The sequence below is a fragment of the Erigeron canadensis genome, chromosome 3 (genome assembly GCF_010389155.1).
Source record: "Erigeron canadensis isolate Cc75 chromosome 3, C_canadensis_v1, whole genome shotgun sequence".
Classification (NCBI taxonomy): Eukaryota; Viridiplantae; Streptophyta; class Magnoliopsida; order Asterales; family Asteraceae; genus Erigeron; species Erigeron canadensis.
In genome coordinates this window covers 36,478,402-36,755,547 of record NC_057763.1, presented here as the reverse complement: position 1 = coordinate 36,755,547, position 277,146 = coordinate 36,478,402, and the positions used below count along the sequence as shown (strand labels likewise).

General features: G+C 33.0%; 34 protein-coding genes and 2 long non-coding RNA genes across 38 annotated transcripts in view; 15 read left to right on the top strand and 21 right to left on the bottom strand.

The window, feature by feature from the left end:
* Window positions 1-4,951: 4,951 nt before the first annotated feature.
* On the bottom strand, window positions 4,952-13,068 carry LOC122590688. The gene is made up of 19 exons (XM_043762869.1): window positions 12,844-13,068; window positions 11,996-12,287; window positions 11,507-11,683; window positions 11,313-11,396; window positions 11,131-11,190; window positions 10,906-10,950; window positions 10,370-10,569; window positions 9,688-10,140; window positions 9,303-9,426; window positions 9,025-9,222; window positions 8,813-8,902; window positions 8,021-8,083; window positions 7,698-7,772; window positions 7,527-7,577; window positions 6,753-6,830; window positions 6,433-6,567; window positions 5,978-6,085; window positions 5,705-5,770; window positions 4,952-5,434 (listed from the first exon to the last, which is right to left on the bottom strand). The coding sequence occupies exons 2-19, from the start codon at window positions 12,272-12,274 to the stop codon at window positions 5,366-5,368; spliced, it is 2,355 nt and encodes a 784-aa protein (XP_043618804.1). The 5' UTR covers window positions 12,275-12,287; window positions 12,844-13,068; the 3' UTR covers window positions 4,952-5,365.
* A 13,272-nt stretch (window positions 13,069-26,340) lies between these two features.
* Window positions 26,341-28,867, top strand: LOC122593206 (MOB kinase activator-like 1A). Of its 2 annotated transcripts, none has more exons than XM_043765584.1 (7): window positions 26,341-26,527; window positions 27,454-27,502; window positions 27,603-27,711; window positions 27,796-27,889; window positions 28,055-28,188; window positions 28,282-28,445; window positions 28,645-28,867. In XM_043765584.1, the coding sequence occupies exons 1-7, from the start codon at window positions 26,502-26,504 to the stop codon at window positions 28,714-28,716; spliced, it is 648 nt and encodes a 215-aa protein (XP_043621519.1). In that variant the 5' UTR covers window positions 26,341-26,501; the 3' UTR covers window positions 28,717-28,867. The 2 variants fall into 2 exon arrangements, with proteins under 2 accessions (XP_043621519.1, XP_043621518.1); XM_043765583.1 differs by lacking the exon at window positions 26,341-26,527 and adding an exon at window positions 27,227-27,329.
* A 1,064-nt stretch (window positions 28,868-29,931) lies between these two features.
* On the bottom strand, window positions 29,932-33,446 carry LOC122593869. The gene is made up of 4 exons (XM_043766323.1): window positions 33,053-33,446; window positions 32,007-32,812; window positions 30,809-30,951; window positions 29,932-30,251 (listed from the first exon to the last, which is right to left on the bottom strand). Exons 1-2 carry the CDS (start codon window positions 33,334-33,336, stop codon window positions 32,380-32,382), a joined length of 717 nt encoding a protein of 238 aa, XP_043622258.1. The 5' UTR covers window positions 33,337-33,446; the 3' UTR covers window positions 29,932-30,251; window positions 30,809-30,951; window positions 32,007-32,379.
* Window positions 33,447-37,688: 4,242 nt separating this feature from the next.
* LOC122590999 (tubulin--tyrosine ligase-like protein 12) lies at window positions 37,689-41,961 on the top strand. The gene is made up of 15 exons (XM_043763178.1): window positions 37,689-38,051; window positions 38,270-38,524; window positions 38,629-38,753; window positions 38,835-39,051; window positions 39,153-39,278; window positions 39,355-39,611; window positions 39,737-39,844; window positions 40,014-40,155; window positions 40,238-40,400; window positions 40,482-40,639; window positions 40,719-41,042; window positions 41,129-41,203; window positions 41,295-41,364; window positions 41,438-41,595; window positions 41,695-41,961. Exons 1-15 carry the CDS (start codon window positions 37,773-37,775, stop codon window positions 41,842-41,844), a joined length of 2,607 nt encoding a protein of 868 aa, XP_043619113.1. The 5' UTR covers window positions 37,689-37,772; the 3' UTR covers window positions 41,845-41,961.
* A 180-nt stretch (window positions 41,962-42,141) lies between these two features.
* Window positions 42,142-47,605, bottom strand: LOC122591000 (protein FIP1). Its single transcript, XM_043763179.1, has 14 exons — window positions 47,439-47,605; window positions 46,919-47,006; window positions 46,706-46,814; window positions 46,516-46,565; window positions 45,998-46,064; window positions 45,114-45,186; window positions 44,918-44,973; window positions 44,471-44,567; window positions 43,915-43,999; window positions 43,508-43,570; window positions 42,883-42,942; window positions 42,673-42,765; window positions 42,528-42,590; window positions 42,142-42,443 (listed from the first exon to the last, which is right to left on the bottom strand). Exons 1-14 carry the CDS (start codon window positions 47,474-47,476, stop codon window positions 42,345-42,347), a joined length of 1,041 nt encoding a protein of 346 aa, XP_043619114.1. The 5' UTR covers window positions 47,477-47,605; the 3' UTR covers window positions 42,142-42,344.
* A 10,209-nt stretch (window positions 47,606-57,814) lies between these two features.
* LOC122591266 (serine/threonine-protein kinase RIPK-like) lies at window positions 57,815-60,507 on the top strand. Its single transcript, XM_043763504.1, has 4 exons — window positions 57,815-58,337; window positions 58,700-58,835; window positions 59,382-59,518; window positions 59,682-60,507. Exons 1-4 carry the CDS (start codon window positions 57,924-57,926, stop codon window positions 60,324-60,326), a joined length of 1,332 nt encoding a protein of 443 aa, XP_043619439.1. The 5' UTR covers window positions 57,815-57,923; the 3' UTR covers window positions 60,327-60,507.
* A 2,023-nt stretch (window positions 60,508-62,530) lies between these two features.
* On the top strand, window positions 62,531-64,464 carry LOC122591265 (trimethyltridecatetraene synthase-like). Its single transcript, XM_043763503.1, has 2 exons — window positions 62,531-63,439; window positions 63,720-64,464. The coding sequence occupies exons 1-2, from the start codon at window positions 62,531-62,533 to the stop codon at window positions 64,353-64,355; spliced, it is 1,545 nt and encodes a 514-aa protein (XP_043619438.1). The 3' UTR covers window positions 64,356-64,464.
* Window positions 64,465-67,600: 3,136 nt separating this feature from the next.
* Window positions 67,601-69,802, bottom strand: LOC122593411 (cation/calcium exchanger 4-like). The gene has a single exon (XM_043765821.1). The coding sequence runs from the start codon at window positions 69,560-69,562 to the stop codon at window positions 67,745-67,747; it is 1,818 nt and encodes a 605-aa protein (XP_043621756.1). The 5' UTR covers window positions 69,563-69,802; the 3' UTR covers window positions 67,601-67,744.
* Window positions 69,803-75,346: 5,544 nt separating this feature from the next.
* On the top strand, window positions 75,347-77,001 carry LOC122590502 (protein STRICTOSIDINE SYNTHASE-LIKE 4-like). Its single transcript, XM_043762703.1, has 6 exons — window positions 75,347-75,576; window positions 75,652-75,867; window positions 75,954-76,024; window positions 76,108-76,344; window positions 76,428-76,560; window positions 76,676-77,001. The coding sequence occupies exons 1-6, from the start codon at window positions 75,421-75,423 to the stop codon at window positions 76,943-76,945; spliced, it is 1,083 nt and encodes a 360-aa protein (XP_043618638.1). The 5' UTR covers window positions 75,347-75,420; the 3' UTR covers window positions 76,946-77,001.
* A 255-nt stretch (window positions 77,002-77,256) lies between these two features.
* Window positions 77,257-83,607, bottom strand: LOC122590501 (ATP-dependent DNA helicase Q-like 3). The gene is made up of 20 exons (XM_043762702.1): window positions 83,559-83,607; window positions 83,285-83,438; window positions 83,019-83,126; window positions 82,555-82,562; window positions 82,380-82,463; window positions 82,141-82,281; window positions 82,014-82,048; window positions 81,846-81,929; window positions 81,443-81,531; window positions 79,769-79,921; window positions 79,589-79,685; window positions 79,440-79,443; window positions 79,199-79,348; window positions 79,029-79,121; window positions 78,840-78,905; window positions 78,628-78,761; window positions 78,444-78,538; window positions 78,185-78,312; window positions 77,940-78,046; window positions 77,257-77,841 (listed from the first exon to the last, which is right to left on the bottom strand). Exons 2-20 carry the CDS (start codon window positions 83,421-83,423, stop codon window positions 77,415-77,417), a joined length of 2,142 nt encoding a protein of 713 aa, XP_043618637.1. The 5' UTR covers window positions 83,424-83,438; window positions 83,559-83,607; the 3' UTR covers window positions 77,257-77,414.
* Window positions 83,608-86,404: 2,797 nt separating this feature from the next.
* LOC122594217 lies at window positions 86,405-91,400 on the top strand. The gene is made up of 13 exons (XM_043766686.1): window positions 86,405-86,769; window positions 87,270-87,425; window positions 87,520-87,732; window positions 87,836-87,925; window positions 88,015-88,131; window positions 88,282-88,551; window positions 88,691-88,850; window positions 89,036-89,113; window positions 89,314-89,414; window positions 89,489-89,659; window positions 90,377-90,451; window positions 90,581-90,685; window positions 90,762-91,400. The coding sequence occupies exons 1-13, from the start codon at window positions 86,485-86,487 to the stop codon at window positions 91,074-91,076; spliced, it is 2,136 nt and encodes a 711-aa protein (XP_043622621.1). The 5' UTR covers window positions 86,405-86,484; the 3' UTR covers window positions 91,077-91,400.
* A 30-nt stretch (window positions 91,401-91,430) lies between these two features.
* On the bottom strand, window positions 91,431-93,649 carry LOC122594218 (protein LAZ1 homolog 2). Its single transcript, XM_043766688.1, has 8 exons — window positions 93,497-93,649; window positions 93,276-93,332; window positions 92,911-93,019; window positions 92,636-92,820; window positions 92,475-92,563; window positions 92,120-92,369; window positions 91,785-92,018; window positions 91,431-91,696 (listed from the first exon to the last, which is right to left on the bottom strand). Exons 1-8 carry the CDS (start codon window positions 93,647-93,649, stop codon window positions 91,457-91,459), a joined length of 1,317 nt encoding a protein of 438 aa, XP_043622623.1. The 3' UTR covers window positions 91,431-91,456.
* Window positions 93,650-95,034: 1,385 nt separating this feature from the next.
* LOC122593471 lies at window positions 95,035-97,358 on the bottom strand. The gene is made up of 3 exons (XM_043765885.1): window positions 97,129-97,358; window positions 95,634-95,755; window positions 95,035-95,535 (listed from the first exon to the last, which is right to left on the bottom strand). Exons 1-3 carry the CDS (start codon window positions 97,253-97,255, stop codon window positions 95,215-95,217), a joined length of 570 nt encoding a protein of 189 aa, XP_043621820.1. The 5' UTR covers window positions 97,256-97,358; the 3' UTR covers window positions 95,035-95,214.
* Window positions 97,359-98,639: 1,281 nt separating this feature from the next.
* Window positions 98,640-99,672, bottom strand: LOC122593927. Its single transcript, XM_043766389.1, has 3 exons — window positions 99,417-99,672; window positions 99,138-99,259; window positions 98,640-99,062 (listed from the first exon to the last, which is right to left on the bottom strand). The coding sequence occupies exons 1-3, from the start codon at window positions 99,634-99,636 to the stop codon at window positions 98,736-98,738; spliced, it is 669 nt and encodes a 222-aa protein (XP_043622324.1). The 5' UTR covers window positions 99,637-99,672; the 3' UTR covers window positions 98,640-98,735.
* A 1,867-nt stretch (window positions 99,673-101,539) lies between these two features.
* Window positions 101,540-103,416, top strand: LOC122592739. Its single transcript, XR_006322760.1, has 3 exons — window positions 101,540-101,715; window positions 102,734-102,788; window positions 102,956-103,416. It is a non-coding gene; the product is annotated as an uncharacterized LOC122592739 (long non-coding RNA).
* Window positions 103,417-105,496: 2,080 nt separating this feature from the next.
* On the bottom strand, window positions 105,497-107,013 carry LOC122592048 (photosystem I chlorophyll a/b-binding protein 6, chloroplastic). The gene is made up of 5 exons (XM_043764260.1): window positions 107,010-107,013; window positions 106,527-106,896; window positions 106,308-106,345; window positions 105,703-106,217; window positions 105,497-105,622 (listed from the first exon to the last, which is right to left on the bottom strand). The coding sequence occupies exons 1-5, from the start codon at window positions 107,011-107,013 to the stop codon at window positions 105,602-105,604; spliced, it is 948 nt and encodes a 315-aa protein (XP_043620195.1). The 3' UTR covers window positions 105,497-105,601.
* Window positions 107,014-109,427: 2,414 nt separating this feature from the next.
* LOC122592738 (probable polygalacturonase) lies at window positions 109,428-113,260 on the top strand. The gene is made up of 5 exons (XM_043765033.1): window positions 109,428-109,869; window positions 110,623-110,743; window positions 110,905-111,153; window positions 111,773-111,926; window positions 112,505-113,260. Exons 1-5 carry the CDS (start codon window positions 109,447-109,449, stop codon window positions 113,028-113,030), a joined length of 1,473 nt encoding a protein of 490 aa, XP_043620968.1. The 5' UTR covers window positions 109,428-109,446; the 3' UTR covers window positions 113,031-113,260.
* A 5,387-nt stretch (window positions 113,261-118,647) lies between these two features.
* Window positions 118,648-120,254, top strand: LOC122591297 (protein TIFY 10A-like). Its single transcript, XM_043763539.1, has 4 exons — window positions 118,648-118,876; window positions 119,223-119,492; window positions 119,598-119,655; window positions 119,944-120,254. The coding sequence occupies exons 1-4, from the start codon at window positions 118,726-118,728 to the stop codon at window positions 120,026-120,028; spliced, it is 564 nt and encodes a 187-aa protein (XP_043619474.1). The 5' UTR covers window positions 118,648-118,725; the 3' UTR covers window positions 120,029-120,254.
* A 3,821-nt stretch (window positions 120,255-124,075) lies between these two features.
* Window positions 124,076-127,839, top strand: LOC122592388 (oligouridylate-binding protein 1-like). Its single transcript, XM_043764601.1, has 12 exons — window positions 124,076-124,319; window positions 125,382-125,443; window positions 125,650-125,752; window positions 125,862-125,938; window positions 126,025-126,086; window positions 126,166-126,253; window positions 126,346-126,421; window positions 126,523-126,553; window positions 126,656-126,772; window positions 126,920-127,005; window positions 127,099-127,272; window positions 127,365-127,839. Exons 1-12 carry the CDS (start codon window positions 124,233-124,235, stop codon window positions 127,614-127,616), a joined length of 1,215 nt encoding a protein of 404 aa, XP_043620536.1. The 5' UTR covers window positions 124,076-124,232; the 3' UTR covers window positions 127,617-127,839.
* Window positions 127,840-127,881: 42 nt separating this feature from the next.
* On the bottom strand, window positions 127,882-128,949 carry LOC122592389 (FCS-Like Zinc finger 14-like). Its single transcript, XM_043764602.1, has 2 exons — window positions 128,300-128,949; window positions 127,882-128,186 (listed from the first exon to the last, which is right to left on the bottom strand). The coding sequence occupies exons 1-2, from the start codon at window positions 128,830-128,832 to the stop codon at window positions 128,048-128,050; spliced, it is 672 nt and encodes a 223-aa protein (XP_043620537.1). The 5' UTR covers window positions 128,833-128,949; the 3' UTR covers window positions 127,882-128,047.
* Window positions 128,950-139,273: 10,324 nt separating this feature from the next.
* LOC122592943 (polygalacturonase At1g48100) lies at window positions 139,274-141,753 on the bottom strand. The gene is made up of 6 exons (XM_043765277.1): window positions 141,282-141,753; window positions 140,796-140,963; window positions 140,650-140,694; window positions 140,344-140,551; window positions 140,161-140,242; window positions 139,274-140,053 (listed from the first exon to the last, which is right to left on the bottom strand). Exons 1-6 carry the CDS (start codon window positions 141,696-141,698, stop codon window positions 139,543-139,545), a joined length of 1,431 nt encoding a protein of 476 aa, XP_043621212.1. The 5' UTR covers window positions 141,699-141,753; the 3' UTR covers window positions 139,274-139,542.
* An 8,407-nt stretch (window positions 141,754-150,160) lies between these two features.
* Window positions 150,161-150,667, bottom strand: LOC122592047 (ethylene-responsive transcription factor ERF018-like). The gene has a single exon (XM_043764259.1). The coding sequence runs from the start codon at window positions 150,665-150,667 to the stop codon at window positions 150,161-150,163; it is 507 nt and encodes a 168-aa protein (XP_043620194.1).
* Window positions 150,668-156,795: 6,128 nt separating this feature from the next.
* On the bottom strand, window positions 156,796-157,412 carry LOC122592046 (ethylene-responsive transcription factor ERF017-like). Its single transcript, XM_043764258.1, has one exon. It carries the CDS (start codon window positions 157,410-157,412, stop codon window positions 156,852-156,854), a length of 561 nt encoding a protein of 186 aa, XP_043620193.1. The 3' UTR covers window positions 156,796-156,851.
* Window positions 157,413-180,322: 22,910 nt separating this feature from the next.
* Window positions 180,323-180,796, top strand: LOC122593289. The gene is made up of 3 exons (XR_006322819.1): window positions 180,323-180,459; window positions 180,545-180,604; window positions 180,678-180,796. It is a non-coding gene; the product is annotated as an uncharacterized LOC122593289 (long non-coding RNA).
* A 104-nt stretch (window positions 180,797-180,900) lies between these two features.
* On the bottom strand, window positions 180,901-181,801 carry LOC122593288 (pectinesterase inhibitor 3-like). The gene has a single exon (XM_043765680.1). It carries the CDS (start codon window positions 181,750-181,752, stop codon window positions 181,105-181,107), a length of 648 nt encoding a protein of 215 aa, XP_043621615.1. The 5' UTR covers window positions 181,753-181,801; the 3' UTR covers window positions 180,901-181,104.
* A 1,013-nt stretch (window positions 181,802-182,814) lies between these two features.
* Window positions 182,815-188,022, bottom strand: LOC122593776 (respiratory burst oxidase homolog protein E). Its single transcript, XM_043766225.1, has 13 exons — window positions 187,446-188,022; window positions 187,185-187,344; window positions 186,118-186,166; window positions 185,635-185,748; window positions 185,133-185,555; window positions 184,667-185,050; window positions 184,489-184,584; window positions 184,120-184,406; window positions 183,873-184,032; window positions 183,592-183,783; window positions 183,377-183,505; window positions 183,213-183,291; window positions 182,815-183,128 (listed from the first exon to the last, which is right to left on the bottom strand). Exons 1-13 carry the CDS (start codon window positions 188,020-188,022, stop codon window positions 183,019-183,021), a joined length of 2,760 nt encoding a protein of 919 aa, XP_043622160.1. The 3' UTR covers window positions 182,815-183,018.
* Window positions 188,023-200,887: 12,865 nt separating this feature from the next.
* Window positions 200,888-202,401, top strand: LOC122593637. Its single transcript, XM_043766063.1, has 3 exons — window positions 200,888-201,209; window positions 201,510-202,031; window positions 202,124-202,401. The coding sequence occupies exons 2-3, from the start codon at window positions 201,533-201,535 to the stop codon at window positions 202,132-202,134; spliced, it is 510 nt and encodes a 169-aa protein (XP_043621998.1). The 5' UTR covers window positions 200,888-201,209; window positions 201,510-201,532; the 3' UTR covers window positions 202,135-202,401.
* A 12,673-nt stretch (window positions 202,402-215,074) lies between these two features.
* Window positions 215,075-215,767, bottom strand: LOC122591038 (auxin-responsive protein SAUR76-like). The gene has a single exon (XM_043763227.1). It carries the CDS (start codon window positions 215,658-215,660, stop codon window positions 215,313-215,315), a length of 348 nt encoding a protein of 115 aa, XP_043619162.1. The 5' UTR covers window positions 215,661-215,767; the 3' UTR covers window positions 215,075-215,312.
* An 801-nt stretch (window positions 215,768-216,568) lies between these two features.
* On the bottom strand, window positions 216,569-220,654 carry LOC122591036 (sucrose synthase-like). Its single transcript, XM_043763226.1, has 12 exons — window positions 220,531-220,654; window positions 220,296-220,422; window positions 220,046-220,200; window positions 219,726-219,918; window positions 219,197-219,628; window positions 218,951-219,124; window positions 218,675-218,791; window positions 218,129-218,295; window positions 217,817-218,041; window positions 217,165-217,728; window positions 216,944-217,082; window positions 216,569-216,856 (listed from the first exon to the last, which is right to left on the bottom strand). Exons 1-12 carry the CDS (start codon window positions 220,626-220,628, stop codon window positions 216,824-216,826), a joined length of 2,424 nt encoding a protein of 807 aa, XP_043619161.1. The 5' UTR covers window positions 220,629-220,654; the 3' UTR covers window positions 216,569-216,823.
* A 2,934-nt stretch (window positions 220,655-223,588) lies between these two features.
* LOC122594242 (DNA repair protein RAD51 homolog) lies at window positions 223,589-226,163 on the bottom strand. Its single transcript, XM_043766714.1, has 9 exons — window positions 225,936-226,163; window positions 225,381-225,525; window positions 225,170-225,280; window positions 224,992-225,083; window positions 224,817-224,911; window positions 224,612-224,725; window positions 224,186-224,315; window positions 223,987-224,108; window positions 223,589-223,897 (listed from the first exon to the last, which is right to left on the bottom strand). Exons 1-9 carry the CDS (start codon window positions 226,053-226,055, stop codon window positions 223,774-223,776), a joined length of 1,053 nt encoding a protein of 350 aa, XP_043622649.1. The 5' UTR covers window positions 226,056-226,163; the 3' UTR covers window positions 223,589-223,773.
* Window positions 226,164-227,652: 1,489 nt separating this feature from the next.
* Window positions 227,653-229,997, bottom strand: LOC122594166 (pectinesterase-like). The gene is made up of 2 exons (XM_043766637.1): window positions 228,708-229,997; window positions 227,653-228,628 (listed from the first exon to the last, which is right to left on the bottom strand). Exons 1-2 carry the CDS (start codon window positions 229,840-229,842, stop codon window positions 227,931-227,933), a joined length of 1,833 nt encoding a protein of 610 aa, XP_043622572.1. The 5' UTR covers window positions 229,843-229,997; the 3' UTR covers window positions 227,653-227,930.
* A 488-nt stretch (window positions 229,998-230,485) lies between these two features.
* Window positions 230,486-233,409, bottom strand: LOC122593795 (CASP-like protein 5B2). 2 transcript variants are annotated; one of them, XM_043766245.1, is made up of 4 exons: window positions 233,065-233,409; window positions 231,744-231,876; window positions 231,097-231,138; window positions 230,486-230,863 (listed from the first exon to the last, which is right to left on the bottom strand). In XM_043766245.1, exons 1-4 carry the CDS (start codon window positions 233,193-233,195, stop codon window positions 230,660-230,662), a joined length of 510 nt encoding a protein of 169 aa, XP_043622180.1. In that variant the 5' UTR covers window positions 233,196-233,409; the 3' UTR covers window positions 230,486-230,659. The 2 variants fall into 2 exon arrangements, with proteins under 2 accessions (XP_043622180.1, XP_043622181.1); XM_043766246.1 differs by lacking the exon at window positions 231,097-231,138.
* A 3,144-nt stretch (window positions 233,410-236,553) lies between these two features.
* LOC122592456 (NADPH-dependent aldo-keto reductase, chloroplastic-like) lies at window positions 236,554-244,462 on the top strand. The gene is made up of 7 exons (XM_043764691.1): window positions 236,554-236,834; window positions 241,355-241,405; window positions 243,131-243,207; window positions 243,303-243,390; window positions 243,483-243,758; window positions 243,864-244,112; window positions 244,209-244,462. Exons 1-7 carry the CDS (start codon window positions 236,673-236,675, stop codon window positions 244,293-244,295), a joined length of 990 nt encoding a protein of 329 aa, XP_043620626.1. The 5' UTR covers window positions 236,554-236,672; the 3' UTR covers window positions 244,296-244,462.
* Window positions 244,463-245,720: 1,258 nt separating this feature from the next.
* LOC122592464 (COP9 signalosome complex subunit 2) lies at window positions 245,721-250,500 on the top strand. The gene is made up of 12 exons (XM_043764701.1): window positions 245,721-245,835; window positions 245,972-246,064; window positions 247,623-247,701; window positions 248,057-248,297; window positions 248,392-248,466; window positions 248,550-248,684; window positions 249,042-249,229; window positions 249,326-249,394; window positions 249,484-249,574; window positions 249,651-249,785; window positions 249,881-249,993; window positions 250,101-250,500. The coding sequence occupies exons 1-12, from the start codon at window positions 245,826-245,828 to the stop codon at window positions 250,189-250,191; spliced, it is 1,320 nt and encodes a 439-aa protein (XP_043620636.1). The 5' UTR covers window positions 245,721-245,825; the 3' UTR covers window positions 250,192-250,500.
* A 1,594-nt stretch (window positions 250,501-252,094) lies between these two features.
* On the top strand, window positions 252,095-257,123 carry LOC122593252 (leucine-rich repeat protein 1-like). Its single transcript, XM_043765638.1, has 6 exons — window positions 252,095-252,460; window positions 256,010-256,081; window positions 256,205-256,348; window positions 256,431-256,502; window positions 256,583-256,654; window positions 256,875-257,123. The coding sequence occupies exons 1-6, from the start codon at window positions 252,240-252,242 to the stop codon at window positions 256,945-256,947; spliced, it is 654 nt and encodes a 217-aa protein (XP_043621573.1). The 5' UTR covers window positions 252,095-252,239; the 3' UTR covers window positions 256,948-257,123.
* A 17,982-nt stretch (window positions 257,124-275,105) lies between these two features.
* Window positions 275,106-277,146, bottom strand: part of LOC122594323 (scarecrow-like protein 9) — a 3,215-nt gene continuing 1,174 nt past the window's right edge. Inside the window, exon 1 of the mRNA XM_043766802.1 lies at window positions 275,106-277,146. This exon is cut by the window's right edge and continues 1,174 nt beyond it. Coding sequence (XP_043622737.1) covers window positions 275,547-277,146 — 1,600 coding nt within the window. The 3' untranslated portion in view covers window positions 275,106-275,546.

Genomic DNA, 277,146 nt, shown 5'->3' with positions numbered 1-277,146 from the left:
TGAAAATGGTTGGCAGGGTTGAAAAGAAAAAATGAGTTGGAGGTTTTGATTTGTGGGATTTGATAGGGTTAGGAATTTAGGCTACATGACTCCCTTTCCCCTAATTAAATCCTAACATATATAAATTAACAAGCTATTTTATTAGCAAATTTCACAATTCACAAATGAAATGATTCGATCTCTTTAGACATGAATGAAAACTTTGCGGGTAAAAAAAGAAAGAAAAATAAAAGGAGATGGGGTGGATAAAACATATGCTTACACATGGATGGATAGATTCTTCCGACATTGTCCATCAGGGTTTGATTGGATTGGTTCCTAGATAATTGGTTTGATAGATGTAAATACACCGTAAAAAATATGTTTCATCTTTGTATTTACACCTTTTGATTTTAATGTGACCAGTTCAATTGTATTTTAGAAAAATGATTCATTATATTTGTAGTGTGATATTGATAATTTACTCTTTCCAAACTAGTGTTTGTTTATTAAGAAAAAATGTTACTCCGTATTACATTGCATGTTATCTTTTTTTAATAAAGAAAATGGATGTGAATAGTGATTATTTTTTCTTTATCTACATTTTTAATAATAAATAAATCATATGTCAAATTTAACTTAAATCTTGTGTTTGGTTGAGTGGTAAAGCCCCTAGTTCCCAAGAGCAAGATTCCTATTTCAAATCCTCTCCCCCCTCCTTTCCCTTCACTTTTGAACTTTTTTTTTCTTTTTTCAAAATTTCTTTTCAATATAAAATTTTCGGATGGAGATCCTCTAAAGTTGTTTTCAACTTTATAGATAAAGTTGAGCACATCTTTCTTAACCTTTGATTTTAATCCAATGGTCAAGATACTAACTTTAACAATAAAGTTAAGTTTTAACTTTAGAGGATTTCCATCCAAAAGTTTTCACATACAACTTTAGAGTTTTATATATGAATAGATTGATATATACTTTTGTCCATTTTTATTTGTTCTCATTTTGTACAAAATTAATGTGCATAACATGATTTTATTTAAAACATACTATTTTTCAAAAAGACTTATTTTACAGTTTTTCTTTTAGATTTTATTTTTGGGGTCTTCGTTAATATTTATTTTCTCTAAATGTTTTTTTTTTTTTTTTACATTTTATTATACTACTTAGCAATTCTTGGTAATATTTTGTATTACATAGATTATTTTGATTTAACAAAATGTTATATTTAATTTAGCAAATATTGGTAATATTTTGAATTACATAGATTCTTTTGATTTTTTTTTTTTGCATTTTTTTGTTTTCAATTGACTTTGAGCTTCTTTATTAACATTTTTACCCTCTTTAATTTTTGAGTAAACATAGACGTGATTGTGTGTATCCTTACGTTGCCATGTACCATATCATGTAAAAAGGCCACAAAATTATATATGCTTAAAATACTAAACAAATTTGGTCTTAAATGGAGTGAAAAATTTTGAATGTGGTTATATCATTGCCCTTAAATAGATATATTTGCGTTTTTATCTCTAATTTGGAACTTTGTTTTAAACATTATGTTTTGTAAAATTATTAATATGGGAGTAAATCCATTTATGATGTTATGTTGTAGTATTGCATTTAAAGAACATAACGCGAAAAAAAGATAATCGTAGCTTCGCAATGGGGGCTCCTAAACTACCTACTTAACAAGATAACAATATTTTCTTCCGTGATAAACTTCTCCTATGCTTCAATATTAAGAAAAGTGTAATAAAAGTAAAATGATAAGGTATATATATGCAGGAAAAATGAAATTTGGAGCAAACTGCAGTCACACCAAGTCATTGCATAAAACAAATTTTTAAAAAATTACACATTAATCCTTTTAACCCTTTTGGCTGTTTCTCTCCAGTCAACTGCATAGTGATTAGTCTATACATATATACACAACGGCAACGGCACTCAATCCCGGCAAAGCCGGGGTATGGGGGAGGTATGATGTAAACAGACCTTACCTCTACTCAAAGGTAGAGAGGCTGCTTCCAGATCCACCAAGGTGGAAGCGACCTCCGGCCCAAGAATGATAAAAAAAAATATATGGTTAGATCCACCGGAGTGGGACCTTTAACCCGAAGGGAATAATCTCAATCTCAAACTTTCAATCTCAAAAGCCCTGATCTCGATCTCAAAAACACTCAGTCTCCGATCTAAAGATCCAGGAAAAAGAGCCGTTGGGGAAGGAGGGAGAAGAGGGTAGAGAGAGAGAGTAGAGAGAGATGTGTATGATACAAACTACAAATTGAAAAATAAACATTAAGTTTTAATATGATTATTATTATTGTAGACTTGTATATGAAATTTATTATTATTATTGGTTGTTTTTGTTTGATTAGGGAAAACTTTTGAAATTGTTAATCAAAGGATTGGCTTTTCTATAAGATTTTGATAAAGATGTGTATGATTAGGGAAAACTAATGTGATTTTTTCCCTCAATTAAATTTTTTATCCTGATAGATATAAAATGATAAAAGTGTTTTGAATAGTCTTGGAAAAGAATAAAAGTACCAATCGTGTTTCTTTACGTACAAGTGCATGTTGCATAGTGTACTATATATGGAAAGAAGATCTACCAAATATAAAATTTGTACACGCGTTTGGTATCGGAAAGATCAGAGTCTGACAGTAAAAAAAGTGAGTTATCAGAAAAGAAATCGCCCAACGTACGGTTTTATCTCTTTTCTTTTTCTCACTTTTACTTTTTTATCTCAGCTTACTTTGACAGTAAAAACTAAATAAATATACAGGAATCCACTCACAACTGACCTTTCTTGTTTTGGGTTAATCCAACCATCCACTATGACCCAAAATGGTCCAACTGCTTTATGCCTTGTTGAGACTTGTATATCACACATATACATCGCACCACTGAGTGAGATCTACTTATCTCTAAAGGCCTCTTTATAAAAAGAAGAGTGTTACATTGTTCCATATTGACATAACATGGTTTTCGGTGTTGCATTTTCAGGAGACACTAGCTTAATATTTATATTATTTTTATATATAAAACAACAATTATAACATTTATATTTATGATGCTTTTATCAAATTTATCTTTTTATTAAACTAGATTAAGATTCTCTTGGAATAAAATCAACATGATATGAAATGATAATTAAGGCCTCCAATATGATATATTTGATATATGTTATATTTTGCAACAAATGATATATGTTATATTTAGTTCAACAAAGTTTATAAGTGCGTCCATCCAATATGATATCATCAAACATGTGAAATAGTGTAAAGGTGTCCATTAAAAGACCACAAAATCAAAAACACAATCCATAAATGTGTAATTGGTGCAGAAGCAAGAGCAAGAGCCTTGTGTACTTTATTCTGCCACCTCTAAGAAAGAAAAAGAAAAATGAGATTAAGGAACTCTTTCCTTCATTTATAATGCTTGCAGTTTCTTTTACCCCCCCACTCCTTCTCAGCTTTATTTATGTGTACCAACTACCAAAACCAACCCACCCCAGTCCCACCATCTTTCTCCTATATAGCAACACTGCTTCAATGACTTGCATTTTATGCTATTAAATTTGTACCACATGGTAAAGGTCTCATTCCCAAAATCACATACTTTCTATAAATATATCAATTATGTGTTGCATGCCAGTGTTGAATAGGACCACAAAATGAATCAGGACTACTTGACCTGTATTCCAGGGTGTTTGGCTTAGCTTATTTTCAAGCTTAATTGTTTTTGTTTTTTTTCATTTGGTTTATCTGGTTTTTGTGGCTTATTTTTTAGTTGATGAGCTTATTTTTCAAACTCTAAGTCATGATAAGCTTATACATAAAAAAAAATAAGCCACAAAATATAGGCTTACCAAAGATAAGCTAAAAATAAGTATTCAGACAAGCTTAGCAAAACACCCCAACTCCCCAAGTAACCTACAAAAACACAAACATAACATTGTAGGTGTTTGGGACCATCAAATCTCATACTATGAAAGGTGGTCTTTTAGATATATGGATGAACACTCATATCAATAATTACTATTTTGTGTGTATGTATAATTGTATATGTGTATCTCATTATATCACTCAGTCAGGTCAGGTGCATTCATTGGATAAATGACCTGTTTCTAAAGCTTCCCAAAGCATCAAGTTGCATAGTACACAAGGGCTCAATTATTTCTTCAAAACACACAGCCAAAGGTAAATTCACATTCATGACTCAACTGACAACTGGCCTACTCATTTGGTGGTACTGGTCTTTATTAAAGTTCCAAAATTTTACTTGCCTCCCAAACTCTAGGTACATTTTTTAACCTCAGTCTTAGACCCCACTTTACAGTTTCCATTTCTACATAGCTGACATCCTCAACAAATATACCCCACTTCTATACAATTTATCTGGTGTGGGTTGATTTTGATTCCATATATTAGTAATTAGTAATTCCTGTATAAAGAATAATTACTGAATTGTGCCATGGAATGAGTCTGCTTACGCAACTGATATCCTTATTCAAATGAAGTTAAAACAAAGAGAGACTTGCTAAGATATCAATTATGGTTCACTAGGTTCGGCTAATTAATAAACAACGTGACTTCATCATCTGCTAGTGACTAGTGTTAACTTGCTAATGACATCTAACATAGATATTATGTTACCATAATGTATGTACCTGAAAACACAAGGGAGAGATTTCAATCCTCTAGCTTTTGATACTGGTCACCATTGGTATTATAGACACATCTGACAGATGTTCAGGAGTTCCACTATGCAATAAGTAAATGACCTGTACTGCAAAGAGACATTTTGGTCAGCATGTAAGGATAATATCAATGTGGTGAGACTAACTAGATTCCATCTTCAGCTGTTACCTTTATTATATCTTCATTATGTCCAAAATGCCTATCCAAAGCATTGCTTCTCGAAAGATAAAACGCAATATGAGGCACTTAAACGAATATACTAAGCATAGGGTTCTTATAAACACCTTATAGATAAGGGAACATCTTGTTATATAACTTCGAGTGTTCAAACAGTATAAATAAAAAATGGAGTTTATAAAGAACAGTAGTATAGATAGACATGACTTCTCTATTGATTGTTAAAGTAGTTTATTGTTCTTTATGATGATATCTAGAACCATAAGATATTGATCATTGAGAAAGAAGCTAGCTTGATTGAAGTTTCTGGCTTTGCTCGCGGAAATCTGAAGTGCGACCTGACCCATTCAAGCTCGACAGGGGCAAAAAGAAAACTTACATGTGTACATTGCAAGAACATGATTACAAAATTTATATGATAATCGAACTTCATGGGGACAATAAGATTCCGAGCTTGTATATAAGTGCCTATAATTATACATTGCAATGTCAAGCTTGCATTGTCGTACTAATCCTTCTGGAAAAAAGATAAAACCAGATCCGTATGTACAGAGAAGAGTTGTGTCTCTACAAAGAGCTGCCAGACAGAATAAATGAAACATGTTAGTAAGTTAACGATATTTAAAAGAAATAATATAAATAGCAGATGTGGTCATCAGAAGCAGTTAGACAGTAAAAGCATTATGTTTAACACTAACATAATAACAAATGTCAAGGCTGAACGGACGATCCAAACTAGAAAGTTATACTATACCAATTGTCCAAAGTGTTCATCGTATAGTTGCTTAACCATATTGGAAAGTTAAATAAATAGTCAATCATATAGGAAATATATCAACAACCATACCTTCATAAAAGGTCGATCACGACTAGGAAAGGAGTCGATGAAACTTTCCTTCAACAACAAAGATACCTAGGGTCCAATTAAAGGAGTGTTAGAGAAATGGAAAACAATGTGTGTAAAACAGTAACGGAAAATAAGATTATTATCAAGATTTCTACATATTTTTATCAAGCCATTTATACCCTAGAAAGTTACATAAACAACAATGCAACAAAACATGGCAACAATGCCACACCACTTAAAATGAGCTTATACTTATATTGGTTCGAGAAAGACCTTGTCATCATTGGACTGAACATTGGTAATCGTGTGAGAACGTAAGTTAGAGCAAAGAGAGTCCAAGTAAGATCTTAATACTCTGAGAAATCCCTTTGCAGCTTCAACCTGTGCAATAATGAAATATTTTATTTGCTTGGAACCATAAACAGAATCGCATCATTTAAGTTCAACCTTTAGACATAAACAAGCAGAGCAATCTAATGAACCACAAATCCACAATTATAAAGGCTTTGCGGGATTAAAAACCGAAAAATGATGTGTAAGAGTTTCCTCAAGCAAACCTTAAATTACATGTGCAGAGGAAGATCCTAAATCTACATGAGTTTGTAAGGTTATTTCATCTAATAAAAGATAAGGCGAAAACATTAACTAAGCAAGACAAGGATAAATAAATTGTCAGCATCATACACTATATATTAAAGAGGATGATGGGATCAAGTGCAAGACTATACCTGCACCTCAGTGCAATCATAAACAGGTCTCCTTTTCCCTAAATAGCTTTCTCCAACAAGCTGAGCATGGTATAGACTTAAGGCTGCAAATAATTCTTTGTATCGAGGCAATTGTGGTATTGACGATGATTTCACCTAACCAAAGGAATAAGAGAATCAGATACATATGATGCATTCATAGTCACCTCTTGATCTTAAAATGAGGAAGACCGAATAACAAGAAATTTGCAAAATCACTTCTTAAAATTTTATTTGTAGACCAATACGGTCAACCAAAAAGAAAGAACACCTATATCAATATCACATGATCAAACTCTTACCTGGTTCTTGTTTACATCAACAAAAATAACATTTGCCAACTTGGATTGTATTTCTGCAGTTTTGTATTTCACACCAACCTGTCAAATATGCTGACTGGTCAAAGAGCTGATAACTGCATTAACTACGAATTATATACATTTGAAGTATTAAATATAACTAAAAATGTTGGAATGAGTTTTGAACTTGACAAATATTAGTCTGCATTTTCAGATTGATAAATGGAGTCCTTATGGAAAAGGAATACCTTCAGATCTGTATGAAACCAATGAGATTTTCCATGTTCAAGTTACCCGAGGGTGAGTCTTTGACTCAAATTGTACGTGACTTAACCAAGATATCCTAGTAACCATTTTTGGGCCCTTTAACTGGCCACTCCAATATGTTTACCTAAGGAGCTTCAAACCTGACACCTCTTTTGAGAATGATAGCACGTGTAACCACTTGGCCACCTGGGCGGTGGTTTTCCTTCAGATATATGTCATTATATTCATTTTAATGTATCTATATTTGCAAGTTTATGTCTTTTCAGCATACCGATCATATAACATACTTGGCAGTTGGCACACTACGCGAAGTCCTAACTGGGGCACTTGAATTAAATGTCTATAATTTAATATAATACAATTTTCGATGAACCTTCAGGGAATCCACATAACACATCATATAACACTTACATTCTTTTTAGTTTTTACTAAAGACAAGAGTTCAAGAATTCTTTTTCAAATAGGATTCACATGACAGTAACATCGGACAAAAATTGCTTGAGAACTTACAACGAATGGGACAGGTGCATCCAAGAAGTCCAACATGTCATTTGGCAAAACCTGGAAGTGACATGCATAAACTTCCATATAATTAAACTTGAAAGCACTTGATACTGCTCTAAGCGATAGAGGATGAGCATTTCAAACAGAAGATGAGAGGAACTAATGTTAGAGTAGTACCGGCATTAAGAAGCTTTGCCAGTGGTAGGGACGGATCAGGGGGATTATTGACAACACTGAAGCAGACAATATTCCCTGTACACGCAACAATTTGGAGTAACAATAAGGCAAACGATACACCACACTGCCCTAGATAATTCATCATATTATGCATATCGACTTAAGCAGAAGTAAGGTTTTGTGCATCTCTAAAGTAGGATAACATTTTGTTAGCTTAAAAAGGAGCACCGGCACCAAAACATGGAATAGGCAACAAGTCACCGACCAAAAAACAGTTTTGGAAAAAAAATTACTTGCACTCAGTTATAACATACGGTAAGTACCAGATTAGAGCATACAAACAAAATTTGCTTCTCCAGCAGAGCACCCGCAAATATTGTCAAAACCTGTAAAATATGAAACACCACAGGACACCATCTATTAGTTACTTGAAACTTTATGGAATATATAGGAGACAAACCAAATCCATTTTATAACAAAAACCGATCAAGTTACCCAGGAAAAAACATATCTAACCTCGCAGATCAAATGAGCACATTTCAGTATATAAACAAAATCCAAGGAGCAGATATTAAGCAATGCGACATGTAATACATAGCACAATGAAGAGAGCAAGCAAATCATTTCTGAGGCATGTAGTGGCTAACTATTTGTTCGAGCTAATACTTTATTTAGTTACGATATCAAAGGAAAGTAAAGTTGTTCCCCATGTCACCTTGGAATCTTGGACTTACATCCATCATACATTATAGATGAGGGATTAAGGAATTTGATTATATATATGTCCATGCTAAAATCTAAAAGGTTCTCTACCGTATTCTACTAACTCTATTGGATAGAACGATGTGGGTATCCGTACTCGATTACACACTAGTGAAAACAGATGATGCTATATGTTTACGACATCTAACAACCTAAATATTATGCGTAGGACATATCATAATAGCATTGATGCATGATCAACATAAGTAAAGGAACTGATATAACATTAAGTGGGTAATCAAAAAAAGAAAAAAAAAACTGAAAAGTATCGTGTCTGTGAAGTATAACAGCATTGCATAAACAATTTAGAGAACAGTAATAATTATAGTTATTATGGATGACACCATACGCACATGCTCGAGTCGCAAGGAGCCACATAAGCATGCAATCGACCATACTGACATAGCAGTTGCCTCCTCCTCCACTGCAAGTGCACTGTGAGCCTACAACCAAAACTTACTGGTCATATATAAAGCAGCGGCAAAGCCAATAACACATAAAATTAATGATAGAACTATGCAAAACCACGTTCATAGTCAACCTCATTAAATGAAACAAAAACTACCTCTGCCATTTCAAAATCTGTGCTGCATGACATTAAGTCAATTGTTGAGCCAGCAATACGTAGAACTGTTTCATCAGGTCTATGAAATTCCAAAGTATGAAGGTGCTCCAGAGGGCGGAACCTTATTGTTAAACCTCTTGCAGGGAGACGTAATCGATAATACTCACATATTATCTGTAACGATCCATGACTATTTGCCTACATAAATTTCATAATCGTCAGCACTTTGAGGGCCTATAAAAGTAAAATTGAAGTACAAGAACAATAAATGAAAATACCTTGGCCCATTCAAGAATTTCATCATGTTCATTATCTTCTTGGCTAGAGAAAGATGCCTCTTCTGTATCCGCTGAATCAAGCTCACTCCTTAAGTTTCTATCTTCACTAGGTGAGCCCTGGAAACTACATTAAACAACATTATAATCATGTTAGGATATTGTTTGAAGCCCTCTATATGTATATACCAACACCGATAGAAAAATAACAAGGAAACAGCATGCATCGCCTTTACTACCATGCAATTTCGCATCATATCATCCCAAATTCCCAACAAACCTAGAACTAACAAAACCGAATGTATAATCAGTTCAGTTGGTGTGAGTTTATTGCTAACTTAAAAGATTAGGGGTCAGATAACACAGATATCAACAGATGATAAAATACCTTGAGGAAGATTCTGAGCTATCATAATGATAACGCAGGAGAGGCAAAATTGCATTTGGTATATGCCTTTGAGTTGGCTGATCATTCTCAACTGTATCATAAACAGGACTGTCACAAAATTTAGAGATTGGTTCAGCAGCTACAGCTCCTTGATTAGATGAATCCATTATTGTAGCAGGATCTATAGATGAAAGATCGCTGGTATTCTTGTCTGATGACTGGGAGTCTACCGTAAGGGATTGATCTTTGATGGCTGTTCCAGTGATAACGTTGTGACTGCTAAATTGGACAATATCTGCAGTTCCGTTAAGCATTTTTTGAGACCCGAGTTCATCTGAAATACCCCTTGCGTTGTCTTCTAAATGTACTTCATTTTCATACACACCAGAAGACTCAAGATCTAATCCGTCGATACTCTGCCTTAGCCGTTCCAACCTTTCTTCAGTGGAAATGCTGCAATAAATTAGAAAAAAATAAAATTGTAACTCGGAATTTGGTGGAAGAAAAGAATTCACTGTAAAATGTAACTCACGGGATCAAATAAAGGACCCATGTTAGAATTGGTGAACAAGGTAAATGGTAATTTTACCTCCTAACAGGGTAGGGCACGTGAAGAATAATCATAATAAAATTATTTAAAAAAAAAAAAAGACTTGTTCTAATCAGCTTATATGTGACAAACCTATTCAGCACGCCGAAATGAAGATCAAAAAATGGAAGTCTTGAGAGAATGCAGTAACACCGACGAGTTGTTAAAATGTGGCGGCTCAAAGCTGGGCGAACAGGTTGTCCATCTGACATCATAGAAATTAATCTGGATGGTTTTTGCACCAATTCATCAGCTACCAGACAGCAACCATACAAAATCGAATCGTCTGCACCCTAGCGTTATATTCAAAGACAATAAAATGTTACGATGTAAGAAAGAACTCATGTTTCTATATAGCATAAAATAAACATAGAAACATGATATACAATTCACATAAACTCTAAGTAAGTAGGAGTAAGTAATGGATTGACAGTTGATGGTTCTCAGATATGAAAATGGTAAACAAGTGGAACCTTTTTTGTTTGGCTAAAGATCAACAAGTCGTAAACTCAATTTAGATCAATGCTCAAGTTCCGGATACAGATTGAGTTGAAGATTAACAAAGACAAAGTATCACAGAACTAACAAAACTATTCATTAAAATAACGGTAGAAGACTCTGTGGGTTACCTGTAACCTGAATACGAAGGAGAGGTCACTTTGTTTCAGGTGTTCCTGCAAACTACCAACATGTTAACAGATGACAGCATGACTAAATAAACAATGTGCACAAGGTGTTAACATTTATGAAGAGAGTTCATCTATTTGCAAGGAAGACCAAACTCACAAGCTTTCACTGGATCTGAAATGGAAAATAACCAGCTAATATGGTAAAGGGGATTGTTCAATATGTACCTGTCCAAGAAGTATTTCATTCAATTCACTCATAGATGGAGTTCTTTCAACAGCATTAACCTGCAAACATAAGTAACAACATCTAAGACAAATGTTCAATAAGTACAAGATATAAAAAATCTTCGGAATAGACTGCAGATAACACGAGTGTTTCAGATAAACAACAACCAATGTCACCTAACCTCCAGTCCATCAGGAAAGCAGAATGAAAGAAGATCCCTGTACTTTAATGGCAGCTGTTTGTCCGGAGGGTATACAAATAGAACCTAAAAGGAAAGTAAACAACCAGATTATATATTCCTGAAGAATTAGACCCAGTTAACTTGCTCCCTTCAGTTATTAATATCTGCACAGTGTGTAGGGTGGAGAGGAGCACCTGAGGCTCAATATTTTCTAGATGCTGACTGTTAACTGCACTTCGCAGACTTCCCGGACCTTTGAATTTTGTGCCAAAATACTGCTCCTCAAGTGACTGAATATCGCAGTTAGGATGAAGTCCAACTACTACCATGCTCTCAATGAGCCTTGTTGGTTCTTTCAATATCCTGCGATGCTGCAAATTTTTTACAGTTATCAACAGTCATGATGGAACGGATAACAACTGCATCTATAGCACAGCACCACTAAAGGATAAAAGTTTCGACTTCTGAGAATTCAGAAACTTAAATCGGTATTGCAACGAATATAAAAACACATGGCATGGGTATAAAAAAAGTAACATAGGGAAAACCGCATAAGCCATGAAGGTAAGTTCATGTGAGCAGTGAATAAGATTAAATGCATACACACACATGGAATGAATTAAGAGCTTCAAAAACAAGTAAACAGACGAATGGGGCCTAAAAAGTCGAGCAAAAGGACATACAAGAGCCTGCAACTGAAAGCTTGCCCATTGACGCTTTTGGCTGGTTAATACTTCAGGGTTGTAAGTTTTTTTCTCTTCGGTCGGATTAGATAAGCCTTTCAGTACTCTAAATACTTGATTTTGAAGCTTTTGAAGATGGCCACCACTGTCCTCTTTTGATGAGTATACAACTGAGGGGCGGGCTGCTGCAGCCCGAACCGCTCTAGCAACATCTTCTGTTGTCTGCATGAAAAATGCAGCACCCCAACCTGGGCTATCTGACTCTTCATTTTTTTCCATTAATACAACCCCCCTTTTATCAAACAGAAAATAAATTAAATATCTTTTACAGTATCAACTTTTTAACCAACATGTCTACATAATCTAAGAACAGTACGTATATATATACACTCTAAATATATATGCACAACTTGTGCATATGTATAAAAAGGATCAAAAAATATACTCACTGTTTTTTTTTTTTTGTTCAAAGACCAAATCCTAAATATATGCACAACAAGGCCTTGAAATTTTGGGGGATAACTTTATCACTGAGACAACACATCTAAATCAAAAAAATTGCAAACTAAGTTCAATTTCTTCTAACAATCATATGAATCGTAAAAGCTTTCCTTTTTTTATAAAGTTATTAAAAACCCAGGGACTAAAATGTAAATACAGTATCTCGAAAGAAGAAAAATAATAAGTAACGATACTGGATTAACGCTAAAAGAATTAATCTAAAAGGTGAATTAACGCTAAATTTAAGCAACAAAAAATGAAAAAAGATTATACAGAAAAACACGATTAGCAAGAAGAAAGTAGAAAAAAGAAAAAGAAAAAAAAAAGCTTGAAGAAAGAACACTCACCTATAAACTCGGTTGACTAAATATGTTCTGTGTTTGTGTGTGTGTGAAAAACAGAAAAAGAGAAGAGTTATTATGTTTAGGCGGGCATAACAAAGGGAGATATGTCAGAGTGTGTTTCCAGTCAGAAAGAAAGACATATTAGCAGATGATCAACTATTAACAAATTTAACTACTAGTACTAATTAAGCATAAAAATTATTATTAATTTATTAGATTAACAAACTTGAGTTTTGGTTTAGATACTGACGTATGGAAACTGGAAACGTACATGCCGTTATGAGTCCTTTATTTATTTAATTCATAATAAATAGCGGAGTATAATTTTTTTTCCATTTTTATAAATATCGAGAGTCAAATGCACTTTGTGTTTTTCCACGGTCAAAACTGCATATAAAATACAACAACACACGATACTTGCAATTTGGTCATTATTGACGAGTTACGGCATGTACCAACGATTATATTATACTCCTTATATAATATAATTATTATTATTATTAAACTTGCATCTAAAGATAAAAATACTGCTTTATCAAAAAACATTCGATAGATCTGTGGAAGTATTTATATCTTAAAATAAGAGATACTAATAAAATATGAACAAATACTTGTCAACTGTATCCATTTAATTTGTTACTATATGTTAAGATTTAAGATGGTTTTATAAGTTACTTGGAATAGCTATTATAGTCTTGATTTTGTAAATAAGCTTTAAGTAAATTGGCATCTAAACAACACTGTTACCTTAAACTATTAGTATAAGCTTACATCCAAACATATCTTAAAGCTGATAATAGATAAATACATAAAAATATACAAGTATGAAGTAAATTAGAATACAACCAACTTTATAAGTATAAAGCTTATAAGTAACTATATTTCACCCGTCAACTTTATTCATTTGTCTTAAACTTCAATCCGAAAATAGTATAATACAAATTATTAGATATGAAATGATGTTAACATAATATATACACAATATAATTGCATGATGTACTCTTTTTTCCTCGAACAATATCCATTTCAGTCAAAGTAAACTATGTCCCTAATTGGCTAAATCAAGTAATCAACATTCAAGTCGTCGCTCGATAATACATATGTATGGGTCGTAGTTCATGGTTTATGTGCCAATGTCAACAATATTAAATTAACTTATTATAATATAACAATATGGATTATAATTTTTTTTTTTAAACGTGACTTTTTATCGCAACACACCAACTCACACAATTGAGGAGTGGCCAAAAACCAATACAGTTGCAAACATTATACAATCTTAAAGCTAATTTAATATATATTTTACCAACTAATGTTATACTTCTTCGCTCTACAATTGTACCATTTAATGTCCACACATACCTTTACCTTCCAAACCTTCGTGCCCTCGAACTTAAGACCACTTCTTGCCACCAAAAGTTACAGACACGATTCCTTTAAAAACCTTTTTGGCTTTTATTTCAAACAAAGTTCTTCATCTCCAATATGTCTTTCACAAAGAAAAAACATTTAAATTTTTTTAAAAATAAAAAAACTTGAACTAGTTTTTACAAATATATCAATAAAGGTTGTTAATCGTGTAATCAATATGTAATTCTTTATTGGATTTGCCTTTAATTAGAAAAACTAAAATAAAAACTTCAAGTACTTTTTCAAATTTATAACATATACTTTTGTAATTTTTATATAACACGTTTGACATAAAGTAGAAACTCATGGAGTCTTGGTGATGGACTAGTTTTTCTAATACAATATTTTAAATGTTCTTTTTCTGATACAAAAAGTTTTTAGCTTTTATATATAAAGTAGTTTATAAAATCCTGTCTCCGTTTCATAAGGTTAACAATCAAAGATTTGAGTTTTAACGTAATAAAAGGTGGTAAATTAGATTTGTGTACGTGGTGTTTAGTGCAATACTAGAACAAATAATACATATTATGGATGAATGGACTGAATCAAAAAGTTCTTTTAAGAACATAAAAACCCATCTAGTATTAAATTATAATAACGATTTAAAATAATTGAGGTTGAAAAGTATGAATAAAATATGTGACAGAACGAGTAAAAAGGTCTAGCGCGCATGCTTCCAATGTACTACATTATCGATTGAAGCATACATACTCTATCGTGTCTCATCATCTCATGATAAGATCTTATCAGGACTTTCTTTTTTTCTTATATATTGTCATAACTCATAAAATAGTATACCTTTGTATCTAGGTTCTATAAAGATAATAATACATACAGATCGATATCTTTTATATAAGAAAGTACAATCACAACATAATTAACTTCAATTCGTGATGATGATTATCAAATAACAAATAAATCAACAAGTTAAACAATAATACTTCATAAAAGAATGTTATGATGCTCATAGATCAAAAAACTGTTGGCAAGCTAGGTGCTATTACATGTTAAATAAGTTGTAAATACAGTTTAAAATTCAGCATGTTTGATAATTTGAAGAATAAACTAATTTTATTTTAAACATGTAATGACATGTAACAATAATCTATCAGCATCAAAATTTGTTAAGAAAAACAAGACATTATTTAAAGAAACTTATTATTGTCTATATGTCTTTAAACATTCAAAACAAATCAAATGAAGAATATATTCTCCTCCATGTCAATGTTTTATTGTGCTTCGATTCTTTGTGTAACTTCAAGTTCCATGTAAGTGAAGTCAACACGACTGACGCAGCATTTGGGTGCATAACACACAGACATCAAATGATTTATTTGACCCCCTTAAAAAATATTCAAGTTCTGTCACTTAGTCTTGAGTTTCTCATCTCAAGGTATTTTTTATTAGAAGGAGGTTGGAGGTTTAACATATTGCTGGTTAATATTGTCTTCAATACATCTGAATCGAAACTAATGTAATAAAAAAAAAAAAAAACTTAAATGAAATTCAAAATATATGTTTCCAAAAAACCAAGTCTTCATGGATTTAGTAACATATATAGCAATACAGCATTATACAGGATTTATTTCACCTAGTCAAGTGGCCAAAAATCTTGTACTATTTAATTTATCAATTAACTAATGGATTTGGTTATGAATAAATTTGGGTGTCTGTGCGAGTGCCGAGTGCTAGTGTTGAACATGATTACGAAACATGATATGATGATCGGGACCGGCATCCAAAGATTGTATATGATGACATGCATTCCTCCTAAAAGGTTATGCATGATTATTTTGAGACAACTTTACTTTCTTTTATAACAAAAAAAAAAAAAAAAGTTATATCTGTATAATATATAGGTTTATTACATATGTTCAGTACTCAAAGAAGTAAGAAAAAGTTTTATACTCCTTACATCTCATATTAAATGTCCAATTTTGACTTAGTTATCTATATTATATAACACTTCATATAAAATATATGAACGAATTAAGTTGAATGTACTTTCATTGATATAATTTTTGTCAACTATTATATAACACAAAAAAAGATATTTATGATCAAAGTTGCAAACAGAAGACTTGACTAGTCAAAATTGAACATTTATATATATTGATAGTCGAGTTGATTAACTAAATTTAGGGATACATCATTATATACAAAAATGGAAACAGACTACAATATTTCACCCATTTTTAAAGATGAGTATAATTTTGTGTTAAAGAAATATAAATAGAAATTAGCATAATGAAGAACTAGAGATGACCAACCATTTTTAAAGATGAGTATAATTTTGTGTTAAAGAAATATAAATAGAAATTAGCATAATGAAGAACTAGAGATGACCAAAGACTTCAGGATCGAGATCAATTTATACTTCCAGGCATGATGATAGTTTTTTTTTTCTAACACCATTTCCACTTTATGCACTAAAACATTAAAATGAGGGGATTAACTCAAATTTTTTAGTATGACTAGTCATTTTAGTGAGACGAGAACGGTACCCGCGCGTTGCGGCAGTGATGTAATGACGGCGAGGGTGGTGGTGGTGATGAGTGGTGGCGCCGGCGAGCAGCGATAGCGACGGTGGCAGCAGCAGAGATCGGTGGTGGTGGTGGTGGCGCCGGCAGTAGTGGAAGTTATTGATGTAATGTGACTATGTTGTATGCTACATCATGCAATAGAATGTATACATTGTTGAAACTTAAAATCAATATTAAAATTTTAAGTTAAATGTTGAAAATCAAAAGTGAATTTGTTTTATAATATAACATAAATAGATATTAACTCTTGAATTAAATCTAAGGGTCAACCATTAGATTTAAATTAGATTTTTAATGCAAAGATTGAAATGTATTTAACTTGACTCCTCAAGTTAAAAACAACTTGAGGGATCCTTTCCCAACATTAAATAGGTGTTTTGTTAAGAAAATTACCTCTAGTTAAGTCATTAAGATCATGTTTGTTTACAACTTGGACTTAATAAAAAAAAACGTACTAAATTCATTAAGAGAATAAAATATATTTTTTTAAATGAAATACTACTGTATATTAATATAATCCATATAGAAATTAATTATCAATTCAATCATTCAGTTTATAATAATAATAAATGTCCAGATTTGATATAATTATAATGATATAACCAATTTTATTTAGGTGGGTACTATGTGGGCCATTGAGGTGACTTTTTCCCCAAGGTTCTGGGTTCGAGTCTTGGGTTTCTCATCTCAAGGTATTTTCCATCAGTAGGGGGTTAGAGGTTCAACAAATCGCTGGTTAAAATTGCCTACAACACATCTGAATCGAAAGTAACTTTAAAAAAAGAAAAGAAAAAAAGTGATATATACCCTAAATTTCAATATCTTATATTTTGATGATATTACACACTATTTTATTCTTATTTTATACCTATTCATAACTCATATAATTGTAGCTTCTTGTACTTTTGGACTCTCTAATACTTTGCTAGTGACCTTTTAATCTCTCTCTCTATATGTAATTCTCTATCTCCAAACGCATATGTGGCGTACCTTTTTACTCGCCACGTCATCTTTTTCCTACGTGGCACTCATACGTTGATTATCTACGAGAACTTGACAAATCATCGTCCACATAGACATTCGCTTTTATTATTTATAAATAAAAGATTAAAAAGCTAAATGCAAGATTAGAACCCATGACCTCTAACTTTTAATGTGAGGCACAAACCACTTCATCCAAATTGATATTTGTTTACTTTTTAAAAAATTAAATAGATATTGTTACAAACAAACCAGTACATACCAACTTCAAATATATCATGTAACGATTTTGTGAAGGGATTTGTGAATCGTTAAAATCTTATTGAATGTCTTATTTGAAATATACCATAAATAGAGTACAAATAAACATACGATAAATAAACATTCTCATCCCAAGTGATATATAATTATGAGTACTCTTTTTGAAAGTACAATATACGAGAACTTTAAACAAATTATTTTAAGATACACAATCAATTAAGATACAAGTATTATTGTTATAGAAAAAAAAATTATATCAATAAGTTAAGAATGACTATACATTATATTATATTATTTTATTATGTATATAATAGATTTTAGGTCGTGTCCAATACACATAACATACAATTTTATCAATATTAGAAGTGAATATGGGACGGTTAGGCACCCAAGTTTTGTGAAAAAAACTCCGACATATCAATTTATAATACATAAAAAAACATATGGGCCCAATTAATTATTCAAAATATTAAAAAATTAATATGTGAAAAGTGTTCACAAAAGTTGGGTGTCTAATAACCTCATATTCACTTTTCCAATATATAAAAAAGGTATATATAAAAAAATATAATATTAATATATACTATGTAAATCGATTAATAATAATTATATCTTAATGACATATTCCAAAGTCATTATATTTTTATACTTAAAGGATTTTGTCTAATTCTCACTAAAAAATAATCATGGCTCTTAATATCTTTTTTAAATGTTTTGAAATTTCATATTTATATTTAACTTTTACTTTTTAATACAAATTTATTGCAAAAAGATAAACTTTAGATAACTTGGAAGATAAAAAAAAAAAAAGGGAAGGTATAAAACTTTCAATAATGAGTGACCAAATTCGATAAATACGTTGTTTTAACATACTCCGTTTAGAGAATCCACTCATAATCCTCAATTACATATTGCCTCTTTCATTCCAACATTTTTTAGTAAAACATGTTATTATGTGTAGATAATCAAGATGATAGTTGTTGCTCTTTTTATTGTTTTTTTTTTGTAGTTATCGTCTTCATTACCATCTGATTCAAGTTATTACACGTTATATAAAAAAAGATTGATTATCTAAAATAGAAAGTTATAGGAATAGATACATAAAGTTGTGTAACCTCCCAAACAACTTAAAATTTTTTTGGTATTTGCCTGGGCACCACTTAATCGCATAGAGAATAATTCTCTCAAGCCGCTACCTTAGCAAAGCAAGCTTGGCGGTGAAATCTCCAAACTCCTTGTGTTGGGATCGAACCCAGGACATGCGCCCACAAGGGGTTTTTGTGAGGAGGCAGGTGGCCACTACGCCATTAAACGAGTGGTTCTCCCAAACAACTTAATATATAAAAGAGTGGGATGGTTAAAATCGTTTCTAAATGTATACAAAACATGTAATTTGTAATGTATCTCCCTTTTGGCTTGTAAATTTTTAATCACTATGACTATCAGTTGTTTGTTTTTGTTACATAACACGTCATCACGAAAAATATTGTCTTAATTTAAGTTGATATATGTTTTTATATACTTTATATTTAGTTATCTGAGGGTGGAAGGAGTACATACGTATGAGAGTAAGGTGGTGACCAGGTGAAACAACTCCCTGCTCTATAGGTACTTATGGGATGAGGAGCAAAGTGGCGATAGTAGTGTCTGATTTCTTCTTCACACTCTCACCTTATAATTTGTTTAATTTTTTTCTTGATTTTTTTGTTTTCTTTTAAATGTAGAGAGATGGGGAGAGAATGGTGAAACATTCCTTACTTGCGGGGAGGGGATGAAGGGGGATGAAAAAATAGGAAAGAGTGAGGAATGGTGTTTATTACTTTGTACTTTGATGACATTTACTTGAATTTCACAATAATATATTTTCGTCTTTCAATGAATTATATTCATATGTTATTGAATTATTCGTTAAAAATTTATGTTAGCTCGTGCAACGCACGGGCCCAAAACCTAGTTTTAATATATTGTTGTTAAAAAAAATTGTTAGTAATTAAAAGTTACAAATATGATATATATATATATACATATGCAAAATATTGGAAAGACAATCAATTCAGAGTTAATACTTGTCTACTTTTGATATTTATGTTAGATTATAAATAATCAATTAGTGGAAAAATGGTTCTCATTCTACATCAAATTTGGTACACCATGTCATCATTTGGTATAAAACTCTGAAAGCAATCTTTTTGTTGATAGAGTAATAACGAATTTGTCATTATAAATTTACTTTTTATGTCTTGTTTAATTAAAAACTGTTTTGTTATTGTTAATTCTTGTTAACTTTACTTAACTACTAACGATTAAAGACCAACAATGTTTATATTAAGATATAGGGATAGGGATAGGGATATTCCACTTTAACAAACACGAAATGATTCTATGAATATAATAGTCTAAAAATCTTCCTAATTTTTAGATGAGAACATGTGAAAAAATCAGGGGGTGAGATTAGGAAAGAGAATTAGTGGTATCCACATGTCACCATCTAAAGATGTTAGGAAGATTTTTATGTTAATTTTTTAGGAGAATAAATCAATTTTCTTAAAAAAAAATACTTTACAATTAAAGATGGGCCGTGGGGGATAAAGAAGAAGACTAGATAACCAGGAAAAAGAACAACTTAGAATCAGGCCTGGTTAAGCCCAATGTACCATTATTGAATTCACTACAATCTTTATGACTGGACTTCTATATGACATGTGTAATTTAGTTATGGACTTATGTCTTATGCTATGCATTGCAGCATTGTTACCATTTGATTACCCGGTCGAGTGTAAATCTCTCAAAAGATTTTTCTCGCATCTTTCTTTTACGGTAAAAATACTGAAATGCACCATAGAATAGTATCCTGTATCCATCATTTATAACTTTAGAAATAAATGAAGAATTGTTAAAGAAAATTAAAGCAATAAACAATGAAGAATGTATTTCAATACATAATAGAGTATCAATCGATTTATATGACTTTTCACAACTTTGCCATTATTTCTCTACAAGCAGCAAATCTGTTTCTTTTTTCTTTCTTTTTTTTGTCCTTGCTAGTTTTAGTCATATGGGCAAATTAAAAAGAAATCACAATATGGTTTTGTGATATTTATTTATTTATTATTTATTTTTTGAAATTAGTTTGTAATATTAAGAGAAAATAACCTCAATACCCATATTTTAAAAAAATTTATCAATTTACCCAAGTTTTTTTAGATTTTAACAAAATACCCACAAAAAACGCAATAATTTTAGAAAATCGCAATAAGATTATGAAAATCGCATAAAAATGATGAAAATCGCATAAAAAACATTAAAAATCGCATAAAGAACTTTAAAAATCTCATAAAGAACATTGAAAAATCGCATAAAGATTTCAGAATCGCATAAAGAACTTGATAATCGCATAAAGAACTTAGAATCTCATAAAGAACTTTATGTGTACAAAATCTTTATGAGATTTATAAAATCTTTATGCGATTATGTTAAATCTTTATGCGATTTTAGAAATGCCATTGCAATTTTATATAATCTCGTTGCGATTTTCGGAATTTTATTGCGATTTTATGAATCTCATTGCGATTTTTGAAATTTATTGCGATTTTGTTGGGTATTTTGTAAAAATCCTAAAAAACTTGGGTATATTGATATATTTTTAAAAAAAATTTGGGTATTGAGGTTATTTTCTCTAATATTAATTACTTAATTGATTTGCAAAACCAAAAACAACTATATTACTTGTGCAATCTCTTGGTAACAGTTAGTGAGACTACACATTCGTTGCACTGCATCTTATCAACTTGTTTAAAGCAAATAGAGTACATGATAGATTACATTGACTATAATATCTTTTAACCTTTCCAGCTAATTTTGCTTCAAAGATGGTCGAGGAACCTGTGTGCCGCACCTATGCATATGTACAACAATTGTTTTGTTTAGCAACATGTCCACTATCTGTATCCATGCATACATTATATATGTTTCCCTATAGTTTGTTTATATGTTAACCCATGCATGTATATAGTTAAATCATTCGTTATCTAATCTATACTTTTATACCCCCTTATAATAATTATCCACTCTATGTTGAAAGTTAAAAAAAATAGAACATGCGAATTGACCAAATTAACTACTCTTAATAAATTAAATCACTATCAAACTCTTAATTATATATTAAATTATATCAGCAGTCTCTTATGTTATAAAATATCTCTACCACCCTCTTTTAAATCAAACGCACGTACATAAATTACCTACACCATTTGACGTCGTCGCCGATATCACATCGCCGTCATTGTCACCGTATTACGCAGGCACCTTGCTAGTTCATTATAATTTATGTTAAAAGTTAAGAATAGTTATACATAAATGATATATGAAATTTTCCCAATGATTAAATTGTCTAAACATGACTAATCAGCTCAATTATTCTGTTATACTGTTCATATTATGTTATTATTATAAAACTAAAAATGCGAAAATGAGGCTGATGTAAATTCGATATATATATATATATATATATATGAGGAAGCAGACAATAGTCCAATGGGGCCATCCCTAATCATACACAGCTAATTAAAATTAAATTCCAGGCCCCACTACCAGTTAACCACGTATCCCAGTTGGTTAATTTCCCATATAATATACGAGTAGATAATACGAGTAAGGAGCAAAGAATAATAATTTGGGTTCCCTACTTTACCAAATGAACTTAGTGAAAAAAATTGGGGTTTAAGATAAAGTATTTTTACTGAAAATATACATAGTAAACCGTACGTTCAAGGATCAAAATAGAACAACGATTTTAGACCCTAAGTTTTAAAATGCCTCAATGATCAATGTATACATAACACGTCACAAGTCATAACATATGGTCTACACGAAAATCACCAAATTATTAAGCGATATGCGAACATGTAAAATTTTGGTATGGTTCATGTGATTTTAAAAGTAAAAGTTTACAAGCAATAATTATTTATTAATGAAGTTGCATAAGTCAAAAAAATAATTTTCAAAATTATACTTCAAAATAATCATATATATACATTAACAATGTCACAAATTCTTTGCATGAATCAAATATAGAAAAATACTTTCACTCTTATATAATAATGCGATTGCTTCAGCTAGAATATTTTTCAAAACTAAACTTAAAAATGTTATATACTGTCGACAATGTCACAAAAAAACTAAATGAACCGACAATTTAATCGATGAATATTAAGTTATTGTTCAGAATTTTAATTGAAGATTATGCATGTAACAAAACCAGAAAAATTAAATTTGATATAAGCATTGTAAATTTTATTTAATCATAAAGTCCCACTATAAGAAATTAAGAATTCGTTATAGGCTTTCGATGGGTTGAGCTACCTTTGTATGTACGTGATCTAAGCTGAAATATCATGTGGTCGTTTTCGAATCTTTTCTTGACCATTTAAAAAATTGTACATAGCAAAATTCAAATATGAACTATTACTTACATTCAATCAAATGCGATAATACTTTTTTTAAAAAAAGAAATGTATGAAATACTCTCGAATATTGTAAGGTTTAACATACGTTGTCTTAATTAGATCCACGCTAGAAAGTCCGAATACATCCCCAATTTAAACCTGTCGATGAAAAATCCATATCATTCAAAGATCTAAGGGCGACTAAGGCCCAATATAGATGGAAATTAATAACTTGTGGTCATTCTCAAATATCGAATTTGAGATCTATTGTAAAAAATCAAATGTTCTTTACCACTAGACCATTTTGTGATGGTTAATTTGAACAAATCGATCATTCTTTGATTTGATTTCATATCAGTACGTTTCGTTTTTCTCAGATTTTCTTTAAGGTGTTGTTATCGATCGATCTCCTTTATGATACATGTGGATTTTGGCAACGCATAGCAGGCATCATTTAAGGATTGCTCTAATCCATAAACATTAGTTGGATAGATTTTGGCAACTCATGCACGTATCTGGCTTACCATGCTCTGGTATTTTTTTTTGTCAAGTTGATCTCGGTCTCGAATCTCAATGAGTGTTAATTAAAGACTTGTACCCAAATGATTATAAGTTCAGAAATCGATATATGGAATGAACTCTTGCTCATTGTACACTACTACAATTTCAAAAAATTGCCGGTCGCCGCACAATTCTTTCGATAACATAAATGATTGTTTTAAAACGTACAATTTTTTTAACTCATCAAATTATATTTGAATACATTATAAGGTCAATGTACTCTCACAAAAAATCTTTTTAATTTTTTTTGGAAGGTTCTAACAAAATATCTAATTAGGTTTATTAATTATAAAATTTATAACAAAAAAAGTAGCTAAGTTTGACCGTGGTAATTTTTTTAATTGTTTGTAACATTCTAGCTCCTCTCATGAGGCTTCTGGCCCAGGGAGACTCAAATTCGAGTCCTGGAGGACAAAGTTTACTTATATTAATCGTCGTGCCATTTGACGGATTAATAAAAGGTTTTTCTTCCTTCTTGATTCCTTGAAAATTTGAATAACATCTTGTCCGAATAACACAGGTGCCGATAAGTAAAACGAATATGCTCTGACCATTCAAACGTTCAAAAAAAAAAAAAAAAAACTCATGATTTACATCTCATAGTCTAAAGTGCGTACATGGTTTACTTCATTAAACTTATATAAAATGATTGACACAAACAATAATTAATGTGTATTTTAGTAGAATTTTTTCCAAAATATAAAAGTTCACATCCTTATTTCCTTTTCAGATTTAAAGGATGACAAACAATGAAAAGTCAGTTATGCTGTTCGAATCAAATGACAAGTGACAACGAAACAAATTTCTATGATGGTAATCTAGTAGTTGTGAATTATAAAATAAAGAAAGAAGTTTAATTTTCACTTTAAACTTTTTAATTATAATAATATTATGCGATTTAATTTTGCTCATGTTAAATCTGTGAGATTCATAATGGATCGATTATGAATAACGACGACAACAACTAACACTAGCTTCTCGTATTTTCAATGCAATATACTTTCCCCTCGGAGTCTTACTTTAATAAATGAGATGCTTGATTTAAGGTTAACATATAGACTGTTTTACGAGACTGATTTTACAGGTCGGAGCTTATTTTTTTAATAGAATACAAAACCATTTAATTTAAATTTTTAATAATACAATATAGTTTTTTTTACTAGATTTTAGACCCGTGTTCAACACTGTACACAAGACTTACGACATTATTAAAATTAGATATTAATACTTGTAACTCATAAAAGCTTATAAGTTCAAAATTGAAGATATAAGTAGATATTAAATGTTCAATTCAAATGTCAATAATGCTAAGCTAATAAAAGAAAACTAATGTAATATTAGAACATTGGAAACATATACTCTCCTTCATCATTTGAAAGACTTCTTTATAGACGAAATTTGTTGTAGTGTTTTTTATCTTCTCGTCTTTGTTACATATTAACACCTTAAAGCCCCTATCGACTTAACTCAAGATACCGCAATGTACAATTGTTCGTGTGTGAAAACCTGGCTTTGTAGAGAGAAACCAATTTTAATTACATTGTAAAAATAAATATTTTTGTTATTTATTAATTAAATAAAATTATGTAAAAAACTAAATGATGACACCAGGGAGAGTCACTTTGATGAAATTGAGCGATAAGATTGGTCACTAAGTCATAGTTCAACTGTCTTTTAGTATATATATATATATATATATATAGATATTTAGATTAAAATTAAAATAGTACAATTACTATTAAAATATATTTTTAATATATATATATGTATATGATAGAACATATTATTTGATATATATTAGTTATTATTTTATTGGTTAAATATTACTTAATATTCTATCAGATATATATTAGCTATTATTATTTATATATTATATTAAAGTTATTGGGTAAAAAGTGTAAATTTGTGATGAATTGTAAATTAAAGTCAAAATTGTCAACAATAAGAAATCGAGAGTTGTGATTGGTCGATTAGTTATTAGAGCAACTGTGCTTTAATATAATAAAAGACTTACCTAATTAATTTATTATTGACAATCTAAGAAGCCAAAATAAAGAATAAAAAAAAAACCGTTATTGGTGTTCAAAAAATAATAATTTGTTTTTATGCTCTGTAATGAATGATTGAAAGTTAATTTTAACAAATCCAATAGGTAAGGGGGGTATATATGAAAATGTGAAAGAAGGTGTTGGTTTGGCGGCAGAATCGGCCGCATGACAGGTAAGCCCAGATGGCAAAATCCACCTGTATATCAACATCCCCCCCTCCATTCCAAATTTCCATCCCCCACCCCCCCTAAAATCATTCCCCCTTTTTCCATCATTATTATTACCATTTTTTTTTTAAATTTATTTATTATTATCTTTATATATACATACATACATACAAACAAAATCAATACACATAGGAGAAGAAGAAAAAAAAGTTTGAAGTAATACTGCAAATTAAACCATAATTCATCATGAGTCTCTTTGGCCTTGGCAGCAGGTGTCTTTACTTATTTTCATCTTCTTCGTTTATTTCCTTACATTAATCAGTCATCTTCTATATGTATAGATATATTAGGAAGTTATATGGGGTTTTATTTTTGTTCTATTTATGGAAAAGTGATACGTACATAACATTGTCTTTACATTAATTCGGGTTTTAAAGCATTGTTTCAGTATTATGCTATTTGTATATATTGTGTGATCACTTCCCTCTTTATATATACCGAATGTAATGTGATTGCAAGGTGAAAAAAACCTAACGAAAAGGTGAAAACCTATTCAACTCTATTGATTGCTTCTTCGGTGTAATCATTACTAAATTTATAATAAAAACTCTAATGGAACAGGTCAATTCATTAGTACTTTTAACTTTTGGGTAAAGAAGATATAAATAAATTACTAGTAGTAGTTATTATTCCAATAAGGTTCAAAGTGGCGAGGAAACCATCCACCCGTGTGCCCATTGGACACCTACCGACTCTTCCCCGAGTTAGGCCATGACCTTTATTTCAAATTGGTACACCGTAGTGGCCCGACAATGAATTATGGTGGGGTTATGATGCCCGGTAGACCCAAAGGCTACCGGCAAGTTATAATTTATTAGTTATAACTTAATGATTGACTGATATTGCATAACTAGTGGTTGTCAACTTTTCATTATGACACCATTGATTTCCAAAGTAAAATAGATTATATGTGACCATAGCTTAGAAATTGAGTGGTGAAAGTTCAACAATGCTTTGTTGTTTTAGTTTCTTTCCAAATTTGCATTTTAAGATGATAGTCAACTCCAAATTTAGGCAGGTTCTATAAATCTTTTGCAACTTTTCTAGTAACGATAGGAAAGAATATTAGAACAAAACTTGTACCTTATTGATGTTTGTTAGCATTTGTTGATCATCTTTTTACCTTTTTTGTTTGCAGAAACCAGAAGACTTTTCGACCTAAGAAAAGTGCTCCATCGGGAAGTAAGGTTGGTTAACTAGCTAGTACCTAACTGAATGTTTAATGGGTTTATTTTTTCTGTGTCTATGAAATTCATTTTATTGTGCTTTAATATTATATGGATGCAGGGTGCACAACTTAAAAAACACATTGATGCGACTTTGGGTAGTGGAAACTTGAGGGAAGCTGTACGCTTACCCCCTGGTGAAGATCTTAATGAATGGCTAGCCATAAACGGTATGAATTTTCTACATATTTTTTGTCTGATAGATACATAGATGCAAACTAGTACTATTGTATTTATATTATTGTTTTCTGCAGCTGTTGATTTCTTTAATCAAGTGAACATTCTTTATGGGACTCTCACCGAGTTCTGCACACCATCAACATGCCCAACAATGACAGCTGGAGCAAAGTAACTTGCCTAATCCCTTTTCATTGATCAAGAGTAGTATAGTAGTAATATGCAACAGTTAAAATAAATTAGTTACTTAATGAATTGTATGAGATATGATGACATATGCTTCAGCGCGGATTGAAAAGTTAAAGACATTTTGCTACGTTTTCTTGTCTTTTTCAGATATGAGTACAGATGGGCAGATGGAGTTACTATCAAGAAGCCGATAGAAGTATCTGCTCCTAAATACGTGGAGTATTTGATGGAGTGGATTGAAACTCAACTTGATAATGAGTCAATATTCCCTCAGAAATTGGGTATGTGATGATTCTTTGTGCCGAACAAATATTTTCTTTACTGAAGTCTTCTGTTAATTTTATCTAACTTGTGTGTATATATATATGTTACAGGTGCACCATTTCCTCCCAATTTCCAAGATGTAGTGAAGACAGTATTCAAGCGGTTGTTTAGGGTATATGCTCATATATATCATTCACATTTTCAGATGATTATGAGTTTGAAAGAAGAAGCTCATCTCAATACTTGCTTCAAGCATTTTGTCCTATTTACATGGGTAAACCATTTCTCTATCCTTCCCAACAAGTTTATTATTACTTCTATGTGGTTATCTTATATATCCGCCATTTTTTTTTTGTTATTGGTCGAACGTAAATAATTACCCTTTTTTTTTTGTTATTGGTCAAACTTAAATAATTACCCTTGAAAATTATGAGCTAGTTCAATTCAACTAATTGGGTGTACCTCAATGACAGGAATTTCGATTGATTGATCAAGGGGAGCTTGCACCTTTATATGAGCTTGTTGAGTCCATCCTCAAACGTTAATTTTGTCTTGGCAATTAGTAACCAGCTTTTGTTTGCGATTATTCATTCATTTTTGTTCTCTACAATTGCACTCCTTTGTTCGTCTTAGTTCTATATTTGAAAATGTAAACTCGATAGTCTTAGATGTAATGAACTGGAATTTTCTTGTGCATCAGTAGGTCGTCCTGTTTTCCTCATCAGTGATCTTATATTGATGATGCCAATCAGTGTTTTAGTGCTAACAATGGTTCCACGTAAAGTATGCATGCCTATGAAAAACAAAACTGGTTTACGAAGTTCTACCACAGAAATTGAGGTTCCATATAGACATCTACACAACAGAAATTGAGGTTCCATATAGACATCTGCACAACGAAATTATAAATCGAGGCTTATTTTTTAGGACCGTAAAAAGAAACATGAATTTGTTACTAAAGAAAATAAAGAGAAATTTTAAACCTTCAAGTTCAGTGAACGAGATACAACATATTGTCTAGATTTCATTGTGAATGGATGAGCATAAGTCTGCTTATGATTCTTTTGCCAAAAGGGCAAGTTTTATCGAAAAGAACAAAATGCTTTCCAGTCTTCCAGATATACAATGATGTTTTCGACTTCTATAATTGAAGATCTTAAATGTAAAGGCAATGCCTTAAAAAGCTTAAAACCATTTATGTTATCCAAAAGCAGCTCTGAAAAGTCACAACTCATATAGAGTAAACTAGCCTTGTACCCGCGCGATGCGGCAGGGCATAAGAAAAAAACACTGGTTAATTAACGGTACCCGCGCGATTACCGGATCACCGTACCTATGGCTATGTGTGTTTTAGATGGCGGAGACAACGGCAGTTATGGGGGGCGATGGCTATGTTTGTTTTTGAGGGAGGCGGTTCTGAGGGGATGTATGTGTGTGTTTTGTTCTGGGGGATGTATGGGTGTGTTTTTTGTATAATATGTGAGCAGCTTCGAGGGAAGGGAAAGAAGACAAATTGGGCGTAAGGTTTTCTGGGTATTTTTGATATTTCAGGATTAAAGTGTTTGGTGGTAGTGTAAATTAAAAGGGTAAAATAGAGAATTTAAAGGTAGAGTGTTTAATATGAAGAGAGGTAGTTTGTTTATATAAGGAGTATAGATACGTCTTGATAATGCGATGATGAAATCTGGCATTACATTGCCAATTATGGAGTTATCGTGATGATAAAAAAAAATTAATGGATTGTTAAAGCATCAAGTAACTTGAAAAGGCAAAGCATAATCTGTTTATTAATTGCCATAAATGAATAATATCGGTACCATACATATACAAATATAAATGATGCGACAGCATAACTGATATACAACTTCACTTTAGTTAGAAGAATGTATACGGAGTATCGGACTAGATTATTAAGTCCTCAAATAATATAACATTGGCGCTATACAACAATCACCTAAACAGTAACAGTGCAGCTTACAGTCTCAAATAGTCTAGTACACCATTAAAAGAGTTTTGAAGTCCCCTTTCACATGCATACTGCCAGCCAGTCTTGCAATATAACTTAGGTTGATGTGTTTCCCTGCACAAACAAAATTTATATGTTATGGAGGAGTATTGTTTACGCCACTTATCTCTTGAATATCATTTTTGTTTATCCCACGAGATTCGACGTGTGAAGTATGACCCATAAGCACATCTTCAATTCTCAAGAACAATGAAACAAATACAATGTTAAATCCAAATATCAACTGACCTAAAACGCATGTCTCAACTATTGGCCTTGAAGGCTTGATAAACTTTATTTCCTTACAAAAAGTAAAGAACTTCGATCAAAGTAATCAGATCGGCTGACATAGAGCTTGTCCCGATTTCAATGCATATGTTAAGCAACATGTGTTACAAGTTCATGTTTTTATGAAGCTTTCATCTTTGGCTATGTTTTTAAGATTTATTTCAACATGTAATGCAACACCACCAATGGTAGTGATGGTGGTGAGGAAATCAGTATACTGATTGATTGAGGTCTACCACATCATATGATTAAAATAAGTCTATACTATCAAATGAATCCACTGTCAGTTTGAATCCAAATTTAAAGGTTTTGAACCTAGTAAAAGATGAGGCATCAAAATTCACCTTGGGTATCGTAAACAGAATGGGCTCCTGTTTACTCGGATTGTTTCAGGCATAAATCTTCCCGAATACTTCAACTGATGGGGGAAAAAATAGCTCCTTATAATAGGCACAGACGTCAAGCTCAGGAGGACTAATATTGTCACCTTCACAATTAAGACTAATCATTTAGATTCAAGAAAGATGTGAATAATTATGTGAGTATTTCATATGAATTGACATTGTAAACTAATAATATGTGAAAATCCGGGAACATAATATGCCACACCTTATCAGTTTACCAAATCTAATCCCTTACAATATCAAATTTTCAAAGCAGCTTATAAGAAACAATGTGAACAGGCAATATCCAAAACTCTCTTAAACTTTGACAACACTGAATTGATTTGTCATTATTCTTAATTAAGAACTCATTGCAAAATACCTGGTATTGTGATAAAAGAGCCCATCTCTAGAATTAACTTGGCTAACTAACAATGCTATATGTTAGGAAAACAAAAACAACAAAGAACTAGACCACTATTTTAAAGAAAGTAGCAAGCATAGGAAATGGTAATTACTGGATGTCTGAATCTTAGTGCTAATTTAGATGGTTAACCGGAAAAAAGTAACTGCCTAGCCTACTCATTGGACAAATGTCAAGTCAGCATGCTTTACTAAATAGATAGTTCATCACTGTTTTTTCGAGACCTGAGTTATAGTCTTCTATACTAGACAAACAAGTAATAATGTTTGATAGATACTCCAATTGTAGACACAATTCAGCTGCTGTCTTACGTAATTCTTATCGGTGCAATACATTGAAACAACAATCAGATTCTGATGAAGAAAGCTACGGGTCTGAAAATGCTTGTAAACTTTAAGTTCCCATTCCATGTACAAAACCTGAAGTGATGATTACCACCAAGTACCGCTGACTAATAGAACTTAAGTAACCCCTTAGTTTAGAAAAAGAGCCAAGCAAACAGCGTGTGACACAGATATCTGTATGCTAACCATTAAACATGTATAACAACATAAAGCTGCAAAGATAATGAATCAAAGTGAAATGCAGATATCTGTAACATAACTTGGTTCATAAAAGATAAGTTGCTTGGTTCATGAAAGACAAGGTGAAGTACCTTTCTACACATCAGTGCAACATGCTACGCATATGAGTAACAAGTTACACTTGATTCTGTTTTGAATTTGAGAAACTTACCGAGTGCAGTAACCATTTGGAGAATGGGATACAAAGACCTTGCCAGCTCAGGAACCTCACTTAAAGCTCTAGCATAAGAGGTTAGGCTCGTGATATACTACTCTTTAGACTTTGTTGCACGGTAACACAGATCTGAAAAAATATCGGTGCATTGGTAACAAGTGTGAACCTTTGGAGCTAAATAAGATAAAAAGAGAGCATTTCTTCATCATACTTATCAACAACTGGATACAAAGGGATAACTACAGCCTCTTTGACATCCTATGATTTCTAGAAATGGTAAAAACATAGACGGCTTACAGAGAACCTACACCAGAACTAACTAGTTTTTAGATACTATCCTCATATAGCCGACAAAGAAAACAAGCTACATTTAGTGTTGGTCCTCCATATCTCTTTTATTCACCAAGCCAGTGATACCCGAAGTTACAGCAGAAGCATGCTGCAAATCTGAAAGAGACAACGATCTCCAAGGGGAACTATACGAGAGTCTAGGAGTCGTATCTAAAGATTCTTTACTCGATAGTCGTCTACAGTTCCTCGGCAATGGTGGAAGAGAAACACCCACTTTCGCTTTACTCAAACTCGAGCTTTCCCCGTTTCGGGCAGGCCTCTTCGATACCCCACTGTCACAACTTGATTTACGAAGCTTCTCCAAAAGAACAGAATGTGCAATCATGTTCTTACGCTTTCTACTGTAAGCATCCTCTGGCTTAACAATCTCCTGAATCGACGGAACAGAAACTGCATCCGATAGGCTTCCATAAGACTTCGATTTCCCCGCATAAAACGCCGATATCCCCCTCCTAAACACAAATTATTACAATACTAAGTTATTAACTCATTATTATGTTATCTAATTAATATTTGTTCAACGCCTCGTTCCTCAACCATAACACTTAAGTTCTAATTTTTTGATATAATTACTAACTTTTATGAAAAATAACAAATCAATAATTATTATAATGCATGCAATTCAATGATAATAAGTGAAAAAAATAACTGATAATAGTAAATAATAATAATTATAAAATGACAAATTTTACTTGATAGGCAAAACTTGCTCCAAATCATTTAAACGGTTGACCGGTCCATTGACTTCTTCGCCGTCGGAATCACCGCCGGCGTCACTGTTGTTTCCGATGGAGGAAGAGCTGGAGGAACCTTCTTCCTCTTTAACGGCCGGCAATCTGTTGCTCCATCCGGTACCGACGAATCTATTGGATTCCGGTAAGTTATAAATACACATGCCGCCGTGAAGCGATTGGATCCGATTACTATCTGCAGTAGTATTACTACTACTATTATTAGTTTCAAAGGCAATAGACATCTGATTAGTGTTTTGATAGTGAAATAAAATGGATGAACTTATATATATAGATACAGATAATTATTTTTATTTATTTATTATTATTCAGAGAGGTTGATGAGGTCAGAGAGAGAGAGAGAGACAGAGAGGGGAGAGAGAAGACGAAGGAAAGAAGAAAAAGTTTGCCTTATCCTTTTTTCATTTAATATACCTCACCGTTTTATTTTTTTCACTATAAATTACTCCGTTGTTAATCTGGATTGTTATTTAATTTATACGAGTAGTAATTATTAAATAAATTATCCTTTGAGGATAATCATTAGTTATTAGAGTAGTTAGCCATTCTAATATTAGTCGGATGCATCTAGGATTTTAACGGGATAATTTATTCTCAACTCGATGAATTTTTGGTGTTTTTACGGTTTATGTTCGACTTTACGTGAGGGATACGCACAATGCTGCGATTGAGCAGCGGTTACGGGTGATGGTGACATTAGCGGTATGGTTATTAATTTAAAGGTAGTTGACGTAAAAGAATAGTATAGCTAATAAAAATGGGCACTTGTAAAATATGAGATATGTGCGAAGATGCTCAATTTTATGTAAGGGGTTTTATGGTTTAGAATATAAGTGTTAAAATGTCAGGGATAAAAAAGTAATTCAAAGGCTGGATTGTTTAAAAAAAGGTCTTTCTCTTTATTAGATAGTACTAGCACGGTACCCACACAATGCGGCGATGCCCGTGATGGGGGTTGGTGGTGTCGGCGATGGGTGATCATGATGGCGACTATTGGTGGTGGTGACAAAGTCGAATGGTGCAGGTTGATGTAAATGTAAAGGTGGTGGTGTGGAAATATTTATAAGATAAAGGATCCATGGTGTAAGTTAATTCATTAAGAGTAAAATGATCACTTCGCAACTCTTCTTTTCAACAAGGTGTGGATAATCTTTATATAGTAGAAGAAGAAGAATAGATAAAGGACTCATGGTGTAAGTTAATTCATTAAGGGTAAAATGGTCACTTCGCAACCCCTCTTTTCAACAAGGTGTGGGTAATCTTTATATAGTAGAATAGAAGAATAGATAGATGAAGTGACAAGCTTGTGGGTTTTTTCTTTGAATCACCTTATAACAGCTCATGGTCTACACCTCTTAATCTAGATACGTGTAAGGCTTTTTCATTCTAGTCGTGTAATATCAAAGTCGTTTAACTATTTTCATGTAACCGTATTAGCGAACCACATACAGAACTCACATTTACGTACGAAACCTTTTCATCAACCTTTTTATTCGATCTTATGCTTCTTCTTTCGTCACAACTCACAAACACTGATTTTGCTTCTATTTGTCCAAATACGACTTTATGTTTCGTAACTATAGATGTCGCCCTTTACCGTTGCCCCCCGTTCCCAACCCCACACCAATATCGAAGTCGTTTAACTATATTTACAGCAACCATACTTATAAATTGGTAGCAAAAAATAAATAAATTTATTATGGTTATTAATTCATGAGAGATCAAAACTTGGTGTCCAAATGATAATTTAATTGATAAAGCAACAAAACTTTTTTCTAAAATTTAATGAGGTAAAAGATGTTAAATATCTTGTTTTCTATGTGTTGTTTAGTTCATTCTCTTATATATATATATATATACACACATTTAATTTAACCAGAAATAATTCTCGCGCGTTGCGGCGATGAGATAGTGAGGTGATAGGTCATAGGAGGTGATAATTCATAGAGTGTGATAGCCAAATGTCTTAGCCGTATGGGCTCCGCCCTCAGATTGAAAAATTCGTCGAAAGTATATCGAATGACCTCTCTAATGAAAGAACATGAAATTTTAAGAACATCCATACAGTTTTTATAATTTATCGGTATACGGTTTTTGAGATAAAAGATTTTAAATGAATTAGATAAATGAAATGATTTATGTATGAGAAAAAAAAAATGAGTGTTGAGATTTGAAGAGAGAAAGCAAAATGAGTGGTTTAGATTTAAGAGTATATTAGGTATATTAAGTAAAGATGTTTAAATTTGTAAATAAAGAAGAATGGTTATTTAGCTAGTTCAAATCATCTTTCTTTAAAAAAAAGGGGCAAAATGTTTATAAGATAATATTAGATATTAGATGACATGGTCGTTCATTTATTTTACTTAATTTTATCTTTTTATTTTACCACAATTCACAATCACATGAGTAAAAAGAATATATAAATTACAGTACAAATTAGAACTAAATATATACAGGTGGAAGGTGAAATGAAGCAGGTGACGACGATCGTATGGGTGTAAGTGCATAGATTTAAAATGAAAACTATCAGTTATGACAGTCTTTTGATCCGGGGACGGTTTCATTTTCATCGAGAGTTGACTATTGTATACATTGTGCACATGAAAGCAATAAGTCTATTTTTAGAAAATAAAAGAAAAAATGTACACCACTTACATATTTCATGAACTATTAAGTAGATTCTTTTATAGCAACATGCATATGGATAAGTGAGAAGTGCTATTGTAGTAAAATTTTATTTTGCTAATTACAACTTTAAGAGTTATCATTGCGTAAAGAAGAATTATACGTTTCTACCCTTTAAAGTAAAAATGCAACTAATTTATACAGATTAATAATGACAGGTTATAGGAATATCATTAACAACTCATGTTTAATAATAATTATAAGAGTGATCGACACAAATCGTCCGTGTGGTTTGCTCAAAAAGTCTAGTTTCGTCCTTTAAGTTTAAAATTGTCTGACAACATCCTTTATAGATGGAAAATGATCACATTTTATCCTTTACGATAACGGACGTCAAGTGGAATCTGTTAAGTCCGTGCACATGAGGGTATTATGGTCATTTCCAAAACTAAAGGACTATTAGTGATAATTCTTTCCTCATATTCTTTCATTTATCTGCAAACCCAAAAAATCCAAAGTTGAATATAAATAAATACATACACACAATTCATATATATCTATATCAAATCGATCCATTAATCCATCTATATCAAATCGAAGACATGAAAAAAGACACACACGCAAATCGCTTAGAGATAAATCTATATCAAATCCATCAATACAAACCAAGGATGGTGTCACATATCTATAAGATTAGTAACAATGGCCGGTAGGTAAGTGGTGGTTGGCAGCGGCAGGTCACCGGTGGTGGTGTTTTTTGTTTTTTCGAGTCATCCCATGAACCAAGGATGCCATCACTGAACTCTTGAATTTCTTCTACGTCATTTGCAACCCTTTTTCAGATAAGATTGGTCCATCCCATATTGCCATAGGTGGCGGCTGAACCACAGCTTGCATCGACATAGTAGATTAAAGCGTGTTCGAGCCATGAAAAACCTAGCTTTGAAGTAAGCAGCTTTAGATCTGGTGTAACAAGTGGTGTAATAAGAGGATGTATTCATGCTAGATAACTAGTTGGACATCTAAGATGGCTGAAAAACCATGGATTTTTTAATAACTGATCATACTTGGTGACGATGAATCAACGGATTTGTTTAGCAGATCTTCCGTATTGCTTTACAACCAAATTCCCAAATTATCATCAGCATCAAAACCTGCCATGGATGATTATGTTTTTGAAAAGACAACCCAAGAAAAGGCCACCTCATGAATCCATTAATTGAGTTTGAATTCATATTCCTTCTACCCAATCTCCTTAATTAGATCGCTTGATTTAATTGATTTTAGGTAATGATGGGTTTTTTGTTTATTGATTATTCATGTTTCTGGAAAATTGGATTTGTTGAAATTCGTTGAAAGAAATGGATAATTATCAATGATTTGCCTTACACTTATTTGTGTTTTTGGAATTAGGAAATGATATATGAATACAAATTTTCATATAAAAAGATATTAAAGAAAGAAAGATTGAAGGGGTGGACTGGACCGAGTCAACAAGGCAAGAAAATACGAAAATACGCTCAAGTAGAATACACGTGAGGAGGTTGACGGATTTGAGTTAAACGGACGAAACGTGATCATTATCTATCTATAAAAGATGATATCAGACAATTTTAAACTTAAAGGACGAAACCAGACTTTTTAGGCAAACCACAAAGACGATTCTTGTCGATAACTCTAATAATAATATGTATAGTATAAAATATGAATGTCTGAGTTATATGGGCATATTTTTTTTTTTATGGCATCTTGTAGTTACGTGGTATATCCGTATTTATACATACACATAAACTTAAAAAAAATCAAGTTAATGATGGACTGATCGATGCAGCTTTTTGGATGTAATTCTTTTTAAGTTGTAACATGGACCAACTTAACTTAATCGTTGGATACAGCCCAATTATAAATTGGCCCAATCTTTTAAAATACTACAGAAAAGCCACTCAAAGTTCTCAAACACTTTCCTTCTGGCCGGAAAACCCTTTTCTTAAACCCTCGCCGGCACACTCACAACAAAAAACCACCACTTTCCGTCATGTCTTCTCCGGGAACTATCCGAACTTACGATGACTTCCTTAAAGTTCACGGCCTTCTGCTTACAGCTGCCGGAATACCTCAATCACTTTACCAAACACTATTTCACAAACTTTCAACTGAAACCTTTGACGGCGGTAATTACTTTCAGGTGGAACCCGTTGACGGCGGCCGTCAACGCCGTCTCATTCTCACTTCACCAAACCCTATGCCAAAAGATTCAAACATTTTTTTAGTTGATCATGCTTTATCCTTTCGCCTTTCAGATGCTCCCAAACAGGTTGATAATTATATATATTATTTTTTTTAATGTAACAAACTTTTATTCCGTTACCAATGTATGTAAATTTATAGGATGTTAAAAATGGTGTGTCGTTTACATCCTATAAATTAACTGAATAAAAGTTACGTGTGATACAAATGAACAAAAAATTACTATATACAACACGAAGTGCATACATTTTTGGTAATATATGGATTATATGTTTTGTGTCACAGTTGCAAGAAGTTCCGGGGTTGGTAGAGAGAATGGCTTCATTAATGTGTGTCGATATCGATTTGAATTCAGACGATGAAGAAGCTGATAATGCAGGGGAGGATAGCAGCAGCGAATTGGGTGTTGTTGAAATTGTGGAGAGGGAATTTGAGAAGGTGAAAAAGGAGGGTCCTGGCGCGGTGGTGTGGTTGGAACTTGAGGATCTTGATATTGACGATGACGTGTTTATGTCTCTTGATTTGCCTAACAAGTTTCCGGTATGCACATTTTAAGTTTGTTGCTTAGTTTTGTTAGACGTGTAGATAATTTGGCTTTTTTTTTTTTTTTTTTTTTTTACATTTTGCTTGTTAAAATGCTTTAGGACTTGATTGCACTTAGTTTGCGTTACAACAAGCTTAAGGATGTAGAGAAAATTGTTAAGGAAGTTGTGAAGTTTAAAGACCTTAGAGCGCTATGGCTAAACAATAACCCGATCTTTGAGAGCTGGTAAGTTTCTGTGTTGTATATAAGATTTGTTTGCTAGTGTTTTAGACTCATGGCTAAAGTAGTACTCTACTTTGTCCCTAGTGATGATCATGTTGCAGATGATATTATTCGTAATTGCCCGAAAATGGAAATTTTGAACTCCTCTTTTACACGTAAGTATACGGAGTGGGCCTTGGGTTTCTGTGGAGGAGTTTTTGACCAAGAGAATCCGGGTTGTGGACATGACAATGACCATTTCTTGAAGGGTTTGACTTCTCTTGACCTTTCAAATAGGGGTATTCACAGCCTACACAACAAGGTATAATTGGTTTTGTATGTACAAACATTTATATAATTGTCATATATGAATGGTTTTCTAATCTATTGTGTACTTCATTTTGCAAAAAAATAATCATTTAGGGATTTTCACCCAGTGCTTTGCCGTCTTTATCTTATATAAATCTTCGAGGAAATCCACTAGATGATCACTCTGTTTCCGACTTACTGGAACTTCTGAAATCATTTACTGGCTTACACGCACTGGAGGTATCTTCTAGCAGGAAAGCTCTTTTTCTACCTTTTTTGTGCGTACATATATTTGCTGATACTACTTATGTGATAGGTGGATATTCCCGGTCCTCTTGGAGATAGTGCAGTTGAGATTGCTGAATCTCTTCTTAGTCTTTCTTTACTAAATGGCGTTAATACGACAAGAGTTCTAGAATCTGGAAAGAGTGTGATTGATTCAATGCTTCTTCCACGTCTTCCTGAATGGACTTCTATTGAACCATTAGTTGATCGTGTTTTGAATGCCATGTGGTTTTACTTGATGTCTTACAGATTAGCAGATGAAGAGAAGATTGATGAGACTTCTATATGGTATGTACTATGTATATTAGTTAACACCCATAAAGTATCTTTTAGATGAAACCAACACATTATTAGATGTTACGTCTATGCTAGCACCCTCATGTTAATGACTATCATTATTGCTTTGCATGTAGGTATGTGATGGATGAATTGGGTTCAGCTCTGAGACACAGCGATGAGCCAAATTTTAGAGTATCACCGTTCCTTTACATGCCTGAGGGAAAACTGGAGTCAGCTGTGAGGTTATTCATTCTTTTATCTGTTTTGACTTATAAGTTTGCTCTTCAGATATTAGTAATCCTACATTGATCCTCATAGGTTGCATGAGATTCAAATTCAAACGATATCTACCAATGCAAACATATGTTTATATCTGCACCTGATTATAGTGTTGATTTATAAAAAATTCAGTTTTACACTTCTTTGGCCTACCAAAAGTATTCAATATGGTGATGAGTGCACTCGTGATTATCTATTTGGCATCGGAGAGGAAAAACAACGATCTGCCAGGTTTACTGCTTGGTTTCATACCCCACAGAATTACTTTATCAAGGTATGCTGTATTTATGTGCTACCTTAAAGTAAGCTTTGCAGTCATCTTAAATTAGCATAAAAACTGTAAGTCATTTCTACAGGAGTATGAAAAATATTGGCAGAATTTGAGATCAACAAGTTCTCCCCCAGTTGATATGGCATCTAAAACCAAGAGCCTGGAACGTAGTGATGGACGTCCCCTACGTGTATATACAGACATTCCACCAGTGGAAGAACATTTGACACATCCAAGCTTCATAATCAGTACGTATGATTGGGTGGGTTTTTTAATAGGAGTTTTTCTTCCAATCCTCTTTTTAATCTTTTGTTTTTTTATGATTACAGCAACTGACCCGAAGGAAGCAGATATCATCTGGACAAGTATGCAGGTGGATGAGGAAACAAGGAAGGCTATCGGGCTAAATGATCAACAAAGCATGAATCAATTTCCTTTTGAGGCTTGTCTTGTCATGAAACACCACTTGGCAGAGACTGTTCAAAAGGTCGTGATCGTTTTGTTATATTTTTCTTTTGGTGTGTTCTTGGTGAAATTTTTGCTTACATAGTCCTTCACTTTTACAGGCTTATGGATCTTGTGAATGGTTTCAGCCTACCTATAATCTTGAAACACAACTAACACAATTCATTGGCGATTATCATGTACGTGAGAATAATAAGACTGACAATTTATGGATTTTGAAGCCCTGGAACATGGCAAGAACAATAGATACAACTGTTACCGGAAATTTATCTGCAATCATACGTCTTATGGAAACTGGTCCAAAAATTTGTCAGAAGTATATTGAGCAGCCAGCTTTATTCAGGGGGAAGAAATTTGATCTTCGATACATTGTTCTTGTTCGCAATATGAACCCGTTGGAGTTATTCATCACAGATATTTTCTGGGTATGTTTGGTTGCCTAAAGATTTGTTGGCAGAGTTTATTAAAATAATACATGTTTGTTTCTTGACGCACTTTTTTGTCCTTTCAGGTTAGACTGGCGAACAACACATACACATTGGATACAAAAAGTTTGTATGAGTACGAGACCCATTTTACTGTTATGGTAATCATTTTTTTATATGAGGATATATACTCGATATCTAATGCCAAATCTGTAGACTTATTAACTGACACTACTATCTGCCAACTATCAGAATTACAGGGGGAGATTGAATCATATGAACACTCCAGAGTTCGTGAAAGAGTTTGAGAAGGAACATCAAGGTTTGATTCTGTATATTTTTTTAGTAGTAATCTTCATCTATTGGTTCTTATGATGGTCCTCTTTGACAAGCAGTTCAGTGGTCGGAAATCCATTCACGAGTTAAACAGATGATCCGAAAGGTTTTTGAGGCAGCAACATTAGTTCATCCAGAGATGAGCAGCCCCATGTCTAGGGCTATGTATGGTGTGGATGTGATGCTTGATGGCTCTTTCAAACCTAAGTTATTGGAGGTGCTTTGACCAATTATTCATATTCTTTTAATAAATACTGCAACATTTTTATATACCTAATTTTATTATACCTATTGCAAATTATCTGTGCAATTTCAGGTTACCTACTGCCCAGATTGTACTAGAGCTTGTAAATATGACATGGAAGCTGTTATGGGCGGAGGAGAGATCGTTAAAGGTCGTGATTTCTATAATTACATCTTTGCTTGCCTCTTTTTGAATGAAAACGAACATGTATCACCATTGTGAAATTGGGAACGATAGTTCTCTCATGTCGCTTGTATTCTCTTAAAGAACAAATGTTTAACAGTTTCAGATATGTATTATGCATATTGTTGGCTTATCAATTATTTTATTTCATGTTGACATCTCTTATACCTCTAGTACTTCTTAGCTTTTATAGGGTTGCATTTTCGGTTGTCTTTCTATTTTTGTTTTGAATAAATCCAAAAATGTATAACCATTTCTAAATTGGCAACTGTAATGTTTAATGCTTGTATATTTTTTTTTCAAAAACAAATGTAATTTACAAATGGGTACTATGCATTTAAGAATTGGTCTTCAGTTTTTGTTAGTTCATGTTTCGTATAATTACATAATCGTCTTTTCTTCCTATGAGACCAAAGATGTATCAGCTATCAAAAAAGTAAAATTGGGGTAGCTCTAGGCGTTTCCTGTTTGTACATCTATTTCTTTTAAGAATAAAATGTCCCAACTGTTTACAAATGACTAATGAATCCCCTATGCATTTAAGAGCGTGAATGTGTGTTTTGTTGGCTCTTTGATGTTGAAACCTTCTTGTGCAATTCAAGTTTTGACATCCGCTCAGCCTCCAGTGCCCGTTCAAGCTAAGGATGCACCACAAAAATTTCACAATCGTATGAACATACTGAATAGTGAATACACAGATTCGCAGAAGAGATAATTAGTACCTTTGCTGCTCTGGTGCTCCATTCTCCTAGTATAGCTCGCAGCCTTTCATTTTCCTCCATATACTATATCATTAACAAGAAAAGCTTTAGAATATGAGAACACACTTGTCACCGTGCCAATGATAACAAAAACAGAGGGAGAAACCTGATTGTTTGCATTACGCACACCCTGTATTTCAGTTTCTTTCACAGCAACAAGAGATCGGGCAAGTCTTAATTCAGATTGCAGTTGATTCATCTGCAGATATGGATGCAGTTAATAATTAAATAAACTTCCCCAACAATTTCAAAGGCATTTGTCCACTATCAGTAAGAACTAAAAGATAAAGAAATAGAACCAGCTGCTGACTGTTACCTCAGCTGAAAGTGTTCGTAGCTCCTGGTCACGAACTGATAACAGATGAGTGAGATCAACCTATAGAAGAATGAATTAATTCCGGGGTCTAAAAAAAGATTAAAAAATAAATAAACCATCCAATTCCCAGAAGAAAAACCGGCAGTGAAATTACAAATTTCTTTGATTGATGTAAAAATGTTTTTCCCACAAAGTCGCAACAAGAACATAAAATAACTATGGGATCTGCACCCAAACCCATCGGAAAAATGGCTGGAGGATGAGTTCACCCTTTCAGATGCAAGACTTCCTCATGATCATGTTCCATTAGATAGTTTTGGCACTCTAATCCTAATAGAGATTTCTTCTAAACAGAGAAACATCAAACAGTTTATCATATGGTCATTCCACCAAGGGAGATGGTGACATTACAACAATGGAGATTTATTTGCTCCGAGCTCCTCAATCTAGTGTTTATGGTTCCGTCCGAGTGAGATTAACGAACTTCAGAATAAACAGATATAGAAACCACAAAAAAAGAAAGAAAGAAAGAAAAATTGTGCATCCAAGATCCATAGATTCCCATATACAGATAGAATTGCCATAAAGATATATTGGTATCAAAAACCTGGATTTATCATATTACCTGAGGTGTCATCCCGTCACCAGCTCTTTCATATTTGCTTAAGCATTCTTTCAATCGAACTATCTGCAGTGAGATAGATGCTCTTTGTTATTCTTGCAATTAATATAAGCACAAGTGTCACAATTCCAACCTAGCCCAGAGGATGCCACACACAAGAAAGAGGAGAGACAGGAAAACATTAAGAGGCTGTTTAGTTTCCAGAATTTAAAGGAACTTGTTGGAATGGAATTTAAATTTTCTTCCTTGTCATTTTAGGTTACCATAGAAAATTTTAAATCCCATTCCACCGGATTCTCATAAATTCTGGGAATCAAACAACCTCTAAGGTTCTATCAAAAAGAATACTCTGAATTACTAGTGTCCATTTCAAATTAAAAAATTGGTGAAATTCAATCATCATTACTTACCTCCTCACCCAGAAAGTTGAGGTTCTCTCTCTGATACTGTAGTAGAGCCATTTGCTGATCCGAGAGTTGGCCACCATCATGATACCTGTCATGCATATCAAATCTCAGTATCAGCCGCCTCTCAAACAAATAAAGCAGCTTGACATAGTTCAAAAATCAACCTTTTAGATTTATAAATTCGACATATACCAATTTTAATATATTCAATTTAATGTAAATGCTTAATAACCAGATTTGACTGAAAATATGGAGAGGTCTGTAACCTATTCATATGCCTAGGGAGTAATGGGTGGACTATATTTACAATATATGCATGTGTATAATTTGCCTATATAAGTTAAGGTAACAATACTAATTTACGAGAAGGTTTATGTTTGATCATCATTAATGAACTCCTGCTCAATAACAAAATCCTTGCACCCTGAAATGTTTATTTTTTGAATACTCAATTGAACAGAGAGATGAGATAGGACATTAGCTAATCACATTAAATACATATGTAAATATCAAGAAACTTAAAATGAGGATTAGTCAGGTAGTGACAGATAATAGTAACCTCATCCCTTCTAGAGAGCTTGAAGGTTGAAGGGGAGAATACAAGGACTTCAAAACATCTGGTTGGGAGTCCAATGTATTGTACTGGTGTACATTACCTGCAGGGGTCAAACATTTAACTAATCAAATGACCGGCATAAACTTGATACAGATACCACACATGATCTACTGCGTTTAGAAGTAACATAGATCAAGTGACATCAAACTAACTAACGGCCTATTAAAAAAAGAGAGACAGATCCTGTTTACAATATACACCAAGTTATAATCACCTTGGGGACTGGACATGAAAAGGGTCCTAGAAGATTTCACATGCAAAGTTTGTATATCATATATGCATTATATCACTCACCAAGATGGTGACAGTTACCAAAAGTTGCCTATACCACTCTTAAGAATTCAAAACCAACACTGCTTACGTCATTCAGAGGCATGCGATTGAACTTACCAATATAGATACTCATGAAAAAGGCAGCAACTATAGCTTCAGCAACCATGATAATCCTAAAAATTTGGAGCAGACAATAGAGTTGATCAATTTAACCAGGAACTTTTAGCGCATAGTAAAAATACTAAGTTTCAATGACTTAATAGAATAATACTGACATTCAGTTTAAATTTCTTGGATTGGGATTACAAGTTACCTAAGCATCATAGGAATCGAAAGAATTTTTATATACGGCTCCCATGCCATGATAAGTAGCATAGCCCCTGTACCTGGAATGAGAAAAAAGTAGCTGAAAGCCTGAAACAGATTATGGATATATTTGCATCACATAATTTCATATACCATTAGCTAACACCCCTTCAAGAAGATTCACTACTATCAGAGTTTTGGATGTCAACCGTAAAACTTACTAAATGCATGCATTCTAGTTATGCCATCAAGTCCCATTTCTAATGGCTGTTAAACTAAATTGGCCAGGCCACTCAAAAGCAAAATTCTGGACATGCCACTGAATTGCTCTCATCTTTAGGCATTCTAAAACAAAATAGTGAGTTGAGGATAAAGTTAACTTTTGTCTCATGTTAATGAAAAGATATAAATTTACCTTTTCCAGCTTTTTATAGCTGTAAAAAAAGGGTTATGGAGGGAACCCTAGCTTCTGTAGCACAATGGATACCCATCGATCCACCCCATATGGACTTATAATGCTGGTGAAATACCTTCACCTGGTTCCCACATGATCCGGGTAATCCAAAGGATTGAACCCGCGTCTCTCAACTTCACATGTGGCATAGGCTTCATTGATAATGGGTACCACTCCATCTATGATGGATTGGTGCTTTTTTAGAGTAGTGTAATCAATCTCAAAAAGGATTTCATAAATACTCTTCTACACAAAATGATATTAATCTTCACTCCCCTGAATTGTTTTCTAGGATTGATGTACTCACCCATCAAGCATTTTTCACACTATACTATCTGAAATAAACAACGCATTTACAGAATATATAGTAACAGAAGATCTTTTATTTGAAGAATGTAAGTTATGTCATTCCAGAAAAAACTCTAGTTTATACATACCATATGCTGCACCGGCAAAGGGTAGGCGAACAATATGCTTCAACTTTTGGCTAAAAATATAGTAACCCTACATAATAGAAAACAATGTTACGGTTCCATGGTAGAAGACAACTGTGCAATTTTCCAAGCAATCATATACATAAAAGGTAATATTTGTTATAATCGTAACAGACAGATTAGTAACTCCATCAATACCTTTCCATATCTACCCATAAAATTTTGTTGAACCAAAATGACATCTGTAGTAGTATTTACACATTCATCTGTGTTTTCTTTATAGAATATAACTATCACTTCACGTGAAAGGCAAAATTCATTACTCGTGTATATATATATATATATATATATATATCAAGCCTATAGGTTTTTAAAACAAATCCCTAAATAACTAAACCTATAGGAAAACAAAAGGTAAATGCAACATGTAATCCGAAGACTTGCATTTGTAAACAACGGAAACACAATACAACGTTATGTGAGTAGTCTATTAGTGAGATGCAAAGAGCGTAGAATACTACCTGTAATCTTATTTTCTGTACTTGGTAAACCATATATTGCTGGAAAATGCCTGTAAGCAAGATAATCTTGGTAAAGCACCAGTCTATAAAACTAATATACACACCGACCAGAACCACTTTCATAGCAGTTAATAGATGCTTTATGATTCAAAAACGCCAGATCAAATATAAATATAATAGAATAAAATACCAGTGATAACTAATAAACCGACATCACATGTGCAGAGTAACTGCAATATCAAGGATTTCTCAGATTTGAACACCCATGGAGCTCCAATAGCCAACAGAACATACCCCGACTATAAAAACAAATACAGAGAGAGATAACCAATCCTAGTTTTCACAAAACAAAACCAGCTAAATATCTTAACTATCGTATGAAGGAACAAGAAACGACACTTGCCAAAAGTACACAGTACAAAATGCTACCAACGATGCTTGTGCGTTTCCGGTGGCCACATATAGGTGCATCATTCGATATATCAAGAAACCTATAGCAAAAGGGAGTATAGATCATCAACATCACATGCTAATGTGGATCAACACCGCGTTCTACATCGAAACAACACATACTTCCTACTATGCATATTTGCAATATCTTTTATAAAAACGGAAAGACACATTACACACACACACATATATATATCGAGCCCCAAACATCACTAGATTCACAATAATATATCTCAATTATGTGTAAATGATATGTAAATAAGCTTATAATCAAAGAGAGGTTTAATTGTAAACTAAAAACGTTGTTAAATAGCTAAATAAATCATTTTAGTCTAATTTAACTGTCTATATACTAGCATAACAGACCTACAAGGGACATTTTGAAAACAATTAGTTATACATACATAAAATTGTACATATATATATATATATAGAGAGAGAGAGAGAGAGAGAAAAAAAAAAAAAAAACTTACAGATAATTGTCTTCGCGAGATGCAAAGTTGGAAGACATGATTGATTATGCTGCTGATGAGGATGGTGATCTAATAATAATAATAATAACAGTAATTATTAGGGTTTACCATAATAGACACTGTGTGTGAGTTTTACAGCAAATGATCAGGTATGGAGGTGCGACTGACAATTTGGAAACACGGACGGGACCTATTTACCATTTCAAGCGGGTTTTCTTTCGTTACCAAATTATTATAAAAAAAATTAAAAACTAACTTTAAAAAAAATTATTATAAAAAATGAAAGAAAAAGATATATAAAAAAAGTTACTAAAACATAAAGAAAGGAAAGGAAAGGAAATTAATACTTATTTTTATTTGTAATGAAATAATTAAAATTAAATAGTTTCAAAACTTTTTTTTATTTATTAATATACTAGTCGTATGTCCGTGCGACACGGCGGTGTGGTGGTGATGGCGGCGTTAGTGGCGTGGTTATTAATATAAAAAGTAATTGATATAAAATAAAATATTGTAATTTTTTTAAGGGTTAAATGATGTATGTTGTAAATAATTCTATTAAGTGTATTATAGGTATATTAGGTAGAGATAATTAAATTAGTTAATAAATAAAAGGGTAATTTGGATAGATCAAGTTTAAAAAAAAAACTAAATGTTTTATAATATAGTTAAGATTAAGTTAAAATGATGTTTTTTTAAGCTGTATTTAAAAGAAAAATTTGAAACTAATAATCACTATATTTACATATGAAATTTTAAAAGAATACCTTCTTATTTTTTATCATTTACATTTTTCTTCTTTCATATTAAAACCAATTGGAAAAGTAGCCAATTAACTTTGAATATAGTTAAGTGATGACTTAAATTATTAATGTTAGATATTATAATATTAGAAATTTGTCCGTAAAAGATTGAAGATGATGGTGTCTGACATATCTGATAATAGTGTAACAAAAAGAATCATGAGTTTCATTTTAGCCAGTCATATTATTTAGAAGTAGAAGTAAGATAGTTTGATTTTTTAAAAGATAATATACATTATTCCAATGGTGTAGTATAGATTTAATTTTGAGAAATGATATATTTTTTAATTAATCAACTTAAGAATAATTTTAATGACAAGATAATGACATGTGAAAAAAATAAAATAAAAACCAAAAAAATTTGGTGAAATTCACTACATCCTTCATATCCGAGGATTTTTTAGACTACTGTTGGCTTTAGTTTTTCCCCATTTTCAAAAGGGAAAATAAAAAAAAGTTATAGATTAAACCTTTAAATTTGATAAACATACGTACCCCCTGAATTTTGCATAACCCTCTAAATTTTACATAATTTCCCCTACTTTACTTAAGATAGGTACTGCATACTTTACCTTACATTTCCTCTTTTCAAAATAGCATTTTCTTTGTATCCTTTTCAAAATTTATTTTTTGAACCGTTGATGTCCTTCAAAAGCCCATCTAGAAGCCCAAACAGTTTTACGGCCCGGCAGAATGCAAAACTGGTCCAGCCGGTTAAAACTGTCCTGAACGCTTCAACGTCCAACCCAAATTCGGTCCAGTCCTTGGTTTCCTTTCTTTGAGATTTTTGTCCGGATTTTGACCTGAAATCACGGATTTTTTCCGGATATTTTTTTATGTATGTTTGACTTGGCACGGTACGGTACGGATTACCATCTTTTAAAAGTAAATGGATAGTTGGCGTTGACCGGGAGTTGTTAAATGCCACCGAGATTTGAAGTTCGAAGGTACTTAATTGAGTTAATTCGAATCTGTGGATGCTCCTTTAGTTGAATTTATTACTCACTACATGTATGGATCTGATCTTCTTCTTTTTAATCTATTTATTACGTACGAAAATGGATATTGTTGACTCATGGCACCTCTTTTCATATATAACTTATCCGTAGTTGTTTATATCAAATTTTTTTATACTTGTATTTAAAAGAAGCATATACAAATTTAATTAATTAAAGCTAACAATGATATGAATACACCTTTAACAGTTACACAAGTATTCAAGAACATATTTTTGGTTCGATTTGCAGATACCGATTCGACCATCTCTTTTCTTTTGGACGAAACCAGCTATATGCTTTTGTCCCGGAATACATACATCCATTAGGGACGCCAATTTGCAACATGATCCGGAGATAAATTGGTATAGCACTATAGCTTAAGGTAAACGGGTTGAAGGTTTTGTTTGGTTATCAATGGGTTGATGCGATTGACTAAAACATACACATTCATACATACATGACAAATTAAATAAGCCAAATGGCCTAGTGACAACGTACTATCATGCGTTTAGTGTACACAATACGCTCATCGTATAAATATAAGTTATAAGCCAAGTAGCCAACTAGCTAGCCCAGTGATCGAGAACTAGTGTGTGTTTAGTGTAAGAAGTAGTAAATACTCGTCGTCGTAATTTCAAATACAATTTCTTATACATGTGTTATGCCTTCAAGAAACAACAAGCTAGCTTTGAGAAAAACTCGTCAAGTCGTACGTCATCCATTTTTAAATATAAATCAAATTAAGCCAGAACTTTGCTAAAGTCAACCATCAATTTACCTTGTAGTTGAATTGAATTCACATTATATTTTACATGATTCCAATATAGATTAGAATAAGACACGATTCAATTTTAAAAATTACTATATACACGAATATCATTTGTTACCCAGCAAGCTAGTGGTATGCGCAATAAAAAAAATTTAATTCAAATAATGCAAAATCAAGAATTTAGGTGCTTCGTTTCCATTGGTCCTAATTACCAATAGGTTTTGGTTTGGTATCACGTATGCAATTTGGCATAGGCGCATAGCAATTGGTTTCATATTTGTGATTTGTAACTACAAATCCATTATCTCTTAAAATCGATTAAAGGGGTGGTTGAGTTTTGAGTTTTGCTAAACGCAGCCCTTAGGCACTGCCGGTTTTGAGGGTAGGCAGAGAGGGCTTGAGCCTAGGGCCCAAAAAATGGAACAAATAGTCTTTGTATATAATGTAAGCCCAAATTTGAAAAGCCATTGTGAAAAAAAAATAATAATAACGTAGGAAAAGGTTTCAATTAATAGCATTGCCAAAAGATTAATACCACTGCCAAGTGCCAACCTATCCTATTGTTGTTGCATTTTAACTTTGAGTTATATTATTCCAAGTATGTTTTTTTTTAATATATATTGTAAGTTTGTAACGACTCAAAAATTAGTTTTTTTTTTACAAAAAGTATTATAAAATCGTAAGGATTTGACAAGCTTTATATTGGAATTTTAGGGGCCCAATTTTTCTTATTGCCTTGGGCCTCAAACTTTTTTGCCATTCTCGGAGATGGCCCTGCCCTTAGGGTTGCAGTTAAGGTGCATTAAATAGTTGTATACTTACCATAAAATTCAGGGGTTGAGCTTTTGATATGAAAGGTACGAATTTTTTTATGCACGTTAAATGCAATCTTAAGGGCTGCGTTTAGCATTTTTCTTTAATTAAACTGGTTTTTCATCACAATATAAATCTCTTTATTTTTATAGAATAACTCATACAATACAGACCAAATATGTTTTGCATAACTATATACATTACCACACTTTTAAAACATATTTTTTTTGATAATATATGACTAAAAATGTTAATATACGGATTATCAAAATGTAATATTTGGATCCCCTTAATATAGTCAGATCACAATTCTAATATAAATACTTTTTGAAGTAAACGGATATTTTATTTATTTTCCACCACAATACATAAATATATGAAAAACTCAAAAATCTAAAATCCAATTTTAAAATCACTCATTATTTTAGTTTCCTAAAAACTTGTTTTGAAAAATGATTATAAAGCCGCGTGTTATGTATTTCAAACTTATGAACAAGAAAAAGTCAATTCTTTACCAGTTGCTCCATGCACAATGCACGTGTATTGGCGTACGTTCTTACATACACTCAATGTCATGTGTTTAAGATTAGTAAAATTTATTAAAAATGACTAAGAAATATAATATTCCATTTACTTTGTGGTATGGGGCAAAAATGAGTTTCACTCCTCCGAATACTGTATACCATATGTCAAAGGTAAATACATTAGGTTGATTATCACGCTTAATTATAAGTACTCTTTTTAACTTTACAAAAAAAAAATGTTACTCCGTTTACATAATTAAAGTTTTCTTTCAAATTATTTCCTGAGATTTTGATAATTATGAGATATTCAAAGATAGTAATTAATACGCTACTACATGTATAAAAAGTCGTTGTTAATTAGACATAAAACACCAATCTTAAATTTAATAGCTCTAAAAATGTCATCAACAAAGTCCTACTTTTAAACATAAGAAAAACTTACGGACATGATCGACATATAGTTATATAGATGAACCACTAAACCAAATGACGTACGAGTAACATATAATATTACTGTATCAAGTTTGCTATCTTATATAACCGAACTATAATAAGCTATCATAAACTTCATTAATCGGTTAAGACCTAATAATAATAATAAGAATATAATTCTAGAAAGTTGCTAATAGTTTTATCTCCTATACGCTATGTGTGCTAAGTCAACCAATGCGATGAAAACTCATTAATTGTTATGTCCAAAAAATCCTTTTGACTTTCAAAGTTGAATCTTTAATCAAAAGTTGGAAAGTCAACATCATAATGTGGACCCACTTACCTACTCCCTTCCAATTCAGGGACCTGTTAAACCCTTCTAGGCTTCTACACACATTCGCTAATACACTATATGTCTATATCACATATCACTCATTCATACACAACGACGCATATACATATAGGACCACATGTAGATATTTGCAATACGCAATGTTATGGTGTGCTCATGATTCTTGAATTTCATTATCCTTGTTTATCGTTGTGTTATGAGTTATGACGATTATCAATTTGTTTAATTTGTGTTACGACAATTACCAATTTGTATTAGGGTGAAGTTCAATATATATATATATATATATATATATATATATATATATATATAATATGGGTGAGTTAGATTAGGGACTCCTTATTTTAGGGACTGTTAGGGACTCGATCTGGACCGTCCATTTTCATCAGATATAATCACCACTGATTATCTTCGGCGACATCTCCGGCCATATTCATCTCCGGCGAGACTTACACATGTGTAAGTAGTACAACTTACATATGTGTAAGTTGAATAAAAATTATGATTCGGAGCGGGCTTTGGCCTTAAGGATATTCATAAACCAAAACTGGTGGGGGTGATAGGTCATTGAGGGTGATAGGTCATAGAGGGTGATAGGTCATTGAGGGTGACAGGTCATAGGGGTGACCGGTGATGGGTGATCTACCTAAAAAAAATTGTACTTAAAACATGTGTAAGTCTCGCCGGAGATGGTCGTCGTCGCCGAAGGATCATGGTGGTGGTCAGAGATGATGGTGGTGGTGGCCGGAAAAGGAGGTAGAAAGAGTCCCTGACAGTCCCTAAAAACTACTCACATACCAATATTTTAATATTTTAAATAAATACTTGGGCCCCATGATTTTTATGGTTTAAAAAATGGTATGTGAGAGGTTTTTCACCCAATTTCGGTGTCTAACAGTCTCATATCCCTTCCTCTATATATATATATGTATGTATGTATGTGGGGAAGGAAATAGGACGCTGTTAAGTAACTAAGTTGGGTGAAAAACCCCTCACATACCTTTTTTTTCAACCATAAAAATCATGGGAGCCAAACATTTATTCAAAATATTAAAATATTGGTATGTAAGGGGTTTTTCACCCAAATTGGATGCATAACAGCCTCATACTCACTCTTCTATATATATATATAGGGTAACACTCCGGTGAGAACACTTTTAAAATAAGAACGGTGAGAACACTTAAAAACATCATTTTGATGCATTAAAAGTCCATAAAACTAACATAGTGCATAACTAATTATCATTATTTAAGTGTTTAACAACATATTGATCTTTCAAAATCGAAAATATCACGTTTTTTGTTTTGTGCATCCATCTTGAATGCATATTATCAAGATGATGCATCCGACAAAAAATGTCATTTTTTTTGATTTTGGCGGATCCATGTGTTGTTAAACACTTAAATAATGATAATTAGTTATGCACTATGTTTGTTTTATAGACTTTTAATGCATCAAAATGTAGTTTTTAAATGTTCTCATTTGTTCTCATTTTAAGTTGGTTCTCATTTGATTGTCACTATATATATATATATTCGATTTTCACATATATTATATAAAATATTATGTAAATAACAAACTTTTTGGGGGCGGGACCTTTCCGGTCCTTTCATAGCATTCTCCTACAATAAAATGGCCTTAGATCCAATGTGGTTATGAAGAGAGTTCTTCTATAGTTTTTTACCTTTTAAAAATATGTATCTTTCATACTTCTATTTGTTTTCATGCTTTCAAAAATATACTCGTATAACCTTTAATTAAGTTGTAATTCAAACTTACATAAATATTTTATATTATGTTACAGTACGTTATCACAAATAGAACAAGGACGATATATATAACTCGAAACAAAAAAATACTTACAAATGTTTTTGCTTTTGCTTTTTTTTTTTTATTTATTTGTTTTGTTATTTTGTGACACTTGAGTTTTTTACATTTTCTTTTGTACGAGACATTAGCAGTAATAAATTGAGTGTAGACCATTAACATATTTGTGGTAGTTGTAAGTTTGATGGAAGTTTGTTGATATGATTGAAATTGAGTGTTCCAAAATGTGTGTTCCAAAATGTGTAAGTTCGCGTTTGTTTCACAGAATTTGATGGAATCTGATGGAATTGTAATTAAATTTCATTCCTTAGTGCGTTTGGTTGTTTAAAGAAGGAGTAATCTCATTCCGTATGAATGTAAACATTCCATCATTTGATGGAATCTCCATTCCTTGGGGATGGAGGAAAGAATTTTATTTATTCCGTCACTTGAATTCTCAAAAAATCAAAAACATTACGTCAAATTCCATTCCTTCAAATTCCAATTCCTTCGAAAGATTTCATTCCTTAAAGAATATTATGTGAACCAAACATGCTCTTAAAGTTGTGTTCTATGACTTTTTACTTCAAAAGCAATAGGTAATATATAGAGGAATAACTCTTGGTGAAATTTTACCCAGCCAAACGATATCATATCAGAGCTACTAGACGATTGTACGTACAACTTAATGTTGATGTGGACGGAAATCCAATAATCACTACTAGAAATCATTAATCATCATTTGTTTGATTTTATGGTATGTACTAATAACTAATAAGTTACACAAGATGCTTTAAGTGAGGTCTACTCCCAAATTCATATATATTGTCAAAAGGAGAAAGCATATATATCCCTATATTGTGAAAACTGAAAAGCATGAAGTCATAATGTCATATAGACAAAGGTTGATAGGCCAACTTTTGGTGTTTAGTATGAAACCTTAATTAAGTCTTCCTTGTATGAATAGGTTAGGCGAGATGAGTATTTGTAAAAACTTCTAGAAAGACACGATACTTCAATGTTTTTTTTTTTTTTTTTTTTTTCTTTTCGAACTTTTGGATATATGTGAACTAAGAAGTTAATTTGTACATGTAAGTCACTCGTTGATGTTTACAGTAATTAAATAATTGTTTAAAACTATTCTAATTCTAAGAATATACATAGAAAGTTGTTATAGATATGATCTAGAATATATAGGTGTAAACTGTATAATATATATTTCATCATTTAACTTTTTCTATTTGCCTTCATTCTGTTTTGGTCTTATTGACTTATCTAAATTAACAGAAGCAAGAAATGACTGTTTGGAGGTAACAAATTGGGAAAAGTTACTGTAAATACAATACTTGATGGGATGAAATTTAAATGAATACATGCAATAAATAAACCATTCTTCCAATAACTAACGTAAGAGATATATAAAACATATCACAATTATATCTACTTATTTAAATTAAAAAAAAAAAAAAAGACAAAATAGAAAAGGGTCAAACAAACGATTTCAAAACACGGCCGGATACGTGGTTTGGAAATAGCTTATCGGCGGCTTTTGTCTAGGAACACGTTCCCCCTTTTCACAACCTTTGCAACGCGCGTATTTAACAACTTCTTGTTATCAACTTTATGCGTTAACTTGTAAAATATAAGTGTCAAAACTCAAAAGTTCTTGATTTAGTCGTTAATGAAATAAGGGAAAGTGGAAGACTTTTTTTTTTTCCAGGTCACAGGTTTAAATCTAAAAACGAGTATTTGATCATTATTTAACGTGACATCATGTGTTTTTGGTTGACTTAATAAAATTTATCGTTAAAATAATATTTATAAAATATTAGAGGGTTGCCATCAGATAGAAGGTGGACGAGTGGTGGTTGCGGCACCACCACTCAACACCGCCGCCAACAAACGAAAATGCGTGGTCACACCACGCGGTCGACCATCCATTTTGTGCGAATACCGAGTGTGGCCAACGGTTACTTTTGACCAAATTTAGCCGTTTGAATTTTTTTTTTACCTTTCCTATTACACAATACATAGCTCATTTTACACACACAAATCTCAAATTTTAAAAGCTTTACCTTCAAATACAAAGCTCATTTTAACACACTTAATTACCTTCTTCATGGCTAACAATTCAATGAATCTTCGTGATGTTAAAATGCCGATCCAAGTCCACCTGAATTACGACACCAGAAACCGCTTAGAAGTAAACAACGTCATTCAGGGCGTCTTTGCAAACAAAGCGGCTTACCAATCCGAAATTGACCGATTTGAAGCTCCCAATCAGGTTCATACCGCAGCCGAAAATGAGTATGTGGTATATCTTCTATTCGATATCGATTGGTTGGATCAACTTATTTTCTAGCTTACCACCGCCACTACGACTTTGACAGCCACGCTAACCCACGGGGAGTTCTGAGTTCTGGCAAGGTAGTGTCGATGGTGGTAGGTATGTGGATTACTATACTGACACAGAGGAGGAGTACGTATCTCCTCCACTTGGCGATGTTTTCGGGTCTCCTGAACCATGCCGCTACATTCACCGAAACGACGGCAATAATACTGTGGACTCGGACTATTCAGAGTGTTAGTATTTGTTATGCTTTTATTTTTGATGTAATGTTTTAGTATTATGCGTTTTTCAAGTATTATGTATGTTTTACTTTTATTTATTATATATGTTTTATTTTTATTTATTATATAATGTTTTTAATTTGATAAAATTTTAATGTTTAAATAAAATGAAAAGTGTAGTGAGTGGTCGGATGTCAGTGAAATTTGGATGAGTGGTGAGTGAATGGTGGAGTTGAGGTGACATAAAATGATTGGTTAAAAATGAGTGATGGGATAAAAACTGGAAGCTCCAATACCATCCCTCTTAGCATAGCCCAAATTAAACATGTTGAACGATCTAAAAATTTGTTAAAAATCACAATAATACTAAATATTTTTGGTTGACTATATATAAAAGCAATATTTAACAGACATTTCTTTTTCCTAAAAATTCAGTCAGAACATGATATAAGGGAAACATCACCGTATAATATTGGTAAAACCTTGCACGTACTATAAACAACGAGATATTGAACATGAACCGTTACAAATATTGAAAGAGAAAAAACCCAAAAACTTATTATCCACGCGAATTTCTTTGACCGGCTAGTCTGAGCATCATTGGCTAACATAATATTGTATATCATATACCATATAAATTAAGTTAAGCTAATTATTACTGTAGTTTGCTTTAAGCCTACTCGTATTCGATTCTAACATGAGTAATTAATGAGTTCACTAGCTTAGAAAACTTATTTTGAAACTCATTAGTATTGAAGTTCGTTTTCGATCCCATTAATTAATTGGTCATAGTTAAGTATTCAATTATTAATGATCTCGATCTTTTGATTTGTATCGATTTAATTAAAAACATATAATCCCAAAGAATACGATTTCGGCCACCGATCATGATCAGTTGTTAAAATAACTCACGGCAAAATACAAACATGTTTAAGAATTAAATTACGTACGCAAACGGTCATTCAACAAATTAAATAAATAAAACAAATATTTGTCATAAATCGTTTGTGTCTAAAAGTCATAAACCATGTCAATATGTCATAATACCACCTTTAACGTGTACAGTGAAGAACTAAGTCAAAAATTCACCCCTCACTATTTAAAAGTTAACATATTGTTGGAACCTAATTGGTTATTAAAGAATATTATAAATTAATAAAATCAACTACAGAAAAAACACATTCAAAATACAAACAAAAAAAGTAGTCACTTATGTTGACTATTCATGGTACACCCCACGGCATCTCTTCACTTTTATATGTTTATAAAACCACCCCTCATACCATTTCTTCATTCCATATATTTTTCCCACTCCAAAACTCAACATCCAATTAAATACCAAAACTCACAATTATTTTATTCATTTATTCATATTCTTTACAGAAAAGATCGAAGAGTCATTAAAATTACTTGAGAATGACAATCAAGAAATCATCCTCAAAATCTTCTTGGTGGAATTGTTTTATGATCAATCAAGAACAACCAGTTTTGGCAATAAAAAACGAACAACCCGTAAAAGATCAGAAGAAAGGTGATCAATCCCCTTTACAAAATTCGGTTAAGAGAATATCGTATAACGACTTAAGCAGCTCGATGCTGACCGAGGACATATCGAATTCTTTAGCTGGATCGAACTTGTATGTTTTCACCTTAGCTGAACTTAAAGTCATCACACAAGCTTTTTCATCAAGCAATTTCTTGGGAGAAGGTGGATTTGGACCGGTTCATAAAGGGTTCATAGACGATAGACTTAGACCTGGCTTGAAGGCTCAACCTGTTGCTGTTAAATTTTTGGACCTTGAAGGTGGACAAGGTCATAGAGAATGGCTGGTATGTACATATACACACTTATACACGTTCTAGTTCTTTTATATATATATATATATTTTATTATTAAGACAAGTATTCCACTTACGTAAATTCACAAATATTTATATTTTTTTAATCGTAAGTCTTACAAGTAACAACTTTTTTTGGTCGATGGGTTACCTAACATATATACTGCTGGCTAGGACAAATTAGCCTTTGATTATAATATATAAATTAATAGACGTACACTTACGAAATACATGATTTATTTGTTTAACATGACTTAATCATTATTATTATTATTATTATTATTATTATTATTATTATTATGTACGAGTATATACTTTATTAAAGACTAATTAATTACGAATTGTATTAAACAGACGGAGGTGCTATTTCTTGGTCAACTAAGACATCCGCATTTGGTGAAGTTGATCGGGTATTGTTGTGAAGATGAACACAGGCTTCTTGTTTACGAGTATATGCCACGTGGAAGTTTAGAAAATCAACTCTTTCGAAGTAAGTTTCAATTTCAATTTCCATAATTCCATCTTTTTTGGTTACAATCCAATTAATTCCCATTTTTTTAAATAGAATATTTAATTGATAGGATAAGAAATTAAATTACAAAGATATGATCGAAGAAAAAACTGATTTTAAATTACAATATCTGATGGAAACGCGTGAAGAAAAAGTCATGCAAGTTGATGAAAGTGCTCGGTAGTCATCGGTAGATGGAAAGAATTTATCAGTTTTATACTAGTATATTAGTATTTGGTTAATTAGTGGGTTAAACAACAAGTCTAGAATTAAATAATAGTGAACTAGGAAATAATCTTTTATAAAATTGTTTTACTTAGCTACATATGGTTATACACATTAATTTGACATAAGAAGGTTGACCGCCACTACCAGTCAACTTAATTAATCTGATACAATTATAGTTTATGCATCAATTAATATTAACCAACAACAAAACTAATTACCAGATAGATTTGACTTATAGAAAACTTATTATTAGTTCAAACTGTAATGATTTGTAACCTGTTTGATGATTATATATAGGATTTTCGGTCTCTCTGCCATGGTCAACGCGTATGAAGATTGCTCTAGGAGCTGCGAAAGGGCTTGCATTTCTTCATGAATTGAAAGTCCCTGTTATATATCGCGATTTTAAAGCATCCAACATTTTGCTAGACTCCGTAAGTTGACTTTTTCAAACCTATATTAATTAGTTTATCTATCATGTTTGTACAGTATATATTTATATTTAACATCATATATCCAATGCCACCACAAGTGATACTAAATTTTTTAATATGTCGTTCTAGTACTAATTAAACTTGATTTTTGAAATTTGTTTAGGACTACACTGCTAAACTTTCGGACTTTGGTCTCGCAAGGGATGGTCCAGAGGGAGACGACTCATATGTTTCGACTAGAGTAATGGGCACACACGGCTATGCAGCTCCCGAATACCTTATGACAGGTCATCTGACAGCAGCCAGTGATGTTTATAGCTTTGGAGTTGTGCTTGTTGAGCTCCTAACAGGTCGAAAATCAATGGACAAGAGCCGGCCAACCCGAGAACAGAACCTTGCAGAGTGGGCTAGACCACAACTTAGGGGTGTTAGGAAACTAAGTCGAATACTTGACCCAAGACTAGAAGGCCAGTACTCGGAAACAGGGGCACAACAGGCTGCAGATTTGGCTTATATGTGCCTTAGCCATAGGCCAAAGTCAAGACCAACCATGAGCATGATTGTTGACATCCTTGAGCCATTAACAGAGTTTAAAGACCTGCCAGTTGGAACTACTTTCGTGTACACCGCCCCACCCGAATTCAAGAAATCACCTATGCAGAGTCCTAGAGATAGTAAAAGAGACATCAGTAGTGGACACCACAATAATCAACATGATCGAAAGCACCGCAGGACTAGATCTCCAACAGTCCATTCCGAAACAGATTTACATAGAAACCTCGGTACCGCTATGATTTCACCAAAGTAACATATATATATATATAGAGAGAGAGAGAGAGATATTACTATATACTAGCATTCATCCATTGTTACAAACACAAACAATATATGCATCCAAAGTTGTATATTTGCAAATTACAAGAACAAACGTACATTAGTTATTTTAATACGAGTATAATATTATATCAGGCAGGTATTATTATTGACCATTGTCAAATTTGTTCATTTTTGTTAAACTTCCATGTATCATGCATGTATAGTACAATTAGAACCATCCTGGTGTTAGGTAGCCAGTATTTTTCCACATTTTATATTTATATAAACTGTTACAACAATTAATTTATTCCTATCTTTCTTTTGTACTCATGATAATAAACAAATTTTAATTGATAAGGTGCCACCAATAATCCAAATTTTCATTAAGTATACATTTTAAACTGTCAAGGAGCCTTTGATCTAGTGGTCCAAGCGAAATAAGAAATTCTGTCTCTCTAAAAGTCCCAGATCAAATTCAAGCATTTAAGTACTAACTTGATAAAAACTGACTAATTATGTGTGGATAAAGTGATAAACCCACAATATATATATTTGGGTGCTAGCCGACGAGTATAGTAACGTGTATGAACTCTTTGAAAGATAGTGATTTCCCCATGACTCAATGACAATATTACTTGATCATTAGTACGAGTATTAAGTATTATGCTCCCCACCCCATATCTCTTAAAAGGCTATGCGGCATAATGTTGATTTGGACGTTTGGTTATTACTTATTGCAATTATATAATATGCGCTTGGTCCCTAACTAATATGAATATAATGGCCTAATGGGTTATTGGCCCTTAAACTCTCAAAGATCAGTTAATTTGGATATGTTTGAGATTGTATTTGTAAAATAGATTATTCATTTAAAAATCATATATTGAAAAAGTATTTTCCAAACTTACATTTTATCTTTATGAGAATGTCAATAATAATTATTTTGGCACACTTTTTTCATTATACAACTAACTACAATAATCAGAAAATCAATTCAAAATGTAATCTCAAAAAACCTTCAGCAAACTGGTCCATACTTGACCATAGTACGACTCTACAATGTCTAGACATACAATTGTATATGAGTAAACTATACTGTATTTTCTTTCTTTTTGAAATAATGATTGAATTGAATATGAAGATATATGCTATTTCTTAAACTTTTTCTATTATTATTATTTTCTTAGCGACAAATTCTAACTATTGACGGAAACTGAAGTATCTTCGTATCACCGTAGCTGATTATCTATACTACCTATTAAAAATTATAACCCCCTATTGAAAGTTACAGTGGGGAAAAAGTCTATTATACCCCCACGTTATAAATGTCCCCTTTGGTAAGTATGCAATTAGTCCCATTTAGTAAAGTATATGCAATTAGTTATGCACGTCAAAATTCAAAAGTCCATCTAGGTTTTTGATCACAATTCCCTTGTGCACATAGTCAAACGTCCCATATGGTAAGTATTTAATTTGTGTTTATCAATTACATAATTTCAAAATTTAAAATAACAAACGTAACAAGAAAACATCGTCACTATATAAACCGACTATTTGATTACCTACTTAATTGTGATCACCTACTATCATCAGTATATAAATCTTTCGATCTTCTTTACATTGTATGTCTCCTCGAATGGCAAAAAACGGACCATTTGCTGATGCTTCTTCATCGCGCGCAAGGAAACATCGTCGCCGCTCTCACATTCAACCCCAAACGACATAACAAGGCTTTACCATAGTACCCGCGCCGCGCGGGTACCATGCTAGTATCAACAAATCTAAATACAACGTTTCGTTTGGCTACACTTAATTTGTTGGCAGCCAAAAATTATCCTCTCTCGAGATAAACACATGGAACACGTTTATAGATGATTTACATTAATAATTAATAATATATACATATCAAACTTATCCTAAAATAACTTTTTTGTTTGTTTTGATGCTTGTTGAGTATAAGTTATTACAAAAGGAAATTTATTCCATGTTTTGTTAAAATGACAGTTTTAATATTTATTTAATCTTTTTTTAATTAACTTAATAAAATGATCATGCATACATTTCTCAACTTAAATAAGTAACTAATTCTGACTATATTTTTTTTCCGTCCGATGTATTATAAATACATCCTTTATGCAACTTCAGGACTCATAGAAGTCGGAAAGCAAATAATCTTTCACTTCAATTCACTCAGTGATGGAGTCTGGTTGTTTTTGGATTCTTTTAGCCATTGCAATCACCCTGCTTATGATCATGAATAAGCTACTAAACTATCCATATGACAAGAAAAACCTTCCACCAGGTCCAAAACCATGGCCTCTCATTGGCAACCTTAACCTCATTGGCCCTCTCCCTCACAGATCTCTTCACACGTTATCCCAAACCTACGGAAAACTCATGCACCTCAAGTTTGGTTCCACCCCAGTTGTCGTAGCTTCGTCCCCTGACATGGCTAGACAATTCTTGAGAACCCATGATAGTATTTTTGCTTCCCGGCCTCTAACTGCAGCCGGGAAGTATACCACTTATAACTATCACAACATTACGTGGGCCCCGTACGGGCCCTACTGGAGCCAAGGTAGGAAAATCTACCTTAACGAGCTTTTTAGCTCAAAAAGATTGGGCTCTTCCGAACATATTCGTATTCAAGAAATGCAGACTTTTCTTTCTCGTCTACATACCATGTCTGGAGAAACAATTACGCTAAAAGACCATGTTTCACGGATTAACCTTAGCGTAATTAGTAGGATTGTATTGGGCCGTAAGTACTTTAGCAAATCAGAAGATGAGAAGGAGACCGTGACGCTTGAAGAGTTTCAAGAGATGCTGGATGAATTGTTCTTGTTAAATGGGGTGTTAAATATTGGAGATTGGATGCCATGGACAGGGTTTATGGATTTGCAAGGGTATGTGAAGAGAATGAAAGCTTTGTGTAAGAGGTTTGATAGGTTTCATGATCATGTGTTGGAGGAGCATAGGGCACGAATGAAAGTCGAGGGGAGGGAATTTGTAGCAAAAGATATGGTCGATGTGTTGTTGAAGTTAGCTGATGATCCTAATCTTGAGGTGAAGCTCGACTCAGATGGTGTCAAGGGGTTTATACAGGTATATATAAACATAAACAAGGATTTACGTACGGTCAAAATTAATAGAAAGAGACTTGCAAAGTCAAACTTGATCAGTATATGCATATGTAACATATTATACTTTGGGTACTAACTACAGATAATTAAGTACACAACTATAAAAACACTTTCAAACATGAGAGTTGCATGACACATTATATGGTGTGCCCACGGGTAATTTGTTGTTAACCGTAGTTTATGATGAACAAAGTTATTTACCTTGGGGTTTGTATAAAATTAAATTTTCATTAATCTTGCAGGATTTGATAGCAGGGGGAACTGATACAGCTGCGACAACGGTAGAATGGGCAATGTCTGAGCTGATAAAACAACCCCATTTAATGATGAGGGCAACCGAAGAGCTCAATAGGGTGATTGGTAGAGAACGATGGGTCCAGGAGACCGATTTCCCAAATCTACCTTTCATAGATTCAATTCTAAAAGAAACAATGAGGATGCACCCTGTGGCAGTCTTACTGGCACCACATTTAGCCCTTGAAGATTGCAAAGTCGCAGGATATGATATCGCCAAAGGCACAACAGTTTTCATCAACTCATGGAGCATTGGTCGAGACCCCGATGTTTGGGATGACCCAGAGAGTTTCCAACCCGAGAGGTTTTTAGGCAGGGACGACATAGATGTAAAAGGGCAGAATTTTGAGTTGCTTCCATTTGGGTCGGGTCGAAGGATGTGTCCAGGTTATAGCCTTGGCTTAAAGATGATGAAGTCATTGCTGGGGAACTTATTACATGGATTTTATTGGAAACTGCCAAACAATATGATGATTGATGAAGATATAAATTACATGGAAGAGGTGTATGGGCTATCTACACAAAGGAAGTTCCCGTTAGTCTGTGTCTTAGAGCCTCGGTTACCACCTCACATGTATAAATAAATCCACGGGCGTCTTTAAGTGTACATTGTGATAATTTTCATAAATGTACTCAATATATCTTATGGCCCATTTATAATAATACTAATAAAATATTTTAAAGTTCAATTAATCAATTAGAATCTTAATTATTTTTTAGTTTTAAACTACAAATTTGGATTTAGCATTTCTGGGTCCAACTTAACATAAAACTCATGTTATATCTTTGGTCTTGAAAACATTTTGCTAACATTATAATTTAAACTCACCACCTTTAAGTTTGAAGTTTACAAATTCACCAATTATACAATTTAATTTACTCAAAAATAAACTTTAGGTTTTTTTTTTAATAAATCTTTGTACTTGTTACATCTAAAGTTTATCTTCAAAAATAAAAAAAATTTATAACTTACAAAAAAAATGGTTAATTCCGTCAATCCATTTTTTATATAAAATTTCAAATAAAGTGTCACTCATTCGGAAAACTATTGTGGAACAATACTTAATCTCTTGTTTGTTAGACTATCCCCATCGCTACTTTCCTTTTTGTTCGGTTGGATCAAAAACTAATAAAAAAAAAATATTAAAAGAGTTCCTCATATGACGACTTGATTGGCAGATCAACTTGTTTGGAGAGTTTGATTGGGGACGTAGCAACATTCTAACCAAATAACCAAAGCCACTTGCATTGATTTACTTTTGTTTTCTTTTTAATGACATAAAAATATAGTATTTTTTATTAATATAAAAAATTTTGGTTGGGTTGTTGATGAGAGTGTAAAATTTTGGTTTGGTTGGGTTGGATAGATATAAGAGAGAAAAATTAGTTTTTTAATGAATAGTATCGTTCGATTGGATTGTTAATGTGGATGGCCTTATGTTTTTTTTTGGTTACGGACATTATTAGTTACTTTGATTTCTGGTCAGAGCTATTGATTCCTTTACAGAGAGGTTCAGTAAAGTTTGTATCGAAGAAAATAAAACCAGATGAACTAACAGATGTATTTAAAGTTTATTTATGGGTCTATGTTAGGTTGACATTCACCACTTTATATAAGATAATGTTGTCTATCTTGGGTTTAGTCATGTAGCATTGTGTATTTGTGTGCGGGTTTGAGGTTAATTAAAAAAAAAAGTATTTTTTTAAAAAAATCGAAATAAATAGCCTTCTTATGAGCATCGATAGCTTGTGCACATACACATAGATATAACAACCATAATAACCACGCAAAGCAAATGACTAGAAGCAAATCTAAATTACTAGAAGGCACACTCCGATTTAAACTTTGATGACTACTTGCATCCTCCCGTCATTTGTCATTAGATTAATACTAATATTTCTTTTGATACAAACCTTATATCTTCATATAGTTGCATCACTTGTAATGATCTATACTGTACTTGGATTTCTTGCCTTCTCTACCAAAAACTCAAACTCCATAATGAACTCCGTGATTCCATATCCTCATTAAGTTGTCTCCTCACAATTGAGCCCTTATGCTTGTTGAAGATCTCCATCATAGCTTCATGATACGCAGCCTCTTCTTTATCATAATAATCAATCTCACGATCATCTATGAACCTATCATAGTTTCCATCATCAGGTCCTGATCCTTATTTTCCACTAAAACTAGAGTTACCCCCTTTCATGACATACGGGCAATTTCAACAAGGGGAGGTAACACTCACTCATCCTAGCTAGGAGAAAAACTAATACTTTCCCATTTTCTCAACTCATCAATTGTCTCATCACGACCATTATTTATAGAAACTTTGCCCCTATTATCCGAATCCGTAACAGATACCTTTTCCAACAAGGGAAAATCCCGATTCATAATACACCACGCCACGAAAACTCTCCAAAGCGCATCCGCCCAACAAAACACAGCAACTGAAACCTTGTCCAAATTTTGATTTTCCTCGTATAATAACAATCATTTGTTATCGTAAATTGAAGTGGACAAAAAATAATCGATTCTGTTAGAACTCATCTTAACCTTCCACTTGCCCAAATAATCATCATTATTAAAAAATGGAAGGGCGTGGTAGATACGTACAGATTTCAGTCTTTTAAACATTCTGATTGGGTACAACCATTCAAACTCCGTAAAGAATGGTGTCGACTTGATGGACGATTGCATAGAATCTTTTGGACATGAGTTTGCAAAGGCATAACGTCTTCAAATCCATTACTTTGCTGCGAAAGATTTCCAAAACTACGTCGTCTGGTTATTGGTGAAAAATCAACATAAGATCATATTTTGAATATTGTGAAACTTGAAATCTTACTGACCAATGGTTTGCCGTCGGCAAATCGGAGGGATTGGGGGTGGCTAAGGGTTTTGACTTTTGACTTGTTTAAAAGAAGTACGTAAAGCTTGGATCAAAGCCCAATGTCATAAGCCTGTTAACAGTTAAGGCCCAGAGTTATATCTTGTACCCCTCTTTCTTTAATTTGGCCAGCATCGATTGGATTAAAAAAACTTTGTCCAATACACGTTAATATAGTTTTTTCACATAACCAACACAAATTTTAGATCTTCGTATAGATAAAAGTTTTATTATAAAACATGACCTTGAAGAAATGGATTAGACTTAATTAGCATGGATTTACGGTTGTAAATAAAATTGTTAATTTCAATTTTCAAAGTTGGCGACAATAATAAACATGTCAAGCTAGGACTAGGTATTAAAAGCATGAAACGAACCATTTACCAAAGTAGATTGTTTTTTTTTTTTAACGGTCAACAAAAATCCTTAAACATGTAAGATTAAAGATAAAAGAATGACATTAAACCATAAAGATGGCAATGAAAGGGGATATAGACGGCGATTAAGGAACGATAACCATCTTTATGAACAAGACAGAAGGATCTTGATCACAAAGCAAGATGTCTAACGAGAAAACTATATTTAACAACGAATCCTTACATGTGATTAGCAACTTGTTAGAATTATAATAAGGTATATACAAACTAGTTTAGGATGTCCTACACGCATGTTTTTCTGTTTAATACAATTATATAACCACCCAAATTCAAAAGCTCAGCCTTAACTTTGCCTTTATTAGTTTAAACATCACATCATATGATTGAATATTAGTTCCATACTACGTGTAATCAACTAAGGGTGCAACTTTATTTTGAGTTATTATTGAACATTCTTTAAAAGAATTAAAATAAACTATATCAAGTAATCAAGTAACTAACAATATATGGTAAAAGAGAAGGTTAAGGTTAACTATACATATCAAAGATACTAGGAATGAATTTCCAGTTAATCCGAAAGCTATGTATATAATATCTATAACTAGTAACATGAATACATATTACAAAGATGTACACACTAGAAACATATCTACTACATTTTTTCAACAAATCTTAATGATCCGACATGTAAAGAGGACGGTCTGCTTAGTTAGCATTGTTGAGTGAGCCGGAATAAAGAGAGATCCCTAATTGGGTTCCAAGAAAAACCACATAAATCATCATAAGTCCTATTCCAAACGACTTGCTTGGCTGCATTCCATTTCTAGGCAACATTACCAGTGACCACATTAGCCCGAGTACTAGAAACCCTAGGCTGCAAAACAGCCCGGTGTCACCAGACATACTGTAAGATTCGGGTCTTTTTGACCAAGATCCAATTAACATACAAAGCCCCAAACCAACAAGCGTGTTGAACATGGGCCCTGCGTAGCATCCTGACATGGCTATCTGCACGCCTTCACTGCTATTCACAGCCAATGCAACATTTGACATCAAGTCACCCATCGAGTTTCCCCATGCCAATACAGTTAATCCAAGAATTGATGGGTTGATTCCAATTATGAGACCAAACGCCACCAATAGTGCAACTAGCTCGTTGGCAATCATGTAGAACCATATGATGCTCATACAGAACCCTCCAAAAACCCATGGAAGCAACCACTTCTGAGGTGGCTGGTCTGATCTAGTACATATAAAAGCAACGCCACCAAGCATACAACCAAGTACCGCACAAGCTAAGTAGATGAATGCGGCTAATAGACCAGCATCATGTTCGGTATTCCAAAGAAATCCTAGAAGCAATGGTGCAAATGTGACACTAGCAACTGCATAACCTTTTGACCATCTTTCTTCCTCAACTATGGGAATCGTCAACCTTCTTGGTAAAGTTAATGGCAATTCTAACCACGAAAACAATTTTGACCATGAAAAGGATGAATTTTTATTTTCATTAACCTCATCTTTCCATCCCCAAGGATTTATACCATCTTCTGGACCGTGTCCATGAACCTCTGAATAAATAGCAACATTCGTACCCCACATCCAATGAGGAACCGACGATTCACTCAGATGTGGAACATCATCATCAGATTCAGTAAACGACGGGTCTCTAGATTCAAGATCTCTACTTTCAGGACCATCTATTTGAGTAACAGTCAACAACGGAACACATGTATCTACTTTCAAATCACCATGTTTTCCCCTAAATAACTCATTACCAGCAACTAACGTAGCATAAACAACATAAATCAAAACAAACGCAATCGCCCCAGCAACACTAACATCTCCAATTAGCAAAATAACACCAAGAGACACAACAGAAAACAGAAGCACACATACATCTCTAACAAAACAACTCTTATCAATACTCACACCCTGATTAGCCACACATACTGATACCGTCCCAACAACAACACAAGTCACAAAAATCGCTCCACCAAGAATACTATTTAGCCCTACATCACCATTATCACTACCAGCAAAAGCAGCAATACTAGCAAACACATCAGGGGCACCATTCCCTAATGGAAGCAGGGTCACCCCTGCTACAGTTGGTGACAATCTTAACAATTTCGACAAATTTTCCAACGAACAACAGAAATAATCAGCAGCAGTATTCCCCAACAGATAAAACAGTGCAGCTAACCATATAAATAACACAATGTAACCAATTGAAGCATTGTTTTCACAAGAACAGTAAAAAAAACTCAAGTAGTTAAAAAAGCCCTCAGAATTACATTCAGGGTAAGCCAGTAAAAACTCACATTCAGTTGCATATCCTTCATGTTGATTCAATCCAGTACAATCAGGTGGAGTTGTGATACCAAAGTTTCTAAGCAACCCGACCCGGTTACCATTATTGGTATAGTTCCAATTATGGGTCAGTTTGTTAAAGCAGAATACAAGAAAAACAAGAGTAAAAAAACCATGTATAGAAACACTATATAATTTAAAGGGTGTCATCAAAACACAATAATTAGCCTAAAGTTATGATCTTTTTTACAAATTATGATTTTATGATAATTTGGTATCATCAAGAAACATAATTTAAAAGATTCTTTTCGAGAATAAGATTAAGGGTATAAAAGATCAAGAAAAATATATATAAACTTAAAGAGAGAAATGAGAAAAACAAAATCTGTCTTTCCCGGGAAGCTTAAACAAGAAAAATCACGTCCAATTTTACATAATATTAAAAAAAAAAAAAGGAAAATGAAAAGGGTATGGAGATCAAGTGGAAAAGAAGATAAAAGGGATGAAAAAGGAGACAAATTTTTGATAATTGATTGATGAAGAATTAAAGATTGTGATGCTTAAAGAAAGGAGGGATGGCTTTAGTTTTGGTTTATATGTGAAGAGTGTGTTAATGAGAGAGTTGCTGTTCATTCAAGTTGTTCAATTTTAATGGGAAAGGTGCTATTTGGGGTGGTAACCGTGTAACCGTGTGTTGTCACTTTCGAAAAAATTAAAAAAGGTGGGTATAAAATGTAACGAATCATTTCTTACTTCATTAATTAATTGGTCATTTAAATTCTTATCGACAAAGATAGATTTTTTTTTTTTTTTTTATTAATCACGGGAAAACCAACGTATTTTCTCATTTATATACGGTTACCCATTATACTTTTTTATTGATGAGGTTTACTCACATACTTTTTTTTTTACACGGTTGACCAATATTACCGACTATCACAGGTAAATCGGTCAACTTTGGGTCATCCGTGTACAAAAAAAAAGTATGTGGGTAAACCTTATCAATAAAAAAGTATAATGGGCAACCATGTACAAATGAGAAAGTACGTCGGTCTTCTCGTGATTAATCCAATTTTAATCAACGTTCGTAAACATGTACTTTTTAATCAACACAACTATATATTATATTGTCAATTGTTTCCTTACATTCTATCTTCATAATTATGTCCATATTATAACAACTAACTTACACACAACTCAACATCGTTCTAATATAGATCATTTTTAAACCACGCGTTAAAAATGAAAATAATATAATTCATCTCGGACGTACAATGCACGGGTCTTAAGACCTCGTTACAAAGAAAAAACAAGTTTTGAGGTAGGGCACCAACATTCATTATTATTGGGTTGCAATGATATGCAACATCCACAACGTACAATGGTTGTTATTCCTTTTTTAGTAAGAAAGATTCGCATGTATTAAGTATGCGGGATCATCCATAAGATATTTTTTTTAGCCATACATCACTACTTATTTTTTTTGATTAATCACGAAAAGACCAACGTACTTTTCCATTTGTACACGGTTGCCCATTATACTTTTTATTGATGAGGTTTACCCACATACTTTTTTTTTGTACACGGTTGACGCAAAGTTGACCGGTTTACCTGTGATAATCGGTAATATTGGTCAACCGTGTACAAAAAAGAAAAGTATGTAGGTAAACCTCATCAATAAAAAAGTATAATGGGCAGCCGTGTACAAATGAGAAAGTACGTTGGTGTCCCCGTGATTAATCCCCTTTTTTTCAATCTTATGCCCGCACAATGTGATGGTGGTGAGTTAGTGATTACGAAGGTAGTGGTGGTCATGGTGGTGGAGGTGACAGTGGGGACGGTGATGGGCGACAACGGTGAATGTAAAAGTAATTGATGTTAAAAGTGGTATTATAGTTATTTTAAGTATTGAAAGATCTATACTGTAAATTATTTCATTAAGGGTATTATAGATTTATTAGAGGTAGATGTTTAAATTGGTAAATAAAGACGAAAGGTATTTTTGATATTTCAAAGGTAGAAAATTTAAGGGACAAAAAAAGATGATTTATTTTATTAGATTCGTTAGTTAAGTCGCATGTATATATTTATAATTTTATTAATTATAATAATTAAACATGATTGAATTGATAATGAGTTATGGTAATTGAATAACTTATGAAATCATTAACTAAAATCTACTATGCTGGACCCCGGGGGAGTTTACTCCAAGGTCTCGAGTTCGAGCCTTGGTAAGTTCTCCTCGCCGGTATTTTCCAATTAAGGAGGTGGTATGATGAGAAAGGATATTTAAAATCCGCTTAGTGCGGGACCCTTTCGTTGTGCGATTAACACACATCATACGCGTCTGAGATAAAATTCACTTGTAAAAAAAACTTATAATTAGAATGAAATCTTTTCTTTCATTTTCATACATTCTTTTAAACATTAATATAAGTAGATTTTAATTGTATATACACAATTAAAGTAAAATAACAATATCAAAATACTTAAAAAAATTTTTATGTATTATTACACTTTATAGATGTATACACATCTTTTAGTTTGAAATTTTCATTTTTCATTAGATTCAATATTTAAAAGCTATTTGTTTGTTACTTTGTTTCTACATTTTATGTGATAGATTACGAATTCTTTGACTCTTTATAATAAGATATCAGATATCCAACATTAGAAAGTATGTATAAATTATTTCTCCTGCCTTATTATATTCAAATTGTGGTGTACAAAGGAAAATGATGTGGCAAATCAATGACTTAAATTATAGGTTTTGATATTTCTACTAGAGATGCTCCAAGACACGTTAGGTTTAAAACATAGTTTTTTAAAAAAATAATTTTTAAAGATGAATTTCGCTTGAAGTTCGTGTCGTGAGACGACAATTAATGGGGGTAAACCCTGCCTCCTCAGACTTGAACCCGAGTTTACCCTCATAGAAGGACTACCTATATATCAAAATTGATGGAATGAAGATTTGAACCCGAGACCTATAGATCCAAACCACTACACCAACTCATCATTTATTAATTAACCAAATATATATATATATATATATATATATATATATAGGTTTTAGGTAAAATAAAACAAGTATTAAAGTAAAAAAAATAAAAAAAATAGGGTTTTCTTCTCTGAAGATCACCATGCATCATGAAAATCATTGTGCATCAATTGTTTCGTAAATTTTCGTGTTTCAATTTAACCATGATCTAAGGGTCAAGATCTTGTCTTATTTGTTTTACTTTAATGTTTGTTTTACAATACCTAACCCCTATATATATATATATATATATATATATATATATATATATAGTGAAAAGTTATTTTGAGAACCCTTTTTTTGCGGGAACCTTTGAGAACTTTTCAAATCAAGCACAACCGATGATTGTTCTTTACATGAAAATTGTTTTTGATTGTTTTCTGAATAACTTATGTGTAATTTTGAAGTTTATAATTGTGTGGAGCATGGATTATCATCCGTTATACAATTATATGGAGATTTGAATTCTTGATCACATTTACACGAATATTGCTATGATCAAAATAATTTTACCCTAAGAAACACTCAATGCTCTCTGTTACTAATTAATTAATTAACCATGCAAACATCCTCAACTACGTAGCACACAATTAAACTAAAATAGCTTTTCACCTACCATTTTGTTTGTTTATATGGGTTATTTTAAGAAAACTGAACACCACTAAGTGAATCCTAGTTTTATCCTCACTTTGTTTTAGAACAAACTAGACAGCTACTCGCGTAATGTAGCAAGAGTGATGGTAGTGGTAGCGTGTAATGGTGATGGAGGTCATGGATGGCGTTGATAACCGTAGTAGTGTGGTTATTAATGAAAAAGTTCTTGATATAAACAAGCTAATATAATTATTTTAAATACTGATGGATGTATGTATGGTATAAATAATTTCATTAAAGATATTAATGAATAAAGAAGAAAAATAATTTAAATATTATAAAGGAAGAAAGCTGGAAAAATATATAATTTTAAAATCTAGTCGACTAGAATACCTTTAAACATACGAGCATAGTACCCGCGTAATGCGGCGGCAATGGTGGAGAAAGCGGTCTAGTGGTGTTGGTGATGATACTATTCGTGGTGGTGGCGGTGTCAAGTGGTGTAGGTTGATATAATTGTGATAGCGAAATTTTTTAGAAGATAAGGGCTTAAAACGTTAACTATTAAAATAAAGGTTTAGAGTATAACTTAATTCATTAAATAGTGCATTATTGAGTTTTATTTTGAAGAGATAAGAAAAGAAAGGGTAAGAAATTTTTAGTTTTTGTATTCTTGAGTTTTTGTTTTAAAAGAAAGGGAAGGGAAAGAAAGGGAAAAATAGGATGTTTTGATCCCAAAATTTTCTTGCCACTTTTGGCAAGATTTGGAAGGAAAAGTGATGAAATTATTATTATACCCCTCAAACTTATATAAAGGTTTTAATTACTACAAGGCTATAAATGTAAAATTGTATCTTTTTATCCTTTCTTTTCCTTCCCTTCTAACTCAAGAATACATTTAACTATCAACTTTCTTTTCTTTTCTTTTAACTAGAGAATGCCTCTTTTTTATGTAATTATCTATCCTTTCTTCCCCTATACAATCTTCTCCTTTTTTTTCTTTTAATAAAAACTCGAGAATACAGTAGAAAAGGGCTAAACATAAAAAGTTTTTAGTAATTCAAAAATAGAATTATCTAAAATAAAAAGGGTTTTTTTTTTATTATAAGGAAATATAGATAAATATAGATATAGATTGTTAATTATTTTAACAATAATTAAACACAGCCTTCATTATCATTTATCACCATAAGGCCCCTAGCAAGTTGCTTGAGATACTACTTACTGCAAAACATATCTATAGTTAGACAATGATATATGTGGACCAACGCATTATATCTATAAGCTTAAAATAGAAAATTTAATGATTTTTTTAAATCTTTTATATTTTCAAGTTTTAGAATATTGCAAACCCTCTTTTCCACCTTTTGCAGCCATATTTCGATTTCGAAACCCCTTTTCCGAATTTGGGTTGTATGTTTTATTTTCATTCATTTTGTGATCTAGTTTAAATGCGTTTTTTTTGTCGTTCGATTTGTTGGTTCATAGTGATGTGGTGGCTGCTGATTATAATGAATCCAATGGTGTTTACCATCTTCGCTATCACCGTCATTTAAGTGGACTGAATTTACGATCACATGTCATTTAACCGGTAGTGGGCATTAGTACACAAACTAATTACATAATATGTGACAAAATTCTAGCCTCATAAATGTATGATATGCTTGTCAAATTCAAAAACCCCACTAGAGTATTTGACTTGCCCATCTTTAATGTGGCAAATAATATATCACTCATCTATATATCCCACAACACTTCAAATTGAATTTGCTCACTCATCTATCATATATATCTACCTAATGATAGAATCCCGCCAAATTGATGAAACAAAAATCAAGAAACAATTTCTAGTAGTAAATTTTTAATTTATCATCGTGCACACAAATACACAATAGTGTGAATTATTATTTAATACGTTTGAAACGATAGGTGCATACAATAAAAGTGTGTGACCGATTAGCCTTGTTAAATAAAGAGGAGTGATATTGATACAACTTTTAGCCATCTACAAAGGTATAAAATTTATTGCGCAATGTATAACTGTATCATGCAAAAATTGTTGTAGATGATTAAAGTGTATTATAGAAATATCACTAATCACTTTCCTCAAATAAACCAATTATTCAAACTAACTTAACACGGCCCATATAAAATAAAGTATACATATTTTAACTTAGCATGTGTTTGACCGATTATCCAAAAACTTGTGAGTTGTGATACATCTTACCAAGCCACTGGCACTTGTTGCTATCAGGCCATTCGTTTGGAAAACTCCAAAAATGGTCCAGTCTAGAAAATCAGAGATCCTACGCAACATAATCTGGGCCTTTAAAATATAGTATCACAACTCACAAGCTAAATTTATCTTATCAGTTCACTTATCACAATCAGAAAGGAAAAAAAAAAGAAAAAACAATACCACAGTTAATTAGTAATGGAGTGTGGTCTTCTAACAGCAAGCTTTATTTTTGTTTTTGCACTTGCAATTACACTTCAAGTATACTACTACTCTCCAATATCTCCGGACATACTTGAATTACCTAGTGCAGATCCTTCATCGCCCTTTTTCACCCCGAATTACCACTTACAGGTTAGCTTTAGCCCTTCATGATCAAGATTTATGGTTGCTATGTAATTTTGTTTACTAAAGGTGGTTTTGATTCAGAAAGCGATTAAGCTCGGGGAAGGGATGCTGGATAGACCCGAAGACGTATGTGTGGACCAAAAGGGGATGTTGTACACTGCTACCAGAGATGGATGGATCAAAAGAATGCATACAAATGGGACATGGGAGAATTGGAAGAGGATACATAACAAATATACTTTACTTGGTTTGAAATTCACAAAGGCTGGTGATTTGATAGTGTGCGATACAGAAGAAGTATTCTTTTGAACTCTTAAAACTTGTAAATTTTTTGGTTCAAAACTCCACTTGAATAAGACTTTGATGTAAATGTAATGATGCAGGGGTTGATTAAAGTTAGTGAAGATGGTGAAATGACAGCTTTGGCAACTCATTTAAATGGTGAGAAGATAAGGTATGCTCTGTAATTTGAATGTTTGAACCCACATGGTGTTGGTTCAAGGATGTGTAAATATAACTTGGAATTTCAAACACCAGGTTTGCAGATGATGTTGTTGAAGCAGGTGATGGGAGCTTATACTTTAGTATTCCCAGCACCAAGTATTTGTTGCATAACTGGTATCTGGATATGCTTGAGGCAAAACCCCATGGCCAGCTTCTTAAGTATGACCCATCCACTAAGAAAACATCACTGGTGCTTGATGGGCTTCGGTTCCCCAACGGAGTGACCATTTCTCCAGGCGAAGAGTTTTTGGTGGTTTGTGAAACATGGAAGTAAGTGAAACTCTGAAACACGCCTTAAAAAATGTATACTTTTCAAAAATAAGATCGTATATTTTGCCTCAATTTTGTATCAGATCTAGGTGCTTTAAGTACTGGCTTAAGGGTGAAATGAGAGGAACTGTAGACACCTTCATCGACAATCTTCCTGGATTTCCAGATAACATTAAACTTGCTCCTGATGGGTCTTACTGGATAGCCATCCTTCAGGTATTTAACTAATTTACACTTTTTAACGCAAAAAAAAAAAATAAAATTAAAAAAAATTGAAAAACAACAAGAAGACTTATGATTTGTAGCTAACCAAAAAAGAAACCTGCTGCAGTTCACTTCGAGCAGGATGAACTTTGTGCATTCTTCTAAAGCAATTAAACACCTCTTAGCAATGTATCCGAAGCTGTTTAATCAAATTAAAGCATATGACAGAAGTGCAATGGTGTTGAAAGTGGGAAGTGATGGAAGGATTATTAAGAGGTTGGACGACCCTAACGGAAAGGTGGCTTCCTTTGTCACATCAGTCCTGGAGTTTGAGGGAAATATATATTTTGGAAGTCTGAAAAACAATTATGTAGGAAAGCTCCCAGTAGAATTGTAGTTTAAATGCCTGATTTTATAAAACGGTTTCAATCATAAGGCTCTCATTTCCAATAATAGTGTTTGGTTGGTTACAATGTAAATGTGTAAAAACAAACACCTCAAACAATTTGTAAAAACTTGTGAAAACACTCACAAATATGCCAAGGCAGTCAACAACAAAAAAAAAGACTAGCTATTAGAGCAAAAATGGACCGTTGCAACACTACCCTCACACAATTGCTAGGTTGTACAAATCTACTTAACTTTTTTAGTCCATTCAAATGAAAAATGCTAGTCCCACTGCTCTAGTCAAGTAACACCATCTCGCTGTTGTCTTACAAAATCACATAATGTTATTGATGAAACCAACGAATCAATGAACTCGTGCCAAGATAGATATTACTCAAGTAAAAGTAATTGCCATAAGCTACAAAAAGAATCAAATGAGAGTATATACATACCATAACAAAATTGGAGAGTAGTTGACACTACTGAAGTTTGCTTCTTTTGTCCGATTTCTTATCGCCTACATGTGATGACTCCCTTTTCAATGTTGATGATTTGCTACCTTTTATATTCTTGTTGATAAATTCGGAGAAAGATGGGATGGGAGGCAACTTTATATCATTGTAGATGCTCTGTGAAGGACTTGATGTAAGGTTTCCCTGATCTTTTTCATTCATCATCTTCGTTACCTGATCTGAGACAGAAGGTGAAGGTTCCACTTCTGTTGCATCGTTTGAAGTGGGACTCTGACCAGTGATGGCAAGCCTAGATGTTATGTCTGCAGCATTAGCTGTGGAAAGCCATCTTACAGTACTCGCCATTTGTGATAGATAAAATGACTTTCCGGTTTTCCCATACTTTTTATAGCACTCATCCTCAAAGACCATGGAAGATGTTTCAGGGTCGATCCTGTACATAAGACATAACAATATGTACATAAGCTGCAAACTGAATACTAGATTCTACATTTCCCAGCCAATCAGAAAGATAGTGAATAGTATGCATACACCAAGTTATCGAGTCGCTGCAGTGATTGCTTTAATGCATTGACCAATCTTTGCTTGCATGACTCCCGTGTGGTTTCAGTTATACCATATTTCTCTCGTTTATGGGTCTGAAAGTATGTCCATGGACAAAGGTTAGACTAGACCTTAGTTATATGTTCACACACACACAAAAAGAATCTTAAAACACTAATGTTTGTTGCGAAAATAATCCTCTTCAAAATGATTTCCTTTAATATGCCAATGACCTGTTTATCTTGGTCTTTATTCTGATAGTACTTTTCTTCTGCTCGTTGCAACAACGCCATTTTTTCACTAAGTCTTGATTTAGATGGGAAGGCTGATTGTGCAAGGCCTTCCACATAATCGTTGCCATCTGGAAGTAAAATTTTTAACTTAAGAAACACAAGCTCACAATCTAGGTTATAAATATAATTAAAAGTTAAGCATGAAATAGAGATTTCCCAGAAATACTCGATCTTTAAACACAAGGGAAAATATGTTTACCCTCGTCATCAGATATATCATCCCCAGAAGCAACTGCTTCCTCTTCACGAGACCAGTATTCTGAGAAATCTACGTCATCACCCGGCTTTGAAGAGCTGAAATAGAAAAAACATGCATCAGCACATAATGATTATTTATAAAATACAAGTATAGCTTTCATTATTAAAAAAAAAATAACTATTACCTGCCTACAAAAATTTGTGAGGATCCAATTCTACTACGAAGAGAACACATGGCCTTAAGCTCCTCCAAGTACTTCATTACTAAATTCGAATCCTTACACGAATCACATGTTTTCTTACACAGTGATGTCGATACCTGGTTCGCATTAGTATGTAAGAAGTTGCTACACTTAAATATTATATAAAAAGGATAATATGACATGCAGTTAGCTACCTGCTCCCCGAAACCATCAAGAATCTTTTTCCTACGACAACCGGATGTTTCACAGTACTCAACCATCTGCATTTATCAAGCAAAATCACATGATGTTTAGTAACATCCATTATGAGGCCACTCTATAAACTGGTGCACTATTATTTATTTATTTATTTTGAACGACAAAATAAACAGGTGCAATATTACCAGATTGAAATCATCAAGTGACTTCTTAGATGACTCATCTTGCGACCCAGTGGACTGCAACTTCTTGCTTTCTTCCTTGTTCAAAATAAATTGCTGCAGCCTCTTACTAGTTAGTATATGATATGAAAGGTCAATAAAATTGATTAGACAATTAAGAAGACAAATAGAACCATCTTATTGCGATCATCTATGCCGTAGTACAGTACACTTCTAGAGGGCTTTTGATCACGACCAGCTCTACCCGACTCTTGATAGAAGGATACCATAGACTTGGGAATATTGAAATGGCAAACAATCCTAACATCCTTCCGATCTATACCCTGATATTATTGAGCATGACTGGTTAGGCAATACTTTTGGACAAAATCTTTAAAAAAAATAGGCTTTTTAATTATTAGAAGAGTTGCATACCATCCTACACACACACATCACTGCGCATTAAGTTAGAATGTACCAGAAATGCTCCAGACCAGTAACCAGAATGAAAAGAAAACCATGAATGAATGGAAACTCAGTTGATATGTTTGCTTTAATTGTAATAGTAGAATAATTAATCATACCCAAAAGCCACTGTAGCCACTACAACCTGTGTCTTGGCAGAAATCCAACTATCCAAAACAGAGGTCCTCAATTTATTGTTCAATCCTGCATGATATGCTGGAAGAAATAAAGATATAAAAAACACGTGGTCAGTAACTCCTTAAAATTAAATAGCAGAAAGACCATTAACAACTATGTACCAGCACAAGAGATGCCATTTCTTGATAAATGTGAAGCCAAATCATCACATGTTGTACGTTCAAGGCAGTAGACAATCCCACAGACATCTCCACGAGATTTAATAAGATTCGTCAGATCAACATATGGGTCAGTAAGGAGGTCTTTAAATCGAACTACAGAAAAAAAGTTAGTCAATGGTATCCAAATCAACTGCAAAACAGACTAAAGAGAGAAATAGTGGTCTATTCATAGTAGTAATTGGAATCCTAGTTCTAGTACTTTAATAAGATTCCACAAAATACACATTTTTGATTTTTCATTTGCACACTTTCCCATAAACAGAAAAATACAGATTCATTCTCAGGAAAGACAAATGAAAATGATTAAGATAACTTGAACTTCGATAAAGAGAACAATGGATATTTTAAAGAGTTAATTACTGAAATGGTACCTTACGTTTGCGCCATATTACTGGTTTCATACCTTTCCTTTCGAAATTACGCTGATCATACCCAACGTATGCAAATCTCCACTCGGACCATACTGGAGGCTAACGCCGTCAGCTGGCCGTTAAAACCTCCCCCACGTGACTTGCACGTGAGGGGTAAATATGTAATATCGCGTTTCCTAATTACTGAAATGGTACCTAACGTTTGCACGATATTGCTGGTTTCATACCTATATGTTTCTTAATTACTTAAATGGTACCTAATCTTTAGTTATTAATTTTTTTTAATTTTTTTTAATTTGTTTTTTTTTTCTTTTATAAAAATTCTCCAAAACTTGTTACAATTTAATGAAAATAGTCAGAATACACTTATAATCCACTCAAAAATAATACCAAATAGATATTTCATAACAAAATATAAGTTTTAAAGTTCACGAATAACCAAAAATAGCAATAAAGTGTAATAAAACAATTTTAAAAAAATTTGCAAGAAAATTTTTTTTTTTTGAAAAAATTCCGGAAATACTGCAATGATAATACCAGAAATACAAGTCAGTATTTACTGCGACACGAAGCTTAAAGCAACGTTTTAAATACCCGTAAATACCGGCTGATATTTCTGGTATTCCTGGATATTTCTGGTATTACCATTGCGGTATTTCCGGAATCTTTTTTAAAAAAAAAGAATTTCCTCGCAAATTTTTTTAAAATTGTTTTATTACACTTTATTGCTATTTTTGATTATTCGTTAACTTTAAAACTTATATTTTGTTATGAAATAGCTATTTGGTATTATTTTTGAGTGGATTATAAGTGTATTCTGACTATTTTCATTAAATTGTAACAAGTTTTGGAGAATTTTTATAAAAGAAAAAAAAAACAAATTAAAAAAAATAAAAATAAATTAATAACTAAACATTAGGTACCATTTAAGTAATTAAGAAACATATAGGTATGAAACCAACAATATCGTGCAAACGTTAGGTACCATTTCAGTAATTAGGAAACGCGATATTACATATTTTACCCCTCACGTGCAAGTCACGTGGGGGAGGTTTTAATGGCTAGCTGACGGCGTTAGCCTCCAGTATGGTCCAAGTGGAGATTTGCATACGTTGGGTATGATCAGCGTAATTTCGAAAGGAAAGGTATGAAACCAGTAATATGGCGCAAACGTGAGGTACCATTTCAGTAATTAACTCTATTTTAAAAGCCAAAGACAACAAAACCAACCAAATAAGCCAACCTTCATAATATATATTTGGGCGGTTAAAGGATGATTTCAGGACAAGAGGATTCTCCATGTTCAAGGACTCAATCACGTCTGCCTGAACCCTGCATAGATATATGAAATTGGGATGTTTAGTATCTCAAACAAAATTATACATTGTACAGAGACATATAATAACTTGCTAAAGAAGTTGAGGATGGTGGTAATTGTAGTCGAACCAATACAAAAGTCCATAACCCTATGCATTTCACAAAGATAACAAGTTATAACACATACATTGTTTTACATAAAAGAAGCTAAAGTCAAATTCGGGGATGCTTTTTTAAAAAACAAAGAAAAATGAACTTTAGTATGGTGAGAAACATGGTGATACCAACCTTCAATATAGAAAGGCACATTGTAAGAATTAGAAACTCACTTGGGAACAGCAGTAGCTGTCAATGCTAATATCGGTACGTCAGGCAGACGTTTCCTCAAAGAAGCTAACTTTCTATAGCTTGGCCTGCATTATTTGTAGATTTAAATTAAAGACCACAAAATTCTAAGACTAATAATGCAGAAAAAATGGACCAACTTAAGTAATAACCTAAAATCATGCCCCCACGTTGAGATGCAATGTGCCTGAAACGAGAAAAGTTGAGCAAACTTGAATGATTATCACTAAAAGTCAATGATGAATCAGTCGGATATGATCGACCAATAAAAGTTCAAACCTCATCTATAGCAATCAGATTCAACAACCCTCTTTCATGAAGTTTTGTCAGCTTGGACATAAACCCTGTTGTTGCAATCAATTCTGGTGTTACATAAAGCAACCTTATTGCCGGTTTTCCAGATTCAAGCTCTCCATTGATCTAAAAATATTTTAAGCACACATGCATAAACATTATCTACTAACAATATTACAAAAAGCCTTCAAATATGCAAGCAAATATACTAAATTTATACATACTTTATTTCTATCTTGTGTAGTCTGAGTCGATGAAAGATATTCCGCAGCAACCCCTTTTTCCTTCAACGCTGTAACTTGGTTTTCCTAGTGCAGAGATACAACATACATGAATTACTACAATATTTCTACCTACAATGACAATTTAAAGAACACTTGAAGAAACAAACACACTCACCATTAACGCTACGATCACATCAAAACAATGTACTCATTCGATCAGTTTAGTCAAACCCTACCATTAAAAACCAAAATAAAAAAATTTGTGTAGTACAAGCTTTCCACATTGATATTAGGGCTAGGTGAATGAAAATGCACTCAACTTTAGTCCATAGTATATTATATGTACCCAAGTTAGAACACTTTTATCATGTGCATTCAACTTATAAAATATTGTTATCATATGTATCTAAAGGTACTTTCGTTGACATGTCATCCATATAGTTTACCACTCCACGTGGCATCCATACAAGTTGCCGTGTCGGCAAAAGTACTACCAGATGCATACGATAGCAATACTTGAAAGCTAAATACACACGATAGAAGCATTGTAAGTCGGCACAATAAACGTAGACTAAAATTGAGTACATTTTGCATTCACTTTCCCTTGATAATATTAAGACCAACAAATGCTTTTCTGACCTATTAACGGAGACACGACAAGCACAATCCCGGGTTTAGCCAACGCGGGGATTTGATAACAAATCGATTTCCCACCGCCAGTTGGCATCAAACAAAAACAATCTCTTCCTGCATACAACACCAAATTACTTTCATATCAAACAAAATTGAAAATATCTACTTTAGTAAATATACAGGTGTGCATCGATGTATATAATATATATATATATATATATATATATTTATGTGTGTGAGAGAGTGAATGTAATTATGTAATGAAATGAGACCTGAAAGAACAGATTGAATGGCATCCAATTGTGTTCCTCTATAATCGGAATGACCAAAATGCCATCGCAGTAGCTTTGTTAATGCTTCTTTTCCTGATATTATCTTTTCCTTTTTTACAGGCAGTAATGCCTTCTTCATTTTATATTATTTTTACTGTTGAAGAAATGGATGTATTTGTGATGATAATCGATTCTAAGGCTTGAAATTACATACATACTATGTATTTCTAGAATTTGTAAAATAATAAATGATAATCGGAGAATAAACGCAAACCTGAAATAGCCGGAGATTTGTCGAGTTCTGGTGAGTAAAGGTTCTGTTCGGTGAGTAGAAATTTTCTAATAGAGGTTTATTTTTATTAGAATGAAAAGAAAAACAAACAAAGTAAGTAAATGCTCAGTCCGCCTTCCGCGGGTTTTGAGCCCAATACCTCGACCGTGTATGGGGAGGTTAAAATGTAGGCAGACCTTATCTCTACCTAAGTAGAGAGGCTGCTTCCGGTTTCTATCTAAATAGTAGAAAAGACCCTCCAACCTTTGCATGGGATGAGGATCGAACCCATGACCTCTGTCTCCAGAGGCAAAGGTGTTTACCACTGATCCAACTATGCTGCTTGAAAAGAAAAACAAACCTTCTTCAAAGGTAAAAAAGGTAAGTGCTAAAATAAAAAACAAATTTTCTTTTATAAAAGCTGAAAATCAGAATGACAAAAGGTTTTCGATGATGATTAGTTCAACTAGCTAAAGATACTCTCAGGTTTTACCCGATGTCTTGGATTTTTAGGGATTATAAGTGGTGAGGTTTTTTCTCCGAATATTTGTAACGGCTTATAGTCAACATCTTGTTGTCTAAGATACGTTCAAGCTTTCATCATAATACGGTGAGGTTTCACTGATGTCGTATACCGACTGAATGTTCAAAAATAAAAAATGACAAAAGGTTAATATAGGATTAAAACTCTAAACGAAAGAATAATACCAAGTTAAAACTTTAAATATACCTAGGTAAAATACAAAAGTTTAAAAACAAAAATTAAACATTGGAAATGGAAAACATTTTTATATTCAAACTAGGTATATCATCGTAACAAATATCAATGATAAGTTGGTGTAGTGGTTTGGAGTTCCTCTGGTAACCTATAGGTCTCAGGTACGAATCTTCATTCCACCAACTTTGAGATATAGGTAATCCTTCTATGAGGGCTTGGTTTGAGTATACTCAGGTTCAAGTCTGAGATGACAGGGTTTACCCCTATTAATCGTCGTGCCTTCGAGCGGATTCATAGGGGTCCCCCCATTGGGAATTTGAAATAGGCATTTCTACTTCAAGGGAGCTCTCTAGTGCGGACCCGGTTAAAACAACGTATGTTAAACCTCTCGCTATCGAATCGCGACACGAAGTTTCAAACGAAATTCACCTTTAAAAAAAAATAAAAAATCGTAACAAATACATATTATTAGCCAACTATGTCACTAATCTAAACTTAGCCTAATACTAGCCAACTAAGCTATGTATTGTAGCTAACATGTTTTAATGCGATTGTTTGATACTTTGATACTTTTAACTCAAAGACATGTAATTGATTTTATAAAAACTTTAAAAACACACATTAAATAATAGTAGGGATGGTTTTGATTCAAACATCAAAGCTCGAGATCAAACAGATGATGGCTCGACTTGCTCTAGAACATAGTTGGTACAATCAAGTTGGGTTATTGGGTTTGATGAATTTCCGAAGTCCTTAACAATATTCAGAACTTCAATAATGTTTGTATTTAAAAAAATTCTGATTATTGTGTACAGATTGTTAATCCATGAAATTTCTTCAAATTTTTTTCCAACATATCTTAATATATCCCCCATCGGTTACTTTTTCAACTTGTTCGTCGACCAAAATTGGTTCACAAATCCAAAAACCGCTAACTTATACTTACAATAAAAGAAAAGAGTGTTCGATCACTTGGTGATACGGATTAGCTGGTTATTTTTGTTCACCGATAGGGATAGTCTTATAACAATTGGTGAACCGTTAACATATAATAAGAGAAATAAATGACACTAGTTTAACTCGTTGAGGTATGGGATTTTATCCAGAATTTTGTGATTTTGATTCCTTTTGTAGAGTGTTCTTGAAAATGTTATTACATGATAATCGGGACATAATCAAGACTAGCTATTTACAAGGTCTGAATTACTCGTGAATATCAGGAGATTTAGCATACATTATCATAACCATGTCCACACTAAAGAGCCCCTCCCCGAATAGATCCTTAATTTAAACCCGAAAAACTCCTATAACCAAAGATCTAGAGGGAAACTCACCCAAGTCCAACATAAATGGAAATCAAATATGCGTAACATCCCAAATATACTCATAATGGGGCTCGAACAGTCGAACGACGTAAGATTTTTTTTGTCAAAAAACAAGTCAGAGCACTAGAATATATGCCATATGGTGATGATTCAAGATTCTCTATACGCATCATAAGATTAAGAACAAAAATAACATCTATAATACTTTATAAAGCAAATTGGATTCCTCCCTTAACTTAATTAAGAACTTGATAAGACAAAAATGCCCTTAAATAATCTTCCTTGCTAAGCACCCTATCACGTGATATACCAACTATGCCCTTCAACCATTTTCGTCTCTAGCAAAGTAAAACCCTATTAACGCCACCATCAGATTGTCTTCCCCACTACCATCACATTGCGCGGATATCATGGTCGTATCTAATAAGAGAAATGGTGTAATGCATGACTAAAATAGTAATAAAAAACACAAAATTTTAAAATCTAGTTAGTAGTTACCCATTACGTACGCCACGGTTACAACTTTACAAGAAATAAAAAAAACAAACACACACACACCGTATTTGTTTCATGCGATCACATGACACCGTTGGATTTCCGTCACTTTCTCCGGTATCATTATCACCAAAACTTTCCGATTTACAACCCGAAAACTGACAAAATAACCATCAAAACAAACAAATAAAAACGAAGCCCACCATATATATCTAATAACCTCCGCCCCAGATAGAAACCCTATACATAATATCTTCCCGCCAACATTATTCAAAAAAAGGAAATGTATCACGATGACTTCACGACGGGGGTCGAAGATGGTCTCCGGTTAGCGAAGCGTATATATTACGGTAACGACAGATCCGTCGCAGCCCCTAGGCCCGTGACCCATATGGAGAAAAATACAAGATCATTGTATCCGACGTCTCCTATGGTTTATGCAGTTATTTGGAATCCGAGTATTGTTGATAATCCGGATATGCCCAGTTACCAGCCTCATGTCCATGGACGGTGTTACCCGCCCGCGTTGATTCCTCTTCAAATGAACGGGATTTCGTACGAGGTGGAGTGTTTTTTGGACACGGCGTTTGTCACGATGAGTGGTTCGTGGCGGGTGCATTGTGTTATGGGCAATGAGAATTGTAGTTGTCGTGTTGCGGTTCCTATGGGTGAAGAGGTAATTAATTAATCTTTTGTCAATCCATATTTTTAGGAATTGGTAATTTGGTATGAGTTTATTATGTTAATTAGGAAATAATTGTTGTGATTAGTAGACAAATTGTTTGTTTGGACCCAAAAGGAGTTTGTTTGGATACAAATGTGAAGGAGGGAATGAATTAAAATGTTGGGATTTTCTGGCTAATTAAGTTTGTTTAGAGTAAGTAAGTAAGTAACCCCCAACGCCGTCTTCCACGGGTTTTGAAACCCAATATTGTCTTCGATGCTGTATAGGGGTGGAGATGTGGACAGGCGTACCCTACCAAAGGTAGAGAGGCTGCTTCCAAGTTCTACCAAAGGTAGAATAGGACCTCCAACCTTGTTGGGCATGAGGATTGAACCCTTGACCTCTGTTTTTAGAGACAAAGGCTTCAACCACTTGATCCAGCCCAGTTAGTTTGCTAAATAAGTTTGTTTGTTCCCCAAATATATAATATTATTATATCATTTGGCTAACAGGGTTCAATTCTAGGTGCGGAGGTTGAAGTGGCAAGAAAATCGTACTCAACTCAACTAGCTCGGATTGATGAAAACAGTACTGCGACACGAAGTGAAGCCAAGCCTGAAGTCGGAGGCCTTCTGAAACCTCACATCTTTACTTTGACAATACCACAGGTTAAAAGATGTAAAAACAACGATCAATCTCACGGTTGTGTTATCGTATAATCTGAGTTAAAAAAGGTTGTTTCACTTGCGTTACTTTTTCCAGGTTGACGGTGGCTCAAATCTTTCAATCAAAGTTAGATGGTCACAAAAGATAATGTATAAAGATGGCGAGTTCATATTGAGTCTACCTTATAGTTTCCCTGAGTATGTTACCCCTGCATCAAAGAAACTCCCAAAAAGGGAAAAGATACATCTGAATATTAATTCTGGTCTGGCTACTGAGGTTGTGTGTGGCACAACTAGTCATCATCTTAAGGTGTGATTTTTGGTTTAACCTTTAGTTAATAATTGTTATTTTATAATGTTACCTTTGAACATTTTGTAATAACCAAGTGAGTTGCTTTTTTGATGTAATCTAGGAACGAAAACAAGAACCAGGGAAGTTGGATCTGTTGTATGAAGCACAGGTTATTACATGGTCAAATACAGATTTTGTCTTTAAGTATCATGTGAGATTGTGATTCTACCTTATGTTTATCATAAAAAATATATGGTGTGTTCCAAAGTTGAAACTTAAAAATTGATCACTATGTTTCAGGCGTCTACAACCCATCCATTTGGGGGTGTCCTTTTGCAGTCTCCATCAACAACCAGTATTGATCAAAGAGATACGTTTTCCTTGTATCTATATGCAGGACCTGAAATGAGTAGAAAGGTTGGTTCTAAAATCTAAAATTTGTTAATATGTTATATATATATAGCTACTAAAGTCCCTGCAATTTTGCAAGTACAAATTTGTATTTATGCCGATCAAAATGAGTAGTGTCTCAAATTTAGATGCTTACTTCTGCAGCTGATATGATAGGTGTGCAGGAAAGAAGTTCTTTTTGTTGTCGATATAAGTGAAAGCATGAAGGACAACACAATTGAGACTACTAAGCATGCTCTAATTGCAGCACTTTCAACGCTTGACCAAGAGGATTTGTATGGTATAATTGCATTTAACGAGCAAACTCATTTATATTCATCAACCTTAGAGTTGGCAACAGAAGAATCCACCACAAATGCAACCGAATGGATTGACACGAATTTTATAGCTGGTGGTGGTACAAACATATCAATTGCTCTAGATCAGGTTATTGATTTCATCGCGTTTTTACTAAATTTGTATCTGTTCAGTGTTCAAGATGCTTTATGTCAGAAAGTTTGATTAGTTTGTTTGATGTCTGTTATAATATGCATTGACTTTATCCGTTGTAATTTTATGCTTTCAGGCCTTAAAGATGTTCTCTGGAACCAGTAAATCCATTCCAATGGTTTTCTTTATTACTGACGGGGCTGTAGAAAATGAGAGGCAAATCTGTGACGTCATGCAGAGGCAACTACAAAAGAAAGGATCAGAACTGTGTCCACGTATTAACACGTTTGGTATAGGTAATGTTTCTGGTGTGGTAAAGATATATTGCTACACATTAGTACTATCCTTGAAAAAATTGTACTGTGGGACTATTTTGTATGCTTGTTATTCTGCCACTCGAGTGTGGCTATGTAGATTTATATATGAAAGTAACAAGGATTTCACTCCAAATTAATAAGTGTGACCTCTCAATCCTTTGCAGGTTCATTCTGTAATCATTACTTCTTGAGAATGCTTGCAATGATTGGCAAGGGCCATTATGATGCTTCTTATGAAGCAGGTGATTCATATTTCTTGTGTAACATATATTATTAGTAAGTCTGGTGTTTACGTGGTTTATATTTGGAATATGCCACGAGAACGCGTCCTAAGCTGCTATATATCACTAATTTACTACCACTTTACTTTCAGTCAAAATATAAATTTTAACCAGGTGACACAAGCAGTCACTGATGAATTATGTTTGATGTGTTTGATCAGAAACAATTGAAGATCGCATGCAGGCGTGGTTTTCTAAAGCCTCTTCCATCATGTTGGCCAACTGTGTAATTGACGGTCTAGATGACCTTGATGATCTGGAAGTATGTTTGTGTAGACCTCTAGTATTTCTATCAAGTTCATACTTCACTTGATTCTATCTTCCAATCTCTTACAGATCTACCCTTCAACCATTCCGGAACTCTGCTCTGAAAGGCCATTGATGATATCTGGGCGATACAGGGGTGATTTCCCTGAAAGACTGAAAGCTAAGGGCATCCTTCCAGATATGAGTAACTTTACTATCGACATACATGTACGACAGGCAAATGACATACCTCTTGAAAAGGTACCCTTATGCTCAAGATCATAGAAAATTTTTAACAAGTCACAAATAGTATATTGGGCTTAGTGATTGAAAAGGTACCCTTATTTAGGGCTGCCAACGAGCCGAGCTTTTATCGAGCAACTCGAGCTCGACTCGATCGAGTCGAACTATTATCGAGTTCGAGCCCTAAATTAAGGCTTGAAATAATTATTGAGTCGAGCTCGAGCTTTACATAGCTCGGCTCGAATACTTATTGAGCTTTTCGAGCTTTCCATATATTATGTATATATTTATATATATAATTCTTAAATAGTAAATTTCTAATTCTACAAGGGCTATTTGTATAAATTTTGTTATAAATAATATATATTTTCGAGCTTTTCGAGCCGAGTTTCGAGCCGAGCTCGAGTCATGTTTATAGACACAAGCCAAATCGAGCCTTTTACGAGCTTTTCGAGCCGAGCTTGAGCCGTATTGTAGGTACAACAAGTTGAGATCGAGCCTACATACTAAAAGCTCGTCGAGCTCGAGCCGAGCAAATATTGTTCGAGTCGAGCTCGAGCCATGCTAAGCTCGAGCTCGGCTCGACTCGATAACACCCCTACCCTTATTGTATGCAATTAAGTTTTTTCCACAATGTGACCAAACATCTACAATATGATGTGTGCTTGATACTTTTAAATGATAAAAAGAATTTGTAACCGCGTTTTCTACTTAACCGTTTGACTTTATCTGCAGGTCCTGACAAGGAAAGAGATTGAAGCATACACCACCCAGGCATGGCTTTCACAAGATAAAGAGCTTGAGGAGAAGGTCAGTAAATTCAAACTTATCGAGTTCAGTTGAGCTAAGAATGCGATTATGGTCCGTGTATTAATCTGGAATGCAATATATCTCAACAAATGAACAAATATATTCTGAACTAAACTGTTCTATGGGCAGGTAGCAAAAATCAGCCTAGAAACTGGCATTGTGTCTGAGTATACACATATGATCTTATTCAAAACAGAACCACAAAATAGACCTTCCAAATCTCGAAGAAAACAGGCATGCTCTAGTGACAACTTCAGGGTTTTTTTTTTTTTGTTACCAACACACCGTTACATATGATGCATTAATGCAGGGGAAAAAGGATGCTGATTCTGTGGAAATAGGTACCAAAACAGAAATGATTAACGTGTTGCACCACATCGGGCTAGGTTTTGGCAGTGTGGTTGCAACCGATGAAAACATCCCTCCAGGTTTTGGACCAAGGCCACCCACTCAAGCAGAAGTTCTTGTTAGAGTGGCCGGTAACTGTTGCGCAGACGCATGTAGCAAGTGCTGTTGCATGTGTTGCATTCAAGCTTGTTCACGAATCAACAACCAATGTTCGGGCATTTTGACCCAATTATGTGGTGCCTTGACTTATGTCGGCTGCTGTGAATGTTGTGACTAAAGCTGAAAAGATCAGTGCAATTATACTCACAAAACAATCCGAGTTTGAAGCTAAGTTATGGTGTGCTTCGTTGCAAAACAGATACAAAGGCAACATTGTCAAAAAGAATGCAAGACTAACATGTAACTATGTAAGAAGGCATTGACAGCCGCTCGGAATTGCAAGATTGAAACTATTTACTAAGGAATCAAGGAATCAGTTGGCTTGTAAAAAGAACTCGGATGCCTAGTATTATTTATAACGGTTACAATGACTAATTTCATTGGATGCTATTACTAAGTTACCAAAATAATATGTACAATTTAACTTGCCCAAAACTGTTTTTATCCTTCTTTATATTCCTCAATTGTTACTTCTGAACTTTATCTGGTCAAACAGTTTCATCTTTTGTAACTTTGTTCCTCTTTCTCGATTCTTACTTGGAATTTTTCATTATCATCATGCATCGAACCGTCAGGGTTGATTCTTGTAACATCTTGTTCATATTCATCAACTTCAACTTCTGATTTATTATCATCATTACCAACAGATAGATGGTGGATTGTCTCTTGAATCTTTGTCATGCCTTTCCCGACAGGTTCAATTGCTTGATTTAAAGTAAGTTTAACATCATCAACAATCTGAAGATATAAGAAAATGTAAACTCTTTTGGTGAAATGATCCATTCTGAAACAGTTTGACTATCACATAATAAAAGAACGGGCTTACATGTTGACCACCTTCAATGACTATCTCCTGAACGCTCTCTGTGACACTTGTTCCAGGAGCCTCAACCTTTGTTTCCCTCTTTTCAATCACAGTCGGTTTTTCTTCACCGCTTTCCTCTACTTTCACAACTTCTTTTATCGCATGGGTAGATACTTTCGCATACTCTGATGCGGACAAAAAATGATATTGTTTTGCAGAGAACACAAAAACATGGGCAACAGCTGCAATTGCCATCTGTTGGGAACACACATATGCAAAGACGACACTCTTATAAGTTAATATATTAGAAGTATCTGTAGACATTATCGTCAAAAAGTTAAAGAAGGAAACCTCACCTCAATACAGATTAGAAAGTCTTGCAATTCGGTCTGGAATCTTCCCTGGTTAGGCAGAACTTTAAAGTAACATAACAATGCAATGCCAACTCCTTGCCACCAAGTCGCAAAAACAATGGCTTTAAAACTGATAAATTTTGCTAGTGGTCTTATTGGTTGAAGTCTTTCGTGAGTCACATAGTAGAACTTCACGAGGCAGTATAGAGCCCACATTTGACTGAAATTTATAACCACTGTGATATAGGGGTACCTGCACTCGACCCAGTAACGCAACTATGGTCATTCATATTTTGTTTATGGAAGTTAGGCAGAAACGTAATGACATTCTAGTTGTGGGAAATTTCCAACTACATACCCGTAGTACCACTTGAACTCACCATCACCGTATACACCACAAAGCGCCAATACCATTTCCAAAAAAGAACAAAAGGTCTTTAAAATCATCTGAGATATACGATCAGTATCAGTACAAACATATGTACCAATTAACCTACAAAATATGATTTTGTAACTTACATATTGAACTAGTCCAAATTTCTCTATTTGTAACAATCCTTCCCCAAGGACACGTGGTTGTCTGAAGAACTTGCATATAGATGTTCTATTCAAATCTGATCTCACATCCTTCCCATCTAACAACGGCTTCTTTAGCAGTTTTTCTTTCTCACTTTCTAGTAATTCAACAACTTTTCTTTCGCCTCCTAAGAAAATAATATTCCCACAACTAAATGGACTTAGCTACCATGCATACCACAGGAATGTCATACATATGCAAGGAGATGCTAACTTACCAAGACAGGCAATCAAGTAACTCCCAAAGGAGTAAAGAGCAAATGCTTCATAGCAACTTCTTAAGATGTCACAAGCGAGATAAAACTTCGGATTCCACAAGGAAAGAAGCTAATTGACAACAAAACCATGATTAGTGATCTTTTTTGATTTTGACATGAAATTTTTGCTTCTTAATACCGAGTATATAGTTTGTCATACACAAAATAGTAGAATGTGGGAAAACAACAAACCCACCACCAATAGTACCCAATCCTGTCAAATGCGGAGTGTGGGGGAGGTGGGATGTAAACAGTCATACCACTACCCGAGTATGTGGGTAAAATAAGATCACTTAATGAGAAGCATATACAGCACATTTACATACCGACTCACTGGCATAGACAGGTACCATAAAAAGAACTGCCACAATCCATTTTTGCTCCTGTGAAAACACATAGTTATAAACAAAAAGGCTGTAGCTTTGAGTCCCTCATTCTAAAAACAAAATGCAAGTTTGACCAAACACACGATTTAACAAAATTCGTGGACTAGTATTCAATAATTAAGTATTTTGGTATGACAGAAGAGGTGCTAGTATATACTAACCTCGGGATTGGTATAAAACTTGAGATGTTGAACAATTGTAACAGACGATAGAATCAACGCTATTAGGACAAAGCATGCTGCAATAATGATGGCTATTGCGTACAAATTGTTATTTGTAGTTTCATTCATATAACTCGATCCTTCTGCTAACATCTTTCTATACTCTAAACTCATTTCTGCAATATGGTTAACCGGTTAAGGTTTTGAAGACACCAAAAAACAGAAGTTACAAAGAGAATATGACATATCCATACGTTTCGGCACATATCTCAACTATACACCAAATACATCCTTCTTTCCTATAGTTTGACAGTAAAGAAAGCATAACTAAAAGAGAATTAATACTTTTAGGAGGGGTGAATTTTGCTTGTTAAGGTGGTACCGAGAATTACCATTGCTTTGCGACATGATATTTCCTAGATACATATTTCGCTTGTCATATGGTTTACCATAACACTAAAGTTTTATGAAAAACTGTATGGGCCACAAACAATTTACAAACAAAACTCTTACATATACATGTGGCACGCGGGTTGGTCTAATAAAAAAAAAGACGTGAAATAGTGACCAAAAAAAAAAAAAAAATTTCACAAATATGTATTCGTAAGAATTTGTTCATGCCTTATTATTTGCATATTGCAAACGTCGGTCATATATAATCACATGTCTTCTCACAACTATCATTATCATTATCCACTATAAGCATACTTTCAATCCCCATACGCTTGAATTTCATCATTATGCCAAACACTGACCAAAATCTAGCTAATTCACCAAAAACGGTTCAATGGGGTGATAAATTCACAATATGAATATGAACATTGTGATATCTAATTATCTAAAAGTATTATGATCATATATATGTTCAATTAAATCTAAATATATTACATACATGCATCTGTTTGTACATAATAAAGATAAATCACACAGTATATGTTTGTCTTCCGGACGAACGAAATGAAATTTAGATAAGAATAAATACATGTTATATAGAATTGTAAGTCTACATTATGCATAAGAACAACTAACCGGGTATTAATATTGAAGTATCAAGGATAGTGTCTTCATATTAGAAAGGGAAAAAAAAGGGGGGGGAGTAATATGTGAAGAAGAAAAGAATGTTGTAGTGCGTACGTACGTGTAGTAACATATGGATAAAATGAAGTACGTATGATAGGGTGGTTGTTCTAGTAAGTATTCCTAAAATTAATGGACACGTATCAACATGTAGTGAGATGAATGAGCGACACGTGTTACCCTTTAGTTTGTCGTCTAAACCACCCATTTGATTTGGGTCGGTACACTAGAAAAAAACAATACATCATATTGGTTGTAAGACTTGTAACATTACCAAAAATATATGTAATTGTCAATGTGGAATACTTATTATGGATACATACATACAAGCAGTAAAATATACTGTAGTAACTAGTAAGTTTTAGTACTATACTAGACTAGATAAACTATCTGCAGAGGCACTACAATAACCTTACCCAGATTACAAGTGAAACATTTTCCTCATAGCAGCTTAGAAAAGATTCACTAATAAAAATCACTTAATATAGCATTAAGAAACATATTGTAATTGATGATACAGGATATCGCGAGACCATACGGGTTTTATTAGCTAAATTTGAACATAACTAAAATTAAATACACGAAATAAGCAACTGGGCTCCTCATATTAAAAGTACATGAAAGTATGGAATCATTGCCTTTTAATCTTCAAATGTGATCAAAGTGATGAGAGATTCATGAGCAGGAAAACGAGAAATGAGTTCAGATCGTTTGGCCAACACAAAGTCCTCAAACTGGAAGGCAGGTGCGACCGTGCATCCCACTAAAGAAAAGTGTTCCTCTGCATCCCTTGGTGCCTTTTTCACGACAGCATTATTCGTTGATATTTCATAGTCCTTTGTAGGAAATGCTCCAAACCATACATTTGGCGGCACCGTATACTGCAGCAGTTGGTTTTCTCCAATATCTTGTCCAATGCATGTTAACTTCAAACTTCCATCTTTATCATCTATCTCCAGTATCTGTTGGACATGACTAGTATTATTAACCCAATATAATGCTGCTAAACACAAATATTTCATAAAGTTTAAACTAACAAGGATGTTCATATAGATTGTACCGTAAGAGGTTCGCCCAGATAGAAGTGCCATGTTTCTGCACTAGGAATACGGTGGAGATGCGAAACACTCCCGGACGGAAGTAAGAAGTATATGGCTGTACTGATTGGACGATCAACCTTATCTGTAGTTCATAAGCTCAAATCAGGAAACAAGAATGGAAAGAAAAGTGCTGAAAACAATGAATATACCAGAAAAATGTTATATGATGAAACGATAATATTTATCAAATTGTTGTATTCGATAAGCAAGAACCTATAACATCTAAAATGTTTTACATTATAACTTCGAAAAGAAAGAAACATATGGCAGCCAATTTCTTTCGATTTAGTTATCACAAGAATAAAATATGGAAGTAGGGGTTGCCAAACATGTGGAGAAGATTTCATCAGTAATTTTATAGTCCATGTGTCCAGTTCTGTCTGAGTAGATCAAAGTGTAAAAGTTTCTGCAAATATATATAACTAGTAACCCGGATGCAGTTTTGCTTATGTCTTGGAGATATTTATGTCTTGGGGATATTCATTGCTCAAATTGCGGGGCAATCAATTTTAGAGTAATTGACTACTTTTATGGGACTTATTCATGAAATATTTGGATCAAAGGATCAACTGGTTATGCATAATGCCATAATTGGAAGATACTTAGCCTGCTTGTCGTATGACATAGAAAACACTTCCAACAACTGGAATTTTCAAGCCTATTGCAGATAAGTGCATTTCAGTCAGCTCATATCCAAGGTTAGTTCATTGTTTTCTTTCTAAAGGATCAAAGAGGTTGGCTCACACTAATTTAAAAAGTTGAAGTCACAAGCATGTTAAAATTTCAAACTCCCAATACTTCTTAGTTCAGGTATTATTACGTGTAATAGGTTCTGCTCATGTATTAAGTAATCAAAGATTATATAAATTGCTAACAATAAAAAACAGTATATAGAGAAGGATCTCTATGTAAGTATTAGGCTACTCTTATCAACAAATTGATCTCACAAACCACAACCTCAAACTCAAACTCGAAAGCCAAATCCCCTACTACCAACACTTCAAAACTTTTAATCTCCTTCATGAATGTTATATCGAGTACAAAACTTTAAATGTATGACCATATGGCAACATATTAAAATATCAAGACTTTCAGTCATTTTAGCAATGACCGAAAAATGTGTATAGCACTAAAAAAATATAGATTCATCAGTACAATATGCTTCACGTAATAATAATTCATCAGTAGTTCAATAATTCAAGTGTCAGGCTCTATTAGGGCAGATCAAAAAGTAAAAGATCGAGTCGTTGTCAAACAACACACTCGATCACTTTTTCGATTTAAATAAGCCAAGTACCTACCTGGTTTGGAATCCTAGATTCGCTACTGGCCATCGACTACTTTTATATATGGGGCTAATCATGACACTGTGTGTATATATATATATATATAGTAATCAACAACCGTCATTATAGAAGTGAGCAATTTGTAAAAGATAGATAGATAGATACTTACATTGAGGTGGGAGTTGAGAAGTGGAAAGAGTGATGGAAGTGTCTCTAAATGTTTCATTGAAAAAACCACCTTCGGGGTGTGGTTTCAGATTCAACTTTCCGGCAACTTCTGATGCTGTCGGTGCCATTTTTCACTTTTAATTCTACCCCTTCAACTTTCCGGTTAAGCTCCCTTAGGATCCCAAAGACGACTAGTAAGTAAATGCCGGTCGCATATGAAAGGTTTATTTTATTTTTTAGGTGAAAGAAAAAATTGTACATATCTATATACTATATTATAAAGCAGATTTCTTCTAGATTTTACATTGAGTTGAAATTTTTAATATTGATTTTAAATACATCCCAAAATACCCCTCTTATGTAATCTATATTTATCTAAAATAACCATAATACCCTTTCTCTTTTCCATAAATCATTTATTCCTCCAATTCATTCAAAATCTTTTATCTCAAAAATCATACGTCGATAAATTATAAAAATTGTATGGGTGTTCTTAAAATTTCATGTTCTTTCATTAGAGATGTCATTCGATATATTTTCGACGAATTTTTAAATCCGAGGCCGGAGGCCGTAGGCATTTGACTATCACACTCTCTGACCTAGCTATCGCCCTACCATCTCACCGCCGCAACGCACGAGTACTTACTCTCGTTTTATTGAAAATGTACATAGTACTTTATTAATAATCAAACTAGATAGATGTATATTGGGCATTTTTTATTTTATGTTTTTTGTTTAAATAATCTATTTGATTGATTGTGCGAGCGTCTAGTTTTCAAACAATAAATCTTTTCAAAAAGGTTCAGAGAATTGGCGACGATTTTTCTATAACATCTAAAGGTTTGATTTGACTTTTTCATTGTATTATATCTATTTTAAATGTTAATTATTAGTAATTCTTAAAATCATACTTAATCAAACTTTAAGAGTAAAATATGAAGAAATTCTTGAACCGGTCCTCATCTTATTGATAATTTCAATTTAAGGGGATAAACAAAATAACTTACGGTGATTACATTTTTTTTATAGTAAAATGATCAAAGTGACAAATAATCTCTATAATCACTATTAAGAAAGGGATGATATCGTTTGGTGATTTCCAGGGAAAATAGAAGATAACTATTATTTAGTCACTTTTTTTTAATAAATAATCAATGAAAGTGGTTATGTAGTTCAAAATGAATATTTTTATCACCAAAGAAATTCTTGATGTCTAGATGTTTTATCTAAATGGTGAGACTTAAATATGACTACAAAAGATGAACCATTAGACAGAAACAAAATGACTGGAAGTTCAATTTTTTTGTTTTATGGACATGCTTTGCACACTACAAACGCCTTCTTTAATTTGTGAGAAATAAACCATCCCAAACAGTTGAAATTTGTTCTTCAATGATTGAAAGTTATCTTGATATTTTTAGTTGTTAGAACCATAAGGCATACTTGACAATGGGTTTTCAAAAGATAATATCACATTTTAATGCAACATGCTACATATGTTAGTATGATATCTTCAACAAAAAAAGAAGTGAATTCTGAATGCACAAAATCTCAGTCAAATACGCAAATACAAATACTGTACCAGTACATTCAATATTACTATACGTCCTAATCAGAAGGTGTGAGCAAGGAGATGAGGGATTCGAGAGCAGGAAAACGAGAAACGACCTCAGAACGTTTGGCTAGCACAAAATCAGCAGCCTCGAAAGCTGGGGCAACCGTTGTTCCCACCAGAGAAAAGTGCTTCTCTCCATTCCTTGGTGCCTTTTTCACAACTCTATATTCCATTATTGATATGTCATAATCTCTAGACGGAAATGCACCAAACCACACATCAGGTGGCACCGTATACTGCACCTTTTGGTTTTCTCCAATTATGTCGTGTCCCATGTATGTAAACTTCACACTCCCGTTCTTATCATCAATTTCCACTATCTGTTATATATGCTCGTATATCAATACAATTAAACCACATCTTTGCTTATAATTGACAAAAAGAAAATATATTACCGTAATAGGTTCGCCCAAATAAAAATGCCATGTTTCAGCACTTGGAATGCGATGGAGGTTCGAGACGGTCCCAGTTGGCAGAAAAAAGTATATAGCCGTACTTATGGGCCGATCAACTTTAACTGTTTATAAAAAGACCAATAGACTTTTTTGGTTAATCAAGTTGCCCTATCAACCAACTTACACCTCTAAACTGGGACTACCCTGTATCGAGGTGTCCCAGTTTATATCATAAATCTATTTTATTATTTATTAAATTAAGGGTCGAAAGACACTTACAAGGAGGGGGTAGTTGAGAAGTGGAAAGGTTGATCGAAGTATCTCTAAAGGTTTCTATGAAAAATCCACCTTCTGGGTTTGGCGTAAGATTCAGTTTCGCAATGATATCTGAAGTTGTTAAGCCCATCTTGTTGTTATTATTGTGGACGGATTGGATACCAGAAATGAAATGCACAAGAAACAAAGAAAGTGTCGATAATGCTAAGTTTAGAGCACCCATTATTTATTACTCAAAAATCAACATTACTTGTGTCATTGTGTGTATATATATAGTCCATTCCATTTATGAAGTTTTGTTGTTTCATCACCATTGACTCAGAATGGTTTATGCCATGTGTCCATGTGACATTATAACATACGGTAAACGATAAAACCAAATCAAAGTCGTCTTTGTCTTCCATCTTTAATTTTATTTTCTTGTTTTATATAGTTTATAATAATACTAGCTTTTCTTTATTTTATCTTTTAATTAAAGTATCTTTTACTAAACGGCAGCCATTGAACATTTTCAAATACTTGTGTTTGAAGCCATGGTATGGTCAAATCTGGTTTTTATCAGGTTTGGTTTTTATTTTTTCCGAGCCAATTTGAAAAGAAAAAAACGATTGCTTGACACCACTATGGAGTGGAGGCATTAAAGGAATGCCCCTCACCTATGTGACATGTGGATATATGAAAGAGAATGTCCATTCTAAATGGAACGGGCATAACAATTTTAAGGTCGGCAACGCCCTAGGAGGTGTTCCGGGGCAGTTTGGGCGTGAAAATGGCATGTAATGGGCTACTCCGCATAGCTAGTCTTGTACACCGTGATTTTATATTTTTTTTATTTATGAATGAATAAATAGATGATCAAAATTAGGTAAAATTAGTAAGTCCATCAACCACCCTAGCCCAGCCCAAATAAAAGAGTAGATAAAAAAAAAGGCCACTATTTTAACTATAGAAAAACGAAATATAAGAAAAATAAAATAATCATCGTCTCTTCCTTTCTATTGTTGGCGCAGGCTCTACTCAAAAACCAAAAAGGTATGAAATATTATTTTGTTTTGTATTATGTTATAAGGGGATAACTTGGATGATGTTAACATTATTTTAGTTGGATGATGTTGCTCTCACAAACCATTAAAACTATGGGGGGCTTTTTGACATGCGTAGAAATTAATTTAAGTGAGTTTGTGAGAATAACATCATCCAACAAAGATGATGTTAACATCATAAATCATTTTCCCATGTTATAATTACAATTATCATTATTACATTATAGCTTGTTAACTGTTAAAGATTATGTATTGTATTCGACATTTTATTCTGTTAATCAATAATCCATCAACTGTAAATTAGGTTTAGGTTTTTATTTGTTTCATTTTATATTTCTAAACTAAAAATGCTATATTTTTCGTGTATATCTTCAACATGTTGATTTTAGGTTTAATTGTTTATTATGAATATAGTGCATCCCTAACTTGTTGACTATGTTTTAGATTTATATTTTCAGTTTTGCATATTGTTTTTGTTTTTATTTGTGTCCTAATTTTTGAAAGCTTGTAATGTATTTCGTTTAAAAATGTTATATGTTTGTGCAACAAGCCAACAAAATAATATGTTTGCATTTTCGAACCAATTGGTCGACCCGATCCAACCAGCCCCATTTCATATTTCATTTTTATAGCCTTCAACCACGTCATCTCATTTAGATGGCGCGTAAGTGACTGGACATATATGGTTTATGCTCAGTATAAATTACAATATCAGTGATGAGATTCATGTAGACTCATAATTCGTAAAGAGCAGCGAAAACTAGAACACTTCTTTACGTATAGTCATGTGCTGAATTTTGCCGATCTATATTCAAAGAGTATCATAGTTAAGTATTGAGGCTTTCCTTTCAAAATATCGAACGGGGTTGAAGTTAATCTATGGGCTTTAGTTAGTTTCAAGTAGGTTTCGGATATCTGAAAGTCGGATATCAGGATTTTCGGATTCGGATGAGATTTTTAGAAAATTCGGATATCTGAAAAATATCCAAAATTAGGTACTTGGGCTGAGTTGGGCTGTCGTTTATATGCTTTAATTTTAGTTGGGCCGCTGGTAAGAGACATAATAAAAAACCTAAATGACTGAGCAATTTTATCATCTATCCCCTTTCCTCTACTTCTCCAATCTCTCTATATCTATGCATCTATTACCGGCGGCCACCACTCTCCTCGTCCACCATCACTGTTCAGATACTACCAGCAAGGGAGCTTACTAATTTGGCTGAACTAGTTACTAATTTGCATTCGATTCTTGGCAACAGGTTTGTCTCGTCCCTTCTTTAGCATGGTTTCTTGTTTTTGTGTCAAGTCCGGCCAAATAATGTTGCCAAATATGTAAACACGCGTATATTGATCAATGTATGTGGTGTGATAAACTTAAAATCCTTAAAAAAGTCCACAATACGTTCTTAATTGATATAATGTGTGTTCATATGGAAAATGTCCATTCCAAATACAAATATATCTACAAATATTCAAGTAATTGGCACCCCATTTCAAATTTTAATTTTGAATGATTAACATATGAATGTATATAAAAAGATGTAAGCATATGTTTTGTAAGGATATTAGTACGTAGTTAACATGTCTCTGGTTCATATATGTGACAATTTAGATCCATTTCCATTTCTTTTTTGAATACATGATATGTTAATGTATCTAAAGTTATAATATATATGTTAAATATATACTAATATGTAATCTTAACTGGCTCACAATATCAATACTAGAGATTAGCAGATCAGCTAAAGCCCAATCCAATCCAATATATATATATATATATAGTGTATATATAACGATATTGATGGCTTTGTGATTTTTGTCCTATTGAATCAATTGGTGCTTTTGTCAATAATTTGGGTTTTTAGGCTTTTAGCCGTAGACAAGGAATGCTAATATAGTAATTTTAATTGTTTTATATTGTAACAATCTTAATTTCAAGCTACTACACCGTGTATTAATCAAGCATGCTTTGTTTCTTTCTTTCTTCTCGGTCTTTTTTCAGACTTCCTGTATGAATTCCTGAAATTTGGATCCGAATTTTCGGATAACCGGTTTTGAACACCCCTAGTTTCAAGTATAATAATAGGCTTTTAATATGAACATAAAATAAAATTACACCTAGTGTTTATATGGAGTTCCATTGCTCAATTTCACTCCTTTTCTCTATTGATTTTGAAACCAGTCTTCATTACTTAAGTTTGATGCTCTCTCTCTAGTTTATTTGTTTATTTTTAGTGAAATGCTTAACGCAATTTTTGTATCTTCATACTTTAACAGATATGATGATGAAGAGTACTTTAAGCTGTCTCATTCAAAATAGACAATATCATCGGTATCTGCCTTTATCTTTTTTAATTTTAACAGTTAGACTTTCTACATCTCAGTCACCTTACCCCGTCGTCACATAGCAGGATTGGTTCTAGTTGCCATACCTGACTTTATTGTTGTTTTTCACTACATACATTGGCTCTTATGTACCTTAACCAAATATTTTTGCAGCACGGCATTCTCGGTTGCTAAGTATGGAATCCCCTATAGGGTCAAGGTACACCCTACTAGTAAATTTGACATGACCAGACAAGAAGAACGTGAAAGGTGGTATAGGCATTTTTTGGAGAAATGCAAAATTGATTCAAAAAAAATTAGGACGGTTTATGAAGATGATTGCTTCGTGTTTCAAGGCAAATTGCTTAAAGATCAAGCAAAAAGAGTACCGTGTATGGACGGATTCATATCCATGAGACGTATATTTCTGGCCGATATCTGCTAGAGAAGACGGGATCAGCAAGTGATAATTCTATATGGCCCTTCTATCTGCTTGTTTGCATACCTGACCTTGTGGGATTTTCTATTAGTGGCTTTACGACTGAAGTGTTTTTCTAAATAAAATAAAACCTTTTTTTGTAAGGATCTATATCTATATCAATATCTATATATTGCCTAAGTGGTTATTCTTTGTATTCTTGTTTACTACGAGTGAAGTATTAACGGTGATAATATAGGGTTAGTAATTAAAGAAATTCATTTGTACAAGCTCAGTTAATGCACATCAGTTGGGCAATGCACGCAGTTGATGCTTGAATACTGATACTGGGATGGTTGGGAGGCCTTTTTTTATAGAAAATATCTCATGGTTCGGTGAGGGCCATATAGAATACTTTGCTGACTCGATATGCTGTACGTAGTGTGATTAGCCCTGATGTGTTGGGTTGAGGGTCGAAGATGGGATGACATGATCAACCCAGGGTGTTGACACTCATCTGAATTATTCCACCGGAAGGAAGCAAAGCCTGATGTTGTGTCCTTGAAAATTGTGGTTCCTCATGTTCATGCCGGGAAGAGGGTTTTAGGGCCAGTGATGGTTTCAACATCAAAGGACAAATGAAATAAAAAAAAAAAAAAACGGGACGACTACTGACTAGCCATGCTGGCTTTTGTGGGTTTTTTGTTCCTAGTCATTTACACTGAGCAAGGCCTGGACATTGGGCATAAACCTGTGTGGACTTACAGGAATGTGCACTTTCAAATTTTAATAGATTAGGATTTCCTGTATGCGAGTGTTCAGTTTCTTTTTTTAAAAGACGGTACCTCGTTGTTCTATTAATCACCAACAAGAAGTATATTTACACGCTAACATTTTCGGGCATGGACAAGCTGCATCCCTACTAGTGTTAACGAGAACAACAGCAATACACTTTACAACCAATACCTACATTAGCCTATACTTTGACCCAAAGGATCAAGGACTTGTGTTTGGCGTGATATGTTGGTGGGACGGAGGTGGTTTCTGACAACCGGATATTCTATCTTCTAGTACCATTACTCGCGAGGTGAATAATGGCGAGGAGGCATGTGTTTGGTAAGATTTTTGGCTTCGAAGGAACGTCTTTGTGACCCTTTCCTAAAGTTGTATGCTGTCAATGTTGATAGTGGGTGCCTTAGAAGAGGGGGGTGGGTGGGTGTATAATGGTACTTGGAATGGATGTTGGTATTGGATATCAATCGCAAGAGGAAAAGTGCGCTCTGAACTTGAGTTTGTCTTTGATTTCATTAACGGGTTAAACCCTTTCATGCTCCATGTCAGATGGTTAGAAATGGGTTCCATCATCCTTGTCAAATTCATGCCAGAATATCTGGCTACACCTTCCATCCCAACAGTTTTACCTATGGGCCCAAAAAAAAGTTGAAACATTTGCATTAGGCATGGGTATAACTACAGACTCCCCCACTTCAACTGATCTGGAAACTAGTGGTATTTTGCTGCAATAGTTGGTATGCCGTATGCCCATTATGTTCTCTGGTTTCTGAATTGGGGCAGTATTTCCTCGAATGTGCTGAAGTGAAACTAGTTTCGCTAAAAATCCAGTAGCTAGTGACAGCTTATAGCAACTGTTGTGTTCAAGTGGCCATCGCTTCAACCTTTTAGCCATTTATTATAGTTAAACAATCTGAAATAGTCAACTCATATGCATTGTATAGATACAATTCTAATAATTAATAAATCTTTCTTTGCCAAAAAATAAAAAATAAAAAAAAAAGAAAGAAAGTGTCCAGTTTCTTTATTGACAGTCGTTGCCTTTAAATGCTTAATTCCTTATCAGACCCAGCTATAAGAGTAGGGCCTTAAGTTCTCCAACTTGACTAGTCAAGTTGGAAGAATCTTGACCATTGAATTATAATCAATGGTCAAGATTTAAAGTTGTATTTTGAATCTTGATCATTGATCATAATTCAATGGTTAAGATGCTTCTAACTTGACCCCTCAAGTTAAAAGCAACTTGAGGGGATCTTCATCCAATCAAAAGATCTACATTGTCATATTGAGCCACCAAGATCATTGTTGCACTGATGCATTGTTCATAAATGATGCTCCAATCCAATAGCAGTTAAACCAATTTTCTAAAATCTATTCTTAGTTTTATTGTAATTCATGACACTCTAAGCAGAAGAATGTGTTCGTCTTTCAAAGTGAAGTTCAGTTTGGTTGCAAAGATACAAATTTGATCGCCGCATTAAACAATTATAGACACATAAATCATCTTTCCATAATCTAAAGACGAGATTTAATATATAAGTATGATATGGTACATTGGATGAAGTTCGTCAACAATAGAAAACTGAGATTGAAAGAAGGTTTGTAATCCGTCAGTGAATGGTGCTGAAGGCCTGAAAACAACACAGAAGTTAATAAATAGAAACATTATCTAACATGTATAGTTAAGTAAACAAAAGAGAAGGGTAGCTACCGAGAAAATGTTAACATGGCCAGGATCTGCAAGGTGAGCTGATAGGTTTTCGAGGGGGCTTTGCCCGGTGTAAATGGCTTGGAACACAAAACCTGTAAAAGCCAGCATGGCTAGCCGCCCGTTCTTTATTTCCTTGGTCCTTAATACCATAACTGGTTCAGGTGACCCTCTTCCCCACATGAACGGGTCGAACCACAAACCTCCAGGGTACCCAACATCTGGCTTTGGTTTCTTCTTATTGGGTAAATTAGGCTCGATATTAACACAACCTGGGTTGATCATGTCAGCCCATCTTCGACCCTCTACCCATCCCATCAATGCTAATTGCACCACAAATAGCGTAGTCGAGTCAGCAAAGTATTCTCTAGATCCTGCATCAAACCATGAAAAGTTGTCGATAAACCCCAGATCTGCAAGCCACTCAGGGATCAATATACCAGCAACTGCCAACATTGCCCATCTGCTGTGCATCAACTCAGCTTGTGCAAACCACTTGAGTGTTTCTGGGTCAGACCCTAATTTTACAATAAAAAGGCCAATCCATTTTAAAAGTGGCAACAGATTAACACAAAAAAAGAAATATAAAAACATTGAAGCTTACCAACCTAGTCCAAGTGGGTCAAATCCAAAATCTCCAGGAAGGCTATGATCAATTAAGAAAATGAGGACCAAACATAAAAGAAAAAAAATAAGTATGGTACTTTGCATTTATATTTTTTTTTTCTAAGGATGGATATTTTTAATGTACAATAATAATGCGTGGCGGAATAATTTTAAGCAAAATTTAAAAATGATGGAAAAAATGAAAGCATAAAAGAACTGACCTGCCATCAAGCCACTCAGGAGGGGAGGTTCCTGGGAACCAAACAGGTCTGTCAGCAGGAAGTGGTTCACAGACACTTGATACACCTTTCTTAGCTGCTTTAAGCTTCAAGGCAAGGCTACTTTTGGATATGTATATTGGTGTAAGACTTCTTCTGTATGTATAAGGTGATTTGGTGCTGAATTCTAGTTTGCCATGCAAAGACTTTGTGTTAATGGTTGTGAAGGATGAGTGGGAGGTGGATGAAATGGTGAAAGCCATAAAGTTTGTGTTCATAAACAATTGCAGATGACAATGAATGGATGGTTTTGTATTAGAATTGCAGATTGGAGAAGATGGACCAATGGTGACACGTGTATGGATATGTGGGACTCATCTTGGGTGCTTTGTATGATTTATATTCAAGTCATGGGCCAAGTTCTAAAATGGCAAATGGGTTTTTAATTTGCACAGAAAAGAAGCCCGTAAGTCTGTATCATATTACGCATTTTATGTATCTTAGTTATGAAAATTTCATTTTTTGAACGCATGTGACTTAGATAGGTCAACCTCTGATTAGAGGTTAAACTTGATTTAGTACCTGTTCCAAAATCCTTTATACCATTTAATCTAATTTGTCAAATACATACTTGAACATAAACAAGCCACCATGAAAAATACTAATGCAAAAGTGTTGGCACCCGAGGTAAGTAACAATTTTTTTGAAAAAAAAAAACTACTCGTTTTTCATTACTGTTCTTACCATAGTACATGAATTCAAACATGATAAAATTATAGATAGTGTATGAAAGTTACAAGACGTAACTATAGATCGAGTTCTTTATAGTAATGGAAGTAAGTTTCATTAAAGCCTAACATCTTTTTACTACATCATAGCTGAGTATGTACTGCCTAAAGCTAAAACCAAAAGGAACTAAAGGCCAAGGGAGCAACTCCATAATGGTGTTACAAAGTAACACTTTGTGAAACAACACCATTTTGTTACGGAGGGATTCTTGCTCATAATCACCAGAATAGCATCATATCGATCAGTAATATTCAGACTTTAGAGACATGACATATAATCCAAGATCCAACGACCACTCGCAAACTTGTTAAAAGCTACAATGGGTCGTCCAAGAAACACAAGCATAGCGAACTGTTTTGGGATATCATGGATTGTTATGTCGATGGTTGTTTGAAGCCATGGGCCCGTTTTTGTGGTGGGTTGCCAAAGAGAAACCCATATAATCCTATGACCGGCTATCCATTTGACTAGATTGTATTTTTTTTAACGGCAAAATTTATTAAATAAATCACTAACAAAGTAATAGAGGCCAAAAGTACAATTACACTATAAGAAAACAGAATCACGAATCCATTTTACTTAATTAGGTTTTATCATCATTATTTTTTACGGCGATTTTATTGTCATATGGCTTTGGAACCACAGTGACATCCAAACAAGCAGTATGCAGATCCCAAACTCACGTTTCACACGTTACGTTCGTAACCACCCCAAAAGATATCCTCAGGGTTAGAGCGAGGAGGATCCCTTTGACTTAATTAGTTATTAAGTTGCTATGCATATATCAAAACTAGAGTATTACGAGTAGTCTATTATTATCATTATTTTGAATCTTGAATAACATAGTGATGATTCGTTAATCGTTAGTAGTTGAGTAAGTTGCTAAATCATAAACCAGAAAGTAATGACAAGGATTAGAAAATAAAATAAAACAATGTGTTACTCATGATTTGCTCTCTTCCACCCTCCACTTTACCAATGTGACATTATACCATATATCGATGTTGATGGCCTAACGCTTTTATCAGCATGTTATGGGTGGCATTTTGTCGTCTGAAATCCGAAGAAGGAAATATTTGTGTTCGATTCATCTGCTTTTCATGAATCATATAGCTTATAAGGATTCAAAACGTTGGTACGATAACTTAACTACCCGTCCTGAAAAAATCCAACTGTCCGAAGACCCACTATCACAATCCCCTTTGGATCAAATGGATGGACAAAGCTCACATTCATATTTCCATTGAGCGTGATACCAACTGATATATAGAACGTAAACAAAGGATAGAACCTAGCTCACTTAAATCACAATTCAGTGCCTTAACCACTACAAATGAATCAACCACAAATATATAGATTGATATTTAAGCAACTTTAAAATCTTTTAAGTATTAGGTTCAAGTTTTGCAAATAAAGCTAATTCAAGTGACTAATACATTTCTCGTTTTCTCATAGGTCTTAGGAGTGACAAATCTGTGGATTTTTCTATGAATCACTTGTAATGCTTATTGTTTACATCTCATAGTTTAGAGTATGTGCATGGTTTTATCATTATACGGTGAGGTGTTCCGTGATGTCGAATACTAACTAACTGTTTAAAAAAAAAATAGGTTCAAATTTTGATTAGCAAAATTATTTTCAATAATATTAGACTATTAGTAAAAGTTTTTCTAAATAGGTTTTCGTTTTGAAATTGTGTTGGACCTAAATTTACCAAATTAGTTCTCTAGGATATTTATTTCTACATGATGATTTGAAATAAAGTTAATTATAGGAAATAATAAATCTTGTCGGATTTAACATTAATCCAAAAACATGGTGATGGTACTCGTATTAAATACATCAAAGATTCAGGTCACAAACTTTTTCCCCAATTTTTGATTTCACCCATCAAAGATTCACACTCTTTCATCATCATCATCCAAATCTTCCCTTCTGACTCACTCCATTCCATTCCCCAAAAACCTAATTCACCAACAAACAAAACAATCAAACTCAACTAAAACTTAAACCTAAATCGACCCCCCAACAAACCCACCTTCCAAATGCCCTCATTTTCATTTCCACAACAAATCCCCAACCAAAACCCATAACCCCCCCCCCCCCCCCCCCCACCCCATTTCCATTTCTCATCATGCTTGAATCCCTAACTTCAAGATTCAATCTCCGCCGTTGGATCATTCCAATTCCCAATCTTTTCTCATCTTACAAAACTTTATTTACTCTTTTATGGCTTATTGTTTTCACCTCTTTATTTATTTGGCAAAGGAATTTTGTTGATGGGATTTTGATTTTCCGGCGACCCCTTGTTGTTGGACTTCCGGTACCCAAGTTCCGGCCGACGGTTTTTAATATTACTGATTTTGGTGCTGTGGGTGATGGCCTTACTGTTAATACTTTGGCTTTCGAAAAGGCGATTTTTACGATATCGAAACTGGGCAAGAAAGGTGGTGGCCAGCTTAATGTCCCTGCTGGAAGATGGTTGACTGCTCCCTTTAATTTGACTAGTTATATGACTTTGTTTCTTGCTCAAGATGCTGTTATTCTTGGCCTTGATGTAAGTCTAAGATATCGTTTTTCTTTTCTTATCGTTATTTCGATTTGATATTGGTTGAATAGCTAAAAAGTTTGCAACTTTTTGATTACTTAAGCATTATTAGATAGTAACATTATATGCAGATTAAATATGTATGTAGATCATATGTTGCAATGATATAGTTAGACTCAATTGATCGTAATTCCGGGTTTACCTTATGCTGATACGGGCTTTTTGTGCTTTAGTTTTTAGGATATATCTGATGACTGTTTATGAAAGCATTGAAATATATGTCATTTGGTTTTTAAAAATGGTTGATTCCAGTGTTGGTTGTCGATCTCTAGACTAGAATCTCGATGCTTAAGTTATGGTGAAAAGATTTTATATCTTCTGCAGATGTTAAATTTTTGAATTATTGTGGTTGTGATCTGTTGTATTTTAAGTTTATGTCAAACAACACAAGCTGTTGACTTTTGCAGTTACTAGATCTTTGATGTTAAATGTGAGATTGTGATTTGGGGGTGTTTGGGTTAGCTTATTAGCTTATTTCATTCTGATAAACCTGAGAAGTACTTGTGAGTGTTAGGATAGGTTTTATGTAAAATGCTTATTAGCGTATTTAGGAAGTGGGAAAGCTAATAAACTGAAGGTGCTCTTTCAGGGTTTTTTGAAAAAGCTTAAGCTTGTATAAGTTGACTCTGCAGAACGATAAAATGTATGAAGTATTAGCATTGCAGATAATGTGACTCTTATATTTTTACTTCGTTTCAACAGGATGAAAGATTTTGGCCTCTAATGCCTCCTTTGCCTTCTTATGGGTATGGTAGAGAGCATCCTGGACCCCGATATGGGAGTTTGATTCATGGTGAGAATCTTAAAGACGTAGTCATCACAGGTTAGTACTTTTGATTCAATCTAGATTATTTTTAGAAATCATATACATAGATACACATAAGTTTTTACCGAGATGTCAGTTGTAATGTGCGGATACAGTCATTTTGGAATAACCAAAATCATGAGCTGATAATATTATTGTAATTTTTTAATGCTGAACAGGGCATAACGGTACCATTGATGGGCAGGGTCAAAGATGGTGGAAAAGATATCGCCAAAAGCTTCTTAACCATACAAGAGGTCCACTTGTGCAGATAATGTATTCGAGTGATATTTTGATATCCAATATTACCTTACGTGATTCACCTTTTTGGACACTACATCCATATGATTGTAAAAATGTAACAATAAGAAATATGACAATCTTGGCTCCCCTTTTTGAGGCCCCAAATACAGATGGTATAGATCCTGGTAAGTTCATTCTGCCTTTCATTTTCATTTAATTTACTACTTCCGTCTTCTAGAGTCCTAATTATTGAATCTCTTTGGATTAGATTTGCATTTTCAAATTGAATATCTGATCACCGCCACTTGTATTTACAGTGATCAGCTGTATAATGAAGTTACTTGTTTTTACCTTTTTTTAACCCAATTTGATGGACTTGTACTTCCATATTTCAAAATGCCTCTGCCTTTTTTTTTTTCCTGCATATAAACCCTTTTGGGCAATTTATCTATGAAGTCAATAGATAGTCAGAATTTGTCAAACCTTCAAACCTGATATCTCTGGTAATCGTTTATTACAACTTCAAATAAACGAAAGCACATCTATGCGCTAGCTTCCACTACTCGTATGATTACCCCTGATGTCCTAATCATCTGATTTTGAATATATAATATTTACTTATTTAGAACACACATTCAAGCAACCCTTGCAACCCTAGAATAGGAGTTACAATATTTGATACATTCTGAGGCTCTGAGCACATTAGGGTCTATTAAAATTAGTGCCTTTCCATCCATTTTGTATTAGGTCAGTTTTTCCTGTGTTCTTACGTTTATTATATGCTGTATGTTATGGTGTTAATAGATTCATGTGAAGATATGGTAATTGAGGACAGCTACATAAGTGTTGGTGATGATGCCATTGCAATAAAAAGTGGTTGGGATCAATATGGTGTTGCTTATGATCGCCCTTCAAAAAATATTCTTATCCGAAACCTTGTAGTTCGCTCCATGGTGAGGTGAGATCTCAATGCAATATTTTTTTTCAATCATTTTTGATCTAAACTATTCGTTATGCTGGCATCAAGTATGCACTCTGAAATTACAGTAATCTTATCTTTGGATAAATAGATTCTTCTGACGATTGTCTGATTTTTCAAGCTGCTTCATACCAACTGCTATAAAACTAAAACTGCTCTCCAAGTATGAAATAAAATCACAACCCGTCTCTGTTGTTTTGTCTTTATCTGAGAACCTCTTTATCTGATTCACAACCCGTCTTTACTCTTTCCACAAAATGTGATTTTTATATTGGTATTTTGACTAATCAGAATACACAAATTCAAACATCATATCACCACTTTAAACAACGTAAGGACACGTGAACATTATTTCCTACTGTCCTTGCAACTAATTATCTGATTCCGATTTTTTGACTATGTGATATCAAATATTCATTTTTCAAACACATATCCAGACATTACTACATTAGGCATCGATTGTGAATGTTACTATGATTAGCATGCGTCCCATTTTTTCCATTTCCCCAAATTGACTGAATTTTTAACATGGATTCATGTTTGATGAACTATGACAGTGCTGGTATATCCATCGGCAGTGAAATGTCAGGTGGGGTATCAAATGTGACAATCGAGAATGTTATAGTATTTAACTCGAGGCGTGCTGTTAGAATCAAGACAGCTGCAGGCAGAGGGGCATACATCAGAGACATCACCTACAGAAATCTAACGTTTGAAAACGTGAGGGTTGGGATAATTATTAAAACAGATTACAATGAGCACCCTGATGGGGGTTTTGACCCAAAGGCATTTCCGGTTATCAGGGGCATAAGCTATACTTCCATCCATGGTGAAGGAGTGCGTGTGCCTGTTAGAATACATGGTAGTGCAGATATTCCCGTGAGAAACGTGACGTTTAGGGATATGTCAGTAGGGATCACGTACAAGAAGAAGCATATATTCCAGTGTGCATATGTTTCAGGACGGGTGATAGGAACTATCTTCCCTAAACCATGCGAGAATCTTGATCTTTATGACGAACAAGGGGTGCTGGTGAAAAAATCTGTATCTGAGAATGCTTCAGATATAGATTATGATATCTGATGATGGTTTTGTTATCTTTATCTTTGCGTCTCTTGAGCGCTCATTAGAGGTGTCATTGATGATACTCCGGGGGCCTTTTTGTTTTTCTTTATTAATGTAGGAATGTTGATATAGAGGAATGTCTGTTGATTAAATGTTGTTCAACTGTCCCGCGTTTGTTTTATTTGTAATACATACATGTTTATATAAAAGGATAGTATTCAAATAGTGAAAGCAGGCCTTTTTTTTAATCGCCTGGTCTGCAACTTGAAATCTACTATATTCTTGGTGTAGTAAGCTTTGATTATGAACTTATCGACGTATATCTACTGAGCAAATTCATCAGAATATGTAGGAATTTTTACGTTTAATTTAAGGAATATTATCTGTGCAAAAGAACAAGCAGTATTATCATATTTGTACTTGCATCGCATCGTAGTGTCATACCGTCGGTGTATTGTGCAAGTTTAGCAAATACCATGTTTTCTATTTAATCAATTTAGACTATCCATAGTGTTAGCAGATCCTCTTTTCTCTATCCACAATAAAATGTAACTTGAAGATCAAAAACTGTATTGTGAATTTTATGTTTCATTTAATGTTAATTCTGTATTAAGATTCTGTATGATTTACAGAAAGTCTAGCTGATTTTTTCATCAAGTGATTTAGGTCGGTGAGCTCCTTTATTATGTACCCGTGCACAAGCTGAATTTAAATTATGTTTCCCCTGTTACAAAAACCATTTACTTGCTGCCAATTCTGCATACATCACACTTTCTTTAATTCTAAGTTATTAGTCAACACTCAACAGCCGCTTCTCTTGAAATGAAGACCAAGAGAAATATGTTAAGACTATTCATTCAATATATAAATGTGTTAGTGAACAAATTGTAAGTCAACATATATTTGTATATATAAAAGCTTAGGTTACATGTGTTTGTTTTCTTGTAACATGTCATGGCCGGCTTTCCCCAAATAGGATGTTGCGGGTCTAACACAGTGTGTCTGGTATTCAAATGATATCGTCACCACATCCATGCTCGAGGAATATTAATAGTTTTCACAACCTCGTTGCCGACAATGTTTACTTGCTTTCTCCTCACCTGTTTTAGTTTATCCCATCAACATACTAGTATTACAATTGTCGAAGCAAAACAATTCTCAAAACAAACACATGACAATCCCATTCAAACTAAAAGTGATGTAACCCATGTTCTAACAGTTTAATTAGCCATAACTTACTCAGAGGTGCAACAGTATTATGAGACTAGGCGATCGCTTTAGTCCCCAAAATTCTGTATATTAGTTTAATGTTTGGATTTTGGACTAAATACAAATTTGCATTGCAGTAATATCTTTTTGGTTTTTGCATCAACATTTGCATCTTTTTTATTATCAGTTGTTGAATAACAAAAGTCAATTGTTAAAGTAATTTGGTTTTTGAGCAAACAATGTGGTTAGTGTAAAACAACTTTTATAATTACTCAAACAATGTAATTTGCTTTAATTTGGTTTTTATCTTTTGTTGAATAACAAAAGTCAAGCTACTTTTTTTTTTTACTTTAATTTATATGATAATGAATTAGACCCCAAAATTAATTTCGTTTGAAGCCTTCAAATTCTTTGAGCCGCCACTGAACTTACCACACACACTTACTCATGGATCGACTTATTGAGCAAGCTCAAGTGGTGTCGCACCCATAAAATATCCAACGTGTCCCACTCTTTTAAGGAAGTTGCTCGTGATCACATAATTGACAGTGTCCCCACCAATCTACACCTAGCATACGTTAAATATCAAGTCAATACTCAATGTTAAGCGATAAGCCCAAAACCATAGATCAACAAGCTAATCGTTGATGGAGGGAAAATAATACCGTATGTTTCTACGAAGATTAGCAGTTGTTCGAATATTACAGATGAATGTTTAAAAAAAAAAAAAAGTCAAACAAACAAACGCTAGAGGAAGAGGGACTTAAAAAAGGTCATATGTTCGAGGAAATAGAAACATTTTAGGGGATGGTGAATCAGTCAACAATACATAAATATGTCTCCATAAATTGTACCAATAGATGCATGGTCTAGCAAATACAATAAAATAATTATAATGATAAGAAGAAGGGTATATTAAAATGGAAGAAAAAAATAATAATACTCGTACTAGCTAGCCAATAGCCATTTGAACCGTTTACTTAGACTGCGATTAAGTCAACAATGACAATACCTAACCCCATTAACATGTTTTAAATGTTAGGTGTAAGAATGTAGTCGGAAAGTTTTATCAGCTAGCATCGGCTAGTATCTGCAAGTTTTGGCAAGTTACATCCGTTAGTTTTGGTTGATGCTGGTGAACGTTGAAGCGTCTTTGTTGACCTTTTTTTATTTATTTTAGCAAAGTGACTGTTTAGTAAGATTCGGCGAGTTTTGGCAGCACACCATGGTTTTTGGCAAGGAATGGGTAAGTGGCAAAAAATTGGTAAATACACATGGCATGCTCCTATAGGCTACAAAGTTGCCAAAACTAACCAAATAGCCAATTTTGTGATACTACACCCTTTCCTCTTACGCATTTTGATTATAACTAGATAATTCTTGGACCACGCGTTGCAGGTTCTCATTTGTCTTGTTTAAACGATGACGTTATTTTAGTGGATTTGTGTTTAACCTTTAACCGCTTAATTAAAAATGATTTTGTCATTGAATATGTTTGTTTAAAAGTGTGCAAGAAACGAAAAAGTAACCTCGTATAAACCGAACGGGATGTGACATGAAAAACATCAATATATTAGTTCAAATGTCAAGCGGTTGCGATGTAACAAAATGCAAGTACTGGTACGAGGTATGCTACAAAAAGGTTAAATTATTCAAAAGGGGAAAAAAGTGAAAAAAGTCAAAAGATAAACCGTAATAAAAAAATCCGAAAGGTATGCGATGTGACAAAACCCGAATAGTAGTATCGGGCGTGACGTACACGAACAGTAACTCGCCATTCTCTTTAATACATAGTATAGTTAGTTAGAAATAATAATGTTATGAATATGTTTGTTTAAAAGTGTGCATGAAAAAAGTAACCCGAAGTAGAAATCCGAACCGGATGTGATATGACAAAAACATCAATATATTAGTTCAGAATTCAAGCGGATGCGATGTAACAAAACGCAAATAGTGGTACGGGTTGTGTCACAAAAAGGTTGAATATCTCAATAGGAAAAAAATTTATGAGAAACTAAAAACTAACTCGTAATAAAAAATCCGAGTAAGATGCGATATGTCAATATCCGAATAATAACACGGGGTATGACGTGGACGAATAGTACTATTCATAACAGTGCCCTTTAATATATAGTATCTTTATCTTTATATATAATAAAAAATGATTGATTTTTAAAAATTTTTTTAGAAAGATTATGATGTATTAATTTTTTAAAAGGTTTTTTCTTTCATTTATGATGTCATATTTGATAAAAAAAAAAAAAAATCTCACTTAATTCTTATTTAAAATTCATAATCTTTTATTTGAAACAAATAAATCTTAATTTTTTCTATAAAATATTATGAAGTGTCTTTTTATACTTTGTTAACGCAACAGGTACTCTTATTTTACGTATCATTGTGTTAGTCGATTCACTATCTTCATATTAAGTTATAATATATTGATAAGAAAAATTATATAAATTCTTTTACATTTTTTTGGTTTTAAAGTTTTGATTACAATGTACGGGTTGAACCCGGGTGCTTAGCTAGTAATATAATATAATATAATGTTGATTTGACTTTTGCAACTCTAATTTCACCTACTCTTCAAAAATAATACCGTATTTATTTATTTATTTTTCGTATTGTTTCAAAACATGCACTAGAATAATATCCATCAACTTTTGTGAAAACCGGCTGGTTTACTGGTTACATAAATAAAATCCATCGATTTAGTAATGAGGGATTGGCATATGATATCCATTGTCGAGGAATGGAATCACAATCTTTCAAAATATAATCGACTTTCTGAATCTTTCAAAATTCAGAATTCAAAGAGTTTAGCCCACGTTATGCACATATAGCTTAAAGATACGAGAATAAAAGAAAAAACATAAGCGTGTAACACGCTTTATGGTAAAGTACTTATTGTTGCAAAATACATCCCATAGCTAAGAAAGATAAAAAAAAAAAAAAAAGAAGAAGAAGAAAGAAGATGTCCTCTATGAATGATAGATGTCAATCCTTCTCTCTTTGCACGTTTTATGCATTTAAACTTACTTTCATCTTAAGGAATCATTTCTGATTTTATGTCGCTAACATTAAAACACAGAATGAAACAGCTAGTTGTAAAAGTTGTAAGAGGATAATATATATGAAACTTTTAATTAAAAATGTTGCTATTAGTTACCGCTTCAAGATCATCAAGCTTTTCTCCAAAAAAGTTTTTTTCTTCCAATGGCATGATCAACCTATTGTAATAGCTTTTTTATTTCAAACAAAAAGTCTTTCCTTAAATTCATTGGAGATGCTCTAAATAACTTCACATCACATCCACATATACCTGTCAGCAAAACTATCATTTGGTTTCGAATCATAATTCAACAGCTTGTCACATATCGAATCATACAAAAAATCGATGATCTAGAATCCTTGATGTACCGAGAGGGGGCGTAGTGTAGATGACGGTTTGAGGGATGACGAGACATGTACCATGGTGGGAGCCTCTCCATATTAGTCACTCTTATTGCAATAGATCAACAAATAAATGAGTTATATATTTGATTATATATTATCAACGACCACTTGTCACAAACCGATCTAAAATGTCACCAAGATAAGTGATTGTTTAATACCGACGTGAGAAATATATGTAAGTTTTCATTAACAAATGTTCACATGTAAAAAGCATAATATGCATGACTTGATTTCTCTAGTGTGTTGAGAATTAGCATATGTGTTTGCGCGTTGGTCCACACGACTACTCACCACGCGTCATACCACCGATAGTGACATGCTTTATGTTAATTCTTTTTTTTATTACGAGTAATTATTTAATTAGTACCAGTATTATTAAATAGTAATTTGTTAATTAGCAACGTGTTATAGGCGTCTCTTCCCATGTGCCTATGGTGGGTAGTGGGCGGCAATTTCCACTATTCCCCCAATTCTATTCTTTTAATCCCATCTTTTTCGCATGTGCTTCCAATACTAAATAATTATTACGACTTCAAACCTCCAACTTCTTGACCCTACAAAATGTTTTACAGGACTTAACAATATATATGGTAAATAATAATTAATTTAGCTTACAAAATATCCTCAGCAAATATCATAACACTATGGATGGATGCTCTTTTGCATCCCACTCGATAATTCGTCAAAGGTCAAAATATAAAGGTAAGGGGCTAAAGGGCAATAACATCAAATTGAAAAAATAAAAAATAAAAAAGTTGATTATTAAAATAATTGAATTAAAAAAGGAAGAGGTCAATAGTGGAAAACAAAAAAGAGGTCGACCATATTAAGCACGTGGTAAACAATATGAGAATTAAAATAAAGAAAGATATTTTGATACTATAAAAATGGGGAACAAGGTAGGTTCTCGGAAGTTGCCTTGAACACGACTCTTTATCTTATCTCTATATATTGTCACAACTCTATTAATCCTTCCCTTCCCAATTTCATTATTAATTAATTAATTGTTTTCATATCTTTTTATTTTCTCTCACTAGAAATTATCATGTCTACTTCATCTGAAATTGTGGATTCCGGCAGACTTTCCGGCCAAAACACTCCGGCCAGAACTCATGGAAAGACTAGCTTCTCTCAAACTTGTAACCTTTTTTCTCAATACTTGAAGGAAAACGGCAGTTTCCCGGATCTTACCCTAGGTAAGTTTTATAATTTTTTGGGTTATTTGGAATCAAAATTAAGATTGACTGCTAAACATAGCTATTTGAAATTAAAAAAAGGAAAAAGTTTAAATCTTTATGAAACCTAGTAATGTTTGATTAGAATTTTGTTATGGGTGTTGTTTTTTTGGAGTAAAGATTGAATCTTTTTTGTGGGTTTAGTGTTAATAAATCTAAAAATTAAAAAAAGTTTTTTGTCGGTAATGTTTTATTGAGGTAAAGATGGAACTTTTATGGTGGGTGTAATGTTTAAATCTGAAAGTATTGAGCTTTTTGTTATGTGAAATTTTTGCATAAAAATAAAAATTGAATTGAATGTTTCCAGGTATGAGGGCACCATCAACTGCCACCATGAATTTGTTTCCCATGGTGGAAACCCCACGCGCCGCCATGCAGCAGCCAGCTGCCACCGCCGGACAGAAGCAGCAAGATCAATCGAAAACCATGACAATATTCTACAATGGTCAAGTCATTGTGTTCAATGATTTGAGTCCTGAAAAGGCCAAAGAAATAATAAAGTTGGCTGAAAGTGGTGCTCCACAGAAACCACAAAAGCTTGAAGAGCCTTTGAAGAACACTGTTGTCAATGCTTCAGGTAATTGATAAAAAAAAAAAAAAAAATCTTTGTTTCAAAATTGAAATTTTTAGAAAATGGTTTATTTATTGAAAGCTAATTATTTAATTTTTTTTTTTTTCATAGATCTTCCTATTGCCAGAAAAGCTTCACTTGCTAGATTCTTGGAGAAGAGGAAAGATAGGTAATTTAGTTATCAAATCAACACCTATTCATTTACCCATAAAATTTATATCAATTATCAAACACAAACAAAATAATATTTTGGGCGGGTCAAAGTTTTGATTAATTTTGTTAGGGTAAAAAGGTAACTACTATATGAAGTACATGGTACATGTTGTTAAATACTTGTTACTTATGTATGTAAATAATTTTCTACTATCCAAATTTTCTTATATGTGTAGTTATTTGATCTAAAACATGTTCGATCATTTGTGTGGTTCTAACTAGTTGTTTTGTAAAATTATAACAGAATTACTGCTCGATCGCCATACCAAGTTCAAGAAGTTTCGAAACAAGATGATAGCAAGTCATGGTTGGGACTAGGTGCACAATAGCATGTCCCCGATCATAATATGTTTATCAACGGATTAAAATCATACTCTATTATTTTCGTGTTAGGATGATGGCGTTTTATTTATGTTTACTTTTTTACGGATGGCCGGTTTATAACATTATATATATAGTATCTAACATGTTTTTACGTCTTTCATGCTATGAAAGATGTATATGTAATAGTTTTAAGTTTGATATGGTATGGATGGTATACTATTATTCTTTAAATGTTTAGATTGTAGTATTTGTTCATTTTTTGGATCTAACATATGTAGAACATGTAACATGTGGGAAGGAACTACCAAGGAAGAACGTGGTGATGTGTGTTTTTGAATAAAAAAGTTGGGTGTGTTTGACCATATATGATTCAAGCAAAAGCAATGCCATTCAAGGAATTAATTAATTAATGATTAAAGAATATAGATAAATTAAGGCAATATAATAAAAAAGAATATGTGTTGCGTGTTTTCCTAGTCTTTAACTTACTTTTGTGATTAATCAATTGGTATAATCGATCCTTTGGTTGATAATAGGATATATTAAAAGAAAGAAAGTGGATGTTAGGTATGGTCGAGAAGAAAACTTAATACTCGTACTATGTTTTTTATTCCCATGTGGATGTTTGTGTTTATATAATCTTGTGCTTAAATAGGAGTTTATTAATAAAGGTTAGGTACTAGGTGTTTAATGTTCAATATTGTTCATAGAGCTTCAAGTAAGCATCAATAAAATCCAATTTCAATAGTATGTCCTCATCCTCCATGTAAATAATCATAAAATAATACTCCATGTTATTGATACTTAATTATTCTAATTCCGTATTTGCTTTTTTACATGTAATAGGTAGACAAATTTTAATTCTGTCGTGTAAGAAAATATAGGAGGAAAACGTTTAAGAAGAAAAGGTAACAAGGAATTATAAAGGGACAAGTATCTCAAAAAATAAAAAGAGGGTTCTATGACTTCATTATAGTATTATTATATCATGTGGTTTAGACTTGATTCTTTGTCTTGGCAAATTCATTCTATGCCATCACGATTCTCATAACTTCTGCCTTTGTCAGCATAAGTTCTTCGTGTTTCATTTAAACTTATTTATTATCCCTTAAACTTAAGATATGTTATAGCTAGATTCAATATTTTTTCTATGGGTTTTGATATCTAGGCAGATAGTGTGTTCGGATAAATTTAAGTAAAATGAACTAGTATATTTATACCAATGGGTTTAAAGAAAAGTTAGCAATAAATTTTAGTATTTAAAGTGTAGAAAGATGAGAGGGTAGCATTTTTAGCAGATTATTAAATAGACGTATTAAACATAGGTTTTGATCTAACATTAAACGTCATTGGTCGAGAGTGAAAATATGTCTTGGTAATTGCATCTCTCTCATATAAAAGATTCTGATTTAGGTGGGGATGACGGTTTTATCACTTAGACCGGTCGCTTCTTAGAAAGTACGAGATTGTGATTGGTAGATGTAGATAGAAATTGACGGTGAGAGAGTGATACCAAATGTGTGAGAATAAAGGGGTGTTTGGTAGGAGTGAATCAAAGACAATGGAAATGTAATAGAGAATGAATATAGTGGAAAAGAGAATGAGCATTTGAAAAGAGAATCGATTTCGTCGTTTGGTACAAACAGAGAATGAATATATAAAAAATACTAAATTTTAAATAATAATCAGATTTAATACATATAACATCACTAAAACAAAAAAAAATAATAAATTTCCATTCCCATCAATTCTCTACATTTCATAGAGAATTGAGGGAATGGAATCGATTCCCTATTCTCGATTCTATTTCCCATTCTCTATTACAACCAAACATGAGAAGTATTTCTTATTTCATTTCCACCTTTTCTATACCATTGTACCAAACACCCCCTGAGAGTATAGCGTTATAAATAGACATGGAGGGAATATGATTAAAACCTATGGGATTTGCAACGCAACCTTAACCACATGGGTTCGAGTCCAACGAATGACACCTTTTAATCAAGCATAGATCGTCATTGATCAAATTTAGAGCAAAGTTTATTGGATTGTATTCTAGTCGGATGCATCATGTTCTAAAAAGCGCAAACCATAAATAAAAATTTTGATCATGTTGTGGGGTGATGCCGTGATGGTTTCATCACTTAGACCGGATCCTAGTAGTTAATCTTCAGCATATGTGAACTATGATTTGTCTATCACTATTACAGCTTTTATGATGAAAAAATAAAAATGGATTTTATTCAGACAAATGTTTAGTTAGTTACATACATATATCCTAATTTACATGTTTTATGATTGTGGACAATTATGGAGAAAAGGAGAAAGTACTAATTAAGGTAAAAGTAGACAATGCTCGACATCGATGTTAAGAACGTGGGTTTAGAAATTGGAAATAATAAGTTGTTTTGGAATTCTATAATGGAGAAAACGTATGGATCAAGAAAATTTATTTATTTTTTAAAAGTGAATTTCGCTGGAAACTTCGTGTCGCGGTTCGACTAGAGGTCTAGCATACGTTGTCTTAACAGGGACTTAATTCCTATGTTCTCACCAAGGCTTGAACTCAAGACTTCATGCAAGAGGGATGGTCATACAACCATTGAGTTAAAGCTAAAGATGTGATTTTCTAGTTCCCTATTTTTTTTCCTAGTGTCAAAATTTTAATTGTTATTCATACAATTTATATTTATAGAAATAATTATAAAATGATAAACATAGTTTTAAAGGCTATGTGCTAACAATGCTTTTAATAAGTGGTTTCTTGGTTGACCCAATTGAATTTCGGTTTCGGTTTAACCGCTAAACTTGTAAATGAGGTTGCAAATATGATCTAAAATGAAGTTTAAACTAAAAAACAAAACTATAAAATTATAAAAACACCGATTTAAGTGACAAAGAAACTCGCATATGCGAAAGTTCTTTTCCTTTCCATTATCTTCTTTTACGATGGTTATATGCTTCAATGCTTTATCCTTTTTCATCCGAAGATTGAATCAAAGAATGCAACTGAGATTGTGATTGAGAATTGAGATCAAGACTTAGAGAACATAGGACAATCTCATTTATTGAATTAAAATCAAATGATATCGAATTTAAATTTTTACCATTTAAAAGTTGAGATTGTCTTTGAGAAATCTCCCAAATTACATTCAATTTAACCACTATAACATACACACGCTTACATTCAAAACATGTTAGCGTATACATTCAGTCCACTATACATATTTTGTTTGTTCTAATACAACACATACAACAACAATGAGTGAATCTTGGACACATTCCAATTAACCATCAATTAGTGAATTATATACATTTAATCACACATACAAGAGAAGTGACCATATTTACTAAGTATTCATCCTTCTAGAATATCAGAAAATACTAAATTTCTATTTGAGAACAATTATCATCATCTTAGAGTCGCAAAGAGTTTATTAGATTTGCATTATAAATACAGGAAATGCAATAAGAGGCCATCATTAAACTTAAACAAGTATCATCATAAAACTCTATACATTGTTGCAACATTGATAAAACATATTTCACAGGTGTATTAAATTTACAATATACTCTATCGTGCTTTATATAAATATAAACTAGTGGCGCAAAGCGGCGATGTAGGCGACGACTTGTCGGTAGTGGCGGTGGCGACTTGTAGTGGCAATGAAGGCGAGTAAGATAAATAATTGATGTAGCATAATTCATGTGATTGAAGAAGCTAAAAAAAGTAATTTAGTATATATAAAAAATGTATGCTATAAATGTTTTAAGACATTAAGAGATTTTAAAAATAGAATACTAGTTTGCTTTATAAGTAATTATAGATTATAGATATAGAAGTTATAGATAATAAATAAAATAATCTAAAATTGAATTTTTAAAGTAGAAAGATTAAAACTTGAAAAAAAAAAAAAAGAAAGAGAGAAAGATCCAACGGTGGAGATGCAACAAGAGACACAAAATCAGCCACATGAAATACGTATGTAGCAGCAGGAGGATAGAAGATCTGACAAAACATAATAACACCACCATCACCATCTCTCTCTCATTTCATTTCTACAATCTTCACTCTACTCTTTTTTTTTTTTTCCTTTCCTTTTCTTTTCTTTTTTCCCCTTTTTTTTTTATTCATATAACAAAACCCTAGCTTTCCTTCCTTTATATCCATACATATACACACTCTGTATCTATATCCTTCATCAAAATATGATGCAGCAGCATCAGAGGATCAGACAACAACAAGCCCTGATGCAACAATCCCTTTATCACCCAGGTCTTGTAACTCACCCCCAGGTAAATATAATAATTCCATTTTTCATCTTTCTTGAATAATATAATATAGATATATATGCGTTTGTGTCAAAGTTGTTAACTTTTTGTCTGGGTTTTGAGTTTAAAGTTCCGGGTCAGATTCTTTTTCTAATAATAAGGTCTAATTTTGAAAAAAGTTTATTACTTTTATTGGAAATTTGTGTAAATTGATGGTAATTGTTCTCCCTGCAGGCCCTTTGGTGGATTCAGTATAATTTGTTAAAATTAGAATGCTACCTTTTTAGGCTAAATCAGTATGCTTTAATGTCTAAGTTATTGTATGAAATTTTGTTTGTAGAAACTTGTATATTACTGTTTTATCAGTTTCTATAATTGGTTATTGAATTGATTTGTCTATGTATCTTTTTAACTTTTTCCTAAAAGAAATTATGCGTGTACAAAAAATATAGAACACAATAAAGTTTTACAACAATGTACATGTGTTTGTTATTTTAGATGTTTTAGGACAAGTATTTGTGTGGCTATATTCATGAGGTTCGGATTAACAAGCTTGGGACAAATATGTCGAATTATAGCACGACGAGGGTTAACTACTCTGGAGTGAAACCTATAGGATCATATACTTTGAGAATTATATGGTCATGGCATATCTGTTTTCATATTATGCGTGAATGATTATTGTTGGTGCTACTGTATTTGACTACTAGATGATAATGATATGGTATAGTGGATAAACTCAACTACTTGTAGACTTGTGGTTGCTTGTACTTACAAAACCTGTATCTTTTCTTCCTTGATGGCTGGTCTTTCCTGCCTACTTACTTTTAATTGGAATCCGCTGCTTTCCTTTTCTGTATACTTGTAACTCATATAATCGTATATTCATAATCTCATTTAAACTAGTGATTGGTCTGCTAGGCTAGGATAAGAACCAAGATCACACTAACATTCGGCAAGATTCTTGTATGGAAGTGAATGTGAGATTTGGTTTGGATTAGTCTCCTTTTAGGGTTGATAATTAAAATGGGAAGCATGAAGTTCTTATTTCCCTAAGTTTCACTTTCTAATCTTTGATATATGCAGATAGAGCCTATCTTGAGTGGAAATTTACCACCTGGGTTTGATTCAACCACATGCCGCAGTGTGTGAGTGTCTCTCATTTCTCTTTTTCGGTTTTTCCCCTTCTTATATTTCTTAATCCTTGTCGCTCATCTTGAAGTTCAGGCCACGTTGTTTGTTTAATTGAAGAGAAAAATAACACTTTCTATTCTTTGGAAGGTCTAGGTTTCTGTGCATGCTATTTTTTTTTTAGCGCCGGAATTTATTATTTATAATGTCTTACTTGATACAGTTATGTGGGGAACATCCACCCACAGGTCACAGAACCCCTACTCCAAGAAATTTTTTCAAGCACTGGTGCTCTTGAAGGATGCAAGCTCATTAGAAAAGATAAAGTATTATTGAGCCATTGAAGTTTTCTTATTCTTTCATACGTTAATCTTATATAAAGTTTTTATGAATGCAAGTATTAATGTCTTTGGTTCCCTTTTACTTGCATTTCAGTCATCATATGGGTTTGTAGACTACTTTGATCGACGTTTTGCTGCTCTTGCCATTGTGACCCTTAATGGAAGGCATCTGTAAGTAATAACTAAAGTTAGTGTCTATCTACTTATTTTCCTTCTTTTTATCATTCATTAATGCTTCTGAAAGCAAAAATTTGCAGATTCGGGCAGCCTATCAAAGTTAATTGGGCATACGCAAGTAGCCAGAGAGAAGATACATCAGGTTTGTAATGCAGTCTTGATTTCTTCGTTAGTTCAGTAATACCCTCCTGATTCCTGATGTCATGTTCTTTTTTTTGCAGGGCACTTTAACATATTTGTAGGTGACCTTAGCCCTGAAGTTACTGATGCTACTTTGTTTTCTTGTTTCTCCGTGTACCCTACTTGCTCGTAAGCTCAACTTTTTACTTACATCAGTATTAAACTTAAACCAAAACACAAGGTCATGAATGGAACAAATTTGATCTTTCTTTATTGGTCAGTGATGCAAGAGTTATGTGGGACCAGAAGACGGGGCGTTCTAGGGGATTTGGATTTGTCTCATTTCGAAACCAACAAGTAAGTAAAGGATTTGTGGGACTGAAAAATGTCTTTATGATCCACCCCTCCATTTAAGATGCTAACTACCCTTCACTTTTCTTTTGTTTTTTCTTTGACAGGATGCCCAAAGTGCAATTAATGATTTAAATGGTAATCATTTTAGTTGTCTTATGTGCTTTTAGCCTGTATATGGTCCGACTGTGAAAGTTGCATATTAGTAAAATGGCAAGTTTTGAAATTTCTTTATTGCAGGGAAGTGGCTTGGAAGTAGGCAAATTCGATGCAACTGGGCGGCAAAGGGTGCGACATCGGATGACAAACCGAGGTCGGATGCCAAAAGCGTTGTGGAATTGACAAATGGAACATCAGGTTACTCATATAAAGTTTGCGTGTTAAATCTTAAGATTTTTTGGAATTGAAAATGTACAATGCAAAACATCCATATGACATATCATATGGATGGTAGTAATGTAATATATTGTTATTTTCAATTTGACACTTGGGTTATAGCTGCAGACGATGGTCAAGAAAAAATCAACGAAGATGCTCCCGAAAATAATCCTCAGTATACAACTGTCTATGTTGGCAATTTGGCTCCGGAGGTTACCATTTATACCCAATTTAAGTTGTAGAAAAAAATTATTTACCTACAAGTAACTCCATGGAATCTGCTAACTGAACAAATCATATATTAGGTTACATCAGGTGATCTCCACTGTCATTTCCATGCTCTTGGTGCTGGTGTTATTGAAGATGTTCGCATTCAACGAGACAAAGGTTTTGGTTTCATAAGATACAGTTCTCATGCTGAAGCAGCTCGTGCTATTCAGTTGGGAAATGCTCGATATCTCTATGGCAAGCCACTCAAGGTATATAGAACATCTTTTATGCTCAACTAATTTAACTTTGTAGGATTCTCAATGGGTTTGAAGTAATATAATTCGATGATTGTGCAATACAGTGCTCGTGGGGTAGCAAACCAACACCTCCAGGAGGCAGCTCAACCCCACTACCCCTGCCAATGACTGGAAATATGCTCGGTTTTTCAGGCACAGAATTTGCAGCCTATGAAAGACAATTGGCTCTTAGTAAAATGGCCGGTGTGCAAGCTCTAATGCATCAGCAGATGGGTGCTGCTCCTAGCCAAGGACCCCTCTATGATGGTGGTTATCCAGGAATTGCCGCCACACAGGCCCCTATGTACTACCAGTAATAACAGCCTACCACGGAGATTAGATAGAGTTCCTGTCTTCTTTTTTCGATGTTTTTTAAGTTATTGTTTGGAATGCTTGTTTTCTCATTATTATCATATCAACTTTGAGGAAGTATATGGATATATGTAGAATTTGTATGTGTATGTATTGATTTATAATGTGCACCTATGATGGGTGTTGTAAGAGGCAGTATTGATTTATAAATTGCTGAATTCACACATCCATCTCAAGAATCAAACAAAGAGAATCTTGAACATGTTCTTGTTTGTACTTTGCAATAGACTAATATCCACTTTTACTTCCCTATATTCAAAAATACAATTCATGCCCAGATTATAATCTTGGACGTTACATGTGTCTGATCAAAAATTAGGCACCCGTCAAATGTTCACCTAAATTGCAAGAATCATGGTGAACATCCGCGGTTCACCTAAATTGCAAATATCCCAGTGAACATCTCACGACTGGTGCCATTTGAAGTTGCTTGTGAGCTGCAACATTTCTCTGGTCTATCATCCAAGGATATCTGCCTGCTCCTACATTCTGGGCTGCAAAATGCTTTATCTCCCCTGTTACAGAAACCGCCATGATCAGCATCATCGTTAACAAATTATTTGGATTCCAAGAAACTGTATTGAATTACATACCAAAAAATAAAAATAAAAAAAGAATTTGCTTATACCTATACATGTATATATCTTTGCCATGAAGCCTTTTGTTGCACCAGTGACATGAACTCAGAAAACCAGAAGGTAGACACACCTTCATATTATCATCATCATCACCAAATCTTGCAGGTGATATGTTGAAAATACTTCCTTTTCCTCTACTTTCAATCCCTTTCCTGCCATGGTAAACTTTTGTAAACGATTTATCCGGTTTACGATAAGTCACAATCGTATGCTCTTCTTCAAAACTTCCCACTTCATCTTCCATTTCCACATCACGATCACCAACGTTTCTTGCTCGACCCACTGGAATCGGGTCAGACCTCATTGCGTTCTCACAGCTGAATTTCGTCTTAATGACCGGTATATTTTCAAGGGCTGCAACTATACCAAGACCAACTCCACCCATATCGAGCTCTATCACACCCGTAGGTGACAAAACTTTGTATTCCAAAGGAGTCGTTGGACTCGCGCACCCCTCAAAACCTGTTCCTAGTCCGCGAGTGATCAGTTTTCCGATCACCGGGCGCCTCTTGTCACTCATCATGACTAATTGATATAGAAAAAAAACTAGTATCTCAAAAGACAGTTTTTATAGAAAAAAGTTGGCAAAACTAAGAAAAAGAATTGTTGGAGTTGGTGGACTTAGCCCACTGCCCATGGTATTTGGTGTTTTCTATTTGCATCAAATAATTGAAGTTTGATACTAAATAACTATAATTCTACGATGAAAAGTACCGCGCGTCGCTGGGTGAGATGGTGGGAGTGATAAATCATAGAGTGTGATAAATATGTCATAGAGTGTGATAGCCAAATGCCTTAGCCGTACGGGCTACACCATCCGATTTAAAAATTCTTTAAAAGTATATCGAATGACATCTTTAATGAAAGAGCGAACACCAATATAGCTTTTTATAATTTATCGATGTACAGTTTTTGAGATAAAAGATTTTGAATGAATTAGATAAATAAAATGATCTATGGAAGCGAGAAAAAAATGAGTGGTTTAGATTTTTTATAAGAGTATTATGAATAAGTGATAGGGGTATTTTGGTGTTTTCAATTATTTAAAGTTGAAAAAATGAAGTGAACAAATGATTTATAATGTAGTAGAGATAAAGATAGAGAAGTAGAGATAGTTGAGATAATAAATATAATATAGTAATACCAATAATAATGATAATAATGTCTTTATATTATTTTAATACAAAAATGATTTCTCTCTTTTGGTTTGATTCTATATCTATAGGTTAAATAAATAGACTTGTAAACTATATTTTAATTAGAGGGTCATGATCAATGGTCATTATTTTATGGGCAGATGGAGGTATATTGATTGAGACCGGATCTTCGGTGAAGGTGAACCATATATTCCGGCTGACAGGTGTAATGGTTTAAGAGGTTAATCATTGTTAAGTGGGCCAATGTGGGACCAAAACAATAATGTATGGTTTGTTTGAAAACGAATACACTGAATGTCTCGCCAATGGTTTGCTAGGGAGAGGTTATTGTCCATTTGCCATCTTTTTTTACACTTTATATTCCCTTTCTGCGAAAACATATACGAGTATATTTTGTTAAATTATAGGCTTAGACTTTTATAAGAATGAATGATATATATGCATTTAAAATATAATGTGTGTTGCTCAAGCATATTTGTCGGTGAAGGAATAAATTTTAATGTGCGGAAAAAATGCTAGATAATAATAAACTTAAAAACTAATTATTTGATGTAACTGGTTCATTTATTATTTTTACTTCTATCCATTCAACATTTGTACGAGGTAATATGTTGGAGCTGTGAAGGGAGATGGTAAAAACAATAGTAAAGAAAACTAATAAATGTGTCTTTGAATGTACAGAAAAGGAGAAGAACGAATTGAAGGAGGAGCTTTTTAATAAGGATGAGCAAAAAGTCTCAAATCCCGATCTCGTATCGATCCCGTCCCGATTCTGGTACTGAATCCTGAGTGGGACCGGTACCGGTACCAAGTTTTGATAGTTAGCGGGACCGGTACTAATCGGTACCGGGACCGGGAAATCCTGAGCAAATCCCGATGGTCCCATTTAGTCTCGACATGCAAGAAAGTATATTTTATATATGTTTTCAAGGAATACTATGTACGTTTATCTCTATATCTAAATCTATATGTATTCTATATTTATGTTATATGCATATCTATATGTATATCAGTACCTACATATGTATACGATTTGAGCATGATGTTGTATATATGTATATTAGTACCTATATGTATATCAGTACCTACATGTATATACGGTTTGCACAAGATGTTTTATATATGTTGTCTACGATTTGCACAGGATGTTTCAATATAGATATAGAATACAGAGACACAATAGAAGTACATTAATGTGAGTATAGATGCAGATACATGTATCAATTGATACATGTATATAAGTTAGAACAGGAAACGCGTTATATGATGCATTTGTATGAAATATATTAATACATGGATTTGTATGTATGAGTACTTGATTCATATGAGTACGGATACATATATGAGTACAGATACATATCAATTTGCTGCAATGTGAGTCATATGGTATTTGCACTTCAGTACTTCATTTTTAAAGTTATCAATCTTTTAGAAGAATTTATGAAAGTTGCTCTATATTACCAACAGTTAATATTTATAAAAAAATAAACAATAGTTTTAATTGGGACCAGTCGGGATTTGGTACCGATATCCCGGTCCCGTCTCGGTACGGTACCGGTACCGGTACTAATTCAAATGAGACCGGGATCGGTGCTATGATTTGGCCATTTTCGGGATCGGTACCATCGGTACCGGGACCGGTTCGGGACGGTACCAGTCCCATGCTCATCCCTACTTTTTAGATATGAAATTTGGTCTTATTGGTACTATTAAATCGGGGAGGATATGACCTCCCTTCCCTTAATTATATATACAAGTAGGTTAGCTGAACTGAAAGGCCATTACATACGTCTTAATTGTACGACAAGACAAGAAAATTCATCTGAAGTGAAATGAAAAATCTATAGAGTGATCACAATTAGACATTTAGACCAATATATTATGTAATACAGGCGGTCAAAAAGTGCGTGTTGATCGACCTAGCTATGAAGAAAGCCATAACCAATATGATGGCGTTGATAGAGATGAAACTGTTGTGAAACTAACCATGTTAGTTAGCTAGACATATATGATAGCAACGGGAGTTTTTAGCTAGCTAGCTAGTACCGTAGTACGGAACTTTACTTAATGCGTATCATAAAAAGCCGAGGGGAGGAAGTATGAGATGAACTAACCATGTCAGCGAGTACGGAACTTTACTTTACTTAATGCGTATCATAATAGACTTAATTAACTAGTAATTTGAGAAGGGAGGGTAAACCAAAACTTAAGTAAAACGATAAACTTAAACTGGATTTGAAGGGGCTAATTAATTTGCCTCTCTAATTAATTAAGAGTATGCCATTAAACAGCGACATACTTGAAGGATTATAATAAGGATGAACGAGCCAGAGGAGGTAGATAGCTTTGACTTTACGGGGGTAAGTGTCTACATCACTATATGTTGATTATGTTCTAGGTAACTTAAATTCTTAAAAGGACTGATCTTTAGCGTATATGACCTCTATTTGAAGGCATAGAGCTTCAGAAATATTTTGCTTATATGCTTAAGTTTATATATACTTTTTATTTATGCGTAATTACATTGGACTATTGGAGTATATATATTTTTTTAACGACAGTGATAATTGGACTTAGCGGCACACTTCTTCATCGTCTAGTAAAGATCGACCACGTCATCAGCACAGTCAATCTGAGGGCATGACTGGAGTCCACAAGCCCGGCCCAGGCTATGGGTGGGCTGGGCAACAGCCCGTAGCTGCATAATATTAGGGGGCAGAATTTGTTAGGGTCAATCAAACCAAATCTAAACCTGTTTCGAGATCTCCAACCGTTATTAAACTTCGAATGACAACTATCACTAAAAAATGTTAATAGTAAATGAAGTATGTTATATCTAGTTATATGGCGTGCTAAAAAAACGAAAATAGAACTTAAGATGGTGTTTTAATAGGGGTGTTCGTGGCTTGGTCTTTACACGGTTAAACCGTAAACTGAACCGTTTAAAAAACTGAAAAAAACCAAACCGTTTTTGAATTAGGTTTTGGGTTTTGTTTGTAGCTGAAACCAAATTATATATTTGGTTTGTGGTTTGGTTATGGATTTATGATAATGAATTTGGTTAAACCGGAAAAACCGAATAACTTATATTCCTTTTATGTATTATCAAAAATATTTAATAAATATATTTTCTTTTGTATGGATAGTTATTAATGTATTTTTTACTTTTGTTTTCTATTTGTTTATTATGTTGATTTCTTCTGAAATTAAAATAATTCAATTGACAAACAATGTAAGACTTGATAAATATTTTTTAATAAGGATAACAAATAAGAGTTCAGATGTTTCAGTTATGTTACTTACTTATCCATATTGTACTTGAAGTTTAAATTTACTATTTCGGTGAAAATTGAAATTATTTTGGTTGAAACACAACCTAGACAAACAAAAATTGTGAATTTGTGTTTTTCATATTTGGTTTTTTCGGTTTTAAACCGAAACCAAACCAAAATCTAATTTGGTTTTTGGTTTGGTTTTTTTATTTTGAATTAGGTTTTGGTTTTGAAAAACAAAAACCGAAAAACCCAAACCAAATAGACCGAATAACCGAAAACCGAACCGATGAACACCCTTATGTTTTAATGGAGTTTTGTGAAATGGGTTTTTTTGGGGAAGAGAAACAGTACACTTCTTTTCCTTTTTTAATTTATTTTCCTAAAACCCCTTATTAAAATCAAAGAATACTATACTAGTCCCTGAATAATATGTGGGTCTTTTGTCATACTCCCTAGAAACTATGCAGCTATTTAAAAAGCCCATATTTGATATTTCCAATATTTAGGCAAGATGATTTTATTTTACGTTTGTAATTTTGTATTTTTACTAATTGTCTATTAAATAAAGGTTTTGATACAATAAATCGTTTGAGTGTTGTCGATATTGTATTACATTTTTTATTAATTGTGACTACAAAGTTTAGATACTTAATAAAAAGTAATACATATTTTGCTTTTATTAGGACTATTAATCACGATAAAATATTTTGTTTTTGATAAAAAAAAAAAAAAACCAGTTACAAAATATAATGAGTTAAAAAAACTGAATGTGTTTGAAATTTGAATGCATTGTAAGTAGGTTTTTTAGGTAATATACCAAGTATTACAACATACAATCATTAATGTTTTTCTTTCAATATGCACATAAAATGAAATTTTAAACTTGGAGTTAGTTTTTTAACTTGTAAGTTTGTTGGATCTTATGTATAAATTACTGGCATATAAATGAGCCCCTAGCTTAGCATAAGCTCTTAAATTGTTCTCTTATAAAATTTGGTAGGGGTAAATTCCGGCTAATTCGCCCTTAGCATCCAATAACTCTGGACCGGCCCTGGGAATCTACTGCCATTCTGGTGAAAACTAGCTAAATTCTAGAGAAAACTCCATGCCTCACCTCATTGTCAAGTACATCCCAATATGCTTTTCAAAAGTTTCGAACCCGTAACCAACATTTGACTGAAAAACATAAGAGACATTAAATGTCCAGTTGTACTAAATCTCAATTTTAATTAATTTCCAATTTAACTACATGAATTGAATGCATGCATGTTTTTCTTCTATTATCACACACTATCTTATGTTAATATACACAAAAAAACATCCACACACACATGCACTTATACATATGTAGAGGCACACATGATGACATACACACATTTTACAATTATTATACTGCCAGATGCCGAAGATGTTTTTGAAAACAATATTTTTAACATCAAATAAAATGTACGAGTATGACTGTATTCTAATGTTTACGTCCTATTTCCCGCATGATAAACGCCTAATCCGTACTACTTTAAGATATGAAAACGGACATGTTTTGTGAATGTTAATAGACGATTAGGGCGTTTTTATGTTTGTTTAAGTGTTTCAGGTCTTTTGTGACAAATTGAAGTTGAATGGATCATAAACAAGTCAAGCAAAGTCAAGAAGTGTCAAGGCAAAAATCTGAAAAATTGTCATTTCTGGAGGGCAGTCTCAGACGCCCAGGAGGCAGTCTGGGACGGCCATAGCTGTACAATAATTCCGAATTTTAGGGCTTTTATTATTTTTTAGTTTATATCCATCCTAGTCACGAACCGGAAAGTTACCAATTCATGTTTTCACATACCTGGGTAGTTTTCTAGCACACACAACACCCCAATTTCATCATCAAATCACAATTCCATGGAGATTCAAGCCCTAATTGAAGAATCAATGATGCTATCAATGATGAAGATTATAGACTAATTCTCTTTTGATCATTCTCATGTGAATAATTATGTAAGACAATTGTATTTAATCTTTCTTATGTTCAAGTTGGATTAGATGTTTAATTCTTAATTATGTTTTAACATCTAATGTTGTTTGGATTGTTTGAATGATTACTAGTTTATGATTTAGATGAATTCCATCTATCTTTTGATTTCAAATTCTTGTTAATCAATTATTATTGGAAAAATCTCTTTATGAACTTGTAATTTTGTTAATGAATAGAAAATCTAGTTGTGTCAATTCCCCGGTTTTCGTTATCTTGAATCATCACAACCGATAATTTAGTTCTTAACGTTCATTCAATCCAAGCTTATAACGAATCATGTCTATATGATTTCCAACGAACATAAGTTAGGTTATACTTTTGAAAACATAATTTGAAGCATGAGAATGATCCCTTTTATTTAATTGCATTATTGTGTTAAGTTTATAATCAGTTTTAGTTTTTAATCAAATCAAATCAACAATCAATCGGTTTTAAGTTTATGTCTAGTTTAATCAACTTTGTGAACTTGTTTAACACTTTCTCTTGATTCCCTGTGGATACGATACTCGACTTACCATACTAGTTATAGGTATTTAGTTTATATATTTGATCGGTCCAACGACATCGATCACCGCACACCCACATCAAACAGTTAAATCAACTACAATGATACTCTTACTTATCTTAATTAAAAACATTTCACATTTGAACCATAATGTAATATACGAGCATAGTTGCCCACGTGTTGCAGCGGCTAGAAGGTGAGGACAATATAGAGGGAGGCGGTGGTGGAGATCGAGGGAGGCGGTGAAGAAAGATAGAGGGCGACGCGGAGGGTGATAGCAGGTTGATGAGAGCGTGTAATGATTAGAAAGAATGGAGGAAAAAAGGATATATAAGAGTTTTATGTTTAAGTAGAAGTGTAAGGGGTATTATGAGAATGCTGAAAAAAGTGCTTAATTTTCTAAAATAGATGTCCAATATATTTTATAAGGGAGTATTGATATTGATAAGTAATATATATCTTTTATATTAAAATTGACTACTTTCCAAATATGTTTATTGAAGAGTGACACACTGACACGTACGCTAGTTTGATTGATTGATTGATTTTTTTTTTAATCTTACACACTTAATTACTAATCAATAAATAGTTTGAAGCAATATGTTGGTATATATGTATGTTCTTAGAGGACTATTCTTGCAATTAGTGGATAGATAATTTGTAACCTAGTCTATACGCCGTTATAAAATAAAATCTCCCCCCCCCTTCCTTAATTTTGAAAACCTGAAATGACATATTTACCTTCCATCTTAATACATCTTTATTTCTATTTTATAGACTGTGACTAAAACGCCCTTAAAAAAATTTAATCTCTATTTTTTCTTCACGCAGAAACACATTGGAAAACCCTAACTCAAAATTCGTACCCTGCCTCCCCTTTTTCATGTCTCACGCAACATTTCATCACACAAGCGACCGTAATGAAAATACATTAATAACCACATCATCACCGTCACCGCTATCGCTGCTACATTGCACGAACACCAATCTAGTCCTATAAATATGCTAGATGTATTGTTTTTATCTTTGAGATCAATGAATATAATTCTTTAATTTTTTTACAATATTAAGTAATTATAATATTCATTAGTAAAACTTAATGATCAACAAAAGATATTAAATGGACAAATCTAATACTATTGATATCAAATGGACAAAAAACTTACCCGTTTCTTTATGTCTCTCGCATTAATATGATGCAATTAATTATATAGGAGCACTAAATGTGAGTAAGTTATACTTCTTTTAGACGAAAAAGATTGTGAGATTAATATTTGACTAAATCAATAATTATGGTGAAGTGCTTGATAGGGTACGTTTTATTAATTGTTACTTGGTATATTAAAAAATGAAAGGGTTTGCTAAATACAGCTTTTAGGGCTGTGTTTAAGGTGCATAAATTGTTTGTACATTTACCATGAAAATCAGGGACAAACTTTTAATATGGAAGGTATAAGTTTTTTTATGCACGTTAAGGGCTGTATTTAGCATTTCCCAAAATGGAAGCCATGTCTGCCAAAACATGAGTGACATATTCGTTAAACGTTCCTTTCACTTATAATAACACCGGTTTTACTTTCAAAATAAATTTACGAAAAGATCCTCCTACAAGAATTTCACTATCATGCAACAAAAATGGCACAATTTGTATTTCTTCAAGTCTTCAAACTCTCAAATATAGTGTCAAGCATTTTCAAAATATAATAATTGAATCATGTATTTGAACTACCGTACGTAATGTCTTGCATTTTACTTGTTATGTGAACGTACTACTCAACTTTGATCTAAGACTAAAGGGAGTGGACCAAAAATTGGCCGACCCTCGCCCTCTCTCGCCCGAAGTCGCCCCCCACACCACCCCCCCACACCACTCGCCGACTTCGCTTTTGCCCGACGCACAAAGCTCGCCCCTTTGTGCTACGGAGTCGGCCAAAGTTGCCCCCCACACCACCCCTTGCCCGACTTCTCCTAAATCCACGTATTTTTACCTTTTTTACATATAACACCCCCTACCCCACATGCCACATGGCACAAGTCGCCCACCCCTTAAAAACCCACCCATTTCCACCTTTTTTGAGGGGCAACTCTTTTTATCCCACATGCCACATGGCACAAGTCGCCCCCTCCTTCCCCCGACACCACTCCTCTTAGTCTAACTTGCATATAACGTAGTTAACCTATCTTAACTTGTTTGGTGTGTGTGTGTCCTTCTAGAACTTGGTGACAAAGGTAGCTTGCTGCTGTTGATGGATCGAAGTGTCTAAAGTGGAAGAGAAGTTTATAGAAGATGGAATTGATTAGTGATAATTTATCTAGTGCTAATGGGTTGGAATATATGGCCCGAAGGACTAACCCTCTCTTGGGCCAAAACTAATTGATGGGCGTGGGCCTAAGGTTTTGGAAAAGATGACAACTTCCACAACGGTCTCTAATAACGTTTGCCGAAAGATAGTGTGACACACATCTCCCAAAATGTGACCATGCATATAATCTAATACTCATTTTGCATCATTTCATATTGGCGAGATTAATTTTCTTGGTTAAGATCAGAATTTTATCCAGTTGGAGTTGGTGGACTTAGCCCAATGCCCATGGTATTTGGTCTTTTTTTTTATTGGCATCTAATGATTGAAGTTTGATAATGAATAACTCTAAATACTAGATATATGCTCGTATGACGCGACGGTAGTGGCTGTGGTGTGGTGGCAGCAGTATGTATAATTAATTGATGTAAAAAGGAGTAATGTGATTTATTTTTAAAGGTTGAGTGAGGTAAAGTGTAAATAGCTTTATTAAAAATATTATAAGTATATTATATGAATATATTTAAATTAATGTTGGGTTATTGATTTCTTAGTTGTACAAAGAGAGGGATAAATGATTTATAATATAATATAATATAGAGATAATATAGATAATGATAATACCAATGATTATAATGTGTTTAAATCATTTTACTACAAAAACGTTTTCCCCTTTTGGTTTGATTCTATATCTTTAGGTTGTTAAATATACTCGTAACTTTTTTATTTTAAAAAAAGGTCATGAACAATGGTCATTATTTTATGGGCAGATGGGATGTATTAGTTAGACAGGATCACCTTTCAGCTGCACCCCTAATTTACGCCTTTCAGATGGGATGGTCAAATTTTATTTTTATTTTGAATCTCTTTTAGTTAGAGTTGCTCAGTTCCATTCTCATCCTGCAGTGGAGAAAACGATTGACCAGCTAGCCGGAGCCACTACAACCATGAGGGCCATGACCCTGGTTACCCGCTGCCCGGGTGAGTTTTTCCCTATAGACTTTACACTATGTTGTTGAGTTCCATTTTAAAAGAAAAGAATTGAAATGATGAGATTAGAAAAGAAAAAGATATAATCCTTCCAAATCATGTCAAATATGGGAGGAAGAATTTTAAAACAAAAACAACTAAAAAATCCTTTCAAATCATATCACTTCCTATCATTAAAAAAAAAACTCAAAAACTCAATTCACACAAAAATCATTTTGATTCATTTCTTTTCCTACCTAAAAAAAACTTAAGAACATAGTGTTATAGTTTGAGTTTTAGGGGTTTTTCATTGAGTGGTTTAAATTAGGTATCTGTTCTGCTAGGGGCTTCCGATTAAGATAACATATCACGACAAATTCATTGCCTTCAGAAAAAAACCAAAAAAGTAGATCATATGTTGCAAAAAGAAAAAGGTTTGGATGCGCTGCCAATGGCATGCCATCCAATTGGAATTATGTGACTTTCGAATCTGATTTTCAAGGAAATATGGACAAGAATTAAATGTCAAGTACTCCTTTGCTAAATCCCTCCTTACTTCTTTCTCAGTAGATACGCAAACAACAACCTTTACACTTGATTTTCTATCTCTTTGTTTCGGTCGAAATACTTTTTAATAGCGTAATTCCCCAAACCGAATAATGGATAAGAAATGTGATACTTGTAACAAAGTGCCCGTTACAATCTTTTCATAAGTGATTGGTACAACATCCAAAAGAGATACAATAATGATAATATATTTATATAGATATAGATCTTAATTAAGAGAGCTGGAATATAATGGTAGGGAAAATCGATACCTAACCTCATCTCGCAATAAGGCTAACAAACAAACACCTTAAAAGGATGGGCGGGACCTAATTAACAAGCTAGCTAGATTCACACAGCATTACTATTACTATAATTATTATTTGGTTCTATACAGTATTTAACTCTATAGATGAGCAGGTCTAAGCTAATTAAAATCCCCAGAATGATGAAGAAATTCAGGCGCCGCTGCATCCGTATACGAATTTATCTGATACGGATTGCGGCATACCATCTTGTAAACAATCAATTGGAGGTATGGTGAGAGTCTCTTGTACCCCATAAGCATTCCAACAAAACGGATCGTCCACCAATACCCCTTCAAACGGCAACAGCTCAACCTCGGACATTGTTATGTTGGTGCAAGCAACCGTGTCGCTGCAAGCAAAATGTATCGGAGGGCTACGAACGTCGTATGTCCCTTTTATGTTCCTAAAACTTATGTCTCTAACATACACGGCCGAGGTCTGGTTTACACAGTTCTTATTAGCGCAGTAGTACTGGTCTATGATAGCGCAGTTCCTCACGTTTTCCATCTGGATGTTCTCAAAAGCTATCCCTGTTACCGACCCAGCCCCGCCCTGCCACGTCTTGATCCTTACCCCGTTGTCTGAGTCGTGTATGATTACGTTCTTTACGGTGATGTTAGAAACACATGCTTGTGAGTTGTGTACCCCTAGGCTTCCAATGCTGCAAAAGAGTAATTCTTTAACAACCACTAAAGGACAAAAATCGACTAATAATAAATTTCATTCGGAATCACGAGTTGCCATAGATGTTGATTAAAAGTCACACACCTGATCCCATGACTAGGCCCACAAGTCACACCCTCTATATCGACGTTTACGCAACCTGGGCCAATTGAGATGCAATCATCTCCTGGTTGATAGGAGGTAAGAGTTATTATCCCTCCATCTAATTGATGGTTAACATGATAATTATCAGACATAAATACTGTATATAATGGAAGAAAGTAGTACCGTTGGCTATCATGGAATTGTAGATGCCAACAGATTTAGTGTTCTCAATATGGATTCCGTCGGTGTTAGGGCTGAGTTTAGGAGATGAAATGGAGACTTTATCAATGAGTACCCCTTCACATCCGTCAAATTTCACATGGAACATTGGACTGTTTTGGATCCTTAGTCCCCTCAATGCCAAATTTGAGCTCATAAAGAACCGAATTAACTGACAACATGCACAAAGTTTTGTATTAATACACAACACATAAACCAACAATATATATATATATATTTTTTTAATTAGTTCTTGTAATTGCTACTCACTGTAGGGCTGTCACATGGGCCAGGCAAAGTTGAGCCATTGGGACCCTGAAATCACAAGAATCCTTTAAGTTGGTTAAGTTTATAGCACAACAAGATCCTGAAAGCCTTTTCTTTTCCCACATGAATGACTATAAATAAATAAATACCCGGTGAGGCTTGCAGGGGAGCTCCCACCAGTCTTGCCCATTGCCGTCAATGGTACCGCTTCCAGTCAAACTCATATTATCAAGCTTATAGAATACTATCCATTGCTTGTTGCTATCTTTCTTTGGCCAACAATCTGGTCCTGCAGGTGGTGTTAACACCCCATCCACCTTTTTTCACACACAACAACAAAACCCAATTTCAGCAATTGCTTAATAATTGCGTATAAATTAACTTCGCTACATACATATAAATATAGGGCAAGGTTCATATGAGTACCATTCACATATGAACATAAGGAATATTGAGTATAACTTGATCTGTTCATATGTGAACCAATATGTTCACATATAGCATTCACATATGAGCATCAAGTTATAATTCAAAAGTTCTCATGGTTCTTCCAATTCAAATGGTTCTCGCACGAACTTTATATATATGTATATATATTTGTGTATGAAAGAAATGATATATAGTGAAGTAGTTACTTGAAAGACAAGTCCTGGTTTGCAAGGTCCAGAGAAAATTGTGGAAGTGATCATGAAAGTGCAGCCAGAGGGTACCAAAACAGTGCCTGACTCAACTGCACAAGCTTCCTTCCAAGCAGCCACAAAAGCAGCTGTGTCATCAGTAGAACCATCTCCAATGGCACCATAATCCTTCACATTGAAAACACATGATGATGATGATGAGTCTGTATCATCATCACCCGGGTCAGTTGGAGCTGAAACCGGGTCAGAAGGAACACTTGAAGAATTAGCTGGTGTAGCTGATGGAGAAGGAGAAGAAGAAGAGCCTCCTTTCTTTTGGTTCTTGTGATAATGATATCTTCCTTCCACATTCATGAACAAGATGAAAACGACCAACATAACAACAAAAATGTGTCGAAACGACATCTTTTTCATATATTAATGTAATACCAATAGAATTGGGAATTTATAGTTGTGAAGAAGAGAAGAATAAATGAAAGTAGAGGGTGTTAATAGTTAGGGAGGAATTAATGGTTAGTCACGGGCGGGATCTATATACAATTTTTATGGACCAGAAATTTTGAATGACCCCATTACATTTAAAATAAGAAAAATAAAAAAGCCCAATAAAACTAACAACCCAAAAGCATATTATTTTTACTAAAAAACAAAACATAAAAACTCACGGACCGCTTCAAAACAAAAACCGTCTAATATATTGCTTAGAATGCTTCCCTTTTCAGCTTTCCTATTCGATTCTTGATCAATTTGTAAGGGGTTTCATGATTTTGTTTATGTTATATAATATTGTATAATTGGATTTATGGGCGATGATTATTGTTAGTGACAATAAGAAAAAACAGAACCGGTCAGGAATTAAGTAATTAAAGAAGAAAGAATATGATATGAGTATGTGGTGTATCTGATGTGCACCATGCATGATCTGATTTAATGATACAAACTAGGCATATACTTTACTTGGTTATTATTATTTGAGTAAAGAGATAAGAAATAACATGAGTAAAATATTAATACGTGGTCACATATGAATGCAGAGTGAATTGTATACTTGCATTTTATATACTGAGAAGATTGTGAGTGGACAGTCAGTGAGCCTATATGGCTAATGGCTATAATTTAATTTGTTTTTCTTGTCTTCTATTTTCACATTCTAGATCAAATTTTTTTTATCTATTTATTTATTCTCTGTTTAGTGTATGATTACAATGTAAAGCTTAAATGTGTAAGTTATACATTTTAAGTATTTATACATATTATGTTTGTTTTAGGTACAAAGTTAAGATATTTATAAAAAAAAAACAAAACTGATAATACTTCGACTGATATTCCAAAGATAACAATTGTAGCTAAAGAAGAAACAATATTCATTAGAAAAGGTAACAAACCAATTGTATAAAGCATATGAAAGTTGATATAAATGCACTTCTTCAGAAAAACGACCAAGTATGGAATTCTATCAATTATTACTCTTCAATAGTATTACTATTAGCTTATTATGTTTTCATGTTTGCATTTGTGACCCGATCATTTCTAATTTTTTTTTTCTCCCTTGCCTCAACTAAGTCATTGTGACAATCTTTAACGACCCTCATGATTTGAAATCCTATATCTGTTCACTTAATATTGATTGTGACCGTATCTCCGGTGAAGGTGAACCATATATTCCGCCTGACCAGTGTAATGTTTAAAAGGTTAATGATTGTTAAGTGGGCCAATGTGAGACCAAAACAATAATTTATGGTTTGCAAGCAGGGAATGGTTAGTGTCGATTTACCATCTTTTATCTATATTTTAAGAAAAACAATCTTAGCTTTGTTTGTGATTTAGATCCCAATAAGACTTCTGGACAGTTAAAGTATGCATCATCCGTTTATGGAAGCAGAAGTATACACTTGATATGGTGTTGCTTCACGAGAAGGTAATATTAATGTTTTTCGAAATAAATAATCAGATTGTTGCTTTGTAGTAGTTTATTTAATGGGGTGGTTTTCTCTTTTTTACCTTTTTTTGTTGTATTTTCTCCACTGAAAGTATTCAGATTTTTTTATACGAATTTGGTGTTTGTTTATGACATTCTAGGTATTTGATTTGAATGAAACGGGGCTAACACGTCTAAACAAACATCAAGTTTGTACTTTTATCTTCTTTACAAAGTATGACTTAAAAGTTGGCTTTTGAGATAAAATATATATATATATATATATATAAATATAAGAGGAGGATTCCTTCAAGTTTCCCTAACTTGACTAGTCAAATTGGGAGGATCTTGACCTTTGGATAGAAATCAAGGGTCAAGATCATCCCAACTTGACTAGTCAAGTTAAGAAAACTTGAGGAAATCTCATTCCATAAATATATTAGGAGGTTGATCGCCTTTTCAATGTTTTTACCAAGTTTTGACGAAAATCAAAGGTCAATATCCAAACTTGATTTTTGAATTTTCACCTTTGTTTTTAATTTTGAAGTGCTTTATTGTACTTTCACCTTTTCTTTTAATATACTTTTTAAGTAATTTATGTCTCTTAAAAAACCAACACTTGATGAAACACATACTAGATGTTTGATACGCATACAAGGTGTAATAGCCTAAATAACCAAAAACCAACTTCAATATACGAAAATACCCAACTTTTTTTTTAATTCACCAAAAATACCCATAAAATCGTAAGACCGCAAGGAGGAGATGCGGATCGCAAGGACTCCTTGCGATTCTCAATCAAGCCTTGTGATCCGCAAGGAAGGCTTGCGATCCGCAAGCAATGCTTGCAATTTTGACTTTTTTGACTTATGGATAAGATTTTTTGTGAGATTTTCTTGACTTTTTACTTATGGATTAGTCAAAAAAAAGTCAAAATCACAGTGCTTGCGATCCTCAAGGAGTTCTTGCGATCTGCATCTCCTCCTTGCGGTCTTGCGATTTTATGAGTATTTTTAGTGAATTCGAAAAAAGTTGGGGTATTTTCGTATATTGAATATTGTTTTTGGTTAGTTAAGCTATTTTCTCTTACTGAAATGCATGAGTGGGTAACTTTATTTCATTTTTCATCATCTATCTATCGTATTAGGCTATTAGCAAGTTAAACCAAGGAATAAGATATTGTATGTGCAAGTTAACATTATTTCAGTGATGTCTTATAATTTTTTATATGCTTAATAGTACATTCCAAACGTAAGTGAGCCTTTTGTCATTTTAGCATGTTCTTCTGGTCAATATTAAGCTGAAGAATTTAAGGGAAAAAAAAAATACCTAATGAACTCATGGGTCATTTTATCAAATACAATGAAAAGTTATTAAGAAACTTTACCAATGAATCTGCTGTCACTTTATGCTTTAAGAAAAAAAAAAAAAGTAATGGGCTCATGGTCATACATGGTTTGCTATTTGGCTTTATGTTAGGGCTGCTATTTGGGACTTTGGGTTGATTTTTAGGCTTTCATTAAGCTGTTGTTAAGGCTGATGTGTGCTACCTTTTTATGCACAATTTACATGTTTTGTATCATGATATACGTATATTATATTAAATGGGTTGTATGCAAATTTGATCTTTTTTTGCATTTAAGCATAACAGCATAAGCATGAGATTATTAATTAGAAAATATGTTTACATTGGTTGACTTATAGGAAGTATCTTAGGAACATACTTTACATACAATAATGGTGGATTGGTGGTTGTGCTTTTTTTTTTCTTGAAATTCAGATTCATAGTTTCATTTTTTGTATATAGGCATATTATTTCTGCTCTTATATTATAAGCATGTTAATAAATATAGGCTGTGATGCACAATAATCAAACGACCTGGTATAATATGTAATTACGAATCAATGTAATGCAGGTCTATATAGAACATTAATTTGCTGGTAAAGCATTGAACGATGACCATGAAAAACCTGGTGAGAGGGGTGATGGAAAGGAAGCCAAAGGGTTGGTTTAGAGCTTTTCATGAGTTGTTTGTGGAGGAGGGTTTAAAGGATGATGTTTTCATCATTTAAAGAAAAGCAATTATTTTGATGAATTAGAAGTCGAAGAAGAGGCTAAAATTGTTGTTGAACAAATAGATTTGAATGAACGTTCAAATGTTCAATGCTTTTGATAAATGGGCGATCTTTTTTTCATATCGTAAATGTAGATGAGAATAGTCACCAATTATATATGTATTTATGATTTGGTTTCAACTAAACCTAGATAAATATATAATGATTTGTTGTTTAATAAGACTTGCTATGTAAATTCTCTATACGCAACCCGTGTTGGTATACATTGCAGTTATAATTTTTACGACTTCATCTTATATAAGTATTAAAAGATTGACAAATTTATTGACGAACAGAAGGTTTTAGTTTCAAAGTAGATTTAAGAAAACATACTCCAAGAACTTTTCACTATCATGCTACAAAAATGGCAGTATGGCACACTTGATAGTATTAATGTAATCATTATGGTGGATGATATATTTTTTGCATTTCGTCATGTCTTCAAACTCTCAAATTGTATATGTCTATTTTCAACCTATAATCTTAGATCATATATATCAACTACCGTACACAATTTCATTTTACTACTTGTTATATGAAATACTCAACTTTGATCTAGTTTAGCTAGTTGCTTATGTGATTTTCATTGAAGAAAACCAGCAAGACAGCAGTGAGATCGATGATGACAACAATGTTTTTAAAAACGATACTTTCTTTTAACCGGTTGAACCACATTAAGTAGTTAGCTTTTCGTAAAAGTTAAATCGTTACAATTTAATTTTGTCCAAGCCTGATCACTTGATATCCCTTTTTATCTTGCTGGCTAACCAATGTTCGAATGGTGAACTCCTCTTAGTCTATAACAAGGCTAATACAGTGCAATGCTTCTAGAGTAATAGTTCAAATTCCAAATAACAGGATCAAAGCTCTAGATAATAGATCGCCCAAGCAGGCTTCCTCTGTCCCAAACGGTCCTGAGAAGCAATTATCAAAGCGTTACAACTTACAGCCCAGCATGATATATATTATAAAACTCACAAGCGGCCCAAAATAGCATTGAATTATACAAAATCATCATATTAAACAAGAAAAATAATGGTATGTAAAGATTTTGCCATTAAAAAAATTTAACTTAATTTATTGATAGGTTGTCGCTGTGAAACTCGAGGCAAAGTGGCCTAACTGACTACTATCTTCCCTAGCGAATTACTCCACTTCGTAGTTAAAGTTGAATGACCCATCTTAGTTGCATTAATTAATGGGCTTAAGGCCCATTACACTATCACAAAAGCAAAAATTGGCATGGAGTTAACACTTAACAGTTAAGTGTCAACTTGAAAAACTGCCAGAATGGATTCAGACTTATGTTTCAAACGAAACTGCCATAAGCCTATAATGGATCAAAATTTGGATTCCGAACGTAGTGCCGTAGTGGTCAACTGGTCAATATATAACATATCTACTTATAAGTTGCTTAAGATTTTAATAAGAATAACTTGTAAATTTGTGAGATACGAAATTTAGGAACATCGAGAGAAGCTGTTGTATTTGTCTAATTTTTAAGAGGTGTTCGGCATTGTGTATTTAAAATGAATTTTGCGTATTGTGTTTTGAAAAAGCTTGAAGTACATGACCTTGTATGTTTGTCAAAAATCAAAATCCGTTTTCTCTTAATACCAAACCTTTTTTTTTTTGATTATTTGTATTTTGTAAGAACAATAATCGTATCTTTAAAATGTAATTTCAAACCCCTATAAGTCTCGTGGACACTTTTGTTTCCAATATAATATAATTTTTATAATTGAAGTTTGACCAAAATTTCAGTTTTTCTTTTATGTTGTTGGGCAATTGCCTGCCGAAGAAATTCAACGTTTACCAAGTCTAAGTGATCGAGCTGCTTTACTACTAACAAACATCAACTTCATGACACTTATTATTAGATGAAATTCAAATTCAAATCAAAGATAATTATTAGGTCTTACGCCGTTTTTTTATTTGCATTTATATTTAGCAGAATCAGAGACCATAGAGCATCATCATTTACATATTTGACCTCCGTCCAGCCCCAGATTGTTATTGGAGCATTACTGTATTAGTCTATCATATGTCACCTGCCGTCCAACCGCTTGCTAGTTTGTTACTTTGTTGTCAAACACTAAGGCCATATCAACCAATATAATACAAACAAATTAATGATTTACGTAACCTTTGATTATAACGTGTCTTTTTTTTTTTTTATATCTCTTTATATTAATTTACAAAATGATATTTTTAGAAATTTTTATGATAACTTTTACTTACTATATAATATACTGTATAATATATATATATATATATATATATATAATACATTTTGATAATACTTATATTTAGATTAACTTTCCTTGCTATTTAACTATGATCCTATTTTTTTTTGAAATAAAGTAATAAATTAAAATATCTTGTAAACTCTATATTTCAATAACTATTATTCCTATAATAAGTGGTGTTAAAAATCAAGAGATTGGATATAAGAAGAATGAAGTTGTATTTCAAAAACAATTAAACCATACCTTTCAAGAATAAAAAATTAAGAGTAATCATGATTCACAGAAACTACATCATTTAAAATTTGTTCAATACTTGCATCACCACAAACTTGTTCGGTACATTTCTCAGAATATAGGAGTAATCACGATTTATTTTTTCGAGTTGTTATTATCATCCGTCCATTATTTATTACGTATTAAAGTATTGTTAAAGAAAATGAAGAAAAAAAATAGTAATAGGGATAATTTATAGTGCGAAGAACGGGCTGATTTTGATAAGTATAAAAATATGTGATAAATCTTTTTTATGGAGGAGGAGTATATGAGAAGATGAGAGATAAAAAGATAAAAATAGAAGAAGAGAACATGTAGTAGGAGAAGGAAATAAGGGCAATGATAATCATTCCTCCCAATTTACCCTATAATATCTCATTATTCAATTTTGGTATTCATTAACCACAGTATTTTAAAACAAGCATCATCAATCATTATATTATCCATTATCCACTACAAACACCCCCTTAAAAAATATATTTGTATTAGTTAATAAGTTACCACATGCCAATCATATTGTCTAACCAATTAAAAATACTGTTTAATCCTATAATAGCAATTTAACAGAATATTTATCTCAAATAAAATGTATAGGGTACCACAAAAATTATAAATCTCTATTTATTATTATTTTTAAAATTGATATATGACATAGAGAAAACCAATAAACTCATCATATTTAACTTTACTTATGATTTACTCTTTCAATTTCTAAATAAGCACTCTTTGCTTGATTTCAATTAATTTATAAAAGTAACTATTAAATCTTTATAGATATATATACATACATATGCATCAATTAATTTTTAAAAATTTTAAATAATTTATGAGACATACATTTTCCACAAAATGATAATTACAACTTTATGCAATGTGTGTTTAATAATGAAAAAAGTCTTAGAGATTATTTATCTGAAAACGAAAATATAAGTCCACCTAACATTGTTGTGCATATAATACCTTCGATATAATTTCTGTAAGAAGTTACTATGTATATAAAATTAATTGATTATTATTATTGTTCATACAACCAATAAATTAAAACAGGATTGAGATGTTATTTAAACGACACATGGTGTAATCTTTAATTGACATATATCTTTTTAATTTATTTAAATTGGGTTTTTTTTCCTTATTAGATTTAGAATTAAACTCTAACTTTTAGCTTATAGATACAAAACACATTATAAGATTGATATTTTTTTTATTAAATAATTGTTTCTTTTTCTTTCTCAATTCTTTAACTCATATAAAATACTCGTAATAAGTTATTAACATGAAGAATTTAAAATTTTGAGTTTACAATCCGAAACCACAAAGTTATTTAAGATAAATTCTGATTTTAATGTGATTTTAAAAATTTAAGATAAATCAAAAACTATAACTAAATTACTATTTATTATAATTTAGCTTCGAATATCAATTTAATTTAATCACAATTTATTTTATACTCATCAATCATGTATATATGTATAATTGTATATATGTAGCATATTTGATTTTTTTTTATGATACAATTTATATATATGGGTATTAAAAATAGTAATAATATATAATATAATTAATCAACTTCATAAAACGTACGTTATCATACATAATTTAACAGATTGTGTTAAGTATGCATGGTTTGCATTGAACACTATCTTACCAAGCTGTTATGTGTGTTAAATAATGAAAAGTACATGAAACTCATGATCATATATATATATATATATATATATATATATATATATATATATATATATATATATATATATTAAATAACTTATCATTATAAATAGTTAGAAACTTAAGTTATTATCTGAAAAATAAAAAGATTATAAACCATTACAGATCGATAAATAAATTTGTAACCTTTGTAATTATATTTACGTAGAGATTTTCCCAAATAATACATGACCATTATTTTAATTATACATTAATAATTTAGATTATCACTAATCAACTAATTAAAATTCTTATTAAGGTTAGCTTTATATTATCTTCTAATTATTTTCATTTTTAATTAAGTTGAAAAAACTAATTACGTGTTGATGCGAACACGAAACATAATCTAGTCTAGTAAATAAATACGAGTAAATAGAAGAAGAAATAAATTACTGTACGTAGATTATTAATCTCTAAACAGCTTAAAATGCATGCCTAACATTAATTAACCATATGTATATATTCTACACATATATTATTAGTTTATTACGAGTAAAAAACAATATCGAAACGAACTTAATTAAATTCATTATACTAGCTAGCTGATAAATTTAATATCTTTCCATATCTATCTAACGTGTACATTTCATTTCACCCCACCACCTCTTCATCAATTAATACGCCCACAAACGTTGGGTCTCATAAACCACATCGCCGCCTCCACCGTCACCACCACCATCACCTGCCGCACAAAACCCATTCGTAGTATTATCATCGTAGTCTCTGCTAAAGTACCCAACCATCTCATCATTATTTCTACTCGTACTGTTATTAGCAGAAGTCGAATCCGACGACATCCCACGTGCGTGTCTAGAAGCCGCCACTTGTATCTGCGAAGGTGACAGCTCAGCATTTTGCGGAATATCCGGAGGATGCGTAGGAAAATTTATCAAAGCCGACGGTCCACGAAGACAGAACAAGGCGGCATCATAAGCCCTGGCAGCTTCTTCCGCCGTGTCGTATGAACCTAACCATATCCGATCCCGGCTATTCGGTTGCCGGACCTCCGCCACCCACTTTCCCCATTTTCTCATCCGTACACCTTTGTATCGCCCCCCTTCTTTTTTCCTTTCTGTTTTCCCACCGCTATTTGGTGTCGTTGTAGTAGTAGGCCTCACCATAATATATTATATTATTTATTATTCTATCTAGCTAGTCACATCAATCGACTTTATGTTTTATTTGTGTGTATATATATATATATTATGTTGTTAAAAAAAGAACGTTGTGACGTGGACCATGATTGATAGTGGCACGTACAAGTTAAGTGAGTGTTACGTGTGCATGTGGACACGTGTATTGGAAGTGGGTTGCTTTAGGTGGCTACTTTAGTACACGTGGACCTTAATGGTAGTCACATGTGGAGAGGTGAAAATAATAATAAAGATTATATATATATGAAGGTCGTCGACGTTGAATAATAAGACGGCCGGGGTCAACCTAAATGGATTGAAAAGGCTGAATTGCTTATTAACCTTGTATGTATGTATACACATGTTTAATAATCAGCCGAAATTTTTCACTAGTCACATCATATCGATCCGTATCATATATCTGAAGTTTCTCTCCGGCCTAATAACTGGGACCGTGCTTTTTACGTGTCACGGTTTATTCTTACGACTAGTTATGCGTGGTGTTGTAATTAACTAGCTTAGAACTTAATTAGAGACTAGCTGCTATCTGTTTTTGAAAAGCTAAATTATTGTAAAATTTAGTAAGTAATTAAGCTCGTATTTATCATTATAATTCAGTGGTTGAGCATCAGCTTTGACATGCTAGAAGTCACAAGTTTAAAACTTTGGAAAGACATTTTCAAAATTTTTTACAAATAATATTCTCCAATGAAGCAGGTTTGAGTCTTTTTAGGGGTAGGTTTTATCCTAATTAAATGTGACATTTTCTGGCGGTTTAGGTGGACGTTTCTTCTCCTACTAGGTATTGAGTTGGGCGTTTCAAAAAATTTATTAACATTGTAATAGGGTGTATGCATGTACATTATAGTAGCCATAATAATCGAAAGTGTCTAAAAATCATTGATAGTGTTCAAATAATTTGATTGAAGATTAATTTGAAGTTTTCCCTCCAAAATCCTCTTTTTTAGCAACTAAAATAAAGCTAGATACAAAAGGGTAAGGATTCCCTCAAGTTGAGCCCCCAACTTGAGTTAAGTTGGGGAGATCTTGACCATTGAATGAAAATCAATGGCCAAGATTCAAAAATCATCTTTGAATCTTGGTCATTGATTTTCATTCAAGGGCCAAGATCGCCCTAACATGAGGGCCAACTTGAGAAAATCCCTTCCCGATACAAAAAAGGATGAAAAGGAATTAATTCCAATCGAGGTTTCAAAGTTAAAACAAATCCATGAACACAAATATCGATAATCAAGCGAGAAAGTAAACCTTTTCAAGATTCACCATACTAGTAAAATTCGCGATTCGCAAAACAAGTAAACTAGCTTCGATTTGAAATTTACTTGACTTGTTCAAGTTTAATTCACGGAACGAAGTCAAGTTCGAAATATAGTATCAAGTTATCAACTAACTACGGGATATAATTAACAAACATATACGGAGTAATATTTAATTAATTGCGATCGAGTACGTACCATTTAATCTCAAGATTTGTACACCTTTTTGTTCTTTGGTCTCTCATCGTATATGGATGGCCCCATTTTATTGTGGAACCTCATTTTCAAGATAATATCTCCCCATAAACAGTCCCATTAATTATGGTGCCTTGGCTTCTTCTTGATATTCAACCATGGTCCAAGATTTGCATCACTTTTTCGTAAGCTAATTGAGAAAATAATCAGTGGTCTATTCAGTATGTACTGACCATCTAGAATATAATAGGTTAGAGCATCCATAACCCAAGACATGTATGAGTGTCACATCCACTAAATACAGAGATGATACAACTCTAAAAGGATAAGGACCTGAGAATATAATGAACTATGTACAAATGTTTATATTGTGTATAATAATGAACTACTTGGAATTTATTGTGTGTAATGAACTTTCAAATCCAGATTATTGGATGTATCCAACCAATTAGATACTTACAAGTGGCAGCTTATATAGTTGCCACGTATACCCGGATACATCCAATTACCAGGATTTGAAAATTCATTACATACAATAAACATTCAAATAGTTCATTACGCAATATAAACATTCGTGCATAATTCATTACATTCACATGTACTTATCCCACTCTAAAACTATTTGTAAACCTTAGATGGAAAAAATTGGTAACCAATTAACAATAAATCTTATAAAGATATTTGCACTAGTTACAACTTGCTCTTCTCACAAACAGCTAAATCTAACATGCCACATCAGTTTTTTGCTTATTCTTTTCGTCAATACTACTTTTTATTTACAACGATAATATATTCATCCTTTTTAAAAACAACTATATAATTTCAATATCACCTATTTTCAACAAACCATTTAACCATTTATATCTCTCTCCTCATCCTTCTTTAGTTCTCCATATTTTTCTCACAAACAACTAAGGATGTATATTTTTCATGGCACCACTCACCACCTACATCGATCAATACCCTCTTCACAAACTACATTCACATCACCCCATCTTTTCCACAAACATCCATGATATGGATAGCCTAAGAGTCTCAAATTTTATTTTATTATTTTAAATATAGGACTAGTTATTCTCAAAATAAATTTATACATGTTAACTCATTTATATTACCTTATAACTCCTGACTATGACGCCTTTAAAAATTGGATGGATCAATAACTAAGATCCATCAGACACATGAATCTATATTACCTTATAATTGAGATGAATAATGTATGTCTAAAATTCAATTTTTTAAAGAAGTTTTCTCAATATGGTAAAAAGCAATTGATTTAATATATTGTTTTTAATTGAGTTTTATTTTATCTAAAACATTTTAATACACAATCATATACTGCAATTTGGATCATGAGAACAAAACTTCTTTGTTATTGGGTGTTAGCCCAGTGGTAAGGGGGTTTTCTACAATGTGATTTTCTCATGGGGTTCCCAAGTTTAAATTTTACTACATGTAAATGTGGTGAGGGGACCTTAGCAATGTTATACCCATTTAACACATGGGGAGCAATTAAACCTTTTAGGAAATCGCCAGGAGTCGAACCGGCGTGGGCGCATCTGTGTGGAGATGTTAGTCATTTATCCGTTGTTGCCTTTCAAAAATAAATAAAAACTTCTTATCTTTTGACTATTCGGAATTATAACTCGTGACCCTTGAACATCGAGATTTGTACGAATCTAGATGTGCGGAATTCATCTAGATCCGTTCTTGGGGCTTTTAACAAAATCACACATATATAGGATAAGAACCGGAGATATAAATGAAGAATTCCTTTGTTATTTCAGTCATATGATTACAATTCGTATTGATTACATCAAAACAGTAACGAATTACAACCTATCAAGATGACTTTAATAACGTTGTAGCCATAAATGTCAAACATAACGAGAGGAAAGTATATGTCTTTAACTGGACGATGTCGTCCATTTATGGACTACTCAAATTTCATAATTTTATAGAATACGTAATGTAATGTAATATGTATTGTAATTCAAATTCAAACTACTACTGTATTATCGTGTAGATAAGTTAAAATAACTGTAAGTTACTCCCTCCATTCAACCAAAAGTGTTAGGTATTGAATTTTTAAGTCTAATTTTTTAACTTTAACTTTAAATTAATATTTTTGTTTCAAATAATACTTGATGAAAGTTATATGAATTGATTGTGTTTTAAAATTGTTTTCGATGATATAAATTCTATCAAATTTTATATAACATAAAAAGTATTTTTAAATTCAAAATTTTGAAAATAAAAACTTTGAATATTCAAAATAAACCAAATTTTAATGAAACGAGTCAAGTAAATAATATGATATCGTGTTGTGTTTCATTAAATGCGGCACGATCACGGGATAAAAGTAAGAGTTTTCTTAATGACAAATATAAAGGGTATTAGTAGTTTGTATATAAAATTTGTACAGGAAAATAATAGCATAGTACCCACTAGTGCTCAAATAAATGAGAAAATTAATTTAAGTTACAAAAAATTAAATTGATAATTAAATAAGGGAAATGTATAAGGAAAAAAAGTTTGACTAAATGAAAAAAATATATATATAATTAACAAATCATTAAAGGTGTTATAAGTATATCAAGTGAAGATGTTTAAATATGCTTTTTAACGTGTTATAAATATAAAATAGTAATTTCTTAACCGTTAACCTAAACATTTATTATAAAGATACTTCATAATCCGGCGACGACAGGTGGTGTCAGCGATGACCAGTGGTGGTGGTAGTAGTTACCGGCCGCGAGAAGTGTAAGTAATTGATGTAAAGTTAATTAATATAAAAACAAGAATAGTGTATTTATTTAGGAATTAATAGATAAATATTGTAAATTATTTTACTAACTACTTTTCATGTTATTTAGCCGAAGACTTTCCAACGACTTTCCATGTTACACAACCACAATCTACCGTAATCTTAGTCGGTTGTTGATGAAGCCATGGTTTTCAATTTTAACTGTTTTTTTTTTTTAATATAAATATTGAAATTTATATTTAAATTTGAATTGGACATAACCCAACAATAAAAAGAAAACAAACAAAATTAAAATTAGAGATGAAATACTTTTTTTAATTAACTTATAATAAACTAATTACAATTCCTTCTTTTTCCTTCCAAGAATTTCGACCATATAATCAATCACCTCATAAACTCAACAAATACAATTTAAAAAAGGCTTTTGTTTCCATGCTTTATTTTGTGTGCGATAAAACCTTACTTTCTCTATGTTTTTCTTTTTGGATTATCGTTTTGCGGAGCAATACAATAACAAAAATTTTTTTTTTTTTGAAAAGTAACTTTCTATAATAACAACTCACTTTTAAGAAATGTTTAAACGAAATTGGAGATTGGGATTCACACACCATTAATATCCATCTAACCGAATTTTGTAGTTTAATTCCTTCGAGTATTGTCTATTACTAGCAGTTTTCACTCTCTCCAATAATCTCCATATAACACCATTAGTTTTGATGTCTTCCATCACAAAGTACACCTTTTTATTTGTATTAACTTTTGATAAACTAACATTTCCTTTCATACTTAAAAATTAGAGACTGATTTTCTTGTTTTATATAGGCTGATACTTTCTACGACTAAGCTGTAGTAAATGACTTATCAACAACGACTGTTTTTTCGGTCTTTGAAGGCCTCTTTTTTTGTGGTATATTCAGAATATCTAAGCTTATAAATATAAAATATCATTAATATTTACAATGTCTATACTTATAAATATAATTAAAAATCTTTTTCACAATATATTAGGGTGTACGTCTCAAAAAAGTATATAAAATGATGAAATGAGGAAAATTGATGTAACGTTAATATAACGTTTTGAGTCATTTTGCGCATTAAGGTCATTCGTGATAGTTTTACTTTTATTAATATAAAGATACATACAAATATACAATTAATATTGTGTTACTTGGTACACTTCATGGTAACAAGAAATTACAAGCACCACAAATAAATATTGTGTTACTTGGTACACTTCATGGTAACAAGAAATTAAATTACAAGCTGGTATTACCTTCATTCATATGGATATATAGGAAATTAAACTAACTTTACTGGCCGGCATTGTGCATAGTACATAATCACAAGACAACTGATTTAAAGTGTACGTATATTATAATGGGCTCACCTCCACAAAAACAAGGAGGAAAAACCTACAAATTAATTATAATAAAAACGTGATGAAAGCTATAACTCAAGCTAGATTGACCCCATGTGCAAAAATTAGGCTGTCCAGCTCCTTGGCCATGTATATACATACGCCAGCAAACTACTACGGCAAATATGAACTTTGCAGACCCTTTTTTTTTCCGGTAATTAAGCGTACATATATATATAGTATTAATCATATATCTATATATGTATATACGTCTACGTCTCTGCTATATATACGGTTTATTGAGATCGAACTTTCGTGTTTAAGTCAACATGACTAGTTATTGTGTAGTGTAAAACTGGAATATATAATAATATAAAAAAAGGTCTACTCCTAATTAAAACAAAAGGGGTAAACTCATGTTTAATACGACACATAACTAGTACGTACGTATGTTGTTATAACACGTGAGGATCCCACTCCATTTTATTTTTATTTATTTATTTATTTGTTTCGAATAATTAATGCATACTTTACCATTATTAATTATTCGCCCATTTGCTAGCTAGCTAGGATTCATCAAAAGTTCCAAAGGAAGGATGGACCTTGCGAGATATCTCCATTGCTTGAATTATCCTCTTCGTAATCTACAAATCGTGGGGAAGCTATTGAAGATGGATGCATGAAATAATCATCGAACCCTGGATATATGCCATAATCCGACACATTGTTGTTGTCGTTGCTATAGTCATGTGACATGTATGAGGATGTGTATGTTTCCATGGGGAGGGTTGTATTAGAAACTGAGCTTGACGGTGTGCCCGAGGAGTCAATATTATTTGAATAAAAATGTGGAGAGTTGGCATGTTGGGCTGCAACCGCCTGTATCTCGGAGGGGGAAAATGTTCTCCCTCCAGGAATATTGGGTGGTTGGTCTGGGAAATTGAATTTTGCGGAAGAACCACGGAGACAAAAGGCTGCAGCATCAAAAGCTCTTGCTGCCTTTTCGGGTGAATCATACGAGCCTAGCCATATCCTCTCACGGCTGTTTGGAAGCCGGATCTCGCATACCCATTTGCCCCATTTCCTCTTTCTAACACCTTTGTATTTTGGTTCATGTAGTTCTGAAGATTCTTCCATTAGTGAGATTTTTTTCTAGTTTGATGATATATACTAGCTAGCTACTTAATATATATATATTGGATGAGCCTAGCTATATATATGTGTGTCAGGGGACTGCGCGCAAAAGAAGACGAATTAGTGGACTACTGAAAAAGACTTGGATGGTCAACCGGGCGCGTTAATATAGTGGAATTTAATTTTTGTTGAAACCTCATCACGAATTAATTAAGTACACGAATTCAATTCTCTATTCTAGTTATATTTTTCTTTCTAGACGCGAACCGTTATAGGGTTAACAAATTTCATGCATGGAGAAGAAGTTGGTCCTTAAAAGGGCCGGATGACATACAAATTAATTACATGTCCCTTGTTAAATAGTACTTTATGGCTCGATCATATATCTAATCCTATCTTTACCTTTATTAATTGATCAATTGGAATTAAAAGATTCTATTCCATAGAACTGTCATTTGCTTGCATCATCTAATTAAAATCTAATACCTGGTTTACTTGATCAATGTAAGTCTAACTAATATGGTACCCGCACAATGCGGCGACGCTAGCGGGGACGGTGATCTAGTGGTGTCGGTGATGGTATTATTGGTGGCAGTGGCGGTATCAATTGGTGTATGATTGTAGGTTTATGTAGGTGATAGTGAAAATATTTTAGAAGATAAGGGTTGAAGTATAAATTAATTGATTAAGAGCATAAAATGCCAAGGGGAATTTCAGTAATTCAAAGACAAAATTTTCTAAAAATAAAATTAAGTCTTTTGATTTATTAGTGAGTAAAGATTTAAATATTGAATGGATTCCTTAATTGTTTTAGAGAAACATATAACAATTTAGAAAAATGTTATACGTAGCCTTTATGGACACATTTAAACGTATATAAAAAAATTGTATCTTTTAGGTTTAAAAGCTCTATTCTTAAATTTAATAATAAGTGTACAACTATTTAAAGCAAATTAACAACCTTATGAGTGCGTTTAACAAAACCCAAAAGTTTACCCCAATTAAACATACAACTCTCCTAATTATTCTTTTATTTCCTTTATTTTATAATGGCCTCTTAAGAAATTTACTAACTAGTGTCTCTAGTGCATTAGTTAAGAAACATTTAATGAAGTCATTATTTCTTTATTAATCAAAAACTATATCTAATGTATATTAATAAATGTTTTTTGCTGGTTGGTTTCATTATCATAAAGCTAATCCAAAACTGGTTTGGTCTCAAGATGTAGAATCCATGTTGAATCACCTAACAATTTCAATTTTTAAATGAATAATTAATACATATTTTTATATTTTAAAAAAGTTAGACTTTATTAAATGCTTTTTAACTAGTGCACCAGAACACTAATTAGCAAATTATATTTTATATTAATTAAAATATCATTAATGTGTAACAATTTTAGATATATAAAGTTTTAGCCGATTGAAGACAACCTTTACATAATTAATTATAAGTTCATCTTTTATATACGTACTTTTTTTGTAAGTAAAATATTCAATGTGACATAAAATTTTATACACTGGCGGCCATGAGAATTTTAACACCTTGGCCGAGCAAAGAAAATTATGCCCTAACTTTAACCGAATTTAAATATATAAGTAAATTTTATTATAAACGATAACTAACATTATAACAAAAAAAATTATATATGTATAATAAGATCATAATTTTAGAATTACATATCATGGTAGTTACTTATTTACCCGATGATTCGTGAAACTCTCCTAATATTTTTCATAGTAAATTGGTTAATTAGCTTTTCACAATTTATGTTCTCTAAGATTTCGTTCTCGATAGCACATCTTTTAACATATTATACATTTTATATATAAATATATATATATATATATAAATAAAAAAATTATGCCTATTCAAAATTATGCCCCTAGGCCTCCCCCGATTTTATACTACAAACATTATACTAACCATTCTATTTAATATTTATTCAAATATAATTTTATCCAACACTATTATTAGCTTATACTACAATAGTACAACCACTATATCAACCATTCCTTTTGTAATTATAGTGTATTGATATTTTTATCCAATTAAAAGTTATATTTTATTGATGATTATATCTTTTTTAAAAATTAATCATCCACGACACTAACTAATTATGTAAACCTTACAAATAACTTGTGACTTTGAGAGAATTATCTTTCTTGAGTAAAATAAATTTGTAGAGTCGAATTTACGCGGTGGGAAAGAGAGTGAGAGAATTAAAAGCGCACGTGTGTTAATTGGGCATTGTCATGTGGTCATTTTCGAGATTGATAAAGGAAAGGACACACATGGTGTTTAATACTACTAGCAATAGCAAAGATTCTCCTTATCTCCTTCTCTCTTCGTATTTCCATTTTCAGTCCCTTGGATTTAATAAGTCACATAACTAACCTTCATCTTAATTCTTTGTGTATGTTTTATGTAACGAGGTAGAAAAAGCTTGAAATGAATTTTTCTAAAGTATTTTATACTTTTGTTGTTGAAAGAAAATTCTTTTTTAGATTAGTTTAGGTTTCCCTTTGTTTTTTTGTTTTTTTTTCTTTAGTATTGGTCCACCTCATATCCCGTATCACTATTTGAATTTCAAAGTTAGCCACATTGCACCTCGTTTGGGTTTATTCCTTTCGGATTTCTTTGGTTTTTTCACCTTTTTGTTCTTGACTAATAGATTGGAAAGTATTACTCAACATATTGTTTTTTCTTTGTTTTTTATATTCGAAACTAAATGAAATAAATGTCTGCTCAATATTGCAAACTTTTTGGCTCAATTATGGTATTATCCTTAAACATATATCAATTTCATATGTCAAAGTTTTTAACATACATAGATACCAACACAACAGTTGATAACAAAATGTAATAGCAATAATTTAAATTACGTAACGTTCATGCGAAAACTCATGAATACAAGTTGAAAACTTTTGAATGCAATTATGATATTACCATTAAATAAATATTTATTTCATATGACAAAGTTTTTTAGCATACATATGTATCGACACAATATCAAATAACAAAATATAATTGCAATGATTAAAATCACACAATGCGCAAAAAGAAACTAATGTGGTATTACTATAGAATAAATATATATTTATTTGATATAATAAACTTTAAAAAAAAACCATATTCTGGACAATGGTTGTAAGTTAGGCTATTGTAAATTCAAAACAACACTGATGTAACGAAGTTGTATCAATACGATAATTACAAATAAGAATGCGTACGCTTATAAAAATTAGTAACTTTTACTTAAAAGCGAAAAAAAAAAAGTCTAAGTAAAAAGCGCGCTTAACATAATACATCATAGCAGAGGAGGTTTTATTTTGTTTTAAGATCCCAGGACTTATTTTAGATTTGAAAAATTAATAGAATACATATACAGTATTATTTATTGAAGACTTAATGTTACGAAAAATATAGCAACTACAATAAACTAAAAAAAAAAACTCAACAAACTTGAAATACCAGAGTATGATTAAATGAAAGATTTTAAGATACATAAGTATGCTTTCTAACAACTAAATGAACCGTTAAAGTTAAAAACATATTTCATTTTACCGGAGGTTTCTCGTTGGAATATGAACAAGAAATACAATGTTTTTATTAACTCTTTTTTTTTAATTAGATTTTTTTTTTCTTTTAATCCCTAAAGAACTTAAACTATAAAAAAATTTTCTAAAATCCAGCAGCGGATAAATGGTTAACACCCCACACGGGTGCGTCCACATTGTTTCAACTCTTGGCAATGACTAAAGAGTTTCCTCCCCACTACTATAATTACGCTTTATGTTTCTTAATAAATAACTGACCTGATACTATACGACTATTATAACCTTTCATTTTGTACCCTACATGGCTACATTAAGTTAACGATCAATCTGGTGCGCAATTCCAAATTCACCACTGATTGTAGCTATTCAACCAATATTCTAAACTAGAAAAAAAACAAACAAAAACACCGTAACTTTATTTATGAAGAAAACATATCCTATGAGATGTAATATAGGTATACATGGTTTTAATCATTTGAAAACTAAAATTTTCGTGAAAACTAAAAAACTGACCAAAACATATTGTGATCTGAATTAACACAATGTGTTTTTAATATGTTTTTCGAAAACACATTGTGTTAAGTTCATATCACAGTGTGTTTTAAACAGTTTTCTGATTTATAACGCTATAAAAAACACAATGTGATTTAAAACTTAATACAACGTATTTTAGATTACACAAGAAAAACACATTGTGTTTTATAAAAACACAATTAAAACACATTGTATTAAATTCGAATTACAGTGTGTTTTAACCAGTTTTCTAGTTTTCACAGAAAATGTAGTTTTCAAATGAACATTTCACTAGGTATACTACCTAGATAAAAATAATAGACATAAGTCTATTTTACTACAAATTATAAATGAATATATAATTGTGTTCGTGTATATTTATTCATGTTTCATGAATGAATATAATTTAAATAACATATGACTTGATACCGTTACGATGCCAATTCAACCTTATATTATCAAACTTTTAAATTAAAAAACATTATTACTAGTTCAAAATGGATAGTCAAAATGTCATAAGCTAAAATAAATAACAACATAGGCGGAAACATGACTATTGATCGTTCACAAACAAATTATCAGCTATTTACAAACATAAATAAACTAAATAGCATTGTGAGCATGTCCGTTCCTTTAACAATTTGTTCATAAATAATTCGTTGAATGATCATTTGTATAAGGCCTAATAGTGCTTTTGTTGAATGTTCACTTTAAACAATATTAATTTATTTCGTCCCATTAAACTTTTTTCACTTTTATATATTAAAAGTCAAACTTTATGATCTTTGACAATTAATTCTACGAGTATTATTTGTGTTATATAATCACTACAGGAAAAATGTCAATTAGTGACTATTTTGCTTAGTGACAATTAAAATTGGGGAGTGACATTCACACAACCAAGTTTTGGCCACCTACAACAAAAGTACAAAATTTATTACGCAATGTACAACTGGATCCTGCAGTAATTATTGTAGATGGTTAAAGTGTGTTGTAGAAATATCATTTCCCATTAAAATTTGGACACTAATAATCTTATTTAGTTAATTACCATTAAGAAAAAGTGGTCATTAAATTTAGTCACTAAACAAAATTAGTGGCAAAAAAAAATTTTTTGGTCTTTAAACAAAATTAGTGACGGACCTTTAGTAACGAAAAGTGACCACTACAATTTTGGTCACTGATTTATCATAATGACCAAATTTTTGTCACTAAAAATCAAAATTTGGTAATTATTGTCGATAGTTACCAAATTTTCGTCACTAACAATCAAAATTTTGAGTGGTTACTTTTCGTCACTAAAGGTCCACCACTAATTTTGTTTAGAGATCAAAAATATTATTTTTTAAACGGTGCATCTTAATTTAAATCAAATAAAATATACAGTGTTTACTATTTCTATCACATCAAATCTTAATTGAGAGTATGCATGATAATATGTCAGCTTTAAAAAATTCATTAATTAACTCTCACAAAGAACCTTAAGAAGAAACTACATCATATTACAATATATATATATATATATATACATATAATTTCTAAAAAACTCCTATTGATACAATCGGTATGTACCATAATCCTAACAATTGTATTGCTACTTATCTTTGTAGTGTTCAAATAGATTTACACTAATTGTAATAATCACTAGTTCACTACAAATAATGTGAGATGAATTTGACATATCTAAATTTGAGTTTGTTAAATATATGTCTAAAATAGTTGTATATTTTTTTATAAAAATTAAAAGTAGATTTTAATATGAAAAATACAATACCTTTATACTCGTTAGCTATAACCTTTAGTTCTGTATTTAATAATTTCCTATAAATTTTACTGGGTTTATGTTCAAAAGCCATAGAGATGGCCCCTTTAAATGTATAAGATATTTAATTTATGTCTCCTACCTAAGACCATTATTAAAGGTGGATGAAGTTAACAGGTATAAAAAGAAAGTGAAATCGTGAAGGAGGTAAAAGGTTAAGGAGTGTAGGTGAAAACATCAAAGAGATGAGAGTTAGAGAAAAATGAATGTATTCAACTATAGTAGTGATGTCCATTTGCTTTATATTGTTCTGTTTATTTTGATTGTATATTGTGAAGTATCATAGGGTATAATAAGTTATTAAACTTGAAGGCAAATGGTTAAGGAGAATAAAATAAAATAATGGTGATAAAAAAAATGAAACCGACATGACATTGAAAAATATAAGTAACAAGGTGAACAATTTAAAATGATCTAATTGACAACTTTCACTTTTTCAAGTAATCACAAGATGTAGAATTGTGGGGGGCGGATTGTTAATTTTTAAATTAAAAGACGACTATGACACAATGTTCTAAAGATCAAGGGTCCGATCTCACAAGTTTACAATGTATTGTCCTCGAACAAGCACATGACGATATAAAAAATGGAGGTGCTCGGAGAAAATAAAACCAAAAAAAAAATGAAAAACTATACAAAAGTAGTATATGCATATAATAACAAAATATTTAATTTGAAACTTATACCATAATTTTTTTATTTTAAACTACTCATCAAAGTAAATCACTACTCTAGATTTGGAACTTGTTTATGTATTTTAAACTAAATTAAAGTAATTACAATACATACGTAGTTGGAAGCTCAAATTGAATATTCAAGATAAAAATAATTGAGTAAGAGAGGAATTCGTGTTTTAAGAAAACCGTTGACACTAGAAATGAAAGTGCATTGTCTACAAGTGACTAATGTGAGATGAAAAACACATGATTTATTAGAAATATAATATAATATAGAAATCTTAAAATTAAGGATCTTTTTAAAAGTGCTTTAATATAAAAAGATATAACTATATATTGCTTTTATACGCCGAAAAGATTCAAAATTATATATATATATATATATTGTTGGTAGAGCACAGAGAAAAAAATAATCTCTATTTTTAATCTAGGCCATTCAAAATAAATACAAGGTACAATCCTAACCATTGAAATTCAAAGTCAAATTATAAACATCATATATATGATAACGTTTCAATTATATTAAATATATACTTTTCAGCCATTAAAACTTCTAATTTAGAATTTTTGTTTTTTAAATATCCTAGCATGGTAACTTTTCAATCATTAAAGCTGCCGATTTAAAATTTTTGTAACTAATTGGGCTATTGAAAATTTGCATGTTAAATAACTAAAGCTTGGGAATTCGGGATAGTTGATATTTTCATGGGAAGATGGGTACAAAAATAAATTCATGTGAAATAATGTCATTTTGCAAATGGATACAGACAGATTTATCAAGTTTGCTACGATAGAGAATCTATATGTTTTACATTTAGATTCTTACCATTTTATTTATTTTATTGGTAATATACGAATGTCCGCGTGATGCGGAAGTAATGGTGGTAGCAACGAAGGTGTGACGATATCGGCGGCGATATGCGGCGGTAACGGTGGTGGTGGCAGCGTGGTGGTGAATGTATATTAATTGTTGTAAGAGGGGTTAATATGGTTCTTTAAGGGTTGTAAGATTTTATGTTGTAATTTATTTCATTAAGGGTATTATAGGTAAATAGGTGAAGATGTTTAATGTAGTGAATTAAGAAGAGAGGTAATATGGTCATTTCAAAATCTTATTTACTTAAAGGGGTGAGGATAGTTTGCTTTACAGTGGCGACGACGTCGACGAGTGATGGGAGCGATGGTGGTGATAGTAGTAATGGTGTGATGGTAGATATAAAAGTAATGGATGTTAAAGAATGCATGTAGTTATTATATATATATATATATATATTATTGTTGGTAGAGCATAAAGAAAAAATAATCTTTATTTTTAAACTAAAATACAAGGTATAATCCTAGCCATTGAAATTCAAAGTTACTATAATTAGTAAATTACCATAAACATGGTTGTTTTATATATGGCATGGTTTTATTTATAGCAATACAATTGAGAAAAAAAAAAGACACAAAAGGTAGTTTGAGGTGAAATGGCGATGATGGTTGGCGGATTAATTTTAAGTAAAATGGGTTGTGGGTTGTCGGATGGGCCAACCTATTAAGTTTTTTTTTTTATATAATTTAAAATAATTTTGGGTTGGTGGGTTGAACTATTAACCTAAAAGGTCACTCGAGGCGCCCAAAAAAATCAAATTAGTACCGGGTCGAGATTTCATAACCCTAACCCAGTTTTTCCGTGTCAATTATTGAAACAATTTCACGTAAATTGAAGTATTGAAAGCCACATATATCAAATCGATTTTATATATATTATACTAAAAGATGTACAAGATTCATTATCTTAACACTGTCCGACTTTATAAAAAAACTTCATTTTGATATATACTATAACATGTACCGTATAAGTTTACTTGGTAATCCGGTCACCGACCGGATATGTTAATCTAGTTACTACTAGTCAATGAATATTGTTCATTGAACAATAACCTAGTTGCTTACACATGTAAAAAAGATAGAACATAGATAGGTTGTCTCTATGTTTAAACAAATGTATATAAAAGTATATAGATGCTATGGACAAAGACAATAATGAAATAAAAATGCTACATATAACGGAGAAAGATAGGATTTTTTATTTTTTTTTTCTATGAATGTTTTTCATAGCCTCCGATAACTAAGAATGGATAATCTTGTACATTCATTCACTTCGTTGAAGATGTACATACGCCTACAAGAAAACTAATCATATTTGAACATAAGTACTATTAGGTATAATTTGATGTGTTTATATATATAAATTTGTTCATATATATCGATCATTCATATATGAACCTAAATTATTATTATTTAAAAATTCTTATAATTTAAATGGTTCTCACATGAACTATTTTTCTACATACCGTGTTTCTCGCATGAACCATTTTCCTACACACTGTGTATATGTTTGTATAATGTTTTTAAAGTAAGATTCGAAAGTTATGAAATTGTGTGTATCACAATGAGATTTATGAAAGTACTAGATTTTAGACCCGTGTCTGACACTGTATACGGGGTTTATGATATTATCAATATTAGATTTTCATACATTTAATCCATAAAAACTTATAACTTTGAAGATATACGGTTCTAAGTGTTATACTTTGCAAGTTGTTGTACAATAACCACATGTTCGTCACTGTCATTATTAGCCGATACATATTGATAATTGTTTGTCGTAGTCATTCCACAAGACACATGCTATAATAATTTCTCTATTATATAACTTTTTGAAACCAATTGTACTCGATCATAATGTGATATTATTATGAAAGATTATTAAGAATTAAAATATAAAAATACTTGTGATCTTGTACTTGACATTCAAGTATATGTGTTTGATCATGATACGACCCATAACATGAATATGTTTATTTTCAATCACTGTCCTATGATAATTAGATAACAATTTTAGTTGTTTTCATATTGTTTGATAACAATTAGGACTTTTGATTTGAGTAATAATTGTAACTTTAAAAAATTAAATATAAATACTTTTTGTAACGTTATAAAACATTTAAGAAAAAATTCTCAAATAAATACAAATTAAGTATTTAGGGTTAAAAAGTGTAACTTATTGATAGAAAACAAAAAAAGTGTAAATTAATGAGACTTTTTCTACAAATTAATATAAATACCAATATAATAATATATTTGGATAATGATCATTAGGATTTTTAATTTATAGTTAATCTAAATGATGACATAAGCGAGGGTCAATTTGATAAAATTGAGCGATTTGATTGGTTAATAAGTCATTAGTTCAACTGTCTTATAGTATATACTAAGATAAGATAATAGTACAAGTACAATTACGCTTAAAATCTTAATATAATTATTAAACTTTATTTAATCTTAGATTAATTAATCTTACATTTATATGATAAAACATACTATTAGATATATATTAGTTATTATTTAATTCGAGATATATTAGTTATTGTTTTATTGCATAAATATCAATTATTATTCTATTAGACAATATATTAGTTATTATTATTTATTATATTTATTATTGGGTAAAAAGTGTAAATTTGTGATGGAAAAGAAAAAAGTGTAAATTAAAGTCAAAATTGAAAAAAAGTCAACATTAAGAAATCAAGAGAGATGATTGGTCGATAAGTTATTAGAACAATTGTGTTTTAGTATAATAAAAGAATATTAGTTAAATATGGACTTTATTATATCTGCATATTGTCGAGGAATACGGTTTTTTACCCGACCATGTTTTGGACCCAAATTTATGTCAAATATTCGAATCCAGATTCTAAGAAAGACAACTAAATATATAGCAATAACAATAAAAGAATAATAAGATGTATAAAAATAAAAACAATAAATATATTAATGTTCTAAATGTTACATGAAAGTAAAACGTAACGACGATAAAAGTTATTATATATTAAAAACATTATATATATACATATATATATATAAATGTTTAAAAGTAAAACCGTTACTGTGTGAAAGTTGTATGATTATAAACTGAGAACCCACAAGTTTACTGTCAAGAAATTGAAATCGAAAATTTTGATGTGAGATAAAAGTTAAAAGACAGAAACTTTAAAGGTTAAAATGAAAATTAGTAAATTAAATTTATTATGTGCTATTAAAATTTGTACATGTAAAGAACATTCATAGGTTTTAGTACATATATATAATATAATTTATTGTTTATGTTTCGTAATTAAAATTAAAATTCATATATTAAAGCAAAGTAAACGGCTGACTCCCAAACCCCATTCAAAATTTTTTAATGTATTTAAACCGAAAGAGAATGGTTTCTTACTTTGAATTTGGCCAAAATAATGAAGCCTTCTTTTTGTTGGCTAAAGCGATCACAGTTGAATTTAGTTATCATAAAACAATGTTCCTTAGCAAAATCTGCGAGTACATTTTTGTAACCGAATAGTACAAGTTTAGTTACATAAAAAGATATTAGAGTACGTATGAGGGGGTGTATCCTAGTCGAACCGAGTCAATACTAACTTAAATAGGATATTAGAGTACGTATAAAGGGGGTGTATTTCAGTCGAACCGAGTCGATATGGTTTTAAATTTGAGTTCAACTTGATCAGTACTAAATCGGAGATCGAAAGCGACTAGCTAGTGTTCAACGAGCCTACAATTTTAAGCTTGAGCTCGAGAAACTAAGACATTTTTTAAGTCGACTCAGTGTGTCAAGTAAATTACAAGCTTCATTTCTCAAGATCGGTGTATCAACGAGGTATACCGAGAAAGTAAAGGTAGATGGCATACTTGATAGGGTTTAGTATACGTTAACTATAGACGAACGTCTATAGTGTGAAAAAACTAAAATTGTATTCATTGTATATAATGAACTGTTAAATAGTGTGTAGTGTATATATTCGACCAATAAAAAACTTACAAGTGACAGTTTATATGGTTGCTGCCACATATACACGAATACATACAATACACACTATTCAAAAGTTCATTGCATAAAATGATCATAACTTTTGTTTTTTTCACACTATAAACATTCGTCTATAGTTATTTACATACACAGATACTATACGCTATTTTATATTTGGGAACTTCGTCTGCTTTTCTATATATATCTCTTGAACACTTTAAAATAGGGTATATTTAATCTTTTCATAACCTTGTTTTTTTGTTTTTTTTTTTGCTTTCATCATCGACTACACGCAGCATGTGTCGACTACTATAGATGCAATGAGAATTATGAAAGTGTTAAATATAGACTATAAAGCAAATTAAGTAAACGGCTTGGACTCAAAATTCCCCTTTTCCCTACATTTTAAAATGATTTTAAGCCCAAAGATAATGGTTTCTTACTTTAAATTTTGCCATTTTAGCGGTAAGAAGATGAATTTTATTTTATTATTTTTTTTTAACAGCAGTGGTAACTGGACTTAGCACCATTGCCTCTTCATCGTCTCGTAGAGATCGATCATGTCACAAGTACAGTCAATCCGAGGGCATAACTGAAGGTGGAAGTCCTACTACCATTCTGGTGGAAACCAGCTAAATGTTAGAGAAAACCTCCATGCGCCACCTCAATGGCAAGGACTTCCTAATATGCATTTTAAAGATTTCAAACTCGTGATCAACATTTAACTGAAAGACATAAGAGGAATTAAATGTCCAGTTGGGCTAAATCCCAAACATAATAAAAGCTTTTTTTTTGTTTGTTAAAGTGTTCACAGTATTTAATTATCATAAAATAATGTTGCTTTAGTAAGATCTGTGAGTTTTAGTAACCGTATGAATAAATTTTAAATGTTAAGCTCGAATCGACTTGACTAGATGATCAATATTAGCTTAATTTAAACTAAGAAGTTGCCTTATACATCCGTTCTTCACTTGTCCTCGATTCATCCTCCATCCAAGGACGAGGGAACACCACGTACGAGGTTCGACTTGTCCTTAGATTAGTCCTCCATCACTCGTTCCCCCATGGACGAGTTGCTTAAGTTTTTTTTTTTTTGAATTTTGTGAGTGTATAATTAAATAAAAGGTGTATTGGAGATACGCAGTCAATAACGAGCAAAACCGGATATATTATTCAATCTCTGAAGGCGTGTGATCACTATCAGATTGAAACAATTTGGTGGTTCACCCCAAATTACTCAATCGGATACAATCAGATATTCGATAACGTTCTGTATGTATATGTTTGAGAGAATGTGTGTAAAAACTGGAGAGAATTCAATACGAATTCGTGTTATTCAGAATGAGGGATCCCTACAAGCTCGACCCCAGCCAGGGGCTGCCGCCCCTTGGACCCCTCTCCAGGGGGCGCTGCCCCCGGACCCCCTTTCCTTAGGGGCTTCGCCCCTAAGATCATAATAAATTCATAGAAGTGTGCAATTCACACCACCAAACTTATATGATGTATTATTATGACTTAAATAAACAATTAACCCAATTACACTAAAATATCCAACAATCCTCCCCTATTTTAGTGTAATCCATGATTAACTAAGAATATCTCAAACATTCAAACTTTTGCATAAATGAAATATCGTGACGATTGAATTTCACATTAGTACATTACACATTCCATATATTCGAATACCAGGGTCTCGCTAAGGATTGAACCCTGGGAACTCATTTTGAATACATGAAGATAATGTACACAAAAGTTTACATACAATGTAGTTCTATCTTGACATATGTTTTACTAGCCTATGTCCCTATCCTTCATAAGCATGTCAAAGCCAAGTCCCAGCTTCTTGAAGCGGCTAAACTTCATGCTCATATTGGTAGCTCTTTTAATCTAGCACCTGCATATGTAATTTGTCAAAAGAGCTATTAAGAATATAAACATTCAATCTCCTTAACTTGCAGGTCTGAACACATACCTTGGGATGTATATTCTAATGTGTTCCAATCTCTAAATATTGAACCTTCCACATTGAATTCAGCATCTAGCGTCATACTAGATGGGAATTGGGTATCTCAATATCAGAGATTTCTGGTGGACTTTAATCCCATTTCCATAGTCGATTTACGCACGAGATTTCTACTTAACCCTTTGGTCAAATGATCGGCTAAGTTCTGTTGTGTTTTCACAAACGCCACCTATATCACACCTTCCGTGATTAATTCACGTACCATGTTGTGTCTAACACCCAAGTGTCTAGACTTACCATTATATACTTGACTATATGCCTTAGCCAATGTGGCTACACTATCACATCTGATAGATATGGATGATATCGGTTTAGGCCACAATGGAATTTCATAAATTAAATTCCTTAGCCATTCAGCTTCTCTACCAGCTGCTGCTAATGCCACAAACTCAGATTCCATTGTTGAATTTGTGATACAAGTTTGTTTCTTTGATGCCCAGCAAATAGCACCACCCCTAAGTAAGAATACCCAGCCACTAGTTAAAGAATGGTCTTCTACATTGGTAATCCAACTTACATCTGAATAACCTTCAAGTACAATAGGAAAGCCAGAATAAGTCAAACCATAATGCATGGTTCCTTTCAAGTACTTAAATACTCGATGAATTGCTTGCCAATGAATCAGACTTGGATTATGAGTGTATCTACTCAATTTCCCAACAGCAAAGGCTATATCAAGCCCAGTACTTGTCATGGCATACATGAGAGATCCAATAACCTTTAAATATTCAAGTTGATTCACAGCAACACCTTTATCGGAGACAAGTTTGACACTAGGGTCCATTGGAGTACCTATTGGAGAACAATCTTTGACATTGAATTTCATCAACATCTTCTCAATATAATGAGATTGAGAAATAGAAATACTATGTTCTCCACGTATGATCTTAATCCCAAGAATCACATCAGCCTCTCCCATGTCTTACATATCAAACTTTGATGACAAAAATTCCTTAGTTTTATCAACTTGATCTTGGTCAATACCAAAGATCAACATGTCATCAACATACAAGCAAATGATCACTCCTTTACCAGAAGAGTTAAATCTGCTATAGACACATTTGTTTGCTTGGTTTAAAGCAAAACCATTAGACAACACAACCTCATCAAACTTCTGATACCACTTTTTAGGGGCTTGCTTCAGACCATAAAGAGATTTCACAAATTTACAAACCTTATGCTCATTACCAGACATGACAAAACCTTTAGGTTGTTTCATGTAAATCTCTTCATCCAATTCACCATTCAGAAAAATAGTCTTTACATCCATCTCGTGAATCACAAGATTATGTATAGCTACAAGAGCTAACAATAATCTAATGGTGGTAATTCTAGCAACAGGAGCATAGGTGTCAAAAAAATCAATATCTTTCTTTTGCCTAAAGCCTCGGATAACCAATCTGGCTTTATACTTGTCTATGCTTCCATCCACCTTCATCTTCTTTTTAAAGATCCATTTACCACCTAATGGTTCACACCCAGGTGGTAAATCAGTCAATTTCCAAGTCTTATTATGCGTCGTATTTGGAAACGCATCAAAGGGCTAATTGAAAATTGAATAGTCTTTTATTCCCGCATCCAAACCTTCTTCTTCTTTACATTGCATCTATTAAAACGAATTGTATGGCTACAGTAGGTCCCTTCAAATCCATGTTTAGCAACTCTTATGATACCATATGCAGTCTCTCTGCAGCTGTTCACAAGTACAAGATTTTGGTTCTGGTAATAACATATTTGACAGATACGACGTTGAACCTTGCAGGGAAGTTTTCTATAAAGTCAATTTCATCATGAATTGCCTCTTTCCAAAATGCAGCATCCCTTGAAGCCATAGCTTCACTATAGGTCTTAGGATCATCATCAACATTAAAACAATATTGATATTGAAAGTGAATTTCATCCCTTGATCCTTCAACCAAATATAGTTGGAAATCATCACCATAAGACTTGGGTTTCCTTGCCCTTTCACTCCTCCTTGGCTCAGTAGGTGTCTCAGTCACTTGGTCAGATGTACCAGAGTTACTAGAACTTGCAATCATGTCTGCAGGTTTTGGCAAAGAATTGAATCTATCCTCATTGCCAAAATTAGCATCCATTGACTCTACAATAGAGTGCACAGATACATAGTCATTAGGTTCTTTGACATAGAACCTATAGCAGACAAAATTCTCAGGATAGCCAATGAAAACACAGTCTATACCTGTTTGACCAATGTTATTGATCTTAGGTTCAGTCAGTCTCACTACAGCTCTACAACCCCAAACTTTGAGATAACTCAGTGTTGGAATCTTTTTATGTCAAAGCTCATAAGGGGTCATCTTACTTTTTTTTATTAGGAACTCTGTTCAAAAGATAACAGGCTGTCAACATAACCTCACTCCAAAATCCCTCGCTTAGGCCAGAATAGCACAACATGGAATTAACCATTTCTTTTAATGTCCTATTCATTCTCTCAGATACACCATTTTGCTGTGGTGTATATGGAGTAGTGGTTTGATGTATTATTCCAGTGGATTGGAAGTACACTGGATCATAATACTCACCACCCCTATCAGTGCGAAGAGTTTTAATCTTCACACCATGATAAAGCTCTACCACTTCCTTATAAATCTTAAATTTATCCAGAGCTTCATCTTTTGAATGACCCAAGTAAACATAACAATATCTAGTAGCATCATCAATAAAAGTAACCACATACTTTTTATTGCCAAGTGATGGAGTAGAATGAAAGTCACATAAGTCACTATGCACAAGTTCTAATACTTATGTATTTCTAATGACGTTTTTAGCGAAAGGTTGTCTAATGATCTTAGTCAACATGCAAGTTTTACACTTTTCATTATCAACATCAAAAGAAGGTATTAGACTCATTTTCGACATGTCAATTAATCTCTTATAATGTACATGTCCTAGTCTAGCATGCCATAATTCAGATTTGCTAAAATTATTGCTAGAACTAGTAGATGTCATGCAAACAGAATTATTAATAAATGAAACATCCAAATTCAACTTAAACATGCCATTCAAATATCCAAAGCCAATAAAGGTTCCATGTCTTGACAAGATATACTTGTCACTTTCAATTACCTGCTTGTATCCACAATTATTTAATACAATACCAGACACTAAGTTCTTACGAATTCCAGGTACATACAAGACATTATTTAACAGTAAGGAGTTTCCAGAAGTAAATAATAAACGAACAGATCCTATTCCTTTAATAGGTTCAGTAGCAACATTGCCCATCTTCAATAAAGATCCATCTTCAATTGGTTTAAAGTCCTTGAACCATCGAATATCTTTGCAAACATGACATGTTGCTCCTGAATCTGTCCACCATGAAGTGTCATCATCCTGCACATAAAATGCTTCACAGATTATTGATACATAATAAGTCTCAATAGAATGATCACATGGTACCAAAAACAAACCTGCTTGGTTTTCTGGATCCTTGGATCCACTTGTACCAGCATCGTTTTTGCCTTTTCCTTTACCCTTACCAGACCCGCATTCACGCTTCAAGTGTCCAGGTTTCCCACACTTCCAATAGGCCAATTTCGATTTCATATCAGGACCTTTGTTGTTATTGCCTTGAGATTTTCGTTTCCCTTTACCAGCCTTGGAGGTTTCACCCTCCTCCATCATGTTCACAGAAGAACCAGTCATGGTTTTAGTACCACCAACATATGCCTTTTCCATATTATGTATGGACTGTTCAATTTGGAAACAACTTCCAAGTTGAACCATATTCATATCCTTTTTCTTATGTTTCAGATTATTTTTAAAATCTTTCAAAGAGGGGGCAATTTGTCAATCACACTACAAATAGAAATAGATTCATCCATTTTTATACCATATAGTGCCAACTGTCCTAGCATCCTTTGCAATTCATGATATTGTTCCATGACAGGCCTAGTATCTACCATTTTATAATTAATGAAATTACTGACAATAAATTTCTTACTAGACACATCTTCTGCCATGTATTTGGCTTCAAGGGCATCCCATAATTCTTTTGCAGACTCTACGTTTTGATAAACATCAAACAAGGAATCAGACATACCGTTAAGAATATGACCACGACAAATATAGTCAAAATTTTCCCACTTTGAACGAGCGAGAATCTGTTCCAGGGTTTCATTCTCAGCGGCCTCAGGGCATGGGGTACTCAGAACATACACCACTTTCAAATTCGTCAAGTAGAAGTGAATCTTCAACTGCCAGTGACGAAACTCCTGCCCAGAAAACTTGTCCAATTTCTCAAAGGGTTTCATCATATCCTTCCCAAATTCGTTGTTCGTCATCTTCGAAATTTGATTCAATCTTTATTGGGGATACGCAGTCAATAACAAACAAAACCAGATATATTATTCAATCTCTGAAGGTGTGGGATCACTATCAGATTGAATCAATTCGGTGATTCACCCCAAATTACTCAATCGGATACAATCAGAGATTCGAGAACGCCCTGTGTGTATATAGCCCCTTGGACCCCGCTCCTGGGGGTGCTGCCCCCGGACCCCCGTTCCTTAAGGGCTTCGCCCCTAAGATCATAATAAATTCATATAAGTGGGCACTCCGCACCACCAAACTTATATGATGTATTATTATGGCTTAAACAAACATTTAACCCAATTACACTAAAATATCCAATAAGGTGGGTCCAAAACTAGTATTTGGTATAAGATTGGTTTTAAGATGATTAGTCCTTGGTAGGGGTAATCACGGACTGGTTTGGTTCGGTTTTGACAAATCAAACCGGTATTCCTGGTTTTAATATACATTAAACAAAGTCAGACCAACTATGTTGTCAAACCGAACCAGACCAGACCATGTGAGCCGGTCCGGTTTGGTCGGTTTGACGGTTTTAAATTCTTATTTTCCCTTTCTTCTATTTCCATATAATCTTTGTGTATATTTGTGACAAAGAGTCATAACAAACACTTTAAATTAGAACATTTATGAAACTATTAAAACATAATATATGTTTGAGTCAACAATCAAAAGACATTCAATCATATAATATTTTCATATAGATTCCACATCATTTAATATACATGAGAAAGTTTAATTTCTTTAAAAACATACAAGGTCGAAACAAAATATTTACATAATGTATATTATATCCATTGTAGTACCAACACATTATCGTAAAAATACATGTATATGTATATGATTCCTTTTATTAATGGCTAGATATCATCAAAAGTCATATACATATATACCTTTGGTCCGGTCCGGTTTATGGCGGTTTTTTCTTTGTTGAAACTGTAACCGAACCGATGAACCCGGTTTTCAAAACTTGAATTGTCAGACCAGACTTTAGTAACTCAATCCGACCAAACCAATCCATATATCCCGGATTGGTCCGGTTTTTACGATTTGACGGTTTGATGAACACCCCTAGTCCTTGGATGAAATTTTGCTAATATGACGCTGATTACGATTAGTCTTCTTGAGGACAAATCTCAAATCTCTGCATAAGGCTGCCTTTAAGTCACTTTTACACTCTATCTAGTGATCACAAGCTTTCTCAATATTTAAAGGTGTCATCAATAGAAAGTAATTAAAGCTAGGTGACATATATTTGGGATCGGAACTGCTTTTCTATTATTCTCGAATCTTTTTTATCTTCGACTGTGTATCACAATGAGAATTACAAAAGTGTCGTTAATTAACATAATATAACTTTACTTAAGAGCTTTATAATGCGTATGTCTAGCTAAATCTATCGATTCTAGACGTGTGTTTATTACATATATAATAACACAATGGCTACTTGCACTATTGTTACATATAACTAGACTAAACAAAATGGAATTGATAAATTTAGGTTTGGTCTGACTTGACATTTTAATTTAATGTTTGAAAGTCTGCTTTAGTTCTTTGCATATATATTACTATAAACAATTAAACATTACGTACATAAGTAGCTAGTACCAACAAATGGACTTGATAATTTTTAGGTTGGCCTGACTTGACATAACATTGGTTAATTTTGATGTTTGGAAGTCTTCATTGCATATGAGTTTTTTTGAAACTAAACTTGAACAAAAAAAAAAACAAAAAAAACAAAAAACAACAACAACATATGTTGCTAACCTCATTATCGTTGAAAAGATACATAAGCATTTATGAATTATGATATACTCGTACTTACCTTTATGAATTAAGGAACATAAAAATAATGATTCGTATAGATTTAGCCAAAAAGATCTTCAATATATTTTTTGGCCTTTTAACGCATATTTGCATTTGATATTCGAATTCGTAATGACTAACATATGAAAAAGCCAAAACAAATATATATTTTGTTTTCCACTTTCGACATGCGCATTTGTAAATTGTAATTGAGATTTAATTATAACGATATGTATAAATTCTTTGAATACTAAAGTTAATACGTATAGCTAAAATATGAATACCAAGATTATATTTTTTTTTATGCTACTTTTAAAAAAATCAACAATGTATATACCTCGTTAATTGGCTCGTTGTATATACAAATAATATATAAATTAATTCATAATAAAATAATATACATGCACATAATATATAAAAGTTAACGGGATGTTAGGTATAACTCACACAGCCCGATCCATTATGTTTTTTTTTATGGACAAAGATCCATTATGTTGACGGATGATTATTAAACTCACTATTTTAATTAACTAGTGGCTTAAATTTCAGTGCTCAGTGGTATCTTCTAAATCCACTATGCGAGTCTCAAGATGTGTTTATCCAAGGTTTCGGTTCAAGCATTGGGGTTCTCATTTCAAAGGTATTTTTCATGAAGAAGGATTGAAGGTCGGCCCAGAAATATTTTGTTAAAATTGTCCTCAAGACGTATGAATCAAAATTTTCTTTCAAAAAAACTCACTATATATTTTAATTGCCTATATATGTTTATCACCTTGGTGACTTTGAAAATCAAAAGGTTGACTTATATATATATAGACTATAAATAGGTGGTTGTTCAATTTGTACGTAATGGCTAAAAGAGGCAAGAACATGTGGGTTGAGAGTCAACCATGCATGGCTAATTAGCCTCTTTGCATTAACGCGATATTCTATATATGGCTAACTTTCGAATTCTACTAATACTGGTAGTAGTTATTGCACATCTTCATTGACCCGCGGTAATTTCTTGGAAATATATTGTACTATGTAACTTTCTTTTACATCAAAAAAATATGCAAAATTAAGATGTTATCATCGGCCAGTCAAATCTAACTCATTAACTATAATCAATGTTTTTGAACCGGCTGGTCGGACCGGTTTGACCGCGGTCTGAACGGTTTGACCGCGGTCACTCCGGTTCGCACGGTTCACTCCGGTTCGATAATAGTTTAGTTTTGAACCCGCCAAAACAAATTAATGGCTTCATCCCTAATTGCAATAGTTTCCATATATTTATTTAAAAATATATTTACGATATAAAATATCAAAGTACATAGTTATAGAATAATATGTTGATCTGTGAAGGCGGATCCAAAGAATTTATTTTATCATTTTCCTTATTTTAGTGAGGGAAAAAAAAAACCTTACTTGATAAAGAGTAGCAAAATTGCAACGAACAAGCGTCAAAATAGCTTCAAAAACAACCATGGAATTCTGCAAGTAAAAAACCAATAAAACACTAATTATACAGAAGCAATTCAAACATTAGCTTTAATACAACCAAATAAAAGCAACAAAAAAAAATTACAAACATACAACAAAGAGATAATAGATGAAGTAGCAAAACAACCAATATATTTACTATAAAAAAAAAGCGAAAAACAACCAAATAAACCTCTTCCAAATTGGAAATTACTAGCAAAAAACAACAAAGAAAAACGGCAAAATAATACAAACAACAAAAAAGCATAAAAACGGCAAAATAAAGCATCAAAACTAAAAAGAAAAACTAACTAAAAAAATCCAAAATAGTAATCTTAAATTCTTAATTTGTTCAATTAATAGATTACGTACACCTTATAAATTTATATTGGGTTTATTTCTTCACCAATATCATACTAATATAAGATACATAATTTACAAATTGCAACATACAACAACCAAGAACAATTGGTAAAATAACTTTCACTACATAATTGCACATGTGCACCTAATAAATTAGTTTTTTTTTTTTTTTTAAATAGGGTTTATAAAATTATGAGTTAAGTTAGGGTTTGTTACTTACCTTACTCAATTGGTATAAAATCAAGGTTGGATAATAGATGTAAGCCAGCAGCAAGAAAAAAAATAAGAAAGATGGATATTTGAACATATTTGAACGGAAATAAAAATAAATACATTTTTTGGAGTTGTAATTTCATTTTGAACGGATTCGGGTTGTTAACTGAAGATTCAATCTTCCAAAATTAAAGCATGGGCCGAGGGCATTTTAACATTTGGGCTGAGGGGATTTAACAACATTTGGGCTTTGTGACAAAGTTTTACACATGCAATTAATGGATTTTAGACAGCCCACCATGGCACCATCATATAGTCACGTTGCCTTTAGTCAGTATGTTTGTGTCCTATATTTTCCTATCAGTCTCAATAAGTTTCATAGCCAATAAGTACGAATTCATATAGCTTCTCTTAGTTGTTTATAAAGGCGGAAAATGCTAAATACAGTAAAATATTTTTGATAAGTGTACAACTATTTAATACACCTTAACCTATAATTAAAAGATGGCTGCTCCGCGTCTTCGCTCATTATGAATCATGACTATGTACAAACGTCCGTTCCCTTTTCCAAAAATGGCTTCCTATGATTTTCAAAGTAAATACTGTATATTTTTATTCCATTAATGTAGGCGTCATGGTAACCTTTTCTATGTATAAATATATGGATCTTTACTTTGTTAAAACAAAATGTACGGGTGGTCATATAACTTTTGTCACACATGGAAAAGGAATGAAGTAAAATTGCTACAAGCACTGTTCGTCTAAAAATTTAAGCGCGATCGAACAATTGCTTGTAGCACTGCAACCGGCCATCAATCAAATAAGTCTGCAATGAAAACAAAAGCTTCATCAAGAAAACGAGTAGCTGTGATCAGTTGTGACGGTGTGGAGCACCATACTCCAGAAGAATATACTACTGTAACAAGGTTCCTCGTTCTCAAAAACCAACGGGACGGGTGATAGTACTTGCTTTCTTTCAACTTGTAAAGTGGAACTTGGGTTTATAACCAACTGTGATATAACATAACCAAATGTAACTGACCATTGGACCATATAAATTACGTTGTTACCAAATGTACCTGACCATTGGACCATATAAATTACGTTGTTAAATTGTGGGATCATATTATCAATGGAGAAGGCATAAATTTGAGTCTGGTGTGGCCAGGGAAGATGTGAACTACATAATTGCACATGCTACTATACATCAATACTGGCTGGAGAGACATCAAGTAATATATATATATCAAGCGGTTTATGAAAGCTAATTACTACATAAATGCACATGCTACATCGACTTAATTATAAGTCAATACACTACCAATCGACAAGCGTTATTATGAAAGCTAATTACTGGATTAATCGGTTTAATCATATAAACTCTATTCTGCAGCTAAGGGTGAACTCTACCAAATCTATGATAGGTAACGCAATGAGATAAAGTTTGCAACTTCGTTAATTTGATATTGAACCGTTTTTTTCATATTCTTGATTTGGTATGCTATGTAGGACATCAGGACAGGTTGGGTACATCCAAATCTAAATCTAGACAATCTAGACAAAGATGTGGTATGTCAATTAACTAATCCCATTAAATCTAACCAATCAACCTACCTAATGCCTTTGTCTCTTAATTAAACAGGACATGAAGTTTCTGGTGGGACAAAAGAAAGAAAGACTTGAAATCAAAGGTGGCCCTGCCAAATTCATTTGGGTTTGGGGGTCATAACTCCTCAATATTATTTGCCCCTTTTCAGTACATGTGACCACTTTCCTTTTTCATCAGAAAATTATTAAGCTTTATCAGCTATGTCATCATACTTATTTTTGAAGTAGCATCTGATCAATATAAGCACACTCTTCCATTTTGTAACAAGAACTAGATAGATTAGTTAAATGATTAGACCAACATTAACTATATGTATATAAATATAAATATATTTATACATAACAAGCAAGTAACATATATATAGCACAATTAACTTTCAGATGCTTTAGTTTAGTTGCTTATCAAATGATATATAATTATATAATGAGAATAGAAGATATAACTTATATCATTGGCCGGGCTAAGGATGATCTAGACGATTGATGAGATAAAGAGCGTTACTAGTGACTTTCGCGATACTAGTGACCTTCTTTTTGACATCAGACCGAACCCTGCCTTCTATTTCTCTAAACCCATCAAGACAAGTATCTTCATTAGTCAATGCTGCACTGACCCATGTTTCCGCATTGCTCATTTGCCACCTAAAGGTACTCCTTCTAAGCTTCTTGATTTCACCCAAGGTCTTCCTTAAGTCATCAACTGAGTCCGATATCTGGCTTGCACAATCTTTCACTGCACCTTTCTCTCGTTTGTTCGCTTCCTTTTGCATACTAGAAAGAAAATGTGACACCTTGGATGCTCGAGAGATGCTTACTTTGATCGCGGCCAATGCTAGCTCCTTTGGGGTGGTGACTGGTCCTTTGTAGACCGAAAGTGTGTTGAAGCAAACTTTTGGATATGAGGCGTGTTGGCACGACGAACTGATCAAATCGGGTGATGGCGGGGAGGCCATGAGAGTTGAGAAGGCAGAAAAAGTTATAAAGCTTGTGAAAAAGAAGAAGAAAACGCAGGTAGCCATAGTGGGGAATGAAATGAAGCAAGGTTTAGCAAAAGTGTGAAATTGTAGTAATAGTAGTAGTAGGTGGGAAGCAAGTAAATAAGAGACCATAACAAAATTATGATATTAATGAGACAGGAAGCATGATGTGCTGGACATAAAGGTAAATTTTGCAAATCTATAGTTTAAATCATAGAGTGTTTATCAACTTTCATAAAGGTTGTTCAACTATTTTTTTTCTGGCTAGTATCACATGGAGTTGTATGGTGAACCAAATAAGATTTATTACTCGACCCGGTATTGAATTATTGATGATAATGACTTGAAGTAGGTATTCATAGAAGGATTTGTCTGAGGGTCGTCGATCAAGTTCTTGTCTTTGTAGCTAGGATTCCGTGCGATACATCTTGTAACAGTCGAGTAAAAAAGATTACTCTAAACGTTGTCAATACTCGTGTTTATATTTTTTGCTTGTTTGTTGCATTTTACCAAACAATGTATATAAAATGGATGTTCTATATGGACTCTAATTAGATTGAAAAAGCATAGAGAAAAAACAGAAAGATAAGCCCAAATTATTATAAAGGTAAATCTATGAAACTTTGAATTATTAATGATTGTGTAAATGAAGAAATCTATTGCTAAATTAAGGAAGAAGAAAGGACAACAAAAGGAAAGGCTGGCAGTTCACCATTTTAATGCCCACCTACATTTGTTGGCCATTTAACAGAGGATGAAATAAAGATTAGATGAGTCGGGTCGGGTCAGTCTCAGGAGTAGGGTCATGTGGATTAAAAGTTAAAAACCTTTCAATTATATAACTTAAATTCATGTAACCATACATGTGTTGTGGATGGTGAGCACGGAACATGTTACTTGAGACTTGTCATAAATTTGTAAAAAATAACTAGACAAAGGCCATTAAATGAGAAAAAAAATGATGATAAAGTTTACTTGTTGTATGTAAGTGTATATCATCTTGCTGTACTATCTGACCCGCCCCAACATCTTACATGTTCCTTTTTCTGCTTTTGACTGGATCCAATTGGTTACATGTCATAGTACTGGCTGGAGATGGTTCATATTGTTCAAGTAAAAATGACATTCTTTTATTAACCAAACAAATGTTAGGTCTTTCAACCACTAACCGTGGCTGTCAAAATAATCGCGGATGCAGTTTAGAACTAAGGTCCTCTTACGACTAATTGGAGAGACTTGGATTCTCCGTTTTTTTGATTGTATATATCCCACTAATTATACATGTTGGCCTAAACTAGTATTTGTATAGTGTACACATTTACATTCCTTTGTTACTAATGAATTGTAGTTATATATATATATATAATTAAGTATATATAACAAGCTCTCTGTCTTACTTCAGAAATACTCCTTGTGAAACTCAAATCGAGTTGATGTTTTCTGGCTCATCTCGTATGATAGTTTCTTCAGCTCCTTTGCAAGCACTGGCATCCCACAATAGAACACTCCTGCAAAATCGTAAACTTTAGACCTATGTTTTTACATGATTAACCGTTTGATTGAATGAGTCATGAGCTTTATGTATTATTTACCTACGGTTGAACTTGGATGTTTTGATGCTACCTTGGTAAAAACCTCTCTCCAATTCGGCCGAGCAAAATGTGTCCTTACCTGCAACCAAAAACCTTCTTATATTATGAAAGAAAACACTTCAATCCACATAAAACTTTATAGGTTAGTGATTAGTATAGCATACCCTAGTTCCAGATAGGATGTCCACTCCATGTTTGGCATGGGAAAGTGCTTGGACCATAGTGATTAGAGTTGATCGTGCATCGCCCTCTTCATAGACACTAGTAAGATAATTATGCATCTCAATTTGACCCTGTTCAAGTAAATCATTAGCATGGAGTGTACAAGTAAATCTTTAATGACAATTTTCAAGACTTGAATATTGAAAATATAGATTACTTTGTGATCCATTTCGGCGACTTCATTCAACACTCCTTTAAACCATTCAAAGGAACCAGGTTCCCTGGTGACCCAATAAAAGTTTGCACTTTTTGTCCTTCTTGGTTTCTTCTTTTCCGTTGTTGATGCCATACTTGAAGATGCTAGACTCGTAAGACTATCCCCGGAAATACTGGTCTCTGTGTTTGAATCCTAAGTGACATGAGCACAAAAGACATCATAAAAAGATACGGTGCATATAGTCATTAAACAAAATAGATCTACATGACTATAGTTTTTACCGTTTGGTCTTCTATTGCCCGATTGTTGTTTAAAAGGTCTCTAAGAATACTTATAAAGGGAGTTGCTCCAATTCCTAGCCCTACAAGAAGTAACACATCATAATTCCTGTAGTCTTGCGCAGGTGCCCCGTAAGGCCCATCCAACAGTAGCCTTGGTAAACTGCATTATTCACATCTTATCATTAGTTTGTTAGATTCACATAATGGCAAAAGTAAGTTTCTAAATGCCACAAATTTATATAATTACCCTTTTGAATCCACTTCCCCTAGCTTCCTAAATTTGGCCCGGCCAATCGTACATGCAGAACCATTATCATTTGTTAATACTTCCTTCAGCTCTTGTGTCCAGTCTCCAACTGTCCTTATGTGAACACTGAGGAAATCATCTCCTGGTGATGAAGTAATTGAAAAAGGATGCCATTCAAATGGAGAGATCGAAGGGCATTGTAGAAATATATACTGTCCACTCCTGTATTTAAATCCATTCGGCTTTGTCATAATTATGCTGAATACATCCCCTGGTAGGTTGGAAACCTGATTGCAAACATATTTTCAGTAGATGTTGTTACATTTAACAAAAGGTCATCTTAATTGAGACTTTGTGAAATACGGTCACCTTTATAATTTTAGGCGAGTAGTGTTCTGATCGTCCTGTTCTCAGACTCCTTTCTGCTCCGTATATTAAGAGTGGAACTGAGATGTACATCCACGTCTGAGAGAGAGAAACGTATATGCTCAGTGAAGTATTTCACTTAACGAAATTTCATGTGAATAGATGTATCTATAGAGCTTACCGTCTTCTGACCCCAGTTATGAACCAAGAACAAGAAGGATCCATGAATCAAAAGTAGTATGTACACCAAACCAAAAAGGTGATGTGAAAACCAAAATGCATTGAATCCTGTCAATCTGTTGAATGGTGATGGCAGCTTCACCATATTCTTCCTGAAATACCGTGAAGCTAATGTGAACGCGAAGGCCATCAATATGAGCATAGAAATTCCAGTCACACCTTCAATCCCAGTTATTAATTCCTTGTAGGTAGGCTTTTTATTATGGAAATCTGATGCTATCAGAGCAAACTTCTCTTCTGAAGAGTTCACCAACCGAGGGAAATCACATATCATATGGTTGCCAGCATGCAAGGCGATTCCAATTGCTATAGCAACTGCAATTATCTACAACCCAAATGATAATGTTAAGTTCATGGCATGTAATAAGACATCTTGCATATATTTCACAAAAAGGGTGGTCGGTCACCTTGTGGAAGTTGATATTGTCATCAAAAGGGATAAAGAACCGGGCTCGCGTAGACCTCAGGAATGTAAGCATATTTCTACAAACAGGAAGGAGTATAAGAGCCATATTGAGCTTGAGGGTCTCTGCAGCCCCTTTAGCAGTGGTCAAGCAATACCCCATTACATGAAACGCCGCTTTGTCTCTATATTGCTTGAATTTCCATGTAAAAAGACAAGCCATGGTCAAAACCCATACTAGTAAGATCCAAGTTCTTTGCCAGTTCTCTATCAAAGCCCACGTCACAAAATGAGCTAGCCGATGGATAATGCTTTTGGGCTTTAAGGAATTCAAATTCTGGCTCCACCCCCCACTGGCTATGCTCAGAGGTCTACTATAGTTCATGTAAGCTTCCCTTTGTAACAGAAGTGTTTCCAACTGCCATAACTGAAATTAATGCGTTCAGTTTTGTTTTGACAATTTATGCCTTATTTTCTTTATGGGTTTGGCGTTTCAGCTATATTACCTCAATGTAGCCAAGATTCTCAGGGTCTAGTTCTTCCATAATTAAAGAGGCATATTCCTCTGCTTGTTCTTTCAACTTCGACAACCTGTTTGCAGCCGCACTAAGAACTAGCAACTGCATACAAATAAAACAGTAATGCTAATTAATACTTGCATTTTTAATAAAATTACAGAATCTTACAACACATGGTTTCATAAAGATTTTTGTATACTAGCCAAGTATTCTTCATCATTGACTAAATGAAAGAATATAATTCAATTATGACAACATAAATAAAGTTTATGCATCAAATACATCCTATTTCCACCAGGGCTTTGGCCTACTCATCAGCCAAAAAGTTCCAGTCAGTAGTGGATATATTGTAAAATTGTGGTTCTTTCAGAAATCCTTAGCTTTATAAAAGAAAAATGACATCCATATGGTTAGATTATTAGACCTCAATTAGCTAGAAACCAAACCCTCAAAAAGTACAAGTATATATACCTCTTGTATCTCATCCCTAGTGATCCTTCCATCTTCATTACTGTCTGCCCTGAATTTATAGGAAAATAGAAACCAAAGGAATCACTACATCTTTGCTTAACAGTAAACAAAAATCATATATCGGTCAAATTTATCACTAGTGTAGTTCAAGATATATAACTTTAGCAAAAGTTCTGATTCATTTCATTTAATATATTATGCTATGAATTAGTCCAATAGTTTTAATTACATATGTAGATTGTCATCACAAAAGAAATACAAAGTCTGATTTTTCTTCTTTAATGAACAAGCCCAAAATAATTCCAGATAAAAGCTGTCACAAAACTACTCCTTTTTTTTTAATAGAAATAATAGATTAATATAACATTCTCTTGTACCCAACAGAAAATTTTTAATAAAATCTTATGCGGTTGCATTTATTCTTATTTTATTAGAGGGAGTTGATCCTTGCACTCCTATTTGGCTATAAAGAATACAATTGACCATACTACCCCTTGGACGAAAAACAACTCAAAAGTTGTGATTAAACTAATCCTGTCCTGTATAGCTGGTCTTATATATGATCTGTTTCCAGTATTGCATCATCAGAATTCACAACACATTAAAAACAAAGTGTCAACTACAAATCTTGTGATCAAATTAGTGACAAAATAAATAAACATTTACAGGAACTTATGGGCAGACAAGTCATTTCACAAGCTTAAAAAGCATTAATAAATAAATGTAAATATGTCAGCAATCTATTGACTATGATTTCTGGTGTCCAAATTTCCAGCAAACCAGATCTTTTTACTTTCAAAATTTTCTTTTAACCGCAAAATATAATCTAGTTCTAAGCTATCTAAACAATTATAACTATCCATGTCTAAAGATTGAACCATGGCTTTCACCCCAAAAGGTAAGAGTCTGTACCAAATGGGCTAACCGGCCCATTGACTTTGTTCTTCCAAGTTTAGCATTCTACAGTAGGTGCAAAAATCTAAGAACTATAATGGCAACATTTTCAAGATCTTATGTGCAATATCAGTAGACAAAAAACATATCAACGACGGAAAAAGAAAACTTACATGTCAAAGAAGATTTGTAAACGGGCATCAAAACTCTGGTCCGAAATCTGTAACCAAAAATCATAAAGCTCAGCTTTAGTAACCTTTCCCAGTTTCTGTTGCCTTCTTCTAGCCAATGCATCAAAAACTCCCAATGCAAACTCTTTTGAGTCTGCCATTCCTAAAAAAATTCAAACCCCCAAAAAAATGTAATTAGATAAAAAAAAAAAAAATTTTGAAGTGTTGATACATAAATCAAAATTACATATAACAATTAATCACCAATGCATTCAGCAAAATCTTCTCTAGCAAGTAAGCCATCATCCTTAGCAAGACACCCAAACCGGGCCTCCACATTTTTCCAAAGCTCATTAACATCGGTCGCATTTGTGGATTTGCTAATAAACCTCAAACCTCCTAGAGCTCGTTGAGCGCTAGATTTATTCCTCATCAATTTTGCTTTCATTTTCCTAGCATCTCTTGATGATACATTAACACGGTCTACACTAGCGTCAGAAGATGATGCACGTGATGATGTAGACGTTAACCATGAAAACTTTCTACGTAGCCTGCTAGCGGTGGTGGCTACACCCTCAATATGATGGTTAGATGTGTTACCGTTGGTAGGAGTCACACTACATAAAATAATCGAGTCATCCTCTAATTCTAGCGTGACTTCAACTAAATCTTGATCATTATTATTGTTTCGGCGTAGATCATTGAGGAAAATAGGGAGCATTGCACCTCCTATTCCGTATACCTCCTCGTTAGAATTGGTATCATCTAGCATCATGTGATGACGACTGAAATTTGATCTTCTTCCATCCGAACTGCTGCTCATTGGAGAATCAGACCTCATGGTAATAATAAGTTTATGAAACTTACTTGAAATATTATTTTGTTTGAAAACAAAACATGTACGTACGTATAGGTGTTTTATGTGTTTATTAAAACGTGAATTTGCATTAAACAATAATAGAATTTGGGTAATCAAAATCAAATTGGTGGAACAAAAAAGGCTTCTCAACCGATGGTAGCACACGAATTCAACGTTTTGTGTGTGTGTGTGTGTATGTTTGTATGTGTGTATAGAGAGAGTAGTAGTTGAGTCTTGTTTGTTTAACCCCCCATCTTTTTTCTAACTCTTTTTGCCTTAATTTGCTATTTTACACATATAATACAACCACCCTTTCTATATATACATATTTTTTCCTATTCAAATTTTCAATGTTATCACTAGCTTGGAAACTCACCCTTGTAAGTATTATAGTTTTACTCTTTCGACCCCGTTCACAAATTCTCAACAAAGTTGTCCAAATTCCCTAACATACTTTCTTTACAATTTTTAATACATGTAAAATGTGTTGTAATTAAGCGTTGAAAAATCAGTTTATAGGGATACTAATTAACACTTTACAATGTTTAAATTGTTATGATTTAGAACTCTTATAATACAAATTATTTATCAAACTATACATATATATATATATATATATATATATATATATATATTACTATCTACTTGCCACTTTCTCTTTTATCTACTATCGATGTACGTTACATGCCAATATTTTTTTTCTAAAAATATATGAACTTTCATATACTATACAACCAAACGGTTGGCCACCATGATGCCATTCGGGGCTTGTGTTTTAAGAGAACCAGGTACAAGTCTTGTCGAATGCAAATCTAAGAATGAAAACTAATCATCGATGAAAATACTTAACATGGGGTTTTTGCAGGTATTAATGTCGTACATTGGATCAAGGGGTTCCCGTCGATCTAATTTTTTTACACTACACAATATATTAATAATATTGTGTTGGGGTGAGGGAGAGGGGGAAGATTTTTCTAAAGAAACAAAAAGAATTACTTGATAATATATAAAATGTTTTTTTAGTTGTTTTTAGACTAATTTTTGTTTTATATTTTTTAGATGAATTGAAAGGATTATATCTCTTGTATCCTTATCATATCATATCATTTCTTTTCTTTTAAAATGCAATTCGATAATAAAGTCTAAAGATGGGTATTTGCATGGATTTACCTTTTTTGGTTATTAATGTTTTCAATACTCAACTTTAATCCACTTTTTCTTTTAAATTATTAATTTTCTTTCCGGCAAGATTTGTTTCATTATCTTTTATTATATTAAAGCACAGTTGCTCTAATAACTTATCGACCAATTACATATCTCGATTTCTTAATGTTGACTATTTTTTTAATTTTGACTTTAATTTACACTTTTTTGTTTTCCATCATATATTTATACTTTTTACCCAATAGTTTTAATATAATAAATAAATAAATAATAGCTTATATATATCTGATAAAATAATAGCTAATATTTGTCCAATAAAATAATAGCTAATATATATCTAATAATATGTTCTATCATATATATAAAAGCAATTATATAAAAATAAATTAAATTTATTGTAAATATATTAAGATTTTAGTATTAATTGTACAATTTTAATTTTAATATATATTAAAAGACAGTTGAACTAATGACTTATTAATCAATCATATGGCTTGATTTCATCAAATTGACTCTCGCTGATTTTATCATTTAGTTTTTACATAATTGTATTAAGTTAATAAAAAACAAATAACTAAAATAATTATTTTTACAATGTTATTAAAACTGGTTTCTATTTATAAAGTCCGATTTTCACACACGAACAATTGTACTTTGCAGTATCTCGAGTTAAGTCGAGAAGGGGCTTTAAGGTAGTAATATGTGACAAAGATGACAAGACAAAAAACACTACAATAAATTTCGTCTTTAAATAAGTTTTTCAAATGATGAAGGAGGATATATACTTCCAATATTTTTTATTACATTAATATTCTTTCTATAAGCTTAACATTCTTGGTATTTGAATTGAACATTCAGTATCTACTTATATCTTAAACTTTCATTTTATAAACTTTTATGAGTTACATGTATTAATATCTAATATTAATAATGTCGTAAGTCTCGTATTCAGTGTTGGACACGGGTCTAAAATCTAGTTGTTAATGTATAGCATAACATAAAAAAGGATTTTACTAATGACAACTCTATAAACTCTTGTTAACATGCATAAATCAATTACATATTTATGTGGACTTTAAATATATAAAGGTAAAATCTTCAATTTATGCATACTAACGACAACTCTAATGACTATGATTAATTTTTTTTTTTTTATCAAAAATTAGAAATAGGATAATGGATAAAGGTGAGGTACTTGCACAAATTTTTGTTTGGATTAATAATGTTTTAAAACTTAAACTGTAAAATAGAAAAAGTAATAACATTGAAATCGACAGATAGAATTACATTAGCTCAATCGGTCAGTATTTATATTTTAAAAGTCTAAAACCCCTCATCTCACACAGCTTTTGGTAGCAATAATGATTGTTACTTGTGAGAAAGATGAAATAAAATTTAGTATAGAGGCATACAGGTATAGATCGATATAGATATATATGGATTTATAATTGTAATGTAATTAATACGTGCATGCTATGTTACGTACCAATCTTCAATATAATAATGGTAATTTGGTAGCTAACATTAGTTGTTTTTTCTTTAATTTACGATCACCGGAAGTCGTGTCTCCCACTCTTCCAATTCACGATATCTTATTTCATTCTTCTATATATATGTGGTTGTTGCACTTTTATTTTAAATTAATATTTTTTGTTCCTTCTAGAAACAATTGAAATGTAAAATAGTATTATCACTTAATAATAAAAATATGAGTTTTATAAAATATAATAATTTGAACTTAACAGTATGTTTCTTTATATTCCTAACTTTAATTGGAGGAAACTAATTTATTTAACATTGATGTATGTATGTTATATAACATGTTAATATGATGATATACAATTATACATACACAAATGATATATGTGGAATTATCAGGATTAAAATGTTGTATAGCGAGGGAAGGTAATTAGGAATTTAGGATGCCCACTATGGTTTCGATTTAAAAGGAAAACCATGATGTTATTTAATGTACGTTGAAATGAAGTTGGCAATGAGCTTTCAGTCCAATAGTAAATTATATATTCATTAAACACTATGAATCATTAATTAATGTAACTTGTCTCGCATAACACGTAACATTTTTCTAACGGTCTCGCCTTTTGGTTATATTTATCAATAGGGAGATGATCTCTACACAATAGTTATTACTCATACACAACATTTATATTGAAATGGTTTATTTTGCCTTTATATTTAATTTTCATATTTGACCCTTTTATTTTCTCCTTTACATTAATTTCACTAAAACCATCTATAAAGATTGAAACCATACAATAACAAAAATTTAGAAACTCACATATTACATTGACATGTACATATTACATTGACATAACTATATAACAACTCTTATGGAATTATTATAGGCGAAATACAAAAATACTAATTACTTGTAATCTAGTACCTTTAATTTCTAGCATCTAATGGTGGATTTCTAGTTAAGGATAATAAGAGTTCTAGAGTAAAAAATGAAAGAACTCTACCGCCTCAAATATATATGAGTGTTGACTTAATAAACTAACATGTCTATAGAGATTGTAACACATACACAGTAGAAATATATAATATTGCTCCTAAAAAAACACATTTGTAAAGCCAAAAACATCATATTTATCAATCAATCTAGTGATTGATCGATTGTGGGTAAAACATGATCATATTATTCATTGTGTACACAAAACAAGTAAAACATAAAAACAAAAGCCATTGAATTACAAAAATTACATGTGTCTCCATGATTTCAATCACGTATAAAGAGATTTGGTGGGGATAAGAAACGTGAGTGGGGGTGGGCAAAGATATTAGGGTTTAATTATAAAAGAGATGGTTGTAATATTAGGGGTAAAATAAAAGGAAAAAATATTAAAATTTGAGATAGGGGCATAATAGACCATTTTAATGTAAATGTTGTGTATGGTTAATAGTTGTTGTATAAGGATCATTTCTCAAAAAAGTCTAATAATAGAAATTAAAAAATGTTAAACCAATCTCTTATGATTTAATTTAACGTGCATAAAAAAAATTATACAAATAAATGTTTAACAAAACTTTTAGAATTTAATTTAACAAAACCCGGACAAAAATTTGCAAAAGTATGCAGTGATTTTTAGTGAATCTAATCTGAACTAATTGGATATTTCTCAATTGTGTACGTCTAAATATGCCTTTTTATTTAATACGTTTATGTTTAGAGAAGTCATATCTTCATCTTCTGAGTTCATACAAATAAATGATTGAGGATATTAAAATATACTATCAAATAAATGGTTTTCTAGAAGGATAGTCAATTTAATGGGTATATATGTCTAGCAAAAATAACTCAAAATCATGAATGGAAGCAAAGTTTTTGTTTCCGTTAACGGTAAGCTAGATCTTTTAATTGTATAGCATATTTGACAAATATAAAAATGCCCCTTAGACACCATTTAAAAATCCTAGCTATCTATAGAATATAAAAGTGACATAAAAATATATGTGACAATTAAATTTTAGCAAAAAAATTTTGTCACGATGATTTAAAGAACAAAAAGGTAATGAATTTTTCCGAAAGTTCAAATCGACGAGAAATTACAAAAAAAAATTAAAATAAATGTTTGTCTAATAAGAGCTATATAAATGGGCTATCGTTAATTGCGTCAAATATTTGTACTTCTTCTCATAAAATTTAGATAATAAGCTTTTGTTATAAGAAGTATAATATTTTTATTTACGTTGATGATAACTAATGACCATAAGTCTTACGAACTCAAAACCAATAAAAAAAAATATATCTATCAGTTGAGTTGTCTTCAATTGTTTAGCTCTAGTTATATCGCTAATACCACAATATGTACATTCTTTTAAAAAGTACATAAAAAGATTACATGGAATCCAAAACTTGTACAACATGTACTTTCCTTTCCCCAGAACCTACCAACGTACACCAAGGGGCGTACAAATGTGTTCTAATTTATTTGTGTGTGTGCAATTAGTCAATTACAAATCGTAATAATCAATTTTGTAACAACTCAAATATCTATATAACACATATGTATCGTCTGATTTTGGATTGATGAGCTTGAAGAGTACATACACGAGTATGACCCGTAGTACCCCCTATGTACATTATGTTGTATATGGCCGGTACTACTTTTAGTTTTGTACGTACTTTATGACTTAAATGAACGAAATTAAAATATTTAATTGGGACATCATCACCGGCCCACACTTCCTAATTGTACCATTGGTGTTGTATTTGTATGTGTGCATGCGTGTGTGTGTGTTTTTGTTTGTCAGAGGTCCATTTGTACCTGACCGATCAGCTGGTCATATATTACATATGATGATATGGAAATATGAATAGATGTAACATTATGGATGAATTAGTTTCCAAGAAAAGTTTAACAAATAGACAACTTTGGGTTTCTTAGAAATCAATATGTGTATAATCATTGAATGTTTATTGGTTGACATTTATCAATCGTTATGAGATAATATATATTATGGTTTTAGGTAAAATAAAACAAGTATTAATGTAAAACAAATAAAACAATAGGTTTTTCTATAGTGATAATCACCGTGCATCATAAAAATCATAATACATCAATTGTTTCGTGAATCTTCGTGCATCAATTTAACCATGATCTAAGGGTCAAGATCTTGTTCTATTTGTTTTACTTTAATACTTGTTTTACAATACCCAACCCCTATATATTATTGTGACAAGCTAGGCACTTGATATATAGTGTGGGGCATATATAAGAGTTTAATTACTTTGGAATGACAGATAAGTTCCAACCGATCGATCGACAGGAGAAATATTCAAGTGGATAGAGACACGAATGGTAAAATTACTTGAATGATTGTACATCCAAAATCTTCACCTAATAATTTACGTAAAATGTTTAAATGGTCACATTCTTATGAAAAGAAATCCGCCATCGTTTTAGCTTCGTATCTACTCGATCACATCTAGCACCGTGGTTATGTTAGACACTAGTTCTTATGTCTTTAATTAGATCTAAAGCGACTTTCATATATTTAAAAAAATTTATTTATTTATTTATTATAGGAATTGAATTAATTAAGAACTTTAGTCGTAATAACAAGCCTTATTACTATTTTTATAAGGGGCTTTGATTCAAATATTGTAAAGGGATTTGGTAGTGGAAAAAGCATTTAAAATTTCTTATATTAACCTTACTTGATAAAAAGAAAAAAATATTCACTCTTTCGAATTCTCATGAATGCTATAATCCAAACGACTACTTAGAATATATATGTATATTAGAGGAACATCCGTTGACCACAAAACAGATGTTTTATATATCGTGACAATGTGACATTTGCTAAGATGTGTTTTGACACGATTGGTTTCTCTCGAAACATTTATTTCTAAAGTTGGCCCTGGTGTGTTTGACGTACGGTTCACTATTCTATACAACTTATCAAGGAATGAAATCATAACCATGCCCTTCTAAATTAACGACATATATAAGAAAATGTCAAGCAGTAGTCAAATACTACACCAAGTTCTTACAATTTAAAGTGAAATGTATTAGAGATGACTAGCATGGTATAGTACCCATGAGTTACAGCTGATCGATAACGTATGTGATGTAGTGATTATTGAAAATAGTATAAATGGGCAATCAAGACTTTCAAACAACGCAAAGATTTTTTATGTGGGGAGGAATATTTTAAACAATTCTCCATGTGCAACTTTTAACATGGGTATATTCATTTTATTAAGAAGTATAACTGTATAAGCTGGCCTTTATACTAATGTGTTTCATCAACATAGAGAATGTGAATTATAGTCTAATAATTATTAGTAGTAATTAATCTATATAGATGTACGTGTGTGGATATACTTAGCATTATTTATTTTCACTAACAGTGGTTATTGGACTTAGCGACATTGACTCTTCATTGTTCGGCAGAGATCAACCACATCACCAACACAACCAATCCGAGGGCATGACTGGCGGTGGAAGTCTCACTACCGTTATGGAGGAAACCAACTAAATACTAGAGAAAACCCTCATGTTCCACCTCATTGGCAAAGACTTTGAATTCCCAATATGCATTTCATAGGTGTTGAACTCATGACTAACATTTGGCTGAAAAATATAAAGGGCATTAAATGTTCAATTGGGCTAAATCTCAAGTACATATACTTGCATTATTAATTCTTAGAGAACATTAAAGAAAAATGATTAATCTTCCTAACTAAATAGTCTAATAATCTTCTTAACTTTGAGATGATGACATGTGGAAAAATCAGGGACAAGATTAGGAAAGAGAATTAGTGGATACCACATGTCACTCTTATAATGTATTAAGATAATTATTAGGCTATTTGGTTAGAATTTATCATTTCCAACATTAAATGTTCAAAATTTACCAATTTTGCATTACGAAATATTTATAAATAGTCTGCGTTGCATCGTCTCATTTATGTGAGATTAAGTGAAGTATGACATCATGCATGATTGGAATACTATGGAATAATAGCTAAGTTCCAACCAACATTTGAAAATTTGATATAAAGGTGAAATGGTAAAAGTCACCTGTATTATATTTTGAACCTCTAATCTTCACCTAATTTATGTAAAATGTTTTGTCATCTTCTTGTGAAATTATTTTCATCATGGCATATGCGTTTTTAGATAGCTAGAATCTAAGTGACTTATGATAGAGATTATTCGTCTTCAATGTCTGCCAATATAACGAAATCAGTCTAAGTAAATAATTATATGGTTCGTAGAATTTGATAGCTATTTTTAGTTCCAATCAGTATTTGGTAATATAAACTGAAATATTATTATATACAAGCTAAATGGTCAAAAATATATGGTTGCAATTAATTCACCAATAAATTATTGGGATAATGACCTGTGAGTGTAGCTAACTAAGCCAAAATGTCTATGTAATATAACGATCTCGAAAAGTGTCTATCCAATGCAACTAAAAAACGAATTTTGTCAATGCAATATATGTAACCGGATAAACCTTACAAATTGACCGGTTACTTAATTTGTGCTCCATGTCGGTTGCCATGTAGTCCATTTGAGCTAGTTTACCTCCCATATATCTCCCGCTTATTATTTATTTCCCTTTATATTATTTTTCCTCTACCAAACTTTTCTCCCTTTCCTCATCCATTCATCTCCGTGGCTTCTTCTTCCTTTTTCCCTGCGTATATGTATTGTAAGTGTTGCCAAAAGTTGAACATTCTAACAGCTTGGACAAGAAAGAATCTAGATAGAAGATTCATCAAATGCCCAAAAGTAAGTTCATTTTCATACATTCATCAGAATATATGTATTGCATCATCTATATTCCAACCCAAATTCTGAATTAAACTATCATTCATATTCCGATTCAGGTGAAAAGTAGTGCATCTAGCAGTTTTAGCTTTATTGATGAAGAGCTAGCTAGTTTGTACTACAAAAACTTGTTGTTTGATATTCACTCATAAGCAGTCAAATAGTTGAAAGTTAAACCTACAATAGGGTTTGAAGATGATGATTCTAGTGTCCAGTTGTTGAAGAATGGGTTGACTGTAACAAAGTCAAGATTAAATGTGTTTGACAATGTGTTGTATTTGTTGGTTGGTGTAGTAACAATCCTAAGCTTTGTCATTGTTATACTAGTAATCGGTGCTATTACATATAAATAATCGGTGCTATTACACGTAAGGTCAATCAAAGTGCCACATGGGACACAAATTGAGTATTTTTAAAGTGGTGACCGGTTACTGGTAGTTTATCCGGTTACATACATTACATAGACAAAATTCGTTTTTAGTTGCATTGAATAGACATTTTTCACGATCGTTACATTACATAGACATTTTGGCTTAGTTAGCTATACTCATAGTTTATTGGATTGAACTATGTGCTTTCTTAAGCAATCCAGTAAAGAGTTTGTTTTGGCTCATTCCAGCCATGTTTTACAATTATCACTATTATAAAGTTTGCACTTTGAGCAAAAAGTTGCTTCTAAAAATGGGAATGCTAAATTTACAGGGCATTCCGTAGTATCACACAAGATACAACTACTTACAAGTTACAAACATGTAATTGTCGTAGATGACAAATTTATATGTTTGGATATTTTTCATTTACCGTTAAAAAAATCTTTGAAGGCAAATGTATCCTACTCCACATAGTTGTTTTGTATCAAATTTTGTACTTGATAATCGTTTAGCATTATATTAGAGATTAATTATTTGAATATATGATACCATCTCATATTCTCATCGTATTCATTTTACTATAGTCACGATGTCCCTTCAAAGCTTCAACTATTACTCATTACTTACTAGTATCTCTATTAACGTCACATTAGAAACTTGGATGTCATGTTTTTTTGGATGTTTTTCAGTTGGATCAAGTCTTGAATTCCAACAAGATAAAAGAATATAAAAAACTATGAACTTATTAAGTATCCAATACTTATTATTTGCATTAGCGAAAAAAAAAAAGGAAAAACAAATTTACACTTTTTATACTAAACCATGATTCCATGAGGACCATGACTAAACTATATATTTACGGGCCTCCCTTGGAGAGCCATGATTGGGCCTACAACTCAAACTTGGGCTTGTCTATAATTAGTTTTTGTTTTTGAGTTTTTGTAATGTTCGAATAGTATTAGTTGGCTACTTGGCTAGCCATTAAAAAAAAAGCATTTTATTTTATTAATTATTTTCAACTCTTTTTATTTCTAATTAATTTGTATGAAAATGAAGATCGACAAGGGTGCAAGGCTTTACATGGAGTTAGATACTCACAAGGTTTCAAGAAGAGACTAATACCAGTGGACCGATAGTTACACGGTAAATGCTTGGTGCATTTTAAAAGTGGGAAATAAGAAGGGGTTATTCTTTGTTAGGATACTAGACTTATGCCAGCGCAATGTGGCGGAGGTGGGGTAGTGATGGCGGAGGTGATGGTGGTGACGGTGGTGGGGGCGGCGGGGCGGCGATGGTAGTGAATGTAAAAGTAATTGATGTTAAAGATGATATTGTAGTTATTTTAAGTGTTGGGGTATCTATATTGTAAATTATTTCATTAATGGTATTATAGGTATATCAGATGAAAATATTTAAATAAGTGAATAAAGGAGAAGGGTATTTTTGATTTTTCAAAAGTAAAAAGTTTAAGGAAAAATAATGATGATTTGTTTTATTAGATGTTATAGATATAGATTTGTACAACTTGAAATAACGTCTAATATAACGGTATAATTAGAAGCTGTTTGTCAGATAGAATTTGGGCCTGATGGGTTGTATCAAGTATCAACCTTTAATTTTCTTATATAACTTGGTCTTCCATTTCGGAGTGCATTGTTATAAATTAATAACAAGACTACTTTATATGCTCAAAACAAACATCTTTCCTAAATGAAAAATAAGTCTAACATGATTACAGATATATCATATATGTAAGCATCACCAAGGTGGCCCAAATGGTCAAGCATCAGATGTCTATCATAAAATATTTCGATCTTCACTAAGTAAACATCTTAGAGGCATTTGGATTTTATGTTGTGTACGTTTGAATCAAATATTCGCCCTCGGATATATAAAGAGCTCTTACCATTTATCCTTTTTTAGATACACAGATATCATAATCAAATATATAAAGTAGATTTTTTCTAAATTTTCAACATTAAACTTAAATTTTTAATATTGATTTTAAATACTTCCTCAAAATGTCTCTCACATCTATTTTATATTTACCTGAGATAACTATAATACCCTTTCTCTCTCCTCAAATCTCAATCAATCTATTTTTTTTCTCTCATTCATAAATCATTTTATTCTTCTAATTTATTTAAAATCTTTTATCTCAAAAACCGTACATCGATAAATTATAAAAATTATATGAGTGTTCTTAAAATTCATGCACTTTCATTAGAGTGGTCATTCGATATACTTTCGACGAATTTTTAAATCCGAGAACGGAGCCCGTACAGCTAAGGGTGGAGCCCGTCAGGTCACCCCATCACCGCCACCGTCTTCACCGCCATTACATCACCACCCCGTCATCACCTCCATCACCGTCGCAATGCGCGGGTACCGTTCTCGTACTATCTTATAAAGCATTTTGCTTTATTTCCAAATCTCAATTAAGTAATTGAACTACCTAAATTACCTCTCTTCTTTATTCACTAATATAAACATTTCAACCTAATATACCTATAATACTCTTAAATCTCAACCATTCATTTTTATCTCTCTTCTCAAATCTCAACCATTCATTTTTTCTCTCTCCTCCATAAATCATTTTATTTATCTAATTCATTCAAAATCTTTTATCTCAAAAACCGTATATCGATAAATTATAAAAATTGTATGGGTGTTCTTAAAATTTCATGTTCTTTCATTAGAGATGTCGACCGAATATTTATATCCGAAGGCGGAGCTGTACGGCTAAGACATTTGGCTATCATACTATATGACTTGACCTATCACCCTCGACATCTCAACGCCAGAACGCGCGAGCATTATCTCTCGTATATCAAATATGAATTCAACAAAGATTTAAAGGTTTAGATGGGGAAATACATATGAACAATTACATGCTTTCTTGTCCGTTTGAGAAATAAACCTCAGGGAGGCTTATATCTTAATGCATGTTCAATATGAAAATGGATCAAGTGAATAGAGCCCAGCCCATATAAAGAGTCCGATGGGTGTTGGAGATGGTTGTGCAAATGTTCGTTTTTTGGGCGTTACCGCGTTAATTAACTAGCACCACATAACGAGTGAGACACCAAGCAAAGGGAATATTTGCTAACTTTTTATAGGAGAATTTTTTTGATTTTTTCCATAATGGGTATCACATTTTATTCGGTGTGATGTGAGGGCTTCTCTACGATATTTTCAATTTACATAAAATGCTTATATGTTTATTATAAGAAAAAACAAGTATACATCTGTCTATACAAAAACTTCAGCCGCTAATTGAGCTGTTTATCAAACACTTATCGTGTGATTAAGAACTATGTATAATTGTGTGCATAAAATGTTATACTTTATGGTTAGAAATTTCAAATAATTGATGTGTAGTAAACAAACTATCACTTTTTATATACGTATTAGTATCCAGAATTATTGTTGTGAGATGGATAATGACTGATGTCAAAATACACTAACATGTACCCGTATAATGCAATGAACAGAACACCTTCGTAGTTGGTGATATATAATGGTTGAAAGGAATCACTTTAATTTTGACAAATTTTATTTATAGATTCAAGATTGTTACATGATGGTGTGAAATAATATTTACATTACAAATTATAAAATATTCAACAATTTTTTAGAGAGGTGTCGATTACTCACAGCTGGGGTCTAACATACGTTGTCTTAATCGTGTTCGCGTTAGAGAATCTCCTCACCTCCAATACCCAGTAGAAGGATAAATCCACAACTAAACGATAAAACTCCGCTCATTCTGTAAGACTCAAACCTATATCATTGGAGGGATGTATTTTTGAAATTCTTTGAAATGTCATTCTCATGTCTCGAAAGCTGGTGATTAACTAGAGAGTATAAAATATATTAATACATAATGAATATTATTGAATAGAGAATATATTACACATATTTAATGTAAATTTTATTCAATTCAATTAATAATCGTGCGACAACTTCTACAGTTCTACTTGCAAGCAAGATAGAAAGGAGGATAGCCAAGGAGCGTAACCTTTTTCTATTGGAATAATCAAAATCAATACTCTCTCCTTATTTTAAAGCTACACACTTTCCTCCAAAAGGAAAAACAGAAGTTTGCGTTTTTGATCAAATTCATACATCATCCATAAAAACCAAGACATAATAAGAAAGGAAAAGGAGAAATTAGCATAACAAAATCGGAAAACGATTCTGAAATTCCAACTCATTCATATTTAATACCTACTTTCTTTCTTTGACCAAAATCTATACGTATACTCATCATCAGATCTCTATATCTCTTGTTTCCACCTCATTTCACCAAGGTCGATCACCTGTAAGTTCCCATCACCTTTTTTATTTAATCTATAATATAATATTATATCTATGTTTGATTTCAGTTTATTTGATGATATGATTTGTTTCTTTGTGCGTACCAAATTGATGCACACACACATTATGGGCCGGGTGTTTGGGATTACGGTTTAAAAAGATGATCTGATTACTCAATTTTATCTATAAAATCCAAGAAGTTATGCATTTTATTCCAAATGGGGCTGTGCTGCTTGTTTCTTTTTGGTTTAAAGAATTTTGGGTTTGATATGTTTTTTTGGTTATATGCATAAAAATAAAACAGGGGAAAGATTGATAATTGCAAGAATGGAAGAGAATGGAGGAAACAAACTAAATGGGATTCGACAAATCGTAAGGCTAAAAGAAATCATTCAAAGATGGCAAATTGTGACACTTGGGACAAAAGGGAATAATGAAGAAGACGGCGATTCTGATAATAGTCCTGTTACCGGTACTGCTACTAATCATCATTCTAATGGAAAAACTGGCATTAATCCTGCTATAAGTATGAGATTAAAGGGTTACAATGTGTATTCTGATTCGGATGTTGAAGATGGTGGTCAAAGTCCTGATTTGCCAAATGATGTACCTAAAGGGTATCTAGCCGTTTATGTGGGACCCGAGCTTCGTAGGTTTATAATCCCTACAAGCTATCTTAGCGATCCGTTGTTCAAGGTTTTGTTGGAAAAAGTTGAGGAGGAATTCGGGTTTGATCATAGTGGTGGCCTTACTATCCCGTGTGAGATTGAGACGTTTAAGTACCTTTTGAATTGTATGGAGCATCATCAGAAGGATGACAGCCATGGTAAATTTGTTGATTTTGTTTGTTATGATAAAGAATAATCATGTTGTTATATATGTCTTAGCTAATCTTGATTGTGTTTACTTCTTCTGCAGCTATGATTTGAGGTAAAAAGATCAAAAATATCGACTGTGCAGATAATTCTTGTGGTATGCAGTTTGGAAATTCTTATATAATATCGCTATTTTTGTTCTTCTAAATCTTTCAATAATATTCAAGTGAAAGACAGTTGAAGATCTAGCTTGTAGAAAAACTCGTGTTTCTTTAATTAGGTTCAGTTGTTAACTTTGTGATGTTCGTTCGTCTGTGTTCATGATGTTCGTAGTGTTTGTTAATTGTTCATCGATCAACGAAAATCTTACTCTTTGGACAATGTTGTGTTCTTAGTTCTTACACTGTTTGTGTAATGTTGTTTGTACGCTATTTTAGAAGCGGAAAAGTGTGAATCAAAATTGTAAAAACAATTGTTGATACTTCACATCCATGTTACATATGCTTTTGTAAAACAAAAGCAATTGGGCATATATAGTTGTAAAGTCAATTTGATTGTTGTGTAGTATATAGGAATATGCTTGTAAAGATGAATTAACAACGAGAATGCTTTAAGGTAAAGAGTAATTAAGATATATATAGGTGGTGCATAATTGTAATGTAAGCTATAAAATATAAGGAAATATGTACTCGTATATATAAAAAATGATTAGGGATCATGTGATTCAAGTGTGCATGTGCTTAAAGATATATGGATCATGGAGAGATCTGTATTATATAGGTAACATGATTCCATAAGTGTGAGACACCTCATACATAATTAATTGTAGGAGTATATATTTGATAGTTAACAGATAGAGTGATTGTGGAAAAGATTGTGGGCATCTCAGCAAAATCATTGTTTTTGTTTTTTCTTTTTTTCCAATTGGAATATCATATCACAACCCAAAACTTTATTTTACATCTTAGGTTGTATCATATATATACATATTGACCGCAAAATCTTGGCTTGCTTTGTTTTTACACTTTCTATTTCTTATCATTATGTAGTATTCTGCTCAACCATTGCGTACATGCCATACAAAACCAGTGGCCAGCTTTGCTACAACCTTTTAGCCATGTATTCTTACTAAACAACTTGAAACAGATTCTTATTATGTACATTGTAAGGACACATTTCTAGTATCTTTTATAAGATCGACCAATGACAATCTATAAGGCATGGTTGCAAATTAAAAATGTTGGGTCAAGACATCAAGTGGAGCTTAATACGATTGTCTTTTTTAGACTAGTCTTAAGCTTGAGTCAAGGAAAAGCCGGGCTTATGAGCTTAATTAACCTGGAAGTTTATGTGAAAGATGCGTTTGATATAAGGAAGTGCGATCAATCTCATTGACAAAGCGTTCACAAATAACAGAACACATTAGGTCATTAGGATGACATATTTACCCATTTATAGGCAATTAGGCTTTCTTTTCATTCAAATTGGGCTCACTTTGTTTCTTTTGGTGATGAGTAATACTTATGGACTTGCCTCTTGGCAAATTGACATAGTTTAGAAAAGTGAAGTAAGCCCAACTGTTTGGCATATTTAATTTTAAGCCCAACTGGGTCAACAAACAAAAACAGAGTTCGAGTTACTAAAAATCTTGATTAAGCTGCGTTCGCAAATAAAACATGACCACTAATTTATTTTTATTTTTTATGTGATTCGAGAAATGGCCTTCTTAATATAACTGTCTAATAATCTCTTAAAGATTAAACATTCCTATTTTTTAAGAGCACAACAAATCTACTCAAGCTCTAGAATAAATCATATCTCAATTCTCAAGCTATATTTAGGTTTTGAATTGATCCTGAATCTTTCTCGTGCGAAGTACAAATGTGAATTTAGTAAACTCATTGATCTATCAAATCGTATTTTAAGGTGGACTGACATCATCAAATATATTGTCTCCTTGCTTTCTAGTCTACTATAGATGCAAGAACACATTTACATGTGTTTTGGTTCAAATCTTGACAATGATGTATTATGGATGAGTTTATAGACTAGTTTAAATGTAAGATTTGCTGCTAAAAAAAAAGATTGAAACCTGATTTCAAGTTTATAGTTAAAACTGTTGTAAAAAAATAGAGCTTGACTTGAGACATTGTTTTTTTCTAAACGTGATTTGTTATTTTTCACCAATTTATTCAATTAAATAAAATATAACCCATTTAATCTATTATATTACATTAATAGATAGATTAAATAACACGATATTATAAGTATAAGTGACGCTAGCAAATAATGCTATATGAATGAAACATGATATGCCCACCACATCCCTCCCCCTTGCCCATGAAACATTCTTCTTGTATTATGTTGGTAGAGACATACTAGAATGGAGATTTTCATAACATCACAATCACATGCATGTTTATTATTATTCTTGGAATTTAGCATGTCTATTTGCAACATCATATCATCAACCATCACATCATTAACTCTCACTAGTTGGGGAAGGTGCTAACACTTTGACAATTAGAAGGAATAGAATTGAAATATGTGTATATTGATTTTATCACGATAAATACATTTGTTTGACCATCAATTTATACACGATTACATAAGCTTAATCAAGGAAAGACAATCAAGAAAATAATTCTTTGGTTTGCTGCCCAAGTCGAGATCTTTTTATATTGGGAAATGATGATTCTTGCTGATCCCATAATCTTTTACTTCTAACACTCCCCCTCAAGTTGAATTTTGGTAATAGTTGAATAGTGGGATTACCAAAATTCAACTTGCTTAAACATTTGTGAAATATGGTTGTTCCTACTACTTTTGTCAGAATATCGGCAAGTTGATCTTCAGATTTGACGAATGGTAACTTGATAACCCCGTCTTCAAGTTTTTCTTTAATGAAATGGCGATCAATCTCCACATGTTTGGTCCTATCATGTTGTACTGGATTTTCTGATATTTGAATAGCGCTTCATTATCACTCATGATTCGAATACTTTCTCTTGGAGCAAAACCTAACTCTGTCACAAGTTTCTTCAGCCATAACGCTTCTGCTAAGCCTTTAGATATACCCCGGAATTCAGCTTCAGCACTTGACAAAGAGACAACCTTTTGCTTTTTACTCTTCCAAGTGACAAGATTTCCTCCTACCATAGAGAAATATCCTGATGTCGATCTTCTATTGCCTTTGTCTCCAGCCCAATCAGCATCTGTATATACTTGAATATTGAGATGACCATTCGCTTTAAACAAAACTCCATGTCCAGTAGTCCCTTTAAGGTATCTGATAATTCTAAGAACTGCATCCATATGTTCTTCTTGGGGTTGATGCATGAACTGACTTACGACTCCAACTGCATATGCAATATCAGGACGAGTATGAGCAAGGTAAATCAGCTTTCCCACCATTCGTTGGTACCTATTTTTATCAGCAAGTTTTCCATCTAACTTCATAAACAATTTTTGATTGATAACCATGGGTGTATCTGCCGGTTTACAATCAATCATTCCTGATTCTGCCAAAAAATCCAATATATATTTCTTCTGACAGATGAATATTCCTTGTTGTGATCTCAACACCTCAATTCCGAGGAAATATCTTAGATTCCCCAGGTCCTTCATTTCAAACTCTGCACACAATTTTTCTTTCAGCTTCTTTATTTCCCTTTCATCATTTCCGGTGATAATCATATCATCGACATAGATAATTAAACACGTTATCCGGCTTCCATTATGACTAAGAAATAAAGTATGATCAGAATTACTTTGTTTGTACCCATACTTTTTCATTGCCAGTGTGAACCTGCCAAACCATGCTCTCGGTGACTGTTTCAGTCCATACAACGACTTCTTTAACTTGCAGACTTCTCCAGGTTTGAAATTTTTAAAGAAACCAGGTGGAGGATCCATATACACTTCTTCTTTTAATTCTCCGTGTAAGAAAGCATTTTTAACATCAAACTGATGAAGAGGCCAACCTTGATTTGCTGCTACAGAGAATAAGACCCTTATTGTATCTAGTTTCGCAACTGGAGAAAACGTTTCAGAATAGTCAATGCCATATGTCTGAGTGTATCCTTTGGCAACCAATCGAGCATTATATCGTTCTATGGCACCATCTGGCTTAAATTTGATTGTATAGATCCACCGACACCCTACTGGACTTTTTCCTTGAGGCAAAACACATTTATCCCATGTTTCATTTTTTTCAAGTGCATTCATTTCTGCTTCCATAGCATCCTCCCATCTCTTTATCTTCAATGCTTGTTCTACATTTGATGGAATCTCTTCTGAATATAGTTTTGCTGTGAATGCTTTTGCTTCTTCAGATAGACTCCTCCTGACCATATTGGCCATCGGATATTTTGAACTTCTGGAAAACTTTTCTGGGGAATATCGCTTTGCAGGAATCCCTCTGTTAGACCTCGCTGGAAGCACATATTTTGCTGGAACCTCAGAATTTATCTATTCAGAACCCATATGTTCTTCACTTTCTTGCACATTTTCATTAGAGGAATCTGGTATGGTATCTGGTAAGGTAGTTTCATCAGGTGAAGAATTACTTTCCTCAGATATCAGGTTAGGACTCATATTTTCGGTGGCACTTTGCTCATGAGAGGACTGATCTGGAGGGAACTGTTCTTCTGGAGACATCTCTGGATCAAGTGTGGTACTAGGTATTGTGGAAGAACTTTCTTCTAGAGTTTATCCCAGCCAACTCAGTGTGTCACATTGTTCCTCCCCCTGACCACTATGTGGCGGGGAATAAAAATACTTGGTTTCTAGAAAATCACAGTTCATTGTGGTGAATCTACGACCAGTCTTTGGATTATAGCACCTATATCCCTTTTGAGTTACACCATACCCCACAAAAACACATTTTTCAGCACACGGATCAAGCTTATCGCGATATGACTTTGGAACATGGACAAAAACAGTACATCCAAACACTTTAGGTGGAAGAGTGAGTGCTGATGGAAGTATGTGGTATTCAGTAAGGGTTTTAAGTGGGGTTTTCATATTGAGAATTTTTGTTGGAAGTCGGTTGATTAGGTAAGTGGCAGTGGCTAAAGCTTCTGGCCAAAAATGTTTTGGAACACAGGATTCGATTACTAGAGCTCTAGTCATTTCTAATAAGAGTCTATTTTTTCACTCAGCAACACCATTTTGTTCTAGGGTATGTGGACATGAGGTTTGGTGGATTATCCCTTTGGATTGAAAAAATAGGTTCATTTGTGAGTTGACATATTCCCCACCATTATCGGACCTCACAATTTTGATAGACTGTTGAAATTGAGTTTGAATCATAGAATAAAAAACAGTGAACCTATCATATACTTCAGATTTATTTTTTAAAAAATAAATCCAGGTCATTCGGGTGCAATCATCAACAAATATCACATAATATCGGAAACCTTGACCACCAAGAACAGGAGCCAGACCCCACACATCTGAATGAATTAATGAAAACAGAGCTTGAACTCTAGTATTATGAGGTTTATAGGTTTGTCTGTGGCTTTTGGCTAATATGCAAGTTTCACAAGAAATTGATTTATTTAGCGGAAAAAGTTTAGGAAATAAAGTATGTAGATAACTAACTGAAGGATGTCCAAGTCTTCTATGCCACAACCAGGCTTCTCTTTCATTTGTTCCATGAGCTAACATCACATTCCCAGTTGCACTTACTTCATCAACATAGTACAATCCATCTCTCTCAGTGGCACGCCCAATAATCTGTCCTGTTCTGATATCCTGTAAAATACAAAAATTCGGAAGCATAAGAACTGAGCAGTTTAGTTCTTTTGTCACATGACTTATAGATAAAAGTTTGTGTGACAAAACGGGAACATAAAGACACTTAGACAATTTAATGGTCGGAGAAATTTTAATAGTTCCTCCATTTTTCACATCCATTTTTCCTTTATTTGCTGCTTCAATGTGGGTTTTCCTGGGACTTGATATATCAGTAAAATCTGAAATATCATATGTCATTGTGTCTGTGGCCCCACAATCAAAAATCCAAGATCCATCTGACATTCTAGAATTGCTTTGGATTGCAAGAATGTTATGGGCCGACCCATTTTGGGCTACACAAACAAGTCCACCTTTTTTCTCAAAACAATTTTGGGTCGTCCCTTTTTTAGTCAAACCAACCGATCCCCCTTTTTGACAAAACACTTTGGATCCCCTTTTTTCATTAGAAAAAACACTATGTATATTATTATGTTTGGAAACATTATTTTTGGAAAAGCAAATCAAAGACTTTTTGTGAGGGAGAGTAGATCTGTCAGAAAGCATCTCGATCTCTCTCTCCTCTTTTCCTTCCACCATAAATTCATCTTTTTCCTTTTCTCCTTCAATTCCGGCAGCCGCAACTCCTAAAAAGACACCATCTAATTTTCGGTTATCACTCTTATTTCCTTTGGTGGAGTTATTACTGGTGACTGGGGTTCGTTTGGCACTCCTTTTGTTTTCAATCCACCACGTCGGGTATCCGATTAGCCGGAAACATTGTTCCTTTGTGTGTCGTTCCATGCCACACTCGTCACAAAGTAGATCAGATTTATCATCCCTGATCTTTTTCTTGCCGTCGTATCACCGGTAACTTTCTGAAACAAAACCGCCACCGTTGATTTCTCCGGCCATCAACCCGGTGGCGACACCTTGGGGTTCTATGATGGTTGCTCCCAGAATATTCTGGTGAGCGGCCTCTTTCCGAATCTCTCTTTTCTGGTAAGAAGCTTCAGCCTTCGGTAATGGATCGATTTGATGAATCTCTCTTTTTATTGATTCAAACTTTCGATTCATGGGGTTTTGTAGTTGGTCAAATCTGATTTTTGTATACTTCATGGGGTTCTGTGGTTGGTGATTATTATTTTGCGGTAAGTTTGCTAATTGAAGCATTAATTCGGAATTCATTTTTGAGCCGCCGGCTTCAGCCATGGTGGCTCAGTTTTGAGCGGATGTTTTTCTGGGTATTATGATGAGCACAACAGAATTGCTGTCTCTGATACCATGACAATTAGAAGGAATAGAATTGAAATATGTGCATATTGATTTTATGATGATAAATACATTTGTCTGACCATCAATTTATACACGATTACATAAGCTTAATCAAGGAAAGACAATCAAGAAAATAATTCTTTGGTTTGCTACCCAAGTCGAGATCTTTTTATATTGGGAAATGATGATTCTTGCTGATCCCATAATCTTTTAATTCTAACACACTTAACATAGCATAATGTTTGTGTTTGCTCATTGTCTCATGTTTAAACAAAATAATCTATTAACATAATTCCCATACTTCCATTAAAATTCCAAAAGGGTAAGTATGACATATAGAAGTTAAGTTATAGAGTGTTACTCATTAGATATGAAATAATCAAAATTAGAGTATTTCGGAATTTACCTTTGTTATTTTGTTAATGTTTCACTCGTAATTAAAAAGATTATACCATTATTTTTTTATAAAGGTGTGAATTGAATATTATAAGGGAAGTCTATAATATGTTATCTTAACCAGATTAAAGCTAGATAACCCCTTAACCCAATACGTAGTAGGAGGAAAAATCTCTTATTAATTCGTTCATAAGCACGACAACATATTAGGGAAGAACCTTGTTGTCTTAGACTTGAACTTGGATCTTCTCAAACCCAATTCCTCACAGATGAAATTTTTTTTTTTATTTAAAAATGAATGGGCTATTAACCGGTGTTTAGATGATACTATATCAACAACCACTTCAAATTTCCAATTTCTAGTCGTTTTGCATTTATTTTTTTATATATAAAGGGGATATTGGGGTCTAACATCATTCTATATGTATGCATCTGTATATGTTAAGTAATTATTAACAACTCATAAATTTTTGTAGCGACTTTGAAAAAAAAATGAAGCTACAACTCAAAATGATAGATTTCTTTGCCCACAAGTTTGTGTTTATGGGGTCCATTATTCCATTACCCAAATAATTTGTAATTATAATTTCATGTTACACTAAAAGAATCAATATAATATTGTCACAGTTATAATATAATTTTCATTACTTGTAGAAACCATTGATAATATCCATTACTTGAAATAGCTATATTATAAAATGGCCGAAGATATTTTTCTATCTTTGTAGACAGAAGTAGTCGAGTATTTGATCCTCACCTCATACAATGACCGAAGGTATTTTTTTATCATTTAAATAGAATCTGAAAACAGTTTCTTTACTTTGGTAAAGATAAGACTGTCTATGTCTAGATGTGTCATTGTTCTATTCTAGATTGTATGTACTGTACTTTTGACCGCTATCATCTAGTTAGTTGATCGCTTATTTTAATAAAATTCTGTCTTTCAAAAAAAAAAAAATTGTCTACATCTCAACCATTTTTTCTCATCCATCAAGGTATTATAACTAAAACTTGTAGATTACAGGGTGTTTACTTTATACCAAAGATGAATCAATACAAGTTTCAATCAACACCACATCTGTATAATTTCTTAAAATAGCTCAATAAAAATCCTTTCAACGAATCTAGAACTCGACATTTAAATACTAATACTATATGGTATGAGACAAGAAATTGATAAAAATAATAATACTACTAAAACCAATTAAACACCCATATTCACTAATACGATGCCTTCGATACACATCTTTTACTAACCCGGAACACACCTAATCCACCCGTATCAAAGCAATACAAACCCAATACAAGCCATCTGTGTTGGCACTAGTAGTGCTGAAAACTAGATCTGGGTTTAAGTGGCCTTTCACCCCTAACCACAACTTCATTTGTCCCCAAAAGTCATTCAATTATTTTCTGTTTCCTTAGTTAATTTATCAAACAATGATTTTGTTTCTTATTTAAGTCATAATATTGTAATCACTTATCTTTATTGAAGTACTTCCTAGTTAGCTCAAATGGTTGAGCACCTGTCTTACAAGTAGGAGGTCTTGGGTTCAAGACTTGGGAAGTACATAGGAAAGTCTTCTATGAAGGCTTGGCTTGGGTATACCCAGATTCAAGTTTGAGGATGCAGGGTTTACCCCTATTGATCGTCGTGCCTTCGGGCGGATTAGTAGGGTGTTTTCCCTCCATCGGGTATTTGAAATAGGCATTTCTACTTCGAGGGAGCTCTCTAGCGCGAACCCGGTTAAGACAACGTATGTTAGACCTCCTGCTGTCGAATCGCGACACGAAGTTTTAAGCAAAATTCACCTTTCAAAAAAAAAAGTTATCTCTATTGAAACTTCTTAGTATCTTTGTGGACTTTTGATATAGAAGTGTATAAATTTTTTATGCATGTTAAGTGAAGCTCTAAGGATTTCATTTAACATTTTCCTATGTTTTAACATTCGATTTAAAGAAACATAATCAGATGATTACTTGAAAGGACAGAAAAGTATCTAGATGTTATAGACAATAAAAGCTTATATATAAAAGAGTAAATTACAATTTTCGTCCTTGGAGTTGACACGTTTTGCACTTTTCATCCCTTAAGTGAAAAAATTACAATTTTGACCTTAAAGTTGGCAGATTTTTTCAATCATCGTCTCTCGCTAAACGTCGTTAAGTTTCAGCCGTTAAGTCGGACACGTGCAAAACACGTAAGGGACTGAAAGTGCAAAAAATGACAAGTTCAGGGACGAAAACTGAAATTTACTTTTCTGTTGTCATCATCTTCATCTTCTCCAGATGACTTTCGTCGGAAAACTTAAAATGACGATATCTCACTCGTTTCTTCGAATTAGATCACGAAAACACCACCAAACTTTTCGTTAATATTTGATGTGAGTTGATATTGTGGATTGATCGTCGTCGAAGTAACAAACAAAAATAAACCTAAATTACCAAATACTAGATAGGGTAAGTGAGTATCGTATCCAAGAGGAGCATGTGGTTGTAGGTAAGTTGTAACAAATCTGGGTAACATGTATCTGTAATTTAAAAGCTAATTAATAAACTATGGAGTATTAAATAAAACACTAGCATGGAATATAAAGCATATGTAATTATATACTAAATAAAGCATATTGAATATAAAATTGAAAGGCATGAAATGTAAATGAAAAGCATCGTAAATAAAATTGTAACCAAGACCCAGTTAACCAAAAAAATCAACTAGCTAGCATGGAATATGTACGAACTGACAACTTTGAGTGCGAATAACTTATAACCGAAACGAGATCCAATGAATCGGTTGTCACACCAATTCTTTGTACCTCAATCTACTAATCTAACTATTGTAACAACTTAATAACCTTAACGATTGACCAGTAAACTATATCGAAAACCTTACGATGAAACTAACATCTAACTAAATCATCAAAAATGAAAGGTAACGAATCACCATGAAATTTAACACACTACTAGATGAATCAATAGTAAACTTGTAACAACTTTCATAATGAGATTTCGACGTAAGGATTTCACGAACAACGGATTTAAAGTTTCTATACCAAATATAGAACAAGAGTTATAATCAACCAAATGACGAACTGTAAATTGCTTTGAACTTCTATTACATAAACTAAGAATCAGGTGACGATGATCGGAATTTTTGATCTGAAATATTTGAGTTACAGGGGCTTGTCAGGCCTGCTGGTCCTTTCGTCCCTCTTTGCTCCCTCCTTATATATATTTCTAATTTTTTGATCTTATGTCTTTGCCTCATTGACAAAAACCGAACCCACATGAGGGTCTCTCCCCATTTTGTACTTTTCTTTTTGGTGCAGAGCTTATGGAATAATAAATGAGGCACGCCATTGGTATCTTAGTGAGGAGCACGTACACCTAATCCAACATGGACTTATTTGCAAAAACAGAAATATTGCATTCTTGGAACAAGCTAAATCGTACAGAAATATTGCTCAAAATCCATGTTATGGATATTTTGAGTTTTTCGGCAAGTGTTGAATCTGAATTTTTTTGGTTAGGATTCGTGCGGAAATTAATTTTGAGAAGTTTGGTGGTGGTTTCGTGGTCTAATTCAAAGAAACGAGTGAGATATCGGCATTTTAAGTTTTCCGGCTAATTTTTCGACGAAAGTCAACCGGAGAAGATGAAGATGGTGACAACAGAAAAGTAAATTTCAGTTTTCGTCTCTGAAACTGTCATTTTTTGTACTTTCAGTCCCTCACGTGTTTTACACGTGTCCGACTTAACGGTTGAAACTTAACGTTGTTTAGCGAGGGACGATGATTGAAAAAATCTGGCAAATTTAAGGTCAAAATTGTATTTTTTTCACTTAAGGAACGAAAAGTGCAAAAATATGTCAACTTTAGGGATGAAAAGTGTAATTTACTCTATATATATAAAAAAACTTTACATGTAGTTTAGTTTCATAAATATGTTCTCTCTTGGATAAAAATTAAGGATTGATTATATACATCAACTAAATTTTTGTCTCTTTATCTTAGTTGGAAAGGAATTAAGCTAGTCAAAATATGATTGTATAAAACAATTAACATCTACTAAGCTTAACAAATTTCATCAACCATTTAATTAAACTTTTAAGCTAATTTTCAAAGCCAACCCACATTTCATAGAAAAACCAAAGGTAAAGCAGCTGAAAACGCGTTCTTTAATTATTTAAATTTTGTTTCTTTCATGCTTACTTTCACACATTTGTTTAAATATATAAACCCAAAAGGTGTTAAATTAAACAGAAAGAAAAAAGGGGTCTGTTTCTGCTGTTTGGTACATAAACGTTGATTTATTAAACAAAAAGCATCCCAACCAACCCAATCATTTCTTCACCATGACAATTAATTAAATCTTCTCTTTACTGTTAATTTATGTTATCTTTTTTTCAAACCTTTTTTTTTGCTTTTAAAGTCTACCAACTCAAGTTTTGGTCAGTACTGTTGTCGCATTCAATCAAACGGTATGTGACAATGACACATAGACAGAAAAACTATATTAATTATGTTAATTAATGACTTAATGTATTTATGAACAATAGCTAGCGACAAATGTGTGTTTAAGAAAACAAATTGGTTGTGTATTTTTGTGCATACATTGGTCCCTATGCACCCATTTACCATTTAGACCATTTCCAATTGTCCAGGATAGGCTCGTTCTTGACTCGTGGTCCGACTGGATCGAGCATCCGTGGTTACGACAACAAGCAATCTTCTCGTTTTCTTTTCAAGCTAATGGTGACTTATGGTTGAAGTGACTATAAACGGTGATAAGTGGCATGGTACAAAGGCACAAAGCAGTATCAATAATTCAATATGATAAAAATAAAGCAAAGTCAATATGATGCTTATGTTAGGAAAGGGGAAAAAACACCTAAAACTCTCTATTGACATTGACAATCATCACAAGTCAAATAAAATATGGCTATTAAAATTTCAATAACCTAAGTTGATTTATTGAAATATTTATAATAATAAACAAAAAGAAGTTGTGATCGTTTGAAATGGACATATTGACTTGTATGATATATTGGTCAGATATAATACTAGTAGCTTTTTAAAGACATAAATATATGTGCTTTCCTATATATATATAAAAAAAAGTAGTACAGTACGTCATATGATCTTGGGAAATATATTGACACTATAATACTATAGCACTAAAAGATATTTGGCTACGTAAAAATCCACTAAATTGACACCTTAGAACTCGTGTGTAGTTTTTTTCCTGTGATGTAACAAAAATGAGAAAATTTGTATGCTAAGTGCATTAAAAAAAAAAGTTTAATGTGTCTAAAATGTGGGTCTAGATATGCCTAATAAGAAAAAATTGACAAATGACAAAATTGATGGTAAAAATTAAAAAAAAATGTGGAATTCAGTGTCAAAAATTAAATGGATTAAGTATTTTTTTTAGACACATTTGTTATGCAAATCTATCATTGCATTTTCTGAATATATTAATAAAACGGTAATACTGGCAACCCCACACACTACATATCATTATCACGTATAATGTTCGGATTGACTCTATATTGTGTAAACGAAAGTGTCTAAATGTAACCATACTATCAAAAGATGTCATAAAATTATTTGTACACAACTTGCTTCCTATGTAACCAAAGACACAAACCCAATAGCACTTGACCACTTCCAGACGTGATAAACACACCTTAATTAATTAGTGGGTTACAATACTATGATTAATACATTGACTTGATCAAATTAAATACAAAAAAAGAAGGATTATTGGATTAATTACTTGTAATCCAAGAAAGAAAATCAATGGTGTAAAACATGATCACTTTGAGAACAAATTACAAGATTAATGAATAAGAAGAAGTGGAAAAAAAAAAACATTATTATTGATCAGCAAGCGTAAAAGTCCACGAGTTCATGTAAACCTTCAGGCTGAGGATCAGCATTTTCAATCATCCACAACAAATGTTCAAACAACACAACCTCACACTCAATAGTTGAATCTCCATCACCCGAACGTTCCACAAGTTCTTGAAACAACGGGTGTTGGGCTACATCCGAGCTTATAAGGTAACGCCGCCTTGACTTGCCTACGTAAACAGCATGAGAATGGTTCAAGTTATTGCTGTAGTCTTCTTCATCAGAAGTACTGGATGCAGGGCTTGCACTGCCTTTGGTAAACGAATGCCATTTCTTTAGAACCGACTTGATCTTGGTTAGCTTTCCGCCTTTTGCCATTATAGTTATGGCTAAAGGTTTTTGGCTAGTGTGGTGATAATGAGAGAAATATTTAGAGGATATATGAAAGTTGGTTTGTGTTATATAAAGTTGTAGCAGCTTGCTGTTGTGGCTGGAATGTGATGGGATATTTCAGTCCTATGGGCTTTATATATATAATAACTTATATTTTTCTTTGTATGTTTTTATTTATTGTTGTTAGTTATATGGTATTTTAAGGTGTTGTTGGGACAAATTAGAGGTGTTTAGGGCCATTCTTCATTGTCTCATAAAATATTCTTATGATTTTTATGTGATTGAGACCTTCCAAGAAAATGACATTATAATAACTTAATAAGCCATATTTTTTTTTATCAAACAACTTTGATTTCTATCTAAAGTCCAAACTACAAGTTATAAATTGAGAATATATACCACCAACTCTTGTAGAAAAAAAACATTTCATTTAATATTTTAGATGCCATAAGCTCAAATACAACTTTTTGGGTGTGTGGATAGGTGGGTTTGTTAACAAGGTTATATTTTTAAATGACATTGAGTTGATTTAAGTCCTGTCCGGGCCATTTCTTGAATAATACTATAGATTTGGACTTGTGAGAAATTGCATTGACTTCGCGCTACTTTTGGGGCGCTAAGTTGCAAAGCCAGTGACTAGTACATGGTAAAACTTTAATGACGTAAAAACCAAAAAATCGTTCATTTTTGTCTTCAGTCGGACTCAGATTTTCGGAGGTGATTCGCACGTCACTGATAAATTTCATGTACTTTAGATGTCTGAAGCAATTTTTACAATGTGCAGATGATTTCCCACTTACATGAAATTTTAGGCTTTTTTTTTGGAATGGCACACTTTTAGCCATTTAATTAGCTCTACTATTTGCAATTCAGACAAAAAAACACACCCATAGTAATGAAAAATTGTAGATATCATTTCAATTAAATCATTTACAGATTTAGGTACTTTCATATCCAAAGTATGAATTATGTTTTTCTTATAATGCCAAGAAATTTAATGAAAGAAACAAGGCCTTTTCTTCCTTGTGGAGGGCAAGCAGTAATATTCCCTTTGCTTTATTTTCACTATCAGTATAATAGCTATTTTCATTCAGTAATCATAGATCCTTCAGTGAACGTCATCTGACCAGCTTCGGTGCCAAAAACACTTACTTATCAATGGCCAACGGAACAGATTCTGCCTGAAAAATGACAAAATACCATGTGAATATCATACTTAAAATACAAATCATCTGATGGATGGTTGACATGAGATATTGAGACTTTACCAGTTGCTTATACTTGAGAGCATAGAACATTTCAAGATAGCGACTAATCTCTAGGCGATCAACCCTTGAAATGTGCTTCCAGAATCCATAGACATTAGCAAGTGTCAACAATCTCTCTGAGTATATCTGCCATGTGTATCTGTAATTTTAACATATTTAGCGGATTAGTTTCACCTTTCAAGTTTGTTTTTAGTTAAAATTTGTAATAAAGAAGTACTTACTTCTCTTGAATTCTTTGCAGACCACCTTTTGAGATGGTGTCCCAATAAGAAGGATCTTTCTTGCACTTATCAAAGAAATCAACAAGCAGATCAGTAACCTGATCACCATGATAAGGATCAATATGGAAACCAGATTTTTCATGAACAATAATTTCAGCAGGGCCACCATGGAGTGTGGCAAATGTGGGCAAACCGCTAGTCATGGCTTCCACTACAGTCAACCCAAAAGCCTCGTAAAATGCAGGCTGGATAAACACTCCCTTGGTGTCTGCAACCACACGATACAACTCCCCATTTCTTACTCTATCCATCTGGGAAGATATCCATCTAAACTGACCATTTAAATTGTACTCCTTGATAAGAGAATACATTTTCTTCATTTGGGCTTGCTCTTCTATATCTTTTGATTCCTTCCTTCTGTCTCCACCAACAACAACAAGGTTAACCAGTTCACGAAGCCGTGGATTCTTGGCATACCATTCCACCAGTCCTGTTAAGTTCTTCACGTTGTCTAATCTCGCCATTGTGAACAAAATGGGCTTATTCTTGTCTTTCAAAACACATCTGCAATATGTATGAGAATAGGTTACATCTGATCATCACAAAGTATAAAATAAAGAAACAATCAACTTGGAAAAGGAATTAATCTTACAGATGTTCTTCATTCTCGACAGTACTAAAGAGAAGCTCCTCAATTTCAGGGTGAAGTGCAGTCAATCTCTTTTCTTTCTCAGTATACGAATAGTAGATTTCCATATCAGCACCGGGTGAAACAATGTTGAACTTTGGGTCAAAGACGTTTATCCCATGGACCACCCTGTAGAGTCCAGGCATTGTGAAAACTGTATGGCTTTCATACTGTCCAACCTTGTCCTTGCTAATAATAAAGTTAACACCATTTATTAAAAACGTCAAGATGAATAACATTTTTTTGACTAACCAAAAGATCTGATATAGTAAATACCTTCCAGCAATTTCTTGAAAAGTACTTGTGATGATGAAGTCAGTATGATTCATTGCAATAAGATCAGCTGTAAACTGAGACGAGAAGTGATACTTTTCTTCAAAGTTCTTCCAGTAGATGTCAGAATCTGGATACTTTGTTTTCTCCAGTGCGTGCGCAATAGTACACTGAAGGAGAGGTCTAGTCAGCAAATTTGAGAAACAATATCTAGTAGAGTGGCAATATGGGTGGGGCGGGTAACAGGTTGAACCGGGTAAGATTTAATTCATATGGGCTGGGTTGAGCCTCAAGCACTTTTTACCTGTTTTATAAATACATAATCTGAATCATTTTTGTGTTATTATAAAAACAATAGTTTAATAGTATTAAAACCATTGAGATTGTATGCATTAAAGATAGACTTTGGAGACCTTCACCCGTTCAACACCTTTGAGCTAAAAAACTTAATTAACTCATTTTCTAGATTAACACGACTCAAATCAGCCCATTTATAAGTAAATGGGTCAAAAGCGAAACCTTCTGATTTTCAAAGCTCAAATCATGTACCTGAGTGACTCCTAATTTGTGAGCAAGCAAGGTGGCAACAAGGTTTCCATCACTGTAGTTTCCAATGATCAGATCCGGCTTGGCTTGCAACTCTGCACTAACTTCTTTCGCAACATCCTAAAGAATTCAATAAGCTCTTATTAGACACTATAAGTATCAAGTATGCATACATTTAGGGGGTGTTTGGATGTGTAAAATAAGTACATGCATACATTTAGAGGGTGTTTGGAAGTGCATTTATACTGATTATTGCGTTCAACATATGTTTGAGCTTACCTCAGTGAAAGTCTCAAGATAGGGCCAAACTTCAAAACGAGAGATCCATTTGCGTAAAATTTCCTTCCCATTTCTAAATGGGACACGAAGAATATGTGAATTTTCTGCTCCATAAACCTTCTCACGACGTTGTCCACAGGTAGTACCTACTGCATCAGGGAGGAGCCTCGTCACCTGAACATGACGAATCATGAGTCTAATTTCATGTATGAATCAAATTTAGAACATAAATACCCAATTACTCACAATGAGAATACGAGGAACAATATCAAGTCCTTGTTCCTTGATCCTCTTAAGCATTTCACGCTCCAACGCAGGAACTTGATCCAAAATGTAAACAATCTGGCCACCAGTATCAGGATATCCCAAAACATTCTCTTGAGCAAAATAACCATGAGGAGATAAAATGACAACATTGAAAACCATAGGAATTCTTCCAAGAAATTTCTCGAGAGTGGGAGCATCAGGAGTCTCAAGAAGCTCAAGTAACATCTGCATCATATCTATCACACGCTCCACATTATCACCCCAACCCCTTTCCAAACCCATCTCTTGAAACATTTGTTCAAACTCAGAATATGGAGCATTTGCAGATATTTTTTCTAGATGCTCCACGGCTTTTCTCAACACAGATTGGAGAGAACTTAAATCTTGGATCTTGTCATTGAGCATCAATTTCTGCATTGCATATTGATATAAACATTAACAATTCAAACCTTGACATATGTTAAAAACACTGATTGTCTGATTCTACTAACTAGAGACAAAGTTATACCTTGCCCTTGTAGTTGTGTCTGCGGAGAAAATCAAGGAGAGGTAGCAGACTATCTTTGTCATGAAACATTTTAGCAGAGAGGTGTCGATTAAGAAACTCAGCCCCATTTCCAATAGACTTGGTGAGTGTTGGGCTTGGGAGAGACGAAGTAAAAGGTTGGAAATCCAACTCGAGTACAAAGTTGTCATTAGTGCTGCAGTCAATCAGAATGGTTTTTTCAGTCTAAAAGAAGTTTGTTACCCAAAATATACACCGAATTAGTATCCCTTTTAGACAGTTAGCCCTCAAAAATAATGGTCACAAAAGAATAACAAGCTTACATTCCGCTAACAACGAGTTCTTCTTTGAAGGAGAGATATTGGGGAACAGTTAGTTCCTCAACAACAAGGGTGTTCACATTGACTCTTACATATTCCCACACACCGGGCCTCAAACGAATAGCAAATGCAACCCATGGAGGCAACACGACCGCTTCCTATCACATTTTTAATCGAGATTCAATCACCCAAGTGATAATAAATAACTTTGAATTCGTTACATGTGCAACGATATGTAGTTTTGCAAACAAACCTGTGTGCTTTTGAGGATACTATCAAGAAAACCATCTTTTGGCTTGTTCTGGCTATCTTTGCAGATTGCTTCAAATTCGGTTATTACTTGTTGAGGCTTCAATATTCCTTTTCCATAGCTTTCAATCCTGCAGATTTATTTCAAAACCAAATTGAAGTACTTAGAAATTAATTTATAGTCCTTATATATTACAAATTAACACAAGTAAATATAAAGATTTTTAATACTAATGTACCTTGAAAGAAGCTTTAGGAAGTCATTACCATGAATGGCAAGAGTAGCGTCAAGGCGCTCACGAAGAGTGTCAAGAGGCGCGAGAACGCGATCAGCCATATCGAGCAATAATGTTGCTGAATTAATCTTTGTTGTGACAATGAAAAGAAGAAAAAAAAAACTATCTGTGAGAGTTAAAACTTGCAAATAGCGTAAATCAAAATAAATGGGCTAACAATAGAAATTTTGTCAGTTATATGTTTCTCATGCCTGCTATATTTGTGGAAAAAAATTAAAAGGTGATTCCAAGTCAAGTGGACAGTCCACCAAATGTACTAATTAACATGTGATGAATGACACTGAATTGAAGTACGTATATATCTTAAATGTGTGTAAGATAAACGCATCATTTTACATATTTCTGTGTAAATAAATAAATAAAACTACAATTTCAACTCTCCATAATATCTATCTCTATTTATACTTCATACTTTTCGTCATGAATTCAGAATTCATTAAAATTAAAGTGAGCTACATATGCCTTTACGATAAAAATAAAATACTTTAAAATAAATTCAATGCAACTGTATGTGGCCTAGTAATCAAGTGGCTGGTAACCTTACAAGAGGTCGAGGAGCAAATGTGTGTATGGGTAGAGAAAGAGAGATTGATACCTTATTGGTAATGATAAAAAAAAAAAACTATAGAATTTGACTAAGAAGAAAGTACGTATGACGTGCAGAGAATATATAATATTAAATTTGCAAGAAATATAGAATTTGACTTGCAAAAGGCGTGTATTTATAGTTTATAGGAAACGTACGTATCATAATTTGGAAACCATATACATCTTGCTAATTACCAAGATGTTTTTCTCTTGGTGAACAATTCAATTCATATGCTAGTAGGATACTAATTTATAAGTTTTAAATACAATTAATTTGTATAAGTTGAAAATTATATATCCTGATTTCTTAAACTATAATTTAAATAAAGTTCTATAGATGTATAGATAAATAATAAATAACACTGTATATCCAATATTTAAAATAAGTAAAATCGAATAATTTTCTTTATCATTTGTCCTAATAAATTCTCTAAAATGGAAATTAGATTTTTCACTTATAATATTTCCTTAATGATATTGTTAAAACTATCATATTATCTTTCGTATTGGATTTTACATTGTACTTCATTAAATTTATTACTATTACTCGTACTATATACTATGCATAGATAGATAGGATAAACTCATAAACACATGAAATTTTAGCGATACAGTCACGCTTTTTAACTTGGTCTTCTCCGTACAAAGATGCCATTTTTTTATCTACCCATACTTATTTCATGGAACCATGTGACATACAAAAAGAAAATTAAAAAGGAAAAATTATAACTTTATCGAAAGATTCTGATTAAATTTTTTTTTTTTGTTTCACATGTTAATATGTTATATATTTTTATTTATTAATCGACTAGATTACTGTTTTATCTAAGCAATTACTTAGAATTAAAACCTTTTGTTCTGCTATATTCACTTTGAGATGAGTATTTGCTTTGAACACAATGATAGTTGTTGGGATATTTACGTAATAATAAGAGCAAAAGTATATTCTCGTTTACTTGGCGTGTTACTCACTCTTTTCTTACATCTACATTTTATTCCGTTCTATATTAGATTTGGCAATGGCTAAAATATAATGATGATAAATTGGTTAATTCAATTCAGCATATAAAAATATTTTTATTGGCTCTAGTCTGTTAAAGTATTCATAAATTGATAAACTATAATCATTTGTCTAACATTAGAAACAAAAAAATTATTTTTTTTTGCCATTCGAATTATAAAAATAAAAAAATAAAACCAAATTGCCGGGTTGACATATTACCAGTGCAAGGGTTTGTTTTTTTCTTCTTTTTTTCCTCATTAAGTCGCTCGTGTCCATTTGATTAAACGAGAGATAATGTCCGCGCGTTGCGGCTGTAAGGTGTGGGTGATAGGCCAAGTCATAGAGTGTGATAGCCAAATGTCTTAGCCGTACGGGCTCCACCATCGGATTTAAAAATTCGTCGAAAGTATATCGAATGACATCTCTAATGAAAAAACATGAAATTTTAAGAACAACTATACAGTTTTTATAATTTATCGATCTACGGTTTTTAAGATAAAAGATTTTGAATGAATTAGAGAAATAAAATGATTTATGGAGGAGAGAAAAAAAAAATGAGTGGTTGAGATTTGAGGAAAGATAAGAAAATGAGTGGTTGAGATTTAAAGGTATTATAAGTATATTAGGTAAATATGTTAATTAGTGAATAAAAAAGAATGGTATATTAGGTATATCAAATAATTAAATGAGATTTTACAAAATGACAAAATGCTTTATAAGATAGTATTAGATATGATATCAGATTGAGACAAAGTCTTATCCAAGTCTAAAACGAGCGCCGCCTAAATTCTATGAGAATATATACTTTTAGGCAAGACAAAGAAGTTCGATAGTTTTATTGAAAAAATAAAATGAAAGGAATTCGTGAGTCGTTGGTTAAATACTTGAATTGATGATTTTGACAAACTTAGAATGACTTTAGCCACAAAAGTAATTGGATAGTGGCTAAATTTATGATTTTAACAAGTTACATAAGACTTCTTTGAAATTTACGCTTGAATATAAGGTTAAAATTAACATCTAAATAATTTTTTTTATTTCTTTTTACAAATAAACAAAAATCATTCAAAGTATATTAAGTATTCAGAAGGACATGACTCCTGGAATGTTGATCATCTCATGTCAAAACCAAGCTTAACAGATATGAGACCTTAATTTGTTAGCATTAAAATAAAATGGGAGGATATAGCAGATTGTTACAAGTCATGAATGTAACTCTTAACAACTCATAACATTTCAATGTATGAAACGTCAGTACAGAAACCAATTATCAAATATCAAGAGCAGAAGTGTAAGTCATGAATGCAACTCTTTTTTTTTGTGAACATTATGAATGCAACTCTTAACAACTCATATCTGGGGTTAACTGGAGATTATATTCATTCATTAAATGTTGAATCATCATCCAATTTCTGTTGTACAGTATAGTATGATTTAGAGCAAACATATGTAAACTTTTAGAGATCCTAAAGAGTTGAACCTTGAAAGCTATTTAGTTTCAGACTATTATAGTACTATTCCATCCTATAAATGTGTATTGATGACACAAAGAGCCAAACTTCAAACAGAAAAGTGGGAGTTGGCTAGAAACACGTTCAGTCCTTAGCATCATTAACACCTTCCGTAGAAATCTGGAACCTGGCTTCAGCTTCAGCCAAACACGGGGAACTTATTACTTTACAGATTCGTTCTTCACCCCTTCCTTTCCTCAAAGCTAACCTGTTCAACAAAAAAGAGGAAAACACAAACTTGAGTAAAGTTTATACTAATGACAAACACGTGTAACTTGCTGCAGCATAAAAAAATACCTGGTTGTAGAAGCATGAGCCATGATGTTACCACCGATTGGTTTAAACTGAGGCCCAGCAAACATGGCAGAACCATCTACTTGAGCAACCACTTGATTAGTGATCACCACCGCTACACCAAACTAATCAGGAAAAGAAAACACAAAACAGTTAAGACTCGTTAACCAGCTAAAAGATGTTTGCATTATATATTTACTACCTCGTCTGCTAACTTCTGTAGGCTCCTCAAAAACTTTGCAAGATGCATCTGTCGGGCTGATAGTTCCCCTCGACCAGAGAAATCAGTCCTATAGAGGGCTGTTGCACTGTCCACTATCATAAGTGCAAACCTTCAAACAAAAATCACATTTGATTCAACTAATGATATAATATTAACTTCAAATATGCAGAGCATGTGTATACAGTATACATCACTACAATCACATTCCACTTATACTTCTTTCATCATTCTGTAGTTTCCATGGATCAAGACAGGACGTTCAAATTCGCTTACTATGTCAAACTAGATAATAACATGGGCCATGTAAGGGGAGTACAGAAGTGTTACATGAGACTAATGATGTATGCAATATGCATTAAGCAATGAATGAATAATACATTGCATTAAGCAATGAATGAAGAATACCTGGTTTCGACCATCATGGAAGCTGCTTCAAGCAACAGCCTAGACTGATGATCTGTATTGTACGCCCTTGCATAAGCTACATTCTCCAAAACATCATTCCCATTCAATCCAAACCTACAATTGAATACATGATAAAAAAAAAAAAGATGTATAAAATTTTGCGATATGGAACAAAACCGGACTAATGTTGAATACGCCACCACACCTGTCGGCAATCTGTAAAAGTCTTTGTGGCCTAAATGTACCTTCAGCATCAATATACATCGCCTTCCCTTCACCACCACCTTGATCTAATGGAAGCTGAAAATTGAAATGTTAAAGTTAGCATGTTTACACATCATTTCATGATATTCAGAATTTAAGATACTCATCATTCTTACTTGGCAAGTAACACATAAAGTGTGACAAAGCTGAGTCTTTCCAGAGCGGAACTCGCCATATAATTCAGTAATAGATCCAGTCTCAATTCCTCCTATCAAAGTAGATCATGCAATGTTTAATATTTGCAGATAGTGCTTATTTTACAAAATTCTAACATAAAATTCTATAAATATGTACCATCTAATATCTTGTCAAGCTCTTTAGACCCTGAAGATATCTGAATTATTTCTTGTCTCTGAGCATGGATTTGGCCTGCACTAGTGAAACCCAAAGGGACCAATTTGGAAGCTGCAGAAATGAACAAAAAACAAGTATTAAACTTCAAATATGCAACGGAAACATAACATGAATGTACACCAGGAAAAAAAATAACGCCATCTTGAAGTACCTGCTTCAACAATCTTATCCACTTTAGCTTCACTGATTCCTTTAATTTGCAGAAGCTCTTTTCTAGGAGAGTATGCAACAGATTCAACTGTATAGAAACCGGCATCTTTCAGCTTCTTTACATCAACGGCTGCAATTCCAGACGCCTTTACAGTTTAACCAAAGCTTGAATTTAGTAAATTACCATAACTTCATAATGGGTTCTAACTTTTCTATCAAACACACAAAAACGTAACTTCCCAATGACCTAATTTACTCGAATCTTGAAAACCATTCAAGAATCACAATACATAACCGAAACCCTAATATCAAGAAAATTAACAAAATAAAAAAACCCTGATTAAAAATAAAAAATTGGAAGGATATTTCACAAAATAATGCATTAAATCATACTACATTCAAATACCCACTTGGAAATTTCCATCAAAAAACCCTAATTTTGCTCAGAAAAATTGGGGATAAAAAAAAAAAAAGAAAATTAAGCAGAAATAACTAAAATAAAAGAAACCCATTATAAAAACAAGAAATTGGATTGATAAAATGGCGATGAGAGTACCTGAAGTTGTTCAACTGGAAAAGGGCCAGCAAGACTAGTATCATCTAATTGATCGTCCTGCTGCCGTTGTGGTGGTTGCTGTTCTGGGATGATTTTTGGGTTTCTTTGTCTTTGATCCATGGATTGAAGATGTTGATTTGGGATTGAAATGAAGAATTGTTGAAGAAATTAGGTGGGTTTCAGAATGGTGGAATAATGGGGGGAGGAGAAGAAGGTGATTGTGAAGTTGTCGAGGTCAAAGGCGCGAAATGAAGTGTGTTTGAAATGTAGATTTTGAGGGTAAAAAACTTGTGCTGAAAGCATCGAGGGATTTCATTTGGTTTTATAATAGTTGTATATTTATTTTAAAATTGAGAAAATCTCCAAACCAAATATCCTAATAATCCTTCTAATCATTAGAGGATTACACATGAAAAATCAAGGGGCAAAATTAGAAAAGAGAATTATTGGATACCACATGTCACCTTGTTAATATATTAAGAGGATTATTAAGCTATTTGATTAAGAGGATTTATCATTTTCCTTTAAAATTTGGAGATGAACTTTTAATATGAAAAGGTATCATTTTTATGCACGTTAAGTAAAATACTAATGGCGTTTATGGTTACGTAAAATACCCTTTGTTTTTTCATTTTTGTTTTTCAAGACAACATGGAAAACAGAACACGCGTTTTAATCATAGTTTTTAATAATATTTTCCATGAAAACAAAAAACAATGTTTTTCATATTCCAGTGAAAACTTGAAAGCATCTTTTTGTTGTTTCCATTTTTCATTTTCTATTTCCCCCTCCCTCTCCCCTTTTTATCTCTGGCATTTTTCGACTATCCGTCAGTCTGTTACACATTTAACATGGGAAAAAGTAACTTTGTAACACTGATCTTGCACACGATACGGTTTAGGTTGGTTTGATCTCTAATGGTTGTTTTTAAAAAAAATTTGTCAAAAATTATGTAAGAGTATGTAAAAGGTTTTTTTGAAAAATCTTTACACTTCAGTGGAAAAAAAGCTTTTAAAAGCTTAAAATTGAATAAATTACATAATTTAGTGTAGAGATAGATTAAAAACAAGAGCAATGGGTTGATAAACATCAAGTCTTTTATTTCCTCTCTCATCTAAAAAATTATATTATATCCAACTTTAAGCTTTAGAAAACTTTTTACCATTGGAGTATAAAGGTTTTTGTAAAAATACCTCTTCCATACTCTTACACATTTTTATACAAAAAAGCTTTTGAAAAGTTACTTTTGTGGATGCCATTAAAACACTTTTAGCTCATTAAAACATTAGATTGTTGAATAATGTACAAGTTTGTTAGATCAATTATCATTACACAAATATAACACAACAATTAGCCAAATTGCCAATAACAAAGTAAACAAACAAGAGAAAGGATACAAAAGATTTACTTAGTTCAGCTTATTGAACACCACAAAATTACTACACACACTTGGTTTACAAGGATGTATAAAAATGGATTGCACACATCACTTTGTGGTATACCAATAGCTTCCCATTGCATTACATGATCTGACAAAATGGAGGGACCAATGGATCTTATAACTAATTAAAACGGATAAGTATATTTAGAACAAGTCATAACCGGTGAAAACTTTTTTTCGGGTTCAGTTATATCATAGTACCCTTAATACACATATTCTCAATGCAATAATAGTCCGATTGTGGTGTGAATAAAGATGTTTTTATAGGGGAAAAAAATACTACTCTGCTACTAATGATCTCTTGAGCTACAAATTAATTTAGTTATGCAACTCTAACAAACAATCAGCATTATGAGCTACTTGCAAACATGTTTCATACTTCAGTAGTTCAGTTACAATCATATTTCCTTGTGCAAATCGTCGTTCATTCCAGTGAGTTACGCTTGCAATGAGGCTCATTGCTAGCCAGCCCAGTTGATCATTGCACAGTCAATGAAGTTCTATTATGTTCCATTTTCAATTTTTCCATTGTAAACTATCTTTGTGTTAGCTAGCTAGCTGTAAGATCCTAGACGCACAGGAACATCACTGCCTTTCAACCAGCTTTCCCCTTGTATAAATTGGCTCACTGTGTACCTAACCGCCTCTTCCTTTTTAAAATTGGCTTGATAACCTGGCCACTTGACTCTACCTTTGACCCGAGATCCTGCACCTATGTTGTTATATTCTGCATAATAAAGCGTTTGAAGCGCAAAGTCTTTGTCCCATGGCAACCAACCTTCTGGTTGAATGACATCACTAATCTCTGATTCCATCACAATCGTTCTAGAATACTCTTTCCATGGCCTTCCAAGGTAACTCGATATTTTTGACTTTTCAGGAGCAAGAGATGAATCTGCAGAAATTTTACATTTCTGTAACACAATCCCAGTGGTTTCATGCTTGTCTATTCTCCCTTGAGCAGTTACTGTGTTCTTCTGATTCTCCATCGGCTTTCTGATCACAATGTCACATGTTTGGAGCACTGCAGCAGCGTCCCCAAATATGAAATCGATTGTACCCATTATATAGCATCCACGATAGAACTGCCTGTGTGTTTGCACATATAAGGTGTCTTGATATCCCTCCATACGACAGTTCAGGAATACAGAACGATCTGACTGCACTCTTAACGCAACTGCTTGATGCTTTTCTGGACCCGCTGTGTTTCTAAAACCAATTGATCGAGCTATAAATCCTTCTCCTATGGCCGCTGCATACATTCACATTGTATTCGTTACATCTTAGATCATAGCGATAACAGGCCAATATATATATTTACAGATTCGTACCGAATGTTGCTGTTAAAAAGGTAGGAACTCCATCTACAAAGTTTTTGTTCCCCGTGATGATTGTCTTTTGCGACCCATCACCATACATTGTGATGTTTACCATCTTTTTGGTGATGATAACGTTCTCTTCATATATTCCTCCTTTAATGTGGATTACATACCGACCTTTATAATTCTCGGGTAATTTTTCCAGAGCCTTAGAAATAGTAGGGAAATCTCCTGAACCATCTTTAGCTACTGTCACGTTTGGTTTCTGACTGGGAGCATCAGCCTTTAGTAGTCTTCGCGTGTCGTGTGTCATCCAGATGGGAAGGTCGTGGTCAATATTTCCAGACAAAAGACGACGGCTAGGGGCTGTTGCTGGAGCTGGAGCTGATGATGGTGATGGTGATTCTTTATGAAGTGAAGAGACTATGGCCAGAGAATTACTGGTAAGTTCTTTGGTAGTCTTCAAAGCCTGTTCAATGCTAGCCCTAGTAGCGTCTTCTGTAATTGCATCAATGCACGTTTGCTGATAAGCCATGACTGCACTCAACCAACTCCGTAAATCAGGAGCTGTGGTGGTTCCAACTGTTCCATTTCTTGAATGATTAAAGTCATTCTGGGCATCCCCTAGAACTTGCTTGCAGACGTCGAAAGTAGCTTTTTGGTTATCTGAGGCGGTTTCAACTTTCATGAATGTAGACGCTTGGGTAATGGCTCTATCGAGCTCATCAGAGGCTGCTGATATCGCAGCCTTGACAAAATCATTGGGTTCAGGTATTCCTGAAGGTTTTGAACTCAATGATTTCTCAAGCCGGCTCTCACATGTTTCTTTGTAATCTGTTGATTGACATACCGTTTTAATGGCCTTCAGATTTTGCGTAACTTTTTTATCCTTGTTTCCTCCATCACTAGAAAGACCAGATGAATTGTCCTTATTTTGATCATTGTTGCCATTGTTGATGTTCGCCTCCTCCAAGGGTTCATCGACATCATCTGTTTGGGACTTGTTGAGATATATCAAGAAAGCTGCAATAGCCGCCGAAACAAGGAGCACGATTACAACGACACCAATGATGATTCTCTGTTTCAACCTTTGTTTTTTCTCGAGCCGTCGGCGTTCTGAAATTTGGTCAAAATCTTGAAATGCCATGATTTGCCTTGCATTTCTGAAGGCAAAATGCCTTTGTTTGATCTCTGCCTTGGGTTATATCCAAGGCAGAGGCCACAAGAATGCAAAATCTCTTGAAAAAACGAAATTCAAATCTCTGTTGTACTATTCTTCTTTCCCAGAATTTCGTTATGGGGTTTTTGGTTGTTTGTTTGATCATAATGAAAATTCATGCAACAAACTATTGAGGGGCTATGGGAAGGAGGATTTTAAGGACCTTGTTTTTCTCACCCAATGCTTATGTATGACTTTCTAATTCCATTTGGTGTTGACACTCAAATAAATGGTATTTGTAGTTTGCAAGAATTATAGACTTCTTTTTTGTTACAAATTCTTAACCAGACATTATTTACACAAATTTATCTCAAGTGAAACTAGAGCACTTAAATCAAACATGTAATCTGAATAAACATCATCAGTAAAAACCAATTTTTGGTCCAGTTTATGTATTGAGTTATGGTTCAAGGACATAATACCAAACCTTTTCTTTTAATCTATACTATATGTACCCTGGTAAAACTAGCTTTTGGTTCATTTCAGTTAACTTATTATTAAATATTCAAGAATCAACAAGACAACAACCCCGGCTACCTGTGTGCCTACACTCTGGAAGCCACCATTCTCATTCCAAAAAGGAAAATCGGATTAAATTTTGAACATGAGTGGATTATACAAACAAATGACACGTCATAGTATCAATGCTACATGATCAAAATTTGAATGATTCTCATGAATGAAATTCACACATTAGCTAAACAAGAGTTTTTCATGGCAAACAAGAGATGGTCAGCAATTTTGGTTAAGCCGAGGCTAATAACCAAAACATCACATGAGAAGATATGGCGATAAAGAACCACGTGATGAAAGCCATAGCTATTGAAATCTCAAATCTACTACATGGGAGATGCATTTTAGGGTTAGTGCAGAAATGCAAGTCCCTCGCATATAGTACTACAATCCCAGCTGAAGAGCAAGCAGCACCAAGAGACAAAGTAGCGGTCACCTACATTTTAAATCAAACTTTAGAATGCTCCATAATGTGTTGTTATTCTTTTGGAATGAATGTCAAGCAAAACTCATTTGAGAAGGCAGGGGTCCAATTGGCAGAGCTGATAAAAGCTGGATTGGGTATTATTAACATTGATAAAAGCTCTGAAAATTGGATAGTTATGCTAGCATGCACGACCACAACTGAAATAAGGGGAGTGCCCCAGATTCCATGTGAATAGGTATTACCTGACGCCACGGGTAAACGTTACTAGGCAGTTTCTTATCCACCTATCGGTATCCACAAGCAAACGTTAGACTTTTATTCTCTGAACTACATGTATAGTAGTAGTTCATCTTTACCATACAGCCCTGGATGTTTTAAATGAAATACTAGATATAATAGAAAGTTGGCATACAATGCTATTGAAATTTTCAAATGTTTAATTATAATTTTGTCTTGTGATAGAACAACTTTTTTTTTTGTGAGTTTTTCTTCAATCACAGAACGTAGCTATGATGAATTTTTAGCATTTAAGTTACAAGAACTTAAGATATAAAGTTAACATGTTTAGGATTTCTAGTCGTCGGTAGATGAAATATTTATGTCAAGCAGAACCTTTTTCCACTTAATATCATTATTACAAAAATATGAATGATTGCTTTTTCAGATTCAGAGTGGATTCTATACATATTTGAAATTTTTTTTTGTAAGACTTGCATAGTTACATTGAACTTTCAAGTAAAGATGATTAAGGATTTTAGCTCTGACAAAATAATTGGGAATGAAAGGGAATTCCTAATAAACTATTAGCATGTAGTACCTCAATATCGACATCAAATATGAATATGTAGGGAAATAAGACTAAAGACTTATGAATGAAAAAGGTACATACCCAATCTCCAACGACAAACAAACTCACAAGGACGGCATTTTGAAGGTCTTTCTTGATTCTAAGAGCATAGACATCAAGACATGCCAACCCAAAACTCCACAATACTTGAAGTCCCATAGATGCAAGTAAATAACTACAACATAATATGAAATATGTTGGTCAGTTAAAAGAATCATAACTTACGACTTACTTAATGCACTAACATCCAATATAGACAGATCATCCAAATACAAGGCAACAGAAGAAAACAATATATATATTATTTGACCACTTCCTACATTTTGAAGTTAATTTGCATATTGTGAAACTCTGTTCAAATAAACAAGTCCAATTTTGTGCAAAATGGCCATTAACTCAAGTCACCTTTTGCTCTAATTAGCATCCTTACGTTTGCAAGTTTTGCAAACTGGAAGCTGATTGTGCACAAAAGGGGCATTGTTTTTTTCCTTTTAACCTTAAGTAGTACATTTGGGTACTTTTAAAAGTAGAGTCTCCACATAACGGTTAAAAACTTTGGCAAGCAATCATCACACAATATATAGCTATGATACTACCATGATGCTTTGATTCCCTCCCAACGAACCTTCCTGAAACACTCACTATAGCAGTTAGGCATGAGCTTTTCTTTGAACCAAATAGGGCATGAGCTTACCCTATTCACCAGACACAAAACCCTTTCTATGTCCACCATTTGAGTCATTTCATAAAAACAAGGAACTCTTCAACGTCACCATACTTCACGCCTTCCGAAACTTAGTAACTTATACATTTCCAAATATTCTTAACTTGCTTACATACCATTTTCTTAGTCAACCTTTTATTTTCTTCAATATACGTATGAGTTCCTTTTCTTTTTTTTATCAAAAACTTTATACAGTATATCCTTTTCAGTATCACTGCACTTAATATGTAATCTAGTTTATGGTTGTCCAGGCAAATCCTATCCAAGCCAACTTTATTGACCTGGCAGGCAAACCACGGCTCAGGGCTTCAAGCCCCATGGAACCAGGTAGACCAACATCCTACCGCAATTCTCGAGGCGAATGGCCCCAAGAAGTTGCAGCCTAACTTGGGACCTCCATTGGATAAACCAAAGCTTTACTCTATACCTAAAAATGTAATCTTGTAAGCTATAAAGAAGAATGCCAAATTTATTTCAAGATTTACACAATCAGGCATTTTATAATCAGCAAAAAAATGTAATGCAAACAAACTTATTCAGCTCTACCTAACACGAGTATTCACAAACATAATGTTAAAAAAACAGAAAAATATATGTATATATATGTGTGTGTGTGTGTGTGTGTGTGTGTGTAGATACCAGAAAGCAGTGTAATTAGAAAAACCAGAAGCTGAAACCATCCAAGCCATAGAAGCAGCAGCACAAACACATTGACCAATTCTCAACATCAAACCACTCACACTACCAGGGCTTCCAAACATATCTTTCATATCTGTTTGTGGGGCCCTTGGAGATTAAAAAAAGGGCCCTAGATTTCAATATACCTCCTCACCATTATGTAAACAAACACTAGAGAGATCTGGGCATACAACAAATATACACAATTTACCAAACTCAAGAATTATATTGTAAGAAGATGTGGATTTTGGGTTTCTTCAAAAAAACACAGAGTTTGATGGGTTTGTATTTTTGGGTTCTTGATTTGGGAAGAGGCGGTGGGTTCAGTACTACTTTCTGTCCACGTGGATTTTATTTTACTCACTTTTTCTTTTCTTTTTTCTTTTTAAAGAAAATGCTTATTATCATTTTATATTATCATTTTGTTTTAATATGTCGTGTCATTATTTTTTTATTTTTTCTTTAAATGTTTATATTACTCGCAATGACGGATAGCAATTGTTCTAAACCGGATTTGATCTGCAGAATCCCCTTACAAAATAGATCTCAACCCTTGTTAACCACAGAAAAACCTCACTCTTGTTTAGTTAACTTAACTAATTTAGGCTGAGGTGGGGTGGATTGAAGAGGAAAGAAAAGAGAAGTTTTTTTTTTAATCACCTAAAAAATGACAGAAAAACTTTTGAAAAAAAAAACATCTACACTTCCTCTTTTAATCATCACTACTTCATTTCGACACTTAAAAAAATTTTAAGAATGCATTTTATAATTTGTCTCTCTCCTTTCCTTTTCTTTCCACCTAATCTATACTTCTATACTACTTATTAAAAATTATCTAACCCTATTGAAAAGTTTACATATTTTGGGACATACGATTTTACCTTAATACCCTTGTAGATACAACCCAAAAAAGCACAGATACAACATCTTAATGCATGGTGTTTATGAAGTGTCTTTCACTCCTTGGCACACGCTTCAAAAATCATTTCTGCTCCCCCTTTTATGACTACTTCATAACCATTTTCGATTTCATTTTCAAATTTTAAATAGACTTCTCTTAATTTCTATTTTTATATTGAAATATTGGGTATTTTAATTTTTTGCAAATTCTACCTTTTTTTCTTCATCTTTTTAGAAATCTTTTTTGTTAGTTAGACATATATGAAGGTAAAAACTTCTCAAATCTTTCATGCCGCCTATGATGTTGCTTTCAAGGTACATTTTAACGCTTTTAGCTAATGAGTGATGGGGTTTTGATGTCATCACTCCAGGAATAACTTTTTCACATACCCACTTCACAAACAGAGGTAATTGGTTTGATTTCTGCTGATTGCAAACTCTATTCGGTTTTGAGATACGATTTGGCTAGAGATAAAGCTACTTGTGTGTTGGCTTTGAATCCATGCATGATCATAAAAATAGTTAGAGGGTATGATATATGCCTCCAGGCATACCTTCACCTGATGATAAACAAGCAAACTTTTGTTTTAACCTTTCATTTAAAAGTCAAGTTAGTCCTTTTATTATGTTCATCTTTGAAAATTTGTTGATTTCAGATTGAATAGTATGTTTGAGCTATCAATTAAAAGCTAAATGTCAATTTTTTTTTTCTTTTTACAGATTATGACTTCGCTTCGATTATGATGATAGCAGTGTGTGCAACTATAATCTGGATTAGTGATACTATTTTTATTTTCATAGAAAAGTTTTCTCAATTTGAATGGTTTGGTGCACTTAACCAAATAATTACGTTTGTTTCCATTAATTACGTTCTTGGCCTGTTTGTAGGCAAGAAAGATCAGGTAGAAAAGATCTAGGTTGATGTACGAGATTCGTTTTCTGTAAGATTTGTCCCATACCTATTTATTTACTACTAAATCTCAAGTTGTGTAGACAAATATTTGTTACATGATCTTGGTATATTTTTTTTGTAAACATTGGCCGCTATTGAAGGCTTGCAGCTACTATACGTTACCTATCATAATATCTTGCTTAATTTATTGCTCACTTATATTGTTTTTGGTAATCACGACCTCATATGCTATTTCAATAGTATCCGCAACAACGCGCGAGTACCATGTTCGTATAAAGTAAACAATACAGTGAGGTTGTTAAAAGATGGGAAATTTCATTCCGTTGGAATGTAAACATTCCATCAAATAATCAAAAACATTCCGTCAAATTTCATTTTTTGTAAAAACATTATGTGAACCAAACACGCCCTAAGGGTCAAGAGTTGTTCAACTTCACCTATGAAGTTGATACAACTTTATAGAATCTTTATCCGTTACATAATGATGAATTAGTATAAATCGTTTTATAAAAGTTATTTAGTACATGAGCCAAAAAGTGACGATAGTTGACAACCGACTTCACCAACCATGCTTTTCATGATATAATACAAATTGTTTCACTTCAATAATAATGATATAATATACTAATGAATACGACATATACGGATAATAAAGATGACATATGATAAATAATGACAAACATGAGAAACTAAGAACAACAACATAAAATAAACGAAAAGTAAAACAATAAGAAAAAGATTATGGGAAAGGCTAAGCCATTTAGTTAGTCGTTTTGCCTAGCAATGTATATCAATTTTCATGGAGGAAAAGGTTACTCCGTATATCCTTTTACTTTTTTTTTTTTGAAAGGTGTTAATCATTTGCTCGCAACAGGGGATCTAGCTTACGTTGTCTTAACTGGGTTCGCGCTAGAGAGCCCCTCACTCTCAATACCTAATAGGGGGAGAAACTCCCAACTAAACCGCCAGAAGACACACTATTTAATTGGGATAAAACCTTGTCCCCACTGCAGGACTCAAACCTGCTTCACTAGAGGACTTTATTGTGAAATTCACTCAAATGTCATTCTCATGTCTCAAACTCGAGACCTCCGGTATATAAAACTGGTGCTCAACTACTGAATTTTCCTAAATATTATTCTAACTACAAGAATGTAATATGTGTCAAAATGAGATGACCGGATTAAAAAAAAAGTAATGATAGAGATGCCTAAAGTTATGTTTAATTCATTAAATATTATTCTAAATACAAGATTGTAATATGTATCATTTATTTAATATTTCTTTTATTAGATTTACTTTTAGCCTACACTCCGGCTAAAAGAAAAGTTAGACAAAAAAAATCTTTTAAATTTATTATTAACTTAGTGAATTTGGAATTTGAAAGAATCTTGATTTTCGGATTAAAGTCAATGAATCTTGACCATTGACTTTAATCCAAAAGTCAAAATTATCGAATTTACTTTAAATATAACAAACAAAACTAAGCCACAACTACGCAATGCTCTTCTCTCGTCTCTACCACACAATCATCATAATTTATTTTCATACAACCTCTATGAAAATGACTTAAAAATTGAATTCTTCATGCGCAAATCAGGCCCTTATTTAAGGTACCATAATATTGTTTCACAAAAAACGAATCTTTTAATTTCATTCATCATTACCACTCCTGACTTTGCCTTTATCATTTAAGTATAGATACAGATATAGATATTCCATAAAACAAACAGATAGTAGTACTAGTATTTGTAAAATGGCGAGTGAAATAAAATACTTTGATATGAAAATGGTGAGTGAAATAAAATTCTTTGATATCGCAAACGAAAAAACAAAATTAAGGATTCCATCAGTTGGTCTTGGAACATGGCAATCTGAAACTGGTCTCGTTGCTCAAGCTGTTATCACTGCTGTTAAGGTTCCCATCCATCATTTCTTCTTTCCTTTTTACTAATTCATTATTTCATCATCATTTGCTATATATAAATTGTGCCTGTGTTGTTATTATATAAAATAAATTATGTTTGTATACCACTTATAGATCAGAGTAGCATCCACAGGAATGTTCTAACATACTTAGAGTAGAAGAATCTAACATTGTTTGTGATTTTTCATAAATCGATAGATAGTTAAAAAAATTGTATGCTTATAATCTAACAAAAGATTAATTTAAACATGTATGTAGCTTTTGTCACCAGAAAACCATTAAAATAGTTTCCACTGCGTTTAATGTAGTTGGTTTTGGATATTTGGACATTTTAAAATAATATCGGGTTCAATCTGTAACGAAGCCGAGGAGATTTATCATAAATTTTCCTTGGTGAAACTGGATCAGTTGGTTAGGCCACCATCTAAACGATGATCTTGGTTTACCTCAAGCCAATGATAGTAATCGCAACTCAAGCTTAAAATCTTTGTTTTTGTGTATATCTTTCTAATTTTATTTTGTTTAAAGCAACAATTACTAGTATTTGTGTTTATTTTTCCTTTTGTCTTTCTGACTTGTAAAGATTGAAATTGTTGAATGTGAGTTGGACTTTTGAAGTGAAATGAATAATGAGGTCCATAATTAATAGGAGGTTGTTGAGAAAGGGCACATGAATGTGATACGATCCAGATGGTTGTATCGATATAAAACTGAGATAGATAATCGATATTCGAGAGATCGATCAACTCTCCTAATTAATAACCAAATTACCAATATATTTCACACATAATAAAGTTACAACCCTAATATTCTATTTATACTAATCCTATAGCTTGGTTAACAAGCTTACTAAATAATAATAATAACACTTTCCTAATATTAATACCTAATAATAATAATAGTCTTGATCATATCATTACTCCCTGCCGCAAAACACACCTTGTCCTCAAGGTGTGGCTTCAAAGATTGCTTTAAATGATTCCCGGATCCCATATCCTTATTCCAATAACTTCTCTTCCGATGGCTTGGCAACCAAAGATCTTCACTGAGAACTCTTGTTCCTGATTCTCAAAAGCCACATGATGTATCATATTTTATACCATTTCCCACGTGATTTTAGAACCAATTATTCGTCATTTTGATAGTTTTATATCCAACTTTCGATGCTTTGAAGGTGTGTTGAGTGTTTTCAGGTTGGAAATTGATTAGACGAATGAATTGGTCGATTTTGATGAGTTATGGAAGAAACGGGAGAAGGATTCGGGTGAAATCAAGCGAAAGATGAAGAAAACAAAATCTGGAAGTTGTAACTGCCGTTACTGTAGTAACGACCGTTATAGAGGTGATATGTGGTTTCTCCTGTAACTGGCAGTTAGAGACCTAACGGCCGTTAGAAATCAACTGGCGAGTAACGGCCGTTAGGCCAGTAACGCCCGTTAGTTGTCAAGTGTAAGTGTAACGGCCAGTTAGCCCAGTGACGGTTGTTACTCGCGTGTTTTGTATATGGGATCAGTTAGGGTTCTGCACTTGGGACGAATTCATAACACAATTTTATTAGTTTTCATATGTTTTGGAATACTTTGGAGCAAACAAGTGATTAGGGTTTCACCTATTTTCAGCTTTGGATTGTAATCATCATTGCTACCGGATTATCATCATTCATTTGGTATAATATGATTTTCTCTCTATTTGTTTGTTCTTGTGTTTTTAATATGAATAGCTAAATCTTTAGCACCCGCTTGGGTAGTAAGCATGTCATAGGGTCGAATTGATATTGCTTGTGAGTGTTGAACAAGGTTTATATGTTTAATCGAAGATCCACATTTATTTGGATTTAAATATTGTTTTCAACTTTTATATTAATTGATTGATAATTGTAATTAGAAGTTTGGGAGAAATCTATGTCATTGTCAATTGATTTATGAAATGGTTAATCGGTCTATAATTAACCTGAAATCGTTGGAGTTCGGGAGAAATCAACGATAAAGATTAAAAACAATTAAATTCATTTTGAATGTGTAAACGTCTGTGATAGAGGGATCTGATTAGGCGAATAAGCAGTTCGGGAGAAAGCTTTCAAAAGATTAAATCATAAAATCAACTCAGGAATTTAATGCTTAACTGTTCAAAGGAGAAATTAAGTGCGGGAGCAATTTTTATGTTTTGAGCAGTTAAAGTTTCAAGTATAACGGGAGTTCATCTTGTCTACTTTTTGAGTCGTTCAACAAATGCAAGTAATATTTAGACCCGATGATTGGCATGTGAACTGATCCAAGTAGGTGTTCATTTCTAAATCTGTGTTAAGATTCAACCAATCAAATACTCTTTGCGATTAATCCTACGGGATTACTGACTTTCTTCACTAACTTTGCAACGTGACAATTCGGTCACAAAACCCCCCTTTTATCTGAATCATTTTATTGTAACAATTGCTTATTAAGTCCTTGTGTTCGACCTCGGTTTACCAAGTCAACTATATTGCATACGAACGGGTTCACTGCCCGCAAGTGTGTAGTAGTCAGTAACTAGGTATTTCGTGTTCATAAATTTAAGACTAGAAAATACACATCACCACATCTGTTGCAACTTGTTTTGGATCAAAGGTTGTAGTTGTTGTTTTTGTCACATGTGACCAGCAGATGGTAGACATCAAAGGGAAAGTAGGGCCTGTTTTTGTAACATGTTTTGGTACAAAGGCCTTAGTTGCCTTGTAGCTGTTGTTTTGAAGGTAGACATCAACAGTACGGTCTTTGGTGGAGTAGGAATAGTAAAGGTTGTTTTTGGCGGTAATGATGGCACGGTCTGTGGGGAAATTGGGGTTGTTTTTGGTGGAATGGGTGATATTTGTTTTGGGCCGTCTTTTGTTGGAACTGTTGGTGGTGGGGCTGAAACAACTTTGAAGGTAGATAACAACGGAACTGTTTTTGGTAGAATAGGAGAAGTGGGGCATTTCTTGGTGGTAATGATGGCAAGGTCTTTGGTGGTAGTGATGGCGGAAAAATAGGGGTTGTTTTTGGTGGAGCTGTGGTGGTAGCAGTTGGTGGTATGGCTGCTGATGAAGGCCAATCAGACACATCGCAACCCCTCGAAACCGCTAGCACCCTTAATAACATCATGATCTCATTGTGTTGCCTTGCACTCCGTTCCATGTATTCCGCGTGTCTCCTATTGAAATCCTCTATCATTACCGTTAGGAAAAACAGAAACTTTTTCCAGATGAACAGTAACGGAGGAACAGTGACGAATGAACAGTTTTGTTTTTTTCTTTTTAATTCCTGGATACCACAGGTGGCAAGATCGATTCTCTGATACCAATTGATACGAACCAATAACGAGGACGTCGGTTTCTAAGGGGGAACGATTGTTACGGATCGAAACCATTGCAAGGCAGGGGACTTGTCCCACATCGGTTGTATGGGAAACCAATGTGGGGTTTATATACCAAATGGGCTCTCTCACCCATTAGATTAGTCTTTTGGGTTGTGTTCTCCCATTTGGTATGTAACAATTCATGCCATGATTTTGCACCTCTTAAATCTGAAACCTTTTTTTTTTAATAAAAAAAATCCTGGATTTTGCTAAACGTAGTGAAATATTGAACGTAAAATTAACTGCTCCTTAATAATAATGTTTAACCGTCGACATGTACAACACTTTACTGTGCCTAAAACATATAGCAAACATTATATAGATCCATAAACAAAAACGGCTAGCAACGTGCTAGAAATGACATACATAGAAACATATTCCATAAGAGTGCAACCTTATAACAGATGCTTGTGAAATTCTGATATGTTAAACTAGGTGGTTCGACCCGTCCGATGGGCGGCTTCAATTTCTAAAACGTCTGTGTTTGTCATGTTTATATTTTTTTTTTCTTTTTAAAGGCAATAAGGCATACCATCATATTTATGTTTACCCCGAAAAATGATATAGGAATTTAACAACATAAATGTTAGAAAAGTTATAAAAAAAAAACTTAAATTTACAAATATAGATCAGGAAAAACAAAAATACAAAAATAAAAAAAATTATAGATTTAAAAAAGGAAAAATAACAAAATACAAAAAACATAATAATAAAAGAAAATACAACAAAAGTATTTGGATACTTAAATAAACAAAGCAAAATTTTTTTTTAATGTTGGACTAAATCAGAAAGAAACATAAGTGGAGGGGGCAAACTGTAAATTCTGAAATTTTAAGAAAAAAAAAATTGGCATGGAGGGATCTCGAACCCCAAACCTTTACTATAAGAGGCAGGTAGGCATACCACTCCTTCTACAAACTATTTTGCTTATGGTCCCATATACACAATATATATCTTATCTATTTCTGTGATGCAAAAAGACAAAATAACTACTGTTCACATTTTATTCTCATATTAAAGTAAGTAATTTGACCTCTACATCAGTAAATGGTTTGAGCGTAATTATTTAATCACCAACAACCAGCATTTACTGCTTTGTTATATATGATGCCATATCTACTTATCATGTTTATCTCCTGCAGGTTGGGTACCGTCACATTGATTGCGCTCAAATCTACGGCAACGAAAAGGAGGTATGCAAGTTTACTGAAATTTGAGTTCCATGACAATGACATAAGATTACGGATAAATTATTTTATTTTTCAAGAAAAAGGTAGCTTTTATTAAATTACAAAACCGGTATGCAAAAAAAGCCTTTCCATTAGAACAAACCCCATAAGTATATTAGACTTAGGCCAACAGAAAGGACTCACCTATATGCAAACCTTCTAATCTTTCAAACACTGGCAGTTAAACAGCAGCCACCAATAAACCAGTAGTACTCACTTTGCATTTTAGCAATCCAAAACACATTACCATTCTTTTCTTCATTCCCAGCCAAACTATTCTGCAGTATACAATACTTGGACCACATTATAGCATCTGGCAGTTTTAGGTGCCAATTAAGAAACCATTTATATCAAACTACAAGCTTCCCCCGCTTCATTTCAGAGGCAAATGCTAAAGCAATTTTTCCATTTCTATTGAGCATAACAATACAAATCTAATTAAAAAATGTTCCATAGGTTTTGTTTTTTTTAAAAAATATTTTAACATTTCTTTCTTCCAAATATAGTAAATCCTGCAGCAAGTAACAACTTTTGAGTGATACTACATATGCTGCTATTACACATCTGCTTTACCATATATTCAACAATTTCTCTCCATGTGTCGGGGACCAGTGTCATGTCGATTATGGACTTTATCTTGACCCAAACCAAGTTAGAGTATGTGGAAATTGTGGAGTCAAAAAATTAGTGCAGTGGTGATTCTCTTATAACCTGCAAAACAGGCATACATCACCTCTAGGGGCATACCGTTGAACTAGTTTCTTCTACGTTTTATAACATCAGACGAGAAGTATAACCTTGTACAAACTATACGACAAAAAATTCAAGCTTTCAATCTTTTTTCTCCATCGGCCATTAATATGCTTTTTAGTGGTTATTCGTAGATAGGATCGTCATTCCATCTTATTTAGACTTGCCACATTTGAAGGAAAATGTGACTTTAGAACTTGCAAAGTAAATATATGGTGCTGGAAAGTTTGTCCATGTCGTATGTAATTATGTTTAGTAAATTGAATATGAAAAGTTGTGTCTTAAAAGTTACACTAACTAGTACTGATTCTAACTGTTTAATAATACTCTGCCACACACACACACACACACACACACACACACACACACATATATATGTATATATATGGGGGTGGGTTATTTTAGGACCACTCCTTATTTTAGGACCATTAAGACCATGTGGAAATTGTAACTTACACATCATCACCATCATCATCATCATCACCGACCACCACCATGATCATCTTGCACCACCACCATGATCCTCCTGTGACGGCGACCACCGCCACCACGACTTACACATGTGTAAGTTTACTTACACATTAGGATCATGGTGGTGGTGGTGGTGGTCAGAGATGGTGAAAAATGAATGATTAAGATTTGGTCCTAATGGTCCTAAAATAACTTGGACCTATATGTATATATATGAGGAAAAGGCACAATCCAACTCTCCGGGCAGAGCTGGTAGGATGCTATCACTTTATCTGTTTATCGTGTTCATGTGTATTTGGTCTAAGATAATAGGTGGCAGCTTTAACTCATTATATGTGAAAATGTGTCAATTTAGATCACATATAGCTAAGGTGTCAAACAAGTAAAATTTAAATCTGTAACGAAATAGGAAAGAGCCAAATAATCTAAAAAGAAAGATAACTTGATTCTGTGTAAATGGTTTTAAAGATTGGTGTAGCTTTGAAGAAACTCTTTGAAGATGGCGTGGTGAAGCGAGAAGATTTGTGGATTACCTCTAAACTCTGGTTTGTTGTAGCCCTTTTCCAATAAACATTAGTATTTGTACTTATATTCATATTCCACCTAGTTCAATCTAAAACAATAATCCTATACTTTACAGGTGTAATAATCATGCCCCGGAAGATGTACCCCTGGCATTGGAACAAACTTTGAAAGACCTGCAGCTTGATTATCTTGATTTGTACCTTGTAAGTTTGTGAAACTATTAAGTTCATATAGGAAAAATATTATTTCTGTCTTCAGACTTTTATTTATTTGGAGTTTATTTGCCTATTTCAAGATCCATTGGCCAGTACGAACAAAAAAGGGGACACCTGGCTTCCAGCCTGAAAATCTTCTTCCAACCGATATACCTGCCACATGGAAAGCATTGGAATCATGCTATGATAATGGATTAACTCGAGCTCTAGGTGTTAGCAATTTTTCAACAAAAAAACTGGCAGATTTGTTGGAAGTAGCACGAATTCCTCCTGCTGTGGACCAAGTGGAGTGCCATCCTTCTTGGCAGCAAACCAAATTGCGGGAATTCTGTAAATCTAAGGGTGTCCATTTATCTGTAAGTCATCAAAAAAAGCAAATATTTTTACTATATTAGTGTATCTTAACCAAGTTTAGTTGATATGACTGGCATTTTTTTGTAAAACCACGTTCAAAATTCCAGGGATATTCACCACTTGGTTCTCCGGGCACGAAATGGCTCAAAAGCAATGTGCTGCAGCATCCTATTTTAAAATCAGTTGCAGAAAAGCTTGGGAAGACTCCTGCCCAGGTTGCCCTTCGTTGGGGTTTGCAAATGGGTCATAGTGTACTTCCCAAGAGTACAAACGAAGCTCGTATCAAAGAGAACTTTGATTTGTTTGATTGGTCCATACCTGATGATTTGTTTGCAGAAATGTCTAAGATAGAACAGGCAAGCTTTATTTTTTGCTAATATTATATAATCAACTGTATAGATGGAAAGAAAACAAATAGTTTGTTTATATATGGATGCTGCTTTTTCTTGCAGGCAAGACTTGTTCGAGGTGATTTTCTGGTTAATGATAAGTATGGTGACTATAGAACTGTCGAAGAGCTCTGGGATGGTGAGATTTGAGAAGTAGGCAGCCCATTTATTTAAGTCAAAATAATGTAATGTAAGCAATAAATCAGTGATGATATACATGATTGGTGTGTTTTCTTGTCAAAACCTGGCATCTAAATGAAACTTGGTATTAAACTCTGGATGCTATCATGGTTTATGAAGTTGATGTTTTTCGTTTTTGTTTTTTGCCTTGCTATATCATTTGTGTTTTGAAACCATGAACTATGTGGATTAGAAACCTAAATATAACAAGACAAACCTAAATATAGCATTGTGCTAAAAAACCAAAATCAAGAGAAGTCTGGTCATCAGTTATCACGTATTTATAACTTGATATTGATATTGATATTTATGAATGTACTAGATTTAGTCTGGTGTCGAATACAGAGCTAATGACATTTTTAAAGTAAAAATGAATTTAATTATTATGAATGCAAATAAAAAACTATATAAATTTTTTAAAAATATACGAAAAACGAACTTGATAATTTATATTACCGAAAAATGATATTTGATATATTTTTAATATCCCGATAATATAATTTGTATTTTTAGGTTGTAAATATAAATTATTATGTGGATAGAATTATTATTATAGATTGAAACATTTATAAGCTTTAGAATTTTTGTGGAGATATGTTTTTAATTATTTATTTATTAATATTTATGAAAAGCTAAAATATGTTAATTATATTTAAATTAAATATTTTGTAAAATTTATTTTATGAAAACTAAAAAGTATAACTAGTGATAGAATATATATATATATATTAATGAATTACATAATTATTACTAAAATTAATATAATTGATAATTAAAGTTTTTATACGCCAATTTCTAATCTTTTATAATTATAAAATAAAATTTAAAAATTAAAGTAAATCTATATCTGTACACAATATTAAAAAGAATAGACTTGTTGTTAAAAGTTATTAGAAAAAATGTCAGAAATATCCACCATTAAAATAACACACCTTAAATATAATACAACCCTACTTTAAATGAAATAAATATATCATTAATACCTCAAGTTTTAAACCATTATATTAATTACATTTAACATAAATAGCCTATACGCCTACACTACTCGTCGTCACCACCATCAGTCATTGCCATCACCCATCAACAACGACCGCTGCTACAATGTACGGGCACCATGATAGTGGAATTGGGTGATATAAATTATTAAAACAACTATTATATAAAAGGATTTTCAAATCTAGTTTATACCAAAAATTAAATAATTTAAAGAAAAGAAAATAAAAAATAATAGACTATCGAACTTTGCACCAATCTACAAGCTAAAAAGTTTTGATATAAAAATACGGCAAACCAAAGTTTTTAAAGACTCCATAGACCATAGTACAGGGAGTTTATATACTTTATTATATATTACAAAACCGCATCTGTTTTTTGTGTTTGCTTTCTCCTTTTTTTTTTTTTTTTGTACAAGTCTTTCAATTTCAAAATAAAACCCTAGAATAAAAACACTCTCTCGCACACACTGATCGCTCTTTCACTCGCTCCGTCCTTCAATCAATCATGGGTTCCGGTAAGACTTCATTCTTTAACTATCTAGGGTTTATATTTCAGTCCGTTTTAATTGGCCCCATACATATATACTAATATATATATATATACACATACATTGTTGCAAGTTTGTTAATTAGGGTTTTGTGTGTGTGTAGACGCAGATATGGAAGATTATGGATTTGAGTATTCTGAGGAAGAACCTGAAGAGCAAGATGTTGATATTGAAAATCAGTATTATAATTCTAAAGGTACTTTCATGATTATTTATTATTTTTTAGCTTTTTTTTTTTGGGTTTTGCTATTGTTTTAGTTTATTTAATTTGTTTGATTTTATTCCTATTTTTTGATGAAAGCTTTTTTGTGTTGGTGATGGACGCCTTATTATTATTATTATTATTATGGGGGATGTTTATGATTAGGCTGTCGTATTAAATTTTGTTGCTTTCTGTGCTTTATGATATCGTTCTACGACCAACTTGAGTAAGCTGCTTCGTGCGGTTGATGTTCGTGTAATATGAGACTTATTACAATTTGTTTTGTATGTGTTCGGTATGATTTCACATACTCTCAGACAAGGAAGACACGGACCTTGTCAATATATGACATGGAAAGAATATTTATCGAATGTTAAAACTTTTTAAGGCTTCCATTATTATATTATATAGTTGTGGATTTTTTATGCGAAATTTAACCAGATCGATGTAACCTATTTAGAATTTTAGGTATAGTGTAATTTTTCTGACAAAGCAAGGTAATATGAAATTATGAGCTCTATGCCATTTGAGTTAGTTATTTAATGTGCTGGCTGACAATCCATGACATAAGGTTACTTATTTTTTTATCGACTTGTAACGGATTTATTAGTAAGCTGTGAGTCATTCATTAATATACTACGTTAGCAAAAGAAATGAATTTCCTAAAACCACATCCATTTAATTAAAAGGCTGCTTTTCATTTTTTGGATAGGATAAGTACAGCAAACATAAATAATTTCTACCACTCACCAAGATAGTTTCTCCCACCTACCTTATTTTCCCTTGGATTCTCTTAGTAAGTCTTGCATTCTTTTGGCGTGATGTCATGATGGGTTGTTTCTCCTAACGATCAAGTTTTGTTAATGCATTGATGTTCTTGGAAGCTTTAGCCCAATGAGTAATTATATAGACATGATAGTGACATCGTCAAAAATGGCGTCTTGTTCGTTATTAGTCTGTACAATCTTAGATTAAAATGCTCGTTTTTCAATTCTAAGTTCAGAATGGAAGAAAAGATCATGTCTCATTGGAACTAGTACAAAGCTGTCATAATAGGTTAGTATAAAGTGAAGATGGTCTAGCTTTCAGCTGTCCAGTGCTGCAAATGGGTAGCCAAACACGGGTTCTAGAAACATGAATCGCAAGGGTTGAGTTTAAATCATCACGTTTGCTTAACTACATCTACGTCTATATTTGCTTACTTTTTTTAGATTCTCAGATGGTAATGGTGTGTATATTGCCTCTTTGTATACTTCTAATACTATGATTTTTTTTACCTAGCCTTTATTTCTTGTTCTATCTTACCTAATGGTGGACATGAGATCTTGATCATTATGTTCCTCTTGTCTGCCTCATTTACCTGCTGCATCTTCCAGTTGTAACTTCTCCTGTAATTGTGCCCAGCAGTTGAACCTAATGCCACTTATTTCACTGTTACTTATTGTTGTAAAACCTTATCTGTTTCTTGTTCAATTTTATATTGTTTTTATATCTATTGCTATATCTTTTAATCCCATATATGACTTATTGGTATGTTATTTGTGGTTTACAGGTTTGGTCGAGACTGATCCAGAGGGAGCACTTACTGGTTTTGCTGAAGTAGTTCAAATGGAACCAGAGAAAGCAGAATGGTGAGTTTATTAACAGATGTGACCTTAAAACGGGGTCAAATAAGCAGATCTTCTAGAACCTTTGTAATCCTTTCTTATCTTGCCAGATAATTTAAATTTATCCGTCTAATTACACATCAAACTTCTTATTTTACCTAATACAGTTAAAGGAAAGTTTGTCATGTGCAGAACTTTATAGCTTTTTTTTCTTTCCTTTTTGGTCTCATTGTCATGGAACTTGTTACCTGAATAAACCACTTGTAGTTGTTGCTGGCTGCTTTTTTATTAGTATAGAATCTGCTTATTCTTTCTGTTACCAGTTTTGTATGTAGTATCTTTTATTAAAGTCGGTGATGATTATGGTTATCGGTAACAGGGGATTTAAAGCTCTTAAACAGACGGTGAAGCTTTACTACCGTCTAGGGAGGTACAAAGAGATGACGGATGCTTATAGGGAAATGTTAACATACATCAAGTCTGCAGTGACTCGAAATTATAGTGAAAAGTGTATAAACAATATCATGGATTTTGTGTCGGGATCTGCTAGTCAAAACTTCAGTCTTCTACAGGACTTCTATGAAACCACCTTGAAAGCACTTGAAGAAGCAAAAAATGAGGTAATGATCTCCGTTTCTTTCTAAGACTGGTCATATGTTTAGTTTTTTTGGTCCTTTTAAAGTGATTCATTCTATCTTTTTGACTGTTGTATAGAGATTGTGGTTCAAGACAAATCTTAAGCTTTGCAAGATCTGGTTTGACATGGGCGAGTATGGAAGAATGAATAAGGTATGCTACTGAAACTAATTAAAAGCACTATTAATTACTCCAATCCAGAAGGTACTTAATCTGTTATTACCCTACAACATTAGATTTTGAAGGAACTTCACAAATCTTGTCAAAAAGCTGACGGAACTGACGATCAAAAGAAAGGTACTCAGCTATTGGAAGTGTACGCAATTGAAATTCAGATGTACACAGAGACAAAGAACAACAAAAAACTTAAGGTGAGATGGTGTATGTGCCGCTGTTATATTACAGTCTCTGCATGTTATATTGTTATATGCTCTAACTGCTAGCGACAAAGTGCTTCTTTACTTCATCTTCGCATATGATGTGAGCTTATAAAAAGCTGAGGTCTTATTTCATTTGGATTTCAATCACTCGTTCTTACATACCTATCAATATAGCTATCAATATAGCTTTTGACATTGTTTATTTCCATTCCTGACCTCAGAATTATCTGAAGAATTAATCTTTACCAAAGCATAATTTTGTGTTTGTCATCAGCTGTCTTCTATTAGCTTTGTGTCCCTTTTCCATCCACTGTGATTATTGCCACTAATGTGCCCTACATGTTACAGCAACTGTACCAAAAAGCACTTACTATAAAATCAGCAATTCCTCACCCAAGGATCATGGGTATAATACATGAGTGTGGTGGAAAAATGCATATGGCAGAGCGTCAATGGGCAGAAGCAGCTACCGACTTCTTTGAAGCTTTTAAAAATTATGATGAAGCTGGAAACCAACGAAGAATCCAGTGCCTCAAGTATGCTATATACTCTTATTTTTTCATTACAGTTGAACCTTAGCTCCGCTTCTTCAAATTCTGTACTCATAATCTTGGCTTATGTATATTATGCAGATACTTGGTACTTGCCAACATGCTTATGCAATCTGAGGTCAACCCTTTTGATGGGCAAGAGGCAAAACCGTATGGGACAGACTTGATCATCTATCCTCTATATTTTTCACATTATATTTTTCACATTACTCTTTCTGATTGACAACATAATGGTGCAGATACAAAAATGATCCAGAAATCTTGGCAATGACAAACTTGATTGCAGCATATCAACGCAATGACATCTTGGAATTTGAAAAGATCCTCAAGGTACCATAAGGCATAATCAATTTTCTATGAGTTGATTTATCATGTGATTGCAAGTTTATAAAACGATATGTGACAGAGTAACAGAAGAACCATCATGGATGATCCCTTCATCAGAAATTATATTGAAGATCTTCTGAAAAACATCAGAACTCAAGTGTTGCTTAAGCTGATCAAGCCATACACGAGAATCAGGATCCCTTTCATATCAAAGGTCTTTTTTTGTAGGATTATTTTATTCATTGAAATGAGGGTGTCGTGTATATAGATGTGCACACTTACATGTAGTTATAAATTTTTGTCGTGTAGGAGCTTAATGTGCCAGAGGCTGATGTGGAACAGCTGTTAGTGTCGTTGATATTGGACAATCGAGTTCAAGGTCATATCGATCAAGTTAACAGGCTATTGGAGTGTGGTGACAGGTTAATCTCATCTAACATTACACTATTTCTGATATTGTGCAAGTATTTTTTACAAAATATTTTTATATGTTTCCAATGGTTCAAATTTGGAATCTCGATTGTGGCAGGTCAAAAGGAACGAAGAAATACACTGCTGTGGAGAAATGGAACACACAACTTAGGTCACTCTATCAAAGTATTAGCAACAGAGTTGGTTGAGAAGCCTGAATATAACTTCGGAGGAGATTTTGTTATTTCCCTTTGGCATATTTTGTTCATCATGTCAAAATTGGTAAAGCTGATATCTGAACATACCAGAATTGATGGGGGTATTATGGGGAACATTGGTTGGATTTGTCTAAATGGTTTTGCAATGTCGGTATGTTTATATGGCGAAAATGCTAATGAGAATTCCTCAGCTTAGAATGTTATTCTCATTTGCCTGTGTGCGTTGTGCCTAGTAAATTGAACTCTGGGTGTATGACACCAATGAAATCATAGAGTAATGGTATATCTTCTTCTACTTCATTTTTGAAAATCTTCTTCAATTACATTTTGACAAATAAAAGTAAAAATACACTTGCAAAACTTCCTTTTTAGTACTGTTACCAAAGGTCTAAATAAGATATAGCATTACTCTTGTATTGCAGTTTTTGCATAAGGGAGAATATGTATTTGGTATACGTATTTTATCCTTTGGAGCTACATGTGTGAACAGTTAAATTTCTCAATGTGTGATCATGTTTTAATAAACAGTTAACCAGAAATTAAAGAGAAAAATTATTTGAAAAGTGGGTGTAAATAAAAAAGAAGAGTTTATTATTTCTTTTTCTTAGCACCTGTTATTCTCTGGGTAGTTTTGGCCTTGGCTTTTGTCATGTTAAACAATCGTTCAATGTTGGCAGTTCTTTCTTATGCAGTGAAAAATTGTTTGTTAATAATCTCATTAAACATGAAAGAAGTTGATTTTAATAGCACCACTATGGTATATGATCCATTGTGTTTTTTTACTGAACATACAACTATAGGTGGCCTCAAGCCAGCAATGACTTTATTTCCAATTTCCATGTTCGTGCATTAGAGAGATGTAGTTATCCTAAATATTATGTCGAGAATCCATTAAGCAGTTTATCGTTTTTACTACCCTAAAACCACCATTGCTGTCAGCTATTGCTATCACCTTCATATTCCAAACCCCAAAACGTCCTTGCTTTCCTTATGTTAAACCTTAGTCTTAAATGATGGTCCTACGCCAACAGAAATTCTAACATTGAATTGCCACTATGACAAACAGCAAAACGCCAATCATATAAACAAATGCTGCTTTCTAAAGAAACGCTAAATAAAGTAATAACAATCAACCCGTCCATTTAAATCTAAAAGCAACGTAATATCCGTACTTGATGATGAGGAATTCGATAATGAACCCGTCCATTTAAATCTAAAAGCAACGTAATATCCTACTCGATGAGGAATTCGATAATGAACCGTCCATTTAAACCTATTCACATAATGATGACAAAAATACACGTATTCGATGAGGAATGCGATACCCAAGCCCGATTTGATTAGGGAATCCCCGAGTTAACGGGTATGATGATGTATTTCTAAACCCCGACAAGAATGAGGACGCGCATGAGAAACCGTAAAATCTCGATCCCCATACCCGAACCCGATACACTATATACTTTATGTTTTTCATATGTGTTAGAATCATTTTAGGCTTAAAACTTTTAATTTGGTACTTTTTATGTGTTATATTTTATTTATCATTTACCTAACATAAATATTAATTTATACATACAAACAAAAGGTTGAACTATACATTTTGCATCTTCTCTCTTGTACTACAATTAACCCTAATATCAAAACGACATCCACAAGACGGATATGAGGATGGAGACAGAGATGAAAATTATAAGTGAAAACCGGGTATAAAGATGGAAGATAAGATTCACGATAATACCCTCCCCATTACTATCATTCACGTTCTACATGTTTTACCGGGTTTACACCCTAGTCAAAAAGGGAGACTAGTCCATTCCAAATTTCCAATAAGGCAGGCCCACCCAAACCACCCACTTTACCATAAACAACAAAAAAGATTCATCATTTCTTTGACTTCCATTTCCAAAATCAACGCAACCATCTCATTCTACTCCACTAAATTCATCATACCACCAAACCCACCTCCACTTCTTCAATTTCCATCCAAACTTTCTTCTAAACAAAACCCATCATCACCACCATCAATTTCAAATCAAATCATGGGTGGTTATTGGGGTTTGTCAGCAGTAGTCCTATTAGTAGCAACCGCCGCAGTATTCACAACTCCGGTCACCGGAAATTCAGAAGGAGACGCACTTTATGCACTTCGCCGGAGCTTGAATGATCCAGATAAAGTTCTTCAAAGCTGGGATCCGAATCTTGTGAACCCATGTACTTGGTTTCACGTCACTTGTAATCAAGATAATCATGTCACTCGTGTGTAAGTCCCTTTTTCCCCAAATCCCTTTTTATTAAACCCTAATTCTTGCACTTTAATCGTATAAAGTTTGTTACTTTTTGTTTCTAAGTTCTAGTTTTGATAGGAAGTAATAGAGTTTGACCCATTTGGTTTCACATCACATGTAAATATGTTACACAAAAAATGGCTTCTTTTTAGTGTAAATCAAGCAAATATGCACTTATTTTTGGTTTATCAAAACACCCCGAAAGTGCTTATTGCTTTTAAAAAGAAAAATAGGCTAGAAGCACTTAAAAAAAAAACACAATCCAAAACACCTCGAATTAGCTGTGTTATATGATTACTAGTTTCAAGTAAGGCGTGTTGTATGTATGTTATTGTGGAGTCTATGTATGCGTTATATTGTTTTGGTCATTGAGAGTATTTGTCGATTATTGTATGCTTACATACCCTTTACTTTAGAGGTGTCTTTGACGATATTTTCAAGTCTGCATCATTTTGGCTTATGAATTTGAATGTCCATGGCTATATTTGTTTTTTTCTCATTCTTATCTAAGTAACACATGTATTATGCTTATGGGATTTGAAGGTATTTTGAGGTCAGTAAAGATTGTTTTTGCTGAAGTTTTTATAAGTTTATTGTCATTTATGTGTAGAGTGTAACTCATTTTCAATCCTTTTTTGTGTGTGTGTTGTATAGCGTGCCATCATGTGTGGATTGGTAGTTTGTTTTATTTATTTGAATGGACACAGATACTTGTGTAATTATAGTGGTCTAGCCATCCAGAAAAGGTTTAGGCATTTAGCCCTTATCAGTGTTATGAGTGGGCATACCACAATTGTTTTGGAGGACAATTTTGTACTATTTTGTTATTCATCAAGACTATAATAGCTTGTATTTCAAAAAAAGTATTTATTCAAATTCAAATGTTAGTATATAAAGAGCTTAAATCGAGTAAATGTAATGATAATTTAATATGAGTGCAATACTATCGCTAGTGTGAATAATTTACGAGAGAAGGATTATCATTAAAAACCAAGTACTTAACTCATAGTTTGGACTTTTTAAATTTTAACAAATTGGGCCCTAAAATCACGAATATATCTTCTATTTGGTTAACTATACATGATACGCAAACCGAGTTTTGAGTAGCTATGGATTGAGTTTGGGGCCCCAGCTCAAATGCAATTGCCATTTTGAGGTAATCTCAACTCCAACTTTGAAAAATTAATCATATTACACATTGTTTATAATCTTATATATTTATAGCTGTTTCATTTATCATTATGAAGTTTTTATTAAACCAGAACTAATGGTATTCTGATCATGTATATAGTTGTCTCAAACAAGGGTTGTTAGTTGATATCTAATACAAAAAGATAAATGCTAAGATGGTACCTGAAGGAGTTACGTATCGAAAGTTGTAAAAACTCAAAACTTTGTCGATTTAGGGTGATTTCGGAATTAGTCAAGTTTGGGTTATGAGTTTAAAAAAAAAGGGTGAGAAAGATGTCATATTTGGTCATATCCACTCTTTCCCCTCTTAATTTAAAAACAAGTTATCTTAAATCCAACTATTGTGATTTTTGGAATTTTAAAATGGGATATAATAATAATTATTATTATGATAACAAACTTGGTTTATCTTCATAAATTTATATAACCTAATTATGGTTCAATATGAGACCACCGTTAATCAACTCAGGTTTGGATTTTACACTACACTCATGGTGTCACCATTTTGTTTTGCAAACTCATGTCTATTATCTATGGATTATAGTAATATATTTTTTTAAACTTGAAACTAAGGGTTACCTTATAATTGGAAGTTCGCAACCCAACTCTTGAACCCCAACAGGAAGTCCAGAATCTAAACTTGTTCTACCGTTTCTATCTTATAATTGCAAGTTTGATACTTTTTTGTTTTTATGTATCTTTGATTACATCCAGTGAATCGAATCGACTATATTGTTAGTAGAGTGTTTCTGATAGATATTCATAATTTGTTAACGATGGCTATGATATTTGAACCTTTTGACCACTCGATTTACATAACTGGCATGTATATGGTAGATTTTTTTTTATTATCATATCCCACAAATTTTACATTATGTGAAAACTAGCCCTTCTAGCTTATGGATCTTCACAGTTGATCTTTATAAACCCTATATAGATTTATGTTCGTGTTTTCGGTTAGTATTTGAATTTTTATTGTTGTTATTATTATGCTTTGATACACATTATTTTGAATGACACTGGTTATTGAAAAGATCCGTTTTGTTAGGAACAACAAATTGTTAAAATTGAGATGTGTATCAAAGTGTTTGGATTTTGGATTCTTTTTTAGCAGAAACATTTATCATTGGAGCAATGGTTTAACCTTCTTATGTTTATGTGTATTATCCCAAGACATAAAAAGGTCATAAATGGAGCAATTGGTTTAACCATTTTATGTTTATATATGAAATGTGGTATTTTCTCTTAGCGTTTCAATTTCATAAACATCAAATTCGCTTGAACAGTTCTGTGCAAGCGTTATGCTTAAGCACCAGCGCATGTGTGGAAAGATAATTTTAGGAGAGCCTGCCTTCCTTTTCTCTCCATATTTACATTTTAGTCATCGAACCTCATATAATTGAAAACTATATCCAGAAATTCACCTCGTCTACATCAACAAGATATCTAAATGCTTCGAAGAAAGTGTACTTTCTAGTAAGAAAAATGTATTGTGAGGTTTCACGCACACATGCTGGGTGGAATGAGATAATTCTCTTAATCTTTTGTTTCACTAGCAGAAATTATCTGCTATATCTTAAATTTTAGCCTGGCATAATCATGCATTTCTAAGGTAGTAGTGCCTTCTGTGTATTTCAGGGGAAACGGTCAAATGGTTGTATAGGAGGTTGAGATATGTAATAGCAAATTAGCAAATAAATGAAAACAAAATTGAGATTCGAAATCATCCTACCAAATCATTGGTCAACCTGGTTGTCACCCGATCTTTTCTACATACATTTCAACATTTTTAAACTTCATGACTTATCCCTTTGGGAAGCTTAGGACTTACGGCTATTAGGAGCGGGCTGGGGATGGGTGGGTTGACATGGGGTTCTTATAAGTTATAATATTTTTCTGGTAATCAAAGGGTTTAGCTTTGAAAGCGCAAATTGTAGTAAAAGAATTCTGACATTTGTGCTCTTTACAAATTTAATGACTATAATTGACATTCTTGATTCAGGGTGTAACTGTCTGAAAAATGTAAGAACTAAGTTCTGCAAAACAAGCCATATCGAGGGATTTTTTTTATCATTACTTGAAGTTCAATGGGTTCAAAGTAGATTCTCAAAAACCTATCCATATTTTCATCCATCTAATTTAGAGTACTTTGACCTCAAAATTTGATAACATTCTCTTCAGTTCTAAAGGGAACATCATTTATTGTAAAAGTTATTATTTGTTTAATATGTACACTCAAATACTTGGTACCCTAGTCTGAAACTATCAGTACCTTGCCAATTTGCCAAGAATTCTGGAATTTTAAGCTCATTATGTTTTAAATGTTTTTGCAGGGATCTTGGAAATTCAAAATTGTCGGGTCATCTTGTGCCCGAACTAGGAAAACTTGAACATCTACAGTATCTGTGAGTTAATCAGTTTTATTAGCTTGTGCAGAACTGCAGACAGTGAATGCATAGAACTTGCTCTTGTAATATTTAATCAGCTACTGAACAGCCGTGAACTGTGATATATTTTGGTTGATGCAGGGAGCTTTACAAGAATACCATTCAAGGTCCAATTCCTGCAGAGATTGGTAACTTGAAGAGCCTCATAAGCTTGGATCTCTACAACAACAATATTTCTGGCAGTATTCCACCTACACTCGGGAAGTTGAAATCTCTAGTGTTTTTGTAAGTTAAATTATTTACAACGATACCAGTGACTATTATGTTGACCAAAAAAAAAGATTAATTTGTCAATTGTCATTGGCAGGCGTCTTAATGATAACCGTCTAACTGGAAGAATCCCTAGGGAACTCATTGGTATTTCAAGTTTGAAAGTTGTGTATGTGCTCATCCCTTGTCAGTTTTTTGATCAAAATGTAATGACACAATGTTAGTAAAGTGTTTGCATGTCTTCTTCAGGGACGTATCAAACAATAACCTCTGTGGAACAATTCCCACCACCGGCCCGTTTGAACACATCCCTTTGAACAAGTATGACTTTCTCATCTTGACTCTAACTTTCATTTCATATTTCTTTTAAGAATTTACTAGCATTACAACTTACCAAATTTTCGTCATAGATTTTGCATGTGTATGTGGTCTATAAAAATCTTCCAGCTTGATTGAAGCTGGGAGAGCAAGGGCAATATGGTCAGTTGAGTCTCTCTGTTCGGTTTTGGTTTTTGGTTGATTCAGTGGTTGTGTTTTGCAGCTTTGAGAACAACCCTCGTCTAGAAGGACCAGAGTTGCAGGGACTAGCAAGTTATGATACCAACTGCTACTGAAGTGGTCAAGTTTGATGTTTTATAACTCCGTTTTGAGTTACAAGAACTCTTGTTAAAACATATGAGATCGGGATAGTTTGTGATATCGTCTGTAAAATCGTTATGTTGTGGATGTATGTTGTTCTGGAATATATATAATATTTGGTAGCAACCAATGGAAGGTATAACTTGACGTATGTATAACTGATTCAGCTACAAGCTAATTTGCACAATCTTTATGGCTTATCAAAAGGGCTGAACTCTGAAAATCTATAATCTATCAATGGGCTTGCATATAAGTTTGATTATAATTCCGTTTCTGATTTTATAAAGAATTTTAGCAACCATTTATTACAAGAGTACACAAGGTCATAAGCTATACCTTCCAAGTTAAACAGAAAGCTACGGAACTAAGGTGCTACTCAACAACACAAATTTGACAGCACTCCGACAGATATGTAATGCCAAGAAGCTAGAAGGTGTCTGCTGGTGAGGCCATATGCGAAACATATTGAACATAGAGGTGTGTTAGCAACAAGAAATATGTACTTTCACTAACCACGGGTAACAACCAAATGAAGCCGTACGTTAACAAAGCAAAAAAGAATATGTAGCAGAAAGTGAAGAAGCCAATGATTGTCTCACCTCCCCGCTTGATAATAAACCGCGATAATGGAATGCCCCAAAATTACGAACATGACACTGCTTGTACGTCTCAGGTCTTTCACTCCCCGCTTAATTCCTCTCATTCACCAATCTTTTCTTTGGCACTTGAACAAGTGTTTGATTGATCTAAATTCTTGATCAAATTTTTGGTTATTCCAATATCTTGACCCAGTGTTTGGTCACTTCGAATTCGTTGTTAAGTTTTTGGTTTAATATTAAATCCTTATCAAGTTTTTTGTTAATCAAAATACTTGGACCATAATTGTTGTTTAATTCAATTATTTTTGTTCTATTTTAAAAAATGTGATGTTTTAAATATATCTTAATTTTTAAGATGCAAAAGCATATTTATTTATTTAAAATATATGTTGATTTTCAAATTTTTACATTTTATTTAACATATTTTAGTGAGTTGCCCTATCAACTGGCCATTAATAAATTGAGAATGTAATTTTATAAAGTGTGATATTTTAAATTATCTATCTATAATATATATATATATATATATATATATATATATATATATATATTTAACATTTTTTCATTATCCTCAAAATACCCCCAAATATTTTTTTTAACACTCTTCACATTTTTTCCTTTTTCTTAATCCTAACTATGTGTGTATCCAACCTTAAAACATATCTTAAATCCTAACCTAAAACATATCTCCTTCTTGAGTCTCCGCCCTCTCTCGCTAGCCCTGGCACCGCCACCACCAAACCGTCGATGCTAACATAATCGTCGCCGCATCGCGCATGCATACATCTAGTGTTATTAAAAATATATTATTTCAGTATCCTTTATAAATACCAGTCCTTGACAATTTGAAACGGTGCATGGAATTTCGGCCGCTCACAATTTTATGTTTCTTGCCTTAAAAATAGGAAGTTCACACTCGGATTCAAGAAGGCTCAATCTGTTCGTGCCACAACCATTTTTTTTAGTTACTAGTTAGCATTCAAGAAATCACATTAACATTCAATTGGACAGTATGCGGAGCTCCAACCACTCACCCTAGTCATGGTGATAAACCGAGATGAACCAAACTTGGGACAAGGGGTCGTTATTGGCATTATAGACACCAGAAGAAAACCTACTCATTCGTCATTCGATGACGTCGGGGTCCCTCGCCCTCCAAAAAAATGGGGGGTTAAGTCATCTTTTTCAAATAAGATTATTGGTCGATACATCTTTGATTTTAATTCACTTGTCGATGAGGATGGGCAAACCCATGTTTCATCCATTGCAGCCGGTAACTTTGTTAAAGGTGCACGCTTGTTTAACCAAGAATTTGGCATCAAAGCTGGTTTGGAACCTTATGCACACATCGTAAGTTATAAAGTGCGCCAGGATAAGCATGGCGGGATGATGGCATCAACATTAGAACATGCCATTTTGAAAGTCGTTGATAATGGGATACACATCGTAAGTTTATCAATGAAAGGCAAACCGATCTTAGATGAGAAGAGGTTTCGTGCCAACATGTTTGCTACCGGTTGTGGACATGTGAACTATGTAAAGGGAAATGATCCCGATCTCGTGTTTTGGGGTTACACCCATGTCAAAAGGATCAGATATGTAATCTTTAGGTTGGATGTCAAACACAAGACTAAGATCATTTCCCTTTACATAGTTCACATGCCCTCAACCAATAGCAAACATGTTGGCACGAAACCTCTTCTCGTCTAAGATCAGTTTGCCTTTTATGTTTAGATGATCTATCATTGTCATCATTGATAAACTTATGATGTGTACCCCGTCGTCAATGGCTTTCAACATGGCATTTTCTAATGTTGATGCCATCATCCCGCCATGCTTATCCTAGCACACTTTATAACTTACATTGTGTGCATAAGGTGCCAAAGCAGCTATGATGCCAATTTCTTGGTTTAACAATCGTGCACCTTTAACGAAGTTACCGGCTACGATGGATGAAACATGGGTTCTATGCCCATCCTCATCGACAAGTGAATTAGAATCAAAGATGTATCGAGCAATAATCTTATTTGAAAACGATGACTTAACCCTCAATTTTTTGGAGGGCGAGAGACCCCGACGTCATCGAATGCGGATGAGTAGGTTTTATTCTGGTGTCTACAATGCCAATAACGACCCCTTGTCCCAAGTTTGGTTCATCTCGGTTTATCACCGTGAACATGGGTAAGTGGTTCGAGTTCCGCATACTCTCTAATTGGATACCACTGTAAATTCTCGAATGCTAACTAGTAACTAAAAAAAAAAGTTGTGGGACGAACAGATCGAGCCTCCTTGAATTCGAGCGAAAACTTCCTATTTTAGAGCAAGAAACATAAGATTGTGAGTGGCCGAAATTTCATGCACCGTTTCAGATTGCGAAGGACTGGTGTTTATAAATCCGAGTGCGAACTTCCTATTTTTAAGGAAGAAGTTTAGTGCGGTAAATGTGAGTTAATGTTTCTATGTGAAGATGATGTTCACTATAGCTACGATTCTTATATGTATTCAAGTTTAAAAATGATTATCATCTGTGTTCTATGTTTCTTACGCATGCAAGAATTTTTTTTTGAAAATAGACATATATTTAGTGTGTTGTCAAAATAGTTTTTGGAAAAAAAAAATTATTATGAAACTAGTAAATCCGGGTTTCCCAAACCCAGACTAAAAAAAAGTTGGTCTAATCCGGTTTTCGCAAACCCAGACTCAAATTCGAAAATCGAGTCCGGGTTTCCCATCCTCAGATTCGCAGACTTTCTGATATGATGTGACATAGATCGCAGTGCTACAGTTGCGATAGTGGAGAGAGAGTGAGACCGTGTTTAGGAACCTCGATTTCACCTTGAATATATAGATATGTGGTCCCCTTTTTTTTTGATCGGTGTCAAACTTCAAACCTTATAATAGACTAACTTGGATGTGTATTACAGTATATAACCTAGCATATGAATTTGTGCTTAAGTATTGTAAATGTATGGAGGAAACCTTACTCAATGATTTCAATAGTGTCGAAGATAACATGTGAACCATTTTGAAAAACAGGGGCAGATGGATTCAATGTGATTCATGTTTAATCAATATTTCTTTCTTCCAATGATACAACTGCATCGGGCTTCCTTCCATGTAGTCAAAATTCGAAGATTTAGTAAGCAACTAAGCAATTACCATAAGAGTGTGATTCAAAAAGAGTTCATGACTCATGAGTTCAAATTGCACATGTAATATAATAATTATGTCAGTTTATGAGTTTTCTCTTATCTATAATCAATTTTCTCTTATTGCTAAGTGCGAACTTCCTATTTTTAAGGAAGAAGTTCAATGCGATAATTGCGAGTTAATGTTTCAATGTAAAAATGATATTCACTATAGCTACGATTCTTATATGTATTCAAGTTTAAAAATGATTATCATCTGTGTTCTATGTTTCTTATGCATGTAAGAAATTGTTTTTTGAAAATAGACATATATTTAGTATGTGTTGTCAAAATAACTTTTGGAAAAAGTAATTATGAAACTAATAAATCTGGATTCCCAAACCCGGACTCGAAAAAGTTGGTCCAATCCGGTTTTCACAAACCCGGACTCAAATTCGAAAATCAATCCCGGGTTTCCCATCCACGGACTCGCAGACTTTCTGACATGATGTGACATAGATCGCAATGCTACAGTTGCCATAGTGGGGAGAGAGTGAGACCGGGTTTAGGAACCCTGGTTTCACCCTGAATAGACTAACTTGGATGTGTATTACAGTATATAACATACCATATGAATTTGTGCTCAAGCATTGTAAATGTATGGAGGAAACCTTACGGAATGATTTCGATAGTGTCGAAGATAAAATGTGAACCATTTTGAAAAACAAGGACCCTGGCAGATGGATTCATTCCGATTCATGTGTAATCAATATTTCTTTCTTCCAATGATACAGTTGCATCGGGCTTCCTTCCACGTAGTCAAAATCTGAAGATTTAGTAAGCAACTAAGCAATTACCTAAAAAGTGTGATTTACAAAAGTCAGCTTTCAAAGTGTGTAGCATAAAATATTAAGTTTTATCTTATTGGGATAACTTAGATGATGTTGCTCTCATAAACCATGAAAATCATGAGGGGCTTTTTGACATGTGTAAAAATTGATGTGAGTAAGTTTGTGAGAGAACATCATTTAAGTTAAATGATGTTAACATCATGTAACATTTCCCCTTATCTTATCTCCGCCCCTCAAACCCCAAAATATAATGCTCCAGCGAGTACTATTGCAATTAATTTGTTGATGTCATCAAAAGTACAAGATAAATAAAGAAGTTCTGACTTAGTGGATAGCGACATGACATAATAATAATAATAAAATAAATAAATCACAACAACGTCATGTTTAAATGTGTTGTCATAGCATAATAATAATAATAAATATAAATAAATAAAGCAAAACTTAGTGGATAGCGACATATACATCCCTAAGACTATTGTTACATTAAACAAAAAATCCTTTTAGTCCATTTAGTTTTTATCTATAACTTTGTATAACTTTGTCAGGTAGTATTTATGATAATCAAATCAAGTTAAAAACAAATACACTTGTAGAAAACGTCATTATTTTTATACGTATGTATAAAGTGTGAGGTAGCATTTATGAGAATCAAATAAGTTAAAAACAAATACGCTTTTAGAAAATGTCATTAATTTATACAAAATAATGTTATGTGTAGGATGTACAGGAAAAGTGAGGGAAAGAAAAAGACAACACTTGCTCAATTTTTCATAAATTAAGTTAAGTAATAAATATGTTTTTAATAAAGTGACATTGATTTTTTACAAAATAGTGATGGATTTACAAAATATGTAAAGTTGGTTTTCAATTTGTATGATTTTTTACAAAATATCTTTATAATTATTGTTTATGTAAATTGTTTTATATTATGCATCAAGAATACTTGCTTTATATTTATAGTAACTATTCATTATACATCAAGAATACTTGTTTATGTAGATAACAAGCCACTTATATCATATTTATAGGTGTTTAACTCTAATCAAGAATTAGTAGAATAGGCATAAAAATGGCACGCTCTCATGGTTACGTTCTTGTCACCAAAAGATCTAAGAAAAAATGGTTATCTTTCCAAAATTGTACTTATATGTGATCGTGGCGGTGTGTCTAGAAGTACTAATCTTGTTGTTAGAGACACTCAAACCAAAAAAATTGATTGCACAATTGAATTAGTGGGAAAGTATTATAAGATTAATGATGTATGAGTGTTAACAGTGAAATATCATAAACATAATCATGAACCTGCACTGTTCATGGAGGGTCATCCATTTGCACAAAGGTTGACTAGTCATGAAACTAGTTTAGTTGCAACAATGACAAGTCAGAATATAAAAGCACGTGATATTCTTATAACACTGAAGGCATTGGATGGGAATAACGTGTCTACAAACAATACCATCTATAATGCCCAACAGATGATACGATTGGTACATTGGTCTTGGTTTAAGTTTTTAGAATTGTGGTTGTCAGCTGAGATCGAGTCACGGGTTACCATGCGCACATGAGATAATATTGCATTTCGATGCAAACGAGCCTATTCCACTACAATTTGTTGATGCTTTTTGGAGGAAGCTTGATCTTGTGCCGTGTATTCTTGTTGAAGATGTTGATCATGCATTTTGGAGGAAGGCTAATATTGATTCTTCAACAATTGGTGAACCCGAATATCACAAAGATAACCGGGGACGTCCAAGGTTGAAAAAACCCAAACCGAAACTCAAACCCCTACACCTACTCAACTTTTTTGAATTAAATGAAGAACCGGAAGATCAAGATTCCAATGCTTATATGTGTCTAACCCCACCGTACGATGTAGATCCAGCCATGAACAATACAACTTTTTTAACTAACCAAGGATTTGAAATGTTTCTTCCATATATCACACAGGTGCCAAATATATTGGGAGATGGAAACTGTGGATTTAGAGCGACAACTGTATGCATGGGTCATCGGAGACATGGCGTCAAATTCGAATGGATTTATTGGGAGAGTTATATGTGCATAATGCAACATACGAGCATATGTTTAACAAAGAAAACGCACAATCACTTCAGCATGCACCGAATTACTTTAAGGAGGGATTTGCACTTGAAACACATTGTTATTTTAAGCAACTCTGTAAGTATAGGGACTACTCATTTTAAAATAGTTGAATAATGTGGAAAACCACCGGTGTAAGTTGCATGTGTTGTGCAGAAGCCCAACATAGCAGGGACATAAAAGTAATACAAAATAACGTAGTTTATGTTGTGGTCCAGTTTTTTTTAGTGGTCCAGTATCTAAGTGTTATTGTAGGGAGGGGTGAAGATAATAGGTTGCAACAGATGATTCTAAAGTAGACAGAAAGATAATTGGGATCTATTCATCTAATATAGGGACCAAATAACTTTGTTTGTTACATCTAACCAAAAACAAAATGAGAGAGGACCACATACTTGTGTACAGGGTGTAACCTACACTTTCCAACCTAGACTGTCACATCACTGAAAAAGTTGTAGCCCCTGCGAGTCCGGTATTGGGAAACCCGGACTCAATATTCAAAATTTAAGTCCGGGTTGGGAAACCCGGGTTGGCCACTTTTATCGAGTCCGGGCTTGGGTAACCCGGATTTACTAGTTTCATAATTTAAAAAAAAAAATACTTTGACAAATACATCTTAAAATATGACTATTTTCAAAAAAAAAAAAATCTGGAGAAAAGCAAATATGGGTGTATGTACATGTACGTCTGTCTGTTATGGATTGGGAATCGGAAAACTAGACAAAGCCCATGTTGGAACAAAAAATAATGTTAACTTTTTTGAATTGACCATAAATATTCTAAGGGCAGAAAACCTTAACCTGTGCTAAAAACAACTTAAACTTGAGGGGAGAATATTATTAATTTCTCACGGTTAAGTATCCAAAATAATATTTGTTTTTGTAAAATTTTGAATTCTTGATGAAGTTATCAAGCAGCAAAGTGTAATACTTATAACAAGCTAGCATGTAGGTCGATCATTTAGACGACGTTCCTTCACATAAAAGCGTAGGAAAGATGCATATATGCATCTAATGTAAACCACATGTTTCAGGTTGCAAGAACTCTTGTTAAAACCATTTAAGATCGGAGTAGTTTGTGTCTTTGTGATATCGTCTGTAAAATCGTTATGTTGTGGTCTTGTGGATGTATGTTGTTCTGGAATATTTAATAGAGTATTTGGTAGGGTATAACTTGACATATATATAACTGTTTATTTGTTTAAGCTACAAGCTAATTTCACAATCTTTATGGCTTATGAAAAGGGCTGAACTCTGAAAATCTTTATTAATGGGCTTAAATATGAGTTTGATTATAGTTCCGTATATATATATATATATACTAGGGAAACCCGCGCGTTGTTGCGAACTATCTTATTTCTCGTTGATTTCTTATACATAATTGCTATTAAGTTTTCCTATTTTCTGTTTTCACAAAACTACTAAAGATTTATGCAAGTATAGATTTTGCGACTGTTATAGGAAAAAGATGTTAATATTAGACCAAACTAATTAAGAGCAACCATTCCTTGAATTCCCACTTCAAACCGACATGCTCAAAAATAATTCAGGATACAAAGAAATTTAGTATCTCATGACCCATAGTATTTCAAGAAAAATTAGTATAGCATGTCGGTCAAGAAGCAATGAAGGCTATTAGTCACTATTAATTACTGAGAAATTTATTCTAACATGGAACAGATATGTACATAAGAAGCAACACTGTATCATGTGAAGGAAATCAAAGAGTGCTCCAATGTAATGATGATTAAACTCAAGAAAAGAAATACACAAAAGACAAAAAAAAAAACTATCTATATATGATACATATAAGTTGTCCACTGAAGTAGTGATGTGGTATTATAGTGGGAGAGTTGCAGCAAAATAAAAGCTATGTTCGGTTCTTTATAACGTGTATGAAGGAGCATTAAAACATACCCTGGCATGTAGTTAACTCTCTTTGAAGGCTGCCACTGGCATCGTATACATGCTCAATGATTAACAACCTGAAACAAAAAATTCTCGTCTTCTGGTATTCATGTAGAGAAAATACCGGTATTAATGATATTGTGGGCGAATTTCGATCCTTCCTCACCTGACCTATCAAAATTTAACCCAAACTAAGAGTTACCCATATGGACCCATTAGCCAACATAACCATTTTGCCACATTTACTATATACTACGGCAGGTCACCTATAACTGAATAGTGTCTAAACTTGCTTTCCGTACGGAAAATTGGTAGAGAAGAAACTACATTCATGTCTTTTTTTGACATTGCCTCAAACGCATAAAAGATATACAAAATCAATTATCAACACATTCCTGCAGAAAAGATATAGGTATTAAAGCAATTATAGGTAAATTATTAATCATTTATATTGTCTGTTCACGAAAAGTAATTTTATTAAAGCAGCAATACTCATGTACCTCGCAATGTAAGTGGTCATGAAAACGCCAAACATGGTCAAATTCTGAATGGAACGAATGGATAAAGACAGTGGTGGGCTGGTGGCCCAACATGCTCCGAGCCTCCAAATATGTATGTCTATGTCCCCTTCTCCAAATTGTAATTTATGTAGTATATGCTACTGCCAATATAAATAGCATAAAAATCCATCATAACCTCTTCTTTTACATTTCAAATGTATATATGACATACATATATACAAATTCAAACTTTCTTATTTTGAGAAACACACAGTTAAAAGAACTAAAATAATCTTTGAAGGAAACAAAGAAATCAAATGTTCATATCTGATCCATTTTAGTCAAAAAGAAAACAAAATATATTAGAAAATGATACCAAAATACCCTGATATTCCTAAAAGGAAAACAATATAACCAAAAAAAACAAAAATATTTGATAAATATTAGTTATACCATAAAGATATACCTTGCACAAGCTATAAGTTGTATAACAAAGATAAGTGCAATTTAAACTTGAAAGTCAATCCTATTACTTACGAATATGGACACAACAATCCAGCAAGGTCTTCACATACTACAAAGTATACCAAAAAAATATATATATTCCTAATGTGATTAATTTATTTATAAAACAAAATTACAATAGCAAGTCACAGAAGCAACCTGTACAACATGGTTTTTGAAAATAACTTTTTCCTTTTCTATTCTACTTCTATGCTCAACATAAAGTACACTTAGGGTGGGGGGAGAGCTTCCCCACTCCTCCCCTCCCCTCCCTGATTTTTCTTCTCCTCCCCTTCCCTCTCCGAAACCTAGGAGCACTTCACCACCTCTCCCTTCCCCTCCCCACCCTTTTCTATTTAATTTCATTTCTATTTATTTTTAAAACTAAAACATTTTATTTAATAAACTAAAACTAATACAACTTAAAAAAAATAGGTTTCTGCGTTTTTTCGGAAGATTTGAGAAATTAGGTTCTTTTTGTTTCTTCCCCCTATTCATTTTTGATGGTTAAATTGATGATTTAGATTAAAAAAAAAAAAATTAAGAAGAAGAAATGGAGATGGCGTTCACAGAAAGAAGAAGAAAAAAATGAAAGAAGAAGAAAAGAGAAAGAGAGAGAGACGTTGGAGTGTGGGACCCCCCCCTTTTTTTTTTCCTAACGGTCAAATCATGCGGCACTCAAACCGGCACCGTGGTGTCCAAAGTGCTCCCCTCCCTACCGGTACCGGTAGGTCGGGGTGGTGTTCACACCGGTACCGGTCCCGTGCCTATCCACTCCGTCCTCCCTTATATGGTAAGCAGTCCGACTGCCAAGAAAGCACTATAAAACCTAATACACAATTCCTGATGTCATTCCTAGTTGCGAGAAAGAATATGGAAGTAATCCTATGTATAGTTACATAAATTAATTTGTTCATTTATAGCAAGCTTGTAATAATATTTGCCAGAAAAATATTGCATATCAGATTCATCGTAAGGTCAGGTCAGACGACATTGTCAACACACGCACTCAAGGTTTTTCCTTGGTCACAATGCATATCAGATTTATATTATACCAGCAACAAATTTTTAAGACAGTAGCTACTCAATGAGAGTCGAACATGGATAATACAAAGTATAAGTAACATGAAAACGTATATGGTGAAATATAACAATGGTCTGCAACAACTTGATCGTTTTACTAATTCTTTCCTACAAAATTTATAAAAGCTTTTAGTTACATAATAATCAAATGATAAAAAAAAAATGGTTAAGAAAAGATGAGTATATAAAATAAGAATGAAACTAAGGCATCTCACAAAGAAGCTGTATTGAGAATGCAATCTTGGATCCTCCATTAATGATCCAATACATAAAAGCCAACATAGATTTCCTAAAACCAATGAAACACAAAATGAGATTGGTAAGAATCCAACATGTCAGTATAAAAATAACATATAACTTGGATTCGTTGAGCATCCATAAAGGTTTGATTACCACCATTATCGAATATCATTAAGCATAAGTATCATGAACAAAAAACCTGTACGGGCTAGATTAACACTATTATCAGCAATAAATAAACAAACAACATACAACAATCATAAGGTTGGGATGAAAATAAACTAAATGATAGTATTATGAAAAAGATATATAAATAAGAAATTATTTAACCATAGCGACCCAAAAATAATAATTAAAAAGAAAAGATCTCCCTTCAGTACCAAAATAAACTATTATCCATAGATATAAATTAACCAAAACCCATTAATATAAACACAAGAAGCAATGATTTTTCAGATTAAATGAAAAAGAAACCTGATATTTGAATCGCAAAAAGGATGAGGCTAGGGTTCATGATTGATTAAGAAATTGTCAATAAAAGAGATTGATTATGAATTATATGACGGCTTGGATTTCGGGCATGAGAGGAGTTGGGGTTGTTTATCAAGTATAGATCTCCGAAAATAAACAAAACACAATGTTGTTCAATTGGCAAAAAGCCTAACATGCCAATCGAGAGGTCGCGGGTTCGATCTCCCTCTAAATATTTTCTAATTAAAATATAATAGTGGCTTATATATGTTTAAGTCACTCCACATCAGCAGCAAATAAGTGCGTGGATGATGACTTGTCACTTGGATCATTCTCACGATGCCACGTAAGAAAACGCTGACATGGCGAGCTCAGAGAACGTCACGTAAGCACTTTCTTTCTGATAGGCTATATATATATATACCTATACTAGGTCTTTTACCCGCACGATATGCGGATCTTTAAAAATGTTGTTTTAGTTATATGAATATTTATAATTACTTTTAACAACTATACATTATTTAGGCATGTACATGAAATCTATATTATCATTAAATGGAAATTTTTACATTTATTGAAATAGATAAATTCAAAATATAACTCTTATTATTTATGAAAATCATTTATATAAAAACATACATTATTAAATATTCATATTAACTATCACATATTATACTTCATGCAATACTAATGAACATAAAATGAAGTTAAAATGTAAATATAATGTAAAATCATAACGATCTCTTATTTTTTGCAAAGTGATATGTGACTTATTAGAATTTCATCACACTCTTTCAAATAAAAAAGTTTCATGAAACTTACTTCATCAAATAATAAAATTCGTAAAACTCGAAAAGCTTTAATTAAATATAGTTAGAACCAAATTCAAATTATAATTAGATTACAAAGAACAAACATATGATTCAAATTACGTTGAATTCACCTGTAATTGATAATAGTTTTTAGAAAACGTAAAATCACCACCACGAAAAGGATAAAAAAAACTATATTACGATGTGATATATAATATTGGTTATATTGGATAGTAAATTTAAGAAATAAATAATTTGAAAACCAAATATTTTCCAATTTAAAAATAGATTTTAAATTCATACGGATATAGAATGTGATTTTTACTTTTATTTTTTAAAGATTTTGTTTATATATAGATTTTATTTTTGTTTTATTTAATAGTTTTAGATAATATAATTTTGTAGATTTATATATTGTAAAAAAATATAGAGATGCAACATAGGATAAAGACTTATGTGGCAATTTTTAAAAATAGCTTTAAATTGTATAAGGCTTTAAAATGCTAGGATAACTACTGTTTTAATATTTATATATATATATATGGAGGCCCGTGCGTTGCACGGCCGGAATTCAAGGGTTTTTTTTGTACGTTTCTTCTATTTAGCGGATTTTTTTTATGATGGTTTGGAATTTTCTAAACAACACAAAATGATATCAAAATAACTAAAAGGCAAAAGGGCGTTAATCTTATTCAAAATCAAACTAAAGTCAACCTAACAAACTAAAATAAATACTTCTAAAGCTTGAAATACAACTCTAAAGCCAGGGGTGCTAAGTCCACTTCTATCTACACTCTTCTCTCGATCTCGAAGCCCTTCTGATAACCTGCCGAAAGAAAAAGGAATACGGCTGATCAAAAAGCCCAGTGAACAGATATGACAAAAGCTGAAATATAATATCAAATGCAGAGACGTATATTAAAAGAACAAACTTATTACCTTAACAAACTTATTTCAAATCAAAGTACACATACGCATAGTTCACAAATACCTTATACATTAACAAATCAAAGTAGACTATAAAACCAAGTTCCATAAAATAATGCACATAAGAGTCAAACAAAATTACGAGTCAAAGGGTGGAACGCTTCGTATGACACTACGAAAACGCCAACCGTCAAACTTACAAAATGCCTAGGACCGATCCATACGCCTCCTATCAAAATATCAAAGTGCGCATACCACTACCGGGTAATCAAAAGGAGACGCCGTAGATCAAATCAAATACACCGGTGCCACGTCATCGGTGTCACAATAACGCGCCCATGGGACCTCCATGGATAGGTTACTCTTATATGCACATCTTAAGAAACCATTTTGACCGACTTATATATATATATATATGTGTGTGTATATATATATACTTAAATACTCGTATATCAAATGACAAACTTAGTTTTTGGACAAATAAATAATAATTACATATATTTCAAGACATTTTAAAATATTGACTTAAAACCACATCTCCATCCACCCAATTCTTACAAAATTTCAATAGAGTCACTTATAAATTTTCGGGCCAATCAATATGATTCATAGTATGCAACTGTATTAATTTCCATGGCCAACGAATATTCGAGGGACATTATCATAAATCACAAAATGCGGCTGTATTAATCTTTTGGGGCCAATTAATATGATTCATAATAAGCGACTGTATTATTATTTCGGCCAACGAATATTGAAGGGACATATTAGTGTATAAATCAACGCATCAAATATAATATACCAAACGCATCTTTTCGGGACCATACTCAAATCGGGTTTCAAGAGATGGTTTTGACACAACTATAAAGAATAATATATTATGATTCCCAAATAAATATTTTTGAAGGCAACCTCGTTAGTACATCAAAAGTCAGGGATATCACAATATTTATACAAAGGATAACAAACAACTAATTTTTCAAATAACACGCAACTTTTATAAAAAGAAATACACATTTAATCAAATAAAGTTTTGAGAGAAAAGATTTAATCGGAAGGATCCTAAGACCAACTACAATATCCATACAATTATATATACATATATGACAAATAAAAGTCTTTGAAAGAAAAGATTGGACCGAAAAGCTCCTAATAACCTTTAGAATATCCGTACCTTAATAAAGGTCTAAACTTTCAAAAGCCGGTGTACTCCACCAAGATTAGCAAACAAAATCTATATTAAAATAATTTTAACTAAAATCAAAATACTTTAAGAATTTCTATAAGAATTAGTTATTTAGATTTATAAGTTTTATTTTCTTTAATATGGTTAATAACCATAGCATGTTCAAAACATATATTAAAATGATAAAGTTTGTCAAATGGCTGACTGGCTTTCTTCCTCGTACGTACGTATGCAGAAAACTCGTTACAAAGGTTGTCATTATTTTACAACATACAAAACTAACAGTAATATGATTAATCGTTTAGCTATTGATCAAGTTTTTCTTGATCCATTTCTATAGAACGTCTTGTGTCTTATGATACTTAAATCGAAAGAAGAACTTTTGTTTTATGCCATCATCAAAAAGTTTTTGTTTTCTGTGTCGCGAGTTTGAATCAATATTATAGATCGATTACCACAAAAAGGTACGTACATTATTAGTATACTTTTTATATCTATTATATAAACACAAGGTAGATATTTAAATAAGTTGATCTCGATATACCTCTACGGATGAAAGATGGGCCTCGTAAACGAACTCGAATAGATCTCGAAACGAACAAGAAACAACTCAAGGGTGATAGCTTAACCCGAAGCAGATCTAGCTACGAACTTTCTGGCCCACGATCTAAACATGGACTCATGTTTCTAACTTTCTGATCAATATATCAAGGATTTGCGGTCAACGGAAGAGTGGGACGTACGATGGTTTAGTTTTATGTTTCGAATGGTGAAGATATGCTGAAAACTGATGGATGTGTATTTATATATATCTTAAGGTTGGGTTTGATAGATGAATAAAAGGGAAAAAAATCTGACCCAATAAAATAGATTGTAGCTGAATAATAGAGGATTTGATTTTATCTAATTTGATCGTCTCTTTGATTTATATGACCAAGTTTCTCCAAATTTGATCAAATATTTAGTTTCACTTAATTAACACAAATTGCTTTTGTGCTCAATTTGTCTACTGCCGCAAGCCGTGCAAGATGAGAAAAACTAAAAGAAGATTTAATATTTGTATAAAACTTATGATTGTAGTTACAAAGTATATTTATTTGGATTCATAAATTTGGAATATATGTAGTCGTAACCTACACCTAATCGACTTGAATTCCTTCTTTTCACTAATAATAATTATTATTATCTTAACAGTTATTGATTCATACATACATATCCCTTAGTAACTTTTGATTCAATTCACTCCATATTTATTCATACATACATATCACTTAGTAACTTTTGATTCAATTCATTCCATATTTATTCATACATACATATCACTTAGTAACTTTTGATTCAATTCATTCCATATTTATTTGACATTACTTCATTTGTTTTTAAAGTCCATGATTTTAAATTACTTACATGTTGTCTAATATCTTTTTTAACCAACATTATACATATTCATGTTAGTTTTTAAATTTCTTGTTCTATGACAATTATAATTTTGTTATCAAAAATAAGGATGTTACCTTAATAATCCTATTAAGTCATTAACCTTATTAAGTACCCTAATAAACTTTATTAAGTACATATTGATAAAGCGTCAAGAATACGTTAATTTTTTCACTACCATGATAGAACTTTTAATTATATATAGAATATAGATAGATATATTGAATTGAATTTCAGCAACCACTTGTTACAAATCTTGATTGGGTCACTCACATGTCTTGGCCATTGAGACAAACATCATTTAAGTGACGGGTTAGCCAGACAGACCCGAACCCAAGCTCTATTGCTTCTATTTTCTAAGACCAACTTCTGGCCCAACTGGATACTCAAGTGACGGGTACAAACAGTAACAACACTATACATCATTTTATATCTTTTATTTATCTAGTTTATTTCCATTGTTGAATTTGTCAAAAAGTAGTTTTTACTTTTATCTCTAGTTTGTATGATAGTGGGTAGTTTTGAACTCATCACATGTATGGAATTGCGTGAATAAAAGTGTCAGTTTTCTTATGGCTTAATTTTACTCATTATTATCTTTCAAACAAAATCGTTGAGGAGCATCCATTTTGTGATAAAAATCTTTAATGAAAGACTTCATTTTTATGCTTAAATGAGTTATTATTCCGGAACTATTGGTACTTAATGAATGATGTGTTTATGCAGGTTCACGGAAGATGCGAGAGAGGGTAAATGACATTAACTGACTCAAGAAGGAAGCCTATGAAATTTCAAGACACAATGAAGTGATTCGGGAGCCAAACGAAGACGCAAGATCAAGAACAGCAGCCACCAACGCCGCTGGCCATCACGAGCGTCGCTCCCTATGTCACCAGCGCCGCTAGCCCAGAAAAACCCAGGACCAACGCCTCTGGTTAGCCCACCAGCGCCGCTGGTCGGCCCAGATCAGAAACCGACTTTTTCACCTATTTAAGTCGAACTAACCTTCAAAACCTAAGAGAGCCGATTCAGCAGCCCTAGCCGGCCAACAACAACCCTAGATCGAAATTGCAGATTCCAAGGAGGTTTTGGAGCTTCTAACACCTTCCGATCTTCACTCTTGGTCTAGATCTTTCATTTTTATTTACTTTATATTATCAAACAATGTCTTTCATCTTTTCAGCCTTTGTTAATCCTTTAATAATGCTAGGCTAGTAGGCTGAATACTTGTTTGGATCGATGTGATCATGTAGACGCTTATTGTTTTACTGTGTTTGTTTAGATTCTGTTGGAATGTGTTTTACTGTTTATCGTAGATCCATGTTTATTAGTAATTCATGTTGCTATTGGTTTTATATCTGAACATATTAGTTTAATTCTGATGGTTGTCTATGATCATACACTAGGACTAATATGCTAGGATGGAAACGACTAGTCCGTCTTTAACTAGAAGTAAAAAGTGATTCACTTGTAGCCGAGGGATCCAGAACCATAGTAACTAGGATGAATTGAACATGAAGCTTAATAATGTCAGACGCGATCCTTTGACTTTGAAACGAGCACTGTGGTCACCGGATGGAATTATATCTGGTCATGGCTTAAGAGCCAGATAATTAAAAGATGAATTAGTAACACAAACTTTAAGTCATTAATGCTGAAAACAATGAATCTAGCGAGAATTTTCTTTTAAAGGGTAGTGTGAGTCTAGCGACAGCACTACTAACTAGGCAAAGTGAATCTAACGAGAATCTGAACCGTGATTAAGTTTCCAACAGGCTAACAAACCAGTAGGATAGTATTTGGTCGCACCATGAGATCGGAGATGCCAAACAAATATTTTAATCTAATTACTGTTATTTGCTTTTTTCAAATATTTTCATGTTAGCCTCTCGCTATATTTTTAGCGAGAGGCTAACCTGAAATATTTTTAATTTACTGCAGTAAATATATTTCCAAATAAATTATTTGTACAACATAAATTTAAAGACAAGAAATAAAACCGCACATCAATCGTAAAGGATAATTTTCCGTTGCTATCCTAAATTGTGGCAGATTCAGGTGGTGAACTTTGGAGTCCAGTTACGTAGTCACGTGGTGTAGTTGTATCGTGATTGCAGGAATTGCTCAACGAACAGATTCGAGAGGTGTGTTTGTAACTCGAGATCATTTCCCTCTCACATAGTTCACCACCTAAATCCTATCATAACTTGATACAGGCCGGTATCTTCTTTTTCTTTTTCCTTTTTTTTTTTTTTTTTTTTTTTTTTTTGTAAATACTCATTTTGCACAAACAAAACGTTTACCTGTAAGAAATTTGGCTACAAATAGAAACGGCTACCCTTCGCCGTTTGTTAGATACAGGTTGAAGTAAGCAAATTGTCATCATACTCATCAATCTATTTTGCATGAATTATATATAAAACAAAAAGGTTAATTAAAGAAATACAAAATGTCTTGATATATTATTATTAACTGAAGCATGAAGAACCATTTGGTTTGGCGGATTAGCGTTACAAGAGTACATAAGCTACCTTCCAAGTTACACAGAAAGCTACGGCACTAAGGACTAAGAGGTGCTACTCAACTACACAAAATTTGACAGTTCTCAGAAAGATATGTAATGCCAAGATGCTAGAAGGTGTCTGCTGGTGTGGGGTACCCATATGCAGAACATATTGAACATAGAGGCGTTTGTTACCAACAAGAAATATGCATTTTCACTGACCACGGGTAGAAACCAAATGAAGCCGAACGTTAACAAAGCAAAAAAGTATATGTAGCCATAAGTGAACATTTCACGAACCAAGCACACGTTGAAATCATTAGCTACTTAGAAACAGGTTTCCAACAGGAAATAGCATAGATAATTCGTCCTTTCCATCCCTGCAGAAGCCAATGATTGTCTTCATCTATCAAGAAATCTTTATGATATAAGCTCACTTTCTCACCTCCCCGCTTGATAATAAACCGCGATAATGGAACTGGAACTAAACCTACCCTCAAATTTCGAACATGCCACTGCTTATATGTCTCGGGTCTTTCACTCCTTTCCCACCCCTCACAAGCTATAACATTCAAAGCCTCTCTCCCGAAGATTTCTTTTTCAAGCAGCATTCTCTCTGGCCTTTCACGAGGCACATTGGTTTCAAGCATATCAAATAATGCTGAGAAATGAAAAAGAGCCTCACGGAAACGTGTGAGGAAAAACGGAGCATTATAAGATCCATTTAGAATTCCATGGATAAAGATATCTGGATTAATCTTCTTAATCAGGTTTAAGACAATATTTCTGGCACTATCCACCACCACTGTTTCATCAAGCAAGTTCTTTGCGCGATACATACAGTTAACCACTAGAAACTCACCCTCATCAAGCATAAGTTCCTCAACTGTAACATTTTCCCATCTTTTAGCTATGGAACTATATTCAAAGGGAACTTTAAAATGGTCGGCATAAGCTTTTAAACGCCAGCCAGTCTCCTCAATTCTTTGTGCCGGCCTAAAACCAGGTTGAGGAAACTCTATTCCAGTAATCCTAACCCGCGGTGGCCCACCCTTTCTTTGTGAAATACGTTGAAGGAATGTAGGCCATTGGAAGCCATACAGGATACCAAAATCGATTATGTGTACCCTCATGGCATTCTCTGCTTTATCCATTATCGTCCTGTTTGAAGCAAAGTTTGAAATCTTTCTGAACGGTGATGTGGCCATATACAGCTGGTAAGCTTTTATATAGTCAGCTGCACAAGTTTTCTTGCTCACTAATGCTTTGTGAATCTGGCTACCAGTGCCAGCTAAGCGAGCCTCAAGCCCATTAGCGAAACAGTGAGCTAACCTCTGAGACCCGTCACCAAAAGGAGACGAATGCTGCCTAATTTGTTTCAAAAGTTCATTTGCTTTCCTTCTATCGTCAGCTGCAACGGCTTGTGCACAAGTAATTAAAAGAGTTCTCAAATCTATCACCTCTTTTTTCCTATTTTGTTTCCTACCACGAGTCTTGCTTCTACCTTTACCTTTCTGTTTACTTAAACTTACATCTTCTACATCTTTTAATGAATCTTTAATCTTTTCTTCACGTAAAGTGTCACGAAATGAGTCTAAAGCAACCTTACCTTCTCCCAGACTAGATAGAAAGATCAAGTCTATCTCTTTAGACCTCAAAGTGGGATCAGGAAAAATTGCCGCTTGCTTAATACTTCTTTCTTCTTTTTCTACTTCAGTTATATCCTCACCGTAAGGATTTTTTCTTACCTTTGATCCTGTGAACACGACTGGACTTTCTTCTCTTATCTTGTCATAACTGACATTGGCAGAAATGTCGACACTTGGGAGAAACTTGTTTGCTTCTTCAACACCCTTTCTAAACTGCCACATCATTTGATTTTCATTACAAAGGTCAAACGTATCCGCAGTGCTAGCAGGAGAA

What these genes read in the sequence shown, in the direction of transcription:
- LOC122592943 (XM_043765277.1), bottom strand. Translation starts at nt 141,698, where the DNA reads ATGAAAAAGATGTCGTTTCGACACATTTTTGTTGTTATGTTGGTCGTT. An exon ending in TCCCCTGCAAGCCTCACCGG is followed by an intron (nt 140,695 to 140,795) that starts GTATTTATTTAT and finishes TTGTGATTTCAG; the next exon opens with GGTCCCAATGGCTCAACTTT. An exon ending in GGGCCTAGTCATGGGATCAG is followed by an intron (nt 140,054 to 140,160) that starts GTGTGTGACTTT and finishes ACTCTTTTGCAG; the next exon opens with CATTGGAAGCCTAGGGGTAC.
- LOC122592389 (XM_043764602.1), bottom strand. Translation starts at nt 128,832, where the DNA reads ATGATGAGTGACAAGAGGCGCCCGGTGATCGGAAAACTGATCACTCGC. An exon ending in AAAGATATATACATGTATAG is followed by an intron (nt 128,187 to 128,299) that starts GTATAAGCAAAT and finishes TTTCTGTAACAG; the next exon opens with GGGAGATAAAGCATTTTGCA.
- LOC122593927 (XM_043766389.1), bottom strand. Translation starts at nt 99,636, where the DNA reads ATGGGTGCTCTAAACTTAGCATTATCGACACTTTCTTTGTTTCTTGTG. An exon ending in TTCTCAACTACCCCCTCCTT is followed by an intron (nt 99,260 to 99,416) that starts GTAAGTGTCTTT and finishes TTTTATAAACAG; the next exon opens with TTAAAGTTGATCGGCCCATA. An exon ending in ATTTGGGCGAACCTATTACG is followed by an intron (nt 99,063 to 99,137) that starts GTAATATATTTT and finishes CATATATAACAG; the next exon opens with ATAGTGGAAATTGATGATAA.
- LOC122591265 (XM_043763503.1), top strand. Translation starts at nt 62,531, where the DNA reads ATGGAGTCTGGTTGTTTTTGGATTCTTTTAGCCATTGCAATCACCCTG. An exon ending in GTGTCAAGGGGTTTATACAG is followed by an intron (nt 63,440 to 63,719) that starts GTATATATAAAC and finishes TTAATCTTGCAG; the next exon opens with GATTTGATAGCAGGGGGAAC.
- LOC122591038 (XM_043763227.1), bottom strand. Translation starts at nt 215,660, where the DNA reads ATGGCAAAAGGCGGAAAGCTAACCAAGATCAAGTCGGTTCTAAAGAAA.
- LOC122594242 (XM_043766714.1), bottom strand. Translation starts at nt 226,055, where the DNA reads ATGGATCAAAGACAAAGAAACCCAAAAATCATCCCAGAACAGCAACCA. An exon ending in CTTTATGTGTTACTTGCCAA is followed by an intron (nt 224,912 to 224,991) that starts GTAAGAATGATG and finishes TTCAATTTTCAG; the next exon opens with CTTCCATTAGATCAAGGTGG. An exon ending in CTTTTACAGATTGCCGACAG is followed by an intron (nt 224,726 to 224,816) that starts GTGTGGTGGCGT and finishes ATTCAATTGTAG; the next exon opens with GTTTGGATTGAATGGGAATG.
- LOC122591266 (XM_043763504.1), top strand. Translation starts at nt 57,924, where the DNA reads ATGACAATCAAGAAATCATCCTCAAAATCTTCTTGGTGGAATTGTTTT. An exon ending in AGAAAATCAACTCTTTCGAA is followed by an intron (nt 58,836 to 59,381) that starts GTAAGTTTCAAT and finishes GATTATATATAG; the next exon opens with GATTTTCGGTCTCTCTGCCA. An exon ending in CCAACATTTTGCTAGACTCC is followed by an intron (nt 59,519 to 59,681) that starts GTAAGTTGACTT and finishes AAATTTGTTTAG; the next exon opens with GACTACACTGCTAAACTTTC.
- LOC122593252 (XM_043765638.1), top strand. Translation starts at nt 252,240, where the DNA reads ATGGGTGGTTATTGGGGTTTGTCAGCAGTAGTCCTATTAGTAGCAACC. An exon ending in GATAATCATGTCACTCGTGT is followed by an intron (nt 252,461 to 256,009) that starts GTAAGTCCCTTT and finishes ATGTTTTTGCAG; the next exon opens with GGATCTTGGAAATTCAAAAT. An exon ending in TTGAAATCTCTAGTGTTTTT is followed by an intron (nt 256,349 to 256,430) that starts GTAAGTTAAATT and finishes TGTCATTGGCAG; the next exon opens with GCGTCTTAATGATAACCGTC.
- LOC122591000 (XM_043763179.1), bottom strand. Translation starts at nt 47,476, where the DNA reads ATGTCTTCCAACTTTGCATCTCGCGAAGACAATTATCT. An exon ending in TTTCATGAGTATCTATATTG is followed by an intron (nt 44,568 to 44,917) that starts GTAAGTTCAATC and finishes TGACCCCTGCAG; the next exon opens with GTAATGTACACCAGTACAAT. An exon ending in TCAACTTTCTGGGTGAGGAG is followed by an intron (nt 43,571 to 43,914) that starts GTAAGTAATGAT and finishes ATCTCACTGCAG; the next exon opens with ATAGTTCGATTGAAAGAATG.
- LOC122593795 (XM_043766245.1), bottom strand. Translation starts at nt 233,195, where the DNA reads ATGAAAGATATGTTTGGAAGCCCTGGTAGTGTGAGTGGTTTGATGTTG. An exon ending in TGTTTGTCGTTGGAGATTGG is followed by an intron (nt 231,139 to 231,743) that starts GTATGTACCTTT and finishes GGATACCGATAG; the next exon opens with GTGGATAAGAAACTGCCTAG. An exon ending in ACGTTTACCCGTGGCGTCAG is followed by an intron (nt 230,864 to 231,096) that starts GTAATACCTATT and finishes TTTAAAATGTAG; the next exon opens with GTGACCGCTACTTTGTCTCT.
- LOC122591297 (XM_043763539.1), top strand. Translation starts at nt 118,726, where the DNA reads ATGTCTACTTCATCTGAAATTGTGGATTCCGGCAGACTTTCCGGCCAA. An exon ending in TTTCCCGGATCTTACCCTAG is followed by an intron (nt 118,877 to 119,222) that starts GTAAGTTTTATA and finishes GAATGTTTCCAG; the next exon opens with GTATGAGGGCACCATCAACT. An exon ending in TTGGAGAAGAGGAAAGATAG is followed by an intron (nt 119,656 to 119,943) that starts GTAATTTAGTTA and finishes AAATTATAACAG; the next exon opens with AATTACTGCTCGATCGCCAT.
- LOC122594166 (XM_043766637.1), bottom strand. Translation starts at nt 229,842, where the DNA reads ATGGCATTTCAAGATTTTGACCAAATTTCAGAACGCCGACGGCTCGAG. An exon ending in CTTTTTAACAGCAACATTCG is followed by an intron (nt 228,629 to 228,707) that starts GTACGAATCTGT and finishes GAATGTATGCAG; the next exon opens with CGGCCATAGGAGAAGGATTT.
- LOC122592456 (XM_043764691.1), top strand. Translation starts at nt 236,673, where the DNA reads ATGGCGAGTGAAATAAAATACTTTGATATGAAAATGGTGAGTGAAATA. An exon ending in CTGTTATCACTGCTGTTAAG is followed by an intron (nt 236,835 to 241,354) that starts GTTCCCATCCAT and finishes TATCTCCTGCAG; the next exon opens with GTTGGGTACCGTCACATTGA. An exon ending in TCTACGGCAACGAAAAGGAG is followed by an intron (nt 241,406 to 243,130) that starts GTATGCAAGTTT and finishes ATGGTTTTAAAG; the next exon opens with ATTGGTGTAGCTTTGAAGAA.
- LOC122593869 (XM_043766323.1), bottom strand. Translation starts at nt 33,336, where the DNA reads ATGTCTATTGCCTTTGAAACTAATAATAGTAGTAGTAATACTACTGCA. An exon ending in GAGCAAGTTTTGCCTATCAA is followed by an intron (nt 32,813 to 33,052) that starts GTAAAATTTGTC and finishes ATTTGTGTTTAG; the next exon opens with GAGGGGGATATCGGCGTTTT.
- LOC122592464 (XM_043764701.1), top strand. An exon ending in AGTATGGAAGAATGAATAAG is followed by an intron (nt 248,467 to 248,549) that starts GTATGCTACTGA and finishes CTACAACATTAG; the next exon opens with ATTTTGAAGGAACTTCACAA. An exon ending in AATTTGAAAAGATCCTCAAG is followed by an intron (nt 249,575 to 249,650) that starts GTACCATAAGGC and finishes GATATGTGACAG; the next exon opens with AGTAACAGAAGAACCATCAT.
- LOC122593288 (XM_043765680.1), bottom strand. Translation starts at nt 181,752, where the DNA reads ATGGTCTCTTATTTACTTGCTTCCCACCTACTACTACTATTACTACAA.
- LOC122590502 (XM_043762703.1), top strand. Translation starts at nt 75,421, where the DNA reads ATGGAGTGTGGTCTTCTAACAGCAAGCTTTATTTTTGTTTTTGCACTT. An exon ending in CCCCGAATTACCACTTACAG is followed by an intron (nt 75,577 to 75,651) that starts GTTAGCTTTAGC and finishes GTTTTGATTCAG; the next exon opens with AAAGCGATTAAGCTCGGGGA. An exon ending in GTGGTTTGTGAAACATGGAA is followed by an intron (nt 76,345 to 76,427) that starts GTAAGTGAAACT and finishes ATTTTGTATCAG; the next exon opens with ATCTAGGTGCTTTAAGTACT.
- LOC122590688 (XM_043762869.1), bottom strand. Translation starts at nt 12,274, where the DNA reads ATGGAAAAAAATGAAGAGTCAGATAGCCCAGGTTGGGGTGCTGCATTT. An exon ending in CATTTCGGCGTGCTGAATAG is followed by an intron (nt 10,141 to 10,369) that starts GTTTGTCACATA and finishes AATTTATTGCAG; the next exon opens with CATTTCCACTGAAGAAAGGT. An exon ending in GTGATCGACCTTTTATGAAG is followed by an intron (nt 5,435 to 5,704) that starts GTATGGTTGTTG and finishes TCTGTCTGGCAG; the next exon opens with CTCTTTGTAGAGACACAACT.
- LOC122594218 (XM_043766688.1), bottom strand. Translation starts at nt 93,649, where the DNA reads ATGTTAGCAGAAGGATCGAGTTATATGAATGAAACTACAAATAACAAT. An exon ending in CTGTCTATGCCAGTGAGTCG is followed by an intron (nt 93,020 to 93,275) that starts GTATGTAAATGT and finishes GTTGTCAATTAG; the next exon opens with CTTCTTTCCTTGTGGAATCC. An exon ending in ACTTTCTAATCTGTATTGAG is followed by an intron (nt 92,019 to 92,119) that starts GTGAGGTTTCCT and finishes TGTTCCCAACAG; the next exon opens with ATGGCAATTGCAGCTGTTGC.
- LOC122593776 (XM_043766225.1), bottom strand. Translation starts at nt 188,022, where the DNA reads ATGAGGTCTGATTCTCCAATGAGCAGCAGTTCGGATGGAAGAAGATCA. An exon ending in AGATTTTGCTGAATGCATTG is followed by an intron (nt 187,345 to 187,445) that starts GTGATTAATTGT and finishes GAATTTTTTTAG; the next exon opens with GAATGGCAGACTCAAAAGAG. An exon ending in ATAACTGGGGTCAGAAGACG is followed by an intron (nt 184,585 to 184,666) that starts GTAAGCTCTATA and finishes TCTCTCTCTCAG; the next exon opens with ACGTGGATGTACATCTCAGT.
- LOC122592738 (XM_043765033.1), top strand. Translation starts at nt 109,447, where the DNA reads ATGCTTGAATCCCTAACTTCAAGATTCAATCTCCGCCGTTGGATCATT. An exon ending in CTGTTATTCTTGGCCTTGAT is followed by an intron (nt 109,870 to 110,622) that starts GTAAGTCTAAGA and finishes TCGTTTCAACAG; the next exon opens with GATGAAAGATTTTGGCCTCT. An exon ending in GTAGTTCGCTCCATGGTGAG is followed by an intron (nt 111,927 to 112,504) that starts GTGAGATCTCAA and finishes GAACTATGACAG; the next exon opens with TGCTGGTATATCCATCGGCA.
- LOC122592048 (XM_043764260.1), bottom strand. An exon ending in CCTGAGTGGCTTGATGGCAG is followed by an intron (nt 106,346 to 106,526) that starts GTCAGTTCTTTT and finishes AATTGATCATAG; the next exon opens with CCTTCCTGGAGATTTTGGAT. An exon ending in ATTTGACCCACTTGGACTAG is followed by an intron (nt 106,218 to 106,307) that starts GTTGGTAAGCTT and finishes TTGTAAAATTAG; the next exon opens with GGTCTGACCCAGAAACACTC.
- LOC122593411 (XM_043765821.1), bottom strand. Translation starts at nt 69,562, where the DNA reads ATGACACCCTTTAAATTATATAGTGTTTCTATACATGGTTTTTTTACT.
- LOC122592388 (XM_043764601.1), top strand. Translation starts at nt 124,233, where the DNA reads ATGATGCAGCAGCATCAGAGGATCAGACAACAACAAGCCCTGATGCAA. An exon ending in GTCTTGTAACTCACCCCCAG is followed by an intron (nt 124,320 to 125,381) that starts GTAAATATAATA and finishes TGATATATGCAG; the next exon opens with ATAGAGCCTATCTTGAGTGG. An exon ending in TCTCATTTCGAAACCAACAA is followed by an intron (nt 126,422 to 126,522) that starts GTAAGTAAAGGA and finishes TTTCTTTGACAG; the next exon opens with GATGCCCAAAGTGCAATTAA.
- LOC122593471 (XM_043765885.1), bottom strand. Translation starts at nt 97,255, where the DNA reads ATGGCACCGACAGCATCAGAAGTTGCCGGAAAGTTGAATCTGAAACCA. An exon ending in TTCTCAACTCCCACCTCAAT is followed by an intron (nt 95,756 to 97,128) that starts GTAAGTATCTAT and finishes TATGAACTACAG; the next exon opens with ATAAGGTTGATCGTCCAATC. An exon ending in ATCTGGGCGAACCTCTTACG is followed by an intron (nt 95,536 to 95,633) that starts GTACAATCTATA and finishes CATGTCCAACAG; the next exon opens with ATACTGGAGATAGATGATAA.
- LOC122593637 (XM_043766063.1), top strand. Translation starts at nt 201,533, where the DNA reads ATGGAAGAGAATGGAGGAAACAAACTAAATGGGATTCGACAAATCGTA.
- LOC122592047 (XM_043764259.1), bottom strand. Translation starts at nt 150,667, where the DNA reads ATGGTGAGGCCTACTACTACAACGACACCAAATAGCGGTGGGAAAACA.
- LOC122590501 (XM_043762702.1), bottom strand. Translation starts at nt 83,423, where the DNA reads ATGAAGAAGGCATTACTGCCTGTAAAAAAGGAAAAGATAATATCAGGA. An exon ending in ACGTGGGGGCATGATTTTAG is followed by an intron (nt 81,930 to 82,013) that starts GTTATTACTTAA and finishes CAAATAATGCAG; the next exon opens with GCCAAGCTATAGAAAGTTAG. An exon ending in CCCAAATATATATTATGAAG is followed by an intron (nt 79,922 to 81,442) that starts GTTGGCTTATTT and finishes TTTTTTCTGTAG; the next exon opens with TTCGATTTAAAGACCTCCTT.
- LOC122591036 (XM_043763226.1), bottom strand. Translation starts at nt 220,628, where the DNA reads ATGGCTGATCGCGTTCTCGCGCCTCTTGACACTCTTCGTGAGCGCCTT. An exon ending in ATCTTGAGACTTTCACTGAG is followed by an intron (nt 218,792 to 218,950) that starts GTAAGCTCAAAC and finishes TGAATTCTTTAG; the next exon opens with GATGTTGCGAAAGAAGTTAG. An exon ending in CTCTCAAGTATAAGCAACTG is followed by an intron (nt 216,857 to 216,943) that starts GTAAAGTCTCAA and finishes GTCATTTTTCAG; the next exon opens with GCAGAATCTGTTCCGTTGGC.
- LOC122592046 (XM_043764258.1), bottom strand. Translation starts at nt 157,412, where the DNA reads ATGGAAGAATCTTCAGAACTACATGAACCAAAATACAAAGGTGTTAGA.
- LOC122590999 (XM_043763178.1), top strand. Translation starts at nt 37,773, where the DNA reads ATGTCTTCTCCGGGAACTATCCGAACTTACGATGACTTCCTTAAAGTT. An exon ending in ATTTGCCTAACAAGTTTCCG is followed by an intron (nt 38,525 to 38,628) that starts GTATGCACATTT and finishes AAAATGCTTTAG; the next exon opens with GACTTGATTGCACTTAGTTT. An exon ending in TCAAACCTAAGTTATTGGAG is followed by an intron (nt 41,596 to 41,694) that starts GTGCTTTGACCA and finishes GTGCAATTTCAG; the next exon opens with GTTACCTACTGCCCAGATTG.
- LOC122594217 (XM_043766686.1), top strand. Translation starts at nt 86,485, where the DNA reads ATGGAGAAAAATACAAGATCATTGTATCCGACGTCTCCTATGGTTTAT. An exon ending in TATCAATTGCTCTAGATCAG is followed by an intron (nt 88,552 to 88,690) that starts GTTATTGATTTC and finishes TTATGCTTTCAG; the next exon opens with GCCTTAAAGATGTTCTCTGG. An exon ending in CCAAATCTCGAAGAAAACAG is followed by an intron (nt 90,686 to 90,761) that starts GCATGCTCTAGT and finishes GCATTAATGCAG; the next exon opens with GGGAAAAAGGATGCTGATTC.
- LOC122593206 (XM_043765583.1), top strand. Translation starts at nt 27,265, where the DNA reads ATGCTTTGTTGTTTTAGTTTCTTTCCAAATTTGCATTTTAAGATGATA. An exon ending in ATAGTCAACTCCAAATTTAG is followed by an intron (nt 27,330 to 27,453) that starts GCAGGTTCTATA and finishes TTTTGTTTGCAG; the next exon opens with AAACCAGAAGACTTTTCGAC. An exon ending in ATTTTGTCCTATTTACATGG is followed by an intron (nt 28,446 to 28,644) that starts GTAAACCATTTC and finishes CCTCAATGACAG; the next exon opens with GAATTTCGATTGATTGATCA.